We start from the raw sequence: 203812 nt of genomic DNA, 5'->3' as shown, positions 1-203812 counted from the left end.
CCAATATATATATATATATATATATATATATATATATATATATATATATATATATATAACTATGTGTACTAAAAAACTACAAGTTTTGTGAAAACATTTTATTACTTAAAGTTTGATTAACTTTAAGTAATAAAATGTTTTAACAAGACTTGTAGTTTTTTAGTACACATAGTTTTATGTCAGCCCTGTTTTAACTCAAAACATTGAGCACTCTTTTTACTAATGTGTATAAGTATAACTTATATATATATATATATATATATTTTGGTTTTGGAGTTGCCCAACAAGGCAACTCCAAACGAAAATCTATCACACTAGAGACGATCCTAGATGCAGACTGTGCAAAGATGCAGCTGAGACCATCCAACACATCATCAGTGGATGCAAGCAGCTAGCAGGGAACGCATACACTGAGCGGCATAATCATGTCGCAGGTGTTGTGTATAGAAATCTATGTGATGAGTATGGCCTTAATAAACCACAACACTGATGGGAAGCTCCTGGTAAGGTCAATGAAAATGACCGGGCTAAGATCCTCTGGGACTTCTACATCCAAACTGACAAGCATTTCCTAGCAAACCAACCAGATATAGTGGTGGTAGACAAGGAGAACAAGAGGGCTACTATAATAGATGTAGCAGTACCCAATGACTACAATATAGCCAGCAAAGAAAAAGAAAAGGTAGAGAAATATCTCCCTCTTGGAGAAGAAATTGAAAAATGCTGGAATGTAAGAACAACTGTAATCCCAGTAGTCATTGGGGCACTGGGCGCATTAACACCGGCGCATAAAATGTGGCTCGCCCAAATACCAACAACAATCAACTCAGGTGAGTTGCAGAAAAGTGCGCTATTGGGAACAGCTAAGATCTTGAGGCGAGTGCTCAAACTCCCAGGTCTCTGGCAGGAGACCCGAGTTAGAGCAGAATTTACTACCCATACGGGGTATCCGGGGTGAGGAAACAATTTTTTTATATATATTTATATACAGTCAAACATGGATAACTCGAACTTCAAGGGACCGAGCAAAAGTGTTCGAATTATCAGAGCATTCAAGTTATCAGAGCACTGTCACAAGTCCATATATTTACGTATTTATTAGTAGATACATGTACATATACAAACTATAATATAAATCAAAAGCACAAATGGCTTGTTTCAAATTAAATGCTTCTAATGTAAAGTTTAAAACGTTTTCATGAAAAAGTATAGAGATTTTTCTATCACTTGAGATTGGTTTGTTGTTTGAGGTGATGTTATTGCCAGGACGTTTTTCAGATTGACATTGGCAAAACTTGATCGTTGTTGAAATGCTCAAAAGAAAAAACATTTTTTTCTTTTGGGGTTTTACCCACCATCAATTTTGCCGTTTTTTCTTGAAGTTTATGCAGATTACTTTACTTTACCTGGGATTCGTTAAGAGCAACACTCCGAGGCAGTTCAATTAGAAGTTTTACGAGGTTTTACGGTACATTCTATATCACTCACGCTTTTTTAATAGATACTTATTGAATGTACACACGTATTCTATGTTTAGGTCAAACGATGAATAGTTTTTTGTAGCTCAGACAACGTATACGTTTAATTACAACATTTTTTAAGACGTTTTAAACATTCAACATTCCGACGTTGATTCAACACGGAATCAACGTCGGAAAACTATTCATCACGGGTTAGCCGAGTCACGCACTCAAGGATTTTCGCCACGCACATACAAAACAACATGCGATTTTTGTTTTGTATGTGCGTGGCGAAAATTCTTGCGCGCGTGACCCGGCTAGCCCGTGCTATTCATCGTATTGCTGTATAAATCAAATTTCACCAAACTTTTAGAAAAGTCGTTGACAAAAATATTTTGCCGATGGTGGTAATAACGACGCTTATGAATTACGAAAAGATGAAGTTTACCTCTATGGCTTTGAATAAAGTGATTTTCTAAAGCGAAAACAACCGTTTCAGTAGCTGTTGGGCAAAAAAACAGTTCGAATTAACAGTGTTGAATTCGAGTTATCTATAGCAATTTATCATTACGTGGGAACGGACCAAAGGAAATGTTCGAATTAACCATTTTTTCGAGCTATCCGTGGACGAGTTATCCATGTTTGACTGTATATAATTGTTTCCTCACCCCGGATACCCCGTATGGGTCGTAAATTCTGCTCTAACTCGGGTCTCCTACCAGAGACCTGGGAGTTTGAGCACTCTTCTGCAACTCACCTGAGTTGATTGCTGTTGGTATTTGGGCAAGCCACATTTTATGCGCCGGTGTTATTGCGCCCAGTGCCCCAATGACTACTGGGATTACAGTTGTTCTTACATTCCAGCATTTTTCAATTTCTTCTCCAAGAGGGAGATATTTCTCTACCTTTTCTTTTTCTTTGCTGGCTATATTGTAGTCATTGGGTACTGCTATATCTATTATAGTAGCCCTCTTGTTCTCCTTGTCTACCACCACTATATCTGGTTGGTTTGCTAGGAAATGCTTGTCAGTTTGGATGTAGAAGTCCCAGAGGATCTTTGTCTGGTCATTTTCATTGACCTTACCAGGAGCTTCCCACCAGTGTTGTGGTTTATTAAGGCCATACTCATCACATAGACTTCTATACACAACACCTGCGATATGATTATGCCGCTCAGTGTATGCGTTCCCTGCTAGCTGCTTGCATCCACTGATGATGTGTTGGATGGTCTCAGGTGCATCTTTGCACAGTCTGCATCTAGGATCGTCTCTAGTGTGATAGATTTTCGTTTGGAGTTGCCTTGTTGGAAGCACTTGCTCCTGGGCTGCCATGATTAGCGACTCTGTATTGGCCGTTAGGTTTCCTTTGTTCAGCCACATATATGTCTGGTGAAGATCGCCAACCTTAGATATTTGTCGGTGGTAAGCACCATGAAGAGGTTTCGTGTGCCAGTCAATTTCCTCATCATCAGGGCGTTGGTCCGTTGTAAGAGCAGCCGATTGAAATTCAGCTAGCAACTTATCTGAGATGGCCATGGAGGCTGCATATGCTTTGATGCTTTGCTCTTCCTCTTTCACTGTCTGCTGTACACTTTTGAGTCCCCTACCGCCATCTTTCCAATCAAGATACAATCTAGTAGTATCAGATTTTGGGTGGATATATATATATTGGTATATTTATATACAGTGAAACACGGATAACTCAAACTTCAAGGGACCGAGCAAAAGTGTTCGAGTTATTAGAATGCTCGGTAGAAAAAATACTTATTTTTCTACCGAGCGTTTTAACCAAGATCAATTTTGCAATAAGTCAGTTATTACAAAACTGCTTTACTATTAAAAACCCATTATCAATTTTGCCGATTTTACTTTAAATTTATCAGAATTTTACCTCGCTTTTCTTGATTTCGGAGGGTTATCGCTAAGCGGATGTTTGGTAAAATTTGATTTTTGCAAACCTTTAGAAAAGTCGTTAATGAAAATATTTTGCCGATGCTGGTAATAATGAGGCCTAAAAACTACTAAAAGTCGATGTTTATCTCTATGGCTTGGAATAAAGTGATATTCTAAAGCGATAGTAACAACCGTCTCGGTAGCCGTTTGGCAAAAAACTGTTCGAGTTAACGGAGTTTCGGTCGAGTTATCTAAAGCCATTCATCATTGCTTGGGAACGGACCAAACAAATACGTTGAGTTAACCGTGTTTTCGAGTTATCCGAGGGCGAGTTGTCCGAGTTTCACTGTACCAATATATTTATTTATATATATAAATATATGAATATACAGTGAAACATGGATAACTCAAACTTCACGGGACCGAGCGAAAGTGTTTGAGTTATCAGAGCGTTCAAGTTATCAGAGCACAGTCACAAGTGCATGTATTTATCAGTAGATACATATACAAACTACATGTATATATAAATCCAAAGTATAGGTTGTTTGTTGCAAGTTAAAGAATAGAGAAAGCGTAATATTATTATGCTTCATTATTTATCTTGAGGTGATGACTGATGTTCTAAAAAAAGAATCAAGCAGATTGACCAACCAGAAGCTGGGATATAGCCAGCCAAACACAGGTCTACCAAAAAACATAAATGTTTTGGTAATCATCAATATATGGCGTATGAAATCGAGTTGTGTGCCATTGGTCAATTAAGCCAACTAATGCGCTCTCCTATAACAATCACGGCGTTTTAATTGGTTTAATCCCTGGAAGTATAGAACAATCAAATTGGGCCTAACAATCATTGCTCTGAGAATTCCGAACCAGTCCCTCTGACGTGTAGATTAGTTTTAGAATAAAATAATTACACGCATCTATTATTTCGCAACATTCTGCTATCACTTTCTACAAATTATATTAGTTACATCATTTATTCTATACGCAGTTATATTATTATTTTGTATAATATGCATTAAGATTATTATATTAATCATGAAAAATAATCATAGATAAGATAATAGATCAATAGAAAATTCAAATCAAAAGTTATCGTTTTCTTTTCTTACAGCAAGAGCAGCACGGTCAAGTTATTCTTTTTTAAGATTATGGCTGTAGTGAACTTACAGTCTGTTAATAGTGACGATAATCATGAAAATCAACTGAATGCTGCAGTAGATACACAGTAGAAAAATGATGAATGAACAAAAATTCACATTCCCATTTCTTATTCTAAACGAACTGCAATCGCGGATGTCGCATATAGACTATACACACGGCGTTCGTTGAACAGAGGATCTTCGGAGCACATCCGTGGAGATCGAGTTAAAATTTGAAGCACAATAGTCAAAATCTGCTGTTTTGAAAAATCTCGGCGAGGGGTTGTGGGCAAATTTTTATGCCTTTACCACACGATGTTTGCTTGATTTTCCTGAGAAACCAGAGCTAGTCTGTAAATTATTTACTATCGCGAGAAGCGTTTCACATCTCGTAGCCGAAACAATCATTATACGTAACGGCGGTAAGAGTGCGCAACTCCGGCACATGAACATTAAGTCGATTTCATACGTCACAGTTTTCGGGATTTTCGAAGGGTTTTCCTCTGATTCTTTATTAGGTAGACCTGTGCTTGGCTGGCTATATCTCAGCTTCTAGTGGGTCAATCTCCTTGATTCTTTTTTAGAACATCAGTCAACACCTCAAGATAACTAATAAAGCATAATAATATTATGCTTTCTCTATTCTTTAAAGGGCATCTGATGTAGAGTTTTAAAGTATTTATCAGAAAGTATAGATATTTTTATACACTTGAGATTTGTATGTTGTTTTAGGTGATGTGACTGCCAGAACTTTTTCAGATTAAAATTGGCTAAACCTAATCGGGGTTAAAATGCTCAGAAGACATTTTTTTCTTCTGAGTGTTTTACTCCGAGATCAATTTTGCCAATTTTAGTCTTAAAACGTCTTGTCAGTCACATCACCTAAAACTGCAAACAAATCTCAGCCCAATAGAAAAATATCTATACTTTCTGATAATTTTTAAAACTTGACATAAATAAACATTTACGACCAATGCAAAAAAGCATGCTTTACATCTGATCAGTTGTTTCATTTAAAAAACCTATCAAGTGTAGTCTGTGACAAGGTATTTTGTTGGCAAAGATCGACAGAGTGACTGATTGTAGAAATAGATTTTAAACAGTTATTATAGCCCTTGCACTCTCTCGTATCTATAAAACGTCTGAGGACATCTAAAGCGTTGTTTACATCAGCCATGGTAGGTGGATCAGGTTCAACAATCTCAGCCTCATCCTCTCTATCGGAATCATCGAGAGTACCACAATATGTCACGGACTGCACAATCTCTGCATCACTCAAATGCTCAGCAACAGTAATGTCTGCATCAACCGCTAAAAGCTCATCTGCAAAACCAAACTTGAATTTAAGCTATAGTAACACTATTTTTAAAACATTTGTTAGGCGCCATAGACAGTCATAAATTTAGCCCTTTATCGGGCCGAGTTCATAATAATGTAACAGCATTGGCTATTTCAAGATGACCTACTTGCTGTCACATTTGATGTAGAATCTACAGTGTGTAGTAGCAGATTTAGATTTCTCACAGTGTCACCTTCTTCATTATCATCAGCAGTTGAAGTCGCATCTATTTGATCAAGGTTGGTATGACCAAACCCGTGGTGAAAACAGTTGGCAATCGTTTCTTTCGTGACACGGCTCCATGTTCTGTGCACCCAGCGTATTGCTTGTAAAACATTGATAGAAGCATCTAGCTTCTTTTCATGAGTGTCAATGTAATCAACAGAAAATTGCAAAACTTGCTGACAATAGTAAGATTTAAAAGTTCGAATGATTCCTTGGTCCATAGGTTGCAGCACGCTTGTGGTATTGGGTGGTGTAAATAGAAGCCTGATTGACATAAGCCCATTCATAGTTGGGTGTGCTAGACAGTTGTCAATGATGAAAAGCACTTTTCTGTTTTTTCTGGTCATCCGCCGATCAAAATCTCTTACCCATGTTTGAAAAATGTCACTCACCATCCAAGCCTTCTTATTGTGGTAATACTGACATGGAAGGTTAGTAACATTTTTAAAACAGCGGGGTTTTTGAACTTTCCTATTACAATAGGAACTTCCTTCTCAGTGCCCAACATATTAGCACAAAGTGCCACAGTCAGTCTTTCTTTTGACAACTTCCCTCCACTACATTTCTCCCCTTTAAAGTGCAACATTTTGTCGACCATGAGCTTGTAAAACAACCTGGTTTCGTCCACATTGAATATGTCATCAGAAGTGTACGTTTGAAGTAATGGAGTTAGCACCTCTTCCTTCCACTTTTCCACCTTTCCAACATTAACTGCAGCTGACTCTCCAACAACTATCTGACTGCCAATAGAATGCCTTTTCTTCCACCTGTCGATCTAACCACGAGAAACAGTAGTAAAATTTCCTTTCCTAAATCCTGTAAAAACTTGTTAGCCTTTTCTAACAAAATTGGCCCATCGATAGGTACGCCTTTACTACGCACTTGTCTAAACCAAGTCAATAATACACCATCCAAATCTTCGTGCGACGTTGAACGATCTCTTAGCCTTGATGAACTTTGGTCACATAACGATCTTATTCATTTTTTGTTTAATCCATGTTGACACTGTACTTTTTGGAAGATTTTTTCTTTTTGATAATGCTGATAGCTTTTGTCCTGCTTCGATTTCCTCAATTACTTTTAGTTTGTCTGAAGGTTTCCACGCTTTTCCTTGCTCGTGTGAGGCCATCGTAAAGCGGATGTCTGTTGTAGCGGACGCCAAGCCACGAACCTATTTGTGACATTTTATCCTTATGCATCCGCATATAATCACTGTTACAATATGTATTTTGCATGATGTGTCTATCTTTATTAAATTTTTATTAATAATACTTTCAAACGTTTATAACTTGGCCGTAACTAAGCGAACGTTTTAGCAACCCTATTAATCATTTTTATACGGTTTCTTATTCGGTTCCATTATTCCATATTTATTTTTTTAAGAATCCAAGCCTAACACACGAAACTCAAAGTAATAAAATGTTTTAACAAAACTTGTAGTTTTTTAGTACACATAGTCTTATATATAGATATATATATATAGATATATATATATATATATATATATACATGTATATATATTGGTACCAATATCTCGCCAGCCATTTTTAAACAAATGCAATGCCACAATTTTTGAAGAGATATATGTATATATATATATATCAGGGTTGGCAAAAATATCGATATTTTTAAAAATATCATATCACTGATATATATAATGATATTTATTGATATGATATTTATTGATATTTATGATATTTTTGAAACAATTGACATTTTTGAAAGAAATTTGAAGTTTGAACTTGTACGGTGTTTACATTGTGCTTGATGTATTTTATAGGTTGTATGGGACCAGTCAGCAATGTTTAATACCAAAAACCTGATTTATTGTAAGCCTAGCATAATAATAATATTTATAAACATGAAAACGTTCGTCAAACATTGGATTGGAAATCATGACATGAATGCAAACTGCAAACAAAATAGTGCAAATAGCAATCACACACTATGATAGTCCAAGCATGTTATAATGCCCAACTCTTGTCTAGTTTAGGTATTTGTATACAAACACCAGCTTGCCAGCCTTCACCATACCGAGACGATTTTTCAACTTGCTGTGAACCAGTCTACAAGATGAAAACACACACTCAACACTAGCAGTCAGAGTTATATCATCATATTTATAGATTTTATACTGAGCCAGAATCCGTTGAAGTTATTCATTGAAAGATTTTTACAGAAAACGATGAGATGAGTTAATCTGTCATCTCGCTGACCTCAGTGAGTCGGTGTAATGTGTTTACAATTCTGTTTCTGGGTGTCAGATTGTTCAATTCAAAATAATGGAGCATGAAGTTCAAAGGGTTTTCAGCAGGCTAGTCTTCCAACAAGGCAATAAAATATAACAGTTTAATATGAGATGAGATAATCAGGTTACGGAGATAGTACTGGGATGAAGGAATACAATTTAGATCTGAAAAACTTCTGAACTCAAACACTAATTAATTGGTCTAGCCAATGTCACCGCTTTGGTCTGGCTGTCTTTGTTTGTCTGTGTTGAGTAAGCCTAATAGGCCCCTGTGCAAGTATTTGATGATCTTAGGTGTTATTTAGCATTTTTAGACTTAGCAATAATTGTAAGGTGAAAACGAATAATAAAATGGATGTTTTTAAAAAATATCAAAAAGATCAATTCGTTTTGACCCAAAAATATATCTATTGGCGATATATTATATCGATGATATATATATCAAGCGATATATATCAAACCAACCCTGATATATATATATATATATATATATATATATATATATATATATATATATAGAGGAGGAGGAGCAAAGCATCAAAGCATATGCAGCCCCCATGGCCATCTCAGATAAGTTGCTAGCTGAATTTCAATCGGCTGCTCTTACAACGAACCTACGCCCTGATGATGAGGAAATTGACTGGCACATTAAACCTCTTCATGGTGCTTACCACCGACAAATATCTAAGGTTGGCGATCTTCACCAGACATATATGTGGCTGAACAAAGGAAACCTAACGACCAATACAGAGTCGCTAATCATGGCAGCCCAGGAGCAAGTGCTTCCAACAAGGCAACTCCAAACGAAAATCTATCACACTAGAGACGATCCTAGATGCAGACTGTGCAAAGATGCAGCTGAGACCATCCAACACATCATCAGTGGATGCAAGCAGCTAGCAGGGAACGCATACACTGAGCGGCATAATCATGTCGCAGGTGTTGTGTATAGAAATCTATGTGATGAGTATGGCCTTAATAAACCACAACACTGATGGGAAGCTCCTGGTAAGGTCAATGAAAATGACCGGGCTAAGATCCTCTGGGACTTCTACATCCAAACTGACAAGCATTTCCTAGCAAACCAACCAGATATAGTGGTGGTAGACAAGGAGAACAAGAGGGCTACTATAATAGATATAGCAATACCCAATGACTACAATATAGCCAGCAAAGAAAAAGAAAAGGTAGAGAAATATCTCCCTCTTGGAGAAGAAATTGAAAAATGCTGGAATGTAAGAACAACTGTAATCCCAGTAGTCATTGGGCACTGGGCGCAATAACACCGGCGCATAAAATGTGGCTTGCCCAAATACCGACAACAATCAACTCAGGTGAGTTGCAGAAAAGTGCGCTATTGGGAACAGCTAAGATCTTGAGGCGAGTGCTCAAACTCCCAGGTCTCTGGTAGGAGACCCGAGTTACAGCAGAATTTACTACCCATACGGGGTATCCGGGGTGAGGAAACAATTTTTTTTTTATATAGGTATATATACATATAAAAAATCTAGTTTGCAAGATTTTGAGGCTTGTGAGATTTTTGAGTTTTGTAATGGGAGAAAGTGGGGTGATATGGGTCACCTCACCTGAACGGGACTTTAGAAAAGTAGCTATTGATACAACCCAAAAGAATTATGTCTTATCATGTGGTAAAATAAAATTTATAAACCACCAATAGTACTACCTCCTAGCTGTTGATCATTGGGTCTTATCAGCAGAATTTTCAAATCCGATTTGTGGCCCATATTACCCCAACTACAGCGTAATATAGGCCGTTTATAAAACTGAAGAAACAATGACCTAATTGTTTATAAAAATTGTGTTGAGTGGATAAGGAATATACATTATTTATAATGAATATAAAATATTACTACACTTTTCAAACAGATTTGTAATTTAAAGACATACAATATGGTTAAGAAATAAATAAATGTATAGGAAAAGATGTTCAACCGAAAAACATTGTTTATACTGAAATAAATGTTACACTATTTATATAAAAAGAAGTTTGCCACAAAAACTGTGTGATGAATTTTCAAATTATATGTTTACAAAAAAAGCAATGAAAGATCTACATCAAAAGAGAGACTGCCACAGATTCTTGACCTTCCGCCGATGAATGCTAATTCTGGCAATTTCATGACAATATGACACATTTCAGCCAAGCTGGCATCCGACTGGTCAGGAGACAGAAAAGACTGAACACTACATTTAAATACCGTAAACTGAGGCTCCTGCCCGTCTTATGACAAAATAACCTCTACAAAATGTTTGACACATTTCTTTGTAGCAAAGTTCACTATAACATAGTCACCGGCATTGATATCTTCTGTATCGTCACACTCCGTCTCATCCAGTATGTCATCCGATGCATCATCTAAAGGAATGAGTTCATCATTAGACTCGCTGTCACTCTCTGGTGTAGGATCAGCTCTCTTACGTTTCACGTGTTAGGTATTACAGAATTATTGGAGCTCATTAGTTTCTGAGGAGTCCCAGTAAGCATTTCAGTTTTTCTGGTTACACCTCTAGATCTTTTTTTTTACTAGCTTGGGGATGAGACTTAATCTGCTTTGGTGTGATTGTATGGTTAGCTGCAGGTAGATGAGAAATGGTTGCTGCAGATGAGATAGATATATTAGTAACTTTGGCAGCGATGGTGCTTTTTGAAGCATCTATCAAGACTTTTGATGAGCTAAGTGAGGTAGCTGCTTGAAAAAGACGATTGGTTACGGAGCTTGATGTTAAGTCATCATCGGTGAAGCTATTGTGGTTAATTGGATAGATGCCTGAAGCTCAAAGCCCTGATTAGATGTTTTTCGGAGTGTTATGATGCCGGGAAAGCAATGTTAGTCAGCTCTGCCATGTTGTAAATCGTTAGAGTTCGACCTGGGTGAGTTTATTGCCAATCATTGCATGCATTAAAAACGCTCTTTGAACGGAGAGTAAATTGCAATATCGAGGGGTTGCTGAGGATGCGTGCAGTGAGGTGGAACTCTCTCTAGTAACCTCTATAGCGTCAACGCTGACATAGCTGTCATGGCTGTGTAATACCAGAAGCACTCGATTCTCTTTAGTCGCTCGGGTGTAACTAATGAATTGTCGAAGCCATTTTATGAAGATCTCCTGAGAAGTCTATCCGGATGGGCTTGCTGCACCAGTGATGCCAAAAGGGGCACCTGAAAACATATAATCTTTAAAATGCACCAGTGGAAAAATTATTATATACAGCATAGTTTCCTTGAGCGTTTATTGAACCAATCATTGAATACATCTTGCTCCTTTCTGCGGAAGGAATTTGAACCACTTGCTTCATTGATCTGTCTGCAGTGACGTGTGATGGGAGATGAGATGTAGTTATGGCAGTTTTATCCATGTTTCAGATAGCATTAGAATTGAAGTTGTATTTGCCATACAAAACTTCTAGGTTATCGTAAAACTTGTTCAGATTATGACGGTTGAAACTGATAGCTCTACCAAAACTGGTTTCCTGTAGCTTACTTATAGCAAGCTTTTAATCTTTTTCCATGAAACCTTCAATCCAATCTATACCAACTTTTTACACTTATTCCATGACTCAAGGTATTCACAGTTATTTCGCTTAGCATACCCGTAAGCCAAGTCTCTGAGATTGGACTTGGTGGGACCATGTAACTGTTGTGAAGCCTTTACTAGATACAGCTGAAGATCGTTTTCCATATTTTCAGTAAATACTTTATTTTTGGTGGAGCCAGCATTATAATTTGTTATGGCACCATTCTGAATGTTACATTTTGTAACTGTTAGGTAGCGCTGTCATGTAGTTTTAGATATTTTCGAGTCGCAGCTAACCTGTCTCAGTGGACTGCTTTTTTCTATGATGCATTTCACTGCTTTTCCTATCATTGCAGGAGAGTTGGGCTCAGTTTTTCTTTTGTAATTTTTAGGCATTGTAGCTGTATTAACCTACAAAAAGTTATATATGATTGCCCTCACTGTTTTGCATCTAACTTTGATTTACTTATGGTTTAATTTGTATAAAGTAATATAGACCAGGCCCACCTTACCCAATCTGGTGGTCTATATTATCCTTTTCGTAATGTCTTAAAATGTTTTTAATTTATTACAGACTATATAAATAATTTCAATTTTTTCCTTTTCGTACCAATGTGTACACATACAAATACAGAATTGTGTCAACAGCATAAGCTAAGGCTCTCCCTTACTCTATTTCGTAGGCTGTAAAATGTAGAGAAGGTCAATATTCACAATACCACTCACCTCTTTTGAAGTAGGATTCACATGTGACTGAAATCAATATGGTTGCCTCATGACCTCATATCCTGTCGTGTGACTTTAGCATTATTCTGTGTTCTAAAAATAGTGCTTTCTGAGGTGGCCCATATTACCCAGTGGCCTATATTATCCGACTAACCCCTTTCTGTTTTCACTTCTATTCAATTTTGTAAAATTTAAGCTAGCGCTTTCCTCGGTTTTTTTTTATATAGGCCCGGAGTATTTCAATAATGTTTAAAATGGCCATTCGATGAGGAAATGTCTTTAAAGAGCTATCAGTAACATCTAGCAACATAAAATTACTGACCATGCTTTTAATATACCTTAATCCTTTGTACAAGGTAGATAAATTGATTTACACACAGTGCATATATTATCAGTTGCTGGAGGGTAGACGCATATATTATCAGTTGCTGGAGGGTAGATGCATATATTATCAGTTGCTGGAGGGTAGATGCATATATTATCAGTTGCTGGAGGGTAGATGCATATATTATCAGTTGCTGGAGGGTAGACGCATATATTATCAGTTGCTGGAGGGTAGACGCATATATTATCAGTTGCTGGAGGGTAGATGCATATATTATCAGTTGCTGGAGGGTAGATGCATATATTATCAGTTGCTGGAGGGTAGACGCATATATTATCAGTTGCTGGAGGGTAGACGCATATATTATTAGTTGCTGGAGGGTAGACGCATATATTATCAGTTGCTGGAGGGTAGATGCATATATTATCAGTTGCTGGAGGGTAGATGCATATATTATCAGTTGCTGGAGGGTAGATGCATATATTTCAGTTGCTGGAGGGTAGATGCATATATTATCAGTTGCTGGAGGGTAGATGCATATATTATCAGTTGCTGGAAGGTAGATGCATATATTATCAGTTGCTGGAGGGTAGATGCATATATTATCAGTTGCTGGAGGGTAGACGCATATATTATCAGTTGCTGGAGGGTAGATGCATATATTATCAGTTGCTGGAGGGTAGATGCATATATTATCAGTTGCTGGAGGGTAGATGCATATATTATCAGTTGCTGGAGGGTAGATGCATATATTATCAGTTGCTGGAGGGTAGATGCATATATTATCAGTCGCTGGAGGGTAGATGCTCCCACAAAGTGTCAATATGATTTTACCTTGGTCTTGAATCAACTAAACTATGCTCATGATTCAATTTTACAAACTTTAAAAGCCAGGTATTGGTATACAACATCAGTGTCTCATTGACATTTGGAATTAATGGCTAATGACAAAAAAATGACTTGCATGCATTGCGTTCGCTGTCAACCTAGATGATTAGCTTTTGCTGCAACTATCCTACAGGATGAATTTATTCGTGGAGTTAAGTTTCGCGCAAATTGCCTTTTTCATGCATATTCGCGGACTAATTTATTCGTGGGTGAACACAATCACTCTCTATTAAGAGTTAACTCCATTACGGCTAGCAATAGAGTTAACCTTTCGCATGCGCACATCGCGTGTTTCGGTTTCTATTTAGCTTACAACTACAAGTCGATCATGCTAAGCTATAAATTTCTTGCTGCATTCAGAGGTTTTTACGAATATTCATCGATTTGGAGGCCTTTGATGAACCAACAACTTGTGATAAGTAATGAGTTTTTTTTCAAAACCATTTACTAAATTAATAATTGAATTTTACTTTGGTTCTTCGGTAAAACGCAATATTTATTTTTCCATCCCTACCGCTTCGTCATTTGTTTTTGTGAGAGTGAGATTTTTCATCGTACACGGAGGCACAATGACTGCAAGGGTGGTAGACGTCATCCCTAGAAGATCACCAATTATTTAGGGAGGTCTTGAAATTGAGGTAGAAGTGACCACAGCTGCTGACAAGGAGAATATATCTGTTTTAAAAAGGAACAAAAACGCCTTCGCGAGCACAAATTTTTGGCCAACCGGCAGAACTTTGCAATAGTAAGCCACGAGGAGAGTTCTGATGATAACTCCCTTACCAGCCATGTAGTAGCGAAAGAATCGCTTTTAACATCTACCCAAAACAGTGACAGTGATATAGAGCTGCTATTACCAAAATAACTAGTCAGAGAGCACCATTACACGCTAGTATTTACTTATCAAGAGTATTAGTTTAATTTTATTGCCAGACAACCGCCATATGGGCTAAACTGTGTTTATTTACTCCATTCATCATTTGTAAAATTTTATTTGTATTTGAAATATTTTATTTGTACACTCAAATTTGTAATAAATTAAAATATATCTATACATGAAATAGAATATATAATATAATCATGTTTGCTGCAGCGATATCAAGGAGTTGTTGTTGATAAAGGGGTCCAATATTCCTGCCTTGGTGAATATTGCTACTTGTCTCTAGTTTGCGTAATCGCAATAGGTTATAGTTCATGCTCAATCTGCAATAAACAAAAAAAAGAAAGATATTAATAAGTGTAAAGGAAGTACAAAAACAATAGCTGAAGTAATAAATAAAAGCGATCAGCTTTTAAACGAGAATTAACTAACGCAGTTTATTATGGAAAAATGTATCTGCACTGCAAATCAAATACATACCATAATGTCCAGATCAGAATCATTATCATCCTCAACTTCGGTATTAGAGGTTGATGGAGTCAATTTCAATTTAAACAGACTGTAGGAGAGATTTTTGCGATGAGGACGCCATACCAAATAACTTGTGAAAACCTTGAATAATTTTGTAAAGAAATGTGATGCATTGGCAATGGGGTTAACTCGAAGCCCCGGCGATGATTTTAAAAAGGTTTTGGAATTCAACTGCGTTTTGTATTTATGCCTAGTGGCTAGTTTTTAATTTAAGGCAGTAGTTATTCTCCCTTGTGATTAAAAATAGAACTAGTTATTCGCAGAATTTAATAATTCGCGGAATGACTGTTCGCGAAATTGCGAATTTTTATATCCATAGAATATTTTCATCCTGTAGGGTATTCAGTATAAGCCTTGGTGGCTGCAACTCATTAATTATTGTGTATGTGCTTCAATCAATACCTTTTATGTTTATCATTGACAAAGGTAGTCAGCTCCATGTATGTAGTTTGCCGTACATACTGTTTAATGTATGTAGTTTGCCGTACATACTGTTTAATGTATGTAGTTTGCCGTACATACTGTTTAATGTATGTAGTTTGCCGTACATACTGTTTAATGTATGTAGTTTGCCGTACATACTGTTTAATGTATGTAGTTTGCCGTACATACTGTTTAATGTATGTAGTTTGCCGTACATACTGTTTAATGTATGTAGTTTGCCGTACATACTGTTTAATGTATGTAGTTTGCCGTACATATTGTTTAATGTATGTAGTTTGCCGTACATACTGTTTAATGTATGTAGTTTGCCGTACATACTGTTTAATGTATGTTAGTTTAATCAAGTTTGAAATTTCAGAATCTTGTGTTCCACTCTTTTGAAAAGATGGAAATTATTTATTCAGTAATAGTTGTGTGTATGCAAATTACAAAGCTCCTGGTTTGTTTGTCTATTTGGATTTTTGAAATATACCATGTACATTTCAGAGTCCAGTACAATGAAATTCCTGAGTTAAAATCAATTTTTTTCTCATCAGAGCCACAGTACATTTCCATTGAAGCATGAGAAAATGAAAGGAATCGTACAGTACAATTCAATAACACGTATAGTTCTTCAATACTTTTTTTTCAAGAGATTGTGGTATGATTGTTTCATATTTGTAATATACACCACAAAGTCATACACGTATATGTATAGCAATACCAAGGCCAATTGAAAATGTTTAAACACAACTATATTGTTATTTCAGATGTTTAGACCCAAGTTGTAGATCCATCAAGAAAGTTGATAAGAATTTGAAAGGAAATGATGTCGTGGTTGTAGAAGCTGTAGTTATTAGCGAACTTAGTAAATATACCTTGTCGAATTCCCAGAAATTTAGTTAATTGTATAAATATATTGTAACTGTTCTTTTTTCATATCGAAATAACTGATAGCAAATTTGACAGAACTGACTACTCTTTATTATTGATTGAAAATTGGTATAAATTTCTTTTTTCCCATCTCATTTGGTTTTGTCTATATTTCGACTTTATATCTTGGAGTGTGAGACTATATTATAACGAGTGTATAACTACTAGGAGCAAATAGCGGGTGTGAGCGTCTCTGTATTATAAATATTGTGAAAATAGACAGTTTTAAATGAAAATTAATTTGCCGCATAGATTAGGGGAGAGTGGGCACATTGCAATGGGGGGGGGCACGTTGAAACACTCCTTAAATTTCTTGCTTGTAAGCATCATTTTAAATTTTCACCTCACTAACTGAAAAGCTTTCTAGGTCATCTTATGATATATCCTAATTGCATGTAATAAAAAGAGCAGCAATTTAGGTGAGCCATGATTTTGTAAGATTTAATGGTAATTTTTTGCCCTTTTATTTTTATATCAAAATTTAGAGAATTGCATATCTTTATTGCAAATCATCCCATGTTAACAAAGTTAGTGGAGGCAGCTATAGACATGTTCTCTTCACAATGCGCCCACCAACCTCATGATGTTACATCATCCTGAGTTGGGATGAACTTTTTGGTTACTCAGTGGAATGTAGGGCACGTTGAAACACAAAGGGTATGGGGCCAGTTGCAACACGTTTTACTAATAAAAATAGAGGGGTAATTAGAAATACTTGTGACATGCTGCAACATGTCGCAACTTGCGCCCCTATTTTTATAGAGGGAACAGCTCGAGTAGCATTGAAACTGCTGTTTGATACAAACCTTGATGATGTAGCAAAAAGTTAATCCCCACGATGAACCCCTAAATTTCTGAACAATATTGATATCATGACTGCAAATACTAATATATAGAAAGAAAAGTTTAAACTTTATATCAAAACTAGCTGTACAACCCGGCGTTGCCCGGGTAATAAAAAAGTCTTTATACAAAAAATTGATTTGTATTTAATATATTACAGCATTGGCCATTCTAACTTTCATATTACACATCAGGAGAAAAGCGTTTAGTGTAGTTGAAATAAATCAAGAGATAAAATACAAGCAACTGTATAGGTTCTCCTTAGGTATATATTCATACTATTGGTATGTAGTAGTACACTAGCTTAAGAATATTTCCAACCATAACCAGTACTGTCTCTTAGGTACAAAGTTCTAGAGCATAGGTGATGTCTTATAAATTGAATAGGTGAACACAAGCTTGACATAAGTGATGTGATCCCAACCTAATCATGCTGTTGCTATCTTATAATGCATAAACGCAAAAATGATTTACTGTATCCCTGGAAGGTAATGCCTAGTTTTTCTTAGTGGAATATGTAAACTTGAGCATGTTTGTAATTAACATAGATCAGAAGCGTTATAGCTTAAGTCCAATCCTTTAAATTCTACACCCATATAACAATTTTGTGTAGTCATCACCAAACACACAGACGAGTGGACAATATTATAAAATGATTTTTGGTACTCAGTTTATGCTCCTGTTTTGGCGGAGATAAAAAGTATGTATCATGCCTCGCTTATCTGGCTACTCTCATGATAATCTGCTTGTTTTTTTCAGCGACCTTTTGCTATGCACTAATTTGGCATCTTGCATATAAAGATTTCTCAGTAGATTGGCTTTTTCGCATAACGCTTATTTTCTCACATCTAGTGAAGTATCATTCCAACTTGTTTTGTATGTGTGGCCAAAAGGATTTATACATTACTAACTACAAATCATTTTAACCAATACTGCAGTTAGCAATTAATTAAAGGCTAAGTAACTTCAAAGCAGAAACAGTTTGAAGTATTTACTATTCTGTTAGAAAAGTTTGCTATTTGTATTAAAAGATCTTTTTTAGTTCATTACTGTTGCCAGGCTCTCTCACACAAGCTATACATACAGACAAGGCTAGACCATATGCTGATATTCAAATTCTACTAGTGACCTGCTTCTACTGGTCACAAGTGCTGAACTCAAGTGAACTGTTTGACATGTCTGTTTTAATTTCCTAAAATTTTCAGGTCTTGTTGCAATACATTGTTAGGTTGAGTTCTTATTAATCACCCTAGACCCAAATGATACATGAATAAACATATTTTTGTGTCTTATCTTAGCAGTGTTTGATCACAGACAAATATGACATCACACAACGTAAATTCCTGTCGCTCTATCATGTAGCATTTGCTTGCAGTATACTCTTCAGTTGAAACTGTAAAACATGATGGATAACTTGATAGTGTATCTTTTGAAAAATATTTAAGCTGGCACACTTCATGACATGATTATGGTAGAGGTTTACACACAGTTATATGACATAACATCTATGATTTGCTTATATTGGAACAGAACTGATGGCATGGCTCATATAGCCTCTAATCTCAGTTTCTATAGTATGAAACTGCTGAGCATAAGTTTATCTCCTAATGCTAAGTCTTCCCGCATTTACATGCCACAGATCCTTTAATTTTCCTATTATACCAAGTTGATATGTATTTAAGTAGGTGAAACCTACACTATTGATTATAGACTGCTATTATACAAGTTGATATGTATTTAAGTAGGTGAAACCTACACTATTGATTATAGACTGCTATTATACAAGTTGATATGTATGTAAGTAGGTGAAACCTACACTATTGATTATAGACTGCTATTATACAAGTTGATATGTATGTAGGAAGGTGAAACTTACACTATTGATTATAGACTGCTATTATACAAGTTGATATGTATGTAAGTAGGTGAAACCTACACTATTGATTATAGACTGCTATTATACAAGTTGATATGTATGTAAGTAGGTGAAACCTACACTATTGATTATAGACTGCTATTATACAAGTTGATATGTATGTAAGTAGGTGAAACCTACACTATTGATTATAGACTGCTATTATACAAGTTGATATGTATGTAAGTAGGTGAAACCTACACTATTGATTATAGACTGCTATTATACAAGTTGATATGTATGTAAGTAGGTGAAACCTACACTATTGATTATAGACTGCTATTATACAAGTTGATATGTATGTAGGAAGGTGAAACTTACACTATTGATTATAGACTGCTATTATACAAGTTGATATGTATGTAAGTAGGTGAAACCTACACTATTGATTATAGACTGCTATTATACCAAGTTGATATGTATGTAGGAAGGTGAAACCTACCTATTGATTATAGACTGCTGGTCAAATAAATCCTTCTGAACATCTAGTGTAACCAAGCTATACCATCTTCATCATTGTTTACTTTATGGTTGTATCAGTAACTGTGTAATAAGAGGGGTTGTAGAGGTGGCAATGTGTCAATGTGTTCACACTGTGTTCATCTCGTTGTTGTTGTTTGTCAATTTAAGAGACTATTTGCCAGGTACTGAGGCAGCCATTATGGATTATGAGGATACTGCTAACCAGTCCATCAGCGATGAAGAGATGGAGAGCGATGATGATTTGATACCAGAGAGTGAAGATGATGAAGTAATTGATATTTCCTACCTAAAACTAAGCTTATTATTTTTGAACATGTAGTTTGAGTTTAATCAGGGGTTAAAAGCTTTTTTATGTTGCTTTACAACCTTGCACTGTTTGTCTGTAGTACGAGTAGTTAATGTATTTGATTTACAACCTTGCACTGTTTGTCTGTAGTACGAGTAGTTAATGTATTTGATTTACAACCTTGCACTGTTTGTCTGTAGTACGAGTTGTTACTGTATTTGATTTACAACCTTGTACTGTTTGTCTGTAGTACGAGTAGTTACTGTATTTGATTTACAGCCTTGCACTGTTTGTCTGTAGTACGAGTAGTTTCTGTATTTGATTTACAACCTTGCTTTGTTTGTCTGTAGTACGAGTAGTTACTGTATTTGATTTACAACCTTGCACTGTTTGTCTGTAGTACGAGTAGTAACTGTATTTGATTTACAACCTTGCACTGTTTGTCTGTAGTACGAGTAGTTACTGTATTTGATTTACAGCCTTGCACTGTTTGTCTGTAGTACGAGTAGTTACTGTATTTGATTTACAACCTTGCACTGTTTGTCTGTAGTACGAGTAGTTACTGTATTTGATTTACAACCTTGGATTGTTGGTCATTAGTACAAGTGAATCCTTTATTTTTGTTGTGAAGACTCAACATTCAAGCCACAAATTTTATTATTGTCACAAGTTTAAACACCTGTCAGGATGCTGTCTCTCGTGAATGAAAGCTCTGCTGTATGAATCATCACTCAAATGTTTCTGTGGGAAAGGATGAAGAGCGCTCAAAAGGGAGAGTTTATTTGCCTGGATGTGAGATAGGAGAAGATTATGACTCGAGGCCCAGCAAAATGGTTGTAGATGAGTCAGTGTATATCATGTTACACAAAGCTCATACTGGTATGTACTACACTCATACTGGTATGTATTACACTCATACTGGTATGTACTACACTCCTACTGGTATGTACTACACTCATACTGGTATGTACTACACTCATACTGGTATGTACTACACTCATACTAGTATGTACTACACTCATACTGGTATGTACTACTATTGGCTGCATTTTCACACTTCAAATCATTCTAGGAGTCATTATTCTTTAAAAAAAATTACTATGAGTGGGTTTTCATACAGTGAGATAACTGTCTCCATAGATCCTAATTTACTGTCATGTTTAATCTAAAATACGTTGACAAGTTAAGAAACTGTTATGTATGGTTTATGAGCCAGGGTTCATGCTTAAGATAGAATATAGTTTTTGACGATACTCCAACTCTTGACAGTCAGATTGGTGGACTTGATTAATTCTAACACCTGATCCAATATACCACCTCTAAGTACAGTGGAACCTCAGTTCTCGAACACAGTCCGTTCCAGAAGGTTGTTCGAAAACCGAGTGTTTCGAGATCTGAAACAAGTTTGCCCATTAGAATTAATGTATGTAAGTTTTAATCCATTCCAAGTCGATTTAACAACTTCGGTAAAGTATTTTTTAATATTTTACAGTATAAACTACTGTATACTGCATACTATAAATAAAAATGGGTAGATATAGATCGTGTTTAATTTGAATAAAATATGTTCTATCTATGATGATGAAAAAAAATAAAATAAACATTTCATATTTTTTGTTATTAAAATATCGAAAACATTAAAGATTAAGATACAATACCAAAAATCGCAGAAAGTGATAATGAAACGGCAAAAAAATGCAACAGATTAGTTACATCAAAAATCGTGTGAAAAAGAAAATAGAAAAATCAATGGCATGTTTACTTCACATCTTTGAAGAAGAATTCTCCTCCAAAACATGTTAGGGTTATTCGACTGAAGGAGTTGAGTCCCTAGAAAATCTCTTCGGTAGAAGCAACGTCCTCCCAGATGGCTCCTTTTTGTAAAGATTTTATGACGCGAAACTTCTTCCTTTGTTTGAGAACTTTCCGAAAGTGGCTCATAACAATGTCGTTAAACGTATAAACATGCTGTTTCCAGAACTGTCCAAACGTTTAATTCAAATGTGCATGTTCCGGTTTGGTCGAGAACCGAATTTATGGTCAAGATCCAAGATGAACAAATCTCAAATTTTTTGGTCGAAAACCGAGTCGGTCGAGAACCGAAGCGTTCGAGAACCGAAGCGTTCGAGAACCGAGGTTCCACTGTATTTTTAAATAATTGTGCAACTACTTATTCTCGATGACTTATTGACACACCTGCTGATGTTTCACATTGAACTAGACTGCCAGGGTACTAGATGCATATAATACGCTACTCTACACACTACAAAAAAACTTTACAAGTCGTTTTCTCTCCCATGGCCATCAGGAGAGAAAGCATTATTCGAAAGCTAACTGAGATTTTCATTATGCTAATTGGGTTAGAGAACTTTACTGATTTCACACTATATGTTATATGGAAATTATATATTATGTTATATAGAAATTATATATTATGTTATATGGAAATTATATTTTATGCTATATGGAAATTATATATTATGTTATATTGAAATTATATATTATGTTATATGGAAATTATATATTATGCTATATGGAAATTTTTACAAAGCAAAAACTTTTCATCTATTTTTTTACGTCGAGTGGAATTTACGTTACCTGGGGTATATGTTATAGGAGTGCTGGACATTGCTTTGCTTAATGGATAATAATATTCTTCTTTAGGTGTACAAAAAACCAAGCCCACTTATGGTTATTAACTATATCATATTAAGATCTTACATGAATTGTGGAATAGAAGAATATTGCACCCAGTATACAGTAACCCTCAAGGACATGACCAATTCTTTAAGAATATCAGTCGTGTTGCTGCGGACCTTCTCCAATGCATTAAAATATCGCTATTATACTCCTAAATATTGAATTACCTATACTAGTGTATGTGATATGTCATATTGTATTACTTGTACTAGTGTATGTGATATGTCATATTGTATTACTTCTACTGTTGTATGTGATATGTCATATTGTATTACTTATACTGGTGTATGTGATATGTCATATTGTATTACTTGTACTAGTGTGTGTGATATGTCATATTGTATTACTTGTACTAGTGTGTGTGTGTGTGTGTGTTATGTCATATTGTATTACTTATACTAGTGTATGTGATATGTCATATTGTATTACTTATACTGGTGTATGTGATATGTCATATTGTATTACTTGCACTAGTGTATGTATTATGTCATTGTATTACTTGTACTAGTGTATGTATTATGTCATATTGTATTACTTGTACTAGTGTATGTGTTATGTCATATTGTATTACTTATACTAGTGTATGTGTTATGTCATATTGTATTACTTGTACTAGTGTATGTATTATGTCATATTGTATTACTTGTACTAGTGTATGTGATATGTCATATTGTATTACTTATACTAGTGTATGTGTTATGTTATATTGTATTACTTGTACTAGTGTATGTGTTATGTCATATTGTATTACTTGTACTAGTGTATGTACTATGTCATATTGTATTACTTGTACTAGTGTATGTATTATGTCATATTGTATTACTTGTACTAGTGTATGTATTATTTCATATTGTATTACTTGTACTAGTGTATGTATTATGTCATATTGTATTACTTGTATTAGTGTATGTATTATGTCATATTGTATTACTTGTACTAGTGTATGTATTATGTCATATTGTACCACTTGTACTAGTGTATAGCGTATAGTTACTAGTGTACAGCGTATAGTTACTAGTGTACAGCGTATAGTTACTAATGTACAGCGTATAGTTACTAGTGGATCTTAATCTGCCCAATGCTATTTTAGGTGCTCCTTGCTTGAGCTTTGATATTCTCAAAGATGCCTTAGGAGACAAACGAGAATCATATCCTATGACCAATTACATCGTCGCTGGAACACAGGCTGAGCGTTCACATACGAATGCAGTGATTGTTATGAAGTTGTCGAACATGTACAGGTATCTGCTAATTTGAACTCTCACTTTAATGATAGGTTTCTTGTATGTAGGTACACTCAGGTTCATATAGAATGAACCTGTATGGACCTGAGTCCACCTTGTATGTACCCGCATGGGTCTACCCAGAATCTACAAGCCGTACGTAATCTCCCAAAAGTATGGTCTTCATATGGCAAATCAATCGTCATTTTTGTTACCAGCTGGGGTTTACATTACATTGGTATATAGCATTACATTACATTTGTATATAGCATTACATTACGTTGGTTTATAGCATTACATCACATTGGTATATAGCATTACATTACATTTGTATATAGCATTACATCACATTGGTATATAGCATTACATTACATTTGTATATAGCATTACATTACATTGGTATATAGCATTACATCACATTGGTATATAGCATTACATTACATTTGTATATAGCATTACATCACATTGGTATATAGCATTACATTACATTTGTATATAGCATTACATCACATTGGTATATAGCATTACATTACATTTGTATATAGCATTACATCACATTGGTATATAGCATTATATTACATTTGTATATAGCATTACATTACATTTGTATATAGCATTACATCACATTGGTATATAGCATTACATTACATTTGTATATAGCATTACATCACATTGGTATATAGCATTACATTACATTTGTATATAGCATTACATCACATTGGTATATAGCATTACATTACATTTGTATATAGCATTACATTACATTTGTATATAGCATTACATCACATTGGTATATAGCATTACATTACATTTGTATATAGCATTACATTACGTTGGTTTATAGCATTACATCACATTGGTATATAGCATTACATTACATTTGTATACAGCATTACATTACGTTGGTATATAGCATTACATTACATTTGTATACAGCATTACATTACGTTGGTTTATAGCATTACATTACATTTGTATATAGCATTACATTACATTGGTATATAGCATTACATCACATTGGTATATAGCATTACATTACATTTGTATATAGCATTACATTACGTTGGTTTATAGCATTACATTACATTGGTTTATAGCATTACATTACATTGGTATATAGCATTACATTACGCTGGTTTATAGCATTACATTACGTTGGTTTATAGCATTACATTATTTGCCCACAACTGATTCTATTTTTACCATCACATTCTACACTGGCACATGCTATGCTCCATTTGTGATAACATAGTCATGACAACATTTGCTGTCACACTTTTGATTCCTTTTTTCTTTAAAAGTATCCAATTATACTTTTCTTATTCTTTTATAATACTTTTTTGAGGTGTAAAATCTATTTGAGTTTGCATGAAGGTTTAAAGAGGCAAAGGTTGGCGAGGAATCCGAGGAAGAGAGTGATGATGAGGAAGGGGCAGATAAATCTAAAGCGCCAGTTTTATCTGCAGCAACGATTAAGCATCCACTCGGTGCTGTCAATAGAATAAGGGTATGTAGAAAGAAATTTATCATGCCTGTGATACCAAAGCAGTAATAGGTAATCGTTCTTCTACAGGCCTCGCCTAGCTTTGAAACACGGTTTTGATCTGGAAGGACTCGTGTTGTGTGTTATTATGATGTGAGATGTGTTGTATATGTTATTATGATGGGAGATGTGTTGTATATGTTATTATGATGGGAGATGTGTTGTATATGTTATTATGATGGGAGATGTGTTGTATATGTTATTATGATGGGAGATGTGTTGTATGTATGCTGTATGTATTAGGGTGTTGTAAGAGTGTCCCAGTCAGACTTGTAGACTTTCATTGAAAACATCAGGATTACTTGTATGTTGATAAAAATCTAGTATAGGTGTATTGTAGGCAAGCAGTGTAGGTGATGTGCCTGTGGCGGCTAGCTGGTGCGAGAGGGGAATAGTCTACATTTGGAATCTGAAAGACCCGCTCGCAGCTCTCAGTGACTCTCACATGCTCTCTGAACATAACAAGCAGAGTAAGACAAAGCCTCAACACCTTTTACAAGAGTTTAATGGACACGGAGTTGAGGGGTTTGCCATGGACTGGTCTTCTGTTGTCCAAGGTATTTTTACTTACTCTCTGTTGCTGTTGTAACAAAGGTGTATGATACAAAAGCTGAGAATGGCAAAGTTACAGCCCTTACCTACATGATCTTCTGTGTAGAAATCTGTTGGATTGATAGCTTTGCTCTTGCAATTTATAGTTGTCAACAAATCAGCTTGTAATTGCAGCTGATCCCTAAACTGATTATTATAGGGTAAAGTCGATGTAAATGGTCCAACGATTCCAAGATGAGAACAAGAGTATTTACTCATGCAGGCTATCAGTATTGAAAGATAACCAGCGCTTTCTGCTCTTTCACTGTCTTAATAAACAATCATTAATACTACTAGAAATTCCCCTGTCATACAGCTCACGACCAAAGTGATATTGGAAAAGAGAAAGGGTACTGATGGTTGAGAAATGCAATATTAGCAGTCAAATGGCACTGCAGTGCAATAGGATAACTGCAATGGTAGCTGTAATGTACTGGGTGTGGGTGTTATTATGCACAACAAACAGCAATAATGAAAGGAAAGGATTATATGTTTATATCTCTCCCCCTGCAATAAGAGAAATGCAATATTAGAAGTAAAATGCACTGATATTGTTAGAATAACCAATATTATTAATATAGTAATACAGCAATAATAGAAAACCAATGCACAATTTTGTTTACATTTCAAAACGTCATAGCTAACAATATCAAGAAGTTGTGATATTTATATAGATTTTTAGAAAATCTATTTAACAAAACTATTTAGAAAAAATAATAACAGTAACATATTGCCCATCATTGATGTTGTTAGTGTGACTATAACACTTCAATAGTCATCCAAACTTATAATTAAATATAGTAATAATCTCATAAGAATCGTTAGAAAAAATATCATCGCCATTTCCTTTACTTTCACTGCGTTGGACATCAGTTAGAATACCAAAGTACTCAAAAGTGTCTAAAATGTCGGTTACTTTGAAATCGACAAAAATGAAACGATTATATTTTAGTACTCCTACGTTAATTACAGAAACCTTCGGCAATTCGACAATGCTATGGACTGGTAAAATGTGCACATTATTTTTTCGTGACTTAATGGTTCTATTCTCTGTCGCTCGTCGTTTCAATTTCCGGTCTTAATTTTGATAAAAGTAAGGCTTAGCAAGTTTTACTAACGATTTTCGGCCAAATTAATCTGCCTATTTGTGTATAATCCGTTCTGATGGGTAAGTTTTAAGATACTGTCGACACTTTTCAAAGACTTGGTAATATATTTAAATAGGGTTATACGTGTTTTGTATCGTTATTATACTTAAACGACTCCACAGAAAAATGGTTAAATTTGTCGATGAGATTTTAAACAAGGGTTTGCGACGTTGTTGATGAATAATTTTCGTGAGTTGTTTTCACATGCATTTATCATAAAAACTCTCAAAATTTGCTCCGCTCGTTTGGTCGTGGGATTACCAAACTTGTGAATCAGATAATTTACAAATCACTTGTTACTAATAGGTGCAAGGTCAGGCCTACTTCATCTTGACTTAGCAACTGACTTGATTTTATTTGATTTTGGCAGTTTGTTGGTAATTTTTTGAGTCCTTATGGACAATAATGTTTCAGAATTACAGCGCGCCCTCAGGTTACGATGAGCCTGTTATATGATTTTTTCACCCTATAACGTAGAACGCGATGACTTTTCACCGTTTCCATATGAAATATTTTTAGTCATACGATAACAAAATTTCTTTTAGAAATTCAACTTAGGCAGTCGGTGTGCTGATTATGTCGGAATAACAAATATGCCGATTTGCTACTTGCCAAAATCCCTCTAACAACTAATGAAAGAAATATGATGCTTGATCTTGCTCAGTTTTGCGTTATTCGTTATTAGTTATTCGTTATTAGTTGTTGTGAAAACGAAACCAGAAACAGATAGGTGATAAAATTTTAGCCGATGAAAAAATTGAAGTTCAACAAAATAGTTAAATGTACATAATGAAATTTAGCTTTAAAGGTTGACTTGCAACAAAATTCACATTACAGTTATTTGGTATCAAAAGATTCGCCATGTCTTACTCTATTGTGTTGTAAGTGCCAAATATGTGGGAATGTGATTAAAAGCTCGTAAAAGCTAAAAAACGAACAGAAAATCGCAGCCACACGAGACCGCCCTAGTTTGGATTCGTTTTCCAAAACGGCTAAAATGTGACGTATGTGTGCTAAAACGGCTAAAATGTGTGCGAGATAGTTTGTTTACACTTTCATGCATCCTTATTCGTCGAACTATTTTCACAAATATACTTCACGCTTGCGATAAAAACCATGTCTATTGTTCTTACGCGTCTATTTTATCGGCATCGTAATGCTGCAACTTTGAGCACTGATATCTCAAAACATAGCATAAAAATATGTTTAATTTTTTAAGCTTAGCTTGAACGATTGCATATCATTCTCTGATAAAAATGATGAGCCTTTTGGTCCGCTATGATGGTTGAAAAATGCTGTAGAAATTCTTCGCGCCATATAGCGGGAATTGTAAGTCACATGATCAGATAATGTTAGTTTCAGTTCAAGTTTGATCTATCGCAAATAGCAAACACGCTATCTCATATTAAACTTGTTTATTTCAATTCGTCATAATGTCTAACGCGCCGCATAGTGTTTGTGCAGCTGCCAAGCTGAGAAGCACCTTTTTTTGGCCAAGAGCTGAGAAAAGACCAGACCTTCACCGGGTGTGGAGCAACTGGGTGAAGCTGGATGTGACAAACTTTATTTATTCGCCTGCTTACTCTTACCTTTGTTTTCGCCAGTTCAAAGACGACATGTTTTCTAACCTGTTTGCATACTCCACATATCACCAAAGCACGTAAGTAATTTATTTTATGAACTACTTGTATTAGTAGTTGTAACTCGGGTTATTATCTAGTATTCTCCTAATTGTACTGTATTAATCTATATTTAATATAACAATATTAATGTCATTTAATTGTAATATTATATTATTAGTATTTTATCTTTTTAATTACGTGTATTATTCTTATTATAATAACAAAACTAATTCATACTGCATATCTATCTGTAAAACGTAATATATTAATATATAATTGATAAAATAATGTTGTTTCACGATTAATTTCGCCAAATTTCTTAACCCCACTCACTTATAGATATGTTATATAAAATAGTTATTGTCATTTTCTGGTATCATCGTTAATAACATATTAATATTATTAGTTGATTATTATTAGTATTAGATGAAGAGTTTGTGCCAACCACTGAAGACTGGGAAAAGTTTGAGCGCTATGTTGGCCAGCATCAAACGCTCTCCAATTACATGTAAGATAGAGCTGAACTAAACCAAACTTGACAAAATATAAAAAATATCCATAGAGTTATTACTCACATTTTATGTTTACAATATCATGGATTCTGATAGGGTTTTGTAAAATCTGTGTCATGATTGCATGGCTATATATTTATTCTTTTTCTGATCAAGCAAATATGATATAATAACAGGAAATGATATTGTACAAATCTTATTGCAAGTCAACTATTGTGTTGTGATTTCAGAACCGAATCCTCCTTCAAAGAGGAGAAAATAATAGTAAGTGTGACAGCACTCCAGCGACTATTTCACTGTCACACCTGCGCCCTCCCCTGCTCATTCACGATGGTGCGAGAAGGCGGATGGGTAGAGTTCAAGGTTACATGTGCCTCCTGTCACCGATCGTACACTTGGGAAACAACTGCCAGGGTGAACAGAGCTCACGTCATCAACCCCCTGCTGGCAGCTGCATCACTCTTTTCTGGCGGATGCCTTATGCAGAACCTCCGTTTTCTGTCGCTCCTGAACATCGCAATACCAAGCCACAGCGTTTGCCTCTACCAACAAAGAGAATACTTACATGGTGTGAGTGTTAATATTTACTCATAAACTTGGAAAATGTGAGTAAAAGCTTGGCACACTAATTGAATAACAACATTTAGAAACAATTTTTTTTTTGAAATGAAAATATGTCATCCTTCAAGCAAAATATATTATAATTCAAAATTCTGATTCTTCATCATAATATAGCACAAAAAGGGGGAAGAGGATTCTACATTCTTAGACTAATGATAATGATACAAATTAATCTTGTATAATGAAGTTTTACAATATATTACAGTGTATTGCTGAGCAGTACACCCTGCATAACGAGGGATTGATGGCAGCAATCGATTGGGAGCTTGATTTGGCAGGTGACGGTAGATGCGATAGTCCGGGGCATTGCGCACTATACAGAGCCTACACTATGATGGATCAGAGCTGTGGTTTAATAGTCAGCAGCCATCTTGTCAAGGTAAAACTTTGACAGTTTTTACTTCACAGCCTGACAAAAACCCAAATTTTTTAGTAGTTATCAATACATAAACATGAAGTTGCTCATCTAGCTAAATAGTTCATTCAAATAATGTGAAAGTAATTGTTGGTCGTAACTTTCTTTACTTTGCAGTCAACAGAGACCACCAGCTCTAACACCATGGAGCTGAAAGGCTTCAAGCGATGCCAGTCCGATCTAATTTCCCACGGCCTGAGAGTGAGGTCCATTACAACGGATGTTGTTACAAAGGTTGTGTGCATACTGCAAGCTTGTGTTTTGGCTTATGCCGCAAATTTGTCGCCGTGAGCGACGGCCTCTGCATGCTTGGTGTCTAAGATTCGGGCTCTTTTCCCACCAACGGATGATGAAGAAGAGTTTGCAGACTTGCAAACAAGATTTGCGGCATAAACCAAAACACAAGATTGCGGTATGCACACAACCTTTTCCGAGCATTTGGCGATGGCTCTCCAAATGGGAATAGATTATCTACCAAAACAACTATTGAAAAACAATAATTGCTGATCATCAAAATAATCTCGATCTTTATATAATAAAATCATAAAACTAATACACTCTCTACTGTAGTAAGTGTACAAGCCAAATATACCAGTTCTCCTTGTGTTCCACGAGTTCAGAATATGTGTGTTCAAGTGATGCATTAAATGTGTAACACAAGAATTGTAGATAATGCTTGACACATTAGCATAGCCTTGGTGTTGTTGGCATTAAATGAATATCCAACTCACTATGATATCGCAGGTAATTATTCCACCTCAACTCAAGGGGTGCAGACGCCACAAATTCGTTTACACCAGGATGCATACGCAGGCATTCATGCTCCCCTCGGTCAAGGAGACAATGCGAAAACTCAGCATAATGGCAGCACAAACATTCAGGAAGAGATGGCATGTCTTGACAACGCTCGCAGGCACACCACTCTGTAGCCGGTGGTATTAGCTCCTAAAGAAATGAACAGATATGTCTATGCAACCATAGCTAATACATCAGGTCGATGTTATCCAACAGTATATCAGTGCAGCACTAGATTTAAATATTAAAATTGTTAATGTTGTCATTCGAGAAAAATCTGTAATTATTTTTTCGCAATATTGAAGCGATAATTATCATCATTAAAATCATATATAATAATATTCGTTCTATCACTCTCAAGCTAAAACTATTACTACTAGCCAGCTTGGCACATAAGAGCTGGCTAGTGGCGGTGCTTACTTGCTGGGAGGTTTGATTCTGTTGAGGATCTTCTTCAGATAGAGCGTCAGGCTCGAAACGCCAGGGTCTTAACTCTTCAGAATTTGACATTTTTTATGATCGCAACTCAGACATGAATAGTCGAACGGAATGGCCAAGCCGAAACTGTAAAGTAGCGAGCATCTATATTTGATACGGGGTCTTAGGTAAAACCCGAAGTGATTATCATAAACTATTGCTACGATAAGTTTGATATTGAGCTTTTTATTGGCCTTTCAATTCACGCGAGAACATCACGTGACAAGACAATAACCATACAGCGCGGATACGTCATCGAAATCAAGAGATTCCAATCTACGGCGGCTTTTTGTTTTTGAGCTTTTAAGAGCTTTTAATCACATTTCCACATATTTGGCACCTACCACACAACAGAGTAAAACATGGTGAATCTTTTGATACCAAATAACTGTAATGTGAATTTTGTTGCAAGTCAACCTTTAAGGATGTGTTTAATAAGCTAAATTCATTTAAGTTACCTCTGATTGAAAAACCTCTGATTGAAAGCCACCTCCATTTGACCGCCACTTTAACAATCTTTGTTTTTTATTAACCCATAATATCAAGTGATCAGTATCAAGTGTCCACAGAATCGTATTAATAATGAATCGTTTACATCAATAACAATCAATTCTCTCGTTGTCTAACTCCAAAGCTTTTAGCTTGTTTTTAGTTGAAACTTTGAAAGCAACACCGTAGACATAATTAATAACTGTCTTAGGCTAATAGTAGTTCCTTGTGTAACGCGGTTTTGTTACTTTGAAGTACGTATGTAAAAACGGTTTACATTTGCTATATTACAAAGGTTACGTTTAGCGAGCAAAACTTTTACGCGTTGAGTTTGTGCTAAATGCAACCCGGAAAATTTTTTCTCTGCCAAAAAATTGTTTGGACGCTAATGTCGAATAGTTATGCAGTGCAGAAAAAAAGCTGAAGTCAGAAGACATCGTCAAAGGCATTAGACAGCCAAAAAATGTTCGTTCCATCGAAAGCAACAATCAAAATGCAAACGGTGCAAATATTTTGTTTTGAAAATATTTGCAAATACATGTATTTTGTTTTGATTTTTGTTTCTGCATGTAATATAGGTGTGGTTCATTTATGTCTCTTGTTCATGAATATATTTTTGTAACTTTAGTTTGATAGATTATCATTATATAACTTATAAGTTTGCAGATTTATAGCATATTATTTGATAGTATTATTATGGTAATCTGTTCTCACAATTGATCAATTCTTGTAACTCTTTTATTGCACATAAAAAGCCAGTTTTGGCTGCAAACTGCAACTAACATCAATAAGTGCAATGAGTTTTTTATGCAACATTCTAAATATATACAATCAAAATATGTCTTCAAATTTATAATGAAATAAAACTTGAAAGCTCCAATGAATTGCAAAGCAGGAAACAAGTTACAATATCATCGTAGGTTAATTGCAAGCGATAGATATCAACTGGTAGAGATATTTCTCAGTTTCCCAATGCATATTTATTAAGAGATCTCTGACAAGTTGGAGGTGAGTTAGCAGATTTATTGCATCCAAAAGGTTTAATATCGCTCCACCGGAAAAAGAGGGCAAAATATAGGTGACATTCGCTACTCTCGTAAAAAGTCTAAATTTATATGCTCGAAATTGTGATGAGCCATTGGAAAAGTACAATGCCAGTCTCTATTTTAACACCACCTCCAATTGACCACCACTATTATAGAGTAAGGGTCGAAAAATAGAGCGCCATGGCGTTCCATTAAAAGTTTCACGGTAAAATCAACATTTATGTTATACGTCTGTCTCGAAGATGAGAACTCCTTACGATATGTACTCCATATAGTACATTGTAACGTTACATTTTATTGCAGATCATAACCACTAAATACACTGAAATTACAGTATGTAGCTATAGTTACTAAAATTAACATATTATTTTGTTACCAATTTTTAATATATACAGTGCATATATAAAATTTTGATGATTTTCACCATGGGGTGCTTGCATTCGATATTTACTGTGGGTTTCTATATCCCTCTATACGAAATTGTCACCTCACGATGCCAACAGTCAAACGAATTAAAATCATATGGCGAGGGTCCACTTTATCTTCTTTTACAATTACTAGTACAAGAGTACGGTACAAGAGTATACCATAGACTAACCAAGTGATGAACAGTACGAGAGTACATCGTAGAGTAAACCAAACAGCCAACAGTGTGTATGGGAATGATCTGTTTAAAAAATAATGGAGTGAAAGAAACACCGAAAAGACAACTGTCTGTGTTTGTCTGTGATATACCAAAGTTAGGTGGTTAATTTGGCAAGCAATCTTCTCAGAAATCTAAACAAACTTTTTAAAAATAGGGTTAAAGTATTTGAACATAGTTTAGTTTAATAGGCTACCATATCTGGAACTGATTTCATCTGCAACTGATTTAGGATAGAAATTATAATGAAACAAAATGCTAGGCTTCAACTCTGACTCTCAACTCTGACCGCCATGCTTTTAATTAATAAGTTATCGGCACGTGACTCAGTGATTTCACAGAGAGTTGTGTAATTAGAGTTGCGGTTTAACAGTGCGGTTTACAAATGAGCGAATATTTTAAATGCTTTTCATAATGCTTACAGGTCAACTTCTCACTGGTGATTGCAATAAAAACATTCACTTGTGGAGACCCCATGATGATGCCTCATGGATTGTGGACCAGAGAAGCTTTGTGGGACACACAGCCTCTGTGGAAGACATTCAATGGTCTCCAAATGAGGCCACTGTGAGTTCATGGCGGCACTAGCATAACACTAGCATACTAGATAGCTTGTTTATTCCCTGTCTCAGGGTAACATATATTTAATGTTGGTTACTGGTCAATAAGGGAGTTGAAAAAGTCGGTGAACTGTTTTGCTTTTTACTGAAGAATAGTGTAAAAAGCTTGTTTTGTCCTCCCGGCAATTATGAAATATGTGTTCTCTATAGCATGTAATGATGACACATTGACTCTCTGTAGTATATAATGATGACATATTGACACTCTGTAGTATATAATGATGATATATTGACTTTCTGTAGTATATAATGATGATATATTAACTCTCTGTAGTATATAATGATGATATATTGACTCTCTGTAGTATATAATGATGACATATTGACTCTCTGTAGTATATAATGATGACATATTGACTCTCTGTAGTATATAATGATGATATATTGACTCTCTGTAGTATATAATGATGACATATTGACTCTCTGTAATATATAATGGTGACATATTGACACTCTGTAGTATATAATGATGACATATTGACTCTCTGTAGTATATAATGATGATATATTGACAGTCTGTAGTATATAATGATGATATATTAACTCTCTGTAGTATATAATGATGATATTATTGACTCTCTGTAGTATATGATGACACATTGACTCTCTGTAGTATATAATGATGATATATTGACTCTCTATAGTATATAATGATGACATATTGACTATATACTGTATTTTTTTGAGATTTTCCTCCATTCTGCAGGTGTTTGCGTCTTGTTCGGTCGATAAGAGCATACGAATATGGGACATACGAGTCCCCCCCTCCAAGGCCTGCATGCTCACAGCTCCGGAAGCTCATGAAAGAGATGTGAATGTCATCAGCTGGAATACCAATGAGCCATTTATACTCAGTGGAGGAGATGATGGCCTCATTAAAGTCTGGGAATTACGGCAATTTAAGGCAAGTTTAACCCAACTCATTAGAAGTTGTTCACTCTGTCAATGGTTTTCCACTTTTTTCTGACCTCATTTGTTCAACAGGCACTTCAGATCTATTTTTGTAAAATTTGTTGTCAAGTTGTGTTTGTGTGCTTGTTCTTTGAGATTAATCGCTTAACCAACTTGATGTACCGAAAGCTGGCACTTTTTCATACTCGTGTCTAGGGCTACGGTGTAATATTGTATTGTATCAAGGGTTTAATATTGTAACATATTGTAATATATCTAGGGTGTAATATTGCTAATATATTGTAATATATCTAGGGTGTAATATAGTAATATATTGTGATATATCTAGGGTGTAATATAGTAATATATTGTAATATATCTAGGGTGTAATATTGTAATATATCTAGGGTGTAATATTGTACTATATCTAGGGTGTAATTTTGCTAATATGTTTGCTATTTATGTTTTGCTGTGGCTCATCACCGAAAAGTGAAAAGAACTTGTGTACACGTGTTTGACACGAATAACCTTTATATTTTCAGTGGGTGTATTTTGCTACCTTGTTTACCTTTGGCCATAAAATATGACTGGTTATTCATATCTTTCCATATTAATCCGAAAATTAAATTTTTAGCACAAGATTGAAAACTCATTATTCAAGCTCATATTTTGTTAGTTGATGTGTAATGTCTGGAATGATTTGTTCATTTATGACTTTCTAGGGCTTTTAGCCATGAAGAATTTCGCTGCCAAAGTCGGTACAAAGTAGGTACATTGTTGCATTGCACATGGCTGACCAAGATGACATAATGATTACATATTGATTACATGAATGCAACAAAGAAATGTCTTTTTCCGCGGGCTGTAAAACCAGTAACAAGAATAGCAGGGCTGTATTGTTCATTTTTAGGATGCCTCTGCCAATATCTTGAGTAGCCCCCTTAAAAGTTGACTTGCAACAAAATTCACATTACAGTTATTTCATATCAAAAGATTCACCATGCCTTGCTCTGCTGTGTTGTAGGTACAAATTATGTGGGATTGTGATTACAAGCTCTTAAAAGCTCAAAAACGAACAGTTAATCGCAACCACACGAGACCGCCGTAGTTTGGATTCTCTTTCCAAAACGGCTCAAATGTGTCGTAGTTGTGGTAGATGGTTTCTGTTTACACTTTCATGCAACCTTATTCGTCAAAATATTTTCACAAATATACTTAACGCATTCGATAAAACCATGTCTATTGTTCTTACGCATCTATTTTATCGTCATTGTACTATATCTACTTTTAGCACTGATATCTTATAACTTACCGTAAAAGTTCGTTAAACTTTTTAACTTTAGCTCAAAGGAGTGCATATCATTGTCTGATAATCATGACGAGCCTGCTGGTCACCTGTGATAATCGAAAAGTGCTGCAAAAGTTATTTTCGCAGTATTGGGTCACATGATCAGACTACGACTTGACGATTAGATAATGCTGAAACAAAACTGTACAGTAGCGAGCATCTATATTTGATACGGGGTCTTCGGTAAAACCCGAAGCGTTTGTCATAAACTAGTGCTACGATAAGTTTATATTGAGCTTTTTATTGGCCTTTCAATTCACGTAAGAACATCATGTGACAAGACAATAACCAAACTATCATGACTGCGTCAGAGAAATAAAGAAATTCCAATCTACGGCGGCTTTTCGTTTTTGAGCTTTTAAGAGCTTGTAATGACATTTCCACATATTTGGCACCTACTACACAACAGAGTAAGACATGATGAATCTTTTGGTACCAAATAACTCTAATGAGAATTTTTTGCAAGTCAACCTTTAAAGATGTGGTTGCGTCAAAAAATTCGATTTAATGAAATTAAGACCCATAAAAGGCTAAAACATCAGCTACAATTTGATGCCATTTTTGTCTTTGTAGACCAACCCTGTCCAGAGATATATGCGTTTGAATGAGGTCCTCTTTTAAAAAGCTCACGTTCCATCGGGTGCTTCTTTCGTGACGTCACAAGCAATATATCTGAAAAGAAACCACGAGCGATAAATATGAGGTCGCTCCCTTAGCCAATCATCAGCGCGAAATTTTTATATAGGCCGTAATAAATGTTATCACTCGTAAAACGTGTTGTCTGTGATCTCAAATTTAGGGATTTTACTCTATTATTAAATCGCATTGACGTCAATATTTACAAAATTGATCAACATCGTTACTTAATGAGTTACTCGATCGACACGTTTTATTGGCGAACAACATACATGTAATAATGTTATTGTAAAATTGCTGTAAAGTTACTGCGAAGGTGACTCTGAGTTTTCTTGGCACCAGGTGGTTAAAGTTCTACGGAGGAAGCTCGGAGAATGGAGGTAAATTTATCTTTTACTTTGAGTCTTCTATAGAGTTTCCTGTTGAGTTTACATTCAGATTATATTTCCCTGTTTGAGGCTAAAATGTAATTTCCTGCGCGTGCGAGATACGTATGTACAATAAGTTCTTGACAGGCTTCTTTTTAATCTTTAGCATCTAGCTATACAATGGCTTAGATTGATGAATATACTAAAGGTAATGTTTTAGTACTCATTAATACATGTACTAATTGTTAAATTTGTAATTTTTTGCTATCACTAATCATCGTTTTATATTTTTTTATCGGTTCACCTAGCTACATTCGCTTCAAATTTTCTGTGGCATCTTTATCTAGTAAATTACATTTATGATTTGACATTAGATGTTCACTTTTACTTGTAGAAAGTGAAGAAAATCGATTGATCAATGCAAATCTTTGATTTCCAGAACCAAAGCTTCGAATCGTTGGCTTGGCGTACTTGTGCCTTTGTTAAACGTTTATTCGTTTTTAAAATTACACTCGCAATCTATTTAACTCCCAATTTGGAAGCTGTCAATAGATACGTTTTAGAATGACGTATCTATAAATGACATATATTTATTGCTTTTGTTTTACTGATTACAGAATGTTTATGTCGTCCCACCAGCCGAAGAAGCTTTGTCAGTGTGGAAACTGCCATAAAGGGGAAAGAGAGACTTAAACGTGTGTTGCATAAACCATGATGTTTTGTTTGAGTTTGTTGCAGTAGATGAATTTGTCTTATTGTATCAGCTAAAACTATGTGAGTGGCCACGACTTGATGAATATTTTTTAATAAAAGCTTTATGCCGAGATGAAAATATTTTTGCTTGTAAAAATTATATAATAAAATAATATTCTTGAGGATAATGCAAAACATGATTTGCATAATTTTGTAGTGAATTGGATATGGTATACGGATGTCCGCAGAACTGGAGAATGTGAGTTCAAATCCAGTTTGCAGCAGACTTCTTATTCTTAAAACTCTATCCCTATTTATATTCTTTTCAAAGACGCGGCTTGCTTATTTCACTTCGGTAGTATTCGGTAAGAATACTACTAGTAAGAAACTAGTACGTAGACGGTGTAGGCAATGATATACAGCCCCGCCCCAAGGATAGGCGACGGACATAATGTGGGCGGGACTTATGGGAGGCTGTATATCGTTAGTATGGGTAGCTGCGGAACTGTGCTGATACAAAGACCTCGTTCTACATAGTTAGCTTGACAGAATTACCGTAGACCGGTAGAATTGGTAGTCGGTACCCAAATGTTTACACAACATTTGGAGAAAGTGAGTAGAACAAAGTGTCAATTTTCGTTATTTGAGGCCTTTGAAACATAATAATATGCATCTGTAGCTGGATTTAAAATTTTATTCTAGCCAACATGAGCAAATACAAAATAAGATATATGCCAATAGAGCCGCGTAAGACTAGACTTTTATCGCAAATAGCCGATGTGAATACGAGAGATAGAGACAGGTTGTATAACGCGTGACATCATTTTGGGCAAGTCTGGGCACGTTTTTGTGGCCTGAGCGTTTTTACCGCGATCAGACTTTTTTGATTTTAATCTTCAAATATCTTTGCAATGAGATCGCGTAACACAACAAACAACATATCAACTGATAGAGAAAAAAAATGCTTTCTTTTAAGATCAACTCAAATTTGATGCAACCACATTTTTAAGCAACTTGTTAGGGCTGTAGGCCTGAGCGGCTGGCGGGGTGGGTTCGGGAGGGGTGCAACGCCCTCCTGAATATCGACAATCTTTTACAGAACACACATAAGAAACCCTATCTGAGAGCAGTTTTAATTGTATTATTGCAACTTATACAAGCAAGCATAATACTAAAAAAATTTCTCAAAAATCATGAAGATTGCTGTGTATCACCTTTCGTAAACTTATTGAATTCAGGTCATGTGGTATGTAAACTTGTGCCAGGGGTAAGAAAGAAAATTATTATGATTATTGATTAAGATTTGATAATGAACTCTAAACAGTGAATCTATAAATAAAAGACTAAAGATTATTTAAAATTGAATATTAGAAGGTTTGTGATTCTGCTGAGAAGAAATAATGTTGGAACAATGAAACTAATTTAAGCTATCTAGATCTATAATAAGAGCACCAGTCGTTGAGTGACTCAGTTCAATGTGATATCAGAGTTCTTTCCTGAAGATTATATAATTTGAAGATGGTAGAATTTGAATTTAACAAAGTTAGAGATTCTCCTCACACCTTGTGTGATCAGGTTAGGTGCTAATGGCACTACCCTTACCCATGAATAAATAGGTTCAACGAGTGAGCATGAAATAAAAACTATACAAAAAATATTTCCATGCACATATAGATAATAACATAGCTCACTAAACAAACAAATTATAGACATATAATACGTGACTAGAACTTGTCAAGCAGATATTAAAAAAAGAAAGACACAAAATGACGAAAAGTTTTAGTCGGCTGTTACATGTACGCAGCCTCAGAAAATCCTGAGTTGATTTCCATGCAATGAAGTAGATGTTTTCACATAAAAATAGTGTAAAAAAATTAGCAAGCATACTCGATATATGAGCAATAAGAAGAAAGTTCACGGCAAATTTTGTTTTTTTTTAAAAGTTTCAAGATAGTTCTAAACGCGTCTGCCTCGCGCAGCGTCGATATAACAAAGAAAACATTTCAAATATTATTTGCAAGTTGTAATCAGTCAAGTGACTATCGTCCCAATATTTCGTAAAACTGCAATAAGGCTAGTAAAGTAGAGTTGCACAATGATCGCGTTAATTAAACGAATAACGCAACTAATACAAATAAACGATTAACTGAGTTGGGCCAATTAATCTTCAATTAAAATGCAACCGAGGTGATGATCTTGATGTGGTTCCTTTCCTTTGTACTGTTTAGTACCATACGTTATACTAACGTAGCAGGTTACTACCATTTAATTTACTAACAAATATTATGACAAGCAACACTTTCTTACCAATAAATTAAACCACAATTATTTTGCACTCGACTATGAAAACACAGTGAGTCGCTAACATTAAACTTGTTTATACAATACAATGCACAAGCCCCGTGCCGATCTAGCTATAAGCGGCCATGTTGTTAGTTGTTTGAACATGATTCTAGGTAGCAGCAACAAAAGTGATTTCAGTATTATTTAATATCTTACAGTTTATTTTTGTTTATTTTTTAAAAACTTCATTAAGTAAATTATACATGTATTTTTATTTTTCAAAAAAATCACAATCATATTTCAGCTTGAGAATATTAGTGATCTAAGATTGACACTTTATTGGAACATGAAAGCAGAAATATGTCTTCCACCCTAGGTAGCGCATTTCTGTAAGTTGTTGGAAGCATAAACAAAAAAGTGAAGTGCAGTATATGCCAGAAAGAATTTGCTTACCACCACAGCGCATCATCATTAAGATATATTTTAACTAATTCTCATCCTACCGCGCAGAAATCATCACCAGCTGTCGCAGACAATAACTAATACTACTGACTACCGGCACTGCTGTCCCATGTGAGCGACTATTCTCTAAAGCTGGCAATATCGTATGTAGGAAGAGGGCATCTCTTTATTCAGATAATGTGAATAAACTGTGCTGTCTCAACTCTTGGCTCTAGACTTTCATAGACAGTTTTCATACTCATATTAATTATTACATTTTAACTTATGTACATTGTACATAACATGTATTACTGCTAACAATTGTTTAAAATATAATTAATCTATATGTAGCTGTATTATTTGTTTTTGAATATGCAGGTTTTTTGCAAGATTAATTCTAAGATTAATCGAAGATGAACTGGTTAAGACCAGTTATTAATCGCGATCAATTTTTTTAATCGTTGTGCAGCTCTATAGTAAAGCCAACCAAGAATTATTCTACACGATCCCGTAAGTAATTGGCTTTCCATAATTATCAAAGTATTCATCTCAAGTATAAGCGAATGTTTTGAAAGTCCAGAATTTATGGTAGTCGTCAAAATAAAAACTCTTCGTCAGTTCAACAGAGTCTAGCGCATATAAACCTAATCATTATCATTAAATATGTGAATCCAGAACAGACAAAACCGAAACTTCTGTTTTCTGTTCCTTTCTCAGCAGTAAAAAATTGTGTCGAAATGGATTCGCTAAGTTTGCAACCACTAGTAATATTCTGAAAACGGGCTCTGCACGAAACGTTCGCACCTTTCGCCCGATAATTGTCGACACTAAGCAACAAGAAAATACACCGGCTGTTCCAGTGTCGTATAGGGACAGGCGTACAGGGACAGTGTCTTATACGATACTGGGCCGTTCTGGGTGCCGAAATTTTGCCTCTGCACAGCAGAGGCTGCCTCATAGAACAATACGGCCCTGAAGAATAGTATATGCTGAATTCTAGTTAAACCTAGTCTAATGATTACTCATCGTCATCGAAGAGGTCCTGTAGCTGTGTATTGTTAAGGAATGTTAGTCTTTTTCATATCACCGTCCATCACGATGCCCAGTATTAAATTGCCCTTGTAATAGATAGTTAGTAATGCTTATCCCACTTTTACTTTCATTTTTCTACAACTTGTATGACAACAGGTTATGTAACAACAACATCACTTGTATGACAACAAGTTATGCAATAACAAAAACACTTGCATAACAACAACATCACTTGTATAACAACAAATTAAGTAACAACAACGCTTGTATAATAACAAGCTATATAACAATATCACCTGTATAACAACCAATTATGTAACAACATCACTTGTATAATAACAAATTATGTAACAATATCACTTGTATAACAACAAGCTATATAACAACATCACTTGTATAACAACAAGTGATGTTGTTATAACATCACTTGTATAACATCACTTGTATAACAACAAGAACCTTCCATTGTTTGAAGGTCTGACCCAAAGAGGTAAATTAAAATTTTGTTTTGATATGAATGTAGATATCGAAAAGTTATTTCAATATAAATATTGCAGAATGCTCGTGTCACACCTCTGATGGTTGCTGTCTGTGCACAAGCTCCGCTATAATATATGAGGCTCCAAAAATATTTCAAAGAAATGCGCAGTTGCACTGCTGAGCTATACACTTACTGTTCTGTAAACTACTATGAAATACCATACTTTTGGATATTGTGAGTTGACAATTGCATTTTAAGAACGTTGGCTGTAGGTGGAAAACCCTTCTATTCAAACATTGCATAGCCCCTCTGCATTACACCTTTTAGAGGATAATGGAATTTTATGTTGAGGGTCTTCAATTAATCACTGCTTGTGCGTGTATCTTGCATGGCTCCTAATGAAGCTAGTGCGCCATAATTAAAAACATTCGGCAGCGGTTCGTTCGACAGCGGTTCATTCGGCAGCAGTTCTTGTGTAAATTAATCAAATGCCAGCATCCAAGCATTTATTAAAGCTCAGATGCTTTAATATTCTGAACCGTTTTTTAAAATGCCAATCTCACATCGATCTTTTTTAAGCAATACATGCTTAGGGAACTCATGAGCAACACATGCTTAGGGAACACATGAGCAACACATGCTTAGGGAACACATGAGCAACACATGCTTAGGGAACACATGAGCAACACATGCTTAGGGAACACATGAGCAACACATGCTTAGGGAACACATGAGCAACACATGCTTAGGGAACACATGAGCAACACATGCTTAGGGAACACATGAGCAACACATGCTTAGGAAACACATGAGCAACACATGCTTAGGGAACACATGAGCAACCCTTGCTTAGGGAGCACATGAGCAACACATGCTTAGGAAACACATGAGCAACACATGCTTAGGGAACACATGAGCAACCCTTGCTTAGGGGAGCACATGCGCAACACATGCTTGGGGAACACATGAGCAACACATACTTAGGGAATACATGAGCAACACATGCTTAGGGAACACATGAGCAACATATGCTTAGGGATGTGTTGCTTATTCCAAATGTCAGCCAGATCAGTTTTATTAAATGCTTCTGGCCTATTACTCAAAATTTCATAGCTTTCTGTTCATATAATGTTTACTGTCGTTCATCATTTGATTGGTAGCTGCTTGCAAAATACCGAGTTTGTTTGCAATTTGCTGTAGCAAAAATATTTTTCACTTATCATTTGCTGTTTCAATCTGAGCTTACCAGTTTCAATTTCCGTGATATATTACTTTAGCATTGAGTTTGGTTCAGCCATAAAGTTTGAATGGACCAATTAATCATTATTAGGTTTTATAAAAAAGTCATGCTGTTTTTTATTACGCAAAAATGACTAGCATTTTTGCTACTGGTAGGATATTGGGATGTGTTTAGGGAAGATAATTCCATTATATGAGGAATCGAAAATGTTTTTCGATTCCTCTTTCACGTCATAGTTTGTAAAATAAATGAATTATGTTTGTCAGTGGATTATTTTGGGATTTGAATCCGGTCTCTCAATTTTATCTTCCTTTCATCATAGCTATCTATTTGTCCCTTCATTTTTGGTATTCATTATAGACTGGTAAGCCGGTGGCACTCTTTAAGCACCACACCTCGGCCATCACATCTGTGGCCTGGCATCCAACAGACGGCTCTGTGTTTGGCGCATCTGGTGCTGACAATCAAATCACCCTGTGGGATTTAGCTGTAAGTTTTCTGCCTATGTGCCTAAGTTGGAGCAGGACTCACTATTTACAGTGTTTGTATTTGGTTATGTTCTGCTGACACACAGGATGTGTGTCAGCAATGATGCCTCATTTTTTAGACATCTTTCCTCTACTTTATTGCTTGTAATCATCTCCTTTCATAGACATATTTACCATACCTTATTGCTTGTAATCATCTCCTTTCATAGACATATTTACCGTACCTTATTGCTTGTAATCATCTCCTTTCATAGACATATTTACCATACTTTATTGCTTGTAATCATCTCCTTTCATAGACATCTTTACCATACCTTATTGCTTGTAATCATCTCCTTTCATAGACATCTTTACCGTACCTTATTGCTTGTAATCATCTCCTTTCATAGACATCTTTACCGTACCTTATTGCTTGTAATCATCTCCTTTCATAGACATCTTTACCGTACCTTATTGCTTGTAATCATCTCCTTTCATAGACATCTTTACCGTACCTTATTGCTTGTAATCATCTCCTTTCATAGACATCTTTACCATACCTTATTGCTTGTAATCATCTCCTTTCATAGACATCTTTACCGTACCTTATTGCTTGTAATCATCTCCTTTCATAGACATATTTACCGTACCTTATTGCTTGTAATCATCTCCTTTCATAGACATATTTACCATACCTTATTGCTTGTAATCATCTCCTTTCATAGACATCTTTACCGTACCTTATTGCTTGTAATCATCTCCTTTCATAGACATCTTTACCATACCTTATTGCTTGTAATCATTTCCTTTCATAGACATCTTTACCGTACCTTATTGCTTGTAATCATCTCCTTTCATAGACATCTTTACCGTACCTTATTGCTTGTAATCATTTCCTTTCATAGACATCTTTACCGTACCTTATTGCTTGTAATCATCTCCTTTCATAGACATCTTTACCGTACCTTATTGCTTGTAATCATCTCCTTTCATAGACATCTTTACCGTACCTTATTGCTTGTAATCATTTCCTTTCATAGACATCTTTACCGTACCTTATTGCTTGTAATCATCTCCTTTCATAGACATCTTTACCGTACCTTATTGCTTGTAATCATCTCCTTTCATAGACATATTTACCGTACCTTATTGCTTGTAATCATCTCCTTTCATAGACATATTTACCATACTTTATTGCTTGTAATCATCTCCTTTCATAGACATCTTTACCGTACCTTATTGCTTGTAATCATCTCCTTTCATAGACATATTTACCGTACCTTATTGCTTGTAATCATCTCCTTTCATAGACATATTTACCGTACCTTATTGCTTGTAATCATTTCCTTTCATAGACATCTTTACCGTACCTTATTGCTTGTAATCATCTCCTTTCATAGACATATTTACCGTACCTTATTGCTTGTAATCATCTCCTTTCATAGACATCTTTACCGTACCTTATTGCTTGTAATCATCTCCTTTCATAGACATCTTTACCGTACCTTATTGCTTGTAATCATCTCCTTTCATAGACATATTTACCATACTTTATTGCTTGTAATCATCTCCTTTCATAGACATCTTTACCGTACCTTATTGCTTGTAATCATCTCCTTTCATAGACATCTTTACCGTACCTTATTGCTTGTAATCATCTCCTTTCATAGCCTTATTTACCATACCTTATTGCTTGTAATCATCTCCTTTCATAGACATCTTTACCGTACCTTATTGCTTGTAATCATCTCCTTTCATAGACATCTTTACCGTACCTTATTGCTTGTAATCATCTCCTTTCATAGACATCTTTACCGTACCTTATTGCTTGTAATCATCTCCTTTCATAGACATATTTACCGTACCTTATTGCTTGTAATCATCTCCTTTCATAGACATCTTTACCGTACCTTATTGCTTGTAATCATTTCCTTTCATAGACATCTTTACCGTACCTTATTGCTTGTAATCATCTCCTTTCATAGACATCTTTACCGTACCTTATTGCTTGTAATCATTTCCTTTCATAGACATCTTTACCGTACCTTATTGCTTGTAATCATCTCCTTTCATAGACATCTTTACCGTACCTTATTGCTTGTAATCATCTCCTTTCATAGACATCTTTACCATACCTTATTGCTTGTAATCATCTCCTTTCATAGACATATTTACCATACCTTATTGCTTGTAATCATCTCCTTTCATAGACATATTTACCATACCTTATTGCTTGTAATCATCTCCTTTCATAGACATCTTTACCATACCTTATTGCTTGTAATCATCTCCTTTCATAGACATATTTACCATACTTTATTGCTTGTAATCATCTCCTTTCATAGACATCTTTACCGTACCTTATACCGTACCTTATTGCTTGTAATCATCTCCTTTCATAGACATCTTTACCGTACCTTATTGCTTGTAATCATCTCCTTTCATAGACATCTTTACCATACCTTATTGCTTGTAATCATCTCCTTTCATAGACATCTTTACCGTACCTTATTGCTTGTAATCATCTCCTTTCATAGACATCTTTACCGTACCTTATTGCTTGTAATCATCTCCTTTCATAGACATCTTTACCGTACCTTATTGCTTGTAATCATCTCCTTTCATAGACATCTTTACCGTACCTTATTGCTTGTAATCATCTCCTTTCATAGACATCTTTACCGTACCTTATTGCTTGTAATCATCTCCTTTCATAGACATCTTTACCGTACCTTATTGCTTGTAATCATCTCCTTTCATAGACATATTTACCATACTTTATTGCTTGTAATCATCTCCTTTCATAGACATCTTTACCGTACCTTATTGCTTGTAATCATCTCCTTTCATAGCCTTATTTACCGTACCTTATTGGATGACTATCTTTTCACGTTGAGGTTTATTGGTCTAAAATACTGTCATTTATCGATTTTGAAATTGACTCAGGGTACGGCAAGTCGCACCCCCAGGGCTGATACGCCCCCCTAAAAGGCCCATTAGATTCGGCCCAAAATCACGTTTTAGGGGGGTTTCAGACCATGGGGCACTGTCAGTGATTTTGCTACTGGGGGGGGGGGGGGGGGTTCCACAACCAAGCCAGTAAAAGTGCCCATGCTCATTAAGGTTTTATTCAGCCAAAGTAATACCAGAAATTGCACCGAAAATCCAGTCTTCATTTTAATGCAGATTGCTGCTGCTTGCTTGCTGACGGGAAAGGAAGGTAGAAGAGACATTCGACACTGCATTGTCTTAGCAACCCTTTAGCAATATACTCAGAATGAATGATATATTTATTTCATTGGTATTCATTGTTTTCCTTTGTAAATAAAAATGATATTCTTATGGTTGATGTTTGGAATAAGTTTTATTAACCATTTTGCAGGCATAGCGACATTTTGCCGTTTTGCGATACCAACATTAGTGGGCAGAGCGACTATTATGTCGCCACACGAACGGTTTTTATAAATAGATTTATGGTTGGCTAATTGCCTTTTTTTGTTTAATTTTTTTACCAATAGTAAACTAAAATATATTGGTCTCTGTTAACAACAAAAAATAATTCGTTTGCAGAAGAAAAAACGATCGTTTCTGCGATATTAAACAAACGAAAAATCCGAAATAAAAACGTATTTAAATAAAATTGGGAAGTTTGTTTGTAGCTTGTTTCTGCTTTATTAATGCATCAATCATATTAGATGTTTAGCGGGACGTGGAACCTGGGTGCCCTCTAGGGAACTCCCAGTGTTCAAGGGGTGTATTTCAAATTGACCAACCAGGTGATTGGGGTACAATATCCAAATTCAAATTGACCAACCAGGTTATTGGGGGTACAATATCCAAGTCTGGCCCTATCCAGGTGGGTGTTTCTTTCAGAGTATCAGCCCTGGGGCCGCACCCTGCGGATTTCTGATACTGCGCAGTTCATTTGCTGGTTGCATGGCAACTATTAACAGTAATTAGATACTTTGTTTAGCTGCGTTCTCCACAAAATTCTCTACACGATACAACCTATTTGAAATCCTGTATCGCCAAATTGAGTGGTTCTATACGTTTCCAAAATCGGTTATAGAAAATGAAGGCAAAGGTTTTTTGAAGCGAATTATCCCATTTGATTTTTCTTTTTGCCGTGAAATGAGTTACACGATCAATATGAATTTCGTTATGTGAAAATTCTAGGAGTTTCTGATTCTGCTTATCCAATCGAAAGATTGGGTACAAAGGCAAGTGCACACTTGTTTTAGCAAAACTTGTGATCAACCGATCTCACTGGCAAGTTACCCTTATCTAACTATTGTTTTTTCATAGGCTCTTTTGGTTTCGAAAGTTTCCCAGTAAGTATCGGATATAGAAACGATTTTTTTAAATAGCTTTCAAATAGCCTTTTAGCTTTGATATTGTACAAACTTTCAAACAACTTGCCCTCTCTAAGCTTCGAGGAATACAAAAGAGTTTTGAGCACACAACCTCTACAATCCTTCTCATAACTCCTCGTGCATGATGGGAACATGTCCTCTTAAATGCAAAATAATGAGGCTACTATGATGACAAGGTTTCAGCACTCACTATGATGGACATGGCTAACATGAGAGGTCACAAACATGTGTATTTTTTTGTTGTTAGAGCTAATAATTTCCTGCATTTTAGGGGCAATTTAGAAATTATTACTCTAAACCATTTTTTCCATTTTATGGAATGGAACAATTTAGCAAGGTTTGTTATTTTATTTATATATCATCGAAAAAGAAATTTTGCGCTGAATAAAATGCATTTTTCTTTTTGAAGATATACTAATTACTTCTCAGGCTATAAAAGATTATATACTGTACATGATTCTCTCTTTCTCACTCGCGTACATGATACACTCTCTCATATACATGATTCTCTCTCTTTCTCACTCGAGTACACGATATGCTCTCTCATATACATGATTCTCTCTTCTCATTCGAGTACATGATACGCTGTCATATACATGATCCTCTCTCTCATCCGAGCACATGATATTCTTGCGTATATGATATACTTTTTCATTTGTGTAAAACCCTGTTATCTACAGGTTGAACAAGATGATGAAGCAGAGCAACTTGATGTGCCACCGCAGTTACTATTTATTCATCAGGGACAGAGTGATATCAAAGAAATACACTGGCACAAGCAGTGCCCAGGGGTCATGATTAGCACTGCCCACAGCGGTTTCAATGTCTTTAGGACTATCAGCGTTTAGCTGTTAAAGCAAGGTGATGTTGAGAAAAAGATTCTTTTCTCTTAGTTTACTGACCATTCTATTCTATTTTTCCTTCACAGCAATGACAAATTTACATAAATTTGAGTTGAGCCATTTGGCTATTACATATGTTGCAACTTTTCATAGATGCTAGGAGTTGCATTTAGAAATGTAAAAATATGACATTTTTGTTTGTGCATCTTTTGACTTCTATTTCAACTCAACAAATGCTGATATTAGTGGAACATTGGTTTATTAATGTGGGTCACTTCTCTATCTCTACCAATAGATTTTTCATGTGAAATATTCTATCCTATCCCTTTCCTTCAATAAGTGGTATGTGAGAGTTTATATCAGATGGTAATAAATGCAACAAAAAAATTTGCTGTCTTATTGCAGTGCCTGATGATGTCTCATGCATAGTAAATTTATATAAGCCTGTTGATCATCTCATCTGTATTCACTTTAGTGGTTGATTATTTGCCAGCATTAACTTTGGACAAACCATAATGGTGGAAATCATTTTCTATTTTACTGTGTATTCTATGGACAATGCATTGGCCATTCTTGTATAAAAGTGTCTAAAATGGAGTTTCATTTCATTAGAATTGGCTCTGGGCAAACAAAGTACGAAGACTATGCTATTTTTTACTGTAATTAACTTCGGTTAGTTCACTCCTTCACTAGATTTTTCAATAAATGGTTTACATTATTTTCAACTATAAGCATTAGAATAGTTGTTATATGACGTACAACAATAGCAACTCACAGCAATCATAAATTTCAAATAATTCAATACTATCTACGGCTGTAAAATATAATATTAGCTGTGTGAGAACGTAATATACAGTAAATACAGTCAAAGATTCTCTTGCAGTATTGTAGAATCTCACAGAGATAGCACCTTGTTCAACGAAGCACACAACACGATAGCGATGCTAGTTGCGATTATAAAGAAAAAGAGGACAAAATAGGCCTCATAGTTGCACCCAGTAGGCTTCCGAGTGCTCCAGTTGGCTCATTCTACTCTTTAGTTTCCTCTCAAACTGTTTGCCCTGAAACATGTGCTTGGTAATGTAGTGAACACTTAAATACTTGTTGTGGATAAAGATAATGAACGGAAGGTGTGGAGTATTAATAGCTTGGCAGGTTCAATGTCTTTATCAAACCAATGCACGACAATTAATTGACTTGCTTGGTCTCACTCTCAAAAGAGTGTGAGACTTTGACACTCTTTTGAAGCCTAACTAGTACTAGCTAGGGTGATGTGAAGACTAACTATTACTAGCTAGGGTGATGTGAAGCCTAACTAGTACTACCTAGGGTGATGTGAAGACTAACTAGTACTAGCTAGGGTGATGTGAAGACTAACTAGTACTAGTTAGGGTGATATGAAGACTAACTAGTACTAGCTAGGGTGATGTGAAAACTAACTAGTACCAGCTAGGGTGATGTGAAGACTAACTAGTACCAGCTAGGGTGATGTGAAGACTAGCTAGGGTGATGTGAAGACTAACTGGTACTAGCTAGGGTGATGTGAAGACTAACTAGTACCAGCTAGGGTGATGTGAAGACTAGCTAGTACTAGCTAGGGTGATGTGAAGACTAACTGGTACTAGCTAGGGTGATGTGAAGACTAACTAGTACCAGCTAGGGTGATGTGAAGACTAGCTAGTACTAGCTAGGGTGATGTGAAGACTAACTAGTACCAGCTAGGGTGATGTGAAGATTAACTAGTACCAGCTAGGGTGATGTGAAGACTAACTAGTACTAGCTAGGGTGATATGAAGACTAACTAGTACTAGCTAGGGTGATGTGAAGACTAACTAGCACTATTTTTTTCAAGTGTGTATTTTGTTTCAGTAAGAGAGATAAAATGTTTGTATATATGCTCCTAAAAAACTTGCTGACTGAAAAATACATAAATAAAAATTTAAAACTACAAAAATCATATTACTTGGTAAAAATATGATTAAGATACAACATACACTTAGATCTAAAACTGGTTGTGTAGGTTCACTCTAAATTTTATCGCAGACAGAGATTTTGAGGGTAACTTTGTCAAAACTAAGATTGGTGTGGCTATGATAATATTAAAGTATTTACACTTGTACAATATTGTGCACCAAAAAGTTGTCAAGCTACTGCTGGCCTAAGGAACTCCATCATTCTCTATGTGTAAGTCATTAGGCTATGTTGAAATTACCTCCATCTATCTCTATGTGTAAGTCATTAGGCTATGTTGAAATTACCTCCATCTATCTCTATGTGAAAGTCAGGCTATGTTGAAATTACCTTCATCTATTTCTATGTATAAGTCATCGGCAGCTTCAAAGGGACAAGTCCAACAGCATTTGAAAATGCAGCTGAAAACTAAACTGACCATTCCATAGAGTTAGTCATGAAGTGAAGTTTCAACACTGTTAATAGTTGAGGTAAGAAATACCAATGTTCTCATGTTAAACAAAAAGTATTTGCTATTTTTGTTTGCAACATCTAGTAATGATTTTCAAAATTAGACGGAAAGAAATTATGCAAAGATGAATTTTTAGCTAGAGTAAGCTTTTGCAAAATACATGGCAACCAGCACAATTCATAACACTATTCGATGCCATACTCTCCTGACTCACTTCTTTTTCTTTTCTATTTGCTGCCATTTTTTCCCCTTCACCGGTCTCTCTGAAATAGGCCAGAGTTATGTATGAGGAGTTGCTGTTGCATTAAATACCGATAGCATTAGACAGCATGATGAAACCAACTGTCATGTTGTAGAAGCTTGCGCAATCAATGGGGCTTGTTGAGAGTGTTAAATTAACAACAAGATACAAGCGCAAAAATCTTCGTTATCTTGCATGATGTCGTTCCCGACTCTGTCGTGCCTTTCCTAGAGTCCTTCAAGGCTGCAAACAGCTACATTCTCAATTACAACAAAACTAAGGCTATACAGTATATTCGCAGAGAACAACAGCGGAGTTTGAGGAGGAAAACAATACGATATATTAGTATTCATTCATAAGATATAACTATGTAAAAAACTAGGATACCATAAATGAAAATGTAATCGATGGGCATCAAGACAAATTATTTGCAGAAAAGTAATCATTAGTTACGGAGATATAATAATTAGTTACAGAGGTATAATAATTAGTTACAGAGGTATAATAATTAGTTACAGAGAGATAATAATTAGTTACAGAGATATAATAATTAGTTACAGAGATATAATAATTAGTTATAGAGATATAATAATTAGTTACAGAGGTATAATAATTAGTTACAGAGGTATAATAATTAGTTATAGAGATATAATAATTAGTTACAGAGAGATAATAATTAGTTACAGAGAGATAATAATTAGTTACAGAGGTATAATAATTAGTTACAGAGGTATAATAATTAGTTACAGAGGTATAATAATTAGTTACAGAGAGATAATAATTAGTTACAGAGATATAATAATTAGTTACAGAGGTATAATAATTAGTTATAGAGATATAATAATTAGTTACAGAGATATAATAATTAGTTACAGAGGTATAATAATTAGTTATAGAGATATAATAATTAGTTAAAGAGAGATAATAATTAGTTACAGAGATATAATAATTAGTTACAGAGGTATAATAATTAGTTACAGAGATATAATAATTAGTTATAGAGATATAATAACTAGAAATTCCCCTGCCATACAGCCCACGACCAAAGTGATAATGGAAAAAGAAAGGGTACTGCTGGTTGAGAAATGCAATATTAGCAGTCAAATGGCAGTGCAATGCAATAGGAGAACTGCAATGGTAGCTGTAATGTACTGGGTGTTTTTATGTACAACAAACAGCAATAATGAAAGAAAAAGATTATATGTTTATATCTCTCCCCGCAATAGGAGAAATGCAATATTAGAAGTAAAATGCACTGATATTATTAGAATAACCAATATTATTAATACAGTAATACAGAAATAATAGAAAACCAATGCACAATTTTGTTTACCTTTCAAAACGTCATAGGTAACAATATCGAGAAGTTGTGATATTTATATAGATTTTTAGAAAATCTATTTAACAAAATTATTTAAAAAAAAATAATAACAGTAACATATCGCCCAACATCGATCACTATATACTTCGATCTTGTAAATTCGAATGCTTATTCTTTTAATTAAATCTTATAAAATCGAATAATTATTCTTATAATTAAATCTTATAAAATCGAATAATCTATATATATATTTCTCAAAGTCTGTCCGTGTGTTCATCAGAAATCCGGCTATAGATCTTAAAATCTTGGAATAAATATTTCATACGGAAGAGGATTCAATCTCGGATCAAGCCATTCACCAGTCATACGCCTTGACCACTAGACTACGGAAGTCGAATTGCTAGCCTGCCAATATAAGTCATTATATCAGAGCAATACCTAACTGCTCTACGTATGACGCGGGTCATAGCATAACGTCACGAGAAGCTGTTCGCTTACTTTATTAAACTGCCTAATAGCAAAATTCTCACTACTCCTCATTGTTTATAAGACAAAAATCTTTTCTCATGATATGTAGTTTGAAAGTTAAAATGGCAAATGTTGTTATATGTTAAATACAAATCAACTTTTTGTCCAAATACTCTTCTATTACAGGGGCAACGCCGGGTGGCACAGCTAGTTATTCTTATAATTAAATATTGTAATAATCTCATAAGAATCGTTAGAAAAAATATCATCATTTTCTTTACTATCGCTGCTTTGGACATCGGTTGGAATACCAAAGTACTCATAAGTGTCCAAAATGTCAGTTACTTTGAAATCGGCAAAAAAGAAATGATTACTTTTCAGTACTTCTACGTTAATTACAGAAACCTTCGGCAATTGAACAATGCTATAAACTGGTGAAATGTGCAGATTTTTTTCGTGAAATGCACACGACTTAATGGTTCTCTTCTCTGTCGCTCGGCGTTTCGTTTGCCGGTCTTAATTTTCATAAAAATAAGGCTTGTCAAGTTTTAATAACGATTTTAGGCCGAATTAATCTGTCTATTTATGTATAATCCGATCAGATGGGTAAGGTTTAGGAAATTTTCTACAAATAATAAAGACTTGGTAACATATTTAAATAGGTTTGTATGTGTTTTGTATCGTTATTATACTTAAACGACTTCATTGGGAAATGGTTAAATTTGTTGATGACATTTCGGTACAAGGGTTTGCGACGGCCGTTGATGAATAATGTTCGTGAGTTGTGTGCACATATGCATTTATCATAAATCTCCCAAACAATCGCTTCGCTCGTGTTTGGTCGTGGGATTATTAGTTATTACTAATAGAGGTAATACTAATAGAGCTTTTTATGGTCTTAACTGAAACTCGTGGTTTCCATAAATGGTCAAAAACAATAAAATCATGTTTTTACCTGCACTATTGGTTGGACAATTAAATTAAGTAGTACTTACAAATCTTTTAGAACAGGATTCAGCCTAATCAACGACGATTCATTTCAATCATTTCATGTTTATATTGTACAATTTTACTTTTAACATGAGTTTACTGTAAGAGAGCTTCACACTAGGATATCGCGTGTAATATGTGTGTAATAGACTGTCATCCTAATAATATTTAGAAATTGGGGAGACTAACAGATCTCACCTGTCTCTACAGGATAGGGCTATATTTGATCCTTGCAGTAGACCATTCCTGGGTGTAGCCCGATCACTGCAGGTAGCCTTAATGTTAGTACCTTAACGAACAAGACAACTTATTTGTTATTTGAGCAAATCATATATGTAATTGAGCTGACAAACAGAGTATTAATGGAACAAATGAGCGGAGGTTCCGGAGCAAAGCCTGAGGTCATCATACGTGAGGACAATAATTATTCAGTTTAGTTTGAGTGCTAAAGCAGGGTAATGGCTGTATTTGATTAAAACTTCATGATTATTTAAATATGAATACTACTGAAAATGTAAATTAAGAAAAACACATTACTTTTTTTCACTTGAAACAAAAAAGTTTATTAAACTGGTCAATGGTTAGCCAGGCTCCAGGATAATAATTTGTAAAAAGTGGTCGTTTGCCATCGGTGTATGCTGATTGCCCTCAGCTGCTGATTGCCCTGAACCCAGACTAAACATTACCAAACCTTAAATAAATTACACTAAATTTTAATATATCCTTCTCATCCCTCAAAGTCTGACAGTGAATAAAGCAATAGTAACTCACTCTAGTCTAAAGACAAGGATTGTCTTAATGAATGCTTTTCCTTCTCCGCTCATCTATTAGCTTCTACTACAAACCAACCTTTTTTGGTTTTACTTCCTTTGGATGCCAACTTTTTGTCAATCTTTATCGAGGTCTTTTCGAGAACAATACCAAGCTCCTTTACCCGGTCATTAAGCGGTGTGATGTCATTTCCCTCAGACGAAGTAATTGGAGCTTTGTCTATTAGATTACCGTATGAGTCAGGTGGAAGCACCTGTTTAAACCAAATGCCAGCCACTAATATCAGTGATAATATCATTACATATATTAGTTCAAATGAAACTTTTATAGAAACCCACTTGTTCTATAGTTGATGAGGTTGAATCACCCCCTTTTGCTTGTTCATTCTTTGATTGGCCATTCTGTAGCTTTGCTTTCTGGTTATTTTCTGGCAGTTTCATTTGCAGTGACTGTAGGGGTTTGTTTGCTTGTCTGGACAAGGTGTGCATCACTACAACAGATTTAGCTGACTAATTTAACAAAAATTCTCTAACTATTTCTAGATCATTCTAAGCAATTAAATAGTCATCGAACTCGTATAAAGGCTACTACTAGTAGTCTAACTCGCTAGTCACTCTCATCTTTGGTAGGCCTAAAAACCCAGAAAGAGATGACTTAAGACTTATGGTTGGGTAATGCTACGGTGTATGTGTGTCCAAGTATGGTTTCGTTTCAAAGTATGTCCATGCACGGTTTATCTTCAAGGTATGTTGATGTACCGTTTTTATTTTCAAAGTATAATGATGTACTGTTTCCCTTCAAAGTATGTCGGTGTACTGTTTACCTTTAAAGTGTGTCCCCATACAGTTTCTCTTCAAAGTATGTCCCTGTAAGGTTTCCCTTCAAAGTACAATGTATGTCCATGTACTATTTATTTTCAAAGTATGCCCCTGTACGATTTCCCTTCAAAGTATGTCCTTGTACTGTTTATTTTCAAAGTGTGTCCCTTTACCGTTTATTTTCAACTAGCGGAATGCCCGGCGTTGCACCGATATTGAAAACAGCTTATAAAACAGTGACAGGTAATGTATTTGCCTGCCACTTGCCATTAGCCTGGCACATTGCCAATGGCTAATTTGAGTAGGCTAGTAATTTACTAATAAAAGCTGTTGGATCAAGCTTTAATCACGTTAGGTAACGCCTAGAGGTATTTTCACCCGACTATTCAATCACACCACCCAACGAATCTATCAATCTCACGCAGCTCAGTGGTTTAGTGTGTCATCTGGTGAACGGCAAATTTCAAGATCAAAGCTTCTGTGACATGGATTCTTCATTCCAATATTTTAATAGCTATAACCGGACATATCAAAAGGCACATACACACAAACTGTGAGATTTATATATATAGAAGTATGACCCTGAATGGTTTCCCTTCAAAGTATATCCCTGAATGGTTTCCCTTCAATGTATGTCCCTGAATGGTTTCCCTTCAAAGTATATCCCTGAATGGTTTCCCTTCAATGTATGTCCCTGAATGGTTTCCCTTCAATGTATGTCCCTGAATGGTTTCCCTTCAAAGTATGTCCCTGAATGGTTTCCCTTCAAAGTATGTCCCTGCATGGTTTCCCTTCGAAGCATGTCCTTGAATGGTTTCCCTGTACATTTTATCTTGAAAATATGACCCTGTATTAGGGATAGCATTTGTAGTTTAGAAAGGTGTGTTGGACTATCATTGGAGTTGTCTCACCGATAGCAATAGCTATTGAATTATCAATGAGCAGAGTTCACCGATAGTTATCGCGTGACTTGGCAGCTGGTAAAACTATCGTGTTATCAAGAAGATAACTTCACTAGCCAGATGACCACCCGTGCCTGAAAAGATCGACGATTGTGGGAAGCGATGGGAAAAGGAAAAGCTGCAGAAGAAACAACAAAAACTATCTGCAAAACTATCGGTTCATATTCTTTTTTATTATTCGATAATGATATAAAAGCTTCGATGTTTTAATAGGCTAAAAATAATCAACATATTCATATCGAGAAGACAACTATCGACTATTGCAGTCGACTATCGAGCTATCGTGCAACCCTACCCTGTACTGTTAATAAATCATAAACAACTTGTGTGAATGAACAGATTTAAGGAGGCAGCTGGAGTTGTATAATGATTTTGACTAGCATTAAGAAGATGAGCTCCGCAAGCGTTATGTGCATAAAGAAGTCTGGTAAAGTGTAGCGGAACTATACTTCAGCTTTAATAATAACAGCAAATTCTTAAAGTTTACAAGAAATGCTGATTAGTAAATTTGGATGGGAAAAAGTTACACCAATCAAACTCAAAGGAAATACTCACATCTCAAAGAGTAGGACTTGGTGGGTGTCATATCGGAAAGGGTTCTGGGCTTTTGTGAACCGGCACATTTGGCAAGCATAGTGGGAGAAGGCAGAGAGAAACTGCGACGGTGCGCTATACATGAAACAAAATGTGACAGAAAACACACGAAAAAAAGGATAGTACATGTATGTGAAAGCGGGAGTATTCTTAAGGGATTCATCAGATCGGATGCCTATTGAGATTTATTTGTTGCGATTCCATATTACCAGCATTGGCATGACATTGATATGCCTACTTCATAAAACTCATGGCTATTATTCTAGTAATAATCAACAAAACTCTACGATTACCCTGATATGTGATTTTTTCCAATTACGAAGTGGAACATGATGATTTTTTCACCTCAACATATAAACCTTATTTCAACATATGAATTCAACAAAATTTTCACCCGAGTTCAAATTTGGCAGTAGGTGTGCTTATTATGTATGTCAAAATAAGAAAGATGTCGAAATTCTGTTCGCAAAAAATATTTTCCCAACGCCTGGCAGAGACACGATGATCAATTTATCTCAGTTCAGCAATTTTCGTGTGTACAACAGTAATATTTTTCCTTTAAAACAAGTAGCAAAGTTGGAGTTGTGATCCCTTCAAACAGAAGGTCAGTGGTCAGACAGCTTGCTAAAACACAGGCTTTCGGCTTTCTTGCCGATGTAGGTTGAAAATGAGAGCGGCTAAAATTATATTGACAACAAAGCCAAAAACTAATAAGTGGGAAAGTTTTGGTGACAAAATGTTGAAATTCAGTAATATAGTTACAAATACATACTAAAACTTAGCTTTAAGTGTGTGTTTAGTAAGCTAAACTTATTTAAAGTAAATTCAAAGTTTATGTTAAACGTACGTCTGCTTTGAAGGAAAGCACTCTCTATGGTATGTACTGCATAGCGCATTGTAACGTTACATTTTAATGCAAATCATAACCAATAAATACACTACACATATTAAAGTTATTGTAGGTAACTACAGTTACTAAGGTTAACATACTATTTTGTTATTAATTTTTAATATGTACAGTAGGCCTACTTGTATAAAATTTTGATGATTTTCACCAGGGAATGTTTGCATTATATAATTACAATGGTTTCTATACCCCTCCATACGATTTTTTTCACCATACGATGCCAACCCTGGCACGAATCAAAATCGTATCCTGAGGGTGCACTGCACCCTATAATTAGCTACAAGAAAATCACAAGCCCAAAAAATTAACCATAACGGTACGCTAACGCCATTAAAACTCTTAAGACAACTGAAAGGAACTCTGATGGTTTACACCAGAGACAAATGGCTCTGAGCACCACTCACCATCTCGAACAGGTGCCAAGTCACCTCCTAGTTTTCTACTTGGACACGATGCTACAGACGGCTGCGAGTTGCCATCACTGAAACGGGCAGTCCGACCAAAGCTGAATCCAGTTTTGTTTGTTATATCATTTGAGTTAGAAGCTGCGTGTATCGGAGCAATTGGTCTGGCGATAGGCTCACTTTTTGTCAAGAAGAGTTGACCAATGCTAAAGCAAGCAAGGAGCATTGTCAAACTTGAATCATTATATAGCATACCATAAAGTACATGTATGTCTAGATGATCCACTCAAATGATCAGAAACTACTGACACAGCTAACATCAGTCTACTGACACAGCTAACAGCAGTCTACTGACACAGCTGACAGCAGACTACTGACACAGCTGACAGCAGTCTACTGACACAACTGACAGCAGTCTACTGACACAGCTGACAGCAGACTACTGACACAGCTAACAGCAGTCTACTGACACAGCTAACAGCAGTCTACTGACACAACTGACAGCAGTCTACTGACACAGCTGACAGCAAACTACTGACACAGCTGACAGCAGACTACTGACACAGCTGACAGCAGACTACTGACATAGCTAACAGCAGTCTACTGACACAGCTGACATCAGTCTACAAGCCAAGGAAACTACAAATATACCCGTCTAACTACCGCGGAAGCAGATAACACCGACTTTCAACCCCTTAGCTGATAGTTGGCTTTAAATAGTAAAATGACGTGATTCCTGCAAATGCTACTGGCTACACAGAAATAGCAGTTTATATAACTGAGTAAAAACAAGCACCACATTTTTATATTCTAATGCAGCAAATAATGTTTTAATCAATAAGCTTTCCTTCCAATAGTTTCTTAAGTTAGCCTGCTATCAACTCGACATAGCAGTTGCCTGGCAACACATCCACTGAGCGTGGTATGGCTTATAGTAGCCTATTAAACATTGGTCCAACACTCCTCAACTCTTGCAGGCTCATCAGCACCTACTACCCTACAGGATGCTATTATTCGGTGAATGTAACAACTCACAGGCAGAAAATTCCGCGAATAGTTAAAATCCATGAATAATTAGAGTTGTTGGCTGTTAAAAGACATCAAGAGAATAACCACTACATAAAACAAAGAAGTAGTCACCAGGTGTAGTCAGTAAACATAGCTAAGTCTCTAAGGGTTAGAATTGCACTCATTGTCAATGCATCGCAATTCTTTAAGAATTGTTCAAGGTTGTCACAATTTCTTCAAAATTCATCATGTCGTTGTCAAAAGTTGCTCTTGTAGTTTTTCACTGTTAAGCCACCTCCAACAACTTCTAATACTGAAGTTGATGAAATTGACAATGATAAATTTGATTTAAACATTATGGCATGCAGAAGATTTGATTTGCAGATACAAATAAAATACATATAGAATAAAAAAGTCATACATAATGTTAAACACATGCTGTACACGTGTGAAGGTTTTGCACTCTATTGCTAGCTGGATTCACGAATTAATTTATTAGCATGAAAAAATGTGCTCCTCTGTGAATCAAATAGTTTTGATAGATTTAGTAGGCGATATATGTCGTTATATGGGTGAAAATATGCTACTGATATCCATTACAGAGCGACATCATTGAGAGCGGTGGCGCAATTTTATGTGTGCTCAATCGTGAGAGCGAGTAGTTGGCTCTTATTAGTAACCTTACTCAAATTAGCCATTGGCAATGTGCCAGGGTAATAGCAAGTGACAGGCAACTACATTATCTCTCATTGTTTATAAGCTGATTTTAATACCCGTGCAACGCCGGGCATTACGCTAGCATATAGATATAGAGAAACAGCAACAAGTAGTTGAAGAGTACTGTATGAACAGAGCAAACTCTCGAGATGACTACAGTCCACCAAGTAACCTTGAAACACGAAGATTGAAAGTAGCAAGAGGCGCTCAACAGCTCATTCGAGAATCATGAATAATTACTCATTTATTAATATTTTTAATGTAGAGTTACTGTATCCAATACGGATACAGTAACTCTACAAAAACCACTTTTGATTACGGCCATGTGCTAAATCTACTAGCTTGTTTGTATGTCAGACAGAAAAAAACAACTCTCAATTCTTTATGTTGTCTAATTGCAGCTGATCGATGTATAGTGATTGGGCTATTGAGAAATCCAAGTTATGCATACCTTTTAGCAAAGAGTTTAGGGTTGACTGTCATAGAAGGTCTGCTATACCTAGGCCCCTTGTTAGCTCTAAGGGACCTTCGTAGCCAGTCCCGTACAGCATAGACTGAGGGAAGCTCTGAATATTGTATTCTTGAGCAGGGGTTGGTATTTGTGTAGTCTATAGCTGATATCGCCATTGCCCTACCGACCTGAGCAGAGATAAGACATTTGTGGCGTGCCAAACCTTCGCTAAAAGTTGGGTCTTCAGTTTGCTTACAGCCAAAAAAAGAACAACTCAAATTCTGAAGACTAAATTAAAAGCATTTTGAAGGCTATTAAAATAAGCATGAAACCTTTATAGGACAAAGACTAAATGGTTAGACACTGTTGGACAGCGTATCTGTCCGCTAGCTTTAACCTTGAAATAATCATTGAATGAGTATGGCCATATGTTAACAGCTCGGCTCTCCAACCATCACACCGGCTCTTCAACCATCACACCGCCTAGCATAATATGTAAACAGATGAACTCTACATCATCAAATACATGTACTTGCCTCTTCAAAATGAGCTTCGGTGAACTTAGGTGGAAACGCAGCCACTGGAGGAGGAGTTATCCTTCCATCGGCTGGGCTGGCTAAAGAGTTGACTAGCCGCCCAGAATTATAGTTACACTCGAGAGTGTAGCTAAAAAGGAAATGTTAGCATGAAATGAAAAAACTTTTATAAGAATGATATGCGTTAGTCGAATTTGGATGTAGACACTATATTTTGTTATAAAATTAAACTTACAACTAAAGATGCTTCCATGAGCTTCCAGTAATTGTACAAAATTGACAGAATATAGACAAGAGTAATTGTCCAAATTGACAGGATATAGACAGGAGTGATTGTCCAAGATTGACAGGATATAGACAAGAGTGATTGTCCAAGATTGACAGGATATAGACAAGAGTGATTGTACAAGATTGACAGGATATAGACAAGAGTGATTGTACAAGATTGACAGGATATAGACAAAAGTGATTGTACAAAATTGACAGGATATAGACAAGAGTAATTGTCCAAATTGACAGGATATAGACAGGAGTGATTGTCCAAGATTGACAGGATATAGACAAGAGTGATTGTACAAGATTGACAGGATATAGACAAAAGTGATTGTACAAAATTGACAGGATATAGACAAGGGTGATTGTCCAAGATCGACAGGATATGGACAGGAGTGATTTTTAAAACAATTAAAAGAGATTGCAGCTTTATGTTAAAAGACCAGATTCTCAGAGGCATGCCAGCGGCCACTAGCAGCGACCAGTATCGATGGCTGGCATTAGCAGGCGATGTTGATGATTGGCGTCACTGGTTGGTGTCAAGAAACCTCTTCGTAAAAAGAATTGCTCAATTAATGGCTCTTGTTTATTACAAGTATGCTGTGTATTAAATTTGTCATAAGCAATTAATAAGTTTGTCTTGGCAAAAAGTTAAATTTCTATCAGGTAAAAAAAGGATTATACTAGCTTTGTATTTTTTGCAATACAGTGCAGTTTATTCTCTTTAGGTCTGTGCAATACAGTGCAGTTTATTCTCTTTAGGTCTGTGCAATACAGTGCAGTTTATTCTCTTTAGGTCTGTGCAATACAGTGCAGTTTATTTTCTTTAGGTCTGTGCAAAAACCTTTATTTTTTATTCAGCAACAGTGCTTGAGCCGTTGTGACTTCAACTGGGAGTTGATTTGCAATTGAACATTACTTGTCTTGTTTCAGTGTGCTCAATTTATGCTCAACCTCAGCCTGTGTGACGTCTTTTATAAATCAGAGTTCAACAGAGTTTAGTTACTAGCAATACGGAGATGCAGACTGTAATAAACCTATCAGTTATCAGGGTGCGAGACGAGGTGACTGAAGTTTCCAACAACAAGGGCCACGCGAGCTTACATTGACAATTGGTAAATAAGATCAAGATTTTGTGGTGAAAAAGTTTTCTATACAATTCTATCATCTGAAAACTTTCTGAAGCACTAAATAAACTGCGCAAAAACACGTTCAAGAAGCTGCCAATGTACAACTGCAATAACTGGCTAACCTTGGGTGTTACAGAGATTTTTAGATAAAACACAAGTTTGATATTCGACATTTTTAAAGCAAAAGGCCTGCGATAGCACTTGGTGATCATGAGAGAAGACCAAAATAAAAGGTTATTTGTGAGCTATGCTGCTGGAATAGAGAGGGAAGGTGGGGAGCCCACCTATGTGTGATGCCGATAGCCTTGTGCACGGCTACTCGACCGCTACCCTCCTTTGAGTGCCCGTCTTTTCTGTCTTTTGTGTACATGTTCTTCTCTGTGAAGTTACAGCCTCCGTAGTCGAAATGAGCACTGTTCATGGATATGAGCTTAGGAAACAATAGATTATCTACCTGCAAATGAGGATATGAGCTTAGGAAGCAATAGATTATCTATTGGACTTTTGAATGCATAAATTCTAGTATTTTCAGAAATTTCCCTTTAGTGACAATCATAGTTTAAATCTTAAATGGTAGTATTTTTATTGATTGCATATTTTATTGCAAACCTTTAATCATCTCATATTTACTTCAGATGGAAACCTTCGACTCCAAAATAACTTTAATAGAATTCAAACCTCTTAAAAACAAACACTACTGCAACATATAGCATCATGCTACCAATTACCTGCTCAGTAAACACATTCAGCCATTTCTATTGTGGTTTCCAGTGAAAAGCAACTAAAATGCGTCATTTGCTGTCTTAATATTCCAGTCTATATAATTTGAGATAATAACATCTCAAAATTAATAGTTAAATAATTTGTATCAAGTTTTACAAATCATAGACAACGATGGAGAAAGTTTGATGGAATCCTTCAAAACAGTGTAAAATATGGCTGGGCGGTCATGAAAAAGAAAAATTGAAGCCTTTATCACAAGTGTTTGAGCATCTGTATGATAGGAAGTAAAAACATATAAATTACTAAAAAGATGCTCTCAGCACCACAAAATGGCCTACCTGGAGACATGCTAGAGTTTCTGTAAAACTAGGCCTACATAACAGACCTACTGGTTTGTTTACAAGTAATGAATACTAATTCTCCTCCGACCCTTCAGAGATTTATAACCAATTTGCTAATAATTACTTCCACATTCACAATAGCTTATATACTACTATACGAACTATATACAACTTTATAATTATGTAGTTAAAAGAATTAGCAGACTATTTCATTAAATAAAATATATGGAGAATCAAAAATATATCTATTATGCGTATCATAAGACTGAAGTTTAACACCCGTATCCATCATATAGAAACTGCAAGCCTGCTACAACTGATCAAGAATGGTTAGTTGTCTTCCAAAGCAGAGTGAAGACAGTAAAGTTGGTTGTTTAAGAGAACCATGATATGCGTTGTGTTGACCAATCAGAACTGGCCTCAATTGAATTGAATAAAAAATTCATTGTTTCAACAACAGCATTTTGAAGCAATATATTTTGATGCCATTTTAAACGAAGTGACCAGATTTTATCCGATGACAGTCCACTTAGACAAAGTTAAATAAAATGAAATTAAACACTTGTTTAATTCATGCTCATGCAGAAGCAAAATTGGTTGCCTTGTGATTAGATGCTTAGCAGCACACATGTTTACACGTGAAGGTAGGAATCACATTTGTTTACATGCTTTCACAAGGTAGGAATCACATTTGTTTACATGCTTTCACAAGGTAGGAATCACACATGTTTACATGCTTTCACAAGGTGTGAAGCAATGTGGAGTCAGACTTCATATAAAGTAAAATCAAAGCTTGATGCGAGGAACTTGTTGTGACAGGTTTGAAGACCGAACACCGAAACTTAATTCAAGAAAAAGATAACTGTTAGCTTGCTTCCACTAGCAAGTGCTACTAGTTATTTGCAAACGTCTGTTTTAAAAACATCAATGTGTTTGTTTGAGAACTCAGCCTAAAGAAATGAATGAGACTCACCACTTTTTCTTCCTCCGTCAAATGGTTACCATACATAAAACAACCACGCTTAGAGGCATGACCATGAAGATCCACATAAAATGCTATCCCACTTTCCTGAGCCGGTATGAATCGTAACCTCGGGTGACTCAAATGTGGCACTTCTCCCCCTGCAATCGAGTGGCTTACTAGAAAAACTTGAAATAAGTCGTGCAAAGATGAGAGCAGAAATTTTAAAGAAACAAACAACACTCCCCTAGTGGGAACGCTGGAGATAGTGTATGAGCTGTAGCGCAGGCGAAGATTTCGCTAGTGTAGAGGGTGGAACATGCACATATGCAAAGGTGTCAGCAGTGGGTAGGCCACAGGTTATTAAATATACCTGATGACAAAACTACTTTGCACTGAGCTCCTCATAAGTGTACTGAAATGCAAATTTCTAACAAAGAAACTGATGTCATTATATTTTTAACTAGCTGGCTGTCCAGCGGTTGCCCGGGTATTAAAAATCAGCTTATAAATAATGAGAGGTAATGTAGTTGCCTGCCAATTGCTATTAGCTTGGCACTTTGCCAATGAATAATTTGAGTAAGCTTACTACTAAGAGCTAACTACTTGCTCTCACGATTGAGCAACTGTAAAATTACACAACAGCTCTCCATGACATTGTGCCATCACGTAGGATCGTAACTGAAAGCGGTAGTGTATTTGCGCCCATATAACGACATATATCACCTAACGAATCCATCAAGCTCATGTGGCTTACTTGGTAAGGGATTGGACTGGCCAATGTTAAAGTCCGACACCAATTCTTCTGCGATGTGGATTCTTTATCCCAAGATTTTAAAAGCTATAGCTGGACATACACACAGACCAATTTTGAGAAGTATACATAAATGAAATTAATTTTAAAATGCTTAATGACGAGAATAAAACAGATCTATTCCTGAAAATCTGGCAACAGATTGTGGAACCTACCAATGATTGAGTAGGTGTCCATCTGCTCGCTCGTCTCACTTGAACACCTCTTCATTGCCACTTCACTATCTCTTCCTTCATTTTTCAACGCGTCATAGCCATTGACACCTGTTGCAGGTGATGGTGGCGCTACACCGATTCCCAAACAAGGAGATGACATAGATGCACAACTCTCTGTGCTGCGACCAGAGCCTGAACTTTTTGATTTTGCCTTATGCGGTTTAATGTTACTAAATATAACTGACATATCTGGTATATAGTCCTTACGCGTCTGACAGTTGTTCACATGATGAAAAACAAGTAATGATTTGGCGGCGTAGATAGTTGGGTAAAGGTCAAATGTTGGATTGAGGTAGAGGCGATTGAGATTAATACCTCTAGAGTCAGTCCTGTAATGACCTCTAACGACTCCATCCGGGTTGAGCATAGGTATCAACTTGAAAACATACTGCTTGCGTAACTGTTTTGCTCGTATATCGTCAGGTCGCAACAAAAATTTGATAAATCCATTGTACACATGACTCGCTGGGGACTCGCCAGGATGAACTCTACTCGTTAGAATGAAAACCTGTTGAAAGCAACAAACAAATTGCAATACAACTTATTAGACAACATTGTGCACTTAGCTTTTCATGTAAACAGTAATTGCAAGTTATTACTATTGCTATTATTGCTGCTGGTAGTCTTACTATTATTACTACTAGGTGATTTGCACTGTATACAGTGCGCTGTATGCAGTGCGCTGCATACAGTGCACTGCATACAATGCGCTGTATATACAGTCCAATTCACCTACTAGTAATAATAGTATAACTGCATTCAGCGCACTGTATGCAGCGCGCCGAATGGCACACCATCTGCTATTCATGAAAGTCTCGATGTGACATACTAGTAGTAGATGCAACTAGTGTAGTTCTAATCTGCTTGCAAGTACTAACACGCTTTCCAAAAAACTGCCGACATCGTGGAATGCTATGATCGGGGAATAGAAGTTCATCAAAAACAGGTTCTCTTTCCTCAGAAATACCATGATATGAAGATATGGTAAGAAGGTCAACACGCAGCCCGTCTAAGGATCTGGTGAACAGCTCTCTGTGATAATAAATGTCCTCATCATTTCTGTCAGACAAGAAAATAGCATAAGATGGCTGGCTACTTAGTGATTATATTTGACTAGGTCCAGTGTTTGGTCCAGTTGTAACCTAACCTAATTTAAGGCACTGCACCGGAAGGTTAGCACTACGATCTCTACCAAAAACATATACATTTCATCAACATTTGACTATCCCATAAGCATGGCAATAGAGTGAAAGAATAAATACTAAATACAAACACACATATACTATGTCTGCTCATAAAATTCCAGTGATAATTTTTCAAACTTCCAGCATATCCTCTACCATTCATTCCACTATTATATCAAGTAAGACAAGAATTCTAATAAGTTTCAACTCGATGAGACACTTCAAAAAATGTAAGCGACAAACAAAAATACGCAAGACATTTTTTAGTGTCTTGCTTATCAGTTAGAACTGTGAAGTTTGCCCAAAACAGCTTTCACAAGACTTGAGGAGTTCAACTCACAGACACTTTGCATTGAAAATCAAACTTTACAAAATATGAAAAGATGGACACAGTTCATACAGTTAGAATATTAATAATATCTTAAATACAAACAGTTCATACAATAAATAAATCGAAATACAAATAAATACAGTTCATACATAGTAAAAAATCAATAAGAAAGCCAAAGTGTTCTACACTATAATTGTCGTAGAAAACACAAAGGAATTTGTTTATTAAAATATGTCATGGAGATGAAAATGGATGAAGGATAATTTCAATCTACCTGTTGGTAACATCTGCATCAGCACCATAGAATTTTGTGTCAAACTGGACCATCTGTTGTTGAGATTCTGTATAAGACCACGGATAGCAGAAGGAAAAATAGACCGTACCGCGACATTCCGGAAAACGATAATAGAATGTCAATGTGAATTCTGTGAGAGAGCACTACAAATTTGTATAGCTGCCATACAAAATCGCACAACACTAAAATCACAAAATATAAATGAGAATGAGAAAAAAATAATACATAATAGAATGAAGTCTTGTAAGAATGAGAATGCACAGCGGATGAGAAAATGAGATTGAAAAAATAACAAGACATGAGCCATCGGATGAGCACAATGAATGCATAGGGATGAATTTTAACAAACAAGCGTGCTAGTGCTACTCATTTCACTATTTCAACAGTTACCTTCACTGTTTGCTCAACTTTTATTTATAGAAATATAATATTGTGTATATTAGTAAAAATAGCAAAGACTCCAAATGCTTTACTATTTTATATATATAAATCTCAGTGTTTTAGCAATGAAGTCTTCGTACTGGATTTGAACTTGTAACAATAAATCATAGGTCTACTAACAAGCGCGAGTAACAATAAATCATAGGTCTACTAACAAGCCCGAGTAACCACAAGGCTAAGCCGTTCTCATCATTCCCATTGCTCTTACCATATACTCTATATCCTTTTCGGAATTGCGCACACTAAATGTGCACATTTTATTTTTAATTGACATTACCTTTTGCGTTTGTTATCTTTTGAAAACTTTTTAAAAGCTAAATTTTTATCATTATCTATTTTTTTCATTTGAAATTTTCAAAAGTGCCATTCCAATCTAAAACGTGCCGTTACACTCCTATTTCCGGGTTTTCATAAGATTTGATCGCTAAATCTGTAAAGGCTAAATACTTTTACACAGAAAATTGTATCTCAAGTAGGAATTGCCTCTACATTCTTTCTCCGTTTGGTCAAACAAGGAGAATTCGATATCTCATTTTTAAGTTTGTACCAGTATCGTCGTATTCAAAGTTTTGATGGATAACTTCTGCTCCAACAGTAACCTTTTTTATATACACACACTTCTATGCACTAATTGTTGTTATTAATTCAACATATTCATGAATTTTATTTTGTTTTCGCAGTTTGTATTAGTTGAATCATTGCCAAATCATCTTTCATTGTAATCGTAGCAAAACGGACTTCATTTAGCTATTACTTGCTAATTATTTCTCATTTACATTTGAACACCTTGATTTTTTCTTTTGAACACCTTTTTTTATTTTGTTGTGTTATTTTTTCTCTCAATTTATTCGAACTGCGGGAAACACTTTTCTCATGCTATGAAGTTTGAAAGTTAGAATGGTAACTGTTGTTATATGTTAAAAACAAATAAAATTTTTGTGCAAAGACTTTTTATTACCTGGGCCACGCCGAGCCGTGTCTAGTGAAAGCATAAATTATACAAGCTTTCAAATGATAAATAAAAACATAAATAATTCCATTCATACAATTTTTATTCATTAGAAACAACTCACTTCAAACAAGCATTTTTCTTTAAGTCGTTGCCATTGAGGCCTGTGAGGTAATATCCTGTATATTGGACTATGGCCCTGAGAGTATAGCTTTCCTTGCTTGTTCATATTCATTATGTTTATTTTGCAGAGCTTGCCAGGAATGTATCCTTTGATCCCAAAGTAGAACCATGATCTAGATATATATATATATATATATTATTACAAACTAGATGCAACAGGTTAGCTAACCTGGACTCACAGCAATAACAATAATAATCATCCTTCTAGCCTAGACTTGCCTGAAACTAATAGCTTTCCTTGCGGCTGTTCTCAAATCTAACAATGACTTACCTGCAGGTGTTTTCAAATTGGGTTCCAGTACAATCAGGTCGAGTCCATACATTGAATTCTACATCTGGTACTGGGTCTACATATCCAGGCTCTTTAAAGATTTAAAGCAGGTAAAGTAATTCCACTACGTAATGAAACAGAAGGTATACAAGTATAGAAGTTACTATGAAATGCTGTCCAATTTTAATATTTGCTCTAAAATAGAGTATATCAACATGATAAACTCACTTTCTGTTGAACTAGACTCCTTAAACACCTTCTCTACCCTTTGCAAATTTCCAGAATCAAATTTTGATGTGAAGAGAATATTTCCAAATCGGAAGTCATCACCCGTAATTGGCAGAGATTCTGTAACAAAGGAATTTTGTTTACTAATCGATGTATCAAATGTATGCAATCAATGAATCTATGCAATGTCATGCCTTTAGGAGAGGCTTATGATTTACAAAATTTTGCAGCTTCAATCAAATCAAATATTAACGTACAAATTCTAGTTGATGCCACTGATATAACAAAATAATTACAAAACACAATTAGAGACAAAAACGAATATTAAACGCACTAACCTAAGTCAGTTGAGTGAAACGTTTGAGGTTCGTGCTTTGGCGACTTAATAGAGGGTTCATGGAGTAAATACTCAGAACTGTTATCCTCCATCACTTTCAAAACTTTAGATGCAGCATCTGAAACAAAAATTCTTACAATGTTGAGCTTTATAGTCAGATATAATTGAATCAATTAGTCTGTTGAGCAGTTATATATTGTTGTTGTATGGAAATACTGCGAAAACAAGATACCAACAGAGAATGCAGCCAGACCACAGAATAAGCATATAATACCTACAAGCAGCAAAATGCCTAAAAGACATCAAAAGATCTAATAATCGGAAATGTCAAAGGAAAACTAGAAACTTCAGAATTGGAAGAAATCAGTCATGGAAACTGCGTCAACACCATCTGCAGAAACCGCCAAAGGGATGTGGAAGCAATTAAACCTACCAACCAGCATCATCAAAAAGCCACCAGAGAAACATTAGAGACGATTCAAATGAGTTACTTACAGGTCTGCCAATCCTGTCAAACATGACCTAGATACCAGGAGTAAGTCACGAGCTCTACCCTACACGCCGACATCACGTGCACAAGCTGAAGACTTACGCAAACAAGATATTTTGACAAAAAGCATTGAACTTTAACACTCAACTTATACCTACAGGCTAACCATCCCACATGCCAGACACCTATAAAAGAGAACAACTCCAATGACTCAGCATCTTTATCCACATCTCTAACTCCATATTTCTCTTTTCCTGAGGACCTCCTTAGATGCTCTCACCTCTGCCGGCTAAGGAGCCTCTCTCTCCCCTGCCTATGGAGCCTCATTCTCCTTCATCAGCTGAGCCTCTTCTACACCACTGTCCCAACTACCAAACCTCTACATATAAGGACTGCCATGACTCTCATCTGAGTATCGAAACTCGCAGTCGCATGGACCGAGCCAAGCAAACACGGACAACCGTTCAAGTAAGGATGTAACTTTTATTAGCTCTTTTAACCTTTTGTCATTAATACTATTGTTTTAGAATTTTGTTAGTTGTGTATTTTAGTTGTTTGACTTATAGAATAAAGAAGTAACTTTTACTGGTAAATATCAGTATTGCTTACAATAGCTTAACACCTTCACTTGTACATGAATCAGTAATGGATTATGGTCCGAACCTCGATGGGTTTGAAGCTCGACGAGTTTGTATATCGACAACGGTTGGTCTAATCTCAACAACAGTTGGTCCCAATTTTATTATAATAATAAGTAAATTTATTAATATAATTATTGTATTTTTGCATTATTATTTTATTTATGGAAATTTACAGTCTATAGTCTTATTATTTTCTTGTGTTCATTGATTTTCGCAATTTCCTCTCTTGAGCAGTTCATTTACAATTTTAGTATCACCAATGTGATAATGATTATGCAAAGGCATGCTACCAATTTAAAACTCGTTAAGCTTAGGACTATATACTTCATCAGATAATCACTAAAGGCTATTTCTAGTTTGTGGGTGTAGAATTTATTCTATCACTGTGATATTGGTGGTGTACAATACAGCATAAATTGTCGATATTCAGATTAACCTTTGTCTAGATTCGGACCAACCTCTGTCGAGATTGGGACTTGTCTAGGTTCGGACTTGTCGATGTTGGGACTGTTTCCCATCAGTAATAATCAAATTAGTTTCAACATATTAAACAAAAGTGCACAAACTAAACATAGTCAAAATAGAATAAAATGACAAAGCAAATTCAACACTGATGTTGTATGTGGGTTCAGATTAATTACGCATAACATAATTTCTCCAATACCACCTATAACATTGTAATTAAAACTTAATCAGCCGGGCAGTGCAGTCTTGAAATCAAGTTCCTGTAGTATTCTCCGGTAAAGAAGTTTACATTTTTGTTTTATTAAATATTGACGCCATAGAATAAATGTTGCAATAAACAACCTAAATACGCCAAAATGAATGTCAGCTTAGTAGTAGTACGACAGCCAATGCAGTATTGCAGTCCACGTTTTTGCGGCGAAGGATTTTGGAACGAACTGATTTCAAATACACACATACACAGTCAAAAAGTTGATAGTTCTACATCCATTAAAACATACTAATTCTTACTACACTGTCTTTAAATAACAAAACTCGAATAACATACGACAGCAAATAGAGAACAGAAAAAATTGGGATGAAGAAAAAAATTATCAAGGAATTTATTATGGTCGTCTAACTAAAATATTTGTTTGGTGTTACCGTCACGTGTCAGGTGGCAACCAATAAAAGTTGTCATGCGGGACCGCAAAATGTGAAACATCATAAACATACGCAAACTTTCAGACAGCTATTCACTATGAGTTTTATCAAATAAATTCTTCTATGATCATTTATTAAAAAAAATGCTTATAGCGTCATAACTGCAGAGCATCAAATAGTTTGGGGCGCAAACAGCGCCATTCTAAGCTAAAATTCTGCTGCTATGTCTAGAGCTACGAAAAGTGAGCACATTCGAAGGCTTGATCAAAAATACTCGCGTGGAATAGCTCAGAGCCGAAACGGCTCTCGCATAGCTTAGAAGGAAAATATTACGCAAGCCGTAACGTACCCTGTGAGGAAATTCTGTAATGTGCAGCATGTACCATTTTTTTACCATGGAGAGTTTTTGTGTGCAATGGCTGTGGGATATAACAATTGTACCAAAAACTGTGGCTGTAATAATGTTATACGTGAATGTAGAGAAATTATGTTATGCATAACTAATCCGAATCCACACACAACATCAGTGTTGAAATTGCTTTGTCATTTCATTCTATTTTTTGACTATGTTTAGTTTGTGCACTTTTGCTTAGCTTGTGGGAGCTAATTTGATTATCACTGGTTCAGGTACTAGTGAAGGCAAGCGATGTATGGTATGCAATACTATTAGTGGAGCAGCAGCCTACCATAAAGTGCTCAAAAAAGTGATTTATTTTATATTAGGATGGACAATATGCTGAAATAATGTTCTAGACCAGAATTTTATGCTGATTCTGAATATCTAGTTTCTACACTTCTAAACTAGCCACCAGACTAATTATAATGTATTACGTGATAAAATAAATTAATAATATAATTTTTATAATTTACAAGTTCGACCAGTACAGAGCGGGACTGTGATACATCAAACTAGATCCAAATTTGTAGCTGATTTCAAATATCATATAATGAGATTTCAAAAACGCATGGATTTGAATTTATATTACATAATATTATTATGTAAGTTATATGCATAACTTGAAGTATGTATTAAATATAATTGTGAATACCACTCAATTCCATGTGTTTTTGGACCAAAAATTGGAGCTTGTTCTGAGTATGTAATTGACAATTCTCTCAACTGGCCACAACATTTTCATAATGTAGTATGTAATAGATGAATTTAATGATATAATTTCAAATTTCGCCAGTTTATCATTTTGGGAAGGCAAAGAGGTTGCAATACATCAATCAAGATCAGAATTTGTAGCATATTTCAGATTTAATATTTATATCTTTCCAAGTTGCATAGAGTTTAACATATACACAATGTTATATAACCATTTATTTGGATGAACATCCTGTCTTACATCGACATAACATGTCTTTCATCACACCAGAAGGCGATGGGTCTGTGTCATCCATGTGATTTTGAGATTTCCATTATACAAAGTCCAGCCATGATTAGTGGGTAGGGGTGGATCAATTGTTGGCTGCACAGCTCTACGCCATATGGCTGCTTGGTAACCAGCTCTCATTACATGCAGCCTCAATTCATCTTGGGTTGGAGGAAGGTTAGCTTGGGAAATCCTTGAAGAAGAGCAATAAACCAAATATCTTATTTCATTGACCTTTTCAACTGTGTCAATATTATAAAGTCTGCATATGAGTTTCTCTATAGAGTGCTGAGTATCATCATCTACCTCAAACTCCAAGCCCAAAGAGCTTAATACGTTGATGAACTCAGGGTTCTGATTGAGCAAATTCAGAAAGGATTTCTTTCCCTTTGAATAAAATGCGCTGATACTATCACAACCGCTGAGTGCATGTAGACCCAGAAGTGCCTGGCAGTAGGGCGGTGTTAGAATACCTGATACATTTCCAATGTGTATGCATCGCATTCGTTCTTTCTTCCCACAGAAGTAGTACAATTGATCTGATGGAAGCTCACGTACGCAAGATATACGAATCATAAACACATCTGTATCTTGACACTTTATCATCACCGTACAGTTCGATCCTTTGTCTTCCATGATGGACATTATATGTGCTATCATTCTTGTGTCAGCTTCCTCATGATCTGATGCTAGACTCACTATATTTTTGTTACTGGTTTTCCCATCAATTTGAAAACTGATTTTGTTGCACTTGGAAGAAAATGCTATGTATACATCAAGATCCTGTTTGATCTGTGCACTGCTCCACTCCTTACTCAAGAATGGCATAAAGTATTTCCGGTACGTTTCATTGTATGGATCTGATTCTCTGAAAGCATCAATGTAAAAAGCAATGAAAAACTTTCACCAATGACCACAAAAAGCCCAGAGTAATCAGTCTATTTGGCAAGGTAATGTGCCATTGCTAGATAGCTCTATTCTAAGATAATATAAGATATACAGTATATGTTCAAGTTAGATTGATTGCAGACAAACAAAATGGCTTACCTTTGTACGGCTGGCTGTGTTGTCCTAGTGTCTTGGCGGGTGAATTCTCTGAAACATACTTTGTGGTATCTCGCTTCCATAGCTACCAAGTCAGGGTCCTGACCAATTAAACCCAATACCTTTTGTCCATCTGGCCGTCTTCTGGCGGAGTCAATCAGCAATCCTATAAAAAAGTGAATGCCAAAAATTTATGTTGTTTGGTTACTTTGGAAGTAATAGAGGGCTGAGTAGGTCGTCATAATTATGCAACTTATTAGTAACAAGACTTGATGCATCACCTGCTGTCAAGGTTTGTGCTTTGACTAGCGTATCTCTTACAGTTTTCTTTCCCGATTTCTTCAACCATTTATCTTCTGACATATGATGTACAACTGAGGTAAAAGAGGACCAGTTCCTCTAACAGTGCCAAATGACCTTGTTCTTTTTGTGGTTGTCTAGAATAAACCCATGACACAAATAATCAGTCATTGTAACAGTGCATGACTATAACATGGACGGAAGTCACCAACATACCTGCCAACTCTCACGCATTGGGCGTGAGACTCACGCAATCATCCCAAAGAAAAAATGAAAGTACGTGAGATTTTTGCCCCAATTTCCACAATTTTACACATACTATCATTGATACATCATTGCCCCAAAACCAAATCTCACGCATTGCCCCACTCTTGGGTTGGCAGGCCTGGTCACCAAACACCATGTAGACTTTCAAATAAGTTAACACAAATGGGGCACAAATGACATTGCTCTGCTCTTACTAAACTTGTAAAACAATATGAACATAGAGATTTATTAATGATAAATATATAATTTATGTGTGTCACAATGGCAATAAAAACAATGAGGAGCAACACTATTCAGTGCCCAGTGGTGAAATGGATTGACACCACAGTACCCACCTCTTCAGAGCTGACAGTATCCTCTGCTGATTTTCTCTTCGTATGTCTGGCCTCAGCTCTTTCCAAGAGTAACTTATTGCAGTATTTTTTGTGGCATGCATAGTGACAGACAAGGTTTGTGTGTGAGTCATGTTCAAGAATGTTTGCTGCAATTACTATGTTAAGTTCATCATCCAACTCAGTTCACTTCTGTGTGTACCCCTGAGCAATTTTTCACTGCTGTGGTGTGACTCTAACCAAGGTTTCCTCACAATTTTTCCAAACAATGGAAGACACACTCCTTATCCTCCATGCTTTTTTAACTCTTATGTTAAACTTCTTTAACTTTTAACGCAGTAATTTCAAACGGAAAAATACCAATTTTCCGAAATTTTAGGAGTTGTCCTCCCTCAAAATAAAATCGTTCTAGAACTTCTAAATGTGACCAGTTATAGGTGTAGAAACTATATCATTGAACTCAGCATAAAATTCTGGCCAAGAATCTGATCTTACTTTATTCTCCATATTTATATAAATAAGAGTGAAAGATAGCTCTAGGCTGCTTCTCCACTATATGGGACCTTATAGTGCCCCGTGTTACATGTACTCAAACCGAGTTGTTGAACTTGGGTTGCTGTTCAAAGAACTCGGCTGGGTTTTTGATGAACTTGAGCTGTGTTACGCATAACTAACCCGGGTTTGTAAAAAAAACAAAGTGGGTAATTGGGGTGTCTCATTTACAGAACTGCATTTGCGCATATTATATATAATTTAATAATTACTTGATAATAATAATTTATATCGTGTATATACATATTTAGATTATATATATTGGCAATATTTGCGCATTTTGCACACATTTATTTATATAAATATGAAGAGACAAAAGCAATTGTAGAATGTAAAAAGCAAACTAAAAAACAATCTATGTGGGGGCCAGGCCACTTCTTTTTCAAATGAAAAGAAGAGTTATCTTTCTAAAACCTGACAAGAAACTGAATGAACACCGGAAATGAACAGACATAAAAATTATATCAAGGAAGTTTAATGATGCACCCAAAAAAATTCCATATAAAACTATAGCTAGAGAAAATCATTAAAAAAGAGATGATGAGAACAATTGAGTTGTTTAGAGCGAGTTGGATCATTGCCAACTTGGAAACAGTAACTCGGGTTTTTTAACATGGTTTCGAGCAGATTTTCCTGGTTTGCAAAAGCCGAGTTCTTCTAAATTGTGTAAAACTAGTGTGTTGTAAACTTGAGTTCCTGGTAAAAGCAATAAGTTCTACAGTACATACTTATATAGTTTAATTTATATTAGCTAATGGGTGCCTGTCAGTGTACCATTGTTAATATAACCAGATCTATAACCAGAGAACTGGTTATGCTACCATAATACCAGTATATTGCACCTTATTTTTACAAACTCGAGTTGGTAATTATAACTCGGTTTATCAACTCGGGTTGCAAACTCTGGGCACTCTAATCCGCCATACAATACTGATATGCAATCGTTATGCAACCGATAATGCAATTGGTATTGTAAGCAATACCGATATTTACCAGTGAAATTTATTTCTTTATTTTATAAGTTGAACAATTAAATACGCAATTAACAAAATTCTAAAACAATAATATTAATGACAAAAGATTAGAATACCTAATGAAAGTTACATCCTTACTCGAACCGTTGTCCATGTTTGTTTGCTCAGTACCGTACGGCTGTGAGTCTCGACAGCCAAACGAGAGTCGTGGCAGTCCATAGGTAGAGTTTCGGCAGGGGAGATAGAGGCGTAGATGAGGCTCAGTTGATAAAGGAGATTGAGGCTTCATAAGTGAGGAGAGAAAGGCTCCTCAGTAGGCAGAGGGGAGAGCGCCAAAGCAGGCCCTCGGAAAAGAAAAAGAGAGAGCTCTGCAGGCCCTTGGGAGGGAGAGAGAGACGTATAACGTAAATTCCAGATAACGTAAAAAGATTATGTGAAGTTTTTACTTCCTAATACGTAAAAAAATTCATATAACATGAAGTGTCAAGACAGGCGAGTTCTCAAAATCAATTTGAATGTTAGTTATTTCGCCGCACTTGCAGAAAAAAAACACCATGCGATTAGCTTACTATTTATTATATATAACTTCCGCGGCATTCTAGTTCGTCGTAATAGATCGTTAAATGTGTCGATAAAAAGGCGAATAGGATAGCTGTGCAGTTGTTCATAAATACAAAGGCGATCGGTGAGTGTAGGTGTTACAGCGTCGCTCTATCAGTCTTACTGTCATGAGTTGGAGTATCGTCGAACATTATCCTTATTGAAGCCTTGACCCCTGTATAGTAATAGACGACGAACAGGTAAAACTGCTTTTTATAGTAAAAGTATTTTGTTGTTTTGTCTTATTGTAGACGTGCAAAATATTTGTTATTAGCTTTACTTTGCATAATAGACTGCCATTTAGAAAAATAAGCAAATCGTAGTAAGTGAACGTCGAAAATGTACAGTTCCTATCAACTTGTAAATTTACTGCAATCATGGTCTATAGAAACAGTAGGATTGATCGTAAAAAGAAGAAGAAAGATCTTGGAACGGATTCGGCAATTTACATATATTTTAATGTTCTTATATCGTAAATTCCCTATAAGGTAAATGTTCCTGGAACGGATTATTTACGTTATAGGAGGGTCTACTGTACATCCTTATATTTGTTGGCATTCATTGTTCCATCACAAATGTAGAGGCTACCAGTACTATCAGTTGCCTTGCATCCCCAAACCTTAACAGTAGTTGCGTGTTTGTTAGTTGGGAATGTGCACTGAGTGCTGAATTCTTTAGCTGGTCCTCTTCTGACACAATTGCTACCTGCAGGGTTTTGGATGGTGAAGCTGCTTTTTTCACTGAACAAGACATCCTCACTGCTTCTGCGACCATGTCGCGTGCTCTTTTGTTCAGTTCAATCGCGCCTTATTATGCTTAACATTGACTTTCGGTTTCTTCTTTGCTTTACATCTTCTCAGCCCATTCTCCAACAACCTGGTTAAAAACTGTTCAAACCGTCGCTTTACCATCAGCTGACTATTTTGACTCTGTGCAAAGATCTGTACTTGTCAGTCGTCAGTTTCTGAGTTACAGTAATACCAGAGTTCGATCCTGATGTTCAGTAGTGGCCTGTTTTTTTCCAAATATCTCTTCCAGTCCATCGATTTCCAACTATCATTTATTAGTTGTGTTGACACCTGCTTTGGTCATTCAACTTCTGTGTCAAGCTTTCGCTGAGAAAGTCCAGCTGTATAAAGATGAATAACCAGACATCGCTTCTTTGATGTGAGGTATTGTGGCATTTTTATGCATATGACATGGCATATGACATTGCATATGACATTGCATATGACATTGCATATGACATTGCAAATGACATTGCAAGTCCTGTGTGATGAGAGAATGCGCAATATAAAGTGATGATATAGTCCTGTGTGATAAGAGAATGCGCAACATAAAGTGATGATATAGTCCTGTGTGATGAAAGAATGCGCAACATAAAGTGATGATATAGTTCTGTGCGATGAGAGAATGCGCAACATAAAGTGATGATATAGTCCTGTGTGATGAAAGAATGCGCAACATAAAGTGATAATATAGTCCTGTGTGATGAAAGAATGCGCAACATAAAGTGATGATATAATTCTGTGTGATGAGAGAATGCGCAACATAAAGTGATGATATAGTCCTGTGTGATGAAAGAATGCGCAATATACAGCGATGACATGTTTTACCACTATCAAGATTTGTGATCATGCACTAAAGATATAACATGATGACACTAATTTGATCACATTTGTTATAAATGAAACAGGTACATTGTGTTATAACTGTCTCTCTTGGTCTTTTCCCTTGGTACATTGTGTTATAACTGTCTCTTTTTGTATCTTGTATTATAACTGTCTATTGGTACATTGTGTTAAAACTGTCTCTCTTGGTATCTTGTGTTATAACTGTCTCTCTTAGTATCTTGTGTTATAACTGTCGTTCTTGGTATCTTGTGTTATAACTGTCTCTCTGGGTATCTTGTGTTATAACTGTCTCTCTTGGTATCTTGTGTTATAACTGTCTCTCTTGGTATCTTGTGTTATAACTGTCTCTCTGAGTATCTTGTGTTATAACTGTCTCTCTTGGTATCTTGTGTTATAGCTGTCGTTCTTGGTATCTTGTGTTATAACTGTCTCTCTTGGTATCTTGTGTTATAACTGTCTCTTGGTATCTTGTGTTATAACTGTCTCTCTTGGTATCTTGTGTTATAACTGTCTCTCTTGGTATCTTGTGTTATAACTGTCTCTCTTGGTATCTTGTGTTATAACTGTCTCTCTTAGTATCTTGTGTTATAACTGTCGTTCTTGGTATCTTGTGTTATAACTGTCTCTCTGGGTATCTTGTGTTATAACTGTCTCTCTTGGTATCTTGTGTTATAACTGTCTCTCTTGGTATCTTGTGTTATAACTGTCTCTCTGAGTATCTTGTGTTATAACTGTCTCTCTTGGTATCTTGTGTTATAGCTGTCGTTCTTGGTATCTTGTGTTATAACTGTCTTTCTTGGTATCTTGTGTTATAACTGTCTCTTGGTATATTGTGTTATAACTGTCTCTCTTGGTATCTTGTGTTATAACTGTCTCTCTTGGTATCTTGTGTTATAACTGTCTCTCTTGGTATCTTGTGTTATAACTGTCTCTTGGTATCTTGTGTTATAACTGTCTCTCTTGGTATCTTGTGTTATAACTGTCTCTTGGTATATTGTGTTATAACTGTCTCTCTTGGTATCTTGTTTTGCAACTAGCTCTTTGTATGTGTTTGATAGGTGAAACAATGGAAGCTATGAATGATGAGTTGTTAATAGCTAAATTTAGTGGATATGAGTGTGATATTCGTAATTATCTCCAACTCATCCATCTCTTTAAAGATGACAATGGAAAATCCAGGTAAGGATTATTACTTGGAAGGCTGGATATCAATGATTTCTTTTGTTTTCCAAATTTGCACTCTCCCAATCTTATTTGGTTGTACAACTGCTTGCATTGCTGTATCGCGTAACTAGCATTAAACTGGTTTGTGTTTGTTTGTAGGATTTCTTTCATACAAGTTGATGCGATATTTTTTCCATATGGCCTAGAGATAGTATATTGAGATAAAAATAATTCTTTGTTTTTTCTACTGGTTTTTGTTTTTTAAAACAGTCTCTTGTCGTAAATACTCTCAGGCTTTGTATCTATCACAGAAATATTTTTTGCTTGTTTGCCAAATTCTGTTGATAATCGTTCTTAAAGAGATTGCCTGCAAAAGACACCAGACATTAAATAGTTCTTATACTATTTCAGCCAATCGTCTTGTGAAGCCAAAATAATAATATTAGGAATATGCAATTTATTAAAAGTTACATTTAACTCGCACCTTATCTCTTTCTTGTTAGCACTTGAAAGAATTTTTTTGGGTAGATGCATTATGTTTTAAGTCGTGACTAACAATAAATAATGGCAGTTTTTAACAGACTTCAAAGAGCGCTTTGAAACAAAAATTTTATACGACAATTTTTATATATCCTTAAATTACTAAATGGTGATGCTATTTGGTGGATTCTATGCATACTAGCATAGAGTATGGATGCTGTCAACACCTGGCATTTTGCTTCCTACTATGAATTACAGAATAGGACTGCGAAAGCTTCGCGTATTTTACCCTAGCTTATCACGTCTTTAACATATATATTCGATTCACCTGTTTTTCTTTTGCAAACCCTGGCCATTCAACATTATGTTTGTTCATTCCTTTTAGTTCCTCATGGTACCAAAATAATGTTTTGCTTTGGTAATGTCTGCTTGCTGCGCTATCCTGGCAACTGGGTAAAGTGGGGCAATGTTGTAGAACTATTTATTTATAAGGTGCTAATAAATATGCAAGTATTACTTAGTGAGACAGGAGCTGATAACCCGACCTTCAACACCAGTTATATGGATGTAGCCATTCCCTGTGATGGTGCTATATTATTTGAACGATAAGTCATAGCTATCTGTTATAGCCACTCAAAATTTTTCCCATTTTACAGCTGCCTAAAATAGTTCAAAACAATTACTGAGAGTTATCTGTTCATAGAAGAAAGATTGTAGCTGACATCGAAGCTGCTAGTGAGAAGGCCATCAGCTCTTTGAAGTGTTTGCAGTCTGAACTAATTGATGATACCATCTACCTTTTCAACCAGCAGGTTCTCTTCTCATCTCATGGTTGAAGCTCACACTTGAGAATAGCATTTATCTTAAATTATTTTACAAACTAATTTGGCATTATTTAATTTTAATCCCTCTATACATTAATAATACTCATAAACCAATTATGATGTTACTTCCCTTTGTCTGAACTTTGCGCGATAAAATGTTGAAACTTTGACGACTACACGCTTCAACCGCTGAGTAAGCAATACTTAATATATCTGTATATGCCGAGTTCATATAATGTATTTACAGTCAAACCTTGACTCGTCATCGCCTCCATGACTTCTTTGACATGCAAAGTTAAATTTAAACAATTATTTGTCTTGGCATATAAAAGGATTTTCATGACAAGTCCAAAAATGTTTTAGTTTTGTAAGTTTAAGTGCAAAGAGTAGTGCAAAGGCTGGTAGAAATTAAACATACTTTGTAAAATAATAAAAATACATCAGTTAATGTGACGGATGAAAAAAGTTTATTTAAACTATATTTCTTCTAAGCTACTTGACATATTTCTATATGACAAACATGTACATGTTCTCTTCATGCATACATGTACATGTTCTGTTCATGCATACACGTACATGTTCTCTTCATGCATACATGCGCATGTTCTGTTCATGCATACACGTACATGTTCTCTTCATGCATACATGTGCATGTTCTGTTCATGCATACACGTACATGTTCTCTTCATGCATACATGTACATGTTCTCTTCATGCATACATGTACATGTTCTGTTCATGCATACATGTACATGTTCTGTTCATGCATACACGTACATGTTCTCTTCATGCATACATGTACATGTTCTCTTCATGCATACATGTACATGTTCTCTTCATGCATACATGTACATGTTCTCTTCATGCATACATGTACATGTTCTGTTCATGCATACACGTACATGTTCTCTTCATGCATACATGTACATGTTCTGTTCATGCATACAAGTACATGTTCTCTTCATGCATATTTAAGGTAGAGTTACAATAAAATCTTTCCTGAATATTGCTTCAATAATTTAGTTTTACCAGCAAATTGAGGTTTTAACATTTAGTTCTTGATAGAGTTTTATATAATACACTTACTTAAATGCTATATGTTGTTAATTGAAGTATTTATTCTTGCTTTTTGGCGTTGAAATGAATTAAACCAACACTAAATGTTATAAGAATACTAGAAGAATGTCTGGCATTGCCCCGGGTAATAAAAAGGTCTTTGGACAAAAAATTTATTTTTATTTAACGTATAACAACATTTATCGTTCTAACTTTTAAACTTCATATCATCGGAAAAGTGTTTTTTGTGCAGTTAAAATGCATTAAGAGAAAAAATAAAACAACTGTAAAGGTTTTCAAACAACCGTAACTTTGCATTTCATATTATGAAATAAGTGTTTTGTTAAAGCAAATTAGGAGGAGAATAAAACTCTACAAGTATTTAAATGTAAAATCATTAGCAAGTAATGGCTAAATATAGTCTGTTTTGTTTGGTTTTTTTGGGCAACAGAAATGGACATGGTAATTGACGTAAGGCTGACCGTTCTGACTATTAGATGTGGCGAATTGGCTAGACAGTCGGCTGTCTGACAGCAACGACATGACTCGTGGCATTTGTTGTTCACTTGTATTTCTGCTCACTAACTTACAAAATGATTATAAATCGTTTTGCCGTTAGAGATTCCTGCTTGGATCTATCATCTGTCACACCTTCTTTAAGGAATGTAGGGTTTGATTATTTGAATATGAATTTTTCACTTGCCAAATTAAATATGTAATGATAGTAATAACCCAATCAGTTATTTTAAGGATTAGTGTCAACCTTATCAAATCCTAGTGAGATATTCGAAAGCTCCTATATTACTGCTGATTTGTCCAGCTGAAGAGTTTTGAATATTTGAATATGCACGCAGCTGAAAGACTATGAACTCTATGAAGATGAGCTGAATGAAAGATTTTCTGAAGTGAGGGAAAATGTAAAAAAGGCCTATGGAATGTCACAAGAAGCCAAAAATGCTGCGGCTATTAAATTGAACAAGGTTTGTCCTTTAATTTATACACTTATGTTGTGATCTATGGATAATTCTTGACCTACTTTCAGTTGAGAAAGTCACACATATATTAAGCAGCCATTTTGTCAGTTGTCGCTAATTCTTCAAGCGATTGTTCTGCTATGAGGACCATTGAATTATAGCTATCCGAACGGTTACATTTGCCATCATATCGTATATCATATCGTATTTATTTACAAGCAAGCCGAGTATTGATTCTCTTATAGGCGATCTATGCTTTGGAACCACCAAAGGAGAAGGTGGTTTCCTTCTTAGATCTTCATACAAATTTAGCAAAGTCTAGCATTGGAGTTGTCATCAGTGACACTGCTCACACTCTCAAGTCTATCCCATTTGATAGGAAACCTCTAAAAAAGAAATGTACGTGACAGTTTATAATTTTATTATGCGTGAGTCAATGGCTGGGTATTTGTAAAGCGTAAATGAGAGTGTTTTATATGTGACTCAATGGCTGGGCATTTGTACAGTGTAGTGTACATGAGGGTGTTTTATACTTGAGTCAATCATAGGGTATTTGTAAAGCGTACATGACGGTGTTTTATACGTGAGTCAATCGTTGGGTATTTGTAAAGTGTACATGTGGGTGTTTTATACATGACTCGATGGCTGGGAATTTGTACAGTGTACATGAGGGTGTTTATTTTCATAAAGTAAGGTATACACTAGACACTCCTACAACATAAATAATCCGTTTCGAGAACATTTGTTACTGGGAATTTACGTTATACGAACTTTAAAATCCATGTACATTGCCTAATCCTTTCCTAGATCGTCCCTTTTGCCTTTTAAATAGGAAAAACCAAACTTAAGTTTTCAATTTAATGACAGTACAGTAACTCGTATCATTAGCTTATATCGACTACTTCTCTCTTTTTTTTTAATCACATTCATTTTGTTTAGGGTTCATGATTACGGAAATTTTACGTTAAGGGTAGCGCACACCTTCAATTTCAACTGCAATGAATTTTTTCACTTTTTTCCATACACCAAGGTCTATGCTGCAATAAAAAAATTGTTGTACATGTCTAAAGTTATGTAAAACAAAATTATATATTTACTATAGTAAAAGCGGTGTCTGTCTGTCCATCAGTTGGTCTGAAACCAGTGTTGGAGGTTATGATAATTGATTGTTTTCAACGAGACTTCAACCCACGGAAATTCATCTTGGTAGAGACACTCTAACACCCGCACCAATCAACTGACTAGGTATTTCTGAGGAATTGTGCAGCTACTTATTCTTTGTGCTTTCTCGGCACTCATGACGATCTCTCACTACATGCTAGATTGTGAGAGTACTAAGTGCTAGACTGCTAGACATCTCTCACTACACGCTAGACTGTGAGAGTACTAAGTGCTAGACTGCTAGACATCTCTCACTACACGCTAGACTGTGAGAGTACTAAGTGCTAGACTACTAGAAATCTCTCACTACATGCTAGATTGTGAGAGTACTAAGTGCTAGACTGCTAGACATCTCTTACTACACGCTAGACTGTGAGAGTACTAAGTGCTAGACTACTAGACATCTCTCACTACACGCTAGACTGTGAGAGTACTAAGTGCTAGACTGCTAGACATCTCTCACTACACGCTAGACTGTGAGAGTACTAAGTGCTAGACTGCTAGACATGTCTCACTACACGCTAGACTGTGAGAGTACTAAGTGCTAGACTACTAGACATCTCTCACTACACGCTAGACTGTGAGGGTACCAAGTGCTAGACTGCTAGACATCTCTCACTACACGCTAGACTGTGAGAGTACTAAGTGCTAGACTACTAGAAATCTCTCACTACATGCTAGATTGTGAGAGTACTAAGTGCTAGACTGCTAGAAATCTCTTACTACATGCTAGATTGTGAGAGTACTAAGTGCTAGACTGCTAGACATCTCTCACGACACGCTAGACTGTGAAAGTATTAAGTGCTAGACTGCTAGACATCTCTCACTACATGCTAGACTGCCAGGGTGCCAGTGGACCCTGCCATACGACATTAATTCGTTCTTGTGTTGGAATCGTGAGGCAAAAATGTCGTATGGATGGCCATAGGAGCCTATAGCACAACCTGCTGATAAAACCATCAAAATTTTATTAATAAAAATTGGTAATATGATAGTGTTTTAACCTGAGAAACCTATAGTTACTTTTTTAATGGTTAAGATCAGCTATAAGATGTAATATTGCTATCTACAGTACTGTATGGAGTTTTTCGAGGCAGACTTTAGTGGCTAATGGTGGTGTGAGAGCGATGTGACAGCAATGCATTTAAACCATAACTGCCACAAACAACTTTTATCATATTTACTAGGTAAATCAGACATGCTGATTCCGATTTTGTAATCAAAATAAAGATTAGGCCACTAACTTTCAGAGTAATGAAGAACTTATAGCGTTTTAATATCGGTCTCGAAAACAACACGATCGGCATAACAAGCTCCGCCCATAAATACTTGACGTAACCTAGCTTTTTAGGAACAGAAGTTACGTAGGGATGTTTAGACCGATTTAGAATAATAGAGATGGGTGTTTTAAAATCCATTAATATCTAAATTCAGCCTTAAAAATAATATCAGTCTTTTCTGAAAGGTAGATAAGCTATTTAGCATTGCATATTTAAAAAGCGCAATAACAACGCTAGCTCGTGATAAAACCGCGCTTTTTGAGCTCATTTTTCTCGGCGTCCAGCCCATTTAAACGTCATGTAACAAGCTGCGAGCAATTTTAAATAGTTTATATCCATTTCATAAAAAACTGAAACTATTTTACAGGCTGGATTGAGATAATAATGGGTTTTAAGACACCCATCTCCATTATTCTAAATCGGATTAAACATTCCCAACTTCCGTTTCTGAAAAAGCTAGGTTTCGTCACATATTTATGGGCGGAGCTTGTAATGCCGATTGTGTTGTTTTTGAAACGGATATTGAAACGCTTTAAAAAAGCTTAAATGACTTTGAAGGTTAGTGGACTAATCTTTATTTTGAGTACAAAATCGGAATCAGCGTGTCTGATTTACCCAGAAAATACGATAAAAGTTGTTCGTGACAGTTATGGTTTAATGCACTAGATTTTTGTGGAGGCTATGAAACATAAACTTTGAATTTTACTCAAATGATTTTAGCTTACTAAACAAACATACATGAAGTTAAGCTTCAATATTTTACTAAACAACTTTAATTTTATCATCATCCTAATTTTTTATTACCTGTTTCTTGCTTGGTGCTTTTAGCTTCGCTTTCACTGTAAATTCTTACAAAACCCATTAAAACTTTGTCAAACTATTTTGGCAAGAAAGACCGTGGGATGGTGTTCAGATTTGAATTTCGAAAATAATTTTGTTGATGCTGTATGGTGGGGAAAATGCTGCAAAAGGGGCCAAAAGAACTTCATATTCCACTTTGAAAGGTGAAAAAACCATAAGGCAGGGACCTTGTAACCTGGGTGTCACGGCGTCCCTATATGTCGTGTTCTCTTCCAAGTCTGTCAAGAAAGAAAACATTATTTTTAAAGGTAACTCACTCTGCAGCGTAATTCAAATCATATTTGAGCTTTTGCACCATCTTGATGTTTTACACTGTGGCATTTCTTATGTAACACGAATGGAAAATTTATAATGTAATGAATAAATTTTTTACATTGAGTGGAATTAACGTAAAAGGAAGTTTACCTTTTACGAGGTTTACGTTTTAGGAGCATCTACTGTATTCAATGTATAATGGGTCTTCTATTCAATGCCGGTTTGTAGGGACAAAGTAGTTATAAAAGTTCACCTCTATACTCATTGCTTTATTGATCTTTACTCTAATAAGGGCAGTGTTTATCTGTCTGTCCGTCCATCGCTACTCTGAAAGCGTTAGGAAAATTTGCCTTGCGCGGTGATTGAACTCAAACCCCCAATTTACAGTGAGGTGCTCTAACCACCACACCACTCAGTCACCTTACCACTACAGTGAGGTGCTCTAACCACCACACCACTCAGCCACCTTACCACTACAGTGAGGTGCTCTAACCACCACACCACTCAGCCACATTACCACTACAGTGAGGTGCTCTAACCACCACACCACTCAGCCACCTTACCAGTTCACAGGATAATCATGCAGATGCTTATTACTCATGGCGATCTCTCACAGTGCACGAGACTGGCAAGCGTGCTCGTAGTTATTATTAGGAGTTTTGAAAAACCTGAGTCCTTTCATGATACGTTTAAATGTGTAAACATCTACATAACATACATTAGTAGAAATTAGTCATTAATTTAACAGTATATTATGCATAACTATGTGTACATGTATGTCTCAAATGTATTGTCACAGCCTTTTATTCAACCGCGCTCTAAGTATTGCTACTATTAATGAGCGCCAGGTTTTCTTATATAAAAGTACAATCAGAAGTAAATTGAAATCATAACTGAGATTGCGCTGATTTTAGCTTAGTCATTGTTATTATTTATCGTTATTATTCATCGTTATTATAATGATATCATTAAAATATCAAAATTGATGGTCTTTCTTGTATTGATGTGTGTAGTAGAGAAACATGCGGATGTTCGGCTGCCTTCCGCGTCATCATTGCAAGTTGGTCAGCCTAGCGCCTCATCTAATACTGAGATAGAGACCAATTCTAAACCTACATTATCATCAGCTCTGCCCAGGCAGCCAGCACAGCAGTTCAATAAGATGAACTTGTCTGACCCCATGATGACCTCTATACCGGATGTTTCTGCAAGTAGTTCATCTAAAGGTATCATATTCCTACTTGTTCTCTCAGTTTCCAGCAATCTTTCCCTCGCAGCTCTATTGTAAATTAAAATTTGGTGCTTTCGAAGTTTTCCAAGTTTGTTATGCCCAGCTACAGCTTTAGATTGTCTTTAGGGTATGGCTTCTGCTGTCATTATTGACAGCGAGTTTTACCTGAATTGATCAATGAGAGATAAATGAGAGTTCTTGATACTCTACCACCATGATGAGAGTCATTGCAAGGATCAGTGATAGCACTATCACTGATATTTACTCATGTATCAGTGATAACATTACACTGATGATAGAGCAAAATAGTATTTGTTATCAACTAATGGGAGTTTCTGTTCTTGCAATGTGCCAGTTTGTATAGGAAAAAAGGCCTTATTTGCAGCCATGTCTAAGGGAGCCATTAGTGATCATACGGACCAGGACTTGCTGTCCAGTGCTGCACAGGCATGGGCCTATCTACAGTCCCAGACTGGTGCTACGCCTACTAAGTGCATCGGTAAGATGACTCCTGCCATATACTGGCTTTACGTACTTCAGCTGTTCTAAAGATATTACAGTTTTGTACGGTTATTATTATATCACTATAACACTAAACACCTGGTAGAGTTGAGTATACAGTGTTGTATTATTATTATGTATGTTACTGTTGTGCAGTCTATGTTCACAGCTATGTCTGTATGACTCTACTAATTTACTACTAAGGTATTGAGTCCTATGTTCACAGCTGTGTCTGTATGACTCTACTCATTTACTACTAAGGTATTGAGTCCTATGTTCACAGCTATGTCTGTATGACTCTACTCATTTACTACTAAGGTATTGAGTCCTATGTTCACAGCTATGTCTGTATGACTCTACTCATTTACTACTAAGGTATTGAGTCCTATGTTCACAGCTGTGTCTGTATGACTCTACTCATTTACTACTAAGGTATTGAGTCCTATGTTCACAGCTGTGTCTGTATGTCTCTACTCATTTACTACTAAGGTATTGAGTCCTATGTTCACAGCTATGTCTGTATGTCTCTACTCATTTACTACTAAGGTATTGAGTCCTATGTTCACAGCTGTGTCTGTATGACTCTACTCATTTACTACTAAGGTATTGAGTCCTATGTTCACAGCTGTGTCTGTATGTCTCTACTCATTTACTACTAAGGTATTGAGTCCTATGTTCACAGCTATGTCTGTATGTCTCTACTCATTTACTACTAAGGTAGTGAGTCCTATGTTCACAGCTATGGCTTTATGACTCTACTCATTTACTACTAAGGAATTGAATCCTATGTTCACAGCTATGGCTTTATGACCCTACCCATTTACTGCTAAGGAATTGTCTATCCCTTGTTATCTTTTTTGGCTGGATCTCACCAGGTTGTTTTCCCGGTTATTGCTCTATTGCGGTTGACCGCTTCTAAATCGTTATTATTTTTTTAAACGTTAAAAAGGCGACTGTTAGGGAAATGATGAATTAATGTTTTTATTAGTTTTTGTGTTGCTCAGTGCTGTAGACTGGAAATGAGTTATTTATCATGCAACAATACTGTGCAACTAATATTTCCACTGAATGCATAAAACTACATGTATTTGTGTTTTTATTAAGTTAACATCAACTTTTTTTAAGTTATTAGCACTACATTAACAAACTATCACTGAAATGCAATTCCGTCTGGTTGCCTCTCAATATTTAAGCTCTGCATACGACTTCATCAAAAAATTCATAATATCCTTGACTGTAGCTCTCTCAAATTCACAGTCAGTAAAATCCTGTCGCGTGGTTCATATCTAATTTTGTTTTCATTTCTTAGAGTCTCAGATGTTGGATCCTCCGACTGTTCGAATATGTTTCTCCAATTTTGCAAATGATAGTCAGCTTGCTGTTGCGGATCCTCGCCATCGGAGTCTTTCTCTCGCAGGGGTGAAGAATCCTGACACACCTCTTAGCAAATTCATCAATGCGCCTTCCAATGCAGGTTGGTGTAGCTTGGTCTATATTGCCAAGTTTTGGTCTTTAACTCATTCGCACCTAGGCGCGAGTTAACTCTCGTATTTATAACGTTGCTAGGCACCCAACGCGAGTTAACTCGTGTTCGAAATGTAACAACTCCTTGCATCAATCTTTTTAAATTATAAAATAATATTTTCGATTAGTTAGAAAGAAAAATTTCTGGCCAATCAGACAAACTTTAAAATATGTCTCTATGACGTCCCTGGCAAAAGTTATAACTGAATTAGTACACTCATCTCAATATCTACCAAAACCGGAAATCATCGTGCCGACTTGAAATTTTATCGTTCACGATAAAATTTCAACTCTAGAAGTAAATATGCAGATTTAGAAGTGGTAAGACGTTGGAAGACTGCATTAATCAAATTAAAACATCATTTTTAATGTTTCAAAGTTCTTATTAACTTTTAATTTTGCCAATTTGAATTGTTATGCTTGAATAAAAATGCACTCTTCGGGCTGCCAGCCGTAGTCAGACCAATGATATACAGCCCCCCAAGGATAGCCGACGGCGCTCATATGGGCGGGGTTTAATGATGAAGCTCTGTTGGGATTAACCCGAACACGGCATCCGAACAAACAAATATGCTGAATAACAAATAAGCTTTGCCTGCTGTCCCATCTTATTGGCAAGGTAAAACAATGTGATACCGATGAAAGACTTTGTCATTTTATATTAGTGGTGGCAAAATATTAATCAAAAACTAGAAAAAAAATGCCGTTGTTCGGGTAATTATATTCAACTTTAGGCATATACTACGACCTTTACTAATTTTAAAATTACTGAAAGTAGGTAATTGGAAATGTTTTATTTTGAATAGATACATTATTTTGGTTAGGCATTACCCCTACATTGCAGAAATTCAATGTTTGCCATTGTGACCCGCGGGGTCTACTGGCTGAATAAGCTAATGAAACGATAACAGCGATTCGTGTTTTCTAAAACCTAACAAGGCAATGCGACTGCCCCGCGAGAGTTGTGTTTGCTCCGAAACCCAGGCTAGCACAATCCTAAAAGAGCTCCATCATTAAAACCCGCCCATATGATAGCCGTCGGCTATCCTTGGGGGGCTGTATATCATTGGTCAGACTAACGTTATCTTTTTGTTTCGATAGGATCATATTGATTCTCAGAGCTGTCTATGAAGTCTGAAAAGTCAAGAACAGAATTATTGAACATATGTTTATTATTTGAAACATTTTTATGACGTTTTGTTTGAGTTATATTGGCATATATTTTTGCTATGCTTTTGTTTGAAGGATGATACTCATGAAGAAAAATTCAAAGTTTCATGATTTTCATGTTCATGACTAACTGCATATGTATAAATAATATTCATAACTATGTATTGTATGTAATAAATAAAATAAATAATAAGTAATAAAAGTAAAAATAATAAATAAATAATTTCAGTCAAATTTTATATATTTTGCAATTTTTATGGTGCAAATCTAACTTTGTTTTAGCAGATGACAATTTTTTCAATTTTGGAAATTTCCTGAAACTACCTTCTTTGAGGCACGGATCTACATAAAAGGAATACCAGTTGTCTATATGAATGTAATATAATTTCAAAGAGGAGACTTGGCTGGTTCTTGTGAAATTTGAATCAGTGAATTATCTCAAGTCTGTCTCATGTAGTAGTATTTTGAATTACGGCAACGTTCTGAAAAATTAGCGGTATCTGGGGCTAATCGCCTAAAAGTTAGTCAGGTGCAAATTAGTTAAAAGAGCTCATTCTCTTTGGCTATCGTTGTTGCTTGCTTTCGATTTTTCCTGATAGCTGTTTGAACTCACAATCAATGGTTTTTCATTAAAGGTTGACTTGCAACAAAATTCACATTACAGTTATTTGGTATCAAAAGATTCGCCATGTCTTACTCTGTTGTGTAGTAGGTGCCAAATATGTGGGAATGTGATTAAAAGCTCTTGAAAGCTCAAAAACGAACAGAAAATTGCTGCGACACGAGACCGCCCTAGTTTGGATTCGTTTTTCAAAACGGCTAAAATGTGACGTATGTGTGGGAGATGGTTTATGTATACACTTTCATGCATCCTTATTCGTCGAACTATTTTCACAAATATACTTCAAGCTTGCGATAAACACCATGTCTATTGTTCTTACGCGTCTATTTTATTGGCATCGTAATGCTGCAACTTTGAGCACTGATATCTCAAAACATAGCATAAAAATATGTTTAATTTTTTAAACTTAGCTTGAACGATTGCATATCATCCTCTGATAAAAATGATGAGCCTTTTGGTCCGCTATGATGGTCGAAAAATGCTGTAGAAGTTGTTCGCGCCATATGGCGGGAATTGTAAGTCACATGATCAGATAATGTTAGTTTCAGTTCAAGTTTGATCTATCGCAAATAGCAGATACGCTTTCTCATATTAAACTTGTTAATTTCAATTCGTCATAATCTCTAACGCGCCACATCGTGTTTGTGCAGCTGGCAAGCTGAGAAGCACCTTTTTTCTTGGCCAAGAGCAGAGAAAAGACCAGACCTTCACCGGGCGTGGAACAACTGGGTGAAGCTGGATGTGACAAACTTTATTTATTCGCCTGCTTACTCTTACCTTCGTTTTCGCCATTTCAAAGACGACATGTTTTCTAACCTGTTTGCATACTCCATATGCCACCAAAGCACGTGAGTAATTTATGTTATGAACCACTTGTATTAGTAGTAGTAACTCGGGTTATTTTCTAGTATTTTTCTAATACTACTGTATTAATCTATATTTAATATTACAATATTAATGTCATTTAATTGTAATATGATATTATTAGTATTTTATCTTTTTAATTACGTGTATTATTCTTATTACAATAACAAAACTAATTCATACTGCATATCTATCTGTAAAACGTAATATATTAATCTATAATTGATAAAGTAATTTTACAAGTTTCACGATTAATTTCGCCAAATTTCTTAACCCCACTCACTTATAGATATGTTATATAAAATAGTTATTGTCATTTTCTGGTATCATCGTTATTAGCATATTAGTATTATTAGATGATAATTATTAGTATTAGATGATGAAGAGTTTGTGACAACCACTGAAAACTGGGTAGAGTTTGAGCGCCATGTTGGCCAGCGTCAAACACTCTCCAATTACATGTAAGATAGAGCTGAACTTAACCAAACTTGACAAAATATAAAGAATATCTATAGAGTTATTACTCACATTTTTATGTTTACAATATCATGGATTCTGATAAGGTTTTGTAAAATCTGTGTCATGATTGCATGGTTATATATTTATTCTTTTTCTGATCAAGCAAATATGATATAATAACAGGAAATGATGTTGTACAAATCTTACTGCAAGTCAACTATTGTGTTGTGATTTCAGACCTGAATCCTCCTTCAAAGAAGAGAAAATAATAGTAAGTGTGACAGCACTCCAGCGACTATTTCCATGTCACGCCTGCGCCCTCCCCCGCTCATTCACGATGGTGCGAGAAGGCGGATGGGTAGAGTTCAAGGTTACATGTGCCTCCTGTCACCAATCGTACACTTGGGAAACAACTGCCAGGGTGAACAGAGCTCACATCATCAACCCCCTGCTGGCAGCTGCATCACTTTTTTTTTTTGGCGGATGCCTTACGCAGAACCTCCGTTTTCTGTCGCTCACGAACATCGCGATACCAAGCCACAGCGTTTGCCTCTACCAACAAAGAGAATACTTACATGGTATGAGTGTTAATATTTACCCATAAACTTGGAAAATGTGAGTAAAAGCTAGGCACACTAATTGAATAACGACATTTAGAAACAATTTTTTTCTTGAAATGAAAATATGTCATCCTTCAAGCGAAATATATTATAATTTGAAATTCTGATTCTTCATCATAATATAACACAAAAAGGGGGAAAAGGATTCTACATTCTTAGACTAATGATAATGATACAAATTAATCTTGTATAATGAATTTTTACAATATTTTATAGTGTATTGCTGAGCAGTACACCCTGCATAACGAGGGATTGGTGGCAGCAATCGATTGGGAGCTTGATTTGGCAGGTGACAGTAGATGTGATAGTTCGGGGCATTGCGCACTATACGGGGCCTACACTAGGATGGATCAGAGCTGCTGTTTAATAGTCAGCAGCCATCTTGTCATGGTAAAACTTTGACAGTTTTTACTTCACAGCCTGACAAAAACTGAATTTTTTTAGTCGTTATTAATACATAAACATGAAGTTGCTGATTCTGCTAAATAATTCATTCAAATAATGTGAAAGTGATTGTTGGTCGTAACTTTTTTACTTTGCAGTCAATGGAGACCACCAGCTCTAACGCCATGGAGCTGGAAGGCTTCAAGCGATGCCAGTCCGATCTAATTTCCCACGGCCTGAGAGTGAGGTCTATTACAACGGATGTTGTTAAAAAAGTTGTCTGCATACCGCAAGCTTGTGTTTTGGCTTATGCTGCAAATTCGTTGCAGTGAGCGGCGGCCTTTACCTGCCTGCTTGGTGTCTAAGATTCGAGCTCTTTTTCCACCAACAGATGATGAAGAAGAGTTGGCAGACTTGCAAACAAGATTTGCGGCATAAACCAAAATACAAGATTGCGGTATGCACACAACCTTTTCCGAGCATTTGGCGATGGCTCTCCAAATGGGAATAGATTATCTACCAAAACAATTATTGAAAAACAATAATTGCTGATCATCAAAATAATCTCGATCTTTATATAATAAAATCATAAAACTAATACACTCTCTACTGTAGTAAGTGTACAAGCCAGATATAACAATTCTCCTTGTGTTCTACGAGTTCAGAATATGTGTGTTCAACCGATGCATTAAATGTGTAACACAAGAATTGTAGATAATGCATGACACATTAGCATAGCTTTGGTGTTATTGGCATTAAATGAAAATCCAACTCACTATGATATCGCAGGTAATTATTCCACTCCAACTCAAGGGGTGCAGGCGCCACAAGTTCGTCCACACCAGGATGCATACACAGGCATTCATGCTCCCCGCGGTCATGGAGACGATGCGCAAACTCAGCATCATGGCAGCACAAACATTCAGGAAGAGATGGCATGTCTTGACAGCGCTTGCAGACACACCACTTTGTAGCTGGTGGTATTAGCTCCTAAAGAAATGAACAGATATGTCTATGCAACCATAGCTAATACATCAGGTCGATGTTATCCAACAGTATATCAGTGCAGCACTAGATTTAAATATTAAAATTGTTAATGTTGTCATTCGAGAAAAATCTGTAATTATTTTTTCGCAATATGAAGCGATAATTATCATCATTAAAATCATATACATGTATATAATAATAATATTCGTTCTATCACTCTCAAGCTAAAATATTACTACTAGCTAGCTTGGAACATAAGGCTGGCTAGTGGCGGTGCTTACTTGCTGGGAGGTTTGATTCTGTTGAGCATCTTCTTCAGATAGAGCATCAGGCTCGAAACGCCAGGGTCTTAACTCTTCAGAATTTGACATTTTTTATGATCGCAACTCGGACATGTACACGTATGTTGAATAGTCAGACGGAATGGCCAAGCTGAAACTGTAAAGTAGCGAGCATCTATATTTGATACGGGGTCTTAGGTAAAACCCGAAGTGTTTGTCATAAACTATTGCTACGATAAGTTTGATATTGAGCGTTGTATTGGCCTTTCAATTCACGTGAGAACATCACGTGACAAGACAATAACCAAACTCCACGGATACGTCATCGAAATCAAGAGATTTCAATCTATGGCGGCTTTTTGTTTTTGAGCTTTTAAGAGCTTTTAATCACATTTCCACATATTTGGCACCTACCACACAACAGAGTAAGACATGGCGAATCTTTTGATACCAAATAACTGTAATGTGAATTTTGTTGCAAGTCAACCTTTAACAGACTCCCCAACATAGATCATGATCTTTCTTAAATGTTGACTTGCAACAAAATTCACATTACAGTTATTTGATATCAAAAGATTCACCATCTTTTACTCTGCTGTGTTGTAGGTGCAAAATATGTGGAAATATGACTACAAGGTCTTAAAAGCTCAAAAACGATCAGTTAATCGCAGCCATCACGAGACCTGCCGTAGGTTAGAATCTCTTTCCAAAACGGCTCAAATGGGACGTAGTTGTATGGGATAGCTTCTGTTTACACTTTCAAGCAACCTCATTTGTCGAAATATTTTCACGAATATACTTCACGCATTCAATAAAACCATGTCTATTGTTCTTACGCGTCTATTTTATCGTCATTGTAATGCTGTCACTTTCAGCACTGATATCCTATAACCTACCATAAAAATTTGTGTAATTTTTTAATCTTAGCTCAAAGGAGTACATATCATTGTCTAATAAACATGACGAGCCTGTTAGTCACCTGTGATAATTGAAAAATGCTGCAGAAATTGAACACGAAGATGGGTCACATGATCAAATTACGACTAGACGATTAGACCAAGCCGAAACAAAACTGTAAAGTAATCTATATTTGATACGGGCTTTTGGGTAAAACCCAAAGTGTTTGTCATAAACTAGTGCTACGAGAAGTTTTATATTGAGCCTTTTATTGGCCTTTCAATTCACGTGAGAACCTCACGTGACAAAACAATAACCAAATGTAATGACTATGTCAGAGAAATAAATTGATTCCAATCTACGGCAGCTTTTCGTTTTTGAGCTTTTAAGAGCTTGTAATCACATTTCCACATATTTGGCACCTACAGGCTACAACACAACAGAGTAAGACATGGTGAATCTTTTGATACCAAATAACTGTAATGTGAATTTTGTTGCAAGTCAACCGTTAAATAACAAGTTGTGTTAGGTAGCTGAATTGATCACTCTCCTCGCAATGACAGAAATGGCAACAAGGGCATATTTCATAGGAAAAAATTAGGAGTTTCAGTCAAGCACAATTTTTAGGACTTGGTGATTTATCATTGTCCATGATTGCTGGCTCCCGTTTTTTACTCAGTTGCACGAAGTAGTCTGAGATTATACGTCTGCCATTGCTAAATGTCTTACTCGGTTGATCAGAGTAGTCTGAGATTATACATTTGCCATTGCAAAATGTCTTACTAGGATGATCAGAGTAGTCTGAGATTATACGTTTGCCATTGCAAAATGTCTTACTAGGATGATCAGAGTAGTCTGAGATTACACATTTGCTATTGCAAAATGTCTTACTCGGTTGATCAGAGTAGTCTGAGATTATACATTTGCCATAGCAAAATGTTGTACTAGGTTGATCAGAGTAGTCTGAGATTATACGTTTGCCATTGCAAACTGTCTTACTCGGTTGATCAGAGTAGTCTGAGATTATACATTTGCCATTGCAAAATGTCTTACTCGGTTGATCAGAGCAGTCTGAGATTATACAGTTACCATTGCAAAATGTTGTACTAGGTTGATCAGAGTAGTCTGAGACTATATGTTTGCCATTGTAAATTGTCTTACTAGATTGATCAGAGTAGTCTGAGATTATACCTTTATCATTGCTAAACGTCTTACTAGATAACCGCATAGTAAGCAGTATGATTAATGTTGCTTTTTCATCAATGTAGCTTGTATTGCAGGTGTTCTCAATGCATCTTTGAACACATTGCTGGGCGCCCCTTCTCTTAAACTATACTTCCCTATCGGAGTCTGCCCATATGATGACGGGTTGGTCGTGTGCAATAGCGGAGACAATACAGTTCTTTTCATTCGCCACAGTTCGGAGGGACAGGTTTTCAATGTTCTCCAGTTGAATGTAAGAATACTGCGCGTTCTTGGTTCTTTACTGTTGTTCCATGGACTGCTCATGGTCACACCAAACATCATATCATAAGCTAGCCACAAAATCCGTAAGGAATCATGTGGAGCACCAAAAGATAATGTGAGGGTTTGTTCATACACCTAGCAATGAAGCTATCCATGTTCATACACCTAGCAATGAAGCTATCCATGTTCATACACCTAGCGATGAAGCTATCCATGTTCATACACCTAGTAATGAAGCTATCCATGTTCATACACCTAGCAATGAAGCTATCCAAGTTCATACACCTAGCGATGAAGCTATCTATATTGATACACCTAGTAATGAAGCTATCCATGTTCATACACCTAGTAATGAAGCTATCCATGTTCATACACCTAGCAATGAAGCTATCCATGTTCATACACCTAGCGGTGAAGCTAACTATGTTCATACACCTAGCGATGAAGCTATGCATGTTCATACACCTAGTAATGAAGCTATCCATGTTACAAATGCTGTAGGTAGATATAAACTCATTTCTGCACACGGAGTCTGGAGAGCACTAGAGAGCATTGCTAATTTCACAGCTGGTTGAGCACAGGTTTCCTATATGGCTCACCCCCTTTGCAGACCATGTAACAATAATATATTTTTTTACAACCATTGTTCATGCCAATTGTTGCAATAAAGCCATGTGTTCATATGTAAGCCATAGCTATATCAGCGTGCTTAACAATGCTTATGATTACGCATTTAGATGGGTTGTTGCAATGTTTCTCAATGACGTCTAGTTTATAAATCTGTAAAATGTATTTATTTTTGACACTTTAGATCAGGTGTTTTTTGCTATCCCCGATTGTTTATTTATTGACTGCACATTTTTATTGTTAGTCAAAAGGCTGATGTTGATTACCTGGTTTTCTAGTCAGACTTTACTCGTCCATCGGCTGTCATCACGGATGAGAAAACTGGCCAATTGTTTGTAAAGGACGATCGAGTTATAAGGTGCTTTGGACCGGATATGGAGCTGATCAGCTCATTTCCCCCTTTTACCCAGCAACTGTATGGTTGGTACATAGTGATGCTATTGGTATAGAGTTGGTATATAGTGATAGTATTACTAACAAGGAGAGTTCAATATAGAGTTGGTATATAGTGATAGTATTACTAACAAGGAGAGTTCAATATAGAGTTGGTATATAGTGATAGTATTACTAACAAGGAGAGTTCAATATAGAGTTGGTATATAGTGATAGTATTACTAACAAGGAGAGTTCAATATAGGGTTGATATATAGTGATAGTATTACTAACAAGGAGAGTTCAATATAGGGTTGATATATAGTGATAGTATTACTAACAAGGAGAGTTCAATATAGGGTTGGTATATAGTGATAGTATTACTAACAAGGAGAGTTCAATATAGGGTTGATATATAGTGATAGTATTACTAACGAGGAGAGTTCAATATAGAGTTGGTATATAGTGATAGTATTACTAACAAGGAGAGTTCAATATAGGGTTGATATATAGTGATAGTATTACTAACGAGGAGAGTTCAATATAGAGTTGGTATATAGTGATAGTATTACTAACAAGGAGAGTTCAATATAAAGTTGCTATGTAGTGATAATATTACTAAGTTTGAAATTAGGAGAGGTTTTTGAGAATAGCTGTACAAATTTAACCTTTACTTATGCTGCCTCTTCACACGATATAACATCTTAGTTTAATTAATACCATTAGTAATTACATTAATTACATTAATTAATAACATTAGTTAATACTTTTCTTGACATACAGAGTGATTTCTATCATATGGTGCTCCAAATTTTCCAGTCGTCGCAATTTTATAGTTATCAGTAAAACTTCTGATAGAATTAAAAGTAAAACATATAATAAATCTATATATTTGATTTGGATTTGCATTGTCTAAAGTAAATTAGAGAAAATTCTGCTGTGCATTTCTGTTCCTTATTCCCTTACCAATGCCATTCATTCCTGAGCCAGAGTTTCTTTCACCTGTTTTTTAGGTGAAGTAGCCATGATAACCTTCTTTTAGTGATTTCTTTTCTTATATCGGTTTTTACTTAGAGTTTTAGCAATTAATTGTTACAGCGTTTTATATAATATATTTCCTCAAATGCTATATGTAATTATTTAGAGTATTTTCCATTGCTTTTTTGGCATAGGAATGAATTAAGCAGCTTGTAGTATAATCCTATAACAAAATAAATATTGTTTAATTTCAACATGTAAGACACGTATTGCAACAGGTTGACTTCAAAATGTATCAATTTACAATGGAAAGCATGTACTGTACACGCGGCAGTTGTATGGCTAGCTGACTGTGTAGTAGTAGATGTACTTACGAAGCTATAATTTTAGTTTATAGTGTATAAGTTTAAGCTACCATAATTACTAGGATTGGTGATGACCTCTGATAACCACCTTCTTACCATGACCCGCTGTGGCAATGGAAAGGCTTTGCAGATGAATCCGTCTTTGCTTAAGTATACCTTTCGTGGACATCTCGTTGCCGTCATACCGCTTCAACTCCCCCTGCTCATTAAAAGCAAATTGCGATTCATGGCGTTATCTGGAAATAGTCTCTACATATCTGACCTCGGTATGACCTATTACTGCTTATCTTCATTAAGTTTAGCATGGTTAACACGGTCTTCACTTTCTTTAGTTTCATTCCATCATGTCTATGTATTTGCCGATTTAGCGAATCTTGTCTTGTCATGTCAAGTCATTAGTTAGAGATTTATGGGTCCAAAAATGTAACCTATTCAATTCATCCACTCATATCTGAAGCTCTGTAAAATAGCTGTTCAAATTTTTAAATGTTTAGGAATACATAACAGGATGACTTTGTGAGAGCATTAACAGCGTGTCGTTTGTCAGTGTCAAATGTTAACGAGTTTTGAAGTCTTCAATAGACATTAGTGGTGAGTAACGCGAGTAGTGGTGAGTAACGCGAGTAGTGGTGAGTAACGCGAGTAGTGGTGAGTAACGCGAGTAGTGGTGAGTAACGCGAGTAGTGGTGAGTAACGCGAGTAGTGGTGAGTAACACGAGTAGTGGTGACTAACACGAGTAGTGGTGAGTAACACGATTAGTGGTGAGTAACATGAATATTGGTGAGTAACATGCAGCATTCACATAGTCAAATCTTTTTGCATGGCTAGTTTTTTTGTAGTAATAGCTATTGTTTTGCAAAAATAACTGACATTTAAAATGAGCAGATGCATTTTTAAAAGAAAATCTTTTAGCTAGATGATCAGAATAAATCATTATTGTAGTTATTAGAACTTGACAGTCAGAATTTTCAGGTCGAGATGATATCTGTATGAATGTGAATTTGACAGATTCATTCCTTCACTGATAATATTCTGTCTTTACTCCTTTACTGATAGTATTCTGTCTGTATTTGAGATACTTATGGTAATTGTTATAGTTTATATGGTAATTATCATATTTTATATGGTAATTATTATAGTTTATATAGTAATTATCATATTTTATATGGTAATTATCATAGTTTATATGGTAATTATCATATTTTATATGGTAATTATCATAGTTTATATGGTAATTATCATATTTTATATGGTAATTATCATAGTTTATATGGTAATTATCATAGTTTATATGGTAATTATCATAGTTTATATGATAATTATCATATTTTATATGGTAATTATCATAGTTTATATGGTAACTATCATAGTTTATATGGTAATTATCATAGTTTATATGGTAATTATCATAGTTTATATGGTAATTATCATTGTTTATATGGTTATTATCATAGTTTATACGGTAATTATCATAGTTTATATGGTAATTATCATAGTTTATATGGTAATTATCATTGTTTATATGGTAATTATCATTGTTTATATGGTTATTATTATAGTTTATATGGTAATTATCATTGTTTATATGGTAATTATCATATTTTATATGGTAATTATCATTGTTTATATGGTAATTATCATTGTTTATATGGTTATTATTATAGTTTATATGGTAATTATCATTGTTTATATGATTATAATTATTATAGTTTATATGATAATTATCATTGTTTATAGGGTAATTATCATAGTTTATATGGTAATTATCATTGTTTATATGGTTATTATTATAGTTTATATGGTAATTATCATAGTTTATATGGTAATTATCATTGTTTATATGGTTATTATTATAGTTTATATGGTAATTATCATTGTTTATATGGTTATTATTATAGTTTATATGGTAATTATCATAGTTTATATGGTAATTATCATAGTTTATATGGTAATTATCATAGTTTATATGGTAATTATCATTGTTTATATGGTAATTATCATTGTTTATATGGTTATTATTATAGTTTATATGGTAATTATCATTGTTTATATGGTTATTATTATAGTTTATATGGTAATTATCATTGTTTATATGGTTATTATTATAGTTTATATGGTATCTATCATAATTTTCTATGGTAACTACGTATCTAGGTGCAAGTTATGTCTATTGGGTTGATGCTACTACTGGAAAGTTAGTGGATGTGATTGCTGGCCCTGGGGAGAAACCCGGTTGTTTCACAGAACCTTCCGGAATAGCTTGCGATTCTAATGGAAACATTCTTATCGGTGACAGTCGCTCCAATCGGATACAGGTAGGTTGCCCTGTTCATTACATAATGAACTCTTTTGATCTACCATCCTAGTCAGTTGATCCTATCAGAGTTGCGCCTGTACTTGATTTTCTTTTTGTTCATCGACATTCATCACATTCGGCAAACACACCTTTTAAAAGCTACTCATGGCTAGTGAACTATAGTCATGAATAATCAGTTTGTGCATAATTATTCGGCCAAGCGGTGTACAGCGCGTCGGTCTGCGATCTGGGGTATTCGAGTTCAATTTTTGTGCCTTGCATGGGAATAGAACTCAGAATTTGATGTGGAGAATTTTTTCTCAACACTTTTAGCTTGGCTTCAGACAGACAGACAGACGGGTGGTACGACTTTATTATAGTTAAGATTAGCTTATTCAGAGCTGAATTTCACAATCACCTGCTTACCGTAAAGCTTCTATTTGAGTGTAGCCTTTATTTGAACGCCACCTCTAACAGAACGCTACTATAGGGAAAAAATTGAAATACAGCAGTATCTTATATTTGAACGCCACCTCTAGTAAACCGCCACTACAGCGGGCCCTCGGATTACAATGATTCGGTCATACGATTTTTTGCCCTACGATGTAGAACACAATGATTTTTCGCTTTCTTTCAAATATTTTTCGCCATGCGATATCAACGGGAATTTCACTAGATAGTATAATTTGGCGGTCGGTGTGCTGATCAGGTTCGAATAGCAAATATGTCGATACGCTATTTGCCGAAATCCGTCTAGCAATGAATGAAAGAGAAACGTTGCTTGATCTTGCTACGTTCGGCGTTATTCATTATCAGTTATTGTGAAAACAAACGCGAAAACAGTTTGATAAAGTTCTAGGAATAAAAAAGTTGAAGTTAGGGAAAGTTGAAGTGATATAGTTAACAATACATGCTAACATGTTAACATGCTAAAACTTAGCTGCAAGTATGTGCTTAGTAAGTTAAATTTGACGTTCATGTTATATGCCTGCCATGAAGGTAAGACTCTATACGGTATGTTTCTTTATTTTACATTGTACTGTACATAATACATTGCAACGTTACATTTTTTGCAGATCATAACCACTAAATACTACAGTTACCACAATAGGTAACTATAGTTACTAAGGTTAACATACTATTTGGTTACTAATTTTTAATATGTACAGCACTTATATAAAATTTTGATGATTTTTACCAGGGGGTGTTTGCATTAGATATCTACTATGGGTTGCTATAACCCTCTATACCAAATTTTCACCTCACGATGCCAACTATGGAACCAATTAAAATCGCATGGCGAGGGTCCACTGTATAGGAGAAGGTTGCAAAATACAGAACCACGCATTAATTTAACGCCAGTTCTAATTAACCGCCATGTTGACATTCATTGTTTGATCCTTATGAACCCATAATCGAAAGTGATCAGTAGAAATCTCTCCACAAAATGGTACCAATTATGACTAGGTTACATCAATAACAATCTTTTTTTTGTTGCTGTAGTGGTTGCCATGGTTTCAGTGACGGTGTCCCTGAGAAAACGATTGCTGCAATCATCGGAACTGCACTCTGATTCAAAGTCACCCAGGTCTAAATCCAACCTATTGTTCTCAAATTTGTTCCCACGCTGGTCCACGACTTAATCTGATGACTTTAAAATGTTTTGATTAACGATAAGATTATTCTTCAGAAACAACGCACAACGTAGTATCAGCTACATGTATGTTGTTACGGCATATCAAAATCTGCTTTCTAACGCCAAAGTTTTCCGTATTTTCCTCAAAACTTTGGAAGCTTCATCATTGCAAAAAAGTAATAGTTGTATTATCTAATTTGTTCAACACAAGGTAGTTCCTTATTTAACTGGGCCAATATTTCGATAAATATAAAAAATCGTTTAGCAAAAATACTGACGCCAACAGCATTAATGTCGCTCTGCTCTTCTCAAAATTCTGCTTAGCTAGTCAAAAATTAAAGCGCCACCCTTTATTTGAGCATCACCTCAAATAGAACCCCACTATAGGGGAATGGCGGATGTAAGCGCTCAAATAGAGGTTTTACAATTCTATAACTACTGCTAACCCATTTAGACTACACATTATGAAATCCATTTGTGTCTTTATATCATGGAGCATTTTTTCATGCTCATTGGAAAGCGTGTACAGTCCTACCTCAACATAGGAGCTTAATGCATTCTGGGACTGAGCTCGTATGTCAGTGTTCTCATATCTCAATGCAATATTTCTTATGTTATGTTCCTAATATGTTCCCGTACAATGAGAAGCCAATTAAAAACAAGATATTACATTGGAATTTGTTTTTTTAATTATTGTAATTCAGTATTTACGCTCACAAAGTAACAAATACTTATTTAGGGGTTATGATCTGCAATAATATGTAACATTATTATGTGCAGTACTATACGCAATTCCTACCTTAGGGACAGACATAGCGGCTAACGGCGGTGTGAGAGAGACTTGACAGCAATATGTTCGGTAAACGAGACTTTTGTGACGCTATGTATGATGTGAATAGCAGAACGGATTAACTTGATATGTTGAGGATTGACTGTGTGTTTTAGCCTTTTTCTAAATACAGTATGAAATAGTGTGCTAAATATGAATAATTTTAAACTAAATTATAAATTGGTTTTCATATCTCTAGTTTTATATACTGCGCTCGATGACAGCCATGTCAAGTTGGTAGCATTTTATTCGTTTGCTAGTCAGTGGTTTGCTTGTAGTCTGGAAAAATAACTCATTTTATTAGCCTTCAGTCGGTTTAAAAAGGTGTTTAGAAAGGTTTGGTCTTGAATACTGTAGAATACATGTATAGCTCTTCCTACGTTTAACTCAGGGGTCAGCAACCCACAGCTCTGGAGCGTCACTTTCATCCCCTCACTGCGGCTCCCTCTGACTTTGGGTTTGCTTTCTTTCTTTTACCTTTTTTTACCATATGCCAAGTAATTAATAAAAATATAGAAGTTTTATCACTAGATTTTGTAATGTAATTTAAAAAATTGTAATTAAGGTGATAAATCAAACATTGTCGCTTGTTACGCGTCGTTATTTATGCACCAATAAAATCGCCAAAATTACACTAGCCGGCATGATACTTCTTGATTTTTTTACCCCAGGTAGGCAAACTATGGCGAATACTATTAAAGGAAAAGTGACAAAGAAAAATAGAACATTTAATGCTACGTCGGCTGATTCGTTTGCTTTCACTGCTGATGAGACTGGTTCACCAGTTTGCTTAATATGTAATGAGAAATGTACGCTTACTCACTGTAAGCTCCAAATTACAACACAAAGAAGAAACGTTGCACATTTTTAAGTAACCTTGAAAACAGCGTAATATTTTCATGTTACGTTTGAGTTATTATTAGCTATTTTATTGTTTTTGTCAAAATGTAATATTGTTTTTTCAGTAGTTAAATCAATGACAAGTTATGGCATGTATAAATATGCCACACGTTTTTGTTTTATGATGTAAACATGGTATAAAAGCATTAAAAGCTAAACTAAAACCTTACATGTAGTTTTTTTTTTAAATTTAAATTATCAAAGGGGGTTTGTGGTTCCCACTGCGTTCTTACCTGCGGAAAACATGTCCAAATGGCTCTTGGACTGAAAAAGGTTGCCAACCCCTGGTCTAACCTCTATCTTCGACCTATGTCATGTTTCATAGTGTCAGCTAGTATTTTATCAACAGTACATAACAATTTGAAATTCTCACAATATTAGAAGACTGAACCTGCGGTCTTTAGATTACCCTACAGGATGAAATTATTCGCGGAGTTGAATTTCACGGGAATTGTCTTTTCATGCATATTCGCGGACTAAATTATTCGCGGATGAACACATTCGCGAATACAATAATCCGTAAAAGCAGCTAGCAATAGAGTAAAACATTCAGTGCGTATACCACGTGGTTAGGTTTCTATTTAGCTAAAAAATTTATGTCGATCATGCTAAGCTATAAATTTTTGACTGAAATTAGAGGTTTTCATGATTATTCATTGATTTTGAGGCCTTTGGTGAACTTACAACTTGTGGTGAGTTATGAGTTTTTTCAACATAAAGAACTGCAGGAGCGATTTTTGCGATTATGACGCCGTGCCCAATTCCGAATAACTGTGACAACCTTTGAATAATTTTGTAAAGAAGTGTGATGCATTGGCAATGGGCTTAACTCAAAGCCCTGGTGATGATTTTAAAAGAGCTTAGAACTCAGCTACATTTACTAACTCTGCCTAGCGGCTAATTTTTAATTTGATGTAGTAGTTATTCTCCCTTGTGTTAAAAATACAACCAATTATTCGCAGATTTTAATAATTCGCGGAATTGACAGTTTGCGAATTATCAAATCCATCGAGTGATTTCATCCTGTAGGGTAGCTATTTCTTCACTCAGTTTACCATACACACCAACTCAACCATACACAGATTTTTGTATTAACAATTAAAATTCTCCTGGCTTTTTAATAATATATTATATAGTATATACTGGTATACTGTACCTGGTATAGTATATACTGGTATACTATACCTGTTATAGTATATACTGGCATAGTGTATACTGGTATAGTATATACTGGTATACTATACCTGGTATAGTATATACTGGTATACTATACCTGGTATAGTATATACTGGTATACTATACCTGGTATAGTATATACTGGTATACTATACCTGGTATAGTATATACTGGTATACTATACCTGGTATAGTATATACTGGTATACTATACCTGGTATAGTATATACTGGTATACTATACCTGGTATAGTATATACTGGTATACTATACCTGGTATAGTATATACTGGTATACTATACCTGGTATAGTATATACTGGTATACTATACCTGGTATAGTATATACTGGTATACTATACCTGGTATAGTATATACTGGTATACTATACCTGGTATAGTATATACTGGTATACTATACCTGGTATAGTATATACTGGTATACTACACCTGGTATAGTTAAGTGAGTATAGTATATACTGGTATACTATACCTGGTATAGTATATACTGGTATACTATACCTGGTATAGTATATACTGGTATACTATACCTGGTATAGTATATACTGGTATACTATACCTGGTATAGTATATACTGGTATACTATACCAGGTATAGTATATACTGGTATACTATACCAGGTATAGTATATACTGGTATACTATACCTGGTATAGTATATACTGGTATACTACACCTGGTATAGTTAAGTGAGTATAGTATGAGCTTGAATGCTAAAGTATGTTCACCATTGTACGTGTGATCGTCGGATGTCTTGAATTCTTATTTATACCATTACAAAGTATGGTGTAAACTGTCGAGGTTTAAACACTAAAATCATTATTATAAAATGTAGTATGCTAACCTCCCATAATTGCTGCTGTTTGTACAACAGTTTGTGTTCTTTCACCACCCCATTTCTTTAATAATTAACTTCACCGCTTTTACATGCATGATTAACGCATGCATTGCATGATCACCCGCATTACCATCGCTCGTATTACCATCGCTTGTATTACTATCGCTCGTATTACCATCGCACGTATTGCTATCGCTCGTATTACCATCGCTCGTAATACTATCGCTCATATTACTATTGCTCGTATTACCATCGCTCGTATTACCATCACTCGTATCACCATCGCTCGTATTACTATTGCTCGTATTACCATCGCTCGTATTACCCTCGCTCGTATCCCCATCGTTCGTATTACTATTGCTCGTATTACCATCGATCGTATTATCATCGCTCGTATTACCATCGCTCGTATTATCATCGCTCGTATTACCATTACAAACAACCTGAAGCCTTCATGCTAATGATATGTTTTAAGTTCATTCTACACTCAATTTTACCCATGTTGTTGCTGGCTGTTATGAAATGCCTAGTTGATAGCTTTCTGCTTCACCTGGCTTCTCATTTTGCGAATGTGTCTAGAATAGTCTACATGTAAGTTAATAAAAATCTGCAGATGATTCCTGTTTTTTTCTTAAACAGGCCCGTGTGAGAAAATGCTTTGGAAGCTATTGGAACCCATTGTGTGCTAATAGCCCATTTAGTGCTATGAACTCCCTGAGCACCTATTGGATGATGCTCTGTAGTGAAATGTAACAATGACTTTCAATACCTTGTTTGAGCATTAATTTTGAAATTTGTTGTTTAAATATTGCGTGTGAATAGAATTTACTTTGATATTATTTGCTCTTGCGATTGCGTTTAAAATATTATTTCTCAAATGCAGATATTTGATGGAGAAAGTCGTGAGTACAAGGGCGTGCTTGAGTGCAGCCAGAAGACCATAGTACGGCCATCCGCAATTTGTCTACAAGGCGATGATAAACTAATTGCTGTCAACTATATCTCTCATTCTGTCAGCTTTTACAGCATCATAGTTGAGACCTCCCACTTGTCTAAATGAGGCTCTTCAATGTTTCACTCAGTCTTCACTCATGTTTCACTCAGTCTTTACTCATGTTTCACTCAGTCTTCACTCATGTTTCACTCAGTCTTCACTCATGTTTCACTCAGTCTTCACTCATGTTTCACTCAGTCTTCACTCAGTCTTCACTCATGTTTCACTCAGTCTTCACTCATGTTTCACTCAGTCTTCACTCATGTTTCACTCAGTCTTCACTCATGTTTCACTCTGTCTTCACTCATGTTTCACTCAGTCTTCACTCATGTTTCACTCAGTCTTCACTCATGTTTCACTCAGTCTTCACTCATGTTTCACTCAGTCTTCACTCATGTTTCACTCAGTCTTCACTCATGTTTCACTCAGTCTTCACTCAGTCTTCACTCAGTCTTCACTCATGTTTCACTCAGTCTTCACTCATGTTTCACTCAGTCTTCACTCATGTTTCACTCAGTCTTCACTCATGTTTCACTCAGTCTTCACTCATGTTTCACTCAGTCTTCACTCATGTTTCACTCAGTCTTCACTCATGTTTCACTCAGTCTTCACTCAGTCTTCACTCATGTTTTACTCAGTCTTCACTCATGTTTCACTCAGTCTTCACTCATGTTTCACTCAGTCTTCACTCATGCTTCACTCAGTCTTGTATTCTAATATGGTCATCTGGTCTCTATTGATTTGTTCATAAATTAATGTAAATTCCTATTATTATTTATTTAAAATTGAAAAACATCTTCTGTTATATTTAGTTTTTTTGTTCTGAGTTTTTAAATATTGTATAGTTTTCGTACAGATGTCACTTTGAATTGATTATTCTTGCAGTCAAAAATACATTGGTATGCAAGTTTTGCAATGCTGTAATGGCAAACATTGTTCACTATTCTCGTGTAAAACACTCAGCTTGCATTCGCTTACAGACTATCAAGCGCGAGAGAAAAGGCTGGTTGCAAACAGTATTAATAACTTGTGTTGCATTCCAATATTTATGGTGGAGCTTGCCAACAATTTGAAAGATAGTTGACGTGTAAGACATCAATACAACTACAGGAAATAGAAGGTTACCTGTTTGTATTTGTCAGAATACGTGTAAAGCGTTGTTTGCGTAAACTTACGCTTCAGACTTTGCTTATGAACTGTAGAAATTGTTAGCTAAATATGAATTATTGTTTCATCTATACAGAAACAAAAAAGTGCTGCAAAATCTTGAAGGACGGTCATATGGTTATATTAGACAAGTCGTAGGATTATATTAGATCACCTAAATCTAATATAATTCTACGACTTATCAAATATAACCCTACGATTTATCAAATATAACCCTACGACTTATCAAATATAACCCTACGATTTATCAAATATAACCCTACGACTTATCAAATATAACCTTACGATTTATCAAATATAACCCTACGATTTATCAAATATAACCCTACGACTTATCAAATATAACCTTACGATTTATCAAATATAACCCTACGATTTATCAAATATAACCCTACGATTTATCACATATAACCTTACGATTTATCAAATATAACCCTACGACTTATCAAATATAACCCTAAGATTTATCAAATATAACCCTACGATTTATCAAATATAACCCTACAACTTATCTAATATAACCCTACGGCTTATCTAATATAACCCTACGGCCATCCATGTTCTCATTCTACGAATGGCCGTAAAATTCTTAATACATCCAGCATGAGAGTCGGTTACTTTCGGAAGAAGAATTCTACAAGTTTCTCAGCATGCTGCATTTGACTCCACGGTGTTATTGGCCAACTGACCAAGCCTGCAACAGGTCTTCAGACAGTTTTTCTCCGCCTTGCCGTTCAAATGTACTATGAGTGTATCAATAACTCCTGTAGTAAATTTTCGCAAAATTTATGAAAAAGACTCCCATCACTGAAGCGAAAAAAAACTTACTAAATGTTGGTTGCAGTGAGAAGGGCCAAAGAGAGGATGGGAGCACAGGCTAAAACTGTACTAGCGAGTCAATCAGGTTTATTTATCCAACTAAAGAATTCAAATTATGATGTGTTTCAACGGTTGATGAAGACTAAGACGCTTCCTGGAATAAATACAAGCTATAATGTGCCCGCTAAAATAATTATAAGGTACCTGCTAACTTGCACTTATGAGCAGAAAATCCTTTGAACGTCAAGAATGAATTTTTGTTGGTTCTTTGTTTTATTATTAACCCTTTTCCTATATTAATTTATGTATTACAAAAATGTAGCCAAATATTTACATCATGTATTTAGTTGTAAATAGCGTTTTTTTAATGTAACTACCGTTTTGACCTACAAATTTCAACTACTTGTAACCACCAATCATATGTTGTATTTGCTTCGGCTTGCTTATATAAACAGTTGTTTTTGCATTTGAGAAGCAGTCGAAATTTGGCTAGTATGGTGAGACATACTGTGATATAATAAATTTATTCACGTACAACACATCTTCTTGTGTAACTTAGACAGCTTGGCTTAACAGGTGTGCTAGTATATACGCATTCTGCTACCAGCTGTTATATAGAGTCTGATTTATCGGCTCTTGTCGGAGTTGCGCTGGTATATACAGTCTGCTATTGCTGTGATATATAGAGTTTGTCTTATTGGCTCTTCCTGGAGTTGTGTTGGTATATACTATATACAGTCTGCTATCGGCTGTAGTATATAGAGTCTGTATTATCGGCTCTTGCTTGGGCTCTGCTGGTATATATACAGTCTGCTATCAGCTGTAATAACAAGTCTGATTTATCGGCTCCTGTTGAGGTTGCACTGATATACAGAGTAGGATAACGGTTGTGGCAAATAGAGTCCGAGTTGTCGGCTCTTGCCAGGGCTGCATGGCATATACCGTCGGTATATTCAGTCTGCGATCGACTGTGAATCAGTATTAAAGGCTTTTACACTGGTAGTGCAGGAGGTGTACTTAAATAGGAGGTGCTTAGGCTACCATAACCAAGCATCACACTGAATTACACTACCCCTAGAATAGCCAAGGTCATTTATCAGCGTAACAATTTCAGCGCCACCTTGAACCATGCTCCATGGTCACGCCCCACTTTATAGTAACCTATAGCAACACTGTACAACATTTGATCTCAATGAGCTTGTGGGTGCTTTTATCCATCCCTAATCTTAATCTGTGTATCTGTGTATGTATGTGACCGCCTTATAGAACGGAACTGAACTGCATTGATATGAGTAGTAACAGTAAATAAATATTAGAGCGGTCTTTCTTTTTCCATATGGTCGTACGAAGCCAACTGAATTAATATGAGTAGTAAATATCGTAATTTGGGACTATTAGCCGCTACTTTTGTCTGACAATTTGAGCCAAGCGGCTTATATAATGGTGCGGCGATTCTGTTGTTTTACTTTCACCGCTAGGGCGCATTAACCGAAATCTCCGGTTAGCACGCCTCTTTACAGTGCCCAACGACACTGTTCTGTTTTAAACAGCGAAGTTGCTGTCGTGTTAAAAAGCACCGTCCTGGGTTCGGCAGCCTATACAAAGGTGCCTATACAGCTATAAAAATGTACTACTCATTACATAAAATAAATTAGTGAGTAGTAATTTACACGTTATTAATATTTACTGCCAGCGTGTACCGAGAAGGTCATGTGAATGTTTGTTTCTTGGGGCAACAGGAAAAATACGCTGTTCTCACCGACTAAATTTATACATAAAAAAGGTGAGTCCTCATTCAATGTTGTATTGTCTATGAATTGCCACACCTCCTTTACATAACCCTTTCACTGCCGTCCATGTACAAATTCAGCTATCGGCCTACTGCCAACCATTTTGCCGATATTGCTTCATGACATGTATACAATATTTTTTTAATTTCAAACTCCATCTAGAACGTTTGTTTTGGTTATATATTTCCTTTTGGCAACATGTTAACAAGCACTGCTGTGCAAAAAAATTCATTGTATCTATACTTTGTGTAAGCAAAGATTACGCAGTACCAGACTACCAGCCGTGACACTCCAAACCTCCCCTTATGTCACTCCTACTCTACCTGTACGTTTTCCCAGAAAATGTTGTAGTGCCAGACTACACCAGTAAGTTTACTCACGAGTCACCAAGACTCAGACAGACTTGAACCTTCCTCGAGACATGACACAACACACGAAGAGCGCAAGAGTCACGAGCTACGCGAACGGAGCTCTGATTCACAATGACAACATGGCCGATTCCGCTCGTCCGGTGGTGCATGCCCACGAACCCTTCCTAGCTACCGTCAAGCACCACATGACTACTAACTCACATTTCCCCCAGCTTTTAGGAAGCTACCAGCTATCCCTCATAGTCATCCAAATACCGGGGACGTTGTCGCTCCCGCTGCGACCACCTGAGCGTCAACAGTTGAAGCTCAGGCTCACCAGGATCTAAATCCCCGGATGGAACCCCAGCAGCCTGAGGCTCACCATCCATACTTTGAACTCCATCCTCAGCAGTCTGAGGATCATCCTCCGCATCCCCGTCCGAGACCTCAGCTACCTCACAGGGCCCCAGCTGAGGCGGTGGGGGAGTAACAGAACCGCGTAATCCATCTAGATTAGGCCGGCCGTCTTCGACCAGTTCACAGATGCCGTTTTCCCTACTACGGTCAGTGCCAAACCGCCATTTGCGGACATGCTTCGGCATGCCATCCATGCACGCGTTGTGCTTTGAGACGACCCCGGTTATCACTCCCGGTGCCCACTGCCTGGTGCACGACGGAGTCGAAGGTTTCACCCACACCTCATCACCGACAGCAAATTTGCCTTGACTGACCTCGTCTAACCCGCGTAGATTGATGTCAAAAGGAACTCGCCATGAATATCGATACAGATTATTCGAGGGTACCGAACCCCCATCTGTACCCTTGCGAGGCGTGATGTTATGCCAAAACGTCGCCTCCTCGGGGCTAATTCTTCCCCTCTCGGCAATCCTGTTGATTGTCCGGTGATTCCTCTCGACGATTCCGTTGCCACTCGGGGCGTAAGCGGCACGAAATCTCAGAGAAATCCCCCACTCGTCAGCAAACTGTGCAACAGTTGCTGACCTAAACGCCATGGAATTGTCCATTAACAATTTGTCACACGGCCCTCGCTCAATTACGACAGTGCGTAACGGAGCCACGTTGTGCGCTGCCGTTTCACTTGGCAAGCGGCGCCAGATAGCGAAACGTGACGGCCCGCAATCAATCATGGACAGGAACACCTAACCGCCATAGTCAGTCACGTCTATGGCCACCTGGCACCAGTTCCCCTCGACAGCCAAGCTGCCTGTTTCCACGAGGTTCTCATTTCTTGGAGCCGGGTCAACGCGCTGACAGGCCTCACAGCCAGCCAGTTCGCGTTTAACCTGCGCCCGTGTCAAGCCACTGCGTACTTGCTGAGCAAGGTACAGTGTTCTTTCGACACCCAGATGGTGAGGCAAATGATCTGCCCACACAGCATCTCCAAGGCTCTCGCCGGTGAAGATGGCAGCAGCCATGTTCCCGGCCTCACCTCCACTCATCCCTCGATGCCCAAGCCCCTTCTTGGGCACCCTCGTCATTCTATCCGCCTTGTTCTCCACAGTAGGAACAAGACGCATAGTGACCGTTAAGCCATACTCGGTGATCGTGTCACGGATCACCCCCAGTCGACGCTTCACCAGCATCTCTCCGGCACTTTTCGTGCGAACACGATGGCGCCCGTCAATTGTATTTGGCATCCAATTGACAACTGTAAGAGAGTCAACCGCCAAGGTGAAAGTCTTAAACCCCCACGCGATGACCAGGTTAACACCTCGTCCCACAGCTTCCAGCTTGGCAACATTGATGTGTGAATGGTCTGACTCCTTCCTCAGCCACGATGCATCCTCAACAACGCTGCCATCAACCTCAACTGCCACACCGAGGCCCAGAGAGCTGGCATCCGTCCACACAACGACCGAACCATTCGGTCTTACGTGCCACGGACCCCTAACAGGGTCCTCCTGACATACCCTCGTGAAAAACTCACTAGCCAGCGAGCTGACCTCCTTTTCAACGGGGGCATCCGAGGCTCCGTTGCATCCCACCCGCTTCAAGAAGCTGCAATAAGGCCGTAACCACCCAGCCACTGGGTAATGACTGACAAGTCGGCCACAAAACGAGAAGAGCTATCTCTTAGTCAGCCCAGCTGGCTCAAGATGTATTTCGGAGAGTGCAGTTCCCCTCGACATTTGCAAATGTTCACGAGTATTTCCCTTTAGAGAAATGCCCAACAACCGACCTCCATCAAGGCTCTCTGGCTCTTTTGTCGCCAGTCTATACTTAACAAGGTGCTTCCTCAGCTCCTCCACGCCAAGTACAGACTCCTGCACTACTATATCGTCGATATAGTGGTCAGTCCCTCGTCAGACCCGCTCGTCGAGCGAAAGAACCTTGCCTAGGATTTTGGTCATAATCCTAGGCGCACACGACAGCCTGAAGCCTAAACCTGTCAGCGCATAAGGGACCCCCTTATACTTCACGACCTAGTATTTTCACAGGTCCTCTAAAACATGGATCTGTAGGTACGCGGACTTGAGGTCGACTACCCCAAGTTCGCCATGCAACTGTCTCCACTTCCGGATTTTCTCGCTGCACACAGCGACCGCGTCACCTCCCATGTGACTCTCGACAAACGCGTTCAGTTCACGGTAGTCCATGACTGGTCGCACTTTGTCCTACGTTGGTTAAAACACCGCCAACAGGGAAATAATACCCTCAACGGGATGACTCCATCTTTTCAACCAACCTTTTGAGATCCAGCTCTCAATCTCAGCACAGTACCGCTCATGCAAGTTAGGTGCCCGAGTACACTTGTTCTCTGCGACCCGGGTCTGCAATCCTTTCGGAGATTCCTCAGACCACCGCCAGCTATTGGTCCACCGGCCTTGGGCAAAAAGTGGCAACAAAATCAGGGTCGTCGACTTGCAGTGACACCAGATCACTACCCAACCCTGACAACGGCGCCACCCCGCTTGCGCAGCCAGCCTCAGTATCCTGCCCTGCAGGTACTTCACAGCATCCATTCTGATAGGGTTTCCCCCACCTGATCGAATACTTCGCATCACTTTCTTTACGGACAGTAACGCCTCCTATGTGGTCAATGACGTCACCGCCCAGCAAGCAGTCAACCCCAAGATTGCACCACTTGTCCATAACAAGTGCCGTAACGCCGAAACAGTGTCCCTGTACACCGACAACCACCCGACACTGACCCTTCGCGTGAGAGGCCTTACCATCTGCTGTCAACGGCGAGTAGCTCGGCCTAAGCCGGGTTGAGCCTGTCAGCACATGCAAACTTACCAGAGTCCACTCGCTTCCAGTGTCAATCAGACACTGGAAACCGCAACCATTCAGAATTGCTTGAACAACTGGCATACGACTGCTCGTCGTAATCGCGCCAGTCGCTCCGGACAGCCAAGAACTGTCCTGCAGTAAACTCTTACTGCTTGCATGCGACCTCCAGCCTCCCCCTGTCACGCCAATGCCACCTCGGGTCCCCCTGATGTTATGGGACCCCCCGTAAGCCTGGCTTATACAGTGTCCATATGGGAGGATGCGGCGCCCCGAGTTGCATCCTCCTGATGAAAACCCGGCTCATCCTCTGTGAGCCCTGCCGCCGCCCCAGGTGGTGGTTGTACAGGACAGTCCCGTACAAAGTGCTCCGTGCTACTGCACCGGAAACACCCGACCCTCTTGCCAGAAGAGGTCTTTTTCGTCCCCGTACCAGACGAAGGCCGCTTAATACGTGGGCAGTCCTTCACCCTGTGTAGACCCCCACATCGAAAGCAACTCTCTTTGCTTTCTGGCTGCTTGCTAAAAGCACCCCCAACTGCTTGCCAAAAGCAGTCGCCGGCCAGTTACCAGAACTGGCCGCTGAGCTAATTGTTGAGGGGCGACCCTCAACAGCTCTCCGGGAAACCAACTTCTCCCTCACTCGGTTCAGCACCAAACCAAAATCAGCAGTATACGCCTGATCATGCGTAACCGCCCACTCGTAGACTGACTCGGGCAACCCTTCATAGAACTTGGTCTTAAACACCATGTCCTCCAGCGCCACCCCAGCCTACCGCCGAGCCGCTCCAAGTGGTCCAGGTACACGTCAACTGTCTCCCCGGTTTCGAGTCGACAGCTGACAAAACGACGCCATGCCTCCTGTCGAGGCATGGCGTATTCAGCAGTCAGCACCGCCTTCACGACATCCCACTAGGATGCCTCGCCCACCCTCATGCATCCATGCACTCTGGCAGCAGTGCCAGCGAGCATGTACGCAATCAGCGTGCACAGAGCAATGTGCTCCAGCTCAAAGCTCCAGGTAGTCATGCGGTTACCTCAGCCGCACCGTCACCAGAAAATGGCTGCATCTGCCGGCTCAGCCTTTCTAGTATAGGCCCTCGTGCCTGGTTCATCAGATTCACTAAAAAAGCGGCATCTAGTACCAGCGGCATTGTGCCAGCGCTCGCGGCGCCCTTGGGTGGCTGACCACCTCCGTCATCGGTAGATGGCTCAGCCTTTTGCTGCTCTCAGGCTCACTCATGGCCCGCTCATGCTTACCTCAGCCCAGCTGAGTGGCACCACCTAACAACAAGGCAAGACAAATATAATATATGCCGAAATAGCTTGTAAGCAAAGATTACGCAGTACCAGACTGCCAGCTGTGACACTCCAAACCTCCCCTTATGTCACTCCTACTCCACCTGTACATTTTCCCAGAAAACACCGTAGTGCCAGACTACACCAGTAAGTTTACTCACGAGTCACCAAAACTCAGACAGACCTGAACCTTCCTCGAGATGTGACACAACACACGAAGAGCGCAAGAGTCACGAGCTACGCGAACGGAGCTCTGATTCACAATAACAACATGGCCATTTCCGCTCGTCCAGTAGCCCATGGCCACGGACCCTTCCGAGCTACCGTCGAGCACCATGTGACTACTAACTCACACTTTGTGCATTGATAAAGCGATGTGAAGCTACAAAGCTAAAACGATCCTCTACAATGTTCCTTATTTTTACAAAACCATTACTTTCACCACCATCAGAGTCAGTGCTGCTATTGCTATTTTAATTATTTGTGTAATCACAAAAATCTAAATCAGCTATAATGTCATCAACATAAGTAGTTATTTGTTTTCTAACTTGGACGCATTTAATAAACTTGCACAAAAAATCTTTGTTTTTAAGTTGGAAATTCTCAAACAAAGATTTAAAATTAAACTTTAGGCTAATTTTATAGAGAAATCTTAGGACAACACTGTCACTACCATAAAAGTCCTAAAGACCGTTGGTTATGTTATCAACGAATAATAAAATTAAGTTACTAGCAATTGCTGGTAAAATCGCTAAAATGCGTCTACGCGGTTGACCATAGAAAACGCATAAATGAGTCTACTTTAGTGAAAGGGTTAAAAACGTTGGATTTGCCACTGTTTGTGATTGTAACATGTTTATTTCCTTCCGCAGCCGAATTATTTTTACTTTTTTTCCAGCTACGAGTACACAGAACTACAACTACTACAGAACTTGCACGAGTACTCCGAGGGTTGCGATAGGCGGTGGTAAAAAGAAAGAGAGCAGCTGGTATCGACTTACTGTCACCCTCCTTGAGCCATGACCAGTATGTCGCCTGCTCAAAAGTAGGCACAAGCCGAAAACTGTTTGTTCATACACCCGACAGAAAAACAAAAAATGCTGTCTATCTGCAAGTGTTGCATTGAACTAATTGAACTAACATTGTGTTATTGTTATGTCATGATATGTTCTTCATGTTCTGCTATACCGCATACAGCATTTTCTAACATATTTTTCAGTATACATGTATATATATTTTCATGCATTTGTTTTCCTTATTGTATCTCATACAAAGGCTATCATGTTGGCGCTATGTTTTATTATTGTAAGGTGCTAATGCTGTATCTGCCTTGACATCATACTGTCTGTGCTGTTATACATATAAATTTTATCGACACAACCTTATTACTGTTTATATATACCATGTCAAAACACAGGCTATAGACGAACAACTGGTGAGCTATGATTAGTGTTTTAAGCATGTAGAAGTCTCCATTCAATAAATGCTGGCGATAGCAAAACATTTTGTATAATTTTTTAAAAGATGCAAAACTTTTCAATACTGCCAGTTTGAAGAACTTCAGTTTGCCTAGCAATGTCAATTTCATTATCAGTTCTCTGTACACAAATAGGGCAACTCCGATTTGAGTGGTTTGAGACTGATGCATTGTAGACTAGCTGTAAAACATATTGCAGATTTCCATTGTTCTCCCCAACATTATTGACGTGTATATTTGTATATTCAGGGCAACAATTTCAGTAGACAATTTACATAATAATAAATCAGGGCAACAATTTCGGTAGGCTGCATATTTGGAGTTGTTTTACAGTATAAAAGACAACTCTCAATAAACCTTTTGCTGCACGTCAATCTGTTCCTGTAGGCGGGTAATGTAGCTAGTCAACCTATATATCAAAGTCAGGATAAAGATCTACATAATCATTCAACCTACATATCAAATTCAAGCTAGCTAAAGATCTACAGATTCTTAGGCTATAAGTTTTTGTATTGGCATGGTTTCAACAATAGGCAGACAACTCTATATGGGCTCTATATAATTTGCATTTCTTATCAACAGATGTTTCCACTGGATTTAAGGGTATCATTGGCATCGCTGGCGTTACCAGCCCAGTGAACTTTAGCTTTAAACTTATTAACTATCTAATAAGAGATCACAATAGTTGTTTACATCACCAAAAGCAAAAAACTGGCCAAAACTGTTGAATAGATCTGACTAAAATCTTGCAACCTACATTGCTTTGTTTGAAAAGTGGTTGGATTGGCCTTGAGCATAGATTAGATTTAGCTATTGCACCAGTAGGTCCCAACGCTCAATATATCTTGATTTGTGTTATATTTATATGTGTTATTCGTTGATATAGACCAAAAGCAAACTATAAATCTTAGCTACAGTATGCTTGACCACAAAATTTATTTGTGATTTAGAAAATAAATGATCTATGCATAGAAAATGAGCCAGATGCTGGGATGCTAATACAATGTTTAATAGCATGATATATAAACAGTATATAATAAATTAAACAACTAAATGCTTTCGAACTGTACAAACTGTATGCATATATAAAGCAAACTATAAATCTTAATTGCATTATACTTGACCATCAAATTTGTTTGTGATTCAGAAAATAAATGATCTATGCATAAAATATTAATGAGCTAGATTAGATGCTCAGATGATCCTAATATAATGTTTAATAGCATTATAATATATATAAATTAGATAACAAATTGAACTACTACATGCCTGCAAACTGTACAATTTGTATGTATATATAAAGAGAAGTCTTAAAAATAAATACTAACTTAAACCGGCTATAGTCAATTTATGTCACAGCGACATAACAGCTCAGTCCTCTGAATAATGTTTTTGTAGCATTATGTTTGATGTTCACTTTATGTAAATCTAGGTTTTTTAAGTTGGCAAAGTGGTGCTGTCTTAAATCAAAGTATGTTTCAACCACTAAAGCTAGTAGTGAGAAGTGATTATTATTAATTCCTACAGAAGTGTCAGTACAATGTTGCTTTAATTCAAATATATCATAGCGTACAATCTCTTCTTTTACGCACTTCAGAATCTTGGGATATTTCAAACATTGATTTGCTGATGTAGCCGCCTTCAAATACTTTTCGGTGCAAAGAACAGTTGTTACAACACCATCAGAAGGAGAAATCAAGCCACTGTTGTTCTTAACTCTTAACAGAATATGAATATCATCATATTTGCTAACTTCCTTAGACTGAATTAGGGAGAGTCTAAATGGACCACAATGCAACATTTTAAGCAGCTTTTTGACAAGCCAACCAGATAAATATACAGCAATGTTACCAAGAATAGGATGTGATGTAATGTACAGCATTCCTTCGGGAAGCATAGTTTGTCTGTCAATAACATCTTCAACATAATCTTCACTACCACCAGTTGGTGGCACATAGGTAGTAGAAGCTTGTAACAATGCAGTGTCATCCACAGATATGACATTACCAGTGGCTCCTGGTGTAACACCACATCTTGTAACCAATCGCCTGAAGATATGCTGGAACTGCTGTACTGATGGGTTGTTGTTCCAGCTTCCTGAAATAATAACAGTTATCCTTTGTTGCAATTGGAAATAAAATGGGAATGGTGCTAAAATATGGACTGAATAATAATGATTTATATAATAATAATTTATCGGTTTTATCGATCATAGACTCAATAAAGTGGGCACTACATAGAACTGCATTTTCGATGGGGATTTCCTGCTGCCTGGAAACAGTCCAAGTATGCCATCTTTCTGGCTCTTTCTCTTTAATCGGAACCTGATGATACGAAAACTAGGTAATCAAATTACAGATAATCAAATCACAAGCATACAGATTAGGTTTTGTGGTCTTATAATCAGTTATAACTACGGGAAACTTTTATTGACAAAGAAAAATTGACTTTCAACCTTTTAGAAAAATGTACCTTTGATGTTCAGGATGGTTTTTTGCGTTTCAAAACATTCTTATCAACTAACAGAAGTTTACTTTATTGACAAAACTTGCTCTAGTGATAATGATAAGGATTGCAATGACTAACAAAGTTTGTTCCATGTAACTGGCACTCCTGATCTATGAGAACAGTGACTGTTGTTATTTGAATTTAGCAACACCAGTACTGACCTACTTTGTCTCCAACATCAGCCAAGATGAATCAACCATCATCACAAATTAATTGTAAAAACAGTAACTAGTAAAAACAGTCAACGATAGTGATGTGTAAAATAATAAAATCAGGTAAAGGTTCACTAAAGACTGGCTGTGAGTAGTAACAGAAGCAAGCTACTAACCAGCTATTAGCAGGCTACTACTAACCAGTTACTAGCAAACTACTAATAACCAGCTACTAGCAAGCTTATAACCAGCTACTACTAGAACCTACTAACCAGCTACTAGCAAGATACTAACCAGCTACTACTAACAAGCTACTACTAACCAACTATTAGTGAGTTACTACTAACCACTTGCTAGCAAGCTACTACTAACCAGCTACGAGCAAGCTTCTAACCAGCTGCCAGCAAGATACTGTAATAATAAAAGGTTGGCGGTAATTATGACACGGAATTCCCACCATTGTCACCACGAGACAGAGCTTTTTAGATGGAATGGTGGCCCCGAGAAGAGCTGAGATGGGAGAGGGGAACTAATGAAGTGACTATCAGTCAATACTCATTTTTATAGACTGCTAGCCTACGTAATAGAGTTCTCTGAATTTATCGCCATTTATTCAAATCTGAGCAGTCAATTATAATGCGCTCGCTTAATAAATGTTCGTTGTAGTATAATAATAATAATATTATATGTATGTTTGATATTAGCAAATTTTTATGTTAACCATTTATTACCATATTGTTTCAAGATTTGCATGTTACTATATAAATACTCAAAAAACTATTAATACTCGTATTGCGTGATTAGTTAGTGACAAATATTATCGTTTTTGTATTCGAAATATTTTATTGTGGCAGCGGTCGACCTAATTATTGTGCAGCCAATCAACTGTAGATTTTTCCCTTGGTTTGCTATATAACCTTTCAGTTTTGTCATTGCTGTTGTGTTACTGCTTAGTGCTGTGAGATATAATCTCAATAAAGATACTGCGTTCTTTACAATAGCTCTGCTTAATTTTCAAAAGCAAATAGTGTAGAAAATTCTTGCCACTGTTTCTGACTTTAGCATCGTGATATTAGCCTGCGTATCATAGCTGCATTCACTATACGTAGGTGCTATAGACCGAACATCAATAATTATTGCGCTTGGCTTATTAGGGTGTAACAGTTGAGAAAAGACACCATCAAGTCTGTTTATCGGCTCACCCATGAGTCTGTTTATCGGCTCACCATCGAGTCTGTTTATCGGCTCACCATCGAGTCTGTTTATCGGCTCACTCTCGAGTCTGTTTATCGGCTCACCCACGAGTCTGTTTATCGGCTCACTCTCAAGTCTGTTTATCGGCTCGCCCACGAGTCTGTTTATTGGCTTACAAATGAGTCTGTTTATCGGCTCACCGTCGAGTCTGTTTATCGGCTCGTCCTCGAGTCTGTTTATCGGCTCACCCACGAGCCTGTTCATCGACTTATCGAGTTTGCGTGAGCGCGCTCTTGAGTTAGGAGTCGTCTATCCTTGTCTAGTACAATTTACTTCAATACTAACCAGCTACTACTAGCAAGCTACTACTAACCAGCTGCTAGGAAGCTACTACTAACCAGTTGTTAGCAAGCTACTACTAACCAGCTACTAGCAAGCTTCTAACCAGTTACTAGCAAGCTTCTAACCAACTACTAGCAAGCTTCCAACCAGCTGCTAGCAAGCTACTAACCAGCTGCTAGCAAGCTACTACTAACCAGTTGTTAGCAAGCTACTACTAACCAGCTACTAGCAAGCTTCTAACCAGCTACTAGCAAGCTTCTAACCAGCTACTAGCAAGCTTCTAACCAGCTACTAGCAAGCTTCTAACCAGCTACTAGCAAGCTTCTAACCAGCTACTAGCAAGCTTCTAACCAGCTACTAGCAAGCTTCTAACCAGTTACTAGCAAGCTTCTAATCAGCTACTAGCAAGCTTCTAACCAGCTACTAGCAAGCTTCTAAACAGCTACTGCTGTACTAGTGCTACTAATACAAGAATAAAACACTAAACTCATTTGTTAAATGATATATCTGTAACCCTTCGTGTTTTGGGGTTGTCGCAATTAACGGCAAAACAGATAAATGAGTTTTTTTCTTGGGATAACTAGGATCTGCCATTTTTCTAATTACAGCAGGAAGCCCGTGTAGCAGTGTTCAAGATGGCGCTCAAATTGTCACACGGAAGTTAATTGGTTTAGAGAGACCGATGCCATTCCAGGGGTAGTATAATTCAGTGAAGTATCAGTTCCTGCTTTGCCTGGTTTCCCTGATTTTACTTCACGTCCATCGCATCGTGGGTAGCGCATATGCTCCCGATGATTTGAAAAGGAATTTTAGCAACTGCAATTTTTCCGGAGCAGTATGGCTTCACAGAGTCTTGCGACCAGTGAAAGCGTATATGAGAGCTCCACTCGATTCGAAATACTGTAAACTATTTTTACCAATATACACGCAGGTTTTAATGGAGAGGCCGCAACACTAACCAACGAAAATTACTCCCATTGGCAGTCACTATGAAATTGATTGTTGTATTATACACCATTTGAAAGAAAACAAAATTTGCTACAAGATACTACCAATAATCTTTTGTAAAAGTAAGGTTAATGCAAAAGAAGTGAGGTGTTGAGAGAGAGGTAAGAATATTCCATTAGAGATCAGTATGACGATCGGGTTTGTTTGGAAACAAGCGTTTTGTTTCCGGTTTTTGTCACAGGACTCGGTAAAGCTATGCAGCTCAGATTTTTTTTTTATCTCAAAACGGTCTTTCTACCAAAATAGTCTTAGATATAGTCTTAGATTCTCACATAATTATAGGATGGTCAGTTGTAAAATCTTGATGAACAAGACATTGGTTCAGGTCATTAATCCGGATTGGTCCTTATCTGAGAAGTTAGTAATGATAATTAAGCTTGCATCTGCGTTCGATAATAAGCTTGAGCTACTCCCTAACAGTTGTAAGATTAATTTGTATGATAACTCGATACCAATGATATACAGCCCCCACGGGGGGGGGGGGGGGGGGGGGGGGAGGGGGGGGGCTGTATATCATTGCCGATACCATCAAAAATCCACATAACAATCTTGTTAATTAATGTAACTAAGATCTTACTGTTGAACTTTTGAGATGCCGCACTTTAGAACTACAGTTTCAAATGATGAAATTCCTAAGATAAAGAGTGTCAAGGGGTTTCCCATAACACTATGTTTATTTTAAAAACAAGAAACAGATATAATCAGACCTGCCAACCCAAGAGTGGACAATGCGTGAGATTTGGTTTTGGGGCAGTTGATGTATCAATGATAGCATATATAAAATTTTTGAAATTGGGGCAAAAATCTCACGCTTTGCTCCCGCATTTTCATTTTTTCTTTGGGGTGATTGCGTGAGTCTCACGCCCAATGCGTGAGAGTTGGCAGGTATGGATATAATAGTTAAACCTTTAGACTAAATTATAAGAATAAAAAGTAAATGTCTGATACTGGCCGATACTATAGTCACCCTCTTGTTTTCTCGGTAATCAATTCTTTTGCTTGCTCTGCTGACACGTCTGTCTGCCATGATGAATTTGTATTGAAAGAGTGAAGAATATGAGTAAATATTTATCCTTAAGATTTAGCATAAGATATCCCGTAAGATTTAGCCTCAAGTGTCCAAGAATGAAACTATATGTTTCAAATCTTTGATTCTGGAGCTTGTAGTTTTGGGGGTTTCTGGCTACTTGTTGCTTTTTGATAGCGGAGATTTCACCATGTCTAATCTCTAATCATTATGGCGCCTTACCGTGCCTCGCGTTGCGTGTTCACAACTCGAGTTGTACTATACAACTAGAGTTGTGAACACGCAACGCGAGGCACTGTAAGGCGCCATAGATACCGGATATGAATCTTAATATCGAATGACGCTGGTTTTCATAGTCCGTGCTATGAAGGCAATATGTTGGCGATTTTTTGAGATTTCCTTATGCCAAGTTCTCAATGTCCTAATTGTACAATAGGTAGGTTGAATCTGGAAGTTGGCTTGTAATGGTGATTATCTTATCTCCGAAATTTGTAGATGCTATTGCAGTGAACTTTTGCACTTGTCTCTGGCTAATATAGCGACTTATGGCACTTGCAAGCACTACTATGTGGGATCTGTTACAAGTTGTCTGACCTTACCAAGTGCGATTAAATAAATACGGCTGTATTGGCGTACTACGTGCCTTAGTCAGTGACTGTGTAATACCTGTGATTAGTTGAGTGCCAAAGTAGACCGAGCGGTACACAAACAGAAGACAGTGTGCAGACCAATACAACAAAATATATTATCTAATAAATAATCACTTGCCACCAATAAAAGATAAACTCACGTTGTCGACACAAGTACTCAGAAAACTTTACGTATATTCATAACCAAAAAGAATGAGCACATTAGCTGTTACAGTCTGCCGTGAAAGAAAATCAACTGAATTACACGTCGATCCTCGTAAAAGCTCTCTCCTTTTTAATACCTCGGCTTTCCTAAAGAGAAGAAAAGCTAGCAATCTTCTAGTTACCCTAACCTCAGCTCTTTTATGAGCCGGTATTCATCAAGAATAATGGTAACCTCATCGCTTACAGTTGACAAGCAAGTGCGGAGCACAGGCTATCAATAACTTTGCAAGATTCCGAGAGAAGCTAACTCTCAGGAAGGGCAAAGACCTGCGCTTGACAAACAGCATTATATTAATGACTCGCTAATGCATAGCCTGACCACGTAATTTCACCACATTCTCCACCCCTAGATGTAGCTCAGAATGGAAAACATCAAAATGCTACATCGATAGAATAGATTTCAGGATGAAATATAAATGGGCTGTGAGAACTACTGTTAATCCGGCGTAACGTTATCGTTACGAGGGAGATTCAACAGGTCAAGTTTTTCTCATCAACCTAGACTGTAGTCAAGTGCATCTTGAGCCATCAACAATTGCTTGTTGCTGTCCACAGCTTGATTTATATGCTGCTTGACCTTTTGTGGAGTTCGCTGGGTCTCCACATACTTAAGGTTCAGCAATTCATATTCTTCGTAATTTCATCTTTCTCTCTTGTAACCTGCTGAAGCTGCCTTCGAAGATCTGACACTGCGAGCGGAGGGAACGATTCGGAAAGTGCTTTACTCTTGGAAGCTTTCTTTAGCGTTGTCAGCAATCTTGCTGCGTATCTCTTTGATTTGCCACTCTTGTCATCTTCTATGTACAAGAGAACTCAACTCCTTAGTTGTTGCTTCATGCATCTAATCTCCAGTTCCATCTGTCTTTTGGATTGACAAGACAAATTTGTGTTCAGTCGTTGTGAGTTTGCTTTGGCATGTTTGCTCTTCAGTTCCTCTTTTCTCTTTCTATTCCACTGCAAACATATCAGTGGCATCTTGCCACTCTCTTTTCTGAGCCTATTCAGCTTCATATCAGTGTCACTCAGCCTGAAATAGTACCGGTGGCTTTGCAACCTTCAACATGGATTCTGCCGCCACGTCATGAGAAAGAGCAGACTGATGATCCAACTCCTTGTTGAAGAAGGGAGTATGTATACTTGTTATATACGTAATCTTCGAGCGTAGAGTTTGTAACTGCAGCACTTTCCTTTCAAGTTGTTCCCCCTCCATCCTCTGCATCATCAGAAACCTCTGTGGCCTCAAGTTGCACCCTTGAGGTAGCACTGGAAGCTGATGCTAACTCTGCAGTCGACAATGTAATCTCTTCATCGGTCAGCAGAGACTATCAACACTGAGTTGAGTAGCTCCAGTTTTCAACATTTCTGTTTTCATCATAGTGTATCACGATGAGATAGAGAGAAAGAAACAGCTAAAACAGGTGTGTGCCATACATAGTATTTGCGGAGTATGAGACCTGATAAGCAAACTAGTAAGAGCTCGGTACTAATTATTAGCACAAAGGTTACTTCAGCCAATCAAGAATATACAAGGAAAAATACCCACATAGTGCTAATTTCGTTCATTGCTCAGAGCAATATTTAGGAAATTAGTACACCATGTAGTCTCTAGTCAGATACCTCGGCAGTTGCCTGATCCTTCCACTTTTTTGTGAAGGTTGACTCAACCTATAACTTTCAGAATAATTAGAAGATCTTGATGGTGAGCTATCAACATCAAGCCGTACCGGTTGCTCTTCTGGATCAACTGGTGAAGTTGTTGCCCATTCATCAGGTTCATCCGGCAGTCGATGTTCGGCTCTCACCTCATCTTCTGTTTCTGACTGAACCGGCTGACCAGCTGCATCAGTACAGGGAGTGAACAGCTTCAGCCTACACTGATTTATAGTACCTTTGGTAGCAATATTGTAAGTGCCATTGTTAAACACTTTTTTTACCATGAAGGGACCGGAGAACTTAGGTTGCAATTTAGGATGAACACCTTTCTTTCTCCTTTTGTTGTCAACCAGAACCAAATCTCCTTCTTTAAATAAGGGCCCTTCTTCATTATCTTCTGACCTACTGGGTAACATTTGTTGTGATCGTAGTAGGTCATGGGCAATAAGAAGTCGTTTCTGTAATTCCTTGACATAGTTTATTTGCGTCCAGGATTGGACAGAATGAGTCCCCTCCAGAAGTTGATCTGGGAGCCTACACTCACGGCCCAGCATGAGGTAGTTGGCAGTTTCATCAGTAGAAGCATGTTGAGTAGCTCTAAGGGATCGTAAGATCTGCGGTAACATGGTATCCCAATTCTCTTGTTCTTCCCCATATTTAAACAGAATACAGCGAAGAGCATCACCAAGAGTTCTGTTACCTCTTTCGACCATTCCATTTGATTGGGGATGATATGGACTTGTGCGTGTTTTAATAACTTGCCACAATCTGCACAACTCGCTCATCAAGTCACCCTCAAACTGCGCGCCTCTGTCACTGTATATTTCTTCTGGTAAGCCAAAGTAACAGAATACCCGACTATCCAAAGTCTCAGCAACTACTGGGGCAGTGGCATCTGGTAATGGTAGAGCATCTTGCCAGCGTGTGAAATGATCAGTCAATACTAACATCCACTTATTGCCTTGAGCGGTTATTGGTAATGGACCAACCAGGTCTATAGCCACCTTTTGCCAAGGGCGGCCTACTTTCAAATTACCATTACTCGGAGCATTTCGTAGACCTCCAGCTTTAGCTAACTGACATATTTCACAACTTTTGATCACTCTTCTTATGTGTGTTGTCATTGCAGGCCAATACCAGGTCAATCTTAACCTTCGAAGTGACTTAGAAGTTCCAGCATGCAACAGTGTATGAGTGGCCCACATCACTTCTTCTCTTAGGCTTCTGGGACATACAATCACTTCTCGAGACCTGTGCCAAACCAAAATGCGTACTACTAGAACACCATCTTCACGTATTTTCATAAGAGAAATCATGGAACTCAATTTTCGCAATTCGGGACTGCCCATACTGACAAGAGCTGGATCCATTTCTTGCTTATCTTGAACAGCTTGATAAATAGTAGCAAAATAACTTGGTATCAGCTGCGCTTGGCACAAAACACCCGAGCTGTAAGTACTACACTCATTATCCGACTTTTCAGAAGAAGATCGTGACCGTGAAGTGCCTGAATTCTGAAGATCGTCATTGGCAGTTGAACTAGTCTGCCCAGTCTTCAAAGTTATCACTGTCAGCTACAGTCACATTTTCTTCTAGTTCATAGTCACTACTGTCCTCTACAGCTGCACATGAGGCTTCAGGGACTCCAGTAAGCTTACAGGTAACACTCGGATCACGATTGATTGACACCTGTTTCTCACTGCTCTCCTCCAAGTGCGTATTGCAAGAACCAAATATACCATCCAGGTAATCAGGTGCACACAGATCCACACCTTTAATCTTAGTCTAGATGACTCCTTCTTCCTGCGAGTTACATCCGAGTTCTTCATGAATGTCATTTAGTGATGGTCCACCACAGACTTTATTTATCCTGTCACATTTCTTGCAGTCATGGCAAGGTCGTCTGGATAAATTGTCAGCATTGCTATGCTTGTTTCCAGGTCTGTGCTGAATGGTATAACTGAATTCACTTAGAATCTCTAAACAACGCGCTACTTGTGCAGAAGGAGTAGCCCTCCTACATAACCAAAGTAGAGATGCATGGTCTGTCCTAATTAAGAACTCTCTACCATACAGGTAAAGCCGAAAGTAAGCTACGGCTTTTACCACTGCCAGCAACTCTCTCCTGGTAACACAGTAATTTTGCTGGGCTGGCGATAATGCACGGCTGTAGTATGATATCACTCTCTCTTTACCTTCTTGCACTTGTGACAGGGCAGCACCCACACCACTGAGTGATGCATCAGTATCTAATATGTAAGACAACGTGGGGTCCGGATATCCAAGAACTGGTGCTTTCAACAGAGCTTGCTTCAAGATACCAAATGCTTCCTGACATTTCTCAGTCCATTCAAACTTGGCATTTTTACTAGTCAACTTCGTCAAAGGTCTAGCTTTAGTAGCAAACCCTTCCACATACTGACGATAGTAACCTATCATGCCAAAAAAGGACTGAAGTTCTGTCAGGTTCCTTGGTATAGGCCAGTCGGCAACTGCAGAGATTTTCTCAGGATCTGTTGAGACTCCTTTGCTAAAAACCACATGCCCCAAGTATGCTACTTCCTTCTGGAATAAATGACATTTTGAGGGCTTCAGCTTGAGTCCTGCTTTACGAAGACGACTTAGTACTTCTGCTAGATTGGAATGATGTTCTTGGAAACTGTTGCCCATGATAATAACATCATCTAAATAAAGCAACAATGATTTACAGTGAAGACCATGCAGCACTCGTTCCATAAGTCTCTGGAATGTAGCAGGAGCTGCAGTCAATCCAAATGGAAGAACTTTCCATCTCCACAATCCTTCTCTGGTGCAGAAAGCTGATTTATCTTTAGCATCATCATCTAATGGCACTTGCCAGTAACCACTCATGAGATCAAGTGTGGAAAAATACTGACTTCCGGCTAAGGCCTCCAGATTTTCATCAATTCTAGGAAAAGGATGAGCAACATGTACGGTAACACCGTTAAGCTTGCGGTAGTCAATGCAAAATCTCCAGCTTCCGTCTTTCTTTTTAACTAAGACTACTGGGGAACTCCATGCTCCGCTTCCTGGCTCAATTATACCTTGCTGTTCTAACTTCTTGACTTGCCTACTCACTTCAGCTTCTTTCTCTACCCCTAGACGTCGTGGTGCCTGTTTTATAGGTCTCACCTCCAACGATACTGAGATGGAATGCTTAATAAGGTTTGTTAGTCCTTGGTCTTCATCACCAGTTGAAAACACATCACCAAACTCCGCCAATAATTTTGCAATTGCATGGCGCTGGTTCAGATCAGCACAGGCAGTAGTAGCTTCTCTGTAGACTTCCGACAAATGACTTGGAGCATTTATGAATCCATCCAGCTTTTGCTGGGTCAGATTCTCACTCTCAAGATTATTGTCTTGCTGAACTTCTACAATTTGAGCTGCATCTATACCTGTGCAAGTACCAATAACAGACCCAGAAGTGATATGACAAATCTGATCAGCTGGATTAATGCATCGTACAAACATCTTCCTCTTTGTGTCCCAGGTGCTAACACAAGCGGCTATGGCTATTCCACAAAGAGCAGCAACTCCTCCGTCTTCTACCACATCAGTTTTGGAACAAATGTCATTTAGCAGCTGACACTGAATAATTTTTTCAGATCTTGCAGGAACTGATATACTGTTGACAACTTGTATCTTGCTAACGAACTCGACACCATGTCGATTTGTACATCTTAGAGTTTTGCTGTTCATCACAAGGGTTGCTTTAGCAACCTCTAGCTTACAATCCCAACTCTGTAGAAACGGCATCCCAAGAATAACATCTGGTTCTATGTCAGCAACAACAAAGTCCAATTCGAATGCTTCTGTATGTATTCGCCCAGATAACTGAATTTGTCCATAGAATTGCAACCCGGAGCCATCTGCTAATTTCCCATTAGAGTAATTAAATGCTTGAAGACCGCCTGAAAACTTCTTCGATAGCTTATCATACACTTTCTTAGACAATAGGTTCAGTGTACAACCACTATCAATCAGGTGTCTTACCGAGCAAAACTCAATTTTTCCGGGAATATACAAAGCAGAAGCTGTGGAAGCATAATTAACAAAACAGCCATCTTCAATATCTGTATGTGAAACATCTTCAGCAGCCTGTGATATCAAAATCAAAGAATTAGGTGTCTCATTCATAGAAACTGTAGAGCGTTTCCCAGAAGACACCACTGCTTTACGCGATTTTATCACAGGGCGCTTTTTCTGCTCAACTACAGCATAACGGGGTTGTGATTTAGGTCCACCCACTCTACCCGTGACATTCGGAGTGAACCTCAATGGTTTCCCGAATGATTGAGAGTGTTGGCCTGACTTTTTCTAAGTTGATGGGAAGGACAGTCTCTTTTGAAATGGGAAGGGTCACCACACAAAAAACAAGTTCTGATCCTATCATCATTTATCAGACATCCAGGTTTTCTATATGCCTCTAAACGTGCTATCTGGTCTGCCTGTTTCTTCAACATAGGCGCTTGGTTATCTAGTTTTTGTGACATTGAGTGCAGTATTTGTTCAGTAGAACTATAAACAGCTCCACTGTCTACTGCAGCTACATATGAGGCAGAGTTTTCAGCAATATGGGTAACTCTATGTAAGTCTCGTCGCAGTGGTTTTGAGGACTGCCTGGCCACTAGAACATATTGCTCTGCAGCTGCAACAGCCTCTTGCAAAGTTCGAGCTCTTGCTACTAATAGGTGTTGTCTGAGTGCGGGATCTTCAATAGCTCGAGCAAAATGCTCCATTGCTAAGGTAGATTCGAACTCTTTGTCCAACGCTCCAAAAGCTAGCTTGGTGAGTCTTTCCACCCTGTTCCCTAGAGACATATAGGTTTCTCCCGCTTCACGCTGTATTCTGTACAAATTTTCTCTAGCCTCTGTTGGCGACATGCCAAACGTTGTCAAGAGTTTTCTATGGATTTCTTGTACAGAATCAGCATCTCCACATTCTTTAGCTGTCTTGTCTAAGCAAGATCGCAGCTGAACCAGAGCTACTTGTTCAGACCACTGACTTAGCCTGGCTACTTCCGTAAAATGTTTTATAAATAGAGTAACATCTCGGTGTCCATCATAGCGGGGTAATTTGAGGTCTACCTTGGTATTCGCCAAGGAACTTTGACGCTCAAGCTTACTGTGCATTGACACATTTGTGATGCCTTCTATTAAATCCCGAAGTAGTTTTGAGTGGCATTGTCTGCATCATCTGAACTAGATTGCCGAACATTACTATCTTTTGAATTACTGCGAGACTGCTCAGGGATTCCTAATACTACAGGTTCCTGAGCTGCCACATCAAAAATGCTATCACGATCTACAAAATTTGAACATACAGTAGAGTGGAAAGGGTTATACGGTGAAGTAGAGGCTACAGCTGGCTTTGGATTTGTCATCCTAGTAGAGACATTCTGCTCAGCAGAGTTTCTCGCAGGTAGCTGTGGAAGGTTTAACACATATTTGTTATAAGCATCATCAATAAATGACAACGTATTAATATTGTTAGTGACCAAAGCTCCTGACTGGGCACTTGCTCTCGTTGCCTCTGTGTCAGAGTAACATAACGAGCTGTATGGCACCAAGAAGGGATTGGTAGAAGGCAAAAAAGGATTAGTAGAAGAAAGAAAAGGATTACTATTTGCCATGACTCTTCAGTAGTACTATTCACAAGCCCTATTCAAATAAATCAGGTAAATGCAACAGGGTAAAAGTATCCCACTGCTGCCACCAATGTAGTGAACTTTTGCACTTGCCTCTCGCTAATATAGCGACTTATGGCACTTGCAAGCACTACTATGTGGGATCTGTTACAAGTTGTCTGACCTTACCAAGTGCGATTAAATAAATACGGCTGTATTGGCGTACTACGTGCCTTAGTCAGTGACTGCGTAATACCTGTGATTAGTTGAGTGCCAAAGTAGACCGAGCGGTACACAAACAGAAGACAGTGTGCAGACCAATACAACAAAATATATTATCTAATAAATAATCACTTGCCACCAATAAAAGATAAACTCACGTTGCCGACACAAGTACTCAGAAAACTTTACGTATATTCATAACCAAAAAGAATGAGCACATTAGCTGTTACAGTCTGCCGTGAAAGAAAATCAACTGAATTACACGTCGATCCTCGTAAAAGCTCTCTCTCCTTTTTAATACTTCGGCTTTCCTAAAGAGAAGAAAAGCTGGCAATCTTCTAGTTACCCTAACCTTAGCTCTTTTATGAGCCGGTATTCATCAAGAATAATGGTAACCTCATCGCTTACAGTTGACAAGCAAGTGCGAAACACAGGCTATCAATAACTTTGCAAGATTCCGAGAGAAGCTAGCTCTCAGGAAGGGCAAAGACCTGCGCTTGACAAACAGCATTATATTAATGACTCGCTAATGCATAGCCTGACCACGTAATTTCACCACACTATATCCATGAAAGTCTGTTAAAAAGTTGCAATGGTGCTGTAACTTCTGAGGCACTTTCTCAAGGTCCCTGGGGCTAATTACAAGTGTACTATTACTATCGATTAAGTAACTCGTTATTCTTTTTACGTCTACCTGTACATGGCAGATATCAGATGTAACACGGTAACACCATCATCATCCTCTATTAATGTAATTTCATTATTTTAATGCGAATGGCTAAATCATAACACATGTAGTGGTTTTTCTGTGCTTAATATAAACAATAATATACAGCCCCCCTCTCACAGCTACATCACATTTGAGCCGTTTTGGAAAGGGAATCCAAACTACGGCAGTTTCGTGTGGCTGCGATTTTCTGTTCGTTTTTGAGCTTTTAAGAGCTTGTAATCACATTTCCACATATTTGGCACTTACAACACAACAGAGTAAGACATGGTGAATCTTTTGATACCAAATAACTGTAATGTGAATTTTGTTGCAAGTCAACCTTTAACATATACTCCCTTTCATTTTCGTCACATGTTTGAGAACAAGTAACAAATTTCATAACCCTAACATATACTGTTTCTTCTCCACCATAAATTCTATTTAGGTGATCCATTGCCTGCTCATAAGTAGAATCATGAGACTCTAAACTAAATCCCACAGACTGTAAAGCCTCGCGGCCATCTTTACCTATAGCACTGTGGTAAGTTCTACACATAAATTAAATTCTGATAGCCAAGACTGATATGAATCGGCTACATCACTAGAGTTAATCACTAACTTAGGGAAGTCATTAACGTTGAACCTGAATTTAGCCATCCTTAAAATAACCGAAGCGCCTCTACCACGATCACCACACAAAAGTGTACAAACACCTACCTTCGCTTTTTCTGAAACGAATAGGTAACTAATTCCTGTAACACAATCACTGAACACTTGTCTTTATACCACTTTCGAATGTCAACACGACTATTCGAATATTAAACACTTAACACTGTCACTTTTCCTTACATCACTTTCGAATGTCCACGTGACAATTCGAGTACTAAACACTGTATCACCTTCTCTTAAACCACTCTCGAACGTCCACTTGACAATTCGAGCACTAAACACTTTCAATCGCTATCACTATCCACTGAATTTATTCTCCGCGAAGAAAGTTTGCCTACGACGCCATGTTATATTCCGACTGGTCACTTACCAGTAAGAAGAAGATTTCAATAATACCGTTCTCGTCTGCGATCCCAATATATATATATATATATATAAACTATATTAAGAACTGAAAACTTTTAAAACATTTTACCACTTAAAGTTTCATGGTTGCTACCATTCATCAGGTAAAATTACAATGAACTGAAAGTTCATTTTAATTTTACCTGATGAATGGTAGCAACCATGAAACTTTAAGTGGTAAAATGTTTTAAAAGTTTTCAGTTCTTAATATAGTTTATATAAATGCTCTATTTTAATATTGAGCACTCTCTTCTAGTGAACTGCAACCTTCTTCTTCATCAGTATGTACATGTATATATATACTCGAATGTCCACGTGACAATTCGAGTACTAAACACTGTATCACCTTCTCTTAAACCACTCTCGAACGTCCATTTGACAATTCGAGCACTAAACACTTTCAATCGCTATCACTATCCGCTGAATTTATTCTTCGCGAACAAAGTTTGCCTACGACGCCATGTTATATTCCGACTGGTCACTTACCAGTAAGAAGAAGATTTCAATAATACTGTTCTCGTCTGTGATCCCAATATATATATATATATATATATCGTGGAGTCTCCCTTTTACGCCACGTGACGTCCTAATCTTGGTTAAGGTTCTAGCGAGTCACTCGTAACCCTGGAACCTATAACATGCATAGACGCATATATAACAGCTCGTATGTCAGTTTTCTTGTATCTCAAATTGCTAGTTCTTATATAGACAAACTAAATAAGGGAAGGTGGGGGATGTTGAGCCACATTTCCTAAGTCAATTTGTGAACTATTGAAACATTTCGACTAAAATTTGAGACTAATGTACCCCATAGTGTTTAGCAACCATGCACCAAATGACAAACCTGTAAAATAATGCTTTTGATTTTTACAATGATTTTAGTAAAGGTCGCCTCCTGGCTCTACCTACCTTAAGTGCTGGGCAGGTAGAGCCATTCAATAATTTGTTTTGGGGTAGGTTAAACCACTCACATAAATGTAACTAAACCGCTGTGAACTTCAAAAAATCCTGGAGAGAAGTCTTATGCTGTCAATACAACAAAGTGTTTTATTACGGACATATTATTGTGGTAAATACTTTGGAAATATTGCAAAATTTTATGAAAACTCATTTGATGTGATTAAAATAAAAATTGTGTGTTAGAACTAGAGTAAAATAAAGCTATATAATCACTTGACAATTGTTTGTTTTGCACTTTACAATCAGACATTTATTGATCATTGAAGCCACTTATGTCTACTCCATAACTTTGTTCACTGATTGACAGGTTCCATCAACACCAATAGGATTACCCAAGTCCATAACGATGTTCTGCATCCCAATTTTCCCATCTATGTTCTGTTTTTCAGGGTAGATAAAAAAAGAGAGTAGTGCTGCTAGACTTACGCAGAAAGTTTATTTTGTTCAGGTTGTTTTTTAGACCAATAATTGCTCCAACATAATATATTTCAGTTTTTCCTTGGGTTGCATATTTCACTAGTACATGACTGTTTATAGTTAGTGTTTTTTTTGTTGATGGTGTAGGTATATCATGAGCTGGCTCTTCATCAATGCGGTCACTGTCTGCATCCAACATCTCTTTTGCTAGTTTTTCTGGTGTGGATTCATGCCTTTGTTCTGTGGCTTTGTCTCTGGTGGAATTTTATCTCTTCCTAGTTTTCTGCTTGTTAGGCTGACGTCTAGCCCATAATTCATGGAATTCCTCTTCTAGTCTGTTTTTTTGGGGTATCAGTTAGTATTGCCGACCTCGTTTTTTTTCCTTTTCATCTAGATGGGTTTTTGAGTCCTGTTTCAACAGGGCTATCATAGTTTCCTATAGTCCAACTTTTCTCTTAGAAGCTGAAGCCTGAATAGGAATGTACTTGTGAGTGAAAGTAGTTTGTAGCATATCGTTATTAGTGACAGTAGCAGAGGTTGCAGGCTGATCGCCATCACTTCCAGTAGCAGATGTTGCAGGGTGTTTTTCATCATTTCCAGTATCATATGTTGCAGACCATACATCTTCATCAATAACAGAGTTTGGAAGGGGTTAGTCTGTTACGCGGGCTGCCATGAACTTATGATCACCAAATATTTGAGCATTTAAAGGAAAGGTGCCTGCACATAGAAATTCTGATAGAATATTAGTCGGGCTCATACTGAAGTTGAATGCAGTAGCAGCTAATTGACATGTCATGGATTGATATAGGTTTAGCTGGATTAGAGTGCATCCAATTCTCACAAGCCGCATTGAAATAGGGTTTTAGAAGATCAAACATTGTTTGATCAAAAGGCTGAAGATTGTGAGAGGTGTGTGGAGGTGGAAGAAAAAGTTTGATTTTTGATCGCTTGCATAGTTCAGCTGCTTCTAATCATGGAAATCGTGGAAATCATGGTTATTCAAAATCAGCAGAACTGACTTATCTGGTAAACAATGCGAGTGTTGGATGAAAAATGGCCTGTAATCAGTTAGAAATGTATCTGATATCATGTAGGCTGACTTGGAAGCAACTCCCTTTGCACCTGGCAGAGTGCCATTCATGAAAACCTCTTTCATGGAGACACGTGGAAATATGAAAAAAGGTAGTATGCTATTTCCACCTGGACTTATTGCACACGCAAAGTTTACAGTTCACCATCCTCATGAGATGAAATGGCTCTGACCTGTTTCTTACCCTTAAAGCTGATCACTCTGGCAGGCATCTGGACAGCTGTAATGCCTGTTTCATCTAGATTATATATCTGTTGAGGTGCAAACTCATATCTGAAATAAAAAGTATTGACCCATTAATCATGTTCACCAGCACAAAATTCATTACTTATTTAGGAGGTATCATTGTACAGAATTTTTGTAAAAAACTTGCTTCACGTAAATTTGAACTGCTTGCTAGCAAAGTGCACTTGCTGCTCTAAATACATACCTTTCAACTAGGCCCAACAGTTTATGGCAGAATTCATTTACAGGAACCCGATTGAAACCAGCTTGTCGAGTCAATGAGGCCGCAATCGGGAGCTCGAATTGATATTTTCTGATTTGTAGTGAAAGAGCTAAGCCAATCTTTTCCTGTAAAAAACAATTGATTTTAAAAACAATTTTATTTTTGCTGTATTAAAAAGGTGTATCATTTAAAGTAAACGCAGTTAAGTCAAACACTCCCAATACCACTATCAACCTTACTCGGATTCGGGTTTATTGAAGGTGAACACACAGTAGAAATCGACCTCATCGTGTCCCCTGTTGTTCATGCCCAAAAAAAGTTACAGTCTATGAAAGATGATGTCATCAAAGAACTACAGAAAATGTCAAACAATGACGTTATCTTCAAGGTTGATGAGCCTACAAATTTTGGCAACAGTCTCATTCCAGTACGAAAACCTGACCAGTCAGTGTGTATATGTATTGGCCCAACAGATCTGAATAGAGCCATCAAACGTCAATACCAACCTCTTGCAACCATTGAGAGGATCACAGTCAGAAAGCCAAATGCTCAGGTTTTTAGCGTTTTTGATGCGTACAAATGATTTTGGCAAATTAAGCTCGACAGAAAAAGTAGTCTGTTGACCAATTTTAACACTCTGTTAGGACGAATGGTATTCAAACGACTGCCATTTTGAATAAAATGTGCTCCAGAGGTATTTCAGGTGGGCATAAAAAGAGTTCTAGATGGTTTGGAAGATGTGTCAGTGATAATGGATGACATACTGATCTATGCTCCTGACATTGCAGTACTAGATAGAAGAGCTAGAGCTTCAGTAAATAGATGTAGAAAAAGAGGTCTAAAGTTAAATCCCAAAAAGTCACTATTAGCAGTTTCTGAAGTTAAATATATGGGACATATTTTATCTGCTGAAAGAGTCAAACCTTATCCAGCTAAGATTAGCGCAATGCAGAGCTTAGAATCACCAAATGATGTGTCTGGAGTCCTGCACACACTCTTGAATTTGTTCTGTGCACACTCTACAACTTTGTACCAAGTCTATCTCATTAAGTAGAGCCCCTCAGGAAACTTACTGAAAAAAAGTTGACTGAATGAATTAACATGTAGATACAATGATAGTGTATAATTAAAGTACATCAGTAGTAATATATACTTGTATGTATAACAACACAAGTTATAACAAATGTAGTTTATTCACTTTCATAGTATGTAATGAACTGTTGCCTTCAAAACTTAGTTTATATAACCATTAGCTATGGCTATTTAATAAATAGCTAAACAAAGCATAAAATTTATTGATTCGACATATAGTGCAAAGTTAGCTTGATTTAAGCTTTTTTATTACAGCAATATATCAGCTCCTCAATAGTCTGAAGATAAAATAAACAGACGAAATGTTACAATTAAAATTGTGTTAACTGTCTCCTTCTGGATGATCTACGTGGATTATCTGGTCCATAATCATTGTCCAGAGGATGTCTAGGATTTGGTCTCCTTGGTTGACACACTGTTTCTTAAGGAGGTACAGGAATAGGTATTCTGTCAATATATTTTTCTGAAGTGTGAGATATATATCTCCAGGGTCTAGATCAGGGGTGTGCAACATGTTTCTTTTGAGGGCCACTTTTCATTATTTGAACAACACCTAGGGCTAGCAACCCAAAATAATGTAATCTAATAGAAAATTGTGTGTCGAGTTGAGGAGACTGCGAAAATATTATAATATAAATAAATACATTTCTTACAAACAATAAATACAAACTTTTATTAGAATGAATCCGTAATATTGGACCAAAAAATTGAGACAAACAAATAAAGTACATATCAGATAATTAGTGTGAAACTTGGTATTTTACATTTTTACACAACTTTTCAATGTCCGCTTTTACTGATGTAGTAGCAACTCGAAGTTGACTGGTCAGGTGTTCATCGGTGAGTTGACTTCGGTACCTGTCTTTAGTGAACTTCATGTTTGAAAAAAACTGTTCGCAACAATACGTACTGCCAAAAAGTGATAACATGTTTCTAGCATGCAGCTCTAGATTTGGATACTTTACAAATACATATTTCTCATAAAAAGTTACTAAATCATTATTAGTATATGCTCTCCTCAAATCAGCATCTGATTGTAATTCTATCATCTCCATTTGATAGCGGTCAGGACTGTCTTCAGGTACCATGTCAAAGGGCTGAGAAAATAGTTTGAACTTAGGTTCACATTTCCTAAAATCAGCAAACCTCGTTGAAGATTCGGAATGCAACTTGTCAAGTTGTTCAGTATATTTTGAGCAATCTATTCCTAGCAGTTCTGCTTTTCTGACTGCTAAACAAGGAAAATGAGTAAGTTATGTTTTACTCAGTTGAATCCGAAACAGTTGAAGCTTCTTTTCAAAGGAACATATGTGTTCAAACATCTTGTTTACCAACTGAAATTTGCCTTGTAGTTTAATCTTTTAAATCTGAAAGATGTTGTGTGATGTCAGTTAGAAAGGCAAGGTCATTTAACGAGTCATCATCAGTTAAACAAGCAACATCCGGCTGCTTATTAACCATGAAAGTCATAATCTCCTTTCACAGATTCCAAAATCTTTTTAGTGTACTAGCTCGGCTCAACCAACGCACTGCAGAGAAATATACAACATCTGGGTAATCTGAATCGAGTTCTTCTAAAAATGCCTTGAATTGGTGATGATTGAGTCCTCGAGCACGAATGTAGTTCACACATTTAACCACACTTTTCATCACATCAGTAAAACTAGGAATTTTTGTGCATAATTTTTCCTGATGTATAATACAGTGATTCACCACAACCTCTGGTGAACCTATGGCATCTAAGAATTTCTTGGTGAATCCATTAATTTTCCCTGTCATCGAAGGTGCCCCATCAGTTGTTAGGCCAGCGAGCCTAGAAGGGTCCAGTTCAAACTTATCCATCAGCTTCATTACTTGGTCGCAAATGTCTTATCCAGTGGTTGCTGAAGAAATACTGGCCATGTCTAAAAGTTCTTCAATTATTTCAAAATTATCTGTGATGCCTCGTATGAAAACAACCAATTTGGCAGTGTCACCAACATCTGTGCTTTCATCAAGAGCCAAGCTATATGATGTGCATCTCTTTATTTGTTCTTTCAAAGTCTCTTCAATGTTAGCTGAAAGCTGGTTAATCTTGCGTGCCACAGTAAAATGAGACAAACTGGTTTGTTGCAACAACTCTTTTTTCTTCAGGACAGGCGAAATCAGTGAATATACCCAAGCAACTTTTTACGAATTTTTCGTCACTAAATGGCTTCCCTTTTTCTGCAAGTAACTCACAGACTTTGAAGCTAAGCTTGGTTACAAGCTCAGAGTCTTTCTTATATGGAGTAAACACCCCTTGTTGCTTCTTAATTGCTGCGGTCATCTGTTCCAGCTTGTCTAATCTAGCTTGGCCTAACAAGGTATCGTACGAAGCTGAATGCATTGATGTGTAATGTCGTTTGATGTTGTATTCCTTCAATACAGCGATTGTAGCTTGGCGGATTACACATGTAACACCTTTGTTGTGCTCAACAACAAAATATTTGCTACTCTAATCTTTATTGAAAACTCTTCCTTCGACGTCAACGTTTCTTTTCTTAGTAGCAGACATGTTTAGCTACAAAAAACAAATTTCCTTGACTGTTATATTACCACCGCAAAAAAGCTTTAATGAATACAATCAGCTGACACAGAACTGAGTAGAGTCGATAAATTTCATTTAAATTTGGGATATAAGTTGAAGAAAATATTTTTAAAATTTCTTTAAAATATATTGGAAGAAAAATCTAGCCCAGAATGTGCAACTTACCCAAAAAATTATTTTCATTTTGGTTAGCACTTACCAGTAATAATCTTTCCCAATCTTATTTTATCAATAAAGAGTGTACTGTCTTTACTGGGTTAAAGAACTGAGTCCAACCGATTCAGGTTTATATTGTTTATTTGGAACCCAAACCGTGAAAACTAAAATAAAAGCATAACATAATGACATAAAACATTTTGGCATGGGTTTATATAAGCTTATATAAGTAGGCAATTTGCACAATTCTAAGCAATATAAAATCAACAAAATATATAAGTTCTATAATATGCAAATGCTTCAACAATTACATGAATAATTGCTAATAATATAAATCGCATACCTCTTTGGCCTTCTACCCAAGTAAGGCAGTAAAAAGACTTGATCCCTTGTATGTCAAGCTATGACTGTTGATAAAGCGTAAATATTAAAAAACTACATGCTGCCAACTAGCAGAGTAGCTTGGTATAAAATGGCTTAGTACAAATCAACAGAGTTTATTTATTGTTGGCTATAACATAAACAAAAATACAATTTATTACAAAATGGCAATGCAAGAGCTATCAATCTTTTTAGCTTAGCTAAAAATACACAAAAAGGATTAAAATGGTCAATTTGTTTCATAGGCAGCATCAGTGCAATCTACAAGCATAGGTTATATAAACAAGCATCACTAACTAAGCTATTATATTGTCGTTAATGCGATGATGATCTCATGGCTATTCCGTAGGCACTAGGTGAATGAGAGTTTGTTTACTACTCTAAAACACCAGCACCGCAATGCAGGGGCCACATTATCTTAGCCTGTGGGCCGGATTGTGGCCCGCGGGCCGCCTGTTGCACACCCCACACTTTAGAATATAAGCATATACTGTTTAGAATAGAAGTATATACTGTTTAGAATAGAAGTATATACTGTTTAGAATAGAAATACGCAGTTATAATCTGCGTTGTTTCTATATGAATAATAACACAAGCTATAATAATTGTAGTTTATTCACTCTCATAGTATGTAATGAACTGTTACCTTCAAAACCTGGTTTATATAACCATTAGCTATGGCTATTTAATAAATAGCTAAACGAAGTATAAAATTTATTTATTACATGTAGATATATACCGCAAAGTTAGCTTGATCTAAGCTTTTGTATCATAGCCATATATCAGTACAGTACTTTATGGAGTTGTTACATTGAGGGAGACGTAGTGGCTAACGGCGGTGTAAAAGATACTTGGCAGCAAAGCGTTCGGTACACCAAATTTTGTGATGCTACATAACACAACATAAACTTTGAATTTAACTTAAATGAATTCGGTTTACTACACACACACTTAAAGCTAAATTTTCATCTTCTACTAAATGTGACTTTAATTTTGTCTTTGCTTTAAATTTTTGATTACCATTTTCCTGCTTGTCGCTTTCTGCCTTGCTTTTACCATAACTAGTCGATTTTTTCAAAACTTTTCCAAACTGATTCTCGAAAGCCGTTCTCGAAAGCAGTGTCCTGCATACTTAGCCATTTAGGGGCCATCGAGAACCAGCTTGTGTTCTCATATCTCAAAGTTTTCTAGTGTTTCTAGACAAAAACTGGCTCAAAATTGTGCTCATACCTCGATTTTCTCGTATGTTGGGGCACTCATATAGCGAGTTATGGCTGTATAATATATAGTAGGGTTAATCTTACTGCCAAGTGACCGGTAGGAATATAACATGGCGTCGTAGGCAAACTTTGTTCGCGGAGAATAAATTCAGTGGATAGTGATAGCGATTGAAAGTGTTTAGTGCTCGAATTGTCAAGTGGACGTTCGAGAGTGGTTTAAGAGAAGGTGATACAGTGTTTAGTACTCGAATTGTCACGTGGACATTCGAAAGTGGTGTAAAGAAAAGTGACAGTGTTAAGTGTTTAATATTCGAATAGTCGTGTTGACATTCGAAAGTGGTATAAAGACAAGTGTTCAGTGATTGTGTTACAGGAATTAGTTACCTATTCGTTTCAGAAAAAGCGAGGGTAAGTGTTTGTACATTTTTGTGTGGTGATCGTGGTAGAGGCGCTTCGGTTATTTTAAGGATGGCTAAATTCAGGTTCAACGTTAATGACTTCCCTAAGTTATTGATTAACCCTAGTGATTAACCAGGTAAAGCTGAAGGAGGACAGGTATGTATGTTATAACACCCCCTATTGTTTTGTGGCATCAATTAGGTTCTCCTCTTTTACTGGTGCTCAGTGCCACCCAGACCATACACTACACATATCAAACGATTGCTCTTAAGATTTTATTTTCTTTGAAAACATTTATATAAAACAGACATCGCAGCAGTCTCTGTGGGTATGTAAAACTAACTAAATTTGATTATTGAAAGTTCTTAATTTTTAAAGCCCGTGCATAATGACATCGAATAATTTAATTAGGCAAATATTTGTTAGTGCAACATTGGAGAAGAAATAGCATAGCCAGTCATGGATTTATTTCACAATTGGAAAGATTTTGAGTAGTATAAATTCAGGGGGCATTTGAGATATTTTCACGCTAAATTTTCACTCCGAAGATGGCAGAACGCCTTAGAGAAAGTGAGAGAGCTGTGATTGTGAACCTTTACAAGCGAGGGATAGGTTACAAATCTATTGCTAAACAGGCAGGACAAAGCATCTCATCTGGAGAGACTCCTGCGGTATTGGGCATCTATTGTAAATGGAACACATAGTCATTGTGTTTCTTGATGGCGGCCAAAATTTTGTAGTTCTTTCAGTTTGTCGGGCCGTTATGAAGAATGAGATTGTTGATAGTTTGTAGCTCATTATCTCCTTCATATTTTTCTTCTATGTTTCTTTGTGTTTTGTTGAATACAAGTAGATGATGGAGAGCGTTTGTAATGTTTAGGTATGTTAAAAACTACTGAATTTCAGAAATTTGCTTTTTATGAATCCCGCTGCATTCCATTTGCGAAGTTCATACACAATATGTCATTTTAGCTGTTGTTTGCTGGAATCACAGGTCTGTAAACAGCTGGTTAGATATTACATCAAGGCTAAAAGCACAGCTTGCTGTCACTTCAGAGCTTTTATGACCTCTGTATTGTTGCATTGGGTCATATACATATTGATCAATCTTTTTTCTTGCGAACCATGAGGGCTAGTAGTTCCAGCTTTACAAGTGCATATTTTTGTTGTTTTTGTTTTCTGTTAGACTTCTGAATTCACAAGCCACTGGCTTGTCATTTTAAAATGGAGCTTCACCTAGATCTACAGAGTGTGCATCAGGTGTAGAGTAATAATAGTGAGAGGTGCTTGAGTGTTGTACATGTTTTATTTTTGAACTTGTTCTTTTTTCCCAGTCCAAATCATCTAATTGCACTCCAACCAGTTTTTGGAGGAGTTGAGTTTCATCTAAACAGTTTGGGATAAACTTGGCATATGTTGATGTAGCCTAGAATTTGTTGATTTAATCTGCATTTTTTGCTTTTGTCATGTCCTAGATGGAGTTGGTTTTTTGAGCATTTTTATAATCTCCGTTGTTTAGATATAGGGACTGTTAGGATCAATTCATTCGATAAATCTCTGCTTTATATATTCAGATTGAAGTTTGTTTGCTTGGCGTTTATTTGTTTCAACAATCATTTTAGTTTGCTAATATTGGGATGATGTGGTACCAATTCACTTGTTTCTTCTTTTCCATAAATGAGGATTCCGTCTGCTGCTATCACCATTCCGTCTAAACTTGAGAGCGCATCTGAGAGCCTTCTCAAAAATGTCTCTCAAATGTTTGTCTGCTAAAAGTAGAGTAGCTAAGTTGTGCCAAACTTGCTCACACTTACCTGAACAATATCACCCTCTAAAACTTGCTAGTGTGTTTGCACCTTGAATTATTGTGAAATTATTGTCAAAAAGCCAGATAAAACTACCTTTGTATCCTTGCACGCAGTGAGTGATTCGATTAAACATATTTACATGAAAAAGACAATTTCCACAATATACATGTAAGATGAGTGTAATGATATGAAAGAGGAGATGACTCACAACTAGAATGCATTCATCACACAATTAAGTAGTAGCAAACGCTAAAAGATTAGCATTTTAAAACAGTCGATATAGGTATGTATATACAATAATGGAAGTATAAGATAGCAAATATTGTTTTCATGGTTGCGTTTCTATAAGGAAATCATTTTGTTTTTAGGCCACAAAATGGATGAAAATATTTTCGCACAGTTGAAGATGGCTGATGCAACAGTTTTAGATGCGGCAGAAGAAAAGGTGGATTGTTCAAACTGTGGACGGAGGCGCCGTTATTTCTGTTACGCGTGTAGAAATTACGTCAATGGCTTAGAAAAAGTCATGCCGACAGTCAAGGTTACTGGAAGTATTTGCCTCAACTGTCGATGAATAATGTTGTGTTGCCCACATTGCATCCGCACTTAAAGCCGTACTTACCAATGTTACATGTCATTACAGGTTCATCTACCATTGTAGTCATGTCCGCCATTACAGCCATGTCTACCATTACAATTACATGTATGTCTTCCTATAAATAGAAGAGTTGGTACTCTCAATCATCAAGACACTTCTGTGAAATGGCCTTGTGTCATCAAAAAGCCAACATGTAGATCATTAAATTATTTGTACTAAAGATTTTACAATATCTGACAAAAAATATGCTGAGAATCCTCATTGAGGAAACAGTGCTATCGAAGAACCCAATAATACATTTTCACAGTGACTCGAGTCCTAATTTATCATATGGTTTGTAGCTGGTCAGTTGCGTATGATTAGATTAAGAGTTTTTGATTACATTCTCATTTTCCTTTTATAAGCGAAACTAGGAAGAATTTAGCCTTCTAAAAAGCTTGAAGTAAGTCTAGTGATATATGTTGATGAGCTTTATGGACTTGAGATATCTTAGCCAGTTATTAGAACGAGTAGGCTATGTGAGACTTGGCGCAACCACAGAACTTTTTCTCCAAATGCTAGCAACCATATTCAATACCCTAGGGGGTTAAATATTTCTAATTGTACAGATCATTCATTTATAGATTGGAAAGTAGGCTGTATGAAAACACAGTTTTCCATCAAAATTTTAGCTGCCAATAAAGATAATCATAATAAAGCATAGACAAGAATTGGATAGCAAGAGCACTGCAATCCATGCCGCCCTTCTCGCACCAGATGATTGTCAAATCTACACATTCCCAAACATTCCTGCATGCCATCCTGAAAAAGTGAGTTATTTTTTCATTTATTGCTCATGAATGTTATTGTTATTGAAGTGCTGAAACCGAGTGTAAAGTTATTGAGGCTAGACATGGCCCGATAGGACCTTTAATAACAACTATAGGCTACATGTAATAGTCAATAATACAGGACTTATAATAATACAGTATGCATGAAACCAACCCTAAATATTAACTAAAGTATACAGTACTACTAAATGCCCGGCACTGCATGGGTAATAAAATAATTACCGAGTAAATTTGAGTAACTTGGGCTACTAACTTAAGCTAGTCTAAATCTTTAATACAATAAGAGCTGCGCTTATAATTGTACTTATAATTCTTACAGAATCGGTTATGATCTGTCACGCAGTCATGATCTTCAAGCGTGTTAGTAGTAACTAGTAGTATTGTCGCAAGTGTTGCATAAGCACGTGCACAATTATTTCATAGTACAGCATGGACAGCGTAGTGGTTAGCTTGTCTGTCTGCAGAACTGGTGGATCCAAGATCAATTCCTGTTTGAAATAAATTTTTTATTCCTAGATTTTACTTGCTATAACTGGACACACGGACAGATGACTGACCTGCCCTGTGGTTTATATATATAAATATATGTAATCAACCTAAAGTTTACAGGAGATTTGTAACCAACCCTTAATAACAACTTACGTATACTGCAGCCAGTGCAGTATGAATTACACAGAATGTACAAAAAATAAACACAGTACACAGAAATAAACACAGTACGCAGAAATAAACGCAGTATGCAGAAATAAACACAGTACGCAGAAATAAACACAGTACGCAGAAATAAACACAGTACGCAGAAATAAACACAGTACACAGAAATAAACACAGTACACAGAAATAAACACAGTACACAGAAATAAACAAACACCTTCACTTAAAAGTTAGAATGGTGTATGTTGATTAAAAGTACTTTTTCTGTACAAAAGGTTTTTTACTACCTGTAACACCATGCATACAACTAGTAACAATTAAATTATACAGAATATTTGTAATCAACCCTGTAACAACTAAAATATAAGTATACATTATATTTTTAACCAACCCTTAATAACAATAACAGTACACAGAATATTTGTAACCAACTCCTAATAATAACTAAAGTATACAATTATATATCTGTAATCAACTCCTAATAACAGCTAAAGAATACAATATATCTGTAATCAACTCCTAATAACAGCTAAAGTATACAATATATATGTAATCAACTCCTAATAACAGTTAAAGTATACAATATATCTGTAATCAACTCCTAATAACAGCTAAAGTATACAATATATCTGTAACCAACTCCTAATAACAGCTAAAGTATACAATATATCTGTAATCAACTCCTAATAACAGCTAAAGTATACAATATATCTGTAATCAACTCTTGATCTATACATCTCAATGTTTGTCTAATGGACTGCGTGTCCAGTTGTAGCGATAAAGTTTTAGAAATGAAAAATCTGCTTTGCACTTGATTTGAACTTAGAACCTCTAGTTTTGCAGACAGGCATTCATCCTATACACTGCGCAGTCAAACCAGCTATACTATGGTATGGGTTGTGCACATACTTATTACACCTCCCATTTGTTCATGGCTTCACGCTTATCACTTCAGCTAGCGTTGTGCGTGAAGTCATACCAGAAAAACAATATGTGCCTGCATGTGAAGAAATATGCTTAAAACTGTTGTGAGTCCTCTTGAATCATATGCGTTATTTCCTCACTATCACGAGCTTCTTGTGAATCAAAAACAATGTCTGGGCCTTAGGGTAAGCGAGAAAGGCCGTTGGCATTGCCGTGTTGTTGAGTTGGTTTATATCGAATATCATATTGGTAGGCCATGAGAGTCAGTGCCCATCTCTGGAATATTTGAGCAGTGAGCAATGGGATGTGTTTGTCAGGAGAAAATATGGCAACTAAAGGCTCATGTTCTGTGACAAGGGTGAATTTACGACCAAATATGTATTGTCTGAATTTGCTCACACCATAGATAATGCTCAGCCCTTCCTTTTCAATCTGTGAGTAATTGTGTTGAAGTGCGTTTAACGTTTTTGAAGCATGAGCTATTGGCCTTTCTACGCCGTTTTCTTCTTGTAGCAGTACTGCACCGATGCCATACTGTGATGCATCTGTGGATAAAATTACGGGTTTGCTGGAGTCAAAATGAGTCAGCTGGGTAGTGTGAATAACATCTTGCTTTAGCTGTTGAAATGATTTCTCACACTGCGGTGTCCACTGGAAAGTAACATTTTTGCAAAGCAGTCTGTTGAGTGGAGCTGCTTTGTCTGCGAGGCTTCCTATGAACCTGCCATAGTAGTTGATTTTTCCCAAGAAAGCCTTAACTTCATGAACATTCTGAGGTCTTGGTAGGCGCTCGAGAGCAGCTATGGCTTCATTGGATGGTGTTTTACCATTTTTGTCAATGTGGTGGCCCAGATAGTCCACAGAAGTTTTGAAGAACTGACATTTTGACTGCTGGATACAGAAGCCATACACTTGGAGTCTTTTTAGCAGTTTGTCTAGATTGCTCCAGTGTTATTCACTGATGCTGCCAGTTACTATGAGGTCATCCAGGTATGCAGCAACACCTGGTAAATCACTAGTCATTGTGTCCAGGCATCTTTGAAACTGGGTGGGACTGCATGCAACTCCAAAGCACATTCTATTATAACGAAAAAGCCCCAAAGGTGTATTGATGATGCAAAGTTGTTTAGCTTGTTCGTCTAACTCTATCTGTAAATAGGCATCGTCAAGATCGATTTTGGTCAAACGTTGGCCGCCTTTAAGTTTTTCCATAAGCTCATCTAATTTTGGCAAAGGGTGCTGGTCAACAGATATCTGTTTGTTTAGCATCTTAAAGTCCCCACAAATTCACTTTTCCATTTGGTTTTAATACCGCCAGAATTGGTGCCGCATAGTCGCTGAAATCAATATGTTCCAACACTCCTGCTTTGACTAAACGCTCAATTTCTAATTTCACAGCTTCTAGCCGGGAAAATGGTACTTCTCTTGGCTTGAAAAAAACAGTCCGTGATTTTTCTTTGAGGTGTATTGAAGCTTTCAGTTTTTTACAGCGTCCTAATCTTTTGTTGAACACTTCTGGATATTTTGTTGCCAGTGCACTGACTTTACCTGCCAAACCCTCAACTGGGTCGCTTTGAATTGTGTTTACATTTTCTAACACCGCTGACAAGCCCATCTGTGACAAGCCAGAAAGATCACTTCAGTCTAAGCCAAATAGGTTAGATCCTAGAGGTGTATCAACTACTAACAAACGCAGGTTTTGTTTTACCTGGTCTCCAGCTCCAACATCTACATAGCATTCTCCTTTGACTTGAAGTCTGCGGGCCCCATACCCACTGATAAAAGTTTTTGTTTCCGCCAGTTGCGGTGAGCCGAGTTGTTTATATCCTTCCAAGCCTATCATGGAACATGTAGCTCCAGTGTCCCACTGAAACTTGGCGTCGATTCCATTGACCTTTAGATTTACCCAGATTTGTTTTCCAACTTGTTCAATTATGTCTACCTTTGATTTCTGCTGGGCATGTTTTGTAGTGTCACGGCTATGCCTTACTGTTCACACTGATTCTTCAGCTAGGTTTGAGTTTTGGACTTCAGCCTTTGTGGATTGCCCACCCTTCGATTTGCAAACAGGCGAAATATGCCCTTTTTTGTTGCAGATTCTACAAACGAGTTCTCTACAAGGGGAATCTTTGCGATGATTTTAGCGAGTTAGAATTAGAATTTCTTAGGTTACTACTTTGGGCGCTTTGGGCTTGTCTGGTTCTCTGTTCATAAGTGTCAGACATTCTATTAACTGAATCTGGAGGTGGTTCATTGAACTCATCTTTTAGCACTCTATTCGTTTCCGTAGTTTTGATGTATGTTACGGCTTTAGCGAGCACATCATCAAGGGTAGTGTTGTTGTCCAGTAAGCACTGGCGTCTGACATCAGCGTGAGGTGTTTCTTTGATTATGACGTCTCCAATCTGATCATCTACATAGCTCTGACCACAGCCATTATTTTTGCAGGTAAAATTACAGTAGCGTGCTAAGCCCTGTAACTCTGCAGCCCAATCAGCATATGTTTGATTCTTTTTCATTTTACACTGATAGAACTCATACCGTGCTGCTTGTATATGAACACTATCCTTAGAGTGGTTGGTTAGTTTCTGTGTTAGCTCAGTAAAAGATTTTGTTGTTATATCTTATGAGCCGAACAGGTTCATCATTAGGTCATACGTTGGCGCGCCTACCCAAGACAGCAAGCAGGCTCGCTTTTGTTTAGCATCAGTAACATTGTAAACAGCAAAGTGTTGGTTAAAACGTTCCAAATAAATTTGCCATTTCTCAGTCTTCTTGTCAAACGTGTCAAACTTCGGAATATTTGGAGTGGAATTCGTACCTTGCAATGTTCTTGTTTCCGATTTCTCTATCAGCTCTAGCATTTGTTTCTGGAACAGAACCTGCTGCTGCTGCATAGCATCCATCATTGCCTTAACCGTATCCTCCATTGTCAACTTGAGTGTTTATTTAATTAAGAGTTTTTTGATAGACATATCCCACTTCTGACACCAGTGATAAATCCTTAGGTTGTGTAGAAACGAGAGGTTGACTTGTCTCTTACAATCTATTCAATAAACTGACAGCATGCAAGAAAATAGCAAGCCATGCCATATTAGGAGAATGAGACACTCTAAGCAAAAAAACAACAATTGCGTAAGTAGGTCATTTCTGCTAGCTAGCTAGCTGACCTTGGGGAATAAGACATAACAATGACCAACAAGAATATTGCAATCAGTATAGAGCTGTTGTAGGCACTACTGAAGGTACAGTATGAATTACACATATAAAAACACCATTACACAGAAATAAAGAAACCCTTTCATTCAAAAGCTAGAACGCCAGATGGTGTTTATGTTGATTAAAAGTAAATTTTTTGTGCAAAAACTTCTTTTACATGTGCAACGCCAGGCATTCACCTAGTAACTACTAAAGTATGTTACTTTTAGCAAACTGCTTCAATAATATGCTGTGGTCTTGTTGCTTAGTTCATTTGTTTCGTTTATATCTAGGACTTGGTAATATTTCCTTCCAAGGACAGCATGACGGTAGATGAGTGGGCTAAAAGAGTGGCGGTTGCAAAATTAGCTGCAGATGTTACAATTTCTAAACAGGGGTATGCCGCTGGTCATTCTGGGCATGTTATATTCATAGATTCTACTTGGAACCAAATTCACCCTATCATAAACTCTCCTCAGCTTTCAGGTAAGAAGTTACCCCAACATGTTCAAATTTCAGCCAAGTTCTAGTCATATTTCTGTTGTTCTCATTGCTACCAATATGGCACTGCACACATTGAGCTACATTATCAACAAAAACTTTTTTGCAGACGTTTGGTATCCTCAGTACTTGATGCTAATTTATTCAACATTACATTATTTTAGCTTCAAAAATAACCAAGCCTTGCTTTCAAGGGTCGGTTACTTTTGTTTATTAATAACCAAGCCTTGCTTTCAAGAGTTGGTTCTTTTTGTTTATTAACAACCAAGCCTTGCTTTCAAGAGTTGGTCATTTTTGTTTATTAATAACCAAGCCTTGCTTTCAAGAGTCGGTTATTTTTGTTTATTAACAACCAAGCCTTGCTTTCAAGAGTTGGTCATTTTTGTTTATTAATAACCAAGCCTTGTTTTCAAGGGTCGGTTACTTTTGTTTATTAATAACCAAGCCTTGCTTTCAAGAGTTGGTTCTTTTTGTTTATTAACAACCAAGCCTTGCTTTCAAGAGTCGGTTATTTTTGTTTATTAATAACCAAACCTTGCTTTCAAGAGTTGGTTCTTTTTGTTTAATAATAACCAAGCCTTGTTTTCAAGGGTCGGTTACTTTTGTTTATTAACAACCAAGCGTTGCTTTCAAGGGTTGGTTACTTTTGTTTATTAGTAACCAAGCCATGTTTTCAAGAGTCTGTTGTTTTTGTTTATTAATATCCAAGCCTTGCTTTCAAGAGTTGGTCATTTTTGTTTATTAATAACCAAGCTTTGCTTTCAAGAGCCGGTTATTTTTGTTTATTAACAATCAAGCCTTGCTTTCAAGAGTTGGTCATTTTTGTTTATTAATAACCAAGCTTTGCTTTCAAGAGTCGGTTATTTTTGTTTATTAATAACCAAGCCTTGCTTTCAAGGGTTGGTTATTTTTGTTTATTAATAACCAAGCCTTGCTTTCAAGAGTCGGTTATTTTTGTTTATTAATAACCAAGCCTTGCTTTCAAGGGTTGGTTATTTTTGTTTATTAATAACCAAGCCTTGCTTTCAAGAGTCGGTTATTTTTGTTTATTAATAACCAAGCCTTGCTTTCAAGAGTTGGTCATTTTTGTTTATTAATAACCAAGCCTTGCTTTCAAGAGTTGGTTCTTTTTGTTTATTAATAACCAAGCCTTGTTTTCAAGGGTCGGTTACTTTTGTTTATTAATAACCAAGCCTTGCTTTCAAGAGTTGGTTATTTTTGTTTATTAATAACCAAGCCTTGCTTTCAAGAGTCGGTTATTTTTGTTTATTAACAACCAAGCCTTGCTTTCAAGAGTTGGTCATTTTTGTTTATTAATAACCAAGCCTTGCTTTCAAGAGTCGGTTATTTTTGTTTATTAACAACCAAGCCTTGCTTTCAAGAGTTGGTCATTTTTGTTTATTAATAACCAAGCCTTGTTTTCAAGGGTCGGTTATTTTTGTTTATTAATAACCAAGCCTTGCTTTCAAGAGTTGGTTCTTTTTGTTTATTAACAACCAAGCCTTGCTTTCAAGAGTCGGTTATTTTTGTTTATTAATAACCAAACCTTGCTTTCAAGAGTTGGTTATTTTTGTTTATTAATAACCAAGCCTTGCTTTCAAGAGTTGGTTCTTTTTGTTTATTAACAACCAAGCCTTGCTTTCAAGAGTCGGTTATTTTTGTTTATTAATAACCAAACCTTGCTTTCAAGAGTTGGTTCTTTTTGTTTATTAATAACCAAGCCTTGTTTTCAAGGGTCGGTTACTTTTGTTTATTAACAACCAAGCGTTGCTTTCAAGGGTTGGTTACTTTTGTTTATTAATAACCAAGCCATGTTTTCAAGAGTCTGTTGTTTTTGTTTATTAATATCCAAGCCTTGCTTTCAAGAGTTGGTCATTTTTGTTTATTAATAACCAAGCCTTGCTTTCAAGAGTTGGTTCTTTTTGTTTATTAATAACCAAGCCTTGTTTTCAAGGGTCGGTTACTTTTGTTTATTAATAACCAAGCCTTGCTTTCAAGAGTTGGTTATTTTTGTTTATTAATAACCAAGCCTTGCTTTCAAGAGTCGGTTATTTTTGTTTATTAACAACCAAGCCTTGCTTTCAAGAGTTGGTCATTTTTGTTTATTAATAACCCAGCCTTGCTTTCAAGAGTCGGTTATTTTTGTTTATTAATAACCAAGCCTTGCTTTCAAGGGTTGGTTATTTTCGTTTATTAATAACCAAGCCTTGCTTTCAAGAGTTGGTTATTTTTGTTTATTAATAACCAAGCCTTGCTTTCAGGGGTTTGTTATTTTTGTTTATTAACAACCAAGCGTTGCTTTCAAGAGTTGGTTATTTTTGTTTATTAATAACCAAGCCTTGCTTTCAAGAGTCGGTTATTTTTGTTTATTAATAACCAAGCCTTGCTTTCAAGAGTTGGTCATTTTTGTTTATTAACAACCAAGCCTTGCTTTCAAGAGTTGGTTATTTTTGTTTATTAATAACCAAGCCTTGCTTTCAAGAGTCGGTTATTTTTGTTTATTAATAACCAAACCTTGCTTTCAAGAGTTGGTTCTTTTTGTTTATTAATAACCAAGCCTTGTTTTCAAGGGTCGGTTACTTTTGTTTATTAACAACCAAGCGTTGCTTTCAAGGGTTGGTTACTTTTGTTTATTAACAACCAAGCCTTGCTTTCAAGAGTTGGTTATTTTTGTTTATTAATAACCAAGCCTTGCTTTCAAGAGTTGGTTATTTTTGTTTATTAATAACCAAGCCTTGCTTTCAAGAGTCGGTTATTTTTGTTTATTAATAACCAAGCCTTGCTTTCAAGAGTCGGTTATTTTTGTTTATTAATAACCAAGCCTTGCTTTCAGGGGTTGGTTATTTTTGTTTATTAATACCCAAGCCTTGCTTTCAAGAGTTGGTCATTTTTGTTTATTAATAACCAAGCCTTGCTTTCAAGAGTTGGTTCTTTTTGTTTATTAATAACCAAGCCTTGTTTTCAAGGGTCGGTTACTTTTGTTTATTAATAACCAAGCCTTGCTTTCAAGAGTTGGTTATTTTTGTTTATTAATAACCAAGCCTTGCTTTCAAGAGTCGGTTATTTTTGTTTATTAACAACCAAGCCTTGCTTTCAAGAGTTGGTCATTTTTGTTTATTAATAACCAAGCCTTGCTTTCAAGAGTTGGTCATTTTTGTTTATTAATAACCAAGCCTTGCTTTCAGGGGTTGGTTATTTTTGTTTATTAATACCCAAGCCTTGCTTTCAAGAGTTGGTCATTTTTGTTTATTAATAACCAAGCCTTGCTTTCAAGAGTTGGTTCTTTTTGTTTATTAATAACCAAGCCTTGTTTTCAAGGGTCGGTTACTTTTGTTTATTAATAACCAAGCCTTGCTTTCAAGAGTTGGTTATTTTTGTTTATTAATAACCAAGCCTTGCTTTCAAGAGTCGGTTATTTTTGTTTATTAACAACCAAGCCTTGCTTTCAAGAGTTGGTCATTTTTGTTTATTAATAACCCAGCCTTGCTTTCAAGAGTCGGTTATTTTTGTTTATTAATAACCAAGCCTTGCTTTCAAGGGTTGGTTATTTTCGTATATTAATAACCAAGCCTTGCTTTCAAGAGTTGGTTATTTTTGTTTATTAATAACCAAGCCTTGCTTTCAAGAGTTGGTCATTTTTGTTTATTTACAACCAAGCCTTGCTTTCAAGAGTTGGTTATTTTTGTTTATTAATAACCAAGCCTTGCTTTCAAGAGTCGGTTATTTTTGTTTATTAATAACCAAACCTTGCTTTCAAGAGTTGGTTCTTTTTGTTTATTAATAACCAAGCCTTGTTTTCAAGGGTCGGTTACTTTTGTTTATTAACAACCAAGCGTTGCTTTCAAGGGTTGGTTACTTTTGTTTATTAACAACCAAGCCTTGCTTTCAAGAGTTGGTTATTTTTGTTTATTAATAACCAAGCCTTGCTTTCAGGAGTTGGTTATTTTTGTTTATTAATAACCAAGCCTTGCTTTCAAGAGTCGGTTATTTTTGTTTATTAATAACCAAGCCTTGCTTTCAAGAGTTGGTCATTTTTGTTTATTAATAACCAAGCCTTGCTTTCAAGAGTTGGTCATTTTTGTTTATTAATAACCAAGCCTTGCTTTCAGGGGTTGGTTATTTTTGTTTATTAATAACCAAGCCTTGCTTTCAAGGGTTAATTATTTTTGTTTATTAATAACCAAGCCTTGCTTTCAAGGGTTGGTTATTTTTGTTTATTAACAATCAAGCCTTGCTTTCAAGGGTTGGTTATTTTTGTTTATTAACAACCAAGCCTTGCTTTCAAGAGTCAGTTATTTTTGTTTATTAATAACCAAGCCTTGCTTTCAAGAGTTGGTCATTTTTGTTTATTATTAACCAAGCCTTGCTTTCAAGAGTTGGTTATTTTTGTTTATTAATAACCAAGCCTTGCTTTCAAGAGTCGGTTATTTTTGTTTATTAATAACCAAACCTTGCTTTCAAGAGTTGGTTCTTTTTGTTTATTAATAACCAAGCCTTGTTTTCAAGGGTCGGTTACTTTTGTTTATTAACAACCAAGCGTTGCTTTCAAGGGTTGGTTACTTTTGTTTATTAACAACCAAGCCTTGCTTTCAAGAGTTGGTTATTTTTGTTTATTAATAACCAAGCCTTGCTTTCAAGAGTTGGTTATTTTTGTTTATTAATAACCAAGCCTTGCTTTCAAGAGTCGGTTATTTTTGTTTATTAATAACCAAGCCTTGCTTTCAAGAGTTGGTCATTTTTGTTTATTAATAACCAAGCCTTGCTTTCAAGAGTTGGTCATTTTTGTTTATTAATAACCAAGCCTTGCTTTCAGGGGTTGGTTATTTTTGTTTATTAATAACCAAGCCTTGCTTTCAAGGGTTAATTATTTTTGTTTATTAATAACCAAGCCTTGCTTTCAAGGGTTGGTTATTTTTGTTTATTAACAATCAAGCCTTGCTTTCAAGGGTTGGTTATTTTTGTTTATTAACAACCAAGCCTTGCTTTCAAGAGTTGGTTATTTTTGTTTATTAACAATCAAGCCTTGCTTTCAAGAGTCGGTTATTTTTGTTTATTAATAACCAAGCCTTGCTTTCAAGGGTTGGTTATTTTTGTTTATTAACAATCAAGCCTTGCTTTCAAGAGTCGGTTATTTTTGTTTATTAATAACCAAGCCTTGCTTTCAAGAGTTGGTCATTTTTGTTTATTAATAACCAAGCCTTGCTTTCAGGGGTTTGTTATTTTTGTTTATTAATAACCAAGCCTTGCTTTCAAGGGTTGGTTATTTTTGTTTATTAATAACCAAGCCTTGCTTTCAAGAGTCGGTTATTTTTGTTTATTAATAACCAAGCCTTGCTTTCAAGGGTCGGTTACTTTTGTTTATTAACAACCAAGCGTTGCTTTCAAGGGTTGGTTATTTTTGTTTATTAACAACCAAGCCTTGCTTTCAAGAGTTGGTTATTTTTGTTTATTAATAACCAAGCCTTGCTTTCAAGAGTTGGTTATTTTTGTTTATTAATAACCAAGCCTTGCTTTCAAGAGTCCGTTATTTTTGTTTATTAATAACCAAGCCTTGCTTTCAAGAGTTGGTCATTTTTGTTTATTAATAACCAAGCCTTGCTTTCAGGGGTTGGTTATTTTTGTTTATTAATAACCAAGCCTTGCTTTCAAGGGTTGGTTATTTTTGTTTATTAATAACCAAGCCTTGCTTTCAAGGGTTGGTTATTTTTGTTTATTAACAATCAAGCCTTGCTTTCAAGGGTTGGTTATTTTTGTTTATTAACAACCAAGCCTTGCTTTCAAGAGTTGGTTATTTTTGTTTATTAACAATCAAGCCTTGCTTTCAAGAGTCGGTTATTTTTGTTTATTAATAACCAAGCCTTGCTTTCAAGGGTTGGTTATTTTTGTTTATTAACAATCAAGCCTTGCTTTCAAGAGTCGGTTATTTTTGTTTATTAATAACCAAGCCTTGCTTTCAAGAGTTGGTCATTTTTGTTTATTAATAACCAAGCCTTGCTTTCAAAGGTTGGTTATTTTTGTTTATTAACAACCAAGCCTTGCTTTCAAGGGTCGGTTACTTTTGTTTATTAACAACCAAGCCTTGCTTTCAAGGTCGGTTACTTTTGTTTATTAACAACCAAGCCTTGCTTTCAAGGGTCGGTTACTTTTGTTTATTAACAACCAAGCCTTGCTTTCAAGAGTCGGTTATTTTTGTTTATTAATAACCAAGCCTTGCTTTCAAGGGTTGGTTATTTTTGTTTATTAATAACCAAGCCTTGCTTTCAAGGGTTGGTTATTTTTGTTTATTAACAACCAAGCCTTGCTTTCAAGAGTCGGTTATTTTTGTTTATTAATAACCAAGCCTTGCTTTCAAGAGTTGGTCATTTTTGTTTATTAATAACCAAGCCTTGCTTTCAAAGGTTGGTTATTTTTGTTTATTAACAACCAAGCCTTGCTTTCAAGGGTCGGTTACTTTTGTTTATTAACAACCAAGCCTTGCTTTCAAGGGTCGGTTACTTTTGTTTATTAACAACCAAGCCTTGCTTTCAAGGGTCCATTACTTTTGTTTATTAACAACCAACCAAAGAATCTTTTGTTTCATTTGAACTGTATAAATTTTAACCATAGTATGAGCCTCCAACAGACTTTTGATTAAATCAATATGTATGTGTAGTTTGGGCTCTATCAACAGGAAATACTTTAATTTGGTCAACCTTCATAATATGGGGATTATTCCTGTATGTGGTATTAAGCTTGTACACACAATCGCTCAAATTGAGGATTCGTGATGCGATAGGCCGCAACGATGGGCTGGGATGATGTCACCACTAATGATAAGGTGTACACACTCCGAGCGATCAACTGCGGGAGATCGTTAACCAACAACCAATAAAAATTATGCACAAGCATTCAAATGAGTTAACAGAAGAAGTTTTTGGGAAATTGAGAAAAGATAAGGTTATACTACAATTTATTTCCTGAATTGAGAGAAGATGCCAACCCAGCCTTCTCCCATCATCAGTATTTTTGCATGACAAGAAACATGTTTGTTTATTGTCTTAGCAAGATCCAGCATAGGTGAGTTTATAACTTTCTCGTCTATGAATCGCCTAAATTATGCAGTATTGTTCTTAGAAGTAAGTATAATGTAAAATTCATGTGTAAAATTGTGTTAGATAATAGAAAAGCGGGATACTCATATGGGAGAATCTATTGCTGCTGATATGAGACAGCAGTGCTTTGGCAGAACACTACTCGGCGGCAGGCTGCTCATTTAACTCAATTAAATATCATTGAAAAATCGGCAACTCAACTGTAAGCAGGATTATCAATAAACTTGCGATGGCCTGCGGGATGTCCTAATGCCGCTTTATCTGAAACCTCAAACACCCAATGATTGGAAAGGAATAGCCAAAGGGTGAGTAGGTGACAAGAATTAATGGTGAGCTTGAAGTCATTATTAGGAAAGTATAATTAAAGTTATTATTACTAGAAATTCCCCTGTCATACAGCCCACGACCAAAGTGATAATGAAAAAAGGAAAGGTACTGCCCGTCGAGAAACGCAATATTAGCAGTCAAATGGCACTGCAGTGCAATAGGAGAACTGCAGTGGTAGCTGCATTGGTAGCTCTGATGTACTAGGGTTATTATGTACAACAAACAGCAATAATGAAAGGAAAAGATGATATGTTTATAGTTCTCCCTGCGATAGGAGAAATGCAATATTAGAAGTAAAATGGCAAGCTGCTGTGTAATCCCACGACCAAGCGAGCGGAGCGAAGTTTGAGAGTTTTTATAATAATTGCATGTGCACACAACTTATGAAAATTATTCATCAACAACGTCGCAAACCCTTGTTTCAAAAACTTCAACAAATTTAACCATCATTTTGTAGAGTCCTTAAAGTATAATAACGATACAAAACACATATCAGCCTATTTAAATATGTTACCAAGGCTTTGTAAATTGTCGACAGTATCTTAAAACTTACCCATCTGATCCGATTATACACAAATAGACAGATTAATTTGACCGAAAATCGCCACAAAACGTTTGAAAAGTTTGGTTTAATAAAAGTTAAGACCGGCCTACGATACGCCAATAAAGCCGTGCGACAGATAGTAGAACTATTTAGCAGTGCGCATTTCACGAGAAAACTGCTCTATTCACCAGTCTATGGCATTGTTTATTTGTAATCAAATTTATCCGAAGGTTTCTGTAATAAATGTAGACCATTAGAGGCGTAGACCGATTTGCAGGTACGAAATTGTGGTACACAGTTTATCAGCCCATGTTTTTTTGTCCAATCACCGAAGTGGTAATTTCTGCTCTAACTCGGGTCTCTTACCAGATACCTGGGAGTTTGAGCACTCGCCTCAAGATCTTAGCTGTTCCCAATAGCGCACTTTTCTGCAACTCACCTGAGTTGATTGCTGTCGGTATCTGGGCAAGCCACATTTTATGCGCCGGTGTTATTGTGCCTAGTGCCCCAATGACTACTGGAATTACAGTTGTTCTTACATCTCAGCATTTTTCAATCTCTTCTCCAAGAGGGAGATATTTCTCTACCTTTTCTTTTTCTTTGCGGGCTATATCGTAGTCATTGGGTATTGTTATATCTATTATAGTAGCCCTTTTGCTCTCCTTGCCCACTACCACTATATCTGGTTGGTTTGCTAGGAAATGCTTGTCAGTCCGGATGTAGAAGTCCCAGAGGATCGTAGCGCGGTCATTTTCATTGACCTTACCAGGAGTTTCCCACCAATGTTGTGGTTTATTAAGGCCTATACTCATTACATAGACTTCTATGCGCAACACCTGCGACATGCTTATGCCGCTCAGTGTATGCGTTTCCTGCTTGCTGCTTGCATCCACTGATGATGTGTTGGATGGTCTCAGGTGCATCTTTGCACAGTCTGCATCTAGGATCGTCTCTAGTGTAATTGATTTTTGTTTGGAGTTGCCTTGTTGGGAGCACTTGCTCCTGGGCTGCCATGAGTAGCAACTCTGTATTGGCCGTTAGGTTTCCTTTGTTCAGTCACATGTATGTCTGGTGAAGGTTGCCAACCTTAGATATTTGTCGGTGGTAAGCACCATGAAGGGGTTTCATTTGCCAGTCAATTCCCTCATCATCAGGGAGAAGCTCCATTGTCAGAGCAGCCGATAGCATAGGCTTTGATGCTTTTTTCTTCCTCCTTCACTGTCTGCTGTACACTTTTGAGTCCCTTACCGCCATCTTTCCTATCGAGATACAATCTAGTAGTATCAGGTTTTGGGTGGAGTGCTCCATGCATGGTCAGCAGTTTACGAGTTGCTATATCTTTTTCCTTGATGGTTTCTTCAGTCCACTTTATTATGCCTGCTGGATATCTTATTACTGGCAGTGCGTAAATATTTATTGCCATGACTTGATTCCTGGCATTGAGCTGGCTTCGTAGGACCTGCCAAAGGTGTTTCTTGTATTCGGCAATGGCTTTGTGACGTACCTCGGCTTTGTGGTTGATGTTGCTTTGCATAATCTCCAAGTACTTGTACCCTTCTTCTATATCTTTGATGGTACCATTTGGCATTTTTAGGCCATCTGTGAGCATAGAATGGCCTTTCTTAAGATATAGCCTTCCAAATTTCTCAATACTGAAATTCATTCCGATGTCCTTGCTGTAAACCTGAGTGAGGTGTATTAGCGAATCAACGTCCCTTACTTTGTTAGCGTACAGCTTGATGTCATCCATGTAGAAGAGGTGGTTTATCTTGGTGCCACTCTCAAACTGGTACCCATATTGAGTCTTCTCCAGCATATTGTTTAAAGGGTTTAGGCATATGCAGAAGAGCAGCGGTAATAAAGAGTCACCTTGATAGATGCCTCGCTTACTTTGTACACTCGCCAGCTTTTTGCCATTAGCTTCCAGTTCTGTCTTCCATTTGGTCATTGACATCAATGACCAAATGGAAGATAGAACTGGAGGCTAATGGCAAAATTTTATCCCACGACCAAACGAGCGGATGCGAAGTGTGGGAGTTTTTATGATAAATGCATGTGCACACAACTTACGAAAATTATTCATCAACAATGAGACGAACCCTCGTCAAGAAATTTCATCAATAATTTTAAGCATCGTTTTGTAAAGTCGTTAAAGTATAATAACGATACAAAACACATTTAAACCTATTTAAATATGTTACCAAGCCTTAGAAGGGTTACCACAAATTCCTAAAACTAACCCATCTGATCGGATTATACACAAATAGACAGATTAATTTGGACGAAAATTGCCACAAAACGCTTGAAAAGCTTGGTTTAGTAAAAGTTAAGACCAGAAATTGAAACGCCGAGCGACAGATAATAGAACGATAAAGTCTTGCGCATTTCACGAAAGAATAACGTGCACGTTTTACTTGTCTATAGCATTGACGAATTGCCGAAGGTTTTGGCAATTAACATAGGAGCACAGAAATCGTTTCATTTTTGCCGATTTCAATTTTTTCATTTTCATTCGCCAACACGTTTGAATACTTTCGCATTCTAATTGATGTCCATCACAGTGGAAGTGAAGCAAATGACGATGATATTTTTTTAACGTTTCTTATGAGATTATTACAATAATTAATTATAAGTTTGGATGACTACAGAACAATGACTATGTAGTACAGATTTTCTAAAAATCTATATGAATATCACAACTTCGTGATATTGTTAGCTATGCCGTTTTGAAATGTAAAAAAATTGGGCATTGGTTTGATATTATTACTGTATAAATAATATTGGTTATTCTAATAATATCAGTGCATTTTACTTCTAATATTGGCCAATATTGCATTTCTCTTTTTGGAGAAGGAGAGATATAAACAAATAATCTTTTCCTTTCATTCTTGATATTTGTTGTATATAATAACACCCACACCCAGTACATTACAGCTACCATTGCAGTTATCCTATTTGACTGCTAATTTTGCATTTCTCAACCATCAGTACCCTTTCTTTTTTCCAATATCACTTTGGTCGTGGGCTGTATGACAGTGGAATTTCTAGAATGAATATTTATTTTATTAATATTTATTTCTGTTACATATCGTTGTCAAAACAGTTCTGCATTCAACAAAACCAACTTTCAAACTGTATATTACAATATATTTTACTTCTAATATTGCATTTCAGAGATATAATAAACATATTTCATTATTGCTGTTGTTAGTTAAATTACGTACAGTAAGTTAGGTCTACAGCTTGAATCAATATTTATTTTATTATTGTAAAACATAAGTTTGAGATAGTTAAATATTTATTTCATTAATATTTATTTCTGTTACATATTACTTTGGTCGTGGGCTGTATGACTGGAATTTCTAGTATATATATATATACATGTATATATAAGTTTTAATATATATATATATACAGTCAAACATGGATAACTCAAACTTTACGGGACCGAGTGAAAGTGTTAGAGTTATAAGAGCGTTCAAGTTATCAAAGCACTGTCATAAGTCCATGTATTTATTAGTAGATACATGTACATATACAAACTATAATATAAATCAAAAGCATAAATGGCTTGTTTCAAATTAAATGCTTCTAATGTAAAGTTTAAAACTTTTTTATCAGAAAGTTATAGAGATTTTTTTATCACTTGAGATTTGTTTGTTGTTTTTGTGTTGTGACTGCCAGGACGTTTTCAGATTAAAATTGGCAAAACTTGATTGCTGTTGAAATGCTCCGAAGAAAAGACATCTTTTTCTTTTGAGCGTTTTACTCCCGTTTTAACAAGATCAATTTTGCCGATTTTTCTTGAAGTTTAAGCGGAGGTTATCTCGCTTTTCCTAGCCTTCGTAGGATCATCGCTAAGCGGATGTTTGGTAAAAATCAAATTTCACCAAATCTTTAGAACAGTTGATGACCAAAATATTTTGTCGATGATGCTAATAACGACCTACTAAAAGTTGGGGTTTATCTCTATGGCTTGGAATAAAGTGATATTCCGAAGTGATAACAACCGTCTCGGTAGCCGTTGGGCAAAAAACTGTTTGAGTTAACAACGTTGCGGTCAAGTTATTTGAAGCAATTTTATTATTGCGTGGGAACGGACCAAACAATACCGTTCGAGTTAACCATGTGTTCGAGCTATCCTAGGGCGAGTTACCCATGTTTGACTGTATATAAATATATTTATATATATATATGTATTTATATATATTAATATATATAAATAGCATAAGTACAACAAGTACAATGAATAGCATTACTACAACCGCATCTGATGAGTGCATCGCACGAAACAAATTTGTAGCGCAGTCGCTAAAAGTTTACTTTCTTAATATTTTTTCAAATCTATATATATATTTCTCAAAGTCTGTCTGTCTGTCTGTCGGAAATCCGGCTATAGATCTTAAAATCTTGACTTAAATTTTCCGTACCGAAGAGGATTGGATCTCGGACCAAGCCGTTCATAAGTCTTACACTTAGCCCACTGGACTATGGAAGTCGAATTGTTAGCTTGCCAATATAAGGCATTACTTCAGAGCAATACCTAACTGCTTTACGTATGACGCGGGTCATAGCATAACGTCACGAGAAGCTGTTCCTCACATTATTAAACTGCCTAATAGCAAAACTCTCACTACTTCTCATTGTTTATAAAACAAAAAACTTTTCTCATGGTATGTAGTTTAAAAGTTAGAATGGCAAATGTTGTTATATGTTAAATACAAATCAATTTTTTGTGCAAATACTCTTCAATTACACGGGCAACGCCGGGTGGCACAGCTAGTACAGTGAAACCTCGGTTCTCGACCATAATCCGATCCAAAACCCTGTTCGAAAAGCGATTTGTTCGAACACCGAAATCATTTTTCCCATTACAAATAATGTAAATCGTTTTAATCCGTTCCAACACCCTGAATGTTTACCTTTTTAGTATTTTATACATTATTTTATGCATGAAATTGCACATTAAAATGTTGACCAACACCTAAAAAGCAATGTATGTCTCAGAAAATGTTAAGCAAAATGGCAAAGACACAAATAACATAAACATAAATGTAACCCAGGCTAATCGTACGTTCGCGTTATCGTAATCTTCCATACGAAAGATTACGTCAACATGAACGTGTAAAGATAAAAAAAAGGATAAAGAAAAGAATTATGAATAGGATTTTTTAGGATACAGGATGTTCTTTACTCTTAAAATATCTATCCAATGACACTTGCTTCTGCCTTCTTTTTAGCACTTTTCGGAAGTGGTTCATGATAGTGTCGTTAAAGTCATTATGACTCTGGTGGCTGCAGCTTTATCGGGGTGGTGGAGTTTGACGAAATTCTGTAACTCGGCCCATTTGCTACACATTTGTTTAATCTCGGACGTAGGGGCATCCTTTTTCCTTTCTTTGGGGCGATCTACACCCGTACGCCGCTCAGCATCCCACCCTCACGTACGCACTCACGCGTCGTACCGGCGTTCAAACTTCGATTTTTGTTCAAACTACGAAGCAAGAATTTCTCGAATTTATTGTTCGGACTCCGATTTGTTCGAACTGCGAGTCGTTCGAAAACCTAGGTTCCACTGTATATATATATATAATAGACCCCCGAGTAAAACATCAATCTGGAAAAAAGATAAGTAACATTAACTTATTCCAACACTTGTTATACATATTATATATATAATAATACGTATTATATATAATAATCCCACGACCAAACGAGCAGATGCGAAGTTTGAGAGTTTTTCTGATAAATGCATGTGCACACAACTTATGAAAATTATTCATCAACAATGAGACGAACCCTTGTTTTGAAATCTCATCAACAAATTTAACCATCGTTTTGTTGAGTCGTTAAAGTATAATAACGATACAAAACACATTCAAGCCTATTTAAATATGTTACCAAGTCTTTGTAAATCGTTGAAAGTATCTTAAAACTTACCCATCTGATCGGATTATGCACAAATAGACAGATTAATTTGGACGAAAATCGTCACAAAACGCTTGCAAAGCTTGGTTTAATAATTGTTAAGACCGGCCTACGATACGCCAATAAAGCCGTGCGACAAATAGTAAAACTATTTAGCAGTGCGCATTTCATGAGAAAAACGTGCTCATTTCGCCAGTCTATGGCATTGTTTACTTGTAATCGAATTTATTCGAAAGTTTCTGTAATAAACGTAGACCGTTTGAGGTGTAGACCGAATTACAGGTACGAAATTGTGGTACACAGTTTATCAGCCTATGTTTTTTTGTCCAATCACCGAAGGTTTCATTATTTAAAACATTAGCCGAAATTCTTTACAACTTATGTACAAGCTAGGGCCGAACTACAACGCCCCTTTATGACGAGGACATTTTTGGTTTTGATGCAGTTTGCAGAAAACTTTCAGACGCGTCAATGCTCATACTTGCTTTCTGTTAAAGATAGCTATCAAAACCATTCTACATTCAACGCAACCAACTTTCAAACTGTGTATAGTACGCAGTAGCTTGCCATTTTACTTTTAATTTTGCATTTCCGAGTTATAATAAACATATTTCCTTATTGTTGTTGAATTACATACATTACAGTAGATTAGGCCTACAGCTTTATAACACTTTTATAACAGCGTTTATTTTGCTCCAGTTTGCAGAAATCTTCCAGACGCGTGAACGCTCATACTTGCTTTCTGTTAAAGATTGCTATCAATACCATTCAACACAACCAACTTTTAAACTGTATAGTACACAGTAGCTTGCCATTTTACTTCTACTTTTGCATTTCAGAGTTATAATAAACATATTTCCTTATCGTTGTTGTTAAAATACATACATTACAGTAGGTTAGGCCTAAAGCTTAAATTAATATTTTTTTATCGTTGTAAAACAGGTTTGCGATAGTAGTAGATTAGGTGTGATTTTTTGTGCAATTAGGTGTGATTTATTATTGTATTAAACCAAGCTTTTCAAGCTATTTCTAGAACATTTCTATTTCAAACAAGTCTCATTTACACTATACTCTGTCAATTCCTACTGAGAACTACTTTTTCAACAACCAACAGTACTCTTTCTTTTTTCCATTATCACTTTGGTCGTGGGCTGTATATGACAGTGGAATTTTTAGTATAGATATATATATATATAGCATAATTTTTTAGATATAAATACAGAAATCTAGATAAGTATCTATACTATAGATACTTATCTAGATTTCTGTATTTATATCTAAAAACAAAACAAAAACATGCGATTTTTGTTTTGTATGTGCGTGGCGAAAATCCTTGCGCGCGTGACCCGGCTAGCCCGTGCTATTCATCGTATAGCAGTATAAATCAAATTTCACCAAACGTTTAGAAAAGTCGTTGACAAAAATATTTTGCCGGTGGTGGTAATAACGACGCTTATGAATTACGAAAAGATGAGGTTTACCTTTATGGCTTTGAATAAAGTGATTTTCTAAAGCGATAACAACCGTTTCGGTAGCCGTTGGGCAAAAAAACAGTTCGAATTAACAGTGTTGAGTTCGAGTTATAGCAATTTATCATTAAGTGGGAACGGACTAAAGAAACCGTTCGAATTAACCATGTGTTCGAGCTATCTGTGGACGAGTTATCCATGTTTGACTGTATATCTACAAGAAAATGTAGGCCTATTACTTAATTTTGCAGATATTAAAAACGGCTTGGCAGTACCGCAAAATTGGGCACAGCCGTAGTACCATCAAAAAAATCTTTAGAAAAATAATAACAGTAACATATTGCACACCATCAGTCACTATACACTTCCATCTTGTAAATTCGAATGATTATTCTTATAACTGAATCTTATAAAATCGAATAATTATTCTTACAATTAAACATTGTAATAATCTTATAAGAATCGTGAGAAAAATATCATCGTCATTTCCTTTACTTTCACTGCTTTGGACATCAGTTGGAATACCAAAGTACTCATTATAATTGTCCAAAATGTTTAGAGTCCGGTAGAATCGGCAAAAAAGAAACGATTACTTTTCAGTACTTCTGCGTTAATTACAGAAACCTTCGGCAATTGGACAATGTCATGGACTGGTGAAATGTGCACGTTTTTTCTCTCGCCAAATACGCATGACTTAGTGGTTCTACTCTCTGTCGCACGGCCTTATTGGCGTTTCGTTGGCCAGTCTTAGTTTTGATTAAAAAAGGCTTGTCAGATTTTTATTTCGATTTTAGGCCAAATTAATCTGTCTATTTATGTATAATCCGCTCAGATGGGTTAGTTTTAGGATATTGCAGAAATTTTTCAAAGACTTAGTAACATATTTAAATAAGTTTATATGTGTTTTGTTTCATTATTATACTTGAACGACTACACAAAAATGGTTAAATTTCTTGATGAGATTTCCATACAAGGGTTTGGTAACGACCATTAACGGATAATTTTTTAGGAGTTGTGTGCACACACGCATTCATCATAAATCTTCCAAATAGCTTCGCTTGTGTTTAGTCGTGGGAAAAAAAGTATAACTTACGAGGATAGATTTGTTACTACTTCAGGTTAGAGGAACATTGGAAGTTCCCCCCCCCTGCCTAGAAACTATTGATGGTAAACGCATTAGAATGCAGTGTTCACTAGCAGCTGGCTCTGAATATTACAATTACAAAGGGTTTCACTCCCTCAACTTGATGGCAGTATGTTACGCTAATTTGAAATTAATTCTCGTTGATGTAGTCCAGGCTGGACTTCGGAGCGATGCTGGTGTGGTTGAAGCATGTTCCTTTGGGACTGCTCTTATGAATGGCAAGTATATAAAACACGGTATGATAGGTGATATGAAAAGATGATATATTAAGTTGCATGGATGGTGATGTGCAGTAATGTTTAATTGGCAACCTCGAATAAATATTTGCTAACATAATTAATATATCCTAATTGTTCAGTATTTGTGTCAATACGTAGGTACTATGGCAATACCTGGAGATGAACAAATCGAAGGATACCCAAATGCATTGTCATATTGCTTTGTTGGTGACTAAGCTTTCCCATTGAAAACATGGCTTATGGGACCATTCCCTGGACACGCAATAACTAATGAACAGCATGTTTATAATTACAGACTCTCTAGAGCTCGGTGAACTATTGAAAATGCTTTCGGTAAGCTAGTTTTTATCACCTAAAATCTTTGTTGGGTTTTTGGAAAAAATGAAGTTATTAGCTTAAAATAACATCATTTTACAAGGTGTGCTGTACTGTTTCAGCTGTACTGAGTTCTAGATGGCGTGTTCTTCAGCGAACAATAATAGGACACTCAGAGAGAGTATCTACCATCGAGCGTGCTGCACAATCTGCTGAAGTGTTGTGAACCAGCATATCATATGCCAGCAGGATACACTGACACAGATGACGAGCTAGGCCTGTGGAGAAATTCTGGAAGACCTTTAGATAAAGTTAGATAACCTGCACCTAGAAATTCACCAACTTATGCAATCGACATGAGGAACCATTTTATGCATTACTTCAATTGCAACAGCGGCAGGCTGGGTTATCAAGAGCACCATGTTTTAAGCCGTACGGATTAGACAGTGAATATTTTATATCTGCGTAGCTCCTAAAAATGTGTTTTTATTATATAGTTAATTGGTTAAATAAATATAGCATCGATATAAAATATAAAATAATCTAGTTGGTAAAGTTATTAAGCATATCAAAATATGAAGGTGGAGGTGCTTCATCAACGCCCTCACTTGCTATCACATCAAGGATTTTGATTTTTGCTCTGAGAGCTTTTGCATGCGACGTTTTTCGAAGGTATTCTGCTACCTCCAATCCAAAGTGATAGTGCATATCTTTTTCTTTTTTCTCCCTAGCAATCCTTTCTTGCGCTGTATTTGAAATGGTTTGGAATTGCATTCTGCAAAATTGGACAGTGATGTGCATGTCAGTTTGAATACAAAGATGCCATAAATTATGCATACTTCACAACTTTTAGTGTTTTACATATGTTTACTGGAATGAACCTTCTGAATTTTCTGCGGTCCTCCTTCTTTTGGTCGGTTGCATATCATGCAAGGTTGGTGTTGGTGCAGACGAAGGTGCAGATAAAGCAGCAGAAGGACTGCAGCTTTATCTGCACCTTCATCTGAGGTAGGGCTTTCAACGCTTTCTATAAAAGCTGCTTCAAACAGATGGCCTCTCCTGACTCTGAGTTCATAACATGGTAGTTACTTTGTGTCTTAAATCAAGCTGAAAAGCAATTGAACCACAAACAGTTACTACAAACTCATAATAAGGTACTTAATGAATTCGTATATTATCTGGTGAAAGAAATACTCGCAGACAAGACTTGTAAACTAACGATCTTCAGAATTGCCGAGCTGCTTGGTTATCTGTGCAGCAGTCTGATTAAAAGCATTCATCTTCATGCTCTTAGATTTTTATGTATGAAGATGAACTAAAGTCATAGACCCAGGTATTCTTTGACACAGCTAATGATTAATTCGTTGCGTGCGTACTTCTCCGCCATGCCTGCCCATTGACATTGATCTTCACAACTGCTAAAATTGGATCCAATGCTGTTCACAATCAGCCAGTCAAGATGCAGACAGTTGCGATCATCGGTGTCAAAGTTCAACATGTTGAAAGTCCATCGCATCGTCGCCAGCAACGATTGCGTTGCCCGCTCATCACAAAAAGTCGTCATTCCAGCCCATCTTTGCGGTCTATCGCATCGCTAATCGCCGATTTGAGCGATAGTGTGTATGAGGCTTTAAAACTTTTTTCCCAGTACAATCTTTTTCATCTTGTGTTATGCAAGAGATAATACCTGTATTTGCAGATAAAAGTTTCTTATCATTGCATTGGGTGCCATATATTTTTGTGTTTTTGGATAACAAACATATCGGTAAACGTTTTTGGTTAGCTTTAAAAAGTGATCTATACTTGTAGTGGATTTATACCACTCAGCCCAGTAGTAAGCATTTGGTCATACTATTATTATGATGTTTTCGTGCAAATGAAAAACAACATCATAACTTAATGCTTTTTAATGCAGCGCTGCCCAAGATAGCTTTGAAGAATTATGAGACACAGTTTTGGAGGCCAAATGGCTCGAGAAGAGATGCGAGCTGTCTCGCTACTATTGAGGCTGTCTATTACTTTCTACGAGAGTATCATTCTATTTATCTCGGGCTAGAATACAAAGGAGAGTATGACAATCTTCTCATGATATTCAAGTACATGTATCTGAAGATACGGGACTACCATGATGGGGGAGATTATTTGAAAGCATACAAAACCTGATCACTCTTTTCATTTAGTGTTAGCTGGAAAAAAGTACCTTGAGGCGCGTGCAAGCATGGAAGGTTCTGACTCTCATGGCATTATAATGGGTTCTTTGTGGCAGACTCTTAATTTGAATTTTCCAGTTACTATGTTTACTCTAACATGGCTGCAATTGCATGTACTTATGTTTGCTCATAATTTGTATCTATTGATCTCTCATACCTATTATAATATAGAGGTTTTTAGAAGATTCACAAATACATATAAAATGGAAACGTAAGTTTAAACTGAAATCCACTTGCACCAGAAGGAATTTTGTATGTTGTCCTCCATATCGTAAGTTGTCATACTTGCTTAGTCCCTGGTTCAAAGCTAAATTTTCAACATCTCTTCTAATGGCTTCTTATCAGGTAAGCTTTGGTTTGGTTGTTAATAAGAAATCTATCCTCGAGACCAGTATGAAGTATGGTATGGTGTAGATATAGCGGCACTAAGCAAAACAAGATTGCTAAGATATGACAGCTTGGAAGATCAGAACTGAATATAAGAGAAGCTGGGGTTAGATTTGTCCTAAAAAACGGATTTCTGCCATTGTGGAAGAAGATCCAACACATTTTCATGACCGGATCATGACAATGGGACTTTAATTACAGAAGAGGTTATGTGCAACCTTCATAAGCGTATATGCTCCAACAAAGAGAAACATTGAGGAAGCAAAGGAACAGTTTTACAGTGATCTGATGGGTACAATCAGGAAGGTTTTAACTGATAATAAATTAGTATTGATCGGTGATTTCAATACAAGGACAGGATGAGACACTGTGAAGTGGAAAGGAGTGCTTGGTAGTCATGGAGTGGGAAAGTGCAGCAGCAATGGAGAGTTACTATTAGTTCTCTGCTCGGAATACAGCCTTGTGGTTAACTAATCAATCTTTAAGCACAAGGAGGAACACAAGAATACATGGATGCACCCAGGGTCTAAACACTGGAATTTACTGGAATATATCATTGTCGGACAGAGAGATGTGAGAGAGGTTATGGATACTCGCGCTATAAAAGGAGCGAACTGTGGGACAGACCATGTAACGGTAAGATCTAGGATGATGATAAGGGTAATGCAGCACAGCAAGTCTATGTCGAAGTCATCATCCAAGTTGGATACAGGTGCATTGAGAGACCAGATAGTAAAGGAGCAACATAAAAGAGAGATGGATGAGAATCTAGAACACTGTGTTGAAGAAAATGGGGATTTAAAACAAAAGTTCGAGGACCTGAAAGATTCCATATACTCAAGAAGCAGTTAATTGAGGAAAGAAATAAGGCGAGGACAGCTACACTCCAGTGCAATGCCAGATCAAGGATGATGAATAATTTTCGGGAGTTGTGTGAACATATGCATTTATCATAAAGCTCCTAAACGCTCGCTTCGCTCGTGTGAAAATGGTAAAATGGTCATGGGAAAATAAAAAATAATATAAAATTTATTGTTTTTGTGTGTTTCCCTTGAGTGAAATACTACAATGGTTCTATGTGGAATGGTTAGCTTCTGGACCTTGAGTTCAAGTTCGCCCATGACGAATTTCGACCGCAGACAAAGTGGCACGTCTGCCCGCAATAATCAGACAGTTGATATAAAACAAAATTCAGCCAACAAATCAATCAATGGAAATATCACTTCTATAATTTTCTTTGAAATTGTTTTGACAGTATCGCACTGATGCCAACAATGAGCCCAAGTATCAAGGCTCACAGCAAGTAAAGTGTAGTATTAGGTTTGCGAGGTCTGCAGGTAATTATTTTATAATCGACAATAAAATACCTGTGGTTTGTTTCCAAGTGTCTGTGAACTCCATTTTCTTCTCAAGGTAAAAATGACAATATTATTCTGTCAAGATTCACTAGCTCAAGCAAAAATAACAATATGCTTGTATACTTATCCCTGTTTGTTATGGCCTTTTTAGGTTCAATGAGTATGTATCTATTAGGCATGTAGCGGTAGCACTTTTGTAAAGCAGGTGGCTGAATAAACTCTCTTCTCTCAGGGCTTTATGGCTTCCTGGTTTGTTACCTCTTGGTGAACTGTATTTGCTGTGTATTTCCTTCTAGATGAATCGATACACGGCAAGCTGTTTGCTGCCGGCTCCTTGGCTATCTTGGGCTTATGTTAGTCTTCTCTTGGCTTCTCTCTCTCTGCGTCTCCTCTCTGCTGTCTGGCTCGCTACCAGTTCCTTTCTGCTTTCCTATTGATTTTGCCCCTCTTTTATACTTGACCTTGAGCCACCGTCAAATTTTATTGGTTGTTGTGTTTTACTTGCGGTTTTTGCATCATACTTTGTGTAATATCTATTTCAAATTCTCTGCAGTGAGCTTGGGCTTACTGCAGAGCTTAACCAACGCTACAACCTGCTGAACCTAACAGGAGGGAGCTGAAACTAACTGAACCCGAACGAGTGCGCTGAACCCAACGCTGGTGACAGTACAACCTGCTGAAACCAACAGGAGGAAGCTGAACCCAACTCACCCGTGCTCTGCTGAAACCAACAAAGTGAGCTAAAACCAACGCTATAACCTGCTGAAACCAAAACTCAAGCTTGGGCAAAAAATTATATTACATATGCATAAACCATAATGGAGAAACTTAACGCATGAAGTATTTCGATAAAAATAACACATATGCTGCCAAAACAGAAACCGTTTTCAAAATTACTACATGTATTATACATATCATACATTCATTATACTCATGAATGTATGATATGTATAATACAGTATCTGTAAAAGATGGAATAAACTACTGCAACAACTGAACGGAAATTAAAAACAGTTGTAATAGAGGATAATCAAAATGATGCAAACAAGGAAATGCAGGAATTAGTGTAATCAGATGATTAAACTTATACATACACGTTACAGAAACTGTTTAAAAGGAGATTTGTATAGCACTGGATATTGAGCCAAGGTGCATCAGAGTTTCTTAGAACTAAATCAGATTAGAAATAGCAGCACAACAATAGCTACAGATGAATATTAGTGATTACATTGTTACTAGCCTTTAAAAAGTACTGCTTTAGTATTTTATGCCGCAAAGATGCACATTGCAGTTTGAATATATGATTTTAGCGTAATGATGCTGTCGGAGATCATAAAACGACTAAGGTTTCTCATCAATGAAGCAGTGGTTGGATATGCCATCTGCTGTATCCTTAAGGTGTTTCCCAAGGCATAGTGCATCAATAGATCCTACACCGCTGATAACACACAGCACACGATGGAGTGGATCTATGTTTGCGTTAATACTAAAGTATCGATCTGCAGCCAGCAGGATCCTGATGAACCCTCTGATGGACGCCATTGTTTTGTAGCTCGAGTAGAGTATAGAGATGTCGGTACTGGATACTTGACTTAGTGGCAACCATCGACTGATGGCCAATGTCACATGACAGCATTTTAGTTAGCTTTTGCACAATGTAGCCAGCTATATAGACTATACTGTTACCTATAACAGAAATTTGACATCTGAAATCATTGTGAGCTCCGCAAACTGATCAACTTCTAGAGTAGCCAGTCTGATGAGAATCTCGTTTTGAGCAGTAACATTACCTGTCTTACTAGCATCTGATTTTGCACCACATTTGCTGATAAGTTTGCGAAAGGTAGCGAAACAGTAGGATTATTATTCCAACCACCTAAACAAAAGCATCAATTATTACAATTACATAAAATCAACAAAAATGAAGGTCTTATTCACATAAACATAGTACCCTTAAGATACAGCAATACAGCTAATAAAATAAGCAAAAATAAAAGTGGTCAAAATGCTACCATAGGGCTATTTAAAATGAAAATGTGGCAATTTTCACTGGAAGTCATTCACACACATCTTAGGCATAAAGCTTAATAGAAATTTCGGAAACTAGATTTCTTTCTCACATTGAACACAATGAAATATGGAGCCTTACAGTGCCATGTGTTCCATGTTCTCAAACCAAGTTGTTGAACTTGGGTTGCTGTTCAATATGGAGCCTTACAGTGCCCCGGGTTTGCAACCCGAGTTGATAAACCGAGTGATATTTACAAACTTGAGTTTGGAAAAATAAGGTGCAATATACTGGTATTATAGTAGAATAACCGTAGATCTGGTTATATTAACAATGGTACACCGTCAGGCACCTGTTAGCTAATAAAAATTAAACTATGTATGTACTGTAAAATTAGAACTTATGGCGGATTAGAGTGTCCCGGGTTTGCAACCCGAGTTGATAAACCGAGTTATATTTAATAACTCGAGTTTGTAAGGCTTCATACACAGGCTTATTACGGCTTATACGCAGGATTATGCTGCTCACTCAGCTTATTGTAGCTTTTTCAGCTTATTGATATATATATATATACCTTGAAGATATATATATATCGATATGGGAACCAGGCTTAAAGCTTAGTTCCCATATCGTTTGCTATACTCCGGCGGTAAAATCGCGCAGCAAAACGTTTGCGACGTTAGGCTCGGCGGCATATGTTCACATATAACCTGCATTGCTAAACATAATCGTGTAATCAAATAAAATGTTCGCGAGCCATGCCGTTTCTGTAATGGTGACCTTCACCCGTACAGTGCATTTCGGGAAGGTTTCGCATGCGGCCTTTTGCGAAATTTGGACATCGCGAAGCTATTGCGATGCCGCTAGTCACTACCGGCGGTACTTGGCGCGTAGGTTCCCATTTCACCACTAATAACCTGCAGTGCTGTCGCCGGTGCTTTGCGACATATATGGGAACCAGGCTTAATCTAGTATCGGTTTTGTCTGCCACTAATGCAGTGAGTGAGAGATCCTTTTCTACATTGAAGAAAATCAAAACAGCGATGAGGTGCACTATCAGGCAGGCTCGTCTAAATAATCTTCTAATATTACACATATATAAAGATATTGAAATACATGTAGATACAGAATCAGTTGTGAAAGATTTCTGCCATGGACACATTGACAGAACAAACCCTATGGCAATAAAGAAGTAATAGCTCTTGTTCTTTCAATGTTTTTTTTACAGAAATCTGTATTGTCATGAGTTTTATATCGTTCGTCGAATAAAGAAAAAGTTTTGCCTACCATGAGCCATAAGCAATATATTTATGTAGATTTCGATGCTTACAATTGATTGCACTTATGCATACTTTGAGGGTTGTTGATGCCTAAAAAGTCCAGAGCTCCGCGGCGCTGCCCAATATCTTGTTGAAATGGGGGGCTAACACCGCCCCTTAAACCCCCAAGTGTTCATAACTAGTCGCCTAAAATTTGCAGCCCCAACGTGCAACCAGGGAATACAGGCCTGAGTGCGCAGGCTGCATGCATGCTTGCAAGTTGAAATGGAAAAAGGCTGCTACCTCATATGCTTTTCACTGTCAGAAATCAGAAAATGACAACTGTAACTTGATTGTTTTATCACCAAAGCTGCTCAGCTCTGCTGAGTCATATGCTCAGCAATTTATTCCCATGACCAAATAAGAATGAAGCGATTGATTGGGAGATTTATGATAAATGCACATGTGCACACAACTCCCGAAAAATTATCCGTCAACGGCCGTCACCAAACCCTTGCAACGAAATCCTATCAACAAATTCAACTATTTTTCAGTAAAGTCGTTTAAGTATAATAATGACGCAAAACACACATAAACCTATTTAAATATGTCACCAAGCCTTTGAAAGGTTACCACAAATTCCTAAAACTAACCCATCTGATCGGATTATACACAAATAGACAGATTAATTTGGACAAAAATCGCCAAAAGCGCTTGAAAAGCTTGGTTTAATAAAAGTTAAGACCGGAAATTGAAACGCCGAGTGACAGACAATAGAAGGATAAAGTCTTGTGCATTTCACGAAAAAATAATGTGCACTTTTCACCAGTCTATAGCATTGTCGAATTGCCAAAGGTTTCGGCAATTAACATAGGAGTACAGAAATCGTTTCATTTTTGCCGATTTCAATTTTTTCATTTTCATTTGCCGACACATTTGAGTACTTCGGTATTCTAACTGATGTACAATGCAGTTCAAGTAAAGGAAATGACGATGATATTTTTTTAACGGTTCTTATGAGATTATTACAATAATTAATTATAAGTTTGGATGACTACAGAACAATGACTACGTATAGTACAGATTTTCTAAAAATCTATATAAATAACACAACTTTGTGATATTGTTAGCTATGACGTTTTGAAATGTAAACAAAATTGTGCATTGGTACTACTATTACTATATTAATAATATTGGTTATTCTAATAATATCAGTGCATTTTACTTCTAATATTGGCCAATATTGCATTTCTCTTTTTGCAGGAGGAGAGATATAAACATATAATCTTTTCCTTTCATTCTTGATATTTGTTGTATATAATAACACCCACACCCAGTACATTACAGCTATCATTGCAGTTATCCTATTTGACTGCTAATATTGCATTTCTCAGCCATCAGTACCCTTTCTTTTTTCCAATATCACTTTGGTCATGGGCTGTATGACAGTGGAATTTCTAGTAACTATTATATTGAGCCACAAAGGAGTTTATCCAGACTCTATTTGCAAAGATCTTCTAAGGGACTGGGAGCATCATCATCCTCTACCACCGCCAACACCTTTTAATACGATATCACTATCAGCTGCCATGAGAAATCCTACAGCCATTTCACTCACAAAAAACCGTTACAAGCAGCTCAAAGGAGAACTGAGGAGAGTTGAGTAATACTAACTCAAACAACAATCTGACACAGTTTAGTTTTGTTTAGTAAGTTTTGCTACACTAAATGAGGATTAGATGGTTGTTGTTCTAGGTAAGGCTCATGTATAGATTAGATGTAACTGTTTTACGCAGAGTACACAAAAGTCTAGTGTGTATGTGTAAAATGATAAGCTCTTAAAAATAAATAAAACAACTGTAAAGGTTTTCAAACTTTGTCAAACAACTGTCACTTTCAAACTTCATATCATGAGAAAAAGGTTTTGTGCAGGACAACTAAATTAAAAATAAATGAAACAACTGTTTTCAAACCGCTGTAAACTTAAAATTTCATAACTTTCAACGACGTGTAAGGGTGCTTGAAACCCGAAATAATATTTCCCATTAAAATGAGATTATGTAAACTTTATTTTAATTTAGTGGTCCTGTACAAAACCTTTTTCTCATGATATGAAGCTTAAAAGTGATAGTTGTTTGAAAAAGTTTAAAAACTTCTAGTTGTTTTTATTTTTTATCTTAATTTATTTCAATTACACAAAAATTACATATGAGAAAATTATATTTTTCTCATGATATGTAGTTTGAAAGTTAGAATGGCAAATGTTGTTATATGTTAAATAAAAATAAATGTTCTGTCCAAAGATTTTTTTATTACCCAGGCAACGGCGGGTAGTACAGCTTGATGTCTAAATCATATAATCAAGTTATCAATATGTATGTATTCTTATTTATCAAATCTCAATAAAAACCACAATTATTTGTTGAAGTTGTCTCTCTTGTGTCTGTAGAAAATACATTTAATAACATAATTCATCTATCCACTTGTGTAATAGTTAAGTGACTAGGTATGAAATACATTGATATAATCACCTTGTATGTAAAACAAAGTTAAATAGGTGTTTAAAAGCCTTTCGGTCACCTTAGACTGCCACGCACACAATACAGGTGTAAATGGCAAATGTCGCTGGCAATAAATTTGATGCTGATTGAGTATTGGCAAGGTTGGCAATTCCGACAAAATGAATTTCTAAAGACATACATTACAGCTATCTTTTGGAACAATCAAACCTTGTTCTGCTTTGGTTTTCCAAGGTAAAAAAAGAATTCAACAATTCATCATCACATGGACTGGACTATAAATACTGTTTCAGCTTATTCAGGTTCTTCAATATCTCATGAGCCATTGTTCACAACATGAGTTCTTTCAAATGAGCCATTGTTTGACATGGTGAGACAGACATTGGTTGGTACTTATAGGATCTCCCCCAGGGCTCTACCGCAAAAATCTTCAATGGTATAGGATTGCAAATTGTGACGTCACAATTTTCATATTCGGTGTTGTGTGCACTTACCGCTTGTTTTATTGCTTACTGCTTATATTTATCAACTACGATAATGACGATAGTGGCAGGTGAAGGTAGGACAACTCCAGAGAACCAATGAAGATGACAAAGGAATCAGTGTCGACCATCACCAAGGAATCAGAAGCACGACCGAGACTAATTTCAAGCATTGCATTGTTGTATGGAAATACTTCGAAAACAAGATACCAGCAGGAAATGCGACCAGACCACAGGATAAGCATATAATACCTACAAGCAGCAAGATGCCTAAGAGACATCAAAAGATTCTCTAATTGGAAATGTCAGAATTAAAAGACATCAATCTTGGTAACTGCTGCGTCAACGCCGCCTGTGGAAACCGCCAAAGGAATTTGGAAGTAATTACATCTACCAACCATCACCAAGCACAACCAAAAATAACTGAACTTACCCTCACCCTGAGCCAGTAATTTTCCATGACATGTCACAGTGCCAACGGAAGCAATATTATGCAATCCTAGCTCAGAGACACAAAGACAGTGCTCTTCAGATGACGCGCTCAGAGACAGTGTTCCCTCCAACGGACTTACTCCTACAACATAAAGATATAAGACGAACATTATATGTACCCGTCCTCAGGCTATCCAGAATGCCTATAAAAGCGAACAATTTTAGTAGCTCATCTTCTTTTGACAATGACACTTGTAGACTTACAAGACGAGCTTAAGAGCCTATACAGCTGTTGGCGTAAGAGATTATTTTACTTAGCCTTTACTACTTGTTATCTATCTTATATTCTAGAATTTCACTACTTGTGTTTTAGGTTTTGGTTCAGAAGAATAAAGTATAATTGATTGCTATAATTCACCTTTGATACTTAGTATAACTGGACTTGCACTAAAGACCTAGGTCAAGTCCTATAATTTGAACTCTCCACTCCTGAAAACCCATAATAACAAGGCGGGGCGCCTAAACATAATAAATCACATTGGCATAGTTTAGATTGAAGTGGAACTTGTAGTTATTAATCATTGATGTTAGTGTGGTATTCAAGTAAAGCAAATTACTTAAATACCCATATAACATTTTTAGTGGAGGTGCCTTATCGGTCACCAACCTTTCGCATAGCTAAGTGGGTATTCCCCAAACGCTTTTAAATCTTTCGTAACACTTTTGTAATATTTCGTAGCGCTTACCATAGATCTAACATCTTCATCTCTATTCATATCTGGTTGCTTGACTATCTAGAATATTTTATTTGGTCGCTATATTTTACTAGGCAGGTAGATAATTGACATATCTTTTGTGGGACTAATTAAAAGTCCATGTTAGCTGAGATTTTGGTGACTAATCTAGGTATATCTTTTAGCCAAAGCATAACCTTTCGTAACACCTTCGTTATACTTGCGCAGCGCTTAATTAAAGCCTATATTGAGATTGATCACCCACCCGCATACTACTTATAGGCTTGAGGATCCTAATCTATTTAAAGAAAATCTGAGGTCAGATTTACATTTGCCTAGGAGAAAACAACTAATTCATAATTTCTGACTGTTTCGGTTTGCAGGGAAATTATACATAAACAATTTCATAGCCGCGTGCCTTCACTTTACATTGCCATAGTGTCCATAATTTCTGACTGTTTCAGTTTGCAGGGAAATTACAATTACATAGCCGCGTGCCTTCCATAATTTCTGACTGTTTCGGTTTGCGGGGAAATGACAATTTTATAGCCGCGTGCCTTCACTTTACATTGCCATAGTGTCTATAGCTTCCGACTGTTTTGGTTTGCAGGGAAGTTATACATAATTCACAGCTGAGCACTGTTATCACTATACTATATACTTTCTGACTGTTTCGCTCCAGGGCAAACACAAATCAGAACTTGATACACGTACAATTTCACAAATTTCTTAGGACACTCACTACTTTGATCTACCTTTCTGACTGTTTCGCTTGCAGAGAAAGCATAAATCTATTTATACATTGGCAACTTCTTATGTACGTGCAATTCTGAAGATTCATCCAGTCACACGCTCACACTCATTCTATTAGTGACTGTAGATACACAGAGCTTTAGGTTATTACACCTTAACATTTATATACGTATAAGGCCTAATAATAATACACTGGTTATAAATAAGTTACATCAGCTTGACTCATAGAGAAGCACACTACTGTAAGAAACTTAAACTCGAGTATAAACTTTCAGGTAGATACTAATATAGCCTATCAGCTACACCTAGCTTTCCAACCTATTTACAGAAGGTACTGAATAAACAGTTACCAATTTATAACAGCGATTATCTGCATTCATATGTTCACGGTACTAATCCTATACATTTTATTACGCTGTTTATTGATATATAAGCTGTTTACTGATAGATAAAGGTTACAGACTCATACTTGCAGTTGAACTCCAGCCATTTGAAAAGAAACCTTCACTATATAGAATAACTTTCTCGTTGACAGACATAATAGACTATATTTTCTTCATTGCTTACTCGATACTTGTCTTAACATAAATACTATTTAATAATTAAATCTCTGTCAACTACATACATATAAGAGTAGCTATAAAATATAGAGCTTATTACTCGAAGGTTGCATGTTAACTAAGTTTGTTGTAGCAGACCAGAGCCTACACAACCTAACACACACACTACAACCAGGAGTCAAACCAGCAGCAACGAGAGAATACCCAAAAAGGAGCAGCCAAAGCTAGCGTTGAGCTACTCCCGCAGCTTGGACAAGCTAACCCAAAGCAACACAGCTAGACTGTAAAAATGCCAAAGAAAATCATTAAGAAAGTACCTTCTACGGCAATAAGAAACTTGAGAAGCCAACTCAAAGCTCCGGACCAGAATCCACAAGGTGAACAACGAGACTCGGACGCCTCCGAAACCCATGAGCAGTGCCCACAAGGTGCAAACTCAAACGGAGACAACTCTGAGAGTTTTATAGAGCTCGACCCGTTCGCTAACGGAGCACCAAGGCTGACCGATGGACAGCTGCTATTCCCACCACCTCGAGCCGAACCACCTGTCATCAGTGTAGTACCTAACACTGATAGCATAGAGCCATACAAGGAAGGAGATAATTTTGAAGATTACCTTGAACAATGGGAGATACTGATGGCTCAATACAACTAGGACAACAGACAGCTAGCGCAAGCCCTACCTGCTAAACTCGTTGGACCAGCATGGGAGTCCTATAGGAACATCATAAAGCTTAATCCAGCTTACGCGATAAATTACAACTCCTTGAAGGAGGAGCTGATATCTGCCTTTCGAGTCAATCACCCACTCCGAGAGAAGAACCTGTGGAACATCACCCAAAGGAAGAAGTCAATTAATGATTTCTATTCTGAGATTGTGGCTGCAAGTCGATCAGTATTTAAAAATTTACCAGAAGTGAATCGCGACCAGGTAATAAAATCTGCATTCATAGGAGGCCTCAAGGAAAGCTATCAGAGATCGATTCTGAAACAAGAAAACATCACTTTACAAGAAGCTCTAAAGAAAGCCAGAAACATGGAGGCTATAGATAAAGCAGTGATAAGAAATAAGACGATGAGTGTTAACCAAGTAGACACTGACCCCCTCGCACCATTGACAAGACAAGTACAAGGGCTGACCATGCTAGTAAACGATCAAGCAAGAAGAATAAAAGAAAATGAAGTGGAATTTTCGAGAAGAGAGAGAACATCAAGGAACTACAGAGGTAGAAGAGGTTACTCAACCTCAAGAAATAATTACGATGGCCATCAACGTTACTGACGGCAAGCTAGAACAAACTCATACAACATGAGTTACGGCCAACGAAGAAGAGATGATAGATTCTTACCACGAAGAAATGGATATTCCCGACCTCGAAGACCAAGACAACAGGAAGCATGGACCAATAATGAATATCGCTCAAGAGAACCACAATACAGACGTTACAATTCGCAGACTAGAGAAAACAGCTCACGAAGAAACCCAGAATATGGAAGACAAAGAGGTGCTAACGCACAGGCTTACTGTAAATATTGCAGTAATACTCACGAATTCGAAAGATGTCCCACAAGATTTCACGTCGCAGAAGTATCCAATTCTTCCCCGAAATCCAACGATAACTTATCAACACGAGAATTCGTACACAACTTTCTGGCTACTGATCACAATGGAACTGTCTCACAAGACGCGAGACGACCCAGAGAAGACAACCTTTCATCCGAAACGTCAATTGCGTAGAAACTACAAGAAATCAACGCTCTAATATCGTAGACCGACGACCTAAACGCAGAAGATTCACCGGAGGACGGCTCGGCCTATTCAACATTGCCAGATACTTCCAATTTAGCCTTCTATGCTTAGCCTTATGCGTTACCGGGACGACAGCATCCAAAGGACAACCAAACAACCCCATAATTTGCGGCACGGGAGAAAACGATTCTCCAAAAACATTTCGAGTAAAACAAGAATGCGAATGCTCAACGGACACCAGCAAACAATCAGACATGGCACCCCAGAAAGTTAACGCTACTATCTACAAGAAGAATATGATCAAGCAAAAGACTATCGACTACCATTGCACGAAATTCACCACACACGTCACGACACAAATTTTGTTTTTCAGAGATATTAAGACCAGGACAACCTCAAGCAGCACCCAGAAAGTAACATTAGAAGAATGCACCGACATGGTAATACATAAGAAGTGCCAAGCAGGAGTTTTACATGAAGGAGATGGAATGTATATTACGAACGAACTAACTAACGCCATGTATGTATGGTGCTACCAACAGAAGACATTCAGCGCGAAGCAATGCAGTTATGTGGAGACCTACCTGTACAAGAGACATGGATCTGACAAATTTGAAAGTACAGCCGGAGACGTCAGTCACTGTAATTACAACGACGGCTATTGTGAATTAAACGACGGATCAATGCTCATGTGGGACCTGTACGTAGTCGAAACATGTGAATACACGCCATGGTTCAACGAAGAAGGAGAATTTTTCGACGCACATTTTGTCTCAAATAAATGAGATTTAGCTCTAACATGTTATAACTCGGGACTGAATTCACATAAAGACTGTAACAACTCTAACGTTTCGCTTTCGGACCAAGGCCTTATAGTGAAATTTCTTACACCATTGACGAATGTCACAATTAACGATACGATAAAGGCAAGAGTATCAGCAGTGGGTCAAAACGCTGCCTTCTTCAATACAATGCTACAGTCACTTGCCTACCAGCAAACTAAGATGACTCAAGAACTTTTTTGGTCAGCTTACTTTTACGCTTGCCACAATCTAGCTGAGACTTTACAGATAGTTACCATGGTATTAGGAGAACACCCAACACTCAGCGCAAGATATTTACTGGACAAGCCAAACGTTATTGCTACAGCAGGTCTGGGTTTTCTCCAAGTTTACCCTTGTACCATACTTAACTACAGTCAATATGAAGTACTGCCAATGGAATAGAATAATTGCACAGAATTTATTCCAATGAAGATCAAAATAGCCGGTACAGAAAAAATAGGATATTTTAATCCAAAAGACAATGTGATACACCCAGATACCTATACAGTCAATTGCAAGACAAAAAGAGGCACATTGAAGATGCTGGAAGGTAACATCTCTGAGTACTTTCTGAACGGAACGATTTCGCCAATAAGGAAAGCCACCGACTTGAGCATTCCGGACATCAACCTCGGCAGCCAGCCTCTAGAAATACAAGAAACCATATTTAGCAGAGCCTACGTGTTAGGATGGTCAAACACAGACGATTATGGGGGACTGAATGGACTCCTATCTACCTTAAACCGACAGAAAAGAGTACTAAAGGCTATGGGAATCGTCACGAACCGCCATAACACCCTACATTACAACACCGTAGAGAGGAGAGAGAAACTACCGTGAAACATGGAAAACTCAAACTTCACGGGACTGAGCGAAAGTGTTTGAGTTCTCAGAGCGTTCAAGTTATTAGAGCACAGTCACAAGTGAATGTATTTATCAGTAGATACATATACAAACTACATGTATATATAAAACTAAAGTATAGGTTGTTTGTTGTAAATTAAAGGGCCATCTGATGTAGAGTTTTAAAGTATTTATCAGAAAGTATAGATATTTTTATACACTTGAGATTTGTGTGTTGTTTTAGGTGATGTGACTGCCAGAACTTTTTCAGATTAAAATTGACAAAACCCTATCGCGGTTGAAACGCTCAGAAGACATTTTTTCTTCTGAGTGTTTTACTCGAGATCAATTTTGCCAATTTTAGTCTTAAAACGTCTTGTCAGTCACATCACCTAAAACTGCAAACAAATCTCAGCCCAATAGAAAAATATCTATTCTTTCTGATAATTTTTAAAACTGGACATAAGTAAACATTTATAACCAATGCAAAAAAGCATGCTTTACATCTGAGCAGTTGTTTCATTTAAAAAACTTATCGAGTGTAGTCTGTGACAAGGTATTTTTTTGACAAAGATCAACAGTATGACTTATTGTAGAAATAGATTTTAAACAGTTATTATAGTCCTTGCACTCTCTCGTATCTATAAAACGTCTGAGGACATCTAAAGCGTTGTTTGCATCAGCCAAGGTAGGTGGATCAGGTTCAACAATCTCAGCCTCATCCTCTCTATCGGACTCATCGAGAGTACCACAATATGTCACGGACTGCACAATCTCTGCATCACTCAAATGCTCAGCAACAGTAATGTCTGCATCAACCACTAAAAGCTCATCTGCAAAACCAAACTTGAATTTAAGCTAAAGTAACACTATTTTTAAAACATTTGTTAGGCACCTTAGACAGTCATAAATTTAGCCCTTTATCAGGTCGATTTCATAATAATGTAACAGCATTAGCTATTTCAAGATTACTTACTTGCTGTCTCATTTGATGTAGAATTTATGGTGTGTAGTAGAAGATTTAGATTTCTCACAGTGTCACCTTCTTCATTATCGTCAGCAGTTGAAGTCGCATCTGTTTGATCAAGGTTGGTATGACCAAACCCATGGTGAAAACAGTTGGCAATCATTTCTTTTGTGACATGGCTCCATTCTCTGTCCACCCAGCGTATTGCTTGCAAAACATTGATAGAAGCATCTGGCTTCTTTCCATGAGTTTCAATGTAATCAACAGTGAATTGCAAAACTTGCTGACGATAGTAAGAATTTAAAGTTCGAATGATTCCTTGGTCCATAGATTGCAGCACGCTTGTGGTATTGGGTGGTGTAAATAGAAGCCTGATTGACATAAGCCCATTCATAGTTGGGTGTGCTGGACAGTTGTCAATGATGAGAAGCACTTTTCTGTTTTTTCTGGTCATCCGGCGATCAAAATCTCTTACCCATGTTTGAAAGATGTCACTCATCATTCAAGCCTTCTTATTGTGGTAATACTGACATGGAAGGTTAGTAACATTTTTAAAACAGCGGGGATTTTTGAACTTTCCTATTACAATAGGAACTTCCTTCTCGGTGCTCGACATATTAGCGCAAAGTGCCACAGTCAGTCTTTCTTTTGACAACTTCCCTCCACTACACTTCTCCCCTTTAAAGTGCAACGTTTTGTCAACCATGAGCTTGTAAAACAACCCGGTTTCGTCCATATTGAATATGTCATCATAAGTGTATGTTTGAAGTAATGGAGTAAGCACCTCTTCTTTCCACTTTTCCACTTCTCCAACATTAACTGCAGCTGACTCTCCAACAACTATCTGACTGCCACTAGAATGCCTTTTCTTCCACTTGTCGATCCAACCGCGAGAAACAGTAGTATTCTTTCCTAAATCCTGTAAAAACTTGTTAGCCTTTTCTAACAAAATTGGCCCATCGATAGGTGTTAAATAACATGCAGGTACATACCTTAATACGACACTGTAGAATAAGAAGGTCCCTGAGGTCCTGTGGAGCTTATATGCCAATTGTCCCGGGAAAGCTGAAAAAGCCGTGAATAAACCGTAATAGCTTTAACTCCATTCCGATAGCATCATTGACCTTGACTCCCAGTAGCGTCTCACCATTGCCATAGATACTGTTACGCTACATAAGATCTCAAAGCACGATTACACACCATGCCCCCTCTCCTAGGAAACGGCCTCAGAAGATCTTAATTTCATATATATATATACATTTATTTCCAATATCAAATCTACATCAATCAAGTTACAAACAGTTACAAACAGAAACCACAAAAGCCACCTATTTCTACTTTACGTGTTCACTCTGAATCCTTGAAGTCCATCACATTTCCCTCTTTCCTAAAACCTCCATCACCTTCTTCACTTCCCAACAACTCTGCAGCTAAGTCAAAGGTCTTGGACTCCTCTTGACCAGTGCAGGCATCTGTCGTACTGACAGGCTTGCTACTTTCAGACAAACCTGGGGTCTTAAGAGACTCCTCCAGAAAGTTTCCAGCCGCGCCTCCAGTTTTAACCCTGGCCTTCTCCACACTCAAGGTCTCCTCCCTGGAATTGCCCTCCAGGCTTGGATTGCAAGAGTCGGGTCCAGCAGCCTTTTCTGTTTCAGCACGGGTGCTGGCGGAAACGCTGTCCACCGCGGGCCTAGCCTTTACTGATCTGGTGAGCAAACGGGCTTTTACCTTGGCCATTTTAGCTAAGACGCCTTGGAGGGCGACAGAACTCTCATACTCCTCACTCAACTCCACTTCCTTTTTTTCCAACTTTCCCATCTGCTCCTCAAACCTGCGCTGTAACCTCTCTCTCCTTAATCTAATATCTTTTCTCTTTAAATTTACTCTCATCCAAAAGATTGTCACTTTCTATTTTGTCCAAAAAGCCGCTAACTTTACTCAATATAAACACTTTTTGGACTTTTCCACTGCTCTTAACTATACCGGCATAACTAGTGCTAGACCGAGATATGGATCCACTAGATTTATGCTCACCTACTTCCTCGGCCTTTCGCTTACTAAGTTTATAAAATCTACCGCCTCCACTAGGGCACTCTAAGTAATGGTGTCCAAAGTTCTCACACCACCTACATTTAATCTCCTGGTCGCAATTCCTAGCCCAGTGACCACTTTTTTTGCACTTGTTACAAAAGTTTCCTGGGCACTCTACAGCTATGTGGTCTCTTTTGGCATTACATACCATACACCATTTATCTCCTTTATTGCCCCAAACCATCCTCTTATCTTTCCCGGCATCCTTGCTGTTCTCTTTACCACTGGCCTCTCCTTGCGTCTCGTTCAACCCTCTCTTAGGCTCTCCAGCTTTCTGTTTAGTCTTCGGTTTCACCACAGTCCACTGCCCGTCATCTTTCTCGTTCTTGTTCATTGTTTTGGTTTGTCTACAACAGTACTAATGTTTTAGTAGTACACCATATCTGGCATAATGTCATGCAAGTGCCAAGTATTACTGGTACTTTGCCAACAAACATTATGCTTTTTAGCTAAAGCTTTATACAAGCTAATATTATATATTACTGTCTCATTATAGCTATTAATAATGCTTGTAGCTTTTTACAAAGCTTTTCTATGACCAAAACATATAAATACTTGGGTTTTCTGTTATCAAATCAGTTGTCTCTGGAGTGTGCAATAAACCATTTTTCTAATTTAATACTCTATTTAATTGCTTCTGTGCAGAAACATAACACATAACCTTTTTCTTATTTCGTCTCCCAGACCTGGTGACAACTACAATCTCTTCTACGGGCTCTAGATTTCTAGTTTCAGTAATATTGCCGGCATCATCATTAATGCCAAGACTTTAATTGGTTTCTAACTCAATATCATCAACATCCTCCCCAGCATCAACTTCGTCACCCTCACCATCATCTGAAATATCATCATTTCTAACTGTACCTTCAGGTAACGGTAGGTAAAATTCTTCAAGGCTTTTACTATCACAGTCCTGTTTTAGAAGAAATAAAAGTTTTCTATTTCTCCTAACTTCACTATTTCCTATTTCAACCCAGTAACTGCGAGAGTTATGCTCTCTTATCACTATACCTTTTCTCCTAGGAATTCCTGGTGTCTTTACCCAAACTAGATTACCGAGACAGAGTTTTGGTAACTTGCTAACCTGGTATTTCTTATCCCACCTTTCCTTAATCTTAGATTTCTGAAGTAAATCATTCTTTTCAAATTCTTTATAATCTATATAAATGTCATATGTTTCACCTAAACTAGACCTCAGTGGTCTACCGAACATAATCTCACCAGGTGAGTATCCATAGGACAATGGAGTTGTCCTATAAGCTAACAAAGCTGAAGACTTATCTGCGCATTTTGTCCATAGCCTCTTTACAGTTCTTACAGAACTTTCTGCTAGCCCATTGGATTAGGGATATCTAGGGCTACTGGTAACTATTTGGAAGCCATACAACTCATCAAATTTTCTGAATTCATTACTGTCAAAACATGGTCCGTTATCAGAACAGACCACTCTGGGTGTACCAGAATTCGAAAATGTTCTTTTCATAGCTGAAACAACTGGCTTATATGTCTGAGAAGTGATTGGAATAGCCTCAATCCACCTTGAATAATAGTCCACAATTAAAAAATACAATTCATGTTTGAATACAAAAATTTCAGATCCAACTACTTCCCAGGGAACAGAGGGTAATTCCCTGACACACATTGGTTTGTGTTTAATGTCCCTCTGCATGATACAAATATTGCAGTTATCCACAAAGTCTCTTATATCATGGCTAAGGTCAGGCCACTAAAAGTGTCGCTGGGCTCTGCTCCGACATTTATTGACACCTTGATGACCTTCATGACATTTCTCCAAATAAGAATGTCGCAAAGATCCAGGTATGTAAATGCGAGATTCATAAAGCAGCAAACCATTGAAAAGGCTTAACCTATCTCTACTTCCATAAAATTTACTTATCTCTCCATTTAGGTTTGTACTTGACTCTGGCCATCCTTTCTCCACATACTCAATCACAGTTTTACCCACTTCATCATCAGCCATAGCTTGCAGTATCTTTTCCTCATCACTATTTATGTATTTGGATGAAGATACTACAGCATCTGCATACCGTTCTACTTCTGCGCACTTATCACAATCAATTGTACAGACTTTAGGCTTATTTGGCCTGCTCAAAGAATCTGCTAAAAACATCTCTTTATCTGGAGTATGAAATATGACGTAGTTATATCTCATAAGTTTCAACCTAAACTTCTGAATCCTAATAGGCAAATTAGCTATGTCCTTTTCACCCAAAATTGAAACCAACGGTTTGTGATCTGTTTCAATTTCAAACTGTCTACCTACAAGGTAATAGTCAAATTTCTCGCACGCCCAGATTATTGCCAAAGCCTCTTTCTCAATTTGAGCGTACCTAACTTCAGCCTCTCTCATAGTCCTAGAGGCATATACTACAGGTTGCCAAAGATTGTCACAATTTAACTGCAACAAAACAGCACCAACAGCATTCTTACTTGCATCAGCTGAAACTCTGTTTTCTAGTCAAAAGCCCACAGTATAGGCGCTTTAGTCAACAATTTTTTAATTTTTTCAAAGCCTTGTTGTTGTTTCACCCCAATACCATTCAGATTTTGACCCCGTTACAGCATATATTGGAGTTCAATACTCTGAAATAAGATTACTGAATTTACTCAAATAATTGACCATTCCAATGAACCTCCTTGCTTCTAATTTATTGCTGGGAGGTAAGATGTCTAAAATTGCCTGTATTTTGTCTGGGTCAGGTCTAGCGCCAACACTGAATACTATATGACCCAGAAATTTTATTTTAGTACAACCAAATTCACATTTTTCCTTTTTCAAAGTCATCTCAGCTCTTTTTATTCTTTCCAAGACTTTCCTAAGGCGTAACCAATGTTCACTGACCGTTTCGCCATACACTAGTACATCATCCATTAAACATACCACCCCCTTTAATCCTTGAAGTATTTTTTCCATGGTCTTTTGACAATACTCAGGTGCTGAGGAAATTCCAAATGGCATCTTATTGAAACAAAATCTACCCCAAGGGGTAACAAAAGTTGTCAACAATTTGCTCTCAGGGTGTAAATCTACTTGCCAAAATCCCGACTTAGCATCCAATTTCAAAAATACGCTACCCTCAGATAAATTACTCAACATCTCAGAAGATTTAGGTAAAGGATATATTTCCATTTTTACACTTTTGTTCAAATTTGTCAAGTCTTACCACCAGGTTTCGGCGTGATAGTAAGTCCTGAACACCATTCAGTAGGTTGGTCAACTGGTTCAATAATACCACTAGCTAACATTTGGTCTAATTCTCTTTTAGCTTGATCTTTAAGATCAGCCGCAATTGGCCTGGGTGTAAATAAGCACTTAGGTTCCATATTATCCTTCAGATTGATTTTAAAAGTACCAGGAAGCGTGCTTAAACCCTGAAAAACGTCAGGAAACTCCCTTGTAGGGTCAAAATCATCTTTTCACATGCTACTAACGACTGCAAGCAAGTTTAGCTGACGTAACTCATGCAATCCTAAAAGATTTTTTCTAGAACCAGTTAAAACATACACAGGAGTGTCAACAGACCTGTAAGTACTTCTAATTTCAACTCTACAAACTCCAGCTACAGATAGAGAAGATCCATTTGCACTACATAAACTACGTTCAGGTTTACCCAAATTCAGACCAAGTATTTTACTAGTCTTTTCTGTTACAGCAGAAACTTCTGCTCCTGTATCAAACGTAAACTCAATATTTTTTCTATTTACTTTTAAAACTTGTTTAATGTCACTACCATATAGTCAATTGTCATTGCTTTTAGTAAACCTCACTTTATGTGGACTCTTTCTAAAACTCCTACTTCGTCTTCCAGAATTGTACCTATCTCCTGATGGGCTTCTGCTGCTACTACTACTACCACTGCTATATTTCCCACTACCACGTCTAGATTCATATTTCTCGCTTAACTTGTTGCGAGGACAATCCTTAGAAGTATGACCTTTCCTTGAACAAACATAGCACCTAGCACTTGAGCAATCCCTAACATGATGTCCTTCCTTGTTACAACCAAAGCAAATAATACTTCTGGCAGGAGAATTATATCGTCTAGGTGATAACCTTTTATAACTTTGCCTACCTCTCCACCCAGGTGAAAAGGTGTCAAACCTATCACTACCTGAACTATCTCTTTTAGATAGCCTAAAACTAGAATGTTTACTACGAGATTGCCCACTTCTCATAAAAACTCGGCAAACAGGCGCAACAGAACTACTGTCACTAGATTCACTGTCTACTCTCATCCTGTCAACTTCTACCTTGATATCTCTCTTAGCACCGCTGATAATAGATTCCGATTCCCTAGCTAAATGTCTAGCTTTCAATCTATTAGATAACTGCTCCCAAGTTAAGTCAGTCTCCTGCATTAGCTCTTTTCTGGCACCGGAATCACGCAAACCATTCACTGCTAAAGCTACACAAAAGCGCTGCCTTAAATCATCATTACCATCATCGAAATTCATATCTCTACTCAACTTTTCCACTCTCACCAAGTACTCTCTCTCTTCTTCCCCTAAAGCCTGTGAGACAGTAACAAACTTCATCGTTTTTACAAACACACTTTCCTCTCTCTCATAATGGCCTCTCAAAAGATTTAAAGCAGTCTGATAAGCATCAGCTGCTTGGCTCGCAATATCAAACACTAAGCTTCTCAGTAACTCCATTCCTTTGCTACCGATAGCGCTCAATAAAACTAACAGCTTAGTCCTCCCCGTTAAGAGTGGGACACCACCTTCAGTATTATCTATACGGAACGAAGTAAGCTCACACGCAACCTCAAACTCACTAAGCCAAAACTTGAAAGAACTAGAGACGTTTCCACTATCGAGCCTCAACTTAGGGAAAACACTAACATCTAGCTGTCTAACAGCCATATTCGCACACAACTATAACAACAACCACTTTCACCACACCTAACAATTAACAACTCAAGGAACCATTAAAGCACTGCTACGATAATGCTACTCCGCTACAAATACAACGTGACAAAAGAAATCTATAAATAACAATCACCTACCCGAACAACGCTACGACACGCAATAGCGTTATTAATTAATATTACCAACTCTCAACGATATAATAGAACAACACAGTATAATAACACCCCTCAATTAATTAATGTAACAGCATAGTATCCTGCCTACGACGCCATGTTAAATAACGTGCAGGTACATACCTTGATACGACACTGTAGAATAAGAAGGTCCATGAGGTCCTGTGGAGCTTATATGCCAATAGTCCCGGGAAAGCTGATAAAGCCGTGAATAAGCCGTAATAGCTTTAACTCCATTCCGATAGCATCATTGACCTTGACTCCCAGTAGCGTCTCACCATTGCCATAGATACTGTTACGCTACATAAGATCTCAAAGCACGATTACACACCAATAGGTACGCCTTCACTACGCACTTGTCTAAACCAAGTCAATAATACACCATCCAAATCATCGTGCGACGTTGAACGATCTTTTAGCCTTGATGAATTTTGGTCACATATCGATCTTATTCTTTCTTTATGTTTAATCCATGTTGACACTGTACTTTTTGAAAGATTTTCTCTTTTTGATAATGCTAATAGCTTTTGCCCTGCATCAATTTCCTCGAGTACTTTAAGTTTGTCAGAAGGTTTCCACGCTTTTCTTTGCTTGCGTGATGCCATCGTAAAGCGGATGTCTGTTGTAGCGGATGCCAAGCCACGAGCCTATTTGTGACATTTTATCTTTATGTATCCGCATATAATCCCTGTTACAATATGTATTTTGCATGCTGTGTCTATCTTTATTAAATTTTTATCGCTAATACCTTTTAACGTTTGTTGTATTATTGGATTTGTTAGGCTCAGGCTATATTGGTGTCTGAGCTCAAGGCAGTACAGGTGGTCTTGGTAATTACGGTGAGTGCATAAAGCTGGATAAAGCTAGTGGGTAAAGCTAGTAGATTAGCTAGTGTAAGGCAGTATGGGGGAGGATATAAGGAAGTGTAACGAAAGACAGAGGCTCTTCTTCATCTTCAAATCAGTACATGTGAGTACATTGATTTATACAACAACGTTTATAGCTTGGCCGTAACTAAGCGAACGTCTTAGCGACCCTATTAATCATTTTTATACGATTTCTTTTTTGGTTCCATTATACGGTACGGGGGAAATTATATGTACACTATACGCGTATAAAAAGGGCTTTCGTTAAGAAAGCAGAGTAGTCTCAGCTCCGCGACTAGTGGAAACTCCTTCGAAATAAATTGAACGGAAACCACGTTTGTGAATTCGAAAAAAACTGTTCGAGTTAACGGTGCTGAGGTATATAAAGCCATTTATCATTGCGTGGGAACGAACCAAGCAAATCCATTCGAGTTAACCATGTGTTCGATATATCCGAGGGCGAGTTATCCATGTTTCACTGTACATGTGTCGATATTCGTATTATTGCACAAATCTCTGCGATTGGAAGTTGGATAATGGATTTCTACCGTCTTCATTAGTAACGTATTTACAGAATCTCTACGCAGCTATGTTTTTAATGCAAGTGTTTTAACAATATTGTCTCCGAGATAAAAAATATTAGCTCTAAATTTCAAAGAACTTTTTTTACAATCATTGGTATTTGACCTTAGACGCATTTTAGTAGTGCTAGTCGCGATATAAATTATGTGCCCGGTTGTAAATAAAAGCGATACAGACTACCGGTAATATAAAAACCGCCGAGATGTACGACAAGTTCCTCGTAGCACGTAAACGCATAGCTACGAATAATTGCGAGTTGTGTGACCATGTAAATACGGCCTAAATAAATGGTGACTCCTGAGTACCATGTAAATTCGGGGACTGCCCTATGTTCCGCAAGGCCCTATGTTCCGCAAATCGCTAGGGCTCAACCAGTAAATTTATTGCTGTCTAGACGTTGCGGACGTAAAAGTGACTGATGATTCGTCAAAGCTCATTAGCTCTGCCGATGTTTCTCACGCAAGATTACAATAAACAAGTTTATGTAGGAATGCGTACTGTATAAGTTGTCTAAGCGATTGTATTATAATTAAATAAAAAAAACTAAAGCCTGTTTTTCTGATTAGTTGATTTTGTAATTATAATCAAAAAACGTATGTTACTCGCTGATATGTTAATGAAATCATCAAAGCATGTCTTCCTCACTGAATAATAACATCTATAAAATCATGGAGGCCTATGCTCCTGACTCAATATTGCGCAGTATACTCGCAAGGGCTGATGTTCATCATATAATATTTTGCAATGCACTCAGTAAGGTGTATGTTTCTCACTCAATAATATTACAAATATAATTCTATATTTGTAATTATTTTATTTTATGTAATGTGATTAAATTTATAATTACAATATATTCTGTATTGTCTTGTATATAAACAATGCATATAAGTCTTGCCGTGGAGCAATTTCTGTTTGCTGCCAGTATGATTTTATTTTGCTACTTGTAATTACCCTCTCTACATAGCTGTTTCGTTATTTACATCTAACAATCTCACCTACAGATCGGGAGTTTCCTTCTCATGAAATATAATTGAAGATATTTATTTTTGCCTGCAAATAGAGGCGCAAATAATATTGTATTTTATATTAATATTATTTCAATAAAGATTAACTAACTAACTACAAATATAATCATGAGGACCTATATTTCTCACTCGATAATAATATAAATATAATCATTGAAGCCTAAGTTTCTCACACATTAATAGTATAAAAATCATAATGAGGACCATGTTTCTCACTCAATTATTTTATGAAAATAACCATGATGGCCTATATTTCCATTTCATATTGCGCAATATAGTCAAAGAGCCTATGTTCCTCACATAATAGCGAGCACATTTTACTTGCTTGGGTCTATGTTCCTCACTCGAGATTGCGCAATATACTCAAAGGGCCTATGTTCCTCACTTCATAACGAGCATATTTTAATTGCTTGGATCTATGTTCCTCACTTGAGATTGCGCAATATAATCAAAGGGCCTATGTTCCTCACATCATAATAAGCATAGTTTACTTGCTTGGGTCTATGTTCCTCACTCGAAATTGCGCAATATAATCAAAGGGCCTATGTTCCTCACATCATAATGAGCATATTATACTCTCTTGGGTCTATGTTCCTCATTCGAGATTGCAAAATATAATCAAAGGGCCTATGTTCCTCACATCATAGTAAGCACATTTTACTTGCTTGGGTCTATGTTCCTCACTTGAGATTGCGCAACATAATCAAAGGGCCTATGTTCCTCACATCATAATAAGCATAGTTTACTTGCTTGGGTCTATGTTCCTCACTTGAGATTGCGCAATATAATCAAAGGGCCTATGTTCCTCACATCATAACGAGGACATTTTACTTGCTTGGGTCTATGTTCCTCACTCGAGATTGCGCAATATACTCAAAGGGCCTATGTTCCTCACGTTATAACGAGCATATTTTAATTGCTTGGGTCTATGTTCCTCACTCGAGATTGCGCAATATAATCAAAGGGCCTATGTTCCTCACATCATAATAAACATAGTTTACTTGCTTGGGTCTGTGTTCCTCATTTGAGATTGCGCAATATAATCAAAGGACTATGTTCCTCACATCATAATGAGCATATTATACTCCCTTGGGTCTATGTTCCTCACTCGAGATTGCGAAATATAATCAAAGGGCTTATGTTCCTCACATCATAATAAGCATAGTTTACTTGCTTGGGTCTATGTTCCTCACTCGAGATTGCGCAATATAATCAAAGGGCCTATGTTCCTCACATCATATTAAGCATAGTTTACTTGCTTGGGTATATGTTCCTCACTTGAGATTGCGCAATATAATCAAAGGGCCTATGTTCCTCACATCACAATGAACATATCATACTCCCTTGGGTCTATGTTCCTCACTCGAGATTACGAAATATAATCAAAGGGCCTATGTTCCTCACATCATAACGAGGACATTTTACTTGCTTGGGTCTATGTTCCTCACTCGAGATTGCGCAATATACTCAAAGGGCCTATGTTCCTCACTTCATAACGAGCATACTTTACTTGCTTGGGTCTATGTTCCTCACTTGAGATTGCGCAATGTAATCAAAGGGCCTATGTTCCTCACATCATAATGAGCATAGTTTACTCCCTTGGGTCTATGTTCCTCACTCGAGATTGCGCAATATAATCAAAGGGCCTATGTTCCTCACACCATAATGAGCATATTATAATCCCTTGGGTCTAGGTTCCTCACTTGAGATTGCGCAATATAATCAAAGGGCCTATGTTCCTCAGATCATAATGAGCATATTATACTCCTTTGGGTCTATATTCCTCACTTAATAGGTATTTCAAAAGAGCTGCACTAGAATCAAGTACATGTAGTTACATCTGGCAATTAAGGGATGATACTGCCGAGTAATTTATTTAGTGGAAACTGGTAAACTATTCTTATGTAACATTAGTGCCGTAAGATGCAACAACCGCTTGTTAAAAAAGTTTCCATATCTCCTTTTTTACTCTACATGTTCTACTCTTCACATACCCAATTTAAATAAAAGAAATGAGCTAATCGGTGTAATAATATACTATGTAACTAAAATAATAAAATATATTATAAACATATATCATAAACAAAGCAGCCAAGTAACCATTGGATTATACATGTATATAGCCGATATATTTAGGATTTTATCTCATTCTAGCAATTTCATGGGAAAGTCCCAAAACTATTTCTTAATAAATAATTTCACATATAAAAGTGTTCTCTATCAATCAACTGAGATGATAAATACAATATACAGTAGATTTTTATAAAGTAAATGGGGGTAATTTTAAATTATTTAATTCACAGCATATTTTATTGCCCGCCAGTAGCTATTTATTGTTCGTTTTCCCTGCTCCAGCTGTCTCTTGAGCTTTGAATCTGTTCCTTTTGCTTCTGTTATTTTTTCCGCCTGCGAATTATCAATTTTTCTGAAATGAAAATTATGGCACATAAATAAAAATGCATTTGAAAAGAATTTTGGGGTTTGTTATCAGTTCCACTATTCATATATATGAATAGTGGAATATATGAACACCTTTGTAAATCGGCTTAATTAAATGAGATTATCCCCCCTTATCAAGCTTTAACTTGGCTGATTATTATCCTATTGAATTCAAATTTGCTGTGTGCTTGTGGTTTGTGATAGTAATGAGTTTTAAAATATCTTCTTAACTGACTTCCTCAATGTTATCCATTGTTGTTGCTTGGTAAATTCTATGCCTATAAGAATATATATATAGATATATATATATAGATATATATATATATATATATATACGCGAAATAAATAATATATTATAACTTTAACTTGGCTGATTATATATAAATAATCAGCCAAGTTAAAGCTTGATAAGGGGGGATAATCTCATTTAATTAAGGCGATTTACAAAGGTGTTTGGAAGGCATTTGGAACTCAATTTTAAGCATTTTACAATCTGAAACACAAACTTTTGATGGTTTTAATGAAATTTGCATATGTTAATTGGTATAAAACATGAGAAAAATGTGTGACTTTGTAGAAACCACAGGTTGACCTTGACTTTTACTTTTGCAGTATTTCGACAAAGAAGTTAGTCTTGTATGGCTTCTAGATGCTGACCCGATGCATCGGCAGAGAAGATGAGACTAGTTTTAGATAGCTGAGGCCTGGAGAATTTCAGAAATATTAACAGAAACAATGGCAAGTTATATGTTAATAGTGATAATTGCTTTTGAATAGTCGCTAAAATAGCATTTTCGGTCATTTTTGGTCGGAGTTATCTCCCACATTATTCATCCGAAAAATTTCAAACCTATTTTTTGGTGTAAATATTGGAATTGTGTGTAGACAAAGAAAAGCCTAAACCTCTAACTTGTATATTCTTGAATTTATTTGAGTCTAAAGTCAGCTCTATGTGACTTGCCCTCAAACTCAGGCGACAAATGGTCAAAGTTCAAATCCTCATAGCACCTGAACCGATGACCCTAGAAGATAAAAATTTGGGATTTGAGCGTTTTTCAACATAGGCAACAACATATTAAAAAATCAACAAAATCGGAGACTATGAGGTTTTTTCAGTTACACTTGATAAATTCTATGCCTATAAGCAATTAAGTATTGAGCATAAATTGTGTCATAGAGCAATACTCACTCAGCAATACAAATTAATCATTACGTCACACAAAGTCTGCCAAAGAGAGTGGATTACAATGATAGTTCCCATATTTTTACGTAAAAAGACAAACCTCTTTCAGCAGCTGCGGCTTGTTGTTTATACAATACTTCTTCGTCCTCTAAACATGAAATGAGAAGCTATATCGAAGGGTGCTTTTTTCCAACCACGTCATTGAAATGACTGTTCCAGGCCAGGCATTAAGGAAAAACACTTTGCTGAATAAACTTATAATATGATTAAGCTATACGAATTATCTTTTTTCACCCAAAATTTTGGATGAAAATCGCATACAGTTTTTATTTTAACCTTGTGGAAGCTTGTTTCTGATTTACAGCAGATTGCTGTTAGCTCACTAGCCTTTTAGGATCTTAGCCTAAATACTGGAGACTGCATATTCGCACTGTTGTCTACATGAAATTTTATATGCACATATGCAGTAAATTATTTTTAAAAAAAAATTTAAAAAATATGAAAATCAATTCTTATCCATATAGGTCGTGTTCATACTATCCATATTTACTAATTAACAAAATCTGGATGGCACGAGCAATGTGGATAAATCAAAAACAATTGTTCATGGTTGTTGAAGACGAACGGCTTTCCAGCAAAAACCGTTATTATTGAAACCCTTTCATAAATAGCAAATAGCAAATAAGCAAAATAGCAAATTTAATGGCGACGAAGCATGCATTTGTCTACAGATTCACAAACACTCATATTAATGATAGTTCAGCATATAAATGTTAAAGTTATTTCACAGAAGTACCAGTATCAAATATCAGCGAAGATACCATATATATTTCTACTGAACATGCTTAGTACAGCACTTTCAATCATAATATGGCAGGCGGTAATGTTATGCTGAACTACTACCAATCGGTTTTAAGTTTAACAAGTAATATATTCGGAAAACATTAGGCGAAATATTCCAATTGTAAATTCTAAGTAGACTATAAATATGCACTGTTTGTTTTTTTACTACCTCCTGAGCAGCCCACACCCAATTGAGAACAGGCAATGCTTAACTTTTGTTTTAGCATGTGATCCATTCACAAACAATATCATAAGTGAGTCAACCAAAACCTCGTTTAAAACATGCCGATGAACTCTATTTATCATATCGAATAAAAAACTTTTGAAAGCTTTTTTTTTTGGATAGCATCAATCGATACAGTTATAGTGCTTTTAAAATATTCTGGAATAGCGGGGTGAACTTATACATGAGTAATACTTATAATAATACAATTTTTGCCTTAAAAATGCCTATCCACTTGTAAAGAATTGCCATTTATACTAATGTAAGCGTTCATTTCATATATTTTTGTAAGATTCTATTAACCAAATACTCTATGTAGAGCTAATCTTCCAGGCATAGAACTGCATTTATTACTATAGCATTAAACAACTTCTACTGTAGTTTGCTTATTAATCAGTAAAATACTTTCCACTCTTGATTTGATCGTTAGTCCTATCACCACCATATTTCGATAACCAGGCGTATTTACTTTGAAGTAACTTTTTAATGCGCACAATTGCTGTTCAGCATTTGTTCAAATGTTTATCCTGTCAAATAATATTAAAATAAAATTAATAAAATTATATAAAAACAAAAATCTACATTACAATAATCATATTAATTTAATACAACTTACTCAAATGCCCCGATCATGTGATATGGCGGAAAAGATCCCATACTTGAGAGTGTTTGTACGATCTCTAGTACATTACAATCTTTCTTGTATGCCAATTTCAAACCAAAAGCTGCAACCGTTCAAGAAATACTTTGGGTGAAGTGGAAATAGCACCCACATATTTCTACATTGGGCCATGCTGCTTTTATTGCTTCGTGCAGACTTATCTTAAAGTCGCAAACAACCTCAAAGGCACTGAATTCTTCAGTGCCCTTGACTACCTTGAGCATCTACAAATGTATACAGTAAAGCCTTAATGCTTTATTATTTTTACTTGCCTTTTTATTTTAATTTGCAAAAAGAGAATGTTTTAAAAAAACTCGACCTCATATAATGTCATTACTTTGTGTGTTGAGACAAACACTTACTAAAAATTTCATGGTATGTTAAAGATATTGTACATAGCGGTGATGATAAACCTTATCCAAGTAAAAACATTATTTTAAGAACTTAAACTTCTGACTTAAATTATTAAGTCAGACAATCAAACGGAGCAAATGTTTACGACTACATGTATATAAATGTGGCTGCAATAAGACACTTTTCTGACATACCCTCCAATAGCCTTAATTTTTATGAACACAAATAATAATG

At 36.8% G+C, this 203812-nt stretch overlaps 10 protein-coding genes across 10 annotated transcripts; 5 read left to right on the top strand and 5 right to left on the bottom strand.

The window, feature by feature from the left end:
• Window positions 1-19955: 19955 nt before the first annotated feature.
• On the top strand, window positions 19956-50054 carry LOC137392242 (glutamate-rich WD repeat-containing protein 1-like). Its single transcript, XM_068078911.1, has 9 exons — window positions 19956-20058; window positions 20829-20955; window positions 23867-24017; window positions 25374-25506; window positions 25883-26099; window positions 34326-34468; window positions 35228-35425; window positions 44295-44423; window positions 49455-50054. The coding sequence occupies exons 1-9, from the start codon at window positions 19969-19971 to the stop codon at window positions 49620-49622; spliced, it is 1356 nt and encodes a 451-aa protein (XP_067935012.1). The 5' UTR covers window positions 19956-19968; the 3' UTR covers window positions 49623-50054.
• An 89-nt stretch (window positions 50055-50143) lies between these two features.
• Window positions 50144-71421, bottom strand: LOC137387061 (cytosolic carboxypeptidase-like protein 5). Its single transcript, XM_068073350.1, has 19 exons — window positions 71340-71421; window positions 70904-71020; window positions 70566-70685; window positions 70338-70428; window positions 70008-70179; window positions 68473-68636; window positions 67562-67742; window positions 66624-67191; window positions 65667-65815; window positions 63914-64083; window positions 62227-62356; window positions 61691-61878; window positions 59515-59720; window positions 58165-58278; window positions 56168-56319; window positions 55908-56082; window positions 55257-55347; window positions 52253-52301; window positions 50144-50677 (listed from the first exon to the last, which is right to left on the bottom strand). Exons 1-19 carry the CDS (start codon window positions 71419-71421, stop codon window positions 50600-50602), a joined length of 2997 nt encoding a protein of 998 aa, XP_067929451.1. The 3' UTR covers window positions 50144-50599.
• Window positions 71422-73432: 2011 nt separating this feature from the next.
• Window positions 73433-88719, top strand: LOC137387052 (uncharacterized). Its single transcript, XM_068073342.1, has 6 exons — window positions 73433-73492; window positions 81278-81398; window positions 82567-82675; window positions 84597-84722; window positions 84962-85115; window positions 88661-88719. The coding sequence occupies exons 2-6, from the start codon at window positions 81286-81288 to the stop codon at window positions 88717-88719; spliced, it is 561 nt and encodes a 186-aa protein (XP_067929443.1). The 5' UTR covers window positions 73433-73492; window positions 81278-81285.
• Window positions 88720-89276: 557 nt separating this feature from the next.
• Window positions 89277-99347, top strand: LOC137387046 (uncharacterized). Its single transcript, XM_068073331.1, has 4 exons — window positions 89277-89499; window positions 89890-90003; window positions 91315-91479; window positions 99094-99347. Exons 1-4 carry the CDS (start codon window positions 89277-89279, stop codon window positions 99345-99347), a joined length of 756 nt encoding a protein of 251 aa, XP_067929432.1.
• Window positions 99348-100211: 864 nt separating this feature from the next.
• Window positions 100212-110374, top strand: LOC137385888 (tripartite motif-containing protein 2-like). Its single transcript, XM_068072485.1, has 4 exons — window positions 100212-100327; window positions 101685-101888; window positions 103778-103938; window positions 110197-110374. Exons 1-4 carry the CDS (start codon window positions 100282-100284, stop codon window positions 110371-110373), a joined length of 588 nt encoding a protein of 195 aa, XP_067928586.1. The 5' UTR covers window positions 100212-100281; the 3' UTR covers window position 110374.
• Window positions 110375-115593: 5219 nt separating this feature from the next.
• On the bottom strand, window positions 115594-117051 carry LOC137387037 (uncharacterized). Its single transcript, XM_068073319.1, has 2 exons — window positions 116921-117051; window positions 115594-116452 (listed from the first exon to the last, which is right to left on the bottom strand). Exons 1-2 carry the CDS (start codon window positions 117049-117051, stop codon window positions 115594-115596), a joined length of 990 nt encoding a protein of 329 aa, XP_067929420.1.
• A 4327-nt stretch (window positions 117052-121378) lies between these two features.
• Window positions 121379-139915, bottom strand: LOC137399921 (uncharacterized). The gene is made up of 3 exons (XM_068086186.1): window positions 139755-139915; window positions 139509-139597; window positions 121379-122558 (listed from the first exon to the last, which is right to left on the bottom strand). The coding sequence occupies exons 2-3, from the start codon at window positions 139534-139536 to the stop codon at window positions 121810-121812; spliced, it is 777 nt and encodes a 258-aa protein (XP_067942287.1). The 5' UTR covers window positions 139537-139597; window positions 139755-139915; the 3' UTR covers window positions 121379-121809.
• LOC137399909 (tRNA-uridine aminocarboxypropyltransferase 1-like) lies at window positions 135696-173566 on the top strand. Its single transcript, XM_068086174.1, has 6 exons — window positions 135696-135822; window positions 136226-136321; window positions 147766-147938; window positions 148667-148804; window positions 153895-154087; window positions 173075-173566. The coding sequence occupies exons 3-6, from the start codon at window positions 147774-147776 to the stop codon at window positions 173320-173322; spliced, it is 744 nt and encodes a 247-aa protein (XP_067942275.1). The 5' UTR covers window positions 135696-135822; window positions 136226-136321; window positions 147766-147773; the 3' UTR covers window positions 173323-173566.
• Window positions 173567-186610: 13044 nt separating this feature from the next.
• On the bottom strand, window positions 186611-188699 carry LOC137387027 (tigger transposable element-derived protein 6-like). Its single transcript, XM_068073312.1, has 4 exons — window positions 188255-188699; window positions 187939-188111; window positions 187003-187080; window positions 186611-186673 (listed from the first exon to the last, which is right to left on the bottom strand). Exons 1-4 carry the CDS (start codon window positions 188697-188699, stop codon window positions 186611-186613), a joined length of 759 nt encoding a protein of 252 aa, XP_067929413.1.
• A 48-nt stretch (window positions 188700-188747) lies between these two features.
• LOC137387007 (tigger transposable element-derived protein 4-like) lies at window positions 188748-189401 on the bottom strand. Its single transcript, XM_068073288.1, has 2 exons — window positions 189370-189401; window positions 188748-189249 (listed from the first exon to the last, which is right to left on the bottom strand). The coding sequence occupies exons 1-2, from the start codon at window positions 189399-189401 to the stop codon at window positions 188748-188750; spliced, it is 534 nt and encodes a 177-aa protein (XP_067929389.1).
• Between the last annotated feature and the right edge of the window lie 14411 nt (window positions 189402-203812).

Source organism: Watersipora subatra, chromosome 1 (genome assembly GCF_963576615.1).
Source record: "Watersipora subatra chromosome 1, tzWatSuba1.1, whole genome shotgun sequence".
NCBI classification, from domain to species: domain Eukaryota; kingdom Metazoa; phylum Bryozoa; class Gymnolaemata; order Cheilostomatida; family Watersiporidae; genus Watersipora; species Watersipora subatra.
The sequence above is the reverse complement of the archived record's forward strand: the minus strand, read 5'-3'. Positions and strand labels throughout refer to the sequence as shown.

Bases quoted from the DNA above. Each gene is read 5' to 3' on its own strand.
- LOC137392242 (XM_068078911.1), top strand. From the start codon at position 19,969: ATGGATTATGAGGATACTGCTAACCAGTCCATCAGCGATGAAGAGATG. The intron at 20,956-23,866 runs GTATGTACTACA...ATGCTATTTTAG, and splicing joins GTTACACAAAGCTCATACTG to GTGCTCCTTGCTTGAGCTTT. The intron at 35,426-44,294 runs GCAAGTTTAACC...TATTCATTATAG, and splicing joins GGGAATTACGGCAATTTAAG to ACTGGTAAGCCGGTGGCACT.
- LOC137387061 (XM_068073350.1), bottom strand. From the start codon at position 71,421: ATGTTTGACAGGATTGGCAGACCTGTAAGTAACTCATTTGAATCGTCT. The intron at 65,816-66,623 runs GTAGGTTCCACA...ACTCGATTGCAG, and splicing joins GGACACCTACTCAATCATTG to GGGGAGAAGTGCCACATTTG. The intron at 50,678-52,252 runs GTGAGTCAGGAG...CACATGTTTCAG, and splicing joins CAAATAGAAAAGAAAAAGAA to GGCAAACAGTTTGAGAGGAA.
- LOC137387052 (XM_068073342.1), top strand. From the start codon at position 81,286: ATGGAAGCTATGAATGATGAGTTGTTAATAGCTAAATTTAGTGGATAT. The intron at 82,676-84,596 runs GTTCTCTTCTCA...ATATGCACGCAG, and splicing joins TCTACCTTTTCAACCAGCAG to CTGAAAGACTATGAACTCTA. The intron at 85,116-88,660 runs GTACGTGACAGT...CCCAATTTACAG, and splicing joins GAAACCTCTAAAAAAGAAAT to TGAGGTGCTCTAACCACCAC.
- LOC137387046 (XM_068073331.1), top strand. From the start codon at position 89,277: ATGTGTGTAGTAGAGAAACATGCGGATGTTCGGCTGCCTTCCGCGTCA. The intron at 89,500-89,889 runs GTATCATATTCC...CCTTATTTGCAG, and splicing joins TGCAAGTAGTTCATCTAAAG to CCATGTCTAAGGGAGCCATT. The intron at 91,480-99,093 runs GTTGGTGTAGCT...CTTGTATTGCAG, and splicing joins CAATGCGCCTTCCAATGCAG to GTGTTCTCAATGCATCTTTG.
- LOC137385888 (XM_068072485.1), top strand. From the start codon at position 100,282: ATGGAGCTGATCAGCTCATTTCCCCCTTTTACCCAGCAACTGTATG. The intron at 100,328-101,684 runs GTTGGTACATAG...CATAATTACTAG, and splicing joins TTTTACCCAGCAACTGTATG to GATTGGTGATGACCTCTGAT. The intron at 103,939-110,196 runs GTAGGTTGCCCT...TCTCAAATGCAG, and splicing joins GTCGCTCCAATCGGATACAG to ATATTTGATGGAGAAAGTCG.
- LOC137387037 (XM_068073319.1), bottom strand. From the start codon at position 117,051: ATGGACTACCGTGAACTGAACGCGTTTGTCGAGAGTCACATGGGAGGT. The intron at 116,453-116,920 runs GTACCTACAGAT...GCCTTATTGCAG, and splicing joins GTAGTCGACCTCAAGTCCGC to CTTCTTGAAGCGGGTGGGAT.
- LOC137399921 (XM_068086186.1), bottom strand. From the start codon at position 139,536: ATGCCTGCCAGAGTGATCAGCTTTAAGG. The intron at 122,559-139,508 runs GTAAGAAACAGG...TTATTATTTCAG, and splicing joins CAGAGTGATCAGCTTTAAGG to GAAGCTGGAACAACAACCCA.
- LOC137399909 (XM_068086174.1), top strand. From the start codon at position 147,774: ATGGATGAAAATATTTTCGCACAGTTGAAGATGGCTGATGCAACAGTT. The intron at 148,805-153,894 runs GTGAGTTATTTT...GTTTATATCTAG, and splicing joins CTGCATGCCATCCTGAAAAA to GACTTGGTAATATTTCCTTC. The intron at 154,088-173,074 runs GTAAGAAGTTAC...TTTTTAATGCAG, and splicing joins AAACTCTCCTCAGCTTTCAG to CGCTGCCCAAGATAGCTTTG.
- LOC137387027 (XM_068073312.1), bottom strand. From the start codon at position 188,699: ATGACCAGAAAAAACAGAAAAGTGCTTCTCATCATTGACAACTGTCCA. The intron at 187,081-187,938 runs GTCCTCAGACGT...TTGTATTTCTAG, and splicing joins ATGCAAACAACGCTTTAGAT to AGGCTGGCTGCCGAGGTTGA. The intron at 186,674-187,002 runs GTACTCAGAGAT...CTATCTGTAAAG, and splicing joins GAAATCGTTCCGTTCAGAAA to TCTCAGCTAGATTGTGGCAA.
- LOC137387007 (XM_068073288.1), bottom strand. From the start codon at position 189,401: ATGGCAATGGTGAGACGCTACTGGGAGTCAAG. The intron at 189,250-189,369 runs GTCAATGATGCT...CTTATTCTACAG, and splicing joins AGACGCTACTGGGAGTCAAG to TGTCGTATTAAGGTATGTAC.